This window comes from Sus scrofa, chromosome X (assembly GCF_000003025.6).
Source record: "Sus scrofa isolate TJ Tabasco breed Duroc chromosome X, Sscrofa11.1, whole genome shotgun sequence".
Lineage (NCBI taxonomy): Eukaryota > Metazoa > Chordata > Mammalia > Artiodactyla > Suidae > Sus > Sus scrofa.
In genome coordinates this window covers 38,924,583-39,207,795 of record NC_010461.5, presented here as the reverse complement: position 1 = coordinate 39,207,795, position 283,213 = coordinate 38,924,583, and the positions used below count along the sequence as shown (strand labels likewise).

Below are 283,213 nucleotides of genomic sequence, written 5' to 3'. Positions count from 1 at the left end.
TGTGCCACTGGCACGCCAGCGATCCAGGGTGCTAGCAGAGGGCTTATGTCCACTTCCGGCCTCTCCACACCACCCCAGACTGGCAACTCCGTTTCCAAGGCAACCTTGACACCACGCCGTCTCAGTTCACCGGAGATATGGTGCACCCCACTGTTAGTGCAGCCGACCTGTGAATTACTTTTCCTGTAGAGATGATGGTTTCGTATCTTCTTTGGCATAGCTTTCACACATGTTTTTTTTTTTTTTTTTTTTTTTTTTTTTTTTTTTTAGAAAGCCGGCAGGGTTAAATTTGTATTTGTGGCTCTGCAACAGAATGAAACTAATACTGTTAAACCTTGACCTTGATCTTAACCTTCATGGTGACAGAGCCAGCCAGTCCACTACATTGGAGGGACTCCCCATTCTGAAGGCAAATGTGAAATGGTAATTTAGACAATTACATGGAGAGAAATTTTGTCATTAAAAAAAGAATTAAACTTAATACCTAAAGTTAAATGGTTATGATTCTTAACTGATAATGAAAGTATTAATGGCTGGTTACTTTTATAACTGCTCTTTTATGTCACTAATCAAAAAGTGGAAATAATACTTCTAGTCTTAAAATAGCTCCTCCTGGCTTTGAAAACTCAATTTGCTTTGAGAGTCCTATGCCCCAAACTCCAATATTTATTTCCTTACTACTGATTTGGGACCGGAGGGGGCAGTTATATGACTCATGTTTTCCAAACTCTCCCAGAAGCCATAGAAAATATTCTCTTCGAGTCCTATTACATGGTCTATAGTCAAAGCTTCCCCCGTAGAAAAAAAGCAGAATATGCTTGGAACATGAGAGAATCATAGAATAGATTCTCTATTAATAGTGGCATCGGAAGAGCTACTGAAAAGCTTCCATTCTCCTCTTTCCTTAAAGAGATGAGCAAATGGAGGCCTGCAGAAACCCAGGAACTTGCCCCAAGTCCCACACTTAGTCTTGACTTTGGAACTTGAACCCAGACTTCCTGCTCTCCGCAGCCATGAGTGCTTCCCTTCCCTTTGCCAGTGAAGGGAGCCTCACTCTTCTCAGAATCTTAGATGCTGAATATGGTGAATGGGCTGGAAAACAAGTACGGTGAGACTAGAGTAAAGTCGAATGGGGCATATCAAGGCTGAGAAAGAGGGAGAAGAGTTAGCGCTTTCCTAGTGACCTAAAAATAGCCCTGAGAACTGAGGGAACTTGGACATGATTGGATATTAAGTTACTATGGAATTTATGTTATAGCTTTAAAAAATTAAACATATTTAGCCTTCTGTTAATGTCTACCCCTAAGGATTGCGAGAAAACCCAATGAAAACATTGATCAGTTAAAACACTAGTCCTGGAATGCGGTAGGAATGTCTCTCCCATTTGCTATGCATGAATAAAGGGAAGTTAAAATATGTTATAATCTTAGGAGCTCACATCTGAAAAATCTGTGTGATAATCCACCATGGGGGAGGGCAAGCCTCTTGCAAACTGATCTTACCCTCATTATTTATAAGCATTTAATAACAATGAATCAATACTGAAATGGAAAACGGAGAGGTTTATGGACCAATTGATTTTCTTGAAATCTCAATTTCCCAGACCAATTACTTCTGTTTTATTCATGTAACCTCCTGAACTTTGCCCAGAAGCTGAGAATGAAGGACAAATGAACTTTTCCTGGCCCTGAGGAAATAGCAGTCAGTTTTCTTCTAAACTCAAGTGTTTGCTAATCCACGCAACATGTGATTCTCTATTAGGTAGAACAGGCTGCCTACACATGATGACTGGGGAACTGTTGGAATAAGTTGAAATCTTCCTTGTGACCTTGGAGAAATGAAGGCACAGGTCTGCCTTTGGTCATTTCTTCAGGCCCCTTGGAAATATACACACTTGAGCAAGAGAGCTACCCAGGAGGGAACACCGAATGCGTGGGGGACAGGTGGATGGGAAGGCTTGGATCGGAAGGGGAAGCCATGTCTTGCTGATGCTTTGATCCCAGGGCACAGCCAACATCCTGGTGGACAGACATGCCTGTTCCTTTTAGGAGCTAGAATAATGGAGAGGCTTGGATCTGGAAGGAGAGGTTCTGCCTACAGCTGTATCATTACACCCCTGGAGAAGTGTTTGCATGTTGAAACTAAGGCTTCGTAATGCCTGTTTCAGTGTGCAAACAGGTACCTAGCAACTACTTGCTGGAGGACAATATTTCATGACAAAATGACATCCCCTGCCAACAAATCAACGCTTCCCCAGAAGTCTTTGCTTTGTTAATGAAATAGTTTGGTATATTCTACCATAAACCTATGAAAATATGGGTAATTTCTTTAACACAGTTATGAATGTAATTCCTAATTTCTCATTGATTAAAGACGTTCTTTGCCCTTGAATATGAATGCCATCTGCTCACGTGGTAGATAGAACATTTACAATTTGGTGGCCATGGTGAACATGGACCTGCCCCCACCAAGGAAGGATTTGTTGCCTCAACTGCAGAGTCACCTTGTCCAAGGGCATGTTCTTCCAGAGGTGGCTCACAGCCAGTGACTGATGTAAGTGGAATAAGAACGGTCTGGCCCTCTGGGTCTGATGAAAGACTATTCTAGCAGGCAATCCTTCCTCCAGAGCTGTCCAACTGAGTTGGCTGAGGCGGGTCAGCTCTACTTCTCGCTCTGCCCATGCTTGCCTCGCTCCTCATCTTCCACAGGTGCTAATCCCTAATAAATAGTTTGCATCACAAGCTCCATCTCAGGCTCTGACTCCAGGGTACCAACCCTGCAAGAGTAACTTCTACATCTTATATTGGTCTCTAAAAGGAAATAAGTGCATCTAAGCCATCTTGTCTCATCAAGTGACCCATAACATTTAGGGTTCAAATCAACAAAGTTTCTGCTTCCCTTAAATGCAGCACTTAAACCTATGTACCAGCACCTACTATGTGTGGACTAGAATGCTAAAGGCTGGAGATAAGGACGTGAAAGAACCTTGGCTTTCCTTTTCTCATGTACTCAATCTAGAGAGGGTGAGAGAGGACTCTACTAAGAACACTGATGACATAGAGACATGATCCACAACGCAGATGAGCTTGTGTGCTTGGTTTTAAGGTGGCGATTTTATTTTATTATTTTATTATTTTATTATTTTATTTTATTTGTTGGTCTTTTGTCTTTTTAGGGCCGCACCCTCGGATATGGAGGTTCCTAGGCTAGGTGTTGAATCGGAGCTATAGCTGTTGGCCTATGTCACAGCCACAGCAACACCAAATCCGAGCCACATCTGTGACCCACACCACAGCTCACGGCAACACCAGATTCTTAACCCCACTGAGCAAGGCCAGGGATTTAACCCACGCGCTCATGGATTCTAGTCAGGTTCATGAACCCCTGAGCCACGACGGGAACTCCTAAGGTGGCAATTTTAAAAACGAGGGGCTGTGTCTTTCAGTAATAACATTATGTTGGTATAACATTAGCACAGATGGTATCTCATCCTTATGAGGTAAGTGAATTATTACAAAAATCTCACAGATAAGAAACCAGAGGTTGTCTTCTGATCTTAAAGTCTGTGCTTTTTTTTTTTTTTCCACTCTTCCCGAACCCCTTCTTTACCTTTTTCCTAGAGTTTGAAAGCAGAAGGATAGGACCACCAAACCATCTTGTGTTGGTATCTGTCAGTTCTCATTAGCAAACTACCAATCCAGAGTGTGAAGAGTTTGTTGACACAAAGCATACAGGGCCTTGAAGCAATAGAACGTTAAAGGAATATACTCTTCGAATACAAACTTTTGGAGAAAATAAATACATTTCACATTATATCTGAAACCAAAGCTGTGCTTAGGAGTTTAAAACCCTATCGTATTTGACTGTACTCTTCCAAAGAGCTTCAATATCCTAGTATTACACATACATGTTAAGTTGAATGTTTTATTTTAAAATTGTTGAGTTAGACATGGCTTCCTTGGAGCAGTTTGAGTTGTGTGGCATCACTGTCATCGTCATGGTTGTCACCAGCATAAGAATGATTTTTTAAACATTTCTTGAGAGTATAGTTGATTTACAGTATTGTGTTAGTTTCAGGTGTAGGAATAAATCTCCCTAAAGAGGCAAAAGACCTGTACTCTGAAAACTCTAAGATGCTGATGAAGGAAATCAAAGATGACACAAACAGATGGAAAGATATAACATGTTCTAGGATGGGAAGAATCAGTGTTGTCAAAATGATTATACTACCCAAGGCAATCTACAGATTCAGTGCAATCCCTATCAAATTACCAATGGCGATTTTCACAAAACTAGAACGAGAAATTTTTAAATTTGCATGGAAACGCAAAAGACCCTGAATAGCCAAAGCAATCTTGAGGAAGAAAAACAAGGCTGGGGGAATCAGGCTCCCTGACTTCAGCTTATACTACAAAGCTACAATAATCAAAACAGGATGGTACTGGCACCAAAACAGACATATAGATCAGTGGAACAGGAGAGAAAGCCCAGAAATAAACCCACCCACCTATGGTCAATTAATCTATGATAAAGGATACAAGAATACACAATGGAGAAAAGACAGCCCCGTCAATAAGTGATGCTGGGGAAACTGGACAGCTGCTTGTAAAAGAATGGAATTAGACCATTCTCCAACACCATGCACAAAAATAAACTCACAATGGATTAAGGACTAAATGTGAGCATCAGCATCATTTTTAACCTCGATTAACAAAGTATAATGCAGCAGACATTGTGCTTAGTGTTTTCCTGCTTTTTCTCATTTAATCCTCCCAACAGACCTTGAGGTTAATACTATCCCCACTTTACAAGTGGTATGAATAAGTTCTTGTGGTTTCTAATCAGACTTTTTTGATATCCCATAATTCTTCATTATCTCCAAAAGGATCACCAAAACTAATACTGCCATCACCGTCACAAAGTGTACACATGAACACAAGCATATGTGCAGTGGAAATAAATTTGAAGAGGTAAAAGTCTTTCCTTGTAAAAGCTGACACTCTAAACCCCACATATGGTTTTATGTAACTTAATTCTCAACAATGTGTCCTCTTCAACTTTGGTCTACCCCAGCAGTGTTTTTTTCCATAATCCTAGCATCCAATTATTTCTTCTTCACGTTGGGACAGTCTCTTTAGCCTTCCCTTATTCAATTCCACAACTTCATTTGAAATTCATTATTTTTAAGTAGCTGTCATTAGAAAAAACCATGAGAAACCATAGTGCTAACAGAACCATTTTTGTCTGAAAAAGGAACATAGAAGTCATGTCAGCCAACCCTCTCATTTTATACAGGTTTTTAAAAAAATTTTATTGGAGTATAGTTGACTTACAAAATTGTGTTAGTTTCAGGTGTACAGCAAAGCAAATCAGTTATACATATACATGTGCATATATATACATGCATACGTACATGTATAGACATGTATTTTTTTCCTTTTCAGATTATTTTCCTTGTAGGCTATTAGAGAATATTGAGCAGATTTCTCTGTGCTATACTACTGTAAGTCCTTGTTACCCATCCATTTATATATATATGTCAATCCCAACACGCTAATTCCCGCCCCCAACCTCTGTTCTCCCTTTGGTAACCATAAGTTTGGTTTCAAAATCTTGGGAGTCTGCTTCTGTTTTGTAAGTTCTTTTGTATCATTTTTTATTAGATTCCACATGTAAGTGATATCATATGATATTTGATTTTCTCTGACTTACTTCACTTAGTATGATAATCTCTAAGTGCACCCATGTTGCTGCAAATGGCATTATTTCATTCTTCTTAATGGATGAGTAATAGGCCCTCGTATATATGTTTGATTCTGTCTCTCCTGACTTCTCAACCAATGCTCACACCTTTGGCCAATGCAATATTCTTGATTCTTCTTGCGTGACATTTCCCATGAACTGTGATAATGAATTCGGCATTCTTGTTGTTGAAACCCACGTTCCAAGACTTTAACTGTTTGTCCACTTTTACCCACTAGTTCATGGTGCCTGGTGCAATGTCATAACCTCAAGAGCATGAACTCTGGGCCAGATTGCCTGTGTTTGCTGTTTGCTGAGTCTGCTCAGCCGTTATTAGCCACACGACTTCAGGGCAAGCTGTTGGGCCTTTTTGTGCCTTGGATTTTTTTCTATAAGACAGGATTTCACGGTTCCATGAGTTAACATATGAGGTGGAGAAGCCCATAACCATGCCTGGCATTCAGAAGGGTTAACAACCATTTGCATTATGCATTCAGAGTTCGAACAAGTTGTAACTTCTCAAACATAGCTTTGGTTAAGCCGGATGTTATTTCTATCTATATTTTCCCCCCAGCAAAAAATGTATGCATTCTTAAGATTTATAGTTGTTATTTATAGCTTAATTTTTAAATTGTGTATTCTGCGCTAAAATTAAATTCATGCTAGTGGCAGAAGACACTTATTAGATCATTTTATTTGCCCTCCTCCATGCATGAATCAGGCTTAGATGAAAAGAACTAAAGCAACGAAATATTTTTTTCTGGGAAATTAATTTACTCTGAAATGTTATGTAACTTTCCATTCCTCCCATCATTCAATTATTCTCAAAAACACTGTCTTCTCTCCCTTTGCTCCACCCCCCCCCTTTAATAATAACTCCTACAGCTGTGAGTTGACAAGCCGATTCTGAAGCATGTTCTAAGCAGTGGCCCGCTGGAAGAACTTCACAAAAGCACAGTTTTGGTTAAATTTAAATTTGAGAACACCACTGAGTCAGGGACAATATATTCCACCACAAGGAAGGGCAGATTACAGCAAATAATACAAATTAATGCACTTAAGTCATTTATTCCTTACATTAATTTCTCCTTTCCCAGAACAGTAAAACTATTGATTAGCACAATGTATACTTTTTCCGCAAACAGCACAATCATTGATTAGCCCAGTTTAATAATCTAAATCCTTTATCTCTTATATTCATTTCTTTTTTCCCCAAACCACCGTCACTCCCCAGAGCCAGGAACCTTTGCTGCAAATCTTGGATTTGAACAAAGCGTAGAATATCTCATTCAAATTGGAAAATTACAATTCTATATGACCCCAAGCTGTAATGTGAGCCACATAAATCACTTTTAATTTCATAGTAGCCACACTAAAGAACCAAAAAAGAAGCAGGTAAAAATTCATGTTCGCAATGTATTTTTACTTCAATCTTTGCCAAATACTATCATCTCAATATGTAATCAATACGAAAAACTATCAGTGAGATTGTTCACATTCTTTTTGTCATACCAAGTTTTTCAACTATGGTGCTTATTTTACGTGCCCAGTGCCTGTCAATTCCAATCGTATATTATTTTGAAATTTCATGGATGTACTGAAATGCCTGTGAACAAAAAGGGGGCAAATACGGTAGACAAGTGTAAGAACAAGAGCAGAGAGGTTGAGACAGCAAATTCCGGTTGAACTGCCTTAGAACTTCATCAACAATTGTTACTTGGACATTTCAGAGATTTTATTCTCAATGTGTCTTTGTTCAACGATAAGTAGGAGTCAGATGCATTCCTGGTTCCACCACCAACCAGCTGTGGGACCCAGAGTGAGTCACTTATTTTTTTCTACCAGTCAGTTTTTTAGACCAGATTAAGAAGATCACATGCCACTTCATGAATATTCTTTACACACACACACACACACACACACACACACACACACAGCCCTGCTCTGTCTGACACTTACCTATTCTCAAAGTAAAAGAATGTCTAAACTGTTCGTGTTGTACTTTCATCGCTAAGAAACCTTATGTTTTTACTTACTGAGTTTCTCCATTTTTTCTTTTTTTTCTCAAGAGTTGTGCATGGGTGGTGTCTTATATAAGTGATTAAAAATAGAAGTAAGCTCATTAAAATACTGCTTTGGCCAATCTCGGAACAGAATGAATTACTCATCATGTGTCCTTCATGTTGAGCATCTTTCAAAAGGTTAAATATGTTATATTTCGTAAAAAACATGTTCCATGTTCATGATCATTTCCTCCTAGCTCATGCTTCCTCTCTTCCCTTCAAACAAAGGCGGCAAGCAGCAGATGGATGGGAAGGAATTGGGGGGCTGTTCAGGGGCGGGTGGGTGGGTCGCCATCCCTTTGCTTTTGTGCATTGAGGCCCTGGATACACGCCAGGGGTATTTGAGGGGAAAAAAGAGAGCAGAGCGATACAGGCTTTTAGGCAGAGTGCTCATTCATAATTAAGTTGCTTAGTTGCAAGGCCATCAAAGGAAAACTTCAAATACCCTGACAGCAGAGCCACCTGTGCTAAAAGCAGGCACCAGATCATGCAGGGGAGCGGCAGAGCCAAAGGCAGAGCTCAGGAGGTACTGAGCAAAGAGACCAGTTTGAAAAACAAAAGCAAGAGCCTGGGCTGTGGGTCCGAGGAACCTGGCCAGCCTTGTTAGGTCTGAGACTCAGACCCTGTTGCTGGGGCCCGTGCTAATGCACCAGAACCTTAAGCCTTTCTTTGTTCGCTGTGTTGCCTGAAACAGGAGAGTCTGATTGAAAAATAATAAGCCCATGACGTCATTCATGGCATATTTATTCTACATCCAGTATTGTGCCAGACACGACGAGTGCAATGTCTAATTTAATCCTTTCACCAAGTGCGTTGGTAGGTGTGTTTTACAGACAGGGAAACCCAAGCTTAGAGACGTTGAATGATTTGTCCTGCATCTCACAAGCAGTAAAGGGGCAGAGGCAAACTAAGCACAGATCTCTGTCCACTAAGCTTAAGGTTCTTTTGCTTTTTGCTTCATCCCCTCTCTATCCCGCACCCACCAAGGCTTGAGCCTCAGCAGATACGTTCCCACTGGAGGACAGTATCAGAGGGTCAGGGATCAAAAGTCCGTCTGTTCCAGTGACATGCACAGTGTGGGGAATGTGGTCGAGAGCTAAATAATATCTTTGTGGTGACATATTGTAACTGGACTTACGTATCGAAAAAAAAAAATCACTATGTTGTGTAACAAGAACTAATGTAATATTGTAGGTCAATTCCACTCCAAAAAGAAACACACACACAAAATCAGAGAAAAAAGGGCTCAGATGTGCAGTTACCAGAGGTGGGGGTGGAGGTGGAGGGGGAATTGGAAGAAAAGGGTTGAAAGGTAAAAACTTCCAGTTATAAGATAAATAAGCACTAGGGATGAAATGTACAACACGGTAAATATAATTAACACTGCTATACGTTATATATGAAAATTGTTAACGGAGTAAATCCTGGAGTTCCCATTGTGGCTCAGTGGGTTAAGAACCCTATTAGTACCCGTGAGCATGTGGGTTTGGATCCGGCATTCACTCAATGGGTTAAGGATCTGGCATTGTCTCAGACTGCTAGTAGTTTGCAGATGTGGGGTGGATCTGGCATTACTGGGGCCTCAGCTACCACTCCAATTGACCCCTGGCCCGGGAATTCGCATACGTCACAGTGGAGTTTTACCCAAATTTTTGGATCATTTTCTTCTGCTCCTTACAATGCTATAAAATAGAGGTATGGGACCAGATGGCCTATATCACCATCCCAGAACCCAGGGCCACACTGATAGTAGAACAGGAGAGGCCCCCTAAAGATAACATAGTTGAAAAGCCTTGTTTCATACCTGAGAGGATCAGAGAGGTTAAGGCCACAAACCTAGGAAACAGCAAAGCAGGCCTGAAGCCCCCATCCTCCCCACCAAGGCAAATGGCTATGGGATAATTGCCCAACCCTTCCTGCCCCTCCACCTGCTCCCCCACTGCGCAGATGGTCAAGGTCAGACTAGACCCACTGGCCGTCTGGGCTAAGGTACCTACAGCACAGTGAGCCAGCACAGGTTCTGATAAACGTGGCCTACTCTTTCAAACAGCTAAGTACTACGGATGCCGCGTGCCTCGCCAGGGACAGAACCATCCCAGACGCATAGCATATGTGCCATATTGGCCCACTGGGTCATTCTAGGTGCGCAACACTTTTCCCAGTGTCCGTTCTCCAAAGAATTATAGCCCAGCAAACAGCATTTGGAGCAGCGTTCACACTGGCAAGGCATTTGGTATGCAGCCTTTAGATGGTGCTAATGTTCTACTATTAACACGGAGGCTGCAGGAACCCTTTAGGCTCAGAATCAAGGAGGTAGAGGGGCCCTCCAGAAGCAATTTCAAACCTCCTGTGCCAGGCCCTGGGAACACCCCCGCAAACGTGTTGGGAGGGATCTTGGTTAAAAACAAAACAAAACACAAAAACCCTTTCTGGGGCATTCATCGCTCTGGTAGGGTTTGGATAAGGTGAAATGTACTGTCCTGTTCTAGGCGGGGGTCTGATGCAATCTGGTCCATCAGTCACCACCTTAAACGTGAACACACATCCTCCGAATTCAGATTCGTCTTGTATCTGTGCGCCCTGCCTAGAGCTTGTGGCGATCTCGGTACATAATGCCTGATTGTGTCGCCAGATTGTGTGATGGGGGCCATTCATTTTGTGAGAGGGTTTTCCTCAGGAGAGCCTCATTCATTCCCTTCAGAAAGAACTGGTGAAACTTACCATCATTCATTTTTTTTCCGTCTTTGAAAAGAAGTCGGGGTCGGTGGCGGGGGGAGACCCACATCACACCATCGCAACCTCTCTTCAGCACGCTTTGATGTCTTATTTCTTCTCTTTTCCACACATTCTGAGTTCCTGAGGCACCATTGGTCTCATAGTCCTGCCAAAGGAAACCAGGCTTTGCTCTCTGTTTTTTTCTGTGTCAACGCAGCGGGTGACAGGCTGCGTCCCAGTCGCCTTGAGAAAACCTTTGACATTGTCGGGGGTGGGGGGTTATGCAGGGAAGAAAACAACTCCGTGTCCATCCCACGGACGGCTCTTGCACAGGCGGGAGCAGACAGAGGTTCCCAAAGTCAGATGCCACACTCATTATACACACAGGGTGCGCGCAAACACACAAACACAGGGTGTGTGTGTTTATATCTGCCCTGAGGGGAGGAGAAAGGAGGATTAGGAAGCAGGGAGGGATAAAGTTCAGGAAGGAGGTGCAGTTCCCATCCAGATGATCTGGTGAGAAAAAGTCGGGGAGCATCATGGTATCACCCGTCTGATGTCTGAAATGCCACTGGGGTGGGGCAAAAAAATCAGCTTATCCAGAAAGATTATGTAAAGGACAGAAGTAGATCCCAGGAGAGAAATCTTTGGGAGACAGAATTTAATTCAATGTCAGCAAGAACGTTTTTCCAGTTCTTAAAATTAAAAAAAAAAAAACAAAACACGACAACAACCCTCTAGCTTACAGAAGAGTTGCAAGAAAAGTACAAAGAACACTCATATGCTGTTTACCTAGATTGTTCCATTGTTAATATTTTACCACATTTGCTGTCTCTCTCATTCTTTCTCTCTCGTGTGTATTTTTCCGCTGAATCATTGGAAAGTAAATGGCATATAATATCCCTATATTCCTAGATAGTTCATCATGTGTTTGGTAAGAATAAGGACATTCTCTTACATGACCTGAGTAAAATTATACACTCCATACTCAAATTTCAGCATTTATCTCCATGGTATCCTTTATAACAATGTTTTTTTCCTCTGATCCAGGATCCACTAGGATACATTTCTGGCGATGTTAATAAGAATGAAGTTTTTAAGGAGGTCCCATCGTGGCTGAGTGGTTAACGAATCCGACTAGGAAGCATGAGGTTGCAGGTTCGATCCTTGGCCTTGCTCAGTGGGTTGGGGATCCAGCGTTGCCGTGAGCTGTGGTGTAGGTTGCAGACGCGGCTCAGATCCTGCATTGCTGTGGCTGTGGTTGTGGTGTAGGCTGGTGTCTATAGCTCTGACTCGACTCCTAGCCTGGGAATCTCCATATGCCACAGGTACAGCCCTAGAAAAGGCAAAAAGACCAAAAAAAAAAAAAAAAAAAAAAGGAATGAAGTTTTTAAGAGTTAGGGTGTTCATAAATGAAAGGGGCTGATTTTGATATCAAATATCAAATGTCAAATATCAGCTTGGCAAGCATCTCATATAGCACTTACCAGTTTGGGGTGGGGGTAGCAGAATAAAAGACCTATTTAAACAAATAATCTAAACAACCAAAAACCTTTGTGGGTTAAGGCTTTTCATGTCCTGTGGATGAAATTTGCCTGCCCCCAAATGGTAAAAATATCCTCTTATGTCTTCTTCTGGAAGCTTTATAGTTCTAGATTTTTTTTTTCTTTTTAGGGCCATACCTGTGGCATAAGGAGGTTCCAAGCCTAGGGGTCCAATCGGAGCTACAGCTGCTGGCCTACACCATAGCCACAGCCACAGCCACAGCCACATCCATGCCAGATCCGAGCCTCATCTGCAACCTACACCGAAGCTTGTGGCAACACTGAATCCTGAATCTACTGAGTGAGGCCAGGGATCGAACTCACATCCTCATGGATACTAGTCATGTTCTTAACCCACTGAGCCACAACGTGAACTCCCATAGTTCTAGGTTTTACATTTAGGTTTATAATACATCTCCAAATAATTTGCATGTGTGTGAAAGGAGTGAAAGAAGAGTGAAGTTTCTCTTTTATTTGTTTTTTTGTTCTCTACACGATTGTACCAGTTCCATTTCTTTAAAACATCATGCCCCTGCCAATCATCAGATGTCTTTCACAGAGGAAGAGATTTGGCCCAAAGAAAGTTTGGGGAGAGGGGACATTACACTAGGAGGGTGTGGTCAAATGAGGGACCGGGGGATGGCATTCCCCTGCCTCAAGCTTCAGAGGCGGGGGATTAGTCCTGGGAGTCTGAAGTGTCACCTGTGGTCCTCGTGCTGAATTCCAGAAGACCAGACTTGCTTGAGGCTTCAGAAAACACCTATCGGGGACCTGGCCAAATGGTAAATTAGCACTTGGGGAAGATTGTTACTGCCCGAGAAGTAGCCCCTGAGAGTTTGGGGCTGCCCAGAGCAATTGATGCACAGGTGGGAATTCTAAGGGGGATGTTACTTGCCGAGTACAGAATACCGTCTGAGTCTGTTTCAGAGAGGGCTTGGAAGAGACATTCAAGCTGAGACTTGAAGGACGGGCGGGAGAGAGCCAAGGGGACAGGAAGGTTAAGACGGCACCAGCAGGAGTTCCTGTTGTGGCTCAGTGGGTGGAGGATATGGCATTGTCTCTATGAGGATGTGAGTTCGATCTCTGGCCTTGCTCGGTGGGTTAAGGATCCGGTGTTGCCACAAGCTGCAGCATAGGTCACAGGTGTGGCTCAGAGCTGGCATTGCTATGGCTGTGGCGTAGGCCCCAGCTGCAGCTCCAATTCAACCCCTAGCCCGGGAACTGCCTTATGCTGCAGGTGTGGCCGTGAAAACTAAAACAAACAAACAAACAAATAAATAAAGCACCAGCAGGTGTAGGGGGTAGGGGAGATATATGTATCACCAGCAGGTGGGGGAGTAGGGGAGCTGGCAGCCCCAGAGACTGGGTACCAGAAATGAGGCAGAGGGTGGAGGATTATGGGGATGCAAGGAAAGGGATGCAGTGGCTGACTTGTCTCTCCTGGAACTTTGCACTGTGCTAAGGATTTTAGACTTGATTTTAGGTGCCTGCGAAGCCTTTGGAAACTTTTAAGTGACTTTTCTGTCTATAGTCTCTTGTGTCTTACTATTTAATTTAATTTAATTTATCAAGGAATAAATATAAAAACCTATATTTCTAAGCCTTTAAGCTCAACTTATATTTATAACCTTAGTGATTTTTGTATGAGAAAGAGAACCATCACTTTAATTGGTTATTTGATTAATGGGCACTCATTTCATAAATTCGACATATCAAATTCTCCTCCATAATTTAACACCAGTTTCAACTTCAGTCGAATTACCTTACATATTTCAAACTACATTTACAAAGTTCATGCATCTGATTTTCTCACATTTACCAAGGCAGGGTCACAAATCTAAAGCGAAAAACTCTCCTAAAATTTCGTAGATCAAATTCTTTTCAGCATGTCAAGGACCTTGAAAAAAGAAAAGAGAAGCCTGCTTGGAGCAGCATAAGCCTTCAACATTTGCCAGTACACTTGTGCAAACACAATGTACCCAGTGTGTTCTTGTTTTTAATACTTTCCTTGTGTTTCTTAGTCAAGCAAAGGGAAGACATTCACCAGGTCAATTTGGCTGAGGTTTGTTAGAAATGCTGGGCTATGAAATTCTGACCAGAATTCACAGGCCCTGTATTTTAAAATGTGCTTAGGATTTGTTTAACATAAGTAAGATAAGACACCCAGTCATGGAAATAACCGCTGTGAAGAATTAAGTTTTTACCAACAGATTCCCTAGATGCAGGAGGCATGCCGCAACATGTAGGACCACATGGGGAAGCACCAGACTCAGGCAGGAACCAAAAAAGAGTGAGGGGGACATGTGAGAGCCTGTATTGTAGGGGTTTTTTTGTTGTTGTTGCTTTTTTTGTTTTGTTTTGTTTTTGTCTTTTTGCCTTTTCTAGGGCTGCTCCCATGGCATATGGAGGTTCCAAGGCTAGGGCTCGGCAATGCCAGATCCAAGCTGAGTCTGCGACCTACACCACGGCTCACGGCAATGCCAGATCCTTAACCTACTGAGCAAGGCCAGGGATCGAACCTGCAACCTCATGGTTCCTAGTTGGATTTGTTAACCACTGCGCCATGACGGGAACACCTGTATCGTGGTTTTTGTGGGAAGGAATGCGCGAGGCAGGGTAGGCAAACAGAGCAGGCTTAGGATGGGATAGTTTGAATAATTTTGGCAGGCCTGGGCTATAAGCATGGTCTCTAGTTGGCAGGCTCCCCTAAGGAAGTGATTTTTGAGATGTCGTTTGAAAGAAAGTTGCCAGCTGGAGAAAGGCAAGACAAGTCATCTAGCCCACATATGAGTACAGAGGCATGGATCATATTACAGTTTGGAAAAATAAGCCACATTCTTATCTTGTTTATCCCAGACGTGAAAGTCTGGGCACACAGTTGGCATTCAATAAACATTTGGCGGATCAAATTGTAATACGTAGGAACTCTCTCGATTTACCAATTTACTAATATTCTAGATAAGGGTTTCGCAAACTATGGCCCTAAGGCCAAATCCCACCCACTGCCTGTTTTTGTAAATAAAGTTTTGTTAAAACATTACCATACTGGAGTTCCCATCATGACGCAGCGGAAACAAATCTGACTAGGAACCATGAGGTTGTGGGTTCCATCCCTGGCCTCTCTCAGTGGGTTAAGGATCCAGCATTGCCGTGAGCTGTGGTGTAGGTCACAGATGCGGCTCGGATCTGGCATTGCTGTGACTGTGGTATAGGCCGGCAGCTGTAGTCCCGATTAGATCCCTTGCCTTGGAACCTCCATATGCCACCAGTGTGGCCCTAAAAAGACAGAAAAGATTCGTTTCTGCTGAGCCACGACGGGAACTCCAAGACTCATCTCTTAAGAGGTGAAATTATGGCTGTCAATTTGGTCCTCGCAAATTAGGAGTCTCTAAAGATAAAGAGATATATGATTATGATCAGGAGGAAGATTTCTGAAGGATGCCAAAAACTACTTGAGGGGGAGTTCCCGTCCTGGTGCACGAATCCGACTAGGAACCATGAGGTTGCAGGTTCGGTCCCTGCCCTTGCTCAGTGGGTTAAGGATCTGGCGTTGCCGTGAGCTGTGGTGTGGGTCACAGACGCGGCTCACATCCCACATTGCTATGACTCTGGCGTAGGCCGACGGCTACAGCTCTGATTTGACTCCTAGCCTGGGAACCTCCCTATGCCGCAGGCGCCGCCCTAGAAAAGACAAAAAAAAAAAAAAAAAAAACTAATTGAGGAAAGCAGAGGAAGTCAAGGAGCACCAAAGACATAATTACTCCTTAAATATATAGTAGGATTTTCATGGGGATGAATTGGGTCATTTTTCTTTACCTCTTAGAAGACAAAAATACAGTAATCATTTTAAATTAAAACTGCAGTATCTTTAGATCTTCATTAGAAAGAAATTATTTTCTTTCAAGAGAAGAAAACAATGGAGGAGGTGTATAGTGGAAAGGGTAGGGATTTTCTACTAGGGAACATTGAGAAAGGAACAAGATAGCAATCTGAGAGAGGCTGAGACAATTTCCCAGCCTTGAAGTGAGAGCCAGGCAAGCTGGACGATTTCTTAGAATCTCTCTTAATTCAAATACGACATGATAAGGCTCTGAGACTCAAGAATATATCATCTGTCATGGTCCTAACTCAAACTGTCATTGTTTTTGAGCATCACTGGGTAACTTAGAAAACGCATTAGGAGTTCCTGTTGTGGCTCAGGGGTAATGAACCCGATTAGTATCCATGAGGACATGGGTTCAATCCCTGGCTACGCTCAGTGGGTTAAGGATCTGGTGTTGAGCTGCAGTGTAGGTCACAGACATGGCTCAGATCTGGCGTTGCTGTGGCTGTGGTGTAGGTCTAGCTCCGATTAGACCCCTAGCCTAGGAACTTTCATATGCCATGGTTGTGGCCCTAAAAAGACAAAAACACAAAAAAAAAGTAAAGAAAGGAAAGAAAGAGAAAGAAAGAAAGAAAGAAAGAAAGAAAGAAAGAAAGAAAGAAAGAAAGAAAGAAAAGAAAGAAAATGAAGAAAGAAAGAGAGAGAGAAAGAGGGAAAGAGAGAAAAGAAAGAAAGGAAAGAAAGAAAGAAAAAGAAAGAAAGAAAAAGAAAGAAAGAAAGAAAGAAAGAAAGAAAGAAAGAAAGAAAGAAAGAAAGAAAGAAAGAAAAGAATGAAAAAGAAAGAAAGAAAGGAAGGAAGGAAAAGAAAAAGAACGAAAGAAAGAAAGGAAGGAAGGAAAAGAAAAAGAAAGAAAACTTCATCAAACCAAAGTATAAAGGAAAGCTTAGATGTCAAACACTTGGAAAGTTGCCTCCTTAGGTAGGTTCATTCCTAGGTATTCTTTTTCATGTAAAATGCAATTCTTTCCTTAATTTTCTTTCTGATCTTTCATTGTAACTGTATAAGAATGCAAGAGATTTCTGTGTATTAATTTCGTATCCTGCACCTGTACCAAATCCATTGATGAGCTCTGATGGTTTTCTGGTAGCATCTTTAGGGTTTTCTGTGTATAGTATCCTGTCATCTGCAATCAGTAACGCTTTTACTTCTTTTCCAAATTGGATCCCTTATGTGCCCACCGACAGAGGAAAGGTAAAGAAGATGTGGCACATATATACAATGGAGTATCACTCGGCCGTAACAAGAAGGAAATAATGCCATTTGCAGGAGCGTATCCTACTAAGTGAGGTAAGTCAGACAGAGAAAGACAATTATCATATGATATCATTTATATGTGGAATCTGATTCTAAAAAGATACAAATGAACTTACTTATGAAACAGAAACAGACTCACAAACTTCGAAAACATACTTATGGTTACCAAAGGAGACAGGTGGAGGCTGAGGGTCCAATGAGGAGTTTGGGATTAATGCATACACACTACTATATATAAAATATATCACCAAAAAGGACCTACTGTATAGCACAGGGAACTCTACTCAATATTCTGTAATAAACTTTATGGGAAAAGGAGCTGAAAAAGAATGAGTATGGGTATGATGTAAAACTGAATCACTTTACCGTACACCAGAAATGAATACAACGTTGTAAAGCAACTATATTCCAATAAAATAAAATAAAATAAAATAAAATAAAAACCAAGAAAGTTAATCTGCTTCCTTGGAAGGAAGGAGACAGGATGATGGAAGAAACACCTGCATGACTTCTTCAGTCTTGGAGGAAGCAGTTGGAGTTGGCAAAGCGTATGTTGGGTTTTGACCCTGCTGAGTGACCTTCAATGGCCGCTCCATGGACTGAACCTGTCTGAACCTCCGTTTTCTAATCTGCAAAATAGACATGACAATAAACATGCCAAAGAGTTTTTAGGAAGACTAAATGAGGGCATGTGAGCTAAGTTCTTCAAGGCGGGCCTACAACATGACAGACACCCAGTTAATGCTATATGTTCCCTCCTCCATGCAAACCGTGAAACGGGGTGTGTTTAATTTGAGATGTTCTCATGCAGCCCTTCGCGGGCCCTCTTTGCCTACCCTTTCTCCCCTCCGCCATACTGACATCTACACCCCAAGTTTCCGTTTGAGTGGCTCGTCAACAGAGGCTGGGTAGATAAGAGATGCTCCTACTCTCAGGGACGAGGAGAAAACAGACCAGAAACCAGGAGACCTCTGAGCGTCATGAGGTGCTTGGCAAGACGGCAGGCAGGCAGTCTCAGCCATCAGCTGGCCTTTCTGCTGGCCTCGCTGTGCTTCGATGGGGCGGGCCTGGGGACAGCTGCCTCCCTATTGCTAAATCCAAAGAAGTGATTGGAATGGCGAAAGATAAGCTACTGGCACTGACCGATGCTTTTGCATTCTCAGGCTACCCTTCTTGGTCATTTAATACACCTAAGAGGCACAGGGTGGCTCTCTCTCCAGGGCCATCTGACTTCATCCTAGAAAGAAATCTTCCTAGAAATGTTGTGAATTCCAGCTATGCCAGCAGAGAGGGCACTCAAGCTCAGTGCAGTGAGCCTGGCTTTGCCTGGCTACCACGAACCCTAGCTATGTCTTGGCTCCTTAGTACATATTTCTGAAGATCATTTAGATAAGTGAGTTATGGTTGGCTGGGTGCAAAAGAGTCACAAGTGGCCACAAATTCTTCCCCTCCCACAGCGAGGCGTAGCCTATTTCTGCACCCGTTGATTTTGGGTCGGCCTTGTGATTTGCTTTAGATAATGGAGAGTTAGGCAACAGGCTGCAAACAGAAGCTTGAAAAGCACTCGATATTTCAGCTGGTGCCATTCTGGTCCAGCCAGTCCACAGCAGACAAGCGACTGACCCCAGACCATAGAGAGGTTGGCTGGACAGTTGCCTGTTTTTGTAAATAAAGTTTTATTGGAAAACAGCTAAGCTCATTCATTGACTACTATCTATGGCTTCCTCGTGCTATATTGGCAGGGTTGAGTCATTGGGGCAGAAATTGGATTGCCCCCAAAACTAAAATATTTACATCTAGCCCTTTACAGAAAAAGTTGGCTCACCTTTGCCTTAGACAAATGAGGAAGTCCAGTCAAGACCAACAGAAGCACCCCCCTAGCTAGTCCCAGCCTAAATTGCCAATCCATCGACTTATGAATTAAACAATGGGGAGTTCCTGTTGTGGCTTGGTGTGTTAAGAACCTGACATAGTGTCCATGAGAACTGGGGTTCGACCCCTGGCCTCACTCAGTGGGTTAAGGATCTGGTGTTGCCGCAAGCTGTGGCATAGGTCTCAGATGCAGTTCAGATCCAGTGTTGCGGTGGCTGTGGTGTAGCCCTCAGCTGCAGCTCTGATTCGACCCCTAGCCCAGGAACTTCCATATGCCTCAGGTGTGTCCCTAAAAAGAAAAAAGGAGTTCCCGTTATAGAGCAGTGGAAACAAATCCGACTAGGAACCATGAGGTTGTGGATTCAATCCCTGGCCTCGCTCAGCGAGTTAAGGATCCGGTGTTGCCTTGAGCTGTGGTGTAGGTTGCAGACGCAGCTCTGATCTGGCGTTGCTGTGGCTGTGGTGTAGGCCGGCGGCTACAGCTCTGATTAGACCCCTAGTCTGGGACGCTCCATATGCCAAGGGTGCAGCCCTAAAAAGACCAAAAAAGAAAAAAAAAAAAGACAAAAAATTGGTGGCTTTGGAGTTCCCTAGTGGCCTAGTGGCTTAAGGATCCAACATTGTCACTGCTGTAGCTGAAGTCACTGCTATGGCATGGATTCTATCCCTGGCCCAGGAACTTCTGCATGCCACAGGCACAGCCAAAAACTACACAAACAAAAAACAATGGTGGTTTAAGCAACTTAATCTTGGAGTAATTTGTTGTGTAGCAAAAACGAACTTGTGCGGTCGCATGAAGTTTTCTTAGAGGAGTTTGAGAACTACGTGTAGCTAAAGGAAGCTTCTGAAATCAGATGAAGGTAGCAAGATAGCTAGGCAATATTTTTTGCCTTTAGATTATGACGGTGTTTTGGAAGAGGAAATTGGTTTATTTTCATAATATCCTTGCACATATATGAACAGGAAGCAGAGAAATTTGTCCCAAGAGTTATACATGGGATTCTACGCCGCTCAATCTCTCAGCATCTAGCAGTCACCTCTGTCCCGTGCTAGTAGCGATCGTAGACAGATTAAATAACTGGACGTCACGGATGCAAGAGACAACAGAGATTTGCAAATAAAGACCCTCGGATATTAAATTTTGACAAAACTTTTGTTAAAAACGGCGAGATGCTGCTTTTCTTGATAACTATAAATATGGATGTGTTGTCATTAACGTGGCTCACTTTCCCATCTGAATGCACTGAACCCCCAAGTTAAATAAAGGCCATTGGTTTTTGGTTTTTTTGTTTGTTTGTTTGTTTGTTTTAAGTCTGTGAAGAAGGCATCCTCTGTGTGGTAAGAAGAAGGAAGAATTTCTTTTTAAGCCCCAAAGAGCAGATGTGTTCTTTCTGTGGGAGCAATTGAAACTATATTCCCCTGCCCCATGATTCCAAGCCTCCAAACTCTGGAACACAGAATGCTTTTTATTTTATTTTATTTTTAAATGTTTTGGCCGCACCTGGAGTATGTGGAAGTTTCTGGGCCAGGGATCAAACCTGTGCCACAACAGTAACCAGAGCCACAGAAGCGACCACACCAGGTCCTTAACCACTGAGCTGCCAGGGAACTCCCCAGAATACCTTTGAGAAAGAGGAACACCTCATCATGTTTATATGCAAATTGCTTATTCTTAATTATTCTTTGTGTCTCGTTTGAAAAAGCTCACATAAACCAAGGGACCCCATGTGCCTAGAAGGCTCAAAAGAAAATATTTTTGATTGGTGGATTGCCAAGATTTATGTAAGAAAATAAGACATGGTGGTTCCTTCCACTGCGTGAAGGAACTAAAGCCAGAAATTACATAAAGCTATCCAATGAATCATCATTAAATCTAAATTTTGTGCACACAATTTCTTGGCACCCAAACCTCGCTCAAACTAAATCTTCACTCGCTCATAAACATTCCAAAAATTAAAACTGCGAAGATTTTTAGTCACTTATTATAGCCTGGGTTTCTATGGATATTTTTCTTCTGAAAACATATGATTCATATGATCATCACAGCCTTTTACTCTTGGAAGAAGTCGGAGATTAAATTTGCTTTGTTTCATCTGCTAGGTACCACCTTGCTCACTTTCTGATAAATTCTTAGCAAGTATTTTGCTGTTCTGATGAACGCAGGATATTTGAAATCACTGGATGATAATTCACATTCCATTTTTCAGACTCAATTTTAATTTAAATGGTCTCAAAGAAAAAGCCAGAAAGAAAACATCTTACCTTAAGAGACTTGGCCCAGAATCTTTTCCTTTGTCTGGAAAGAAAAAAAGAAAGATCCCTTCATAATTAAAAATTTGCCACCAGGGCTTATATAAACAGTCACTGAAGATGGTCTATATTGGAAAAGAATCTGAAAAAGAATGGATATGTGTATATGTATAACTCACTTTGCTGTACAGCAAAAATCATCACAACATTGTAAAGCAACTGTACTTCAATAAACTTTTAAAAATCCAAAAAATATTCACCCGAATTACCGAGATAATACGTTGCATCTAAGTTATGAAGAAATTATTTGATGATGAAGTAAGACTTCTAATTTAAAAATTAAAAATCAGGAGTTCCCGTCGTGGCGCAATGGTTAACAAATCCGACTGGGAACCATGAGGTCGTGGGTTCGATCCCTGGCCTTGTTCAGTGGGTTAAGGATCTGGTGTTGCCAGGAGCTCTGGTGTAGGTCGCAGATGTGGCTCCCATCCAGCGTTGCTGTGGTTCTGGTGTAGGCCGGCGGCTACAGCTTCAATTAGACCCCTAGCCTGGGAACCTCCATATGCCGAGGGAGCGGCCCAAGAAATGGCAAAAAGACAAAAAAAATTTTAAAAATTTGAAAAAATAAAAATAAAGTAAAATAAAATAAAAATTAAAAATCATCTATAACACCCCACAAAAGCACCTTGCTTCTGCAGGCCCCAATGTTTCTTGCCTAAATACTGGTAAATAGCGCATAAAAGGTACAGATATTTTTGCAGAGTCTTGGACATGTAAACGGGTAGGTTAAAAAAATAATAACTCTATTTGTAAAAGGGTCTTCAGCTAACACAAGTCTTTATCTGAGTACACAACTACTGATCTTTTCTTTCCCAGGTCATCGTTATCTTTGTGAAAGAGAGCAAACAGTAAAGCAAGAAATAAGTTAAACTGTAATCAACATCTTAAAAACAAATATACCCTGATTTGAGCCAAAGGCATATATCTTATCTTTGATGTAAATAATAAGTGGGCAGGCATCCAGTTAATTGGTGACATGGAATGGTCCAAAAGTGGCCTGCTTTCAGAACAAGCACATGCAGGTTAAAGCTGTTTATATGTACACAGGTGACCTGAGCTTCTTTGTGCTAGATGTGACGTGTCCTTGCAGGTCAAAATAAATATCTTGCTATATTTCAGTTGATGTGATTTATTATGTAAAAGTATGAGGAGGATTTTTTTTTTTTTTTGCAATTTCATAGTCATTGAATCATGAAACCCCTGTTTTTCTACTTGCAACATCGGCATAAAGTGTTAGAGTTATTAAGTGTTATTATGTAATTTAAATACAATAATTAAGAAGATGAGGGTGAAAAGAAGGTATAAAGGGAGGACAGTCCATTTGGATCAGCACTGAAATCTCCACGAACACGAGGAAGTTTTTCTAAACCCAACATAATGCACATATAACGCTGGTATTTTCCTATGTTGTCTGCTGGTTTTTAATCAACCTTATTCTCTATCCTCTTCTACTGTATCCTTTGTTGATTCATCTTCCTGCTTCTTTCCTTTCTCCCATTTCTTCACTCATAAAAAATTTCCCCATGAAAAGGGCACAAATGACCAGGACCTGTTCTAATCAGCAAGAAGAATCAGTGCCAAAAACTGACTAATTACTTCATAAAAGGAATGAAATTGCCATGTATATTAGTTTGCTCAGGCTGTCACAGCAAAATACCACAGACTGGGTGGCTTAAACAACAGAAATTTACCATCTCACAGATCTGGAGGCTGGAAATCCAAGATCAAGATATCTGCAGGTTTAGTTTCTTCTCAGGCCTCTCTCTTTGGCTTGCAGATGGCCACCTTCTCATTGTGTCCTCACATGATTGTCCCTTTGTCTGTGTAATCTGTGTCCTTACCTCCCTTTTTCTTTTTCTTTATTTGTCTTTTTTTTTTTTTTTTTTTTTTTTTTTTGCTTTTTAGGGCTGCACTTGCAGCACATGGAGGTTGCCAGGCTAGGAATCCAATCAGAGCTACAGCTGCTGGCCTACACCACAGCCACAGCAATGCAGGATCTGAGCCGCGTCTGAGACCTACGCCCCAGCTCATGGCAACGCTGGATTCTTAACCCACTGAGTGAGACCAGGGATGGAACCTGCAACCTTGTGGTTCCTAGTTGGGTTCATTCCTGCTGCACCACAACAGGAGCTCCTTTACCTCCCTTTTTATAAGGACACCAGTCGTATTAGATTAGGGCCTACTCTTGTGATCCATTTTAATTTATTTACCTCTTTAAAAGCCTTGACTCCAAATAATGGCACATTCTCAGGTACTGCAATTTAGGACTTCAACATACAAATCTGGGGGACATAATTCAGCCCATAACACCGTGCTAGCATAAATCAGTGTCCCTCTGTAGAATAAGGTGAAGAGAAGACTTTATGCATATGCAGTACTTCTACTTAGCAGCAGCAGCATCACCACTGTGACCATCTTCCTTTTCTCTCACCTCCTTATATTGAAATACAGCATCAGAGAATGTTAGACTAGAAACCACAAACCCTGATCTGGCTTCTGGTCCTGCCTCTGATGCTGTAACCTGGGGTGATTCCTTCAGCTTATTGGGTCTTGGTTTCCCTCTCTGAAGTGCTGGTGGCAAGGAATTCTAGATTTTGTGAAATGCACATCAAAACTACAATGAGGTATCACCTCACACTGGTCAGAATGGCCATCATTAACAAGTCAACAAATAACAAATGCTGGAGAGGAGGTGGAGAAAAGGGAACCCTTCTTCAAGTTCGGTGGGAATGTAAATTTGGTACAACCACTGTGGAAAACAGTACAGATGTTCCTCAGAAAACTAAATATAGAACTACCCTAAGATCCGGCAATCCCACTCCTGGGCATATATCCATATAAAACTTTTATTCCAAAAAAAAAGATACATGCACCCTATGTTATTGTAACACTATTCACAATAGCCAAGACAAGGAAACAACGTAAATATCCATTGACAGATGAATGGATTAAGAAGATGTAGTACATATATACTATGGAATACTACTCAGCCACAAAAAGGACAGAATAATGCATTTGCAGCAACATGGATACAACTAGAGATTACCATACTGAGTGAAGTAAATCAGAAAGAGAAAGACAAATACCACATAATAACACTTATATGTGGAATCTAAAATATGGCACAAACGATCCCATCTATAGAACAGAAACAGGTCATGGACAGGAAGAGCAGACTTGTGGTTGCCAAGGGAGGAGAGGGGAGGAAGTGGGATAGATGGGGAGTTTGGGGTTGGTAGATGCAAACTATTACATTTGGAATGATAAGCAATGGGGTCCTACTGTACCGCACAGGAAACTGTATCTGATCGCTTGGGATAGAACATGATGGAAGATAGCATGAGAAAAAGAATGTACATATAGGTATGACTGGGCCACTATGCTGGACAGCAGAAATTGACATAACACTGTAAATTAACTATAATAAAAAAAATTTGGTCTCTACCTGAAAGTTCATGTTTTCATTTTTTTTCTTTGTCTTTTTCTTTTTTTTTTTTTTTTTTTTGCCTTTTCTAGGGCCGCTCCCCTGGCATATGGAGGTTCCCAGGCTAGGGGTCCAATCGGAGCTGTAGCCACTGGCCTACACCAGAGCCACAGCAACTCGGGATCTGAGCTGCGTCTGCGACCTACGCCACAGCCCACAGCAACGCCAGATCCTTAACCCACTGAGCAAAGGCCACAGGGATCGAATCTGCAACCTCATGGTTCCTAGTCAGATTCATTAACCCCTGAGCCACGACAGGAACTCCCTCATGTTTTCATTTTTATATTTATGGCCACCTCCATCGGCAAAGTAAGAAGATTGAAAGTTATTCCAGGATGATTCCTGTTGCTCCCAAATCACGTCCTAGCTCACTTACTACACTATTAAATTGTGCTCTTAAAAATTCCTTCTCGCCGAATGAAACAAGCCAGACAAGGACAAACAAATTCTGCTCGATCTCATATGTGCAGTCTAAATTAATTAAACATGTAGAAACAGAGAATAGAATGGTGGTTGCCCAGGGCTGGGTGGAAGGAGAAGTGGGTAGTGTTGGTCATATGGTACAAACTTTCAGTTACACAAAATAACTTCTGGAGATCTGTTTTAAACATAGAGCAGGAGTTCCCATTATAGCTCTGAGGTAACGAATCCGACTAGTATCCGTGAGGATGCAGGTTTGATCCCTGGTCCTGCTCAGTGGGTGACGGATCCAGTGTTGCCATGAGCTGCAGCGTAGGTCACAGATTTGGCTCGGATCTGGCATTGCTGTGGCTGTGGCTATGGCTGTGGCCGGCAGCTGCAGCTCCAATTCAGTCCCTAGCCTGGGAACTTCCATATGCCGTGGTGTGGCCCTAAAGAGACACAAAAAGTAAAAAAAGAAGAAGAAGAAGAAGGTAGATTATATATGGAGTGCTCTTATAAAAAGAAAATAAAACACAAAGGGTGCAAGAGGAAACTTTCAGAGGTGGGTCATAGGTTTATGGCATTAATAATGATCATGATTTCACAGGTGTGTATTTTCCCCAAACACATTAAACTGTATATATTAAATATTTATACATTTTTGTATATTAGTCATACCTCTATAGGGTAATTTTTTAAAGTGCCTTCTTTGGGTGAAGATTTTGCCCCTCTAAGCATCTTGTTAAAAATAGTACTTTTAGGAGTTCCTGCCATGGCTCAGCAGTTAACGAATCTGACTGGTATCCATGAGGTTGCAGGTTCGATCCTGGGCCTCGCTCAGTGGGTGAAAGATCTGGCATTGCCATGAGCCGTGGTGTAGATCGCAGATGCAGCTCGGATCCTACCTTGCTGTGGCTCTGGTGTAGGCTCTAATTCGACTCCTAGCCTGGGAACCTCCTATGCCACAGGTATGGCCCTAAAAAGACCCCCAAAAAGTCAGTACTTTTAGAAGGAGCAAGAATGTAAATAATAATGCATAAATAAACATGTAAATAATAATGCAAATAATAATGCATAAATATGTAATGAAGCAAATAATAACGCATAAATAGCAATGCATCACTCAGCAACAAATGTCTATTTAGCCCTTACCCTACAAGCTATCACTACTAATAATTACAGTGAGAGCTAAAGTTCATTGACTACCCACTCCGTGATGGGTTTCTGTATCCCCTGGTTCTACCACTCAACAGTCCTAAGAAGTAGGTTTTATTATCTCCATTTTGTAGGTAAAAATCATGAGGCTCAGAGAAGTTTATTAGCTTTTCCGGATGTACACAGCTAGTAGATATAAATCATGGTCTCCTTGATAGCACTTTGTCTCTCTGTCATGCCTCGTTATTTCAGAACGGATTCTGACAAAGCTCGTACGCCTAGGACCTTGCAGACTAGGACATGAGCTAAAAGAATAGAAATGAAGTAGGACACGAAGGGGGCAGGAGGCAAGAACTCTACTGTCTTAGAAGCAGGTTGCTGCCCAAACATTATATCACGCATGAGGTTTTATCATCAGCTCCAGAAGGTGATGAAACTACTGACAATATTGACAGTCATGATGATTGCTAGATCAGAAAATCTGAAGAGTTTCAGGATCTCTATGACTACCCAGAGGACCCCAAGCATGAGATAATTTTAAAATAGACCTCATAGGGAGTTCTTCTTGTGGCTCAGCGGTAATGAATCTGATTAGCATCCTTGAGGACGCGGGCTCAACCCCTGGCCTTCTCAGTGGGTTAAAGGATCTGGCGTGGCTGTGGCTGTGGTGTAGGCTGGCAGCTGCAGCTCTGATTTAACGCCTAGCCTGGGAGCTTGCATACGCCGTGTGTGCGGCCCTAAAAAAAAAAAAAAAAAAAAAAAAAAAAAAAAAAGACCTCGCGAGAAATTTTAAATCCATCTTGAGGACTGGCCTTTTTAGTGTTAAGTTGTTGCTGTTTATAAAATTAATGTATAGTCATCACTGGAAATTTGGAAAGTACCGAAAAGTATGAGGAAGAAAATACAGTAGCCTGTATCCCTATTTTCAGTGATAATAAAGTATTTGTGAATGTCACTCTGGTTATTGGTTCCATGAAATTTTAACATTGGTTCCATGGAATTTTAACATATACTTACTATATGTTTGATTTTCTTCCTGCGTTTTAAACTTAAAAACGGTATTTTGTCTCTAAATTCCTTGTGAACATTATTAATGATTCGATGCCCTTTTATTATTGAGATATATCATTTAGTTGACCAATGTTAGATTGCTTCCATTTTTCACGTACAAATAGATGTTTGAATTTAGAATGATTACTGCGGAGGATACGTTCCCAGAATCAGAAGAGAGGAACATGCTTAAGACTGGTGGTAAATATTGCCAAATTGCTCTCACAAAGAGAAGTCTTATTTTTATTTCCACTGGCAATGTAGATAAACACTCATTCCCTTTTCTTGCCAGTTTGGGGTTTCATCGCTTCTCATCTTCTTTAATTTGATAGGAAAAAACAGATTCTAATTGTTACTTTTAGTTTGCAGTTATTAGATTACTATCACAAGCGTACTTAGTAATCAAATTTAGAATTTTGAAGAATATATACTCATAACATGGACTCATTTAGGTTTTGAGGTCGTATTTCTTTTTGTGTTCCATTTCCATTTCTCCTTAATTTACAAAAATGTATCCACATGCTGTGTATAAATGTTTATTGAAAATAATTTTCTCAACTTGTCTCATTTGTATATAATGATTCTTGACATGCAGCTTTTTATTTCTATCAATCAGATCTGTGTTTCCAAGCATAGTTTTAAATTTAAACTTAGAAATTCTAAACATGGAGGGATTAAGTAAATATTTTTGTCTCATTTTTTGTATCTACTTTCTGTGTTTGTGTGTGTGTGTGTGTTTGCTTGGTTTTGATTTACAGTCATTCTTTATTCCAATTGAAATTTATTCCAAATGTTTGGGGTGGTAAAGATATAAACTGATTTTGTTCCCAAATAGCAGAGCAACTTTCCAGCCCATTTTAGTGATTAATTCCTCCTCTTGGCCACTGATTTATGACGCCACCTTTATTATACATTACATGACTACCTGTCAATGATGTACAGATGTATTGATCTGTTAAGGAATTCTTGCATCAGCTTAAAAAGGGGTTTTAATAATAGAACCTTTACAATGCATGCTAAGAAATTATTTTAGATTTCTGTGTCCATTCAAAAAGGAATCACAGGGACCTAAAACAATTTTTCGACAGGAAAAAATATATGAAGCAACAGTTTTCAAACACTGGACCTCAGGCAGTGGAGGCCTGAGAGAGGATAAACAAAAGAGTTGAGCAAGTTGGGCTTGCTGCTTAAAAAGAATTTCCTGGCAGCAATTCAGGGTGGGAGAACCCCGAGGAAGCTTGGTGATTTCCCTGAGTTGAGTTTTCAGGACATTTACTGAAGAGGAGCACGTCCAAAGAGAGCTTTTGAAGAGATCTGCGTAGGGGCCCCTCAACTCTTCAAATGAGAGGTGATCAGTGTATGTACATAAAAGAACTGCCAGAAATTCAATGGAACTACCCCAAAACAGCGGAAGGAACAATCTCTAGAACATGCACTAACTCATAGTCTGTGTTCCTAGTAGCCCAGGAGCAAAACCTCCCAATTCACAGGATATCCAAGAGCATAACAGCGTGGATATTGACTGAAGCGTGAAATAAAAATTAGACCTTCACTCAAGGCTGTTCAGATCTCATCTGACAAAACTGAAAACATAGCCTTAAAATAATCAAATTGTTTTCAAGTAGGTTAACTATATCTTAGAACAAAGCATGATTTTTTTTTTTTTTTTTGCATTTTTAGGGCTGCACCTGCAGCATGTGGAAGTTCCCAGGCTAGGGGTTGAATCAGAGCTGCAGCTGCAGGCCACAGCCACAGGCACAGGGAAGCTAGATCAGAGCCACATCTCACGGCAATACCAGATCCTTAGGCTTAACCCACTGAGCAAGGCCAGGGATTGAACCTGCATCTTCATGGATACTAGTCAGGTTCGTAACCTGCTGAGCCAGAACAGGAACTCCTGAAATTTTTTTTTAGGAATACAAAAATATGCAACTACCCACAAGGTAAAATTCACAATGTCTAACAACCAATCCAAAATTATCAGGCTTGCTGGGACAATGAGGCAAGAATATACAATAGAGAAAAGACAGTCTCTTCTATAAGTGGTGCTGGGAAAACTGGACAGTTATATGTAAAAGAATGAAATTAGAACATTCTCTAACACCATCACAAAAATAAACTCAAAATGGATTAAAGACCTAGATGTAAGACTGGATGCTCTAAAACTCTTAGAGGAAAACATGGGCAGAACATTCTGACATCGCACCAAAATCTTTTTCTTTTTCTTTTTTTGCCACCCCACGGATTATGGCATTCCCAGGCCAAGGATCAGATCCGAGCCGCAGTTTTGATGTAGGCTGTAGCTGTGGCAATGCAGGATCCTTAACCCATTGTGCCGAGCCCAGGATAGCAATATCTTTTTTGGTCCACCTCCTAGAGTAGTGAAAATAAAAACCAAAGTAAACAAAATGGACTAATTAAACTTAAAAGCTTTTGCACCACAAAGGAAACCAAAACCAAAATGAAAAGACAATCTACAGAGTGGAAGAAAATATTTTCTTTTTTTTTTTTTTGTCTTTTTGCCATTTCTTGGGCCACTCCTGCGGCATATGGAGGTTCCCAGGCTAGGGGTCAAATCGGAGCTTCAGCTGCCAGCCTACGCCAGAGCCATAGCAACGCAGGATCCGAGCTGCGTCTGCGACCTACACCACAGCTCATGGCAACGCCGGAACCTTGACCCACTGAGCAAGGGCAGGGATCGAACCCTCAACCTCATGGTTCCTAGTCAGATTCGTTAACCACTGCGCCACGACGGGAACTCCAAGAAAATATTTTCAAATAAGGATAACATCCCAAACAAAGGATTAACATCCAACATACCTCAATAGCAAGAAAACAAACAACCTTATTAAAAAAAAAATACAGGCAGAGAAACTGAATAGACACTTTTCCAAAAAGAAATGTGGATTGCCAAGAGGCACATAAAAATATGCTCAACATTACTGATCATCAGGGAAATGCAAATCAAAACCTCAATGAGATATTACCTCATACCTGTCAGAATGGCTGTCATCAAAAAGACTGCAAATAACAAAGTTGATGTGGATGTGAAGAAAAGGGAATCTTTTTACACCGTGAGTTGGAATGCAAATTGGTGCAGCCATTGTGGAAAACAGTATGGAGGTTTCTCAAAAAACTAAAAATAGAACTAATGTATGACCCAGCAATTCCATTCCAGAAAATATATCCAAAAAAGAGAAAAACACTAATTAAAAAAGATACATGGGAGTTCCCATTGTGGTGCAGCGGAAACGAATCCAACTAGGAACCATGAGGTTTGATCCCTGGCCTCGCTCAGTGGGTTAAGGATCCGGCGTTGCCGTGAGCTGTGGTGTAGGTCACAGACGCGGCTCGGATCCCCAATTGCTGTGGCTGTGGTGTAGGCCGGTGGCTACAGCTCTGATTGGACCCCTAGCCTAGGAACCTCCATGTGCCATGGGTATAGCCCTAAAAAGAACAAAAGGAAAAAACAAGCAAACAAACAAAACCCAAAAAGATACATGCACCCCAATGTTCATAGCAGCATTATTTACGATTGCCAAGATGTGGAAGGAACCTAAGTGTACATCAAGAGATGAATGGATAAAGATGTTACACACACACACACACACACACACACACACACGCACACACACACAATGGAATACTAGTAAGCCATAAAAAGAACAAAATTTTGCTATTTATAACAATATAAATGGACTTAGAGGACATCATGCTAAGTGAAATAAGCCAGAAAAAGAAAGAGGAATACTGTATGATATTACTTTATGTGGAATTTTAAAAACATAACAAACTAATGAATATAACAAAAAAAGAGACTCAGAGATTTAGAGAACAAATGAGTGGTGACCTGTAGTGGGGACGGGCAACATAGGTGTGAAAGAATGGAAGAAAGAGAAAAAAATTAGAATGGTTGTCTTTTGTAGTATTAGTTATATATGGTTAAGACTAATAAACTATTTGGAATATTAAATAAATATTTGGTGATTTTTATAATACTAAAAAATGAATATGCAGAGTTTCCATTGTGATGCAATGGGATCAGTGGTGTCTCTGGAGCACTAGGGCCAAGGTTTGATCCCTGGGACCTGGCACAGTGGATTAAGGATCCGGCAGGTCGCAACTGCGGCTCAGATCTGTTCCCTGGCCAGAGAACTCCATGCGGTGTGGGGTTGTGAAAAAGAAAAAAAAATTTTTTTTAATGCACATGCTCTTTTTTAAACCTGAGTAATATTCCAGTGCAGATATATATACCACATCTTCTTAATCCATTCTTCTATTGATGGACACTTAGGTTGCTTCCATGTCTTGGCTATTGGAAACAGTGCTGCCATGAACACTGGGTACATGTATCTTTCTGAATACATGTTTTTGTTTTCTTTGGATACATAGCCAGGAATGGAATTGCTGGATCATATGGTAGTTTTATTTTTAGCTTTTTGAGGAAACTCCATACTGTTTTCCAAATTGGCTGTGCCAATTTACATTCCCATCAGCAGTGTACGAGGGTTCCCTTTTCTCCACATCCTTGCCAATACTTGTCATTTGTGTTCTTCTTGATGACAGCCATTCTGACAGGTGTGAGGTGTTGTCTCATTGAGGTTTTGATTTGCATTTCCCTGATGATTAGCGGTGTTGAGCATGTTTTCACATATCGGCTGGCCATCTATATGTCTTTTTTGGAAAAACATCCATTCAGATCTTCTCCACATTTTTAATAGGGTTGTTTGTTTTTTTGATATTGAGTTAATGAGCTATTTATATATATATATATAAACCTCCATATACTCCCTAATATTATAACCGTGGCATATGGAGGTTCCCAGGCTAGGAGTTGAATCTGAGCTGAAGCTGCCAGCCACAGCCACAGCCACAACCACAGCAACACCAGATCCAAGCCGTGTCTGCGACCTACATCACCGTTCACAGCAACAAGGGATCCTTAACCCACTGAACAAAGCCAGGGATTGCATTTGCATCCTCATGGATGCTACTCAGTTTCATTTCCGCTAAGCCACAATGGGAACTTCCCTGTTTATATATTTTGGATATTAACCTTTTATCAATCATATCATTCGAAAATATGTTCTCCCATTCAGTATGCTGTCTTTTTGTTTTGTCAACGATTTCCTTCTCCCTGCAAAAGTCCTTAGGTTTAATCGGGTCCCATTTGTTTATTTTTGCTTTTGCTTCCCTTGCATTAGGAGACAGGTCCAAAAAATATTACTACAGTTTCTGTCAAAGAGTGTTCTGCCTGTGTTTTCTTCTAGGAGTTTTATGGTTTCTAACCTTACATTTAGGTCTTTAATTTATTTTGAATTTATTTTTATATGGTGTGAGAAAGTACTCTAAGGTCATTCTTTTACATATAGCAGTCCAGTTTTCCCAGCACCACTTACTGAAAAGACTGTCTCTTCTCCATTATCTGTTCTTGCCTTCTTTGTCATAGATTTTTTTTTTTTGCCTCTTTTGCTTTTTTTTTTTTTTTTTTTTTTGAGGGCCACATTCGTGGCATGTGGAGGTTCCCAGGCTAGGGGTCAAATTGGAGCTGTAGCCACCAGCCTACACCACAGCCACAGCCACAGCCATGCCAGAACCTTAACCAGCTGAGCAAGGCCAGGGATTGAACCCACAACCTCATGGTTCCTAGTCGGATTCATTTCCCCTGCGCCACGAGGGGAACTCCCTTTGTCATAGATTAATTGACAATAAGTGTGTGTGTGCTTATTTATGAGCTCTTTATTCAGCTCCGTTGATCTGTGTATCTGTTTTTGTGCAAGTGCCATATCATTTTCATTACTGCAGCTTTCTAGAATTGTCTGAAGTCAATAAGTATGATTTCTCTATCTCTATTCTTCTTTCTTCCAATTGTTTTGGCTAATCAGGGTCTTTTGTGTTTCCATACATATTTTTAAAATATTTGTTCCAGTTCTGTGAAAAATGCCATTGGTATGTTGATAGGGATCACATTGAAACTGTAGATGCTGTGTCTAGTATGATCATTTTAACAATATTAATTCTTCCAATCCACTCATGTATATATGTTTCCATTTTTTGTATTGTCTTCAATTTCTTTTATTAGCATCTTAGTTTTCTGATGATAGGTATTTTACCTCCTTAGATTTATTTCTTTGGTACTGTATTCTTTTTGATGCAATTGTAAATGGGATTGTTTCTTTAATTTCTCTTTCTGATAGTTTGTTGTTAGTGTATAGCAATGCAACATATTTCTGTGTATTAATTTTGCATCTTGCAACTTTACCAAATTGACTGATGAGCTCTAGTAGTTTTTTGGTGGTGTTTTTAGGGTGTTCTATGCCATGTTGTCAGCAAACAGTAACAGCTTTACTTCTTCCTTTTCAATTCGGAATAACGTTTTGTCATTTGCAACAACATGGATGGATCTGGAGGGTATTATGCTAAGTGAAATAAGCCAGCCAAAGACAGACAAATACTGTATGTTATCACTTGAATGTGGAATCTAAAAAAATAAAAGAAATGAATGAATATAACAAAACAGAAACATACTCACAGATATAGAGAAGCTAGTGGTTACCAGTGGGGAGAAGGCGGGGGGAGAGGCAAGATAGGGCTAGGGGATTAAGAGGTACAAACTAGTATATATAAACTCAATAAGCTACAAGGACATATAGTACAGTATAGGGAAATAGCCAATATTTTACCATAACTTTGGAGTATAATCTATAAAAATGTTGAAAAAAATGTTGTGCACTATAACTTGTACTGAAATTAATACAATATTGTAAAACAACTATATTGTAATAAAAATGCAAAAAAAAGGCACATGCCCTTTGACTGTATGCCTGTCTTGGAGACCTCCTTCTTACAAATAAAATATAAATATAATATTTGTACCAAAATGCTTGTTGCTATGTGGTTCATAGAGATAGAGCACTAGAAACAAATGGAATCAAAGAGAGAATGGTTGACTGTGTTATGTCCATCAACTGTAGACTATTATCCCGTCATTAATAAAAAAGGTACCCCTTGATTTGAAGGGATTTTTATAGAAATGTTGAGAAAAAAGCTGCAAAAACCTGGTGTGTAATATGATCCACTTAACAAAAATAAACTATGACAAACACCCTGAGGTGTGTACGTATATATATGATTATGTAGCTTGGTAAGAAATGTGGAAGGATACATAGGAAGTAGTCAACATGGTGTGTGAGAGTGCACTTGCACGTGTGTGTGTGTGTGTGTGTGTGTGTGTATTGAGAAGTGGTGTGGGTGATAGTGGAGCGAGGAGGTGGATGGAGGTGCCAAGCGAAAATGAGAAAGGGAGCAAAAAGTTTGCACTATTGAAATACATGTACATGAAAACATGTATGTCGTCACATAAAATGTGTAAAATACCATATGATAGCAATTATATCTGGAATCTAATGCAGCCCAAATAAACCTGTCCACAGAAAAGAAACTCATGGACTTGAAGAATAGTCTTGTGGTTGCCGAGGAGGAGGAGGGAGTGGGATGGACTAGGAGTTTGGCGTTAATAGATGCAGACTATTGCCTTTGGAAGGGATGAGCAATGAGATCCTGCTCTGTATCTAGTCACTTATGATGGAGCATGATAATGTGAGAAAAAGAGCGTATATATGTGTGTGTGACTGGGTCACTTTGCTTGTACAGTAGAAAATTGACAGGACATTGTAAACCAACTCTAATGGAAAAAATAAAAAACATTTAAAAATAAAATAAAATGTATTTTAAAAGAATATTATATGGAGTTCCTGTCGTGGTGCAGTGGAAACAAATCCGACTACGAACCATGAGGGTGAGGGTTCGATCCCTGGCCTCGCTCAGTGCGTTGAGGATCTGGCGTGGCCGTGAGCTGGGGTGTAGGTGGCAGATGCGGCTCAGATCCTGTGTGGCTGTGGTTGTGGTGTAGGCTGGCAGGTGCAGCTCCGATTGGACACCTAGCCTGGGAACCTCCATATGCCGAGGGTGTGGCCCTAAAAGGACAAAAGCCAAAAAAAATTAAAAAATAAAAGAATGTTATAAATAAAGTTTTGTGTGCTTCATATCCAGACTTAAAACACCTTTGGAATGCGAAGCTGGCTCTTACAGATGTCTTTTGTTTTGAGAGCCCTGAGCTAAATAAAGGAAGAATTGTTTTCCTCTAGGAAGGAAGGATTTCAGGATCATTCATAACTTCTGATCTTACTGCCAAGAAAATATCAGAACCTCAATCTATGAAATCCATTCTTTTGTTTTATGTCTATATACACACGCCCCCTCTCCACTGCTTTATCTCAGGCATAGACATCTGAGCAACTTATTTTAAAATATTTGTTGTTATCATCAGAATTAGATATTTTACGGTTGTTACGGAAGCAACTAGAGGCAAATATAATAAAATTTGCCCCAGATAAAATTTTTTACTGCCTTGGATGGTTTGGGTCTGAGCAATTATCTTCAAAAATCAAATAAACAAGCTGTGTTTCCCCTAGAATTTAAATAACATCTACTTTTTTCTCAGGACAGTGGGTTCGAGCCTTGTCATATGCTATTTTACTATAAAGGGGTCCTAGATATCCAGCACCTTAGGAAAAACATGATTCAGAATGACTTAAAGGGCACCAGCTAATTGAAAAGTTGTGTCTCGAATCAGCGGATGGGCTCAATAGCACAGGAAAAAAATACAGGCAGTATTTAAGGCTGAAGCACACAGGATAATGGACAAGCTGCTGCTCCCTACCCCTAAAAATCAAGTGAACAAACAAGCAAAACCAGAAGGCTTCTTTTGGAGAAGCGACATTTTCTGGGGTACGTAAAAGAAATAGAGGGACTATCTTCGGTTGTTTTTATATGAAAATGAGAGAAGAATGTGGCCAAGAAAAATAAAAATATAGTTCAAGCACAAGTTTGAAAAAATCTAACAACCCTAGAAACTTGTTGCTGTTTGAAATTAACATGTATTTGAATCTCAGCCTCTAGGAATTTTATAGAAAGTTAACCTCAAGCTTAATTGTTTCTGATCATACTGTAGTGGATACCTTGCCTGCACAATCGAAATATGCGGGACGTCACCACTCAAAATATTAATTTTGTGAATTTGTTTCTAAGACCAAACTTGAATGTGTCTGGATTGTGTGTGTAAATGAACTGAGAAATTACATGCACTTGCTTCCTGGTGGGACACCTTGGTTTGTCTTTATGCTACCAACTGCACTTATGCTCAGAAAGAAGTGGATGTAATTGATCCCCAAAGAGGACATTTTGCGGGAAATGAACAGTTAAAAGCAAACTCTTTTTTCTGTTTTGGTTCTTTTTTTGGGGTGGGCGCACCAGTGGCACATGGATGTTCCCAGGCTAGGGGTCGAATCTGAGATTGCAGCTACTAGTCTACAACACAGCCACAGCAATGCAGGATTCGAGCAGCAGCTTCAACCTACACCACAGCTCATGGCAATATGGGATCCTCAACCCACTGAGTGGGGCCAGGGATCCAACCCTCATCCTCAGAGTCGGGTGCGTTACAGTTGAGCCACAATGGGAACTCCCTAAAAGCAAACTCTTGAGTGAATGGAACCATCACTCAAAATGCTCCAAATTCTGGACATTCCAAGTAACTTATATTCCTTTTGATTTTTTTTCTTTTTTCTTTATTTTTATTATTATAGTTGATTTACAATGTTGTCAATTTCTGCTGTACAGCAAAATGACCCAGTCAAAGTGACATTCCTTTTTATATTCTTTTCCATCATGGTCTATCCCACGAAACTGAATATAGTTCCCTGTGCTGTACAGTAGGACCTCATTGCTGATCCATTCTAAATGGAATAGTTCGCATCTACTAACCCCAAACTCCCCGTCCATCCCACTTCTTCCCCCACCCCTTAGCAACCTCAAGTCTGTTTTCCTTGTCTGTGAGTGTGTTTCTGTTATGCAGATAGGTTCATTTGTGTCATATTTTAAATTCCACCTATACATGCTATCATATGCTCTTTGTCTTTCTGACTTACTTCACTTACTATCAGAATCTCTGGTTGCATCCTTTTGTTTTTAATTCTGTATAATTTTTTTGTTTTCTCCGAGACCATTCTAAATAGTAGTGTTAAGCAAATTTTAGCTGGACCAATAAATGGGTCCCCTTTTGAGGCATCTGATGGTGTGACTCTGCTTTGATTCGGACCCCTCCACTCCTTTCCGGATGATGGAAATCCACAGTCTCTTGACAGTTTTAGGGTCCCCCAAATTCCATTAGGTGGCTGGAGTCAGCAAGATCAGTGTGAAATACAAATTCTTTTCCAGCTTAAGATTATTCAGTGGCTTCCCTTAATTTTTAGAATAGGTTTCAAATTCTTTGTCCTTGATATGCAAGGTGCAACACATTTATGCCCTTGTTCATCTCACCACCTGCCCCTCCACCTCACCCTTCAGATTCCCTTCCTTTTGGGAACATTAAGACATCCTGAATATTGTGTTGCATCCATAGAACTACTGTACCCCTCTCGCACCATCTGAGTCTCCCCAAAAGATTCTACTCATCTCATAGACTCCTATTTCTTCAAAAAGTTTGTCTGTAACCTCCTCCAAAAGCCTTCCTAGTTAAAACTTAATTTAAAGTAACAGATACCTTTGAGAGGTAGGTCAAGAGAGAGGGGGATTTTTAATAAGGGCCCAGAAAAGGACGGGAAAAAAACTACGAAGCCATTTAAACCTCTAGGAGTCCAGGCATATTTTCACCTCTCCTTGCGTGTCTATCCTACTTCCTCCTTGCCAATTACTTCTTCTGTCTTTTCAGTCCTCGTGGAGCATGAAACATAATTTCTAAGTCCCAGTTTTTGAGCTGTAAAACGGGATAATAATAGTAGTTAACTCAAAGTGATACTGAAAGACATAAAGAAAATGATGCTTGTAAAGGGGTGAGCTCATTCTTTGGCACACCATAAATATTAGTTCTATATCATCTAGACAAATGGATTGTTAGAACACTAAGGTTCTGCATACATTCTAGTCAATTCCAAAGATATTATAAGAATGCTGTACTAAATTAAGCAACCCTCCAAAACAAGATGAGCAATGCATTTTTTACCAAAGTTTCCTTCGGGAACAGAGTAGAACACTAAATTAATCTCTTTTAGAGTTGGCATAATGTTCCTGTTTTCCAAAGAGGAAGACAAGTAGGTTCTGGAAACCAGGGAAGAATGAACTTGAAGGAATTACTCAGCAAAATTCTGAAACAGGGATGTTGCGGGGGCAGGGGCGGGCACACATAGAAGTTGTGGCCACTGTGTTGGAGTGAGTTTACCCATGACCAAGCCAAATCTGGTTTCCTTTGATGATCAGCATTAATGAAACTGATAGATAAGGGATTTTGTATGTCTAGTGAATCTTAAAATCAGCTAGGTATTTGACAAATCGTTTCATGACAACTTGGGTGGACAAAATCGTTGCATTAGTTGTTAATTAAACGGCTTTTAATCCATGGATGATGAACTAGTAAAAATAAATCAAAATACTTTGGTCAGCAAATCATCACCCAGGAGAGAGGTCTAGCTAAACTTTTAAGATAGGAGAGGGTTTAACTAGGAGAAAAGACACAAGCATTCTTAGGCAAGATGGAAAGGCCCAAGCAAAAATATTACAAGAGAAGGTTCTTATGCCAGCTTATGAACAGAAAGGTTTTGATATTTATTCTGTTCCCAGTATTACAGTTTAGGAGTTGATATTCATGCTTGCCCTCTTTAAGTTAAAGTATAGGCATCATGTACCTTTAAAGATTATTAAGTAAACCTATAAGGTAATGTCCTAAGAAGATAAGCTTGTGTTATTACAGGGTAATTAGAAACTTCGCAGATTAAAAATAAGGACAATACATACTAAAGAGGGGACAGGGAGATTAAGTAAAATGGATATTAGAAATGCAGCGAGAACTGGCCAAGAAGGAACTTTAGACTTCAGTTCCTTGAAATGTAATACACTTTGCTCTAGGTAAGATCTATGGCCTGCGTGTTTTATGGCTTTGCGTTCCTAGCAAAATACACCTAAGGCAAAGCAGAAGGATAACAAAGAGAATGCGTTTAAAGCCAGTCTTTGGCAAAGGAAGCCCTTCAAGGTGCTGAGCGCAGGAGATATTAGTGTCTAGTTACCAAGCAGAGGCCTTGGGACCTCAGCGGACTTAACCATGGATAGTGGTAAAACTATGTCATGATTTGAAGTAAGCTACATTATCGAGAACCAGCAATAAAAAGTCATTTTCTCCACCTTTTTTTTTTAACTTAAAAAAATGTAGTCATAAAATACATAGGGATGAATGAAAATGCACAGGGAGTAGTTCTTTTTTTTTTTTTTTTTTTTTTTTTGGTCTTTTTAGGGCATCACCAGTGGCTTATGGAGGTTCCCAGGCTAGGGGTTGAATTGGAGCTGCAACCATCGGCCTATACCACAGCCACAGCAACGTGGGATCCGAGCCGCATCTGCGACCTACACCACAGCTCAGGGCAACGCCAGATCCTTAACCCACTGAGCGAGGCCAGGGATCGAACCTGCCTCCTCCTGGATGCTAGTCAGATTAGTTTCCGTTGAGCCAGGACGGGAACTCCCAGAGAGTAGTTCTTCATCCCCAAACGGAGCAGGACCCTGCTAAAACGTCCCATCTATTCCATGCTTTTTATTGCAGGGCAGTTCTGAAGACCTAATAGCTCAAAGGAGAGTCATTTTGCCCAGGAGAACAAAGTCCATAATAAAAATGTTTTTATTTTTGCCTGAGAATGAAATGACCTGGGGGTCGACTAAATAGTACTTTAAATATACAAAGCACAGGTTGATGAGAGAGAAGTTTGTTTTTCTATTTCTTTGAAAGAGGAATCAAAGCAAGACTTGAAAAGAATGAAGGTCTTAGGTAAGATTGAAAGGAAAGAAAGACTTTTTGAGAATAAGGATTTGGTACACATTTGAATGGATTACTTAATGAGCTTGGAAATCTTCCATCCAAGTCTTCCGTAGACGAGAGTGCTGTGCTGGGGATCAAAAGATCTTTCATTACCCTTAGTCACTAATGAGTTCCATGACCCTGGGCAAGTTACTTAGATTCTCGGGATTGTAATTTCTTTATCTGTAAAACAACAGCTTTGGACTAATAAAGGACACTTTTTTTCTTATGACTGGGTCACTTTGCTGTTGGGTAGAAATTGATTGAACACGGTAAATCAACTATAATGGAAAAAATAAAAATCATAAAATTTATATATATGTATGGAATATATATATTCTTTTTCTCATATTTTGATTCTTAGCTAGATTCTCTTCTTGGGGAGATGATTCCTTTCTCAAGTCAAAGAAATGGGCCTCTCTAGGCTAGTTAATGGCTTACCTCTTAATAATGCTTTTCCAGAGTTCCCTTGTAGTGAAGTGGGTTAAGGATCCAGCGTGTCACCTCTGTGGCTTGGGTCACTGCTGTGGGGTGCGTTCAGCCCCTGGCCTGGGAACTTCTGCATGTTGCAGACGTGGACCAAAAAAAAAAAAATAATAGTAATGCTTTTCCTCTTTTTTTTTTTTCTTGTCTTTTTGCTATTTCTTGGGCCGCTCCCACGGCATATGGAGGTTCCCAGGCTAGGGGTCTAATCGGAGCTGTAGCCACCAGCCTATGCCAGAGCCACAGCAACGCAGGATCCGAGCCTCGTCTGCAACCTACACCACAGGTCACGACAACACCAGATCGTTAACCCACTGAGCAAGGGCACGGATCAAACCCGCAACCTCATGGTTCCTAGTTGGATTCATTAACCACTGAGCCACAACGGGAACTCCCATAGCATCTTCACATTTTCTTATCATTTCATCAGCACTTGATGGACAAATGCAAAATATGCTTTTTTTTTTCCCTAAAGTTTCGTATCAAACATATACCTACACTGAAAAGTCAAAACTTCTATGTCGTTTGAGCTTTGATGCTTTGCAGAGTACTGTATGATTTCTTGGAGCTCTTTGCAAAAATTAACCCAGTACCAGAGACAATGTCACAAAAATGTTCTATATGCTATGACGGAAACACATATGTGAGCCCAGAGGTGCCCAGAAGAAGGTATTCAGGCCAACCATGGGTTCAGCGAAGGCTTCTTGGAGGCTAGGACATTTGAAATATATCCCAAAGAGTAAGAAAGTATTCTAGTTAGGGCGGCCAGGTATAATATAGATACACTGTTAAAGCTGAATTTCACACATATTTTTAGTATACTTTTAACACAAATACGTGCCAAATATTACATGGGGAACACTCACACTAAAAAAAAAATTATTTGTTGATTTGAAATTTAAATTTAATTGGGCATCCTGTAATCTTTATTTATTTATTTATTTATTTAATTTTTTTGTCTTTTGTCTTTTTAGGGCTACACCTGTGGCATATGGAGGTTCCCAGGCTAGGGGTTGAATCGGAGCTACAGCTGCTGGCCTATGCCACAGGTCACGGCAACGCCGGATCCTTAACCCACTGAGTGAGGCCAGGGATCGAACTGACAACCTCAGGGTTCCTGGTCGGATTTGCTTCCACTGCACCATGATGGGAACTCTTTTTTAAAAAATTATAGTTGATTTGCAATGTCGTGCCAATTTATGCCTACAGGAAAGTGACCCAGTCATACATCCGTTTTTTGTTTTGTTTTTTGGTTTTTTTTTTTTTTTTTTTTGTCTTTCGTCTTTTTAGGGCTGCACCTGTGGCATCTGGAAGTTCCCAGGCTGGGGGTCGAATCAGAGCTAAAGCTGTCAGCTTACACCGCAGTCACAGGCACTCTCGATCTGAGCTGTGTCTGCAACCTACACCACAGCTCATGGCATTGCCGGCTCCTTAACCTACTGAGGGAGGCCAGGGATCGAACTCACATCCTCATGGATCCTAATTGGATCCTTTAAACACTGAGCCACGAAGGGAACTCTTAAATGGCCATATTCTTATTTGCTAAATCTGGCAACCTTAATTCCCAGCCTCTGTCAGCTCTTCTATGCCCCTGACCTACTGCATCACTCATCTCTCTTCAAGACAGATACCACTCAGCATCTGACCAGTGTGCGCGACTCCCGTTAAAGCTAATTACTCTCTATTTTGGGCCAACACCTTTCTTTAACATTAGTCTCTGTATAAAGACATTACACTGCATTGTAATTACTTATTTGGTATCTATTTGACTCTTAGAACCAAAGCATCTGGAGGACCATGTCTTATGCCTCTTGGTATATTCAGACCACTTGGGCGTAGATGAGATCTCTGTGAATATTGTTGCCTAAATGAACCTACAGACATAGGTATGAATGAAAGGTCCATGTAGCACTGATTTCCAAACTCATCAGAGAACAAATAGGAATGACACCTTGAAAAAGACTGTTTATATGTGTTTTTCAATTTTCTTCTGCAAGTCGAAGGTATCGGACATTTATCATAGAGTGGACACGTTTCTCCCTTTTGACTACCCACGATCTAAACTTCCTTCTTGCATTTGGGGACTCTGCTATCGAATAAACACAATGACATGGTGGGAGACAGGTCCTGGCATCTGGGGCGTGGTCCTGCGACCCGAGCCCAGTCAATGAATACAGATTTTTGAATTCAGAATGCATTCAGGGCTTGGAAATTGGAACGAATGAATGATGAGGGGAATTTAGGCCTTACTCTGCCATTGCTAGTGGTGACCAGCAATGCCCAGGGGTGACGTGCTAACCTGGGAATTGTCCTTCTCCATGCCTGTGATAGTCCTGAGTGCTGCTTGTCATCAAGGAGTTCTTTCCTTCTTCTGGGAACATGGCACACTCTCATTTCTTGGCTGCCTTCTGGTTGAGTGGAACCGAACCATGTGACCGTTTATGGCCATTGAAGTGGGTTAGAAGTGATACCTGTTACTTCAGGGCTGAGAATTTAATTGGTTGAGGGAGACTCTCCAGAGTTATCTCTGCCCTCTAGTAGGGCCCCTGGCAAGGTTTCAGATGGGGGCTGTCGTATCAGCCCGGGGCTCTGAGTTGACCAGGCCCTCTGTTAACCCAAGAGGGATATGTGGATTGAGTCAGAAATAAGCCCTTATTGATTTAAGCTGCTAAACTTAACCTAGCCAACCCTGTAACTTTGGTTCCTGCTTATTTATTAGCCTAGTTCTTTCGTCTTCCCACCGATTCTGTTAGCCAGCCTCTATCTTTCCAACACGTTCTCTCTTTCATAAAATAGATCAACTTGATACCAGTTGTTTCCTCCCAGGAGTATGAAGTGGCCCACTGGCGATACGCTGACAGCTGTGACGGAGGATGGTCTTTGCAATGTCCTGCCTTTAATGGGCAAGAAGAAAGCTGTTTCGGCCTAAGAGCTCTTCTTGCAAATTGTTAGGACCGAGGAGTAGACTATTCAGGAGGAAAGAACACTGTCAGAAATCCTAACAGTCTATGACTTGGTGGCTAAGCCACCTCTGGAATGCAGCTACTACTTTTACTGTTTGAAATCTATTCCTCCAGGGTTGATGGGAAGGTCAAACAAGAAATGTCATGTGAAAATGTTCTGTAACTTTAGCAGGGTTGTACAAGTGCGACAGCTTATTCCTGACCCAAGCTGGGACTGAGCCAGTCTGGGCCATGGCGGATTTAGGGAGTCCCGTGGCAGGAACGCTGGAGACGGAATTATTAAGTAATTATGCAAAGAACAGATCACTGCAACGGCTGTGTAAATATGAAAGGAAATCAGGGACCCTGGGAAGGAAGAAACTCTAAGACGTCACCTGTAGCTTCAGCTGGGCTTGGGTACATGGCCTGTTAGAAGAACATCTGTCTGCCCACCCACATCGTCTCTGGGTTGAGGCCAGAAGGGCTGTAGGCTAACGGGAAAAGGGTTACATCCAACTGAGGTTTCACTTGAAAGCTTGTTTCTTATGATGAGGCAAATGCTTCTGTGCATTGCCTCGTGTCCTCCTAGCACAAATTTTTGGTGTACATTTTCTTTATTTTAAAAATATTTGTGGGGAGTTCTCCTCATGGTTCAGCAGTAATGAACCCAACTAGTATTCATGAGGACGTGAGTTCGATCCCTGGTCACGCTCAGTGGGTTAAGGATCCAGCATTGCCATAAGCTGCAGTGTAGGCCGCAGATGAGTCTTGGCTCCCGAGGTCCTGTGGCTGTGGCATAGGCTGGCAACTATAGCTCTGATTCGACCCCTAGCCTGGGAATATCCATATGCCCCTGGTGCAGCCCTAAAAAGACAAATACAATACAGTAAAATAAAAATTTGTCGGAGTTCCCATTGCGGCTTGGGGGGTTAAGAATCCAACATAGTTTCCATGAGGATGTCGGTTCGATCCCTGACCTTGCTCAATGCGTTAAGGATCCGGGGTTGCCCTAAACGTCAGCATAGGTACAAGATTTGGCACGGATCTGGTGTTGCTGGGGCTGTGGTGTAGGTCAGCAGCTGCAGCTTCAATTCTAACCCTAGCCCAGGAACTTCCATATACCGCAGGTTTTGCGGTAAAAAGAAAACAAAATTATTTGTGGCTTGGAATTTCTGGTTTTTTTTAATATTCTTACTACTTTTAGCCATTTTTAATTTTTTTTTCTATGAGTACCTTATTTTCTATTCCTTGATTCTCTAACATTTATGCTCTTAAAAATTCTTCCCTTCTCCCATCATGGCGCAGTGGTTAATGAATCCAACTAGGAACCATGATGTTTCGGGTTCGATTCCTGGCCTCACTCAGTGGGTTGAGGATCCGGCGTTGCTATGAGCTGTGGTGTAGGTCGCAGACTCAGCTCAGATCTGGCGTTGCTGTGGCTGTGGTGTAGGCCGGTGGCTGTGGCTCTGATTGGACCCCTAGCCTGGGAACCTCCATATGCCGTGGGTGTGGGCCTAAGAGGACAAAAGACAAAAGAGAAAAAAAAAATTCTTCCCTTTGATTAGCTCTTCATTTTACACAACGTTTTATTTTTAACATCATCTTTATAATATTTGCCTTCTTTTCTTTTTTACTTCCAATACACTAACAGACTCTTTTGATCTCAACTCCTTACATTTGTACCGTTTTATTTTTATTCACTTGTTTAATATAATAAATATCTTTCTGAATTATAAATCTTTAACTGTTACCTTGCCCCGTCATTTCTACCCTTCATTGTAACTATAACCTGCTGTTACAGTTTTTTTAGGAAGAAACCGTTTTGTTTTGTTTTTTTCACATCCAAATCCCACGCTGAGATTCGTTCTTTTTGTCCACCTTTCAGGCAGGTGGCTTGCATTCAATGAGCCCTTTCACGGACGCATTCCTTTTAGTGTTTGGGCTTCACCCAGCGGTCTCAGTTCCAACATCTCAGGCTGCATGAGTCCAAAGCACTGCCTCCTGTCCTGTGCTGCCCTTAAAAGCCAATTCCCTTGGTTCAGAACATCATCAAAGCCTCACTACAGCTATAGTTTCATGTTCGCTTACATTTCCATCTGCCTCATGATTTATATCACTTTTCTTCTTCTTCTTTTTTTTTTTTTTCCACTTTTTCAGCCGCCCCTGGGGCATATGGAAATCCCTGAGCTAGGGATCAAATCCAAGCCAGAGCTGCAAGCTATGCCACAGCTGCCGAAACAATGGATCCTTAACCCGACCCACTGCACTGAGCCAGGCATCCTTGATCCGGCGCCTCCATGAAGACAACACCAGGGACTTCACCCGCTGCGCCACATGGGGAACTCCCTCTATCCCATTTTTATTAACCTGGCCATACATTTAAAAAGATGTTTGTTATGTCTCTGTGTATTTTCTACCTACAGAGGTGACATTCGCATAACATGAAATTAGCCATTTAGAAGTGCACGATTCGGGGACATTTAGTACATTCACAATGTTGTTGTCTATCTATTTCCAAAATAGTTTCATCACCCCAAAGGGAGACCCTGCACCCAGTGGAAAGTTAATCCCACATTTCCCACCCCCAGCCCCTGGCAACCACTACGCCTGCTTTCTGTCTTTATGGATTTACCTATTCCGGGTATTTGATATAAATAGTAGCATCCAATATATGACCCTTTGTGTCTGGCTTCTTTGATTTAGCATAATGTGATGTTTGTTATATGTTATCTGGAGTTTATAGTTGTTTTGTATTAGGAGGATTTTCAGGACCTCTACTATATCATGTTGCTGGAAAAAGAAGTTCCATATCTTATTACCATGAATAGGAAATTAAGGGACTTTATTGGAAATCCCTTTGACTGATACTTATCTCTCGGAGTTCTGAAACTTTCATTCAATGTCTTAATTTTTTTTAAGTAAGGATAAGAGAGTTTTCTCTAATTTTTGGTCACTAATTCCCTAAAACTGTGGGCATTCAAAGTATAAATTCATTTTATCCATATTTTGAATCCACTAAATTTCACTCGATAAATGGTTATTGAAAGTGATTTTTCTCTACCTTCGCCGCAGGAAAAAAATAATTTTTTGAATCAGGAAAAACGCGTTGTGAATACATCTTCTTGCTTATTTCTCCCATAGGGATCAATTGGTTTTTTTCTTTTTAGGGCTGCACCTGTGGCATAAGGAAGTTCCCAGGCTAGGGGTCAAATCAGAGCTGCACCTGCCAACCTACACCACAACCACAGCCACACAGGATCTGAGCCGCATCTGCCACCTACACCACAGCTCACAGCAATGTCAGATCCTTAACTCACTGAGCGAGGCCAGGGATCGATCACGCATCCCCATGGATACTAGTTGGATTCGTTTCCACTGCGCCACAACAGGAACTCCCCATGAGGACGGATTCTTCATGAGCTTCCAAATAGTAGTTAGAAGTAGCGATTGTTTCTCAAAGTGATGAAATAAAGTCCCTAGGATAGGCTAGCCAGAGGCCAACAATAGGGCACCTACCTGTTTTGGTGGAATAATTTTGAATGTGCAGATTTTTCAAGCATTTTTGAACTGATAGAACACAGTGTTTATCTGCTGAGTCCCTCTTGGGAGGGACTCCAGATTTTCAAGAGTCTTTCTCCTCTTCCTTTATCATGGGCAATTTTTCTTCTCCCCCAAAACTGCAGATGCAGAACCATTTATTACAGGTAATCATCTCTATAATTAGCCAGTAATGATTTGCCCTTCACTGTCAGGTGTACTTATTTCTTTTTTTTTTTTTTTTTAGGTGTACTTATTTCAACGAGCGAATCTGATGAGGTCTACCCAGGACCACTGAAGTCCAGATCTTTGAAGTGAATTTCTATGATCTTAATGGATATAATTCATTATTTGCCTTTTTATCCTCTGGCATTCATGTCTAGCAGCCTTTATTCGTCTTAGAGATGGGCTTCTCAAATGCATAGGATTTATTTGCTCAAATTATCCCCATTTGTCTCAGTTGGATAGGAAAAGAATTACAGCAGAGACTTCTTAGACATCTAATTCAACTGGTATGAAGTGCTTTCATCTATACTAGTGGTTCTCAGAGGGTTTTTTTTTTTTTTTTTTTTTTTCTCCCTCCAGGAGATGTCTGGCAATGTCTGGAGACATTCTTGTTTGTCCCAAACAAATGGTGCAGGGGGTGTGCTGTAGTGGTGCTACTGGTATCCAGTGGGCGGAAGCCTGGTGTATCTTTTCGGGTTCTCCAGAGAAGCAGAACCAGTAGGATGGAGATACAAAGAGCGTGAGGAACTGGCTCACACAACTGTGAAGGCTGAGAGGGCCCACAATCTGCCATTTGCAAACTGGCAACCCAGGAAAAAAGCCAGGGGTAGAGTCAGTCCAAATCTGAAAGCCTGAGAACCAGGGAAAGCCAATGGTTTAAATTCCAGTCTGAGAGCCGGAGAAGGTCTGAGAGCTGGAGACAATCAGATGAGCTGTTGCAATTCAAGTGCGCAGGCAGGAAGCCCTCAGGGGATTGGATGGTTGGGGAGGGCACCCTTCATGGGGGAGGGCAATCTGCACAGATTCACATGCTAATTTCATCTGGAAATACTTTCACAGACACATCTAGAAATAGAATAAGGTTTAATCTGGGTACTTTGCAGCCAGTCAAATTGACACATAAAACTGATCTTTACACCAAGAGTACTGCTAAGCATCCTAAAATGCTCAGGGCAGCCCCCAAAACAAAGCGTCTTCCTGTCCAAAGTGTCCGCTGCACGGAGGTTGAGAAATCTTGATCTAGCCTGAGGCGATTGCAGAATTTAAATCTTAGTCCTTCTTGGTCTCAAATGATTTTTTTTTTCTTTTTGCAGTCACACCTGCGGCATATGGGAGTTCCCAGGCTAGGGGTTGGATTGGAGCTGCAGCTGAGGCCTATCCCACAGCAACACCGGATCCAAGCTGCATCTGCAACCTACGCCACAGCTTGTGTTAACGCTGGATCCTTAAACCGCTGAGTGAGACCCGGGATCAAACTTGCATCCTCACAGACACTATGTTGGGTTCTTAACCCACTGAGCCACAACGGGAACTCCTCTCTGCTATGCTTTATCTATATAGATCTTGGTCTTCCTTCTTGATCCACCTCTAGTTCCCTGACACTGATGGATGAATTCATTCATTTGTCCATTCATTACACACATTGAGAATCTGCAAAATACCACTACGAGTGTGCTAAGGGCTGAGGACATAGAAAAAGCTCCAAAGACAGAATTCCTTGAGTAGCTCACTGTTGGAGCAATTCTGACCTCTCTCCACCCTTCCTCTCCTTTGCACCGCACAATTTAATACTGAATTATATCCGGCTACTTATTATTCTCAAAATGACTTTTTTGGTGTGTCGACTTCTTCTGAACCAGAGCAAAACATCTACTCAGGCTAGGATTGTCAGATAAGCATGGCCCATCCAGTTAAGTTGGAATATTGCATCATCAATGTCTAATGTTTTCAGTATGAGTTTGTTGCAAATGTTGCATGGGATGCATTTCTATTTTCAAAGATTAGTCAAATGTAACTGGGCTTCCTGTGTCTTTATTTGCCTAATCTGGCAACTCTGTTTAGAGCCAGGGTTCCCTAATATTTTCCCTACATCTCTAAGGACACATGAGAAAGGCCTGAACGTGCAGTCAGCACCCAAAGAAGCAGTGGTCTCATCCCTTTGAGGAACACAGATAATTAGTCTTCCTCCAAAGGTAGGGACAATGCTTTATTTGTTGTAGTGGATATTTACATCATAGTTAAATCACTTGTGATCTGAAGGAGGAGCGGGGTTCCAGGAAATGATGGAGTTTAGGAAGCAACTTCTAAAATGTTAAATTAGGAGAGAAGAGGATCTGGGCCCTAGGGATTTTTTTCCCCCAGGAAGATAGGGTGGCTAAGAGTCTGTCTTTTACTTCCATCCATTCCAGGGTGAGTTTGGCATACGGATGCTGCAGGAAACGACTTGTTTCAGTCTCAGTTCTTTGGCTAATTCCTCATGGAAATGTAACTGCAGATGGCATTTTTTTTTTCCAATCGAGCACTTTGCTATCAATGAACATGATGCTATTTCTTTCTTTCTTTCTTTTTTTTTTTTTTGAAGCACATGGATATTTGATTTTACTTTGTTTTATTTGTTGTCTTTTAGGGCCACACCTGTGGGATTTGGAGGTTCCCAGGCTAGGGGTCAAATCAGAGCTGCAACGGCCTGCCTATGCCACAGCCACAGCCACAGCCACGTGGGATCTGAGCCTCATCTACCACCTACACCACACATGATGCTATTTCTATACGCAATGGTGTAACTGAAAATACCAGGAGCTATTCCTGAAACCTCAGCATGGATGACATGACCTGACTTCAATGCCCAGAAAGCAGAAACAGCCATTGCCAAAGAGCTTCCATTCCAAGCCCTGCAGGTCAGAGTTTCCATGTGCAACCCCAACTACAAGTATTGCTTTTTGGAGCCTGAAAATGCCCTGCTATGTGGAATTTGGCAGTAAATGCCACACACATAGCAGAGTATTATATAAACAGGAACTACTGTCACACAAAATGCCATGACAGCGTCACAATACGTGAGCTTGTTCATACTTGTTGTTTTATGGCCAGTGGTCCTGCATTCTAATCTTGGCTGTATAAATGGGTGCTGTTGTTTGCAGGAGGAAGCGGTGACACAGATGAAATTACTTCCTGTTCCTATGTAGAGCTTTCTCTCTGTCTCACTACCTCACTATTAAGGCCTAACTGATGCCAACCTTGCTCCTTGGTCGCAAAATTTTAGGTGGGCTGCTATAAGGGATGTGACAGTGGCGATATAGACCAAATAATTCCAAAGGTCTTTTCCAGCTCTGTGGCCCACAGCATCCTCTTAATATTAAAAGTATTGGAGTTCCCTGGTGGCTTAGCCATTAAGGATCTGGCATTTTCAGTGCTATAGCTTGGGTTGCTGCTGTTGTGCAGGTTCGATCCTTGGCCCAGGAACTTCCCCATGCTGCAGGTGCAGCCAAAAAAAACCCCAGAAAAGTCAGACTGTGATTTAGAAGTCTGGAATAGAGAACTTCTCCCTAGTGAAACACAAGAACCAGAGTGAGAACATGGCCTTTGTCACATAACTTCTTTTAGAAAATGTGTGAAGGATTTACCTGAGCTTTGCTGACTCTGTTGTCCAGGTGTTTTAGTAACATTTGCCAATTGAAAACAAATACCCCCAAAATACTGTCTTATGTCAAGACTATCTATTAGATAAATCACGGTAAAAAAAAATTTTTTTTTGTCTTTTTGCCTTTTCTAGGCCGCGCCTACGGCATATGGAGGTTCCCAGGCTAGGGGTCTCATCAGAGCTGTAGCCAGTGGCCTACGCCACAGCCACAGCAACACGGGATCCGAGCTGTGTCTGCAACCTACACCACAGCTCACGGCAACGCCAGATCCTTAACCCACTGAGCGAGGCCAGGGATCGAACCCGCAACCTCATGGTTCCTAGTCGGATTCGTTAACCACTGCGCCATGAAGGGAACTCCCACGGTAAAATCTGAAGACATTTCTACTGCAGGATTTTTATGGGAATCAGGTATTTCAAGGAAGAGCTAATAGTCATTTGATTCACTGAGACAGAAAAGATACCACTTCTGGTAGTATGGGAGGCTTCACCAAAGCAGTTAGGTAGGCTCGGGCAATTGGTTAAACCACATGGCAGGGGACCAAGAAGGAAAAAAAAAGCAAGCAGGGGTAACACAGAAGGTAGATGAGGCTTCAGCAAAGTGCTCAGAAAGCATAGCATAAAATGGTAAAAAAAAAAAAAAAAAAAAAAAAGGGAGTAGCTTGAGGAGGGTTAAGAGTAGAGGAGAAAAAAAAAATCCTGACATTGTGCCTTAATTTGCCATAACAAAATATCATAGACTGAGGTATGTATACATGTAACTGGGTTACTTTGCTGTACAGCAGAAATTGACAGAACACTGTAAATCACCTATGATACATTTTAAAAAACCCAAAATATCATAGACTGAGTGGCTTAAACAGCAGAAGTTCATTTCTCAGTTTTGGAGGCTTGGAAGTCTGAGATCAGAGTGCCAGCAAGGTTGGGGTCTGGTGAGGCTTCCTGGCCTGTACATAGTCACTTTCTCACTGTATCCTCATGTGGTAGAAGGGGTGAGAGAGAGAGAGAGAGAGAGAGAGAGAGAGAGAGAGAGAGAGAGAGAGAGAGAGGGAGCTCTGATGTCTTTTTCTAATAAGGGCACTAATCCTCTCATTAGGGCCTCACCCTCATGACCTCATCTGAACCTAATTACCCCCCAAAGGCCCTACCTCCATATAGCATCACACGGAAGAAAGGGCTTCAATATGACTTTCAGGAGGGACACGATTCAGTCCATAGCACACAGGAACCAAGGGGATGGAAAGGAATGAAAGGCGTATTCTATTCTTGCAAATCCCAACCTAGTGCCAATTGTCTCAAGACACGGGTGCCAGTCTTCTCTTGGGAAAAGCAAAGGCAGAAAGTATAATTAACAGTCTTCGTACCCCTGAATATGAAATATAACTTACTCATGCCTTGGATGGAGCAGGGAAAAGTGAAAGTGGTACTGTAAGAAGTATGATGCTGACTTATGTAAAGTACAGGAAAGCTCAAGAAAGGCAGGAAGGGAATTCCTGCTGTGGTGCAGTAGGTTAAGGATCCAGAGTTGTCTCTGCAGCAGCTCTCGGGTTGTGGGGGGTTTGATCCCTGGCCCGGCATAGTGGGTAAGGATCCAGAATTGCTGTCGCTGTGGCATAGGTTGCAACTGTGGCTCAAATTCGATCCCTGGCCCGGGAACTTCCATATTCCAAAAAAAAAAAAAAGAGAGAGAGAGAGAGAGAGAAAGAAAGAAAGAAAGAAAGAAAGAAAGAAAGAAAGAAAGGAAGGAAGGAAGGAAGGAAGGAAGGAAGGAAGGAAGGAAGGAAAGAGAAAAAGAAGAAAGAAAGAGAGAGAGAGAGAGAAAGAAAAGAAGGAAGGAAGGAAGGAAGGAGGGAAGGAAGGAAAGAAAGAAAGAAAGAAAGAAAGAAAGAAAGAAAGAAAGAAAGAAAGGGAAGGAAGGAAATGAAGTCAGGAAGCTCTTTGGATTTTACAACTAGTTTGGGGTACAGATAAAGTTGCTGAACAACTGGATTCAGCAAATGGACTTAGCAAGCGGCTGAAAACTAGGTTGAAAGCTCTCTAAGCACGGGATCTAGGTCTCTCCATCATTACCGTCTTTAGCACTTAACAGAGCAGCTACCCTGTGAGGGGTACTCCATCCACACATGAATAAGTGAACTACTTTGTCCTCATGGCATTCAAGTGACATGTGCAATGGTTACTATACACCTGCCAGCTTGGCTATATCAGGAGGTATGAGGATGTGATGACCTGTTTCCTGCCCTCAAGGTAGACATGTACATCAACAAACAGAGTTTAAATGGAGTGATAGCATTGGTGTTTTAAGGATTCAGGGGAGGTAGAGGTGAAGCGAGCCCCCAGGGAGGTGAATGGGAGCAGAGAGACTGATCTAGACACTGCAGGAGAGGCAAGGGGCTTGGGGAAGCAGAGGGAAGACAGGGGAGTCTGGCGATGGGGTGGCAAAGACAGAGAATGGGGGGGAAGCTGAGGCTGGAATGAGCTTGGGTGATGGTGAGGAGGCTTGCTCGAAAGGATTTGCATGTGGAATTGTGGGAGGGCTGCTAAAGGCAGGGGGCCTAAGGTTAGCTCCAGGGAGGCCACGAAACCAGGTGAAGGGTCCTAGACATCACGTGACCACCACCAGGGCGAGGTCCACCCAATTTCTCATCTTTTTCTCTTATATTTCTGCATTCAAGTCACTGTTGGGAAAGTTTCCCCTACTCCTGGTTTACAAAGGATTGCTTTCAGGGCTTGTAGCGTTTAAATCTTTTACTTTTACATTCCTGACCTTTTTGAATATATCTTGGTATTTCGGGTGAGACATGGATTCAATTTTATCTTCTGCTTTGGGGCTATCTAATTGTTTCAGTACCATTTATTAATAACTCCATCTGAGGGGGGATGGGTCAGAGAGATAAAGAAGTCAACTTAGAGGGGTACCCACTGGCCAAGTCACAGACAATTTTAGCATGGGAAAAAATAAGGATAGTAATGGATTATAACCCATGAATAAAATAAAGATCCAGGAGTTCATCTTGCTATAAATAATAAGTGAATACATTGAAGGTTTGATGAGGAATGAGATATTTACACAGTCAGAGTACCTCTCCACAAAACAGTTATTAAGCACAAAAGAAAAGAAATAACTTTGTAGAAGATGCCTGGAAGGTACCACTTTCACCAAGATAGCAACCTTCCCATCGCTAGTGTTACTAGCGATTTTAACAGGACCAGTTAAAATTGTCCCGGATAGGATGCAATTACGAGAACAGAGATAGACTTCTGTGGTATTTCTGCCAACGATGCATAAAATGAATCTAATCACAAGGAAACATCAGACAAACCCCAACTGAGGGACCTTCTGCGACCTTCCTTGACGAGGGTCTTCTAAAGTGTCAAGATCATGGAAGTCAAGGCAAGCTTGAAAACGGTTCCAGATCCAAAGAGTCTGAAGAGCCAGCACAACGAAATGCTGCATATGATTCAGGACTGAATCTTTTTGCCAGAAAGGACATCACTGGGACAACTGGCAAAGCTTGAATGGGGTCTGAGGATTAGATCGTAATTATTGACAGTATTACTCTTCTCATGTTAAAGGCTGTATTGCGGTTTTGCAGGAGAGGGACTTTGTTCCTGGCAGATACACACTAAACTATTTGGGGATGGGGGTCATGCGACATCATGGTAACAACTTATTTTCAAATGCTTCAAGGAATAAAATTTTCTTTATACGGTACTTGCCATTTTTCTGTAAGTTTGAGATTGTGTAAAACATGGTTACAGACAGAAACCAACCTCCATCTTTTCCTGACTTGAGATTCGCCTTTTATCACATGGTAAATTTCCACGGGTAATTGAATGAACATATGCCCTTGGGCTGTCTGCTCATGAATTAATGCCTTCTTAAGGCTGTCTACTCCTGAATTAATGCTGCTCTGTTTTAGTCACAAAAGCTGTTATAACTATTAAAAAACTTAATTCAATGAGTAAATTTAAAGATCTAATTGGCTTTATTCAATGATTCATGAATCAGGCGGGGTTCCATCCCAGCGAGCTGAAAGGAGCTCTGAGGAACTCTACAAAATAGAAGGAGGCAGGGGGTGAGGCAAGTGAGTCATAAACAACAACAAAAAAAAAATGAATTATTTCGGGCAAGGACACCTTCTTTTGGGTGAAGGCAGGGTCTATTAGGCAGACTTCCTCACTGGTGCTGACCAGGAAATCAGGACATTCAGTTGAGGTTACATTCCTGGAGAAGGTAGAAATTGCAGTTAGAACACTGTAAATCCACTATAATGGAAAAAATAAAAATCATTATTAAAAAAAAGAAATTGCAGTTAGGTTAGGTATTAAGTCTTGATTTGGTGATGTTGGCTAACACAAGTGACTCCATTTTGGGAGTGTTGTTTCTTTTCTTTCTTCTTTCTTTCTCTCTCTTCTTTCTTTCTTTCTTTCTTTCTTTCTTTCTTTCTTTCTTTCTTTCTTTCTTTCTTTCTTTCTTCTTTCTTTCTTTTGTCTTTTTTTTGCTATTTCTTGGGCCGCCCCTGCGGCATATGGAGGTTCCCAGGCTAGGGGTTGAATCGGAGCCATAGCCACCGGCCTACGCCAGAGCCACAGCAACGCGGGATCCGAGCCGCGTCTGCAACCTACACCACAGCTCACGGCGACGCCGGATCGTTAACCCACTGAGCAAGGGCAGGGACCGAACCCGCAACCTCATGGTTCCTAGTCGGATTCATTAACCACTGCGCCACAACGGGAACTCCTCTTTTCTTTTTTTAAAATAGTACCTAGTAAGTTCAGCTCTCTGCTTCCCTTTATTTTCTTCTTTTTAAGGATTTTCCTAGCTATTCTGAGGTAACTCTCTCTATTTGCACATCCTTTGTGTAAAACTCAAATCAATAGAAAATTCTGCAAGTGACAAGAGATTTTAATAAAATAACAGGTTATTAAATATACAAACATGAAAGTCCTCCATTAAAAAAACAGTATTATATTCAAAGATGTAATGAAACAAAAGGCCTCATTCACAATAGGAAAAAAAAACACACACAAAGCATAAAATTAACAAAGTACATCCAAAACATATATGAGGAAAAATTATAAAACAGTTTGGAAATACACAGGAGTATCTTTGATCAAGTGGGAAAATATTTCATGTTCTTGGATAAAAAGGCAATACCATAAAATATATTGGTTTTTTCCAAGTTAATTTTATAAATTTAACAGATTCCAGTAAAATCTGTCAGCCCCCTTCAGGGCTTGCCTCAGCTGTTTGTTTGTTTGTTTGTTTGTTTGTTTGTTTTTAGGGCCACACCTGCAGCGTATGGAAATCAGAGCTGCAGCTGAGGCCTAAGACACAGCCACAGCTATGCCAGATCGGAGCCTGATCTGCAACCTACACCAAAGCTTGGGACCACGCCAGATTCTTAACCCACTGAGGGAGGCCAGGGATGGAACCCACATCCTCATGGATACCAGTCAGGTTCTTAACCCACTGAGCCCCAGTGGGAACTCCAGATTGCCTCAGCTTTAGAAAGTCAGGTCACTGTCCTGAGGTAGCCCACAGCCAATGAGGGGTTGAGGCAAGGGTCCAAAGGCCTTGGACCCTGTTGCAAGGAGGAATAAGTCTGCAGGGCCATTCCGGTCTCAGAACTCCCTGCACAGTTGGTTGCGCTTCCCATTAGGACTGAATTACAGGTCAACTTCTTCAACTTCCCATTTCCTTCCTTTCCCTTCTGGATCCTGTGAGCCCTCACTAATAAATCTCCTGTTCACCAATCACCCTTAAAGTCATTAAACACTCTGAGGCCTCGCTAGCCTACGTGAGCAAACCGAAACCTCGCCCAGTCCGTGCACTTGTGTCTGAGAAATAGAAATTTAAGAACAACCAATCACAAACAGCCAGCTAAGTTTCCCCAGGTTAAGTTCTAGCCAATCAAATAATTCCCTTGCTTTGCTTCCCTCTCCGCTCTGTCAAAGCCTTGCCCCTAGCTCCTGTCATCAGAGTGCCCCCAACCACTAGGCAGCTGCTTCATTCAAATGGATGTTTGCTCAATTACATTCCTGGAAATGTTCATGAACCTCAGTTTATCAGACTCTTTCAGAGTCTGTTTGGTGAGTACTCTAGACCTGGGCTCTTGGATTTGGCTTCATCCGCGAGCACAGAATCCTCGATCCTGTGGGATTAGAGACAGTACTCTCAGCTCCGGGCTTTAGGCATAAGGCTGCTCTCTACCCCTGAAGAAAATGACCTCAATGTCATTATGATACCGCTACTGTCCCTGAGAAATGGTAATTCCCACAGGGTCTCTAGTTTGTGCTCTCTTGTGGAATATTTCTCTTCCCTTAGAGACATGGATACCTGACTTAAAAAACTGTGATGCTATAAATCATCTGAAGAGGCCCCTTGCCATACTCGGCTGCTGGTCACAATCCTGGCTTTACCACCTCAGGCAAATGCGTCTCAGTGGGAGCTGCCAAAACCTGTAATTATATCATATGTTGTACATACTGAATATATTATTATATATTTTGCATGTTAAAATTATGTAATTAATATGGCATGTGTTAACATATGCATGTGTAATGTAGTTCTATCATATTCGATATCACTATGTCTTATATTTCAGAGGTATGCTCAGGATTTCTATTGTTTGTAATACATTTCAGGTTTTTGCAGTCTATTGCTCAAGTCCTACTTCACTTATTTTTACCGTTGTTCATAATTTAAAGCCCTAAGAGTCACACCATCTACAGTGAAGAGTAATTTTTTTCCTTCAACACCTTCATTTCCATCACCTGGTAGAAAGTCAATTTCTATTACTTAGAAGAGTTCAAGTCAGCTCGAGCCTCAGCGATCAGCATCGGTTTGCAATGTGTAAGCCTTCCCACCAGGAATATGTCTGGCCGTGGTAGCTGTCTATACACAGAGCTCCGCATCTTATAACCATGGTCGCCAGACACAACTGCAACTGCCATCTGGCATCTACATGACACAAATGTCTACTTATAAAGAAAACACGGAGGAGTTCCTCTTGTGGCGCAGTGAAAATGAATCTGATTAGTATCCATGAGGATTCGGGTTCGATCCCTGGCCCCGCTCCGTGGGTCTGGGATCCGGCGTGGCCATGAGCTCTGGGGTAGGTCGCAGACACGGCTCGGATCCCGCATTGCTGTGGCTGTGGCGTAGGCTGGCAGCTGCAGCTCTAATTTGATGCCAAGACGCCTAGCCTGGGAACTTCCATATGCTGCGGGTGTGGCCTTTAAAAAAAAAAAAAAAGAGAGAGAGGCCATGGAGAGCTTAACTCAAGACTACATAAAGTAACCCAAGGACTGATTCTGCATCTGTGACTTCACACCATGAAACAAGAATCATATAAATAAGAATAATTAGTTGAAAAGAACATTATTCCACAACCAATAATTAGTATACAGTGGAGCTCTAATATTAATTTCTAATTTCTTCTTCCCCAAAGAACTGGTAAAAACCCTTAACACAGTGCTCTGGGGAAATGTTCTGAGCTTTTCTTTTTTCTAAGCTGAATATTTTGCAGTTTGCCTTTCCTCTGTGTGTCCCATTGAGTCCTTGTCATGTCACCTGATACATCAGCCTTTGTTTAGGAAAACTTACTGTGATTTGTAGAAATGTTCTTAGTTTCATAGGGAACAGACTTGGGGTTGCCAAGGAGGAGGGGGAGGGAGTAGGATGGAGTTTGAAGTTAGTAGATGCAAACTATTACATTTAGAATGGATAAGTGGAGTTCCCATCGTGGCACAGTGGTTAACGAATCTGACTAGGAACTATGAGGTTGCAGGTTTGATCCCTGGCCTCGCTCAGTGGGTTCAGGATCCGGCATTGCCTTGCGCTGGGTGTAGGTGGCAGACGCGGCTCGGATCCCGCGTTGCTGTGGCTGTGGTGTAGGCTGGCGGCTACAGCTCCAATTAGACCCCTAGCCTGGGAACCTCCATGTGCCACAGGTGCAGCCCTAAAAGGACAAAAAAAAAAAAAAGACTAAATAAATAAATAAATAGAATGGATAAGCAATGAGGTCCTGCTGTATAGCACAGGGAACTATACCCAACCTCCTGTGATTAGACCGTGATATAAAAGAATATAAAAAAAGAATGCATATGTATGACGGAGTCACTCTGCTGTACAGCAGAAACTGGCACAACATTCTAAATCAATTATACTTTAATTAAAAGATTTAAGAAAATAAAACTTTATTCTTAATGGTGTTTAAAAAAATATTCTTCATCTCAACATGAGTCATTGTAAAAAAAAAAAAATCACTTTGGGTCCAGTTGGTTTAGCACTTATGTTGCAAAAAAGATTTGTTTTGTTTCACCATGTTCTGGAACATGTCTAGGTATGACCTCTCTCCTTTTTTTTGATTTTGCTTGTTAGGACTGCACCTAAAAAGTTCCAGGTCAGGGACCAAGTTGGAATTACAGCCACTGGCCTACACCACAGCCACAGCAAGGCGGGATCTGAGCCGAGACTGCGACCTACACTACAGCTCACGGCAACACCGGATCCTTAACCCACTGAGCAAGGCCAGGGATTGACCCTACATCCTCGTGGATACTAGTCAGGCTCATTTCTGCTGGGAAATCTGACTTTTTTTTTTTTTTTTTTTTTTTTGGCTGTGCCTGTGTCATTCAGAAGTTCTCGGGCCAGGGATTGAACCCGTGTCACTGAAGTAATCAGAGCTACAGCAGTGATACCTGCTGAGCCACCAGGGAACTCCTGACCTCTATCTCCTGACCTCTGTCTTTCTGAAGCGTTGTGGCTTGGAGTTTTTGCTTGGAGTCACATGTTCTGGGGCCTCCCTTCTGTGTTGTGTCCCTTGGTCCCCTTCCTGTCCTAGATGTGGCAATTAGGTTGTAAAGAGCCATCGTCTAGTTCTTTGGGAAGAAAGGATCACTTCTCTTCCATCTCCACCTTGTATCTATAAGCCAGCTCAGCACATCCACCTAGTTCTTGGCCTGTTAAGGCACGTCACCAAGGAAGTCTGCCTTGTCCCTATCAGCTCTTCCTTAATTCAGTTCCTGACCAGGCCCCTGGCCGTGGGGCGGGTCTTTCCTTTAGCATCCTAAAGCAGTCTATGGACTTCTGAGTCAGATCTCACGCTTCTAGCCCAATGTCCTATGAAGGGCTTTGACCTGGATTGAAGCTGGGTGCCCCCACCTCTTGAGGGCTGCTTGAGGATGTTATTTCCCTCTAAGCAAGTCCTTGAGGTCGAAAGTATGGACTTGGCCCTTTGAAAGGTCCCCTACTGGGATCCAAGCTGATGATGGATATTTCACCAGCCAGAACCCAAGGCTCTATAACATTGAGCACTTGTTAAGTTGTTAAAATTCCGATTTCACATTGTTAATGAGCTGTGATGGCTGAGATCCTTTCATTCTTTGATTCTTCAATGTATGTTTCAAAAAAAAAGATTCACAGAGGAGGTGGGCAAAAAGAAACTGGTAAATTAAGAATCTCATTTTAAAACCAATTTTCTATCCCCTGTCTTCCAGCGTTCAAAAGAGAAAAAGCAAAAGCAAATGTGCAACTTAGATAATATCTGGTGAACTCTGTTCTGCACAGCCTGCCTCTTTATTGAAACCTAAGAGACTCACCGAGATATCTGTTAATGAAAAGCTGGATGGCAAGAAAGAAGTAATAAGGCTATTTTATCTCTTTGGCAGTCTTCTAATAAAAAAAAATGAAAGGAAAGTAAGTTCATTTTAATTGAAGAAAGAAACAGGGATTTCATCACGTCGGAAAGGCAAACAAACACTGCTTGGGGCAAACAGCCTTCTTCTGTGCTTCTCAGTTGGAGATGTCGTCTATTGGAACATGAATTAGGTTCATGGGAATTGTTTTCGTATTTGGCTTTCCTAGGATGCGCATCATTTGTTACTGATAAGGGCATATTCCCAGCGATGAGTGCCCTGTCTGACACAGAACGAGTGCTCAATAAATCACTCTGGAGTGGATGAATAAATGCTAATGCATGGTCTCATCCTACAAGAATGTATTATCTACTTGGGAAGAGAAGCCACACACACACACACACACACACACACACACACGATGTTCCCTATCATGTTATTCATTGTTACTATTTCACAATTATTATCTTATTATTCATGATTAGTCCTAAAGGTGGTCAAAATACATTCTTTGTACCCTGGACCATGTCTGGTTTTTCCGATGTTCCAGCCTCAAGCCTGCCTCCCACCTCTCCGCCTGGCGTGGGCTCGTCCGCCTTGACAGTTGATTAAGTTCATCCTTCAAGGCTCAGCCTAGCTGATGGTCCCTGAACGCTTGCATAACGAGCAGACATCATTCGGCTCACTTGAGACAGGTAAGGGGCTCTGGACCATGGAGCCGGTTCTGAAACTGATGGGGAACAGAGGCCTGGCGTAGAGGGAACTGTGTCCAAGGTGTGCGGGCCACAGACGGCCTCAGTGGCATCACCCGGAGCTTGTTGGAAATGCAGCTTCTCAGGCCCCACCCCAGACCTGGGTGGTTGGTACACACAGGCAAGTTTGCGAAGCACCGCTTTTAAGAGGCTTCATCTGGCTTCATGAGGCCAAGGGAGGGGAAGACAGACTTTGGGACTTAGCCCATCTCAGAGACGGAGGACCCCAAAACAGGCCTGGAACACGGCCTGGATGTGTCTCTAAAGACTCCTGTTTCCCCTACAAACTAAGGCTCGAGTTCGAATTCAACCCATTTTTGACCTCATAGAGCACAAGATAACGGCTTCCTTTTGTCTGGGGAAAAAAAATAAACACTGTGTGCCAGTGAGATTTCTCCGTAAACATCACGGAACTGTGGTTCTTCTCCTGCCTTTGTTGCCAGCTGGACATCAAGAAGGGACAGTCAGCCCGTGTTGGACTCAAAGCTTTATGTGCCCAGGCCTCTGGATGATTTTGCATGGCTGGAACCAAGCAAAGGACCTCCTGAGCAGATCTTACAAGTATCGGCTTCGCCCATCTCAGCCCACCCTCCTGGACATGTGATTCACTTGCAGGCTAGCTGAGGGGACAGAGTGTCACAGCTAAGGAGCCCGCAGCTTCAGGGACCTGTGGAGGTGAATGACTAGGACTTGAGGAGGCCAGCAGAGGCAGCCTGCTGGCTGAGGCAGTGGGGACGTGGGCTCGACATTCAAGTACCGGGGCTGTTTTATGCCAAAGCAGGAGAGATGCAAGCTCCTAGAACTCACCTTAGAGTTGGACCAAGACCTTCCCCTGTGACTTTTCAGTCACAGACACACCAAAACCCGCTTCTAATCTGAGGGCAGCAGAGGCTCAGAATTCTCTGGCAGCACGGGCTGGGGGGATGAGACGCAGGTTTACTTCAGGCTGTCATCAAGTCACCACACCCGGAGCCAGCCCCCGACCAGGCCCACTGCTTCCCTGGTCTGAACAGAAGCCCTTCACCCTATTACTTCTTGAAAAGCCATTGCTTCTTCCACTTGATTCTCAGAGCTGGCTTTCCTGGTGGTCTGAGGAAATACACCTCTGTTTTACTTGGAGCTGCCTCAGCTTAAACACCTGTTACGGTCTTGAATCACCCCTACGTTTGGCAGAGCCAAGGCCCTCTTCCCAGGGCCATAACTAGCTCCCCTTCCTGCTTGGGGGAGGCTCTGAATTCTGCCCTGCCCCTCCAAGGCCTCCGCCTGACAACACCCGTTCCCTGGATTCCTGCTTTGGCAGCTCACAGGGCAGACCCACTGAGCTGTTTTGACTCCTTGCAAACAGGAGGCTTTGTAAAATACTCTTTAGGTGTTGCATGGGCAATACCAGGCAAGAGCCTTCTTGAGCTCCCCGTGGGCATAGGGCAGGGAGCGTGGGGAAAGAAGTGGGTAATCGGAAGGCAGATGAGAGGGGGTGGGAAATGCCACTCAAGTATATGCCAAGATATTGGCAATACCGGGGAGGGTAGATCAAGGTGGGTCCTGGACTCTTCCTGGGTTTTTTTCTTTTGGCAATTATTATTTCTGGCTTTTTATCTTGCCTTTGTCCCTTTACCTCACTTTCCTCATCTGTAGAGTGGGTTGCCATAAGGTTGAATTGGAATCACGCATGTCAAATGCCCGGTACGGTGTGCCCGCTACCAGAAAAGCCCTCATTTACCGCTTGCTATTGTATTGCACCTTTCCAGGGAGGCACTGGGGTGCTGGAGGAAGACACCCCAATCTGCCACCCTCCCAGCCCCCAAGCTGAACAGCGCCTTAGGAAGCTGATGGGAAAATACCCTGCAGCGCAGAAGACCAGAGGGTGGTGGCCCTGGGGACGGCGTCTTGGAGGCCCCAGGTGATCTCTCTGTCCCTCGCGTCGCCCTCCCCAGGTTTTTGAGCTGCTGCGCTTCGGGCGGGGGCGGGGGCCGTGCGCTCCATCCGGCCAGCGCGTAGGCGGGCAGGCGGGGCTCCGCGACCTGACGCCCTGGGCGGGCAATATAGCCGCTCGGCGGAGGCGCGAGCGCGCGGGGGCAGCGCAGCGGGCAGGGGCCGAGATCCAGACACCCGAGCAGCTGGCCACCGGGGCGGCCCAGAGAAGGGCGAGCACCATGAGCAGCAAGTGCGACGTGGTCGTGGTAGGGGGCGGCATCTCAGGTCAGTGGCGGCCGCGCGCCCTCCTTCCTCCTCCCGGGCTCCGACAAGTGGCCGCCCCCGCGAGGTGCGCGGGGCGGCCGTGGGGGAGGGGAGCCCCTGGACTCTCGGTGCGCGGGCCGGGATCGAGGGGGTCTCCAGCGCCGCACACGGAATCCTCCCTCCGGGCAAGGATTTGGTGCGCACCCCGGTAGAAGCCGGCGGTTGCAAGTCTGCGGAAGGTCTGGGGCTAGACTTTGAACTTCTCCCCAGGACTGCGGCCAAGCCTGCCCTTGTTGGAATTTCTGAAGCGAGGAGGGGAGAAAGTGGGCAGGCGAGGGACTTTTGCCAGGGGGTGGCAGAAAGGGCAGTCATTTTGCCCCAACCTGACCTGAACACTACCGCCTCAGCTGGAACAGGTGTGCCTCGGTCCGTGTTGTTATTCTGGAGCCAGGAAAATGACCTTGAACAGCTCCCGGTTGAGAAAGAAGGAATTGGACCCGGGGGCAGTTGGTTACCGATGACCCCCCTGACCCCAGTTCTGACCCCAGTTCTGACCCCAGTTCTTTGTGGTTCCCTGATTGCCCTGGGTCCCCTTGGGGCTGCAGGGCCATCTTGTCAAATGCCCCTTCTCCTCTCATTCCCCTCCCCCCCCTCCACTCAGTGGAGGGTGACCCAGAAGCCCAGTAGGAATGGGGACAGAAACTGCCCTCTTAGACACGGGGAAGGTGGGGGAGGGGGGCTGGGCACACAGCAGGGCCCCCGAAACAGGAGCCAGAAGACAGATGGGGTCCGTGGGAGAACCCACCCGTTGGGGGAGGGGCCAGTGGAAATAAGCATTGCTTCCAGAACAGCCTGTTGAACAGACTCGTGGGGATGCCTTACTTAGCCCAACACCCCCCCCACCCCCCCTCCGGACCTCCTGGTGCTTGAGCCGTGATTAGGACACTTCCAAAACCCATGAATGTGTTGGCTAAAGATGTGCCCTAACCACATCTCAGGAGCAGGGCTGCACCTTGCTGCCTGTGAGGTGGGCAGGGCAGAGGTGCTCTGACTGGCTTGAGCCAGGTGAAGAAACCAAGATGTCGAATGTTGGATGCTGCCCTGGTTCTGGGATGCTCCCTCAATCTGGCCCTCCTCACCTTTGAGTCAGGCTGCCACTTCTGCCTACCCAGTCCTCCTGAGCTCACCAGTGCCAGGCTGTGTGCCCGGAGCTGTGGGCATGCGGATGCATAAGCACGACAGTGCACGGTGGCGGGCCAAGGCCATAGAGCTTCCATTTTTCTTTCAGTATTTTTGGCATCTTCATTCCTCGAGGAACTTGGATTTAAAAGCACATCTACCTCGCTGTTTTAGAAAATATTACGATGCTTCTCCATGCCCCCTTGCACCGCACGCCTTCTTATTGGAAGCTGAATTTTCTCTTTCCAGGCCTCAAATGTCCTTTTCTTGCCCAAAATATGTCTAATGGCTTCAGATTCTTCTATTTTCCCCTTCATTTTGGTCTTTCTGATTCGTACTCCAAACCTTCAAGCTCACTCAAATTATTCATGTTAGACTCATCTGGGAGGAAGGATAAGGGTTTAGCTATTTTCACAACAGTTGTGAATCTTGACTTTGCCCCCCCAAACTCTCCAAACAAGGAACTGATAAGTAGATCTGCCTTTTCTCCAGACTGTGATAGACATTGTTCTCAAAACCAAGAAAGCAGGGGTTTCAAGGCCTTACTCAGTTGTTTATCTGGTACATGGGGATAGCACCAATTAGTCCCAGCTAGATGACAAGGTCCTTGCGGAAGGTAAGTGAAGCAATGTGTGTGAAAATGGCCTTGCAAAGTCTAACATAAGTATGACACAAGATCTTGACCAGAGTTTTGCTCATTTATTCAAACCATAGGCATGAGGGCAGGCTGCGGTAGAGGATGCAAAAATAGACCCCATTGTCCTTGTCATGGAAGATTTGTCCATCTGGGAAGGGAGATTGGGTATCCAAAGATAGTACTGGGTAGAAAGCGGTGGGTACCATAAGAGAGGTCTAGTCCTTAATTCATTATCCACTCATTCAATGAACCTGCGCTTCCGGTCCCACATTCTTAGCCCAAAGGGAAGGAAAGATGAATTACACAGAGCCATAGCCCCAAGCCGATGTGGGAGGCAGTTAGGAGCAACGAACAGTCCTGTTTGGGCAGGACGTGCAGAAAGTTCGAGGAAAGGTGAATGTCGAACTCTGCCTGAGAAAATCCGGGCAGGCTTCCAAGAGGAGGTGACATCTGAAGTAGGTTTAAGGAATGGATATGAATTCACCAGGAGACTGGATGAAGAAAGTATCTGAAGCTGAGGAACAGCTTATATAGAATCACGATGAGTGTGTAGAAACGTGGTAGCATGCTTAGGAAACACAAAGAACTTCGGGGAGTTCCCGTCATGGCTCAGTGGTTAAGGAATCCGATTAGGAACGATGAGGTTGCGGGATCGGTCCCTGGCCTCGCTCAGTGGGTTAAGGATTCACTTTTGCCATGAGTTGGAGTGTAGGTTGCAGACGCAGCTCAGATCCCGCGTGGCTGTGGCTCTGGCGTAGGCCGGTGGCTACAGCTCCGATTCGACCCCTAGCATGGGAACCTCCATATGCCGAGGGAGTGGCCCTATAAACGGCAAAAAGACAAAAAAAAAAAAAAAAAAAAGAAGAAGAACTTAGGTGTGGGGAGTTGGCTGGGGGGCTTGTCAGAAACCAAGCTACAAAGGTAGGTTGGGTTGAATTGCGGGGAGCCTTGTATGTCATCCCCCAAAGATCTAGTTGCTTCTGTGGTCCAGGCACAGCCCCTGAGGGTTTTTCATTCACAGAGTAACGTGGGTCAAACGATGAGAATATGGGGATGCAAAGGAGGGGGCACGCAGCAGAAGAAGAGTAGGTTTGGGGGGAAGATGGAAGATGCCGAGAGGATGCCCAGGGAGAGGAGACTAGCAGCTGTTGATGTGAGGAAGAGGTTGGGCTTCCAGATTTGTGTGACAGAGAAGTTTTCGTGGAAGTCACTGAAGTCCATGCAATGACCCAAACCAAGAAGAGTGGGTGCCGAGGACTGAACTGAATGGGGAAGGGGGCGTGCTTACCTCCTCCACAGGGAGGAAGCTATTTCAGTCATTCTTTATGGTTTGATGAGAGCGATGAGGATACCGAGAAACTGAAAAACACGTCGTTAACCTCAGACCTTCGCTCAGATATCCTTCCCCGGGACAGCCCTCCTCGGTCCCTCCAGACGGGCTTAGACGCCTTTGTTTAATGCTCTTCTGCCGTCTTGTCCTCTTCCATGAGTTTTTAATTGTTCACCTATTAGTGTCATTTCTCATTCAATTATCTTTCTCCTCCACTAGGCTGTAAACCTCTGGAGCCCGGGGAGGTGTCTCTTTTTCTCCCTGAGAATCCCCACCCCCCCACCCCCACCCCCGGCTCCAAAGTTCTGCCTGGCCCAGTTAGCACTCAATAAATGTGTTGCATTAATGAACTTCAACTTTACCCCAGCAAAGTAGCGAATGATTGCATCTGCAGTGCACATCCGTTCACCACCAGTCCTCTTGCATTTCCTGCCAAAACCATATGGAGAATGGGAAAAGCGGTAAAATCAGAATTTTAGCATTAGGAGGTGACTGGTGCAGTGGCTTTAAAAAGGTCTGAAGTAGACTCTGGATTTTGTTTTTTTAACTTTGTTAATTATTAAACTGGGGATATTCTAGTAATTCTCTGATAGTTTTTGAGGCTGTCAGCAAATTTTAATCGCTCCCTTCAGCATAAACAGAGATGTACTAGGGTATCAGCTGGTTAATATATAACTTTCTTTTTTAATCTTTGAAAAATTCCAAGGAAGCCGTAGAACAGCTTTTTTGGGGAAACGTGTGTGGTATATAAACGCACACCTATGGAAACCTCTTCACCCAAGGGGCAGGTCATCCCTGGCGACTTGGCAGCGTCATGGCATTTCCCACACGGAGCTTCTGTCCTGAGTCTCAGTTTTGATGTTTGGTTTGGTCGAACCATGGAGACTATCTTTTGCAGTTCTGGAATGGCTCTTGCCCAAGCCTCAGAATAAAAGCTAAAAAAGGGAGACTTGAAGCAGAAAGGAGGATATTTTTTTTCCAAGCTTAACAGAGGGGATCTGGCCATCTCAGAGTGGCAGGCGCTTGGCTAAGAGCCTGGAAGAGTGGGAACCGAACAGTCGCTAACACCTGGGAGGTGATCTGGGCAGCCAGGAGGCAAGCCTGCTGCAGGCTGGATCCGGAGTTAAGGGCCGCCGTAGGCGGATGTGGCCTCTCCCTCCTCGCCTTTGATGAAGAAAGATGGAGAACCTCCCTGGGCTCCTGTAACCCACCTGCAGGTGCTAAAAAGGAGTGATCGTCTGGAAACCCTTGGAAGTTTGTGTATCCCAGTCAGGGACAGGCTCTAGAGAGGCACTGTGACAGTGTGAAAACAGCACACATCCCGCATCAAACACACATGTTACGAATCCCACTTCCCACACTTAACCTATTGTGTCACCTTAAAATTTCCCTTCCCTTCCTGTCCTTCAGCTGCTTTATCTTTATTTCTTTTTATTTTTATTTTTTTGTCTTTTGAGGGCCGCACTCGCAGCATAGGGAGGTTCCCAGGCTAGGGGTCTAATCGGAGCTACAGCTGCCGGCCTACACCACAGCCACCAGCCTATGCCACAGCCACAGCAACGCGGGGTCCGAGCTGCGTCTGTGACCTACACCCCGGCTCACGGCAACGCCGGATCCTGAACCCACTGAGCAAGGCCAGGGATTGAACGTGCAACCTCAGCGTTCCTAGGCAGATTCGTTTCTGCTGCACCACGACAGGAACTCCCAGCTGCTTTATCTTTAAATGGAGACTCCTGGAGTTCCCTGGTGGCCTAGCCGTTAAGGATCCGGTGACTGTCCCACCTGTGACACGGGTTTGATCCCTGGCCTCCCGGGAACTGGTGCATGCGGTGGGCATGGCCAAAACAAATGAGACTCCCAATGCCTCTGTGGGCAGAGAGATCGTTGCGAGGATTAGAAAGAATGCACAGGAAAGGCTGTACACGGTGGTCATGGTGTCTTCAGCGTGTACCCTTTGGGACATAACAGCCATTTTCAGCTTGTAGGGTTTTTCCATCTGGGGGAGCAGAGGCAGGCAGCTCTATGTAATCACTTCTACCTCTGTCCTAACCAGTGATTTTTCTTGCTGTGCAGCATTTAGAAGGCGGCAGCAGGATGCAAGGTATACGTGCGGGCATGGTTCTGGCCTCATCGTGCCCCATGCCATCCCTTTATTTACCCCCGACCCCCACCCTCCCAGAGAGGAGTCAGGGGAGCACAGGCTCTGTATTTCCTTACGACCCCAGCCTGGCTGCCGTTCTCATTCTGACCTCGTCCTCGTTTTAGCCACCTGCCTCCTGTCTTAATTATAAGAAATAATACATGGGACTATTATTTATTTCATTAATAATACTATTTCCTACTACTAATAAAAGAGCTAGCATTTTGAGTGTGGTGTCCATGCTAAATTGAGTGACAGCGAGGCGAGGCGACCCTGATATTAACATCTGCCAGGCACCAAATGCATTAGAAACCTTCACATAGAAATGGGTTCTGGATTTCGAATTTCTGATATGTTTCTCCCTTAAACATACACTCCCAAGAACTGGAGTTTAAGATTTGTCTTTCAGTTTAGCTGCTGACCTTCTTACATCATCTGTGTTAGTGAATCATATACAAGCTGAGAAAGTAGGGCTGTGAAGCAGCGTCTGTGTTATGAGATAATATTCCATGAGTGTGTGTGTGTGTGTGTGTGTGTGTGTGTACAGCCATTAGATACCTCCTTGACCCAAAGTTGGACCATGGAGTCAGTCGGCCGGCACACTGATACTTCAGATCCGTTTGTGCTTTGTGGCCATTTTGTCAACCTACTTAACAATAATGGTGAAAGTCCACTGTGTGCCTGCCAGATGCCAAACCCCATTTCAAGCCCTTTATATGCATCTTCTCTTTTAATCCTCTAACCCACTTTTGGAAGTAGATACCTTTATGATCCCTGTTTTCCAGATGAGAAAATTAAGGCTTGGAAAGATTACCAATTTAGCTTAAGGTGGCACAGCTAGTGGTGGAGCCAAGGTTAAACGCCATGCTCTTAATCTCCATGCTCTACCACCACTGGTTTCTTCTGTTCCCGGTGAAACTGGCACTGCAGGAGCAGTTGGTTCCAGTCTCTTGGCTTTTGCCCACTATCAGAGCAGCCATTTCCTCTGTAACAAGGACTTCGAATTTCTTTTGATATCATTTGCTCACACTGGAACAATGGGAAAAACATACACGTTGAGTAATGCCACTGATATGTGTGTCATCGAAGTTCGAAAATAAGCTGTTTTGTGGCTCGTTCAGCTTACTATCAAAAAAACACAAACAACCCAATCAAAAAAAGGAGAGAAGACCTAAGTAGACATTCCTCCAAAGAATACATACAGGTGGCCAACAGGCACATGAAAAGATGCTCAATATCACTAATTATTAGAGACATACAAATCAAAACTACAAGGAAGTATCGCTTCACCCCAGTCAGAAGGTCATCATTAAAAAATCTACAAGTAATAAATGCTGGAGAGGATGTGGAGAAAAGGGAAGCCTCTTACACTGTTGATGGGAATGTAAATTTGTGCAGCCACTATGGAACACACTATGGAGGTGGCTTAAAAAACTAAAACTAGAGTTATCATAGGATCCTGCAGTCCCACTCCTGGGCCTATATCCAGAAAAAAAAATCTAATTCAAAAAGATACACCTCAGTGTTCATAGGGGTGCTATTTACAATAGCCAAGACATGGAAACAACCTAAATGTCCATCGACAGAGGAATGGATCGAGACGATGTGGTACATATACACACTGGAATACTACTCAGCCATAAAAAAGATGAAATAATGCCATTTTGCAGCTACATGGATGGACCCAGATATTGTCATACTAAGTGAAGTAAGTCAGAAAAAAAAACACTATATGATATCACTTATGTGTGAAGTCTGAAAAAATGATACAAATGATTTACGGAAGAGAAATGGATTCACAAACAAAAACCCCCCAAAATTATGGTTACCAGAGGGGATAGTGGTATTGTGGGGGGGGGGGAGATAAACTAGGAGTTTGGGATTAACACATACACACTACTATATACAAAATAGAAAAAAAAAACAAAAAACAAAACCCAAAAAATAGATAACAAACAAGGACCTACTGTATAGCACAGGGAACTATATTCAATATCTTATAATGGAAAATAATCTTAAAAAGAAAATATTTATACATATATACATACATATATATACATATAAAACTGAATCACTTTGCTCTACACATGAAACTAACACGACATTGTAAATTAACTATATTTCAATTACGAAAATGGTTACGAGAAAAAAAGAAAGAAGAAAGAATACACACAGATACACAGATTATCCCTGGGGAAAAAATCTGCTTTTAAATGAAACGGCAAGAAAAAAAAATCAGCTGTTTTAATGATTCCTGCATTAAATAAATACAACAAATACACAGGTGGCCTCTGGCTCAAATTTATCTTAAGAACTTTAAGAGATAATTTAGTTTCTAACTTATTTCTCTAATATTTTGAGTCTCAGGAGCATTTTTATGTTCTGTGGACATGGTCAAATCCATGTAATATTCCAGTGTCAAGTGTTTCTCCAGGGAGCAGTAATCACAACTAGTATTGCTATCACCAAATTCTAATGTTCCTACATTTCTTAATTCCCTTCAAGATTCAAACTCCATATGCATATGCACTTGACTGAAGTGCATTGAATTACAATGTCTGCCATTTAACTACCATTTAAAATTAGTGAGTAGAAGTTCCTCTTATGGTGCAATGGGTTAAGAATCTGACTGCATAGCTCGGGTCACTGTGGAGATGCTGGTTTGATCCCCTGCGTGGTGCAGTGGCTTAAGGATCTGGCATTGCCGGAACTGCGGTGTAGGTCGAAGCTGCAGCTCAGATGCACTCCCTGGCTTGGGAACTTCCATATGCCATGGGTGCAGCCATAAAAAAAATAAATTATTACAGGCGACAAGGTCATAATAGAACGGCAAACGTCAAGTCAGCACCTGAGACAAATGAAACTTGACTTTGTATCAGAACTACCACTAACTTTAGTTTCATCTTTGGATTTTATGGCCATTATACTTAGAGTCTTGGTAATGTTCCCTGTGTGTGTGTGTCTCTCTCTCCATCCCTAGACCTTATTTACCATATTTAATTTAAATTGCCTGTTTAAGCATCTGCGAGGCCTCACTTGATCATAGGCTCTCAAAATCAGGGACTTCATATAATATATCTCCCTTGCTCTGCAAAAAACCCAACTCACCCCAGCCCCCGGAGACTGAATTAAATTGATAGAATCCCTTGATCAAGATCATGGGTCCTCTCAGGCTTTGGACTGAGAGAAGATAAGCCTTAACAGCCAGAAATCTATTCAAACAGTGGGACTAACCTTTCACTTCCTGGAGGAAGCAGAATAACACAGAAGTTAATTAAACACAAGGACTCTGAGAGCCTAAGACTTGGGTTCAAATCGTACCTGTGTCCCTAGCTGTATAGCTTGGGCTAGTTCTTCAGATCTTCACTTATAAAGTGGAGTGGTGGTCCTGGGGCTAACTTCTGGAATGCTCGGTAAATGTTAACTCTGCTATTTTTACAAGTCAGCAGGCAATACTTAACTGAGGGATCCTGCAAATGTACAAAAATGAATACACTTCTAAGTCCAAAAAATGGGCCAAACTGAGGGGCTATGTTCAGAATGCGTATTTTTGTCTGCCTAACAGAGTACTTTGGAAGTTTGCTCAGGTTAAAAGTGCAGCGTTAAGGAGTTCCTGCTGTGGTGCAACAGGATCTGCGGCATCTCTGGAAAGCTGGGGTGCTGGTTTGATCCCCAGCCTAACACTGTTGCCTCAGCTGTGGCGTAGGTTGCAACTGCGGCTTGGATCTTGATCACCCCCCTCCCCCGGGCCCCCGTGCTGCCCGGGAGCTCCATATGTGTCAAGGTGGCCCAACAAGTAGGAAGACAACGTGCAGCATTACCATTTTGCAGGGGCCCCGAGTTTGTTAGGCTTAGCTTTTCAGGAATGTCTCTGAATAAAAGGCATTATTTCTCTTGATAATGGTATAAAATTCTTTCCTGACTTTGAACCTCCAAATCCCATACATTTCTTCTGAGCTAAAAAAAAAAAAAAAAAAAAAAAAAAGTATGCTCTCATATTGGTGACTGAAGATAGAAACATCTTTAGTTTTACCTGCTAGTAAGAATACCAGGTTTTCCAGCCAAGGAAAGCAGACCAAGAGAGGCCAAAGGGCTGGCTCTAGGCCTATAGCCACTTCTTTTGAATAAAATCACTGGCCTGGAGGATGAACCCTCAGCTTTAGGAAGAAGGGCAATTGGAAGAAGAACATGACCAAAGGATACTGAGTGGGAGATAAGCACTAATGTTTCAGATGCACTGTTTCTGCTTTCAAGTTCACAAAGTGGATCCATCTTCAACCTCTTCTGTTGTTAACTCAGTAAAGTAACTACAGGAAACCAAGTCCCAGTAAGCAATGATCTCAAGTCAGCAAGTGTTGGTTTTCCATTTTATTTTATTTTATGTTCCTTTTTTCTTTTATTCCTTATGGAAGCTGCCAAGCTAGGGGTCCAATCAGAACTGCAGCTACAGCCTACGGCACAGCCACGGCAACACTGGATCCTTAACCCACCGAGTGAGGCCAGGGATCAAACCCATATCCTCAAGGAGACACTCTTGGGTCCTTAACTTGCTGAGCCACAACAGGAACTCCTTTTCTTTGTTTAAATTTTATGCTATTAAGGTATAGTTGACTTACAGCATGTTTTTGCAATCGGAGACACAAGACCAGCACATACAAGCAATAAGAAATGACTAGAAATAATGAATAATTGAGTTCTGTCCCATGGGACCCAAGGACTCAGGCAGAAGAAATCACTCAAGACCCTGGGAGTTGGAGAAATTCTCATTAAGGGAGTGGAATTCAAACAGGTCCTGAAGAACAGTCACAAAAAATAATATTTTCCCATTGAAGTTTTATATGTGAATTGAAGGACTTGAGTGTCTTTAAAATTTTCCTTAAAAAATAAAAGATCAAAGTGATGTTCTTTCTAAGGGTTGTGACCCAGCTTATGAAATGACAAACACACGCCTTAGGCAATCTCACTCACTAGTGGTTCATCCTATTTTGTAACATCGAAGTTGTCATTGAAACGTGTCGCTTTGGCAGAGGGCAGACTCAGAGGGCAACTCAGGTAGATTCAACCTTCCTGAGGTGAGTCATGTCGCCATAGTCTCCAGGTGATGGCATCTTAAATGTCGTATTCTAGTTAATTTCCACTTCAGGCCGGAAGGTTAAGCTCTTGACCTTATGTTAGTCACCCCTTATCTGGGCCGTTGTTCACGCTGGACCCGTTGTCATCATCGTCACCACTTAGCAGAATTGCACAATGTCAGAGGGGCCCTTCTAGATCCTTAGTTTTGTTTGCACTCGTTCCCGTCTAAATAATACCCCCTTTCTGTTTACCTTGCACACATCTCCCATGATTCTTTTAGAGTGAATTTTGAGTCCTGACTTCCTTCATCTTTTGGAGCTGGAGCTACTTTTTAGTCCTGTGATCCCAGTTGTGTTTCTATCTTAAATTGTGTCTTTATAATCATGTTTCATTCTATCTCATGTCTTTGGGTTGGTTTCCAGTTTTTCACATGATAGCAACAAGCTCTTTGGAAGAGTTTTGTTATCCAGCCGGGCCTCTTTTTCAGATAACTTAGGGTACAGTGAGGAATTAATAAGCAAATTAATGAACAACCACAGTGTCCTGGAAATTTTTAAGGAAGAAGGCCACTGCTGTAAATGAAAGATGAAATCACATTCTTTCTTGGTTATTTACAGGTTTTTTTTCTGGAGAGGTGGGAACTTTTTTTTAAAATGCGAATTGCAGAAATAATACATATTTATTGTGAAAAATCCGTAAATTATAAAATAAAGCAGAAAGAAAATTAAAATAATCTATAATGATCCCTACAAAAAAACCAGTCACTATTACTATATTACTATTGTCACACATGCATATATATATATGTATATATATATATATTTTTTTTTTTGCAAACCATCTACTGTATTTATCATACTCACTGGTAGTCTAACAGGTTATGCATGTTTAACCGTGTCTTAAATGCTCTTCTTTTTTTTTTTTTTTTTTTTTTTTTTTTTTTTTTTTATTAAATTTTATTTTCCCACTGTACAGCAAGGGGGTCAGGTTATCCTTACATGTATACATTACAATTACAGTTTTTCCCCCACCATTTCTTCTGTTGCAACATGAGTATCTAGACATAGTTCTCAATGCTATTCAGCGGGATCTTCTTGTAAATCTATTCTACGTTGTGACTGATAAGCCCAAGCTCCCGATCCCTCCCACTCCCTCCCCCTCCCATCAGGCAACCACAAGTCTCTTCTCCAAGTCCATGATTGATTTTCTTTTCTGAGGAGATGTTCATTTGTGCTGGATATTAGATTCCAGTTATAAGTGATGTCATATGGTATTTGTCTTTGTCTTTCTGGCTCATTTCACTCAGTATGAGATTCTCTAGTTCCATCCATGTTGCTGCAAATGGCATGATGTCATCCTTTTTTATGGCTGAGTAGTATTCCATCGTGTATATATACCACATCTTCCGAATCCAATCCTCTGTCGATGGACATTTGGATTGTTTCCATGTCCTGGCTATTGTGAATAGTGCTGCAATGAACATGCGGGTGCATGTGTCTCTTTTAAGTAGAGCTTTGTCCGGATAGATGCCCAAGAGTGGGATTGCAGGGTCATATGGAAGTTCTATGTATATATTTCTAAGGTATCTCCAAACTGTTCTCCATAGTGGCTGTACCAGTTTACATTCCCACCAGCAGTGCAGGAGGGTTCCCTTTTCTCCACAGCCCCTCCAGCACTTGTTATTTGTGGATTTATTAATGATGGCCATTCTGACTGGTGTGAGGTGGTATCTCATGGTAGTTTTGATTTGCATTTCTCTTATAATCAGCGATGTTGAGCATTTTTTCATGTGTTTGTTGGCCATCTGTATATCTTCCTTGGAGAAATGTCTATTCAGGTCTTTTGCCCATTTTTCCATTGATTGATTGGTTTTTTTGCTGTTGAGTTGTATAAGTTGCTTGTATATTCTAGAGATTAAGCCCTTGTCAGTTGCATCATTTGAAACTATTTTCTCCCATTCTGTAAGTTGTCTTTTTGTTTTCTTTTGGGTTTCCTTTGCTGTGCAAAAGCTTTTCAGTTTGATGAGGTCCCATGGGTTTATTTTTGCTCTAATTTCTATTGCTTTGGGAGACTGACCTGAGAAAATATTCATGATGTTGATGTCAGAGAGTGTTTTGCCTATGTTTTCTTCTAGGAGTTTGATGGTGTCCTGTCGTATATTTAAGTCTTTCAGCCATTTGGAGTTTATTTTTGTGCATGGTGTGAGGGTGTGTTCTAGTTTCATTGCTTTGCATACAGCTGTCCAGGTTTCCCAGCAATGCTTGCTGAATAGACTTTCCTTTTCCCATTTGATGTTCTTGCCTCCCTTGTCAAAGATTAATTGACCATAGGTGTCAGGGTTAATTTCCAGATTCTCTATTCTGTTCCATTGGTCTGTCTGTCTGTTTTGATACCAGTACCACACTGTTTTGATGACTGTGGCTTTGTAGTATTTCTTGAAGTCTGGGAGAGTTATGCCTCCTGCTTGGTTTTTGTTTCTCAGGATTGCTTTGGCGATTCTGGGTCTTTTGTTGTTCCATATAAATGTTTGGATTGTTTGTTCTAGTTCTGTGAAAAATGTCCTGGGTAATTTGATAGGGATTGCATTGAATCTGTAGATTGCTTTGGGTAGGATGGCCATTTTCACAATATTGATTTTTCCAATCCAGGAACATGGAATATCTTTCCATTTTTTTACATCTTCTTTGATTTCTTTGATTAAGGTTTTATAGTTCTCGGCATATAGGTCCTTTACCTCTTTGGTTAGGTGTATTCCGAGGTATTTTATTTTGTGAGGTACAATTTTAAAAGGTATCGTATTTTTGTATTCCTTTTCTAATGCTTCATTGCTGGTATACAGAAATGCAACTGACTTCTGAATGTTAATCTTATATCCTGCCACTTTGCTGAATTTATTAATCAGTTCAAGGAGTTTTGGGGTTGAGTCCTTAGGGTTTTCTAGGTATAGAATCATGTCATCTGCATACAGTGACAGTTTGATCTCTTCTCTTCCTATATGGATGCCTTTGATTTCTTTTGTTTGTCTAATTGCTGTGGCTAAGACTTCCAAAACTATGTTGAAGAGCAGTGGTGAGAGTGGGCATCCCTGTCTTGTTCCAGATTTGAGTGAGAAGGCTTTCAGTTTTTCCCCATTGAGGATTATATTTGCTGTGGGTTTATCATAAATGGCTTTGATTATATTCAGGAATGTTCCCTCTATACCCACTTTGGCGAGGGTCTTGATCATGAATGGATGTTGAACTTTGTCAAATGCTTTTTCTGCATCTATTGAGATGATCATATGATTTTTGACTTTTTTTTTGTTAATGTGGTGTATGATGTTGATTGATTTGCGTATGTTGAACCATCCTTGTGAACCTGGGATGAACCCAACCTGGTCATGGTGTATAATTTTTTTGATATGTTGTTGGATTCGGTTGGCTAAGATTTTGTTGAGAAGTTTTGCATCTATATTCATCAATGATATTGGGCGATAGTTTTCTTTTTTGGTGGTATCTCTGCCTGGTTTTGGAATGAGGGTGATGGTGGCCTCATAGAATGTCTTTGGGAGTATTCCTTCTTCTTCAACCTTTTGAAAGAGTTTAAGGAGGATGGGCACCAATTCCTCTTTATATGTTTGATAGAATTCACCTGTGAAGCCATCTGGTCCTGGGCTTTTATTTGTAGGGAGTGATTTTATGACCTCTTCAATTTCATTTCTAGTGATCGGTCTGTTCAGTTGGTCTGTTTCTGCTTGATTCAGTTTTGGCAGGCTGTAAGATTCTAGAAAATTGTCCATTTCTTCCAGATTGTCAAACTTATTGCCATATAGTTGTTCATAGTATTCTCTTATGGTTTTTTGTATTTCTGCTGTATCCGTTGTGATTTCTCCTTTTTCATTTATAATTTTGGTGATTTGGGTTCTTTCTCTCCTCTTTTTAGTGAGTCTGGCCAGGGGTTTATCAATTTTGTTCACCTTTTCAAAGAACCAGCTCTTGGTTTTATTAATTTTCTCTATTGTTTTTTGAGTCTCTATTTTATTGATTTCTTCTTTGATCTTTACAATTTCCTTCCTTCTGCTGACTTTAGGACTTCTTTGTTCTTCTTTTTCTAATTCATTTAGGTGGAGGGTTAAGTTGTCAATTTGGGATCTTTCTTCTTTTTTGAGAAAGGCCTGGATTGCTATAAATTTCCCCCTGAGCACTGCTTTCGCAGCATCCCATAGATTTTGAGAGGTTGTGTCTTCATTATCATTTGTTTCAAGATAGTTTTTAATTTCCTTCTTGATTTCCTCATTGACCCATTGGTTTTTTAGTAGCATGTTGTTTAGTCTCCATGGAGTAGGTTTTTTCTCTTTCCTTTTCCCATGGTTGATTTCTAATTTCATGGCATTGTGGTCAGAGAAGATACTTGAGATAATTTCTATGCTCCTAAATTTATTGAGATTCGCTTTATGTCCCAATATGTGGTCGATTCTTGAGAATGTTCCATGAGCATTTGAGAAGAATGTGTATTCTGATTTTTTTGGATGTAGTGTCCTGAAGATATCAATTAAGTCTAACTTTTCTATTGTTTCCTTTAGGATCTCTGTTGCTTTATTGGTTTTCTGTCTAGAGGATCTGTCCATTGATGTGAGGGGGGTATTTAGGTCTCCTACTATGATTGTATTCTCATCAATATCTCCCTTTATGTCTGTTAATATTTGTTGTATGTATCTGGGTGCTCCTATATTTGGGGCATATATGTTGATGATAGTAACATCCTCTCCTTGGATGGATCCCTTAATCACTAAATAGTGTCCTTCTTTGTCTTTCTTTATGTCTTTTGTTTTAAAGTCTATTTTGTCTGATATGAGCGTTGCAACTCCTGCTTTTCTGTCATGTCTATTGGCATGAAATACTTTTCCCCAGCCTTTCACTTTCAATCTATATGTATCTTTTGTCCTAAGGTGAGTTTCTTGTAGGCAGCATATTGAAGGTTTTTGCCGTTTTATCCACTCAGCCATTCTGTGTCTTTTGATTGGGGCATTCAGTCCATTGACATTTAAGGTGATAATTGATAGATGATTATTTATTGCCATTTGATCCTCGTGTTCCAGTTGATTCTATGGTTCTCCATTCTTCTTTTTTTTTTTTTTGGTTGGATGGTCTCCTGTTATTATCTGCTTGAGTGTATTTTTTTTTCATTTTTTGCAAATGCAATATTTGGTTTTGGCTTGTGGTTGCCCTGTTTTTTAAGTATGCTAACCCCTTCCCATAATTGTGTGTTTTAGCCTGATGGTCCTGTAAGTTCAAACACTTCATTATTATATTAAAATTAAGAAGAGAGACATACATACAAACAAAAAGGATTATTTACCTCCTAACATCCCTTGCCCACATTTTATGGTTTTGATGACTCTTTTATTTTTTTCTTTTTAATTTTATTTTGTTTGAAGCATGTTCATGATTAAATCTGTATGCTGGCTTATTTGAGTGACTGCTCTCTGATTGTATCTTCCTCAGTCCTAGTTCTTCCTCTTCTTCTTCTTCTTCTTTTTTTTTTTTTCTTTTCTTTTTTCTTCCCTTTCCTTCCTTTCTTTTTGGTTTAGAGAAGCCCTTTCAATATTTCCTTTAACCTGGGTTTTGTGTTGCTGTATTCTTTAAGTTTTTGTTTATTGGGAAAAATTTTTATTTCCCCTTCTATTTTAAATGATATTCTTGCTGGATAAAGTATTCTAGGTTGCATATTTTTTCCTTTGAGCACTTTAAATATCTCTTGCCATTCCCTCCTGGCCTGTAGTGTTTCTGTAGAGAAATCAGCTGATATTCTTATGGGGGTTCCCTTGTAGGTAACATTCTGTTTTTCTCTTGCTGCCTTTAGGATCCTCTCTTTATCACTAACTTTTGCCATTTTTATTATGATGTGTCTTGGTGTGGGTCTGTTTGGGTTCAGTTTGTTTGGGGCCCTCTGTGCTTCTTGTATCTTGAATCCAGTATCCTTTAGATTTGGGAAGTTTCCAGCGATAATTTCTTCAAATATATTTTCCATTCCTTTATCTTTTTCTACTCCTTCTGGAATTCCTATTATGCGTAGATTGGCCCGTTTTATATTATCCCATAGGTCTCTTATATTGCTTTCCAGTTTTTTGATTCGGTTTTCTGTCTGTTGACCAGATTGAGTGATTTCCATTATTCTATCTTCCATATCACTGATTCGTTCTTCTGCATTATTCATTCTGGTTTTTACTGCCCCTAGTTCAGTTTGCATCTCTGCAAATGAATGTTCTAGTTTTTCTTGGCTCCTCCTTATATTTTCTAGCTCCTTTCTGAGGGTATCTGCATTGCTGTTCATATCTTCTCTTAATTCCTTCAGTATTTTCACTATTTCTCTTTTGAACTCCAGGTCTGTCAGACTGCAGAGATCAGTTTCATTGTTGACTGTTTTAGGTGAGTTCTCCTGTTGGTTTGACTGGGGGTGGTTTCTCAGCTTCTTCATCTTGCTTGTTGTCTTCTTTCTCCTGAGGGAGTTGTACTCTCCGTTATCGGGTAGTGTTTGCCTTGTCACTGCCCTGGAATATTTCCTGAGGGCTGTCGTTGTTGGTCAATCTTTTTTTGAGGCAGTGTGGCTTTTCTGGAGTGTTGATGGGACTAACAGTGTTTCTTTGAAGCAAAGGAGGACTTCCTGAGGGCAGACAGGACTGGGAGGTCCACCCCACGATGGTAGCAGATTTCACTTGGTTCTCAGCACCCCCTGGGGTCTTGGGCGGGTAGCAGGGCCCTTGGAGACTCAAGAGGTTCCTCCCCAGGGCAGCCCGACTCAGAAAGACCGTCTGAGATCTTTTCCCGATTCCGCCAGGCTTGTTGCAGCTTTTCTGGGCTGCAGGGGGTCCTGCCTGGAGCTGGCAGTCCTATGCAGCTGGTCCACTAGGTCTCAGCACCCCTTTGGGTCTTGGGCGGGTAGCAGGGCCTTTGGAGACTCAAGAGGCTCCTCCCCAGAACAGCCCGACTCAGAAAGACCGTCTGAGATCTTTTCCCAAGTCGGCCAGGCTTGTTGCAGCTTTTCTGGGCTGCAGGGGGTCCTGCCTGGAGCTGGCAGTCCTATGCAGCTGGTCCACTAGGTCTCAGCACCCCCTGGGGTCTTGGGCGGGTAGCAGGGCCCTTGGAGACTCAAGAGGCTCCTCCCCAGGACAGCCTGACTCAGAAAGACCGTCTGAGATCTTTTCCCAAGTCGGCCAGGCTTGTTGCAGCTTTTCTGGGCTGCAGGGGGTCCTGCCTGGAGCTGGCAGTCCTATGCAGCTGGTCCACTAGGTCTCAGCACCCCTTGGGGTCTTGGGCGGGTAGCAGGGCCCTTGGAGGCTCAAGAGAATGCTCTTCTTCTATATGATCTAGATAACTTTATATTATTTCATACAATTGTATTTATTTACCAATCCTGAAGATTTCTGCTGTTTCCAAATTTCTGCTATTTTAAACAAAACTATTATAAATATTCTTATGCCTAAATCTTTGCACATAGTTCTGATTTTTTCTTTAGGAAATTCCTAGAATTAAGTGTTGGGAACCCTTTGAGGGCATTTAGTAATGATTGGAAAATTGTCACTCCAAGAAAGTTTTATTAATTTAAGGTGGAATTTTCGTAATGGGCTTCTTCGGTACTTCAATAGGAAACCAGTATTTTTGCATCTCTGACACAATACAGAGAAAATCATGATTCTTCACTAGTTTGGAGCTGTAATTTAATGAAGTTGTAGGTACTAGTGGGTTTTTTTGTTTTTTGTTTTTTGGGTTTTTTTTGGTCTTTTTGTGTTTTTAGGGCTGCACCCGAGGCATATGGAGGTTCCCAGGCTAGGGGTCTAATCGAGCTACAACCACCAGCCCACACCACAGCCTATGCCACAGCCACGCCAGATCAGAGCTGAGTCTGCAACCTACACCACAGCTCACTGGAATGCCAGATCCTGAACCCACTGAACAAGGCCAGGGATTGAACCTGCAACCTCATGGTTCCCAGTCGGATACGTTTCCACTGCGCCACGATGGGAACTCCAGTAGGTACTCGTTTTTATAGACTGTCTTTAGTTGTGTAAAATTTCGGTGGTGCTAAGTCATTTTTGCTCTCTACAGTATGTAGGCGAACCCCTTTTGCAATTAATACTTTATGCCTACCGTCATTTACTAGGAACATATTTTTTAGCGTGCTTTAAAATTTTTTGAACACCATTTATCCTGTGCTTCCAGAAGTTTGACTCAGTGCAAAAGAGAAAAAAAGAATAGTCGTGTAGCAAACCATGCTTGAATTATTTTTACCCATCGAGATAAGACATGAATGTAGCCTTTGTCCGCCATCTATTGCAAAAGCTGTTCGATCAGCTGTTTCATGTTTTACATTTTAATTTCCTCTCTAGTTTGCATTCAAGTCCTATGACAGATCTGGGTTTCTTTAGGAGTCCTAGAAGATACAGTTGACTGTTTCAGAATAGCCCTTTTATGCTATGCCAGGTGAAGCAAAACAGCCCTTATTAAGTGCTGATAATAAGCACACATCAAGGCATATATTCAAATGGGTTGGCCTCACTTCATCAAATGTGTGCTCTTATTTTTTTTGTTTCTGCAGGGGAGAAAAAGCAGTCAAGTTTGCTCATGCGTGGGTTCATTCATTCATTCCATAAACCGTTATCGTTATCGAGTGCCTTGTTTACCAAGCATTGGGCTAGGTGTGGGAATAAACAGATGGCTGCTATGTATTTCCATCTTTGAAGAGTACACCAAACAGAGGGAGGCACGTATGGCTATATACAGCTGAATGCTCTGAGGGGTGGTGGGTGTTGAGACAGAGATGGTTATTGGGTTCAGATGACCCAGAAGAGAGGAAGATGGCAGCTTCGCCTCAGGGCCTCAGAGGACCTGAAGGAAGACTTGGTGATAGGATTACTTGGAGGGATAATTAGCCAATGCAAATGTTCTTCCTTAAAATATAGCCTTATGTGGTTGAAACTTCAATCTGTTGTGTAATATACATGGGGCATTGAAATGTCAGTTTTGTTCCTCTTACCATTGACTCTGAAATGGAAATTACCCTTGACTGGAAGGAGCTGACTTCTCTGTAACAGATAATGAGGGTGTAGAGGCTTTGCCCCCTTGCTTCAATTCAGGTCAACTCTGAAGGGCCATCTCTGCTCTGGAGTGCCCTGTAGGATTTACTGGAGCCTCTGTTGTGACTGCATCTCAGTTCAGCTTCACCCTCTGCCCAATCCTTTTCTCCTTGCTTTTTTTTTAGTTCTGTTGAAGCTCCTAAAGCTTCTGTATGGAAGTCAGTCTCAGAAACTTCTTGCCAAGCATGGACCCTAAGCTAGACAGACCATGATTGAACAGCATCTTTGTTCTGCACATCACAGGGTGTTCTAACCACAAAGCTTCGGTCAGTTGGAGGTGGAAACCATTCAAGGACTTGGCCTTTTCCAGGATATAAGAAGCCAACAGGGCTGGGGAGGGTCCTGAGCCTCCTCAGTTCTGAATAACCTCTCTTAGGTGCCATGAGAGTCCTTGGACCAGGGGCGGAGGGTGGAGGCTGACCACGACACTGGCCCAAACACGCTCCGGGGAATTCAGTTCTTCTCCGACCACTCTGTGGGCCGATTTAGAGCTGGAACTCATAGCCTCTGATCTGGAATTGCTACAAAGACGGATTTCCTCCTTTAGTGGAGAAATGTGTGGCAGTGCAGCCAAGGGATACATTATGAAACAGACACCCCTCATCTGTGAAGACTGGATACAGGTCAGAAGCATCCCTCTAGTGTAGGCTACCATTTTGGATCCAGCTCAGATTCTGGGTTCTTGGCAACAGGGTACTGTTGGTGTCTACTGCTATTCCTCCCCTAATCCTACAACCATTCCATGCAGCTTCCTGTGGGATTTCTCCCAGAGAATTGAAGATAACCGAAGGCGATTATAAAAATGGTTGATGGAACGCCAGATGGACCAAGGAGAAAGTGAGGCCATGAGGAGAACTGTGGGTGGTATTTGAGTGGAGAGGTTAAGAGATTCAGGGTCCTTAGTTAAAGGACATTCATATCAGGTGGGTTTGAGCAAGTGACCTAGAAGAATAAAAGATCAGGATTCCAAGGGAGGCTGCTGTAGAGTTTTGACAGGTAACATTTTTTTTTATTTTTAAAAAGTTTGTATGAAGTATAGTTGATTTACAATGTTGTGTTAATTTCTCTGTACAGCAAAGTGTCTCGGTTATGCACACATATACATTCTTTTCCATTATGGTTCATCCCAGGATACAGAATATAATTCCCTGTGCTGTACAGTAGGACCTTATTGTTTATCCATTCTGTATATAATAACTTGCATGTGCTAAACCTAACCTCCCAATCCTTCCCTCCCCCACCCATCTCCCCCTTAGTCACCACAAGTCTCTTCTCTAAGTTTTGTATATAAGTTCATTTGCATCCTTTTTTAAGATTCCACATATAAATGATATCATATGGTATTTGGTTTTCTTTGTCTGACTTACTTTGCTTAGTATGGTAATCTCTAGTTGCTGCAAATGGCATGTTTTCATTCCTTTTTATGGCTGAGTAATATTCCATTGCGTGCATAACAGGAAAGCTTTTGATTGTACTTCTTGGAAATGATCATTAATGGCATTTAAATGAGTTGCACCATTTTGAATCAGCATGTCCAGAAATATGATTCTCTGTGTGATTTGACAAATGATTTCTTAAAAAAATTTTTGGCTTTTTAGGGCCACACCTGTGGCATATGGACGTTCCCAGGCTTGGGGTCAAATTGAAGCTACAGCTGCAGCCTACACCAGAGCCACAGCAATGAGGGCTCCTTTAACCCACTGAGCAAGGCCAGGGATCAAACCCACATCCTCATGGATACTAGTTGGGTTCGTTACCACTGAGCCACGATGGGAACTCCAGCAAATGATTTAAAAGCCAGAAAAATTAATGTCTTTTTTTTTTTTTAATAGTAATCTGCTGTTGGTTTTATAGTTGGGTAGAGGAGACAACCATTCATTTAGTCTACGTTTAGGGATGACCAGAAGGCCCCTCTGCTGGAGGGAGAAAGATAGGAATCCTGTGCTTTGAATCCTGAGGGTTCTGAGTAGAGGCCTGTATTCACATTGCACGCACATCTCTGGAGGGATGACCCCTCAACTGCTGACTCATGTGTGACTGATGTACACAGAATGGGAAGGGGACCCAGAGCAAGGGACTCAGGGTTCATCAGTGAAGAGCAGCCAGGAAACACAGAACGACTTTCCCTAGCAGCTCTTTTTTTTTTTTTTTTTTTTTTTTTTTTTTTTTAAAGATGATTGGAAAGGGCAGAAAAAGGCAAGGTTAGTATTATATAAAGTCCAGTAGGGACAGCACGTTGTCCCATTCCATAGCAAAACAGAGAAAGGAGAGAGCCTGGCCTTCCCAAACCAAACGTTACAGACGTAGACTATTAATATGGTGATGGCTTTGAGGATTCTGTTCTCAGACTGAAAAAGACGAAGCATTATTACTTATGGAAATGTCTGTAAAAGGAATTGTGGGCTATTTTTTTGTGTGTCTTTTTAGGGCTGCACCCTCAGCATGTGGAAGTTCCCAGGCTAGGGGTCGAATCGGAGCTACAGCTGCTGGCCTACCCCACAGCCACAGCCACGCCAGATCCGAGCCGCATCTGCGACCTACACCACAGCTCACGGCAACCCCAGACCCTTAACCCACTGAGCAAGGCCAGGGATCAAACCCACATCCTCATGGATGCTAGTCGGATTCGTTTCCACTGCACCACGATGGGAACTCCATGGGCTAGTTTTCAATCCTGTGATCCAGCCTCTTATATTTACTATCTCCCAAAGCATCTTGGCTGGCAGCATGCCAGTCTGTCTCCGTCCATCTGCTGTTAGCCTTTGATCTGGAAAACATGAAGCGAGCAGCTTCTACGTGCCGTGTGCAAGGAATGAACAATTGAAATCAGGATACGGGTCCAGCTTAACATGGGCACACTCACGCACCAGGAACAATGTTCAGTTACATTTCTTGTGCCTATTTATTGTTGACGCAGGCACCAAAAAGTGTCCTTTTGGGGAGATAATTTAAATACTTTAATATTATCACATGTATGATTTTATTTCCCAAATCCAGTATTAATCCCATCAATTTCATTCCTTCTGTTGACTGTGTTTCACATCAGAATGTGGGAAAATTATATTCCACATCTGACCTGTGTCCTTTTTCCTCTTTTTCCCCTTATTTATCATTTTTAATTTCTTTTTTTAAGAGTTATTTTATTGGAGTTCAAGTCCCCTGCTAGCTTTTTAAAGGGCTTACTCATAGATGGCGTGACACATCTAGCCTTAGGAGTGGGTAAGGAGGACATCATAAATGCCTTTTCTGTCATCCGAAATTGGGTTGCATGCAGGAATGGTCACAATCGAAACAGAAATCACACAGTTCGCCCTCGTTGATAAAGGCAGAACATCCAAAATACGCTGCCTGCAATCTGCTTTTCTCTCCTTGTTCCTTTCTCTCTGATTTCACGAAGCGTATGTCCAGAGGGAAATGAGTTTTCTGTAGATCAATCCGCCTGCCAGTCCACAGTATGGAGCTTCCAGTGGACAGGTCTGAGAAATGGGGAAAAGTACAAAGAGGTTGAGCTGGCTGCGAGGTAGCGGAGGCAAAAACCCTGTGTGTGCAAAAGAAAAATCGTTTGGAGCTTGTGCTTGGTTTATTTCTGGGTTTTAGTTTGTGATCAGAATGCTATGAGAAGCCGATGGGAATGAGAGTGCCTTTTTTGTTCTCCTACGGTGTCCTTTTAAAGGTATGTTTCAGTACACAGATAAATCTTTTAAATCTGGCTTCCTTTCCCATAGATGAATTAATTCCTTTGGAAGGAGTTTGTAGATGTAAAGATTGCCTGAGAATACGTTGGAAACCAATTTTTAAAATTCAAAGCATTAGTGAACTTTAAATTTCCAGTGAATGTGTTAATATGTATGTGTAAGCTCTTTGAATAGTGTTTCTCTGAAAATAGGGACTGAAAAAGTACTAGCATTTAGAATTTAAAGCAGCCTTCAAAGCATGCATTCTATATATACATTCTTGGCATTTTTTCGCACTATTTTTGAAAATACAGTGGATGAAAACCTCCGTGACAGTGAAAAATGATGTCTGCAGTTTTCAAATTACAAGTAATTTGTAAAGTGAGAACTCATTCAATCTTGCTGTTGAAACCCTTGCAGCTATATGTGTGACGAACAAACAAAACGCATGTGCAAGAGATAGTAACAAAAACATCTGCCTGATATTTCTAAAGGACCTTGGTTACATATAATTCTGTATACACAAGAAAGGCAGTATTCGTTTTTTTTTTTTCCTCCGCAAATACATTCTTCCTGTAAGGTGGTGCGCGTAGTATATTGATTTGTATAGTTTTGCATGAAGTGGAAAGTCGGAGAGAGATACGGAGTGTGGAAACACATCAAAAGCTTTTATTTCTCTCACGCAGTTACTTGTCTAGTTGAATATTGTTTTCTACATTTTCGGCATCTGAGCCTCGTAGTACAGCCCAGCCTGAGGGGGGTTGGGTCCTATAAACTGTTATTTAACTTATGTTGTTTTCCATAGTTCCCACTGAGAAAAGGTTTTTCAGCTTGACACAAATGAACCTATTTACAAAACGAGGAGAACAGATTCCTGGTTGCCAAGGGGGAGAGGATTGGGGGGGGGGTGGAGTGGGAGGTTGGGGTTGGCAGATGTCAGCTATACCTGGAGGGTATGAACAAGGTACTACTGCATAGTACAGAGAACTGTATTCAATATCCTATGATAAACCATAGTGGAAGAGTTCCCTGGTGGCCAAGCAGTTAAGGATCCAGCATTGCAGTGGCTTGGGTCACTGCTGGGGCGCAGGTTCAGTCCCTGGCCTGGGAACTTCTGCATCCCGTGGGGGTGGCCAAAAAAAAAAAAAAAAGGAAGTTCCCGTCGTGGCTTAGCAGAAACGAATCTGGCTAGCATCCGTGAGGACACAGGTTTGATCCCTGGCCCCGCGTGGTGGGTTAAGGATCCGGTGTTGCCTTGAGCTGTAGTATAGCTCACAGACAAGGCTCAGATCCTGTGTTGCTGTGGCTCTGGTGCAGGCCAGCAGCTACAGCTCCGATTCGACCCCTAGCCTGGAACTTCCATATGCTGCAGGTGCAGCCCTGAAAAAAAAATAATGGAAAGGAATATTTTTAAAAAGAGTCTATATATATATATATATATATATATATAACTGAATCACTTTGTTTTATAGCAAAAATGAACACAACATAGTAAATCAACTATACTTCAATTAAAAAAAAATTTTTTTTAGCTTCTAGTGCCATGTATTAACCAGGCATTGTAAAGCATCACTTCTTATCAGTTCCACGATCCCCCTGTTTCCTGCTTCCTTCCTATTTCTCTAGCTGGTCCTTCAGTCTCCTGTGCCCCCTCTACCTCCAGTGTCCCCTGTTTTGGGAATCAGAATCACTTTCAGACAAGTTTTCAAGCCAAGACCCTTGACATTGGGAGCAGTCGTCGGAGGGGTGCCAGCATCTCCCCTCGGCACCCATTCCCACGTTCAGGGACCTGTGGCTTCTGGCTGTTGCACGTTTTTGCCTGAGAGCTTTCCTTGGTCGCTGGAACCCATACGGGCTTCCACTCAGGACAGGCCAGCAGTGGGGTGGGGTTGATGCCCCCAGGAGCAACCGTCTTCCTAAGACTGACAAGATCAATCCGCTCTCATTTGGAATCCTCAAGGCGTGTTCCCAGTCTCCCAGAGGTCCCGAGTGGGAAGAGTCCTCAGTAGCCCACAGTGACAGCCTGCTGGATCCTGCACCTTCATTGCCTACCCTTTCCTTTCGCACCTCCCCAGAGCCCTCCCAGGGCTTCTGGAGGTCACCACCCCTATAAACTAGTGGCATCTGACTCCTCGTTTCAGGGTCTGCTTTAGGATAGTAGCTTCTTTCTTCTTTTCTTTCTTTTTTTTTTTTCATTTTCTGTGTTTTTTACCCTTTATTTTTTCATTTTTTAAAGTTTTATTCAAGTATAGTTGATTTACACCGTAGTGATCATTTCTGCTGTACAACCAAGTGATCCACTTATGCGTGTACACACATCCCATCATTCTCTTTCAAGGCGCAGCTCGGATCCTACGTGGCAGCTGCAGCTCTGATTCAACCCCTAGCCTGGGAGCTTTCATAGGCTACAGGTGCAGCCCTAAAAAAAGAAAAAAAAAAGCCATTCTCTTTCAGATTCTCCTCCCATATGGGTTATCGCAGAATATTGGCTGGAGGTCCCCGTGCTGTACAGCTATTCATTCCACCCACCGTCTCTGCGCCGCTCTTGACCTGGGGTTCTGCTCGTAGACCGCTAGTTCTCAGCATCTGCTCATTTATGTCCTGACGTTTGGTCCAGCCCTTCTCCGATCCATTCTTTTGTCTTTATTACTGTGATAAAATATATCTAATGTAAAGGTCACCATTTTAACCATTTTAAGTGTCCCATTCAGTAGCATTAGGTACATCGACACTGTTGTGCCACCACCCATTGCCAGAGTGTTGTCATCGTCCTAAACTGAAAGTCTGTCCCCATTCAACACTAACCCCCTGTTCCTCTCTCCCCTCAGCCCCTGGTAACCACCATTCTCCTTCCCGCCTCTACAGATTTGACATTTCTGGAAACATTCTGGAAACCTCAGGGGGTGTGGAAGCCTAGAGGAGGTCTGAGAGTCAAGAAAGGGGGCCTTTTCAAGCCTGTTTCCACTCTGGGTGATGGGACCTCAATTCCGCCGGGCACCCCGGGGGAGACAGTGTGGGATGCTCCTCAGTTATCCCCCCTGCCTTGCGAGGCAGCTGGGGTACTTGATGGGCTTTGGTGGCACCTGCAGCCAGAAACAAGCCCTCGGGCAGAGTCAGTCAAGGGCTCAAGTAGATGTGAATGAGGACAGAGTTCCCGTCATGGCACATCGGTTAATGAGCTCGACTAGGATCCATGAGGACATGGGTTCGATCCCTGGCGTCGCTCAGTGGGTTGGGGATCTGGCGTTGCCATGAGCTGTGGTGTAGGTCCCAGACGCGGCTCAGATCCCACGTTGCTATGGCTGTGGTGTAGGCTGGCGGCTACAGCTCCGATTCAACCCCTAGCCTGGGAACCTCCATATGCCAAGGGTGTGGCCCTAAAAAGACAAAAAAAAAATGCGGATGAGGAGGCAATGTGGGTGGAGCATGGATAACACCTGCTGTATCAACTTTCATCAAAACCTCAAAATTGGAATTCCCATTGTGGCTCAACAGGTTTAAGAACCCGACATAGTCTCCATGAGGATGCAGGTTCGATCCCTGGCCTCGATCAGTGGGTTTAGGATCCAGCATTGCCTTGAGCTTCGGTGTAAGTCACAGACGTGGCTTGGATCCAGCATTGCTGTGGCTGTGGCATAGGCTGGCAGCTACAGCTCGGATTCAACTCCTAGCCTGGGAACTTCCATATGCCGCACGTGTGGCCATGAAAGGACTAGAAAACACCTCAAGATAACTTTTAAAAGTAATAATAATAATAAACCTTATTGAGTTCTAAAAATTCATCTTCTTAAGGTTTTTAACTAAGAGCTTCATTGATATATATAATTCACATGCCATACAAGTCACTCCCTTCAAGTGTACAATTTAATGGTTTTTAACACGTTCACAGCGTTGTGTAATCGTCACCCCAGTGTAACTTTATTTTTTTGTCTTTTTAGGGCTGCACCTGGCCCTGGGGCATACCGAGGTTCCCAGGCTAGGGGTCCAATCAGAGCTGCAGCTGCCGGCTTACACTATGCCCACAGCAATGCCAGATCCGAGCTGTGTCTGCGACCTACACCACAGCTCACGGCAACACCATATCCCTAACCCACTGAGTGAGGCCAGGGATCGAACCTGCATCCTCATGGATGCTAGTCAGATTCATTTCCGCTGAGCCACAGCAGGAAGTCCACCAGTTCCTGTTGAATGCCGCCCCCCCCCCCGCAAAGGAATCCCTGCACCCATTTGCAGCCATTCTTCTTTCCCACCACCCTCACCCCCACCACTACCCACCTCCCCCCAGCCCCTGGCAACCACTCATCTGCTTTCTGTCTCTAGATATTTGCTTGTTCTGGATATTTCATGGAAATGGAATCGTACCATGTATGACCTTTTGTGTTTTTTTTCTTCTTTCACTCAGTCACTCAGTTTTCATGTTCATCCACATTGTATCAGGTATGAGTCCTCCACTCCTTTTTCATGGCTAAATAATGTTCCATTGTATGATACACCGTATCAGTTTATCTCTTCATCAGTTGATGGACATTTGGATTGTTTCCACTTTTTAGCTATTGTAGATAGTGGTAGTGCTGCTGTGAACATTCATGTACAAATTTTTGTGGGGACGTATATTTTCATTTCTCTTGGGTAGATACCTAGGAGTAGAATGGCTAGGTCATATGCATCAATAGAACGCTACACTTTACCTTTTGAGAATCATCTTCCTAAGACTTTAAAATGTCACCTTCAGGGAGTTCCCTGGTGGTCTAGTGGTTAGGATTCCATGGTATCATGACTGCAGCCCTGGTTCAATCCCTTGTCTGGAAACTGAGATCCCATATCAAACTGATGCCTTCCACTCCCCCCAAAGTCATCTTAAGTGGTTTTCTGCATACCGCATAGTGTGGATGCACCTAGGAAGTTGGTATTTTGTGGTGCCTTCTGGGAAGAGAAGTTGACTGTGTTCATCAAGGCGACTGGAAGGAGATGGGGGGGCCTCTAGTTGTAATAAAGGCACGTGAGTAGAGGGTCCTGACCAGCCGGCCTGCCTGCTTCTCTCATATGCTTTTCCCAGATGGTTGGGGCTGGAAGAGATCCTTGGGGCAAAATGCCCCAAATTCACAGGAAAACCTGACCAAAGAAAATACTTACCGGGAGTTCCCATCGTGGCTCAGCAGAAATGAATCTGATGAGGAACCATGAGGTTGAAGGTTCGATCCCTGGCCTTGCTCCGTGGGTTAATGATCTGGCGTTGCCGTGAGCTGTGGTATAGGTCCCAGACAAGGCTCGGAACTGGTGTTGCTGTAGCAGTGGTGTAGACCAGCTGCTATAGATCCAATTCGACCCCTAGCCTGGGAACCTCCATATGCCGTGTTTGGGGCCCTAAAAAGAAAAAAAAAAAAAAAGAAAATGCTTATCTGTGTGTGTAAGTATAAGCTTATATCTAAAATGTGTATATTTACATGAATATATTTATGTGTATGTTTAGGTATTATATTTAACACATAAAAAGTATTTTCCTTAGTTATAGTTTTCCTATAAACATTGGAGCATTTTAGTTGGCCCATGAGCCTGAAATATAGATCGTGGTGCCAAATTCAATCCCTTGATGGGTGAATGATAATTACATTGTGTTCTTCAGTTTAGGAAGCACAATATAAACAGTGTTATTAAGTTCCAAACTTTACAGGGTAATCTAATAAAGATGTATTGGTGGTGTTCAAAGAAAAAGCAATTAAGGGAAACAGCTCCTGAGCCTCGAAAAAAACCATGTACATCCTTCACTCCTTTCCCCAGTCTGATCATTAGGTTGTAATTGAAGTAAATTTCATAAAATATCAAGGCGTTGAGCTTATTTTTATTAGACTTTATATACAGTTGACCTTTGGGAAAGCAGTTCTATCAATTTACTTGTGGAGATTTTTTTTTTCTGAAACAGGGAGGGTTTAGTGGCAATATAAAGGCAGATAGACTGTGATTTATAGAGAAGTTTTGCAGTTATGTAACTCTAAGTTCTTAATTTTAGGTGTTTAAAAAGTATAAATTTAAAACAAAAAGTCAATCATGTGTATAATGAATCCTGGAAACAGTCCAATAAATGAAACTACTCATGTGGTATCATGACATACTTTTTTTTTTTTTTTACTAATTTTGGATGACTTATTTTCATAAGTTCATTTTTAAGTCTTATCCGAAGACAGTGGCTTTTGACATTTAGGTATATTTTCTTTCGGCCTCGTTTCATGCACTTATTTGTTTTCTCTTCGTGTGTGTCGGGGGCACATTTATATTTATAGTTATAGTACAGACACAATTTTATATCTTTTCACCTTATATTAAAACATAAGCATTTTCCACATTACTACAGTCTTTATGAACACAGTTTATTTATTTTGTTTTTTAATTTTTTGTCTTTTTGTCATTTCTAGGGCCGCTCCCTCGGCACATGGAGGTTCCCAGGCTGGGGGTCGAATCAGATCTGTACCTGCCGGCCTAAACCACAGCCACAGTAACACCAGATCCGAGCCACGTCTGCGACCTACACCACAGCTCACGGCAACACCGGATCCTTAACCCACTGAACAAGGGCAGGGACCGAACCCGCAACCTCATGGTTCCTAGTTAGATTCGTTAACCACTGAGCCACGATGGGAACTCCATGAACACAGTTTAATATCAAATAAGCTTGCCATAGCTCTCTTAACTACTATGGCCATTATATATTATGTTTGTGTTGTTTAAATGACATTGCATTAAAGATCTTTACGAATAATATTTTCCCACATTTGATATTATTTCTTGGAATAGAATCATAAAGTAATAGTTTCCCATTTAAAGATATGGACACTTTAAAGGTTTTGACAGATACTGCCAAATTGCTCTTCGCAAATGTTTCACCAAGGATTATTCCAGTCAGCTTTGTTTCATCACATTGTTGGCAGCATTTAATATCGTCCTTTTCCCCCCACTCTTTCTCAAATTGAGAGGGAAAACGGTATTTCTCGGTTTCTCACATTGAGAGGTGAAAATTCTTGTTTTTAATTTTAATTACTAGCGACGTCGAACGTTTTTCTTGTGTCTATTATTCAATTACATTTTCTGGGAGTGCTATTTCTATTTCATGTTTTTCTTGACATGTGGTTAGACTATGGGGTGGGAGCTATTCTTTTTAGATAAACCAATATTTATATATAGTTTTTATGTATACTTATGTATCTAGACTGATAAGTATTTTAAACCAATATTTATATATAATATTCATGTAACTTATGTATCTAGACTGAAATATTTTAGCCAAGATGTTTCAAGGCTCCTTGAGGTGTTCCCTGGTGGCTCAGTGGGTTAAGGAGCTGGTGTTGTCAGTGGTGTGGCTGTGGTTACAGCTATGGCGTGGGTTGGATCCCTGGCCTGGGAACTTCTTCATGCGGTGTGCGGGGCCCCAAAAAATCAACCTGAAAAAAACATGCTCTTTGGGAACCCTTCTAATGCATGTAGCCTTCTCTGAGCCTCTCAGCCACTTCCAGTGTACAGATTTCACACTGGGGGTCTGGCCAGTAGCCACAGGATGATCCCGACACTGCAACTACAATGATTTAATCCAATGCCTAGACTTCCTTTGCAGGTTTTCCTGGTGGTACTCTTCTATGCCAAGTTTGCATTGTGATTCAACTTGCTTTCACATACTCCGAGGGAAAACATAGTGGTTTCAGACTTACCTATGCTAAGAGGTCTCTCCAAATTGCTCTGTGTTTTACCCCAAGTCAACAAGTGGGAAAATAAATAAATAACTATTGGCTTTGTAGTTGGGTCAGTTATGAGAGACAGAAGGAATTGCACTAAGGGGTATGGATGGACATAGTAAGACAGAGCCAAGAATGTACATGGAGACTCCCATGAAGATATGTTTACAGAGAGTAAAGGAACCCCAGAAAGAGACTCATTGGATCAAACAGAAATCCAGAGGGATGAAGGGGCACAGGAACATAAATCACAGTGTGACTTTTGAGACTTGGAATTTGGTTACTCAAGGCTGTTAAATGCATGTTTGCAACCGTGGGTGTAAGCATTGACATCGGTGTTTTCAGCTCCATGTGCTCCTTTGTCCGGAGGAATTGGTCAAGGACGGCAGGACCCCCAAGTCTGGGTTATACCTCCTTTCAACAAGAGGCAACTGGCCTCTCCCTTTAAGTTTGTAATTAATCAGATATTTGGAACCGAAAATTTGAGGTTGGTATTTTTAAGGGCACTTGTGATCAAATGGTCACATTGAAATTAAGATAAGTTTTGTGAGGCGTTTTCTGGTGGTTCAGCAGGTTGAGGATCTGGCATTGTCACTGCTGTGGCTTGGGCCGCTGTTGTGGTGCAGGTTCGATCCCTAGTCTAGGAACTTCTGCAAGCCATGGGCACAGCAAAAGAAAAAAAAAAAAGGTTTTGTGATACATCAGATTCTGAACAGAAATGCATTCCAATAAACCCACCAGAGTAATTTCATTACAAAATAAGCCCCTCTTCATCCTTTGCAGCTGAACTAATTGACTTGTCTGAGTTGTTTCATGCCAGCAGCAAATATTTATTGAGGATGTCTACATGTCAGATATCCTCTCAGGTCCTGGGGATAGAGCAGGAAACAAAACAAATAAGATCCCTGCCCTCACAGAGCTTGTCATCTAGTGAAGAAGGTCACATGATAAATAACCAGTAAATCAACCAAATGAATACTTGCCTACAGAGATTCCTTTCATCAATAACACAATCTGGGAGTTCCTGCTATGGTGCAGTGGGTTAAGGACCTGGTGTTGCCACAGCTGTGGTATAGGTCGCAGCTGCAGTTCAGATTCAGACCCTGACCCAGAGAACTTCCAAATGCTGTGGGTGTGGCCAAAAAAAAAAAAAAAAACCACAATCTGGGTACTGATCAGAAAACTATTTCCTCAGCCAAGCAAAGGTTACTTGAGCATCTGCTATTTTTAAGAGGTATTTTAAAGGCTTTCTTAGTTCTTCACTCCTCCGGGGCATTTAAATCCTAAACCCACACTGATAGACTGTGGAAGAGAAAGGTACCTGGTCTGTGTTGCACTAGCTACTTGTAGAAATTCCTTATACATTCAACGTGCTTTTAATATTATGCTCTAGCTGAAACTGTGCATGCACATGTGTGTGTGTGTGTGTGTGTGTGTGTGTGTGTGTGTGTAAGTACCTTAAACAAACTCTCTGGACTCCCAAGCGTTGGGCATAGCCCCAATTGTCCTATCCATCTGCATTCCAAGTCAAAAGGTGAAGCCACCTCTAAAGGGAGAGGCCAGTTGCCTCTTGTTGAAAGGAGGTATAACCCAGACCTGGGGGTCCTGCCGTCCTTGACCAATTCCTCCGGACAAAGGAGCACATGGAGCTGAAAACACTGATGTCAACGCTTACACCCACGGTTGCAAAATGCATTTAACAGCCTTTAGTGACCAGGAATTGTCCTTGATTCGTCTTTCCTCTGGCCACTCCAGCCTCTAATCAATGCATCAGTAAGTCACCTCTGCCTGACTACAACCATTTCTTAGCACTGATACTGCTACTACCTAAGGTCTCCTTTGGGCTCTTGCAGTTGTCTTGCGGCTGCTTCCATTCTTGCTTCTCTGAGTTTTCAATATGCACAGGAAAGAATATCTTTTAAAGCAAAATCAAATTCACAACAGTACCCTGTTTCAAATCTTCCCATGACTTACCTGCAAAGAGGAGCTGCTACCTCATTACTTAACTTCCAGGGCCCTATATGAACTCACTCTTGCCTACATATCTTGCCTTACTACCCACGTCATCCCACTCCAGCCGTATTGATTTTCTTTCTGTTTCACTAACACATCAAAGTTGTGTTATGGGCAGCCATAAAAAAAAAAAAAAAACATAGAGACGCAGAAGGAAGGAGTTGTGGCTGAAAGGAGATACTGAGCCACAGTTAAGTCTTTTGAAGATGGGAGATAACACTGCAGGTTTGTGAGCTGATGTCGGTGATCCAGGAGAGAGGGAGAAATTGATGCTGCAGGAGAGAAAGAATGGGATTAAAGGATCAAAGCCCTGGGTGGGGGGGCGGTGGACAGGATCCAAAGAGAACGAGGAGGGTTGGCTTCCTTAAAGAAGCCACTTCATTAAAGTCATAGGCGGTAAAGCAAAACATACAGGCGCAGGCGAAGGGACATTGCTGGATGTATTATGGAAAGATGAGCGAGTTCCTTCATTTTCTCAATAAAAAAATGAAGCAGAGTCATCAGATAAAGAGGGCTGGGGGGCAGGAAGTTTAAGAAGCAAGGGTATGAAACAGCCATTTTGGACAGTGGGCAATTACACACTAACATTCAAAAATGTTATTTATGTAACTGCAGGAAGGTATCAGTCAAATGCGGTGGTCTTAATTTTAGAAAAGAAGTAGGAAAAGGTTCTTTTTGAGGATCATTAATCCAAAGATATTGCTTAAAGCAATGAAGTCCTGCGGTACAGCACAGGGAACTATATCCGATCTCTTGGGATAGAACAGGATGGAAGATGATATGAGGAAAAGAATGTATGCATATCATATGACTGGGTCACCATGCTGTACAGCCGAGATTGACACAACATTCTAAGTCAACTATACTTTAATAAAAAAAAATGAAAACACACACACAAGATATTGCTTAGATGTTTCCACATCTGTGATGAAAATGTTATCAGCAGAGAAAGCATCACTTTAACCACTTGTCCGCTATGGTCGGTGGGCATTCGTCCAATCTGAGATCTAACACATCCATGTGTATTCTTATAGGTTAAAAAGAAGGTAGTTTAAGGAGTTCCTGTCGTGGTGCAGTGGAAACGAATCTGACTGGTATCCATGAGGACGTGGGTTCTATCCCTGGCCTCACTCAGTGGGTTAAGGATCTGGCGTTGCCACGACCTGTGGTGTAGGTCGCAGGTGTGGCTGGGATCCCGAGTTTTTGATTTGGGATGACTGAGTAGATGTCCTAGAGTGAATGGGGAAACCAGATCCCACCTACAGACCTCCTTGAAATAATTTGCCCAGACAGCAATAGATGTTTTGTTTCTCTGTAAATTTTATTTTATTTTATCTTATTTTAGAGTGTAGTTGATGTATAGTGTTGTGTCAATTTCTTTCTTTTCTTTTTTTTTTTTTTTTGTCTTTTTGCCTTTTTCTAGGGCCGCCTCCCGAGGCATATGGAGGTTCCCAGGCTAGGGATCCAATTGGAGCTGTAGCCACCAGCCTATGCCACAGCACCGTGGGATCCGAGCCAAGTCTGCAACCTACACCACAGCTCACGGCAACGCCGGATCCTTAACCCACTGAGCAAGGCCAGGGATCGAACCCACAACCTCGTGGTTCCTAGTCAGATTCGTTAACCACTGAGCCACGATGGGAACTCCGTGTTGTGTCAATTTTCTGCTGTACAGCATAGTGACCCAGTCATACATAGATATACATGCTTTTTCCCATGCTATCTTCCACCATGCTTTAATCCCAAGGGACTGGATATAGTTCCCTTTGCTGTACAGCAGGACCTCATTGCTGATCCATCCTAGACGTGCTTCTCTGTAAATTTTTGCCTTAGTGTTCATTTTTGTGTGGTGGGTCCTCTTCTGATGCTAACCTGACGACTGAGTCCAGGGCCTCTCACTGAGATCTAGAGTTACCCTTTTTTATTTTTATTTTTGAGAGTATAATTTTCCCTAAAAGCATTAAACCTAATGAAGAATAGAAGTAATTTCAGCTGAGTTCCATTTGAGGCCTTGTCTTCCCAAACATTGCCGGCTTGTTTTGGCTTTCCGGAAGCCTTTTATCAAACCACAAGCTGGGTTTTGGCCAGACGGTGGAGAGCTTTCAGCCTATCTCCAAACTGTTGGTATGAAATAACAGGAAAAAGCCTCTTTCCAAAAATAATTTGAGTGAGAAGGTTAAAATGATAGGGCTCCCAAAATATTCTTGTGGATTTAGATGCGAAGTCTGCCTCTGTCTACCTTCTTCTGGCCCATCGTGGTTGCCTCATTCCTATTGGAGGGGGTCTAATATGCAGTAAGGTATTCATTGCTCTGAAAACCCTGACTCAGAGCTCTTCACACACCCTGGTGGAGGGTTATTAGGGCAAATCGTTTAGAGCCTGAGCTATATTTGAAGGGATGAGATGGGAATTAAGTAAAATCTTCCCAGCAGAACAAAAGCTTGGAAGCACTAAATGGTGTGAATACTGAAAGAACCACAGACCTATTTGACATTGATGGGGTATAAGGTGCAGGGTGGGGAGCAAAAGGATAAGGCTGTAAAAGGTGGCGGGGCTGAAGTCATGCTGGTTCTTGTAGGGCATTAAGGGCGAGATGGGACAAGGGAGCAGGACAACTCCCTGGATGAATTCCAGGTTTTAGACCTGAGCTCCTGGGCAAATGACTGGGTCCACGTTATGAGTCAGAAAGAAACCCTGAGAAAATGGATAGGATTTGATCATTCATTAGTTTCAGATTTGTCCATTATCCTTACATTGTAAATATGCTGAGAACTAGGGATTTCCTTACTGATTTGGCAAAGAGCCCTGCTTTGAAACAGGAAGAGCTGCCATCTTGGAAGCCATGCAAGGAACTGACCTTTCAGTGAGGACGCAGGAAAATGGTACCCTCTGCTGAAGCCACATCCCTGTTAATGAGATGAAACCCAGATATCAGCTTCTAAACTGGTAGCCCGTGGGACTTCCTGCTGTACTGCGTGTCTTAAGGGAAGAAAGAAGGAAAACTTCTGGTTTCTTTCTTGGCAGGACACTGTCTTTTTCCTTCTCGTTTCACCATTGTCCACTTTCTCTAACTTGGCTGAACTAAGTACACTTTCAGCCTCCCCAGGATGCTCCCTTTCCAAATACATTATGGTCACCCTCTTCCTACCCCTATGATGCCCCTCCTGTTAGGCTTTGCTCTCTTCTAGAAGCAAGTCAGACTTGGACATCAACTCCTTGATAATGTGCAGCCTAAGGGCAATGGTGTGGTTGAGAATGTTTGATTTGTGGGGGGAAGAGACGAGGGTTTTTTGTTGAGAGGTGGGGGGGGGTTAGTGATCCGTCCACCTCCAGTCGTAGCCCCATTGACCAAATGGACCGCTTGCTTTAAGGAGTGTTTCTCAAAATATGTAAGGAGACATTTCTGCCCTTGAGGAAATCACCTCCATCCCCTTGTCCCCCAATATAGAAACTAACACATTATGTCAGTAGTATAAATAATATCTTCTGATGGAGGTATACAATGCATTAATTAAAGGCTCTGAAAGTCCAGCTGAATAGAAACCAGTTTAACTTTTTATGTGTGTTTATTTTATCTTAGAGCAGCTTGGTAGCATATTACTAACCACCGTTGTCAATACAGAAAAGGTCAGCAAACATTTGAACATTTATATTTAAACAGTGCTTCATTCATCTTTAAGTTGGGTAAATCTTGAGTACTTTGCAAGTAAAATGTATATATAATCTAAGTAAATCCAACTATTTCAATTCCCAAATGGTCATCTTCATAATTTTGATTCTGTAGCAAATTTAAAAAAAAAATTGAGATATAATTGACATATAACATTAGTTCCAGGTATACAACATAAAGATTCAATATTCGTGTATACTGTGACCTGATCACCACAGTGTGTCTAGTTAACATCCATCACCACACATGCTCATAAAAATTTTTTTCTTTTGATGAGAACTCTTCAGGTCTAGCAATTTTCCAACATATAATACAGTATTTTTTTTCAACTTGATCTAAATCATACTTATAAAACACTCCACAAGGGACTTCAAAATGTACGTGGGTTTAAAAGCACACATGAAACATATGACTGATCATAAAACAAGCCTCAATGAAATTAAAAGAAAAAACATATATATAATGCAGTATTATTATTATTATTATTATTTTATTTTTTTTGCCTTTTCTAGGGCCGCTCCCATGGCATATAGAGGTTCCCAGGCTAAGGATCTAATCAGAGCTGTAGCCGCGGCCTACACCACAGCCACAGCAACGCCGGATCCTTAACCCACGGAGCAAGGCCAGGGATCGAACCTGCAACCTCATGGTTCCTGGTCAGATTCGTTAATCATTGCGCCATGACGGGAACTCCCCAAATGCGGTATTATTAACTGTAGTCACCAGGCTGTACATTACGTCCCCAGGACTTATTTATAACTGGAGGTTTGTGCCTTTTGACCACCCGATTTAACTTTTTTCCCAGAATTTTCAGAGTTATTCGGTCAACACTCGTATACCTACCAACTAGATTCGACAGTTAACATTTTGGCTAGATTTGCTTTATTCCATATTACCCCATGTATCCAGCCCTCTCTTTATCTATCAGTCCCTCTTATTTGGGGGCATGCATTTCAAGGGAAGTCATAGACATTAGGACCTGTTGTCTCTAATTCTCTTAGCACAGCTAAGGGTGCGGCCCTTTTATTTTCTTGCTTTTGTGTTTTAGGGCCGCACTCTTGGCATATGGAAGTTCCCAGGCTAGGGGTGGAATCAGAACTACAGCTGCTAGTTTACACCACAGCCACAAAAACACCAGATCTGAGCTGCATCTGTGACCTACACCACAGCTCACGGCAATGCCAGATCCTAATCCACTGAGGGAGGCCAGGGATTGAACCCGAGTCCTCATGGATACTCTTCAGATGCATTTCCACTGAGCCACGATGGGAACTACCAGCACAGCTATCCTTAATCAGCTTTCTCTGCGTCCGCATTTCCTTGTCCTACATGAGCACAAAAATCCCATGTCTTTTATTAAGAGCTATAGATGTCACTCAAATTTCATGCTCCACAGGGTGGATTTGGGGCCACTGCTTTGGGGTCATGAAGACACACCTATGTGATGACAGCTCAGATTATTTAAAATTGTTGTCCTGTCTCATATAGATTAATCACAGAATGGAAGAGGGTTAATTTAATCTCCTCATCTTATAGATGGGAAAAGTGAGGCCCCAAAGGGTGAGGACTCTTGTCCAAGGTCAGACAGCCTATGAGCCCCAGGAAGCACAGAGCTTTCCTACAGAATGACAGTGCTCTGCCTTGACCTTGAATGACGCCGTTTTCCTTTCACTCTGGTCCTTGCACACCACTGACTGTCTTGGTCTACGGCTGACAAGGGTATTTCAGGAGCAAAGGAAAGCTCCTGGGCCGGGCTCTAAACGAGGCTCCCAAATGATAGCTTTGTGACTTCAGTTCTTCCAGTTACTTGTTGCCTCTCATCCAGATTTCTTTTCCTTGGCAGGGCCCACATTTATTTCTGTTCTGCTAGGGGTCCAAATTAATCACCTCATTTTTGGCGAGAGGGGATGTTTAAATGCACATGTCTTCAAAGCGTTCCACAGCAGGCCTCGGACCCTCTTCCAGATCTTTCAGAGACTAGGATCCAAGGAGTGGGTGGGCCAAAAGGCAAATGGTATTTCTGTAATTTTATATTCTACCTTAAAGGTGTTTGTGAATTTCAAAATGGTGTTGGTCATCCATAGGACTACTGTCATGGCCATGAGAGATTTCACCCTTAAATCACAGTCAGGGAAACGATGGTGGCATCATATGATTCTTTTCGATACTTAAAAAAACAGTATTCTTGGAGCTCCCATTGTGGCTCAGTGGGTGGAGAATCTGACATAGTGTCTGTGAAGACGCAGCTTTGATCCCTGGCTTCGCTCAGTGGATGAAGGAACCAGCATTGCCCCACCCTGCAGTCTGGGTCGCAGACACAGCTCAGATCTGGCGTTGCTATGGCTGTGGCGGCTCCGATTCAACCCCTAGCCTGGTGGCTTCCATGGGCTGCAAGTGCGCCCTTAAAGTATATGTGTATATATGCATATGTATATATATTCTTACAAGAGTGTATTTATTTATTTATACATATTCCACTGGCTTTCCAAAAGGATTTGCGGCAGGTGAATTAAAAGATTCATTTTACATCACAATTTTTAAAACGAGGATTAGCAACACACACTTTTGACAACAACAAAGCTGTAATTTCTGGGTCTGCCTCCTTTTTTCCCGGGAAGCCCATGTTGAGGTAAAGTGAAAACAAATTTTGGCGACCGCGATTATAATGCACAAAAGACCACCCACTCCCTTCACACAACAGAGAAAGACAAGAGCTTGGATGTGAAACAAGACTCATTATGACTGCTGACATTTTAGGAGAATGCAATTATTGACATATAAAGCCTGATGAAACCATTTTTATGGCCTTAGACATATTCTGAAAGGCCTTGCTTGGAAGGCAAGCTCATTGTTGTAGCTCAGAAGCAGCCGCATCTGGAGAAGGGTTTCTATGGCAACTCATGAAAGCTTGATGGTTTTTTTTTTTTTTTCCTCCTTTTCAAGAGTGTAAATCATCCCACAGCCTGAGGCTTCAGTAAAGGTCTCCTTTATTTTAGAAGCTATTGCCGTTTGTTTTTGTGTTGTGTGTTCTGACCGTCTAAGAGAAAAACAGAGCAAAGGGCTCCCAGGAAAGCCTGAAGTCTCTCTTTTTCATATTTGGGGGCAAGATGTGAATGAAGCGTAATCCTAGACTTTGCTCCTTGATGATCAAAATGATGGTAAACATTTGGTATGTTTGGTTTATATCATGTGGTGTTTCAGTTTTTTCAAAAGTTGGGATGGGTGCGTTCACTGGAAAGAGGGGTCAGTCTGGACTTAAGGAGAGGAACTGTTTGGCCAAAGCATCTCCTAATGAGTAGTTCAGTGGCGCTATCGTGGAGGGCAGTGCCATGCTCCGGATGCCTGCGGATCTTCCTGTAAAGGATGCGGTCCCAGGGTCTGGGGCATTGACAGACTGTAGGTGGTTTTTTTATCAATCTCTTCCTTCCAAGAAAGCAAATAAAGAAATAGTCTAATTTGAAAACTCATCATGCTTTGCGTTTTGTTTTGTTTTGTTTTTTTTTTTTAAAAAAAAAACAGCCTTGGCCTTTGTATATTATAGAAAGTGATGTGTCTGATGAAACACACATAGGACACAAAATAGAGCTGGATTTTTTTTTTTTTTCATTTCTGGCCACCCCACGGCAAATGGAATTCCCAGGCCAGGGATCAGATTCGAGCTGCAGTTGTGACCTATGCCGCAGGTGCGGCAACGCTGCCCGATCCTTTAACCCACTGTGTTGGGCAGGGGCTGGAACCTGCGTCCTGGTGCTGCAGAGATGCCACCGATCCCATGGCGCCACAGTGGCAACGCCTAGATCTGGATTTTAGGACTCTGCCATCCATAGTTGTATGACACTGAACAAGCCCTTGAATCTGGAAAATCAAAATAACAATGCGAGCCTCAGAGGCTTGTCGTTAAAGAGTAAATGTGTGTGAATATTGGAAACTGCAGTGCTGCCAGATAGAAGGTAGTGATTACTGTTGGTTGGCCAGCTTTCTTCCCATTTCCTTTTCTCTGAAAAAGTCAAAGAAATCCTTTACCATTGCCAGTGTGGCCAGGAGAAATTGGTTTCGGCGAGTGTAAATATTTTAGTTTCTTATACCGTCATTAAATATGTTTATAGTAGACCCCATTGCAGCCACTCATTTATTTCTGGACTAAGTAATTAAATGTCATCTTTGTTGAAAGGTATTAAATGAATCCATTCAACAAACATGTAAGTGCCAGCCGCGCACTAGCATATGGAGGACACAAAGAAGGGATAATTAAATTCTTATCGTCCAGGAAATAAGTTTTCAGAGTGTCAAGGCCACGGCATCCGCTGTTCAGGCTGATGCAGTGAAAGAGGAATTGCAATTCAGGGCACACTTTGCCAGCCAAGCAGCCATGTGAGCTGCATTCACCTGAAAGAAGATGCCTTTTTAAAATAAAATTTATTTTTTATTAGGGTACAGTTGATTTATAGTGTCGAGTCAGCTTCTGCTAGTGTGCGCCGCCTTCTAAAGGCATGGACCGTGCTAGCAGTGGCCCTGATGTTTGTATGCGGTTCGTGATGCTTTCAGTGCTTCACCGTTTGGTATGAGGAAGGCTGCTGGCCGGGTTTGTCATCTGGGGTCAGATCGCCTGCATTTGAACACTGGCTCTGCCATTTGCTAGCTGTGTGACCTTGGGGACATTGCTTGGCGTCTCTGTGCTTCACTTTCTACATCTGCCCACTTCACAGAGTTTTTGGGTGGATAAATACATTCTTACATGTAAAGAATAGAATAGAAGCTGGCAGAGTCAGTGCTCAAAATGTTAACTGTTTTCAATAACATCTTTCCTGCCCCTCTGCATTGAAGTGTTCAACAATCAACACCCAAATTCGACCTACAAATGCTGCTTTTGAGTAGTAATAATAATAAGTAAAAATGCTGCTTTCCTTTAATGAATTTAATCTCACCTTGGTGAGATTTTTCTTCTTAGCCCAGACCCCTTGTGTGTGTGTGTGTGTGTGTGTGTGTGTGTGTAGGCGTGTGTGAAATAACTAAAAGTCACTCTCTTAGAGACATCAAAGAATTCCAGTTCTTTGATCAGAAGGTCACTTAGTGGTTTTTAGAATTTTCTCATAAAACTATAAAGTAACGGAGGTGATGAGGGCTATTTCCCTTTTTTCTTTTTTCTTTTTTTTTTTTTTTTTTCTTTTTGGCCTCACCACGGCATATAGAAGTTCCTGGGCCAGGGGTTGAACCCGTGCCTCAGCAGCGACCTGAGCCTCAGCAGTGACCTGAGCCACTGCAGAGACAATATTAGATCCTTAACCCACTGTGCCACGAGGAAACTCGGAGGGCTATTTTTATATTTTTGGCTTTTATCCTTCCTGGGGGAATGTGTATATGGTTTACCAGGGTTATAAGGTTAGAGATGCTTTGAGGGACAGGGAATTTTTTTGGGTCAGTTTTGGTTAACATGGTACTTTTTTTTTTAGTAACTTTGAGAAAAAGTCCTTATGTAGTATTGAAGTACTGCTGTTTCATAATGTTTTCAAAACAATTAACTTGGCATTTTAAAACGCTGAAAAAATTCTGTTAAATATCAGATTTTAATATAAAGTACATGAGACAGATTGACAAAGCAAAGAGGGAGACAGATGGTGATTTCGATTTTTCCCCTCCCTCCAAATTCCAGCCTCTCCACTGTTCCTAAGACACTGAGAAGAGGCCCCTTCGCTACCTGCATGTGTGCTTTCCAACCTCCTACAGCATCTGACTCTCAGGCCATTTTCCGTGGCACAGAACTGCAAGCATGGAATGTTAATGATGCTGCAAACCACTGATTTCTAGGTATTTAAAATTGGATATCTCATCCAAATTGAAATATCCAAATAATTGAGATCGTCATCACTTCGATGAAATGTTTTCCAAGTGAACGAACTACCTGGGAAGGGAGATGCCGTGTTTTAATCATTTCATGGCATCAGGCTAGAGTCTGCTCTAAGGCGGATGTGCCACGCTAGGCTTATTTCTCCAAGGGAGACTCCTGGGGTCAAAATACTATGGATCCTGCACCATTTAGAGGCAACACATGAGATGATCTTCTGGGGACCTGTCAGGGACCCACAGGGGCTGCTTCTGCAAGTGCCAAGTGATCATTTATTTGTGAAATATGTGTTGATCCCGTGTGTCAAACTCAAGTTTAATTAGCTTGTTATAAGTACAAAGTGATTGTATGCTTTCTTCTAAATTGGTTGCAAAAATTAAATATCTGTTTAAGAGAGAAACTGATATTTTAAGATTCTTCTATTTAGATGGAGAGCAGAATGTTTTAAGAAACTTTGCATCAATCAGTGTACTGCATTTTAAAATTTTTCCTTTGTGGTCCAAGGGCGGTGGCTAACAGTTCAGGTTTGGGGCTCAACTCTGACCATACCATTCACTAACTGATAATCTGTGGCAAGTCAGGAATGTCTCTAAGCCTCCTTTTTTTTTCCTCTGTCCCTTTAAAATGAGGATAATACCATTCCGCACTGTGGGGCAAATCAGATGAGCTTTGTGTGTGCAACACCACTTCTTCATACAGAGCAAAGCAGAGCTCAATGCTTTATGATGATGGCCGGTATCATTGTGGATATTTTCTTTTTTTTTTTTTCAACTGTTACTGCATTGTGTCAGGAAATGATTGCCTAAGCATTTCAACAGCGCCAGTTATGTCGTCAAGCGTTTTCAGGGCAAATATAATTCTGCTTCTGTATGATTTTTTTTTTTTTGACAAGAGTATTGCATTTTAAAATTTCAGTCTTCTTGGAGTTCCCATTGTGGCTCAGTGAAAACAAATCTGATTAGGATCCATGAGGACACAGGTTCGATCCCTCAAAGGGTTAAGGATCCAGCATTGCCATGAGCTGTGGTGTAGGTTGCAGATGCAGCTCGGATCTAGCATGACTGTGGCTGTGGTGTAGGCCAGCAGCTGCAGTTCTGATTTGATGCCTAGCCTGGGAACTTCCATATGCCACAGGTGTGGCCCTCCAAAAAAAAAAGGACAAAAAAATTTTTTTAATTAAAATGTCCGCTCTTCCCAGGGAATGCACCATCTCTCAGATTTTTGTTCTCTGGCAAAAATGTGTTAAAAGTTCCAAACGACTTGACGTAAACACAAACTCTTGGGAAACATCCCTGTTGCAAACGGGGTCAGCTCTGTATACTTAGTGGTTTGCTTATTCTTCGATTAATCAAACCATTGGTCCTTTTGCCAGTCATCACTGAAGAATCCATTGAGAGCTGCATCTTCCCAACCTTCATCACCTCCGGACCAGACTCCACCGTGTCAGTTTCTTTGGTACCCTATAGTTCCCTCTTCCTAAGCTGCAGGAGACTTCCTTCTGCCATGGATATTTGGGTCAATTATTTTTCAAATCAGTTTTTGTCAATTGAGGAGTTCCCATTGTGGCTCAGTGGTAATGAACCCAACTAGTATCCATGAGGTTGCAGGTTCAATCCCTGGCTCTGCTCAGTGGGTTAAGGATCTGGCGTTGCTGTGAGCTATGGTGTAGGTCGCAGACACAGCTGGGATCCCCGCGTTGCTGTGGCTGTGCTGTAGGCCGGAAGCTGCAGCTCGCATTTGACCCCTAGCCTGGGAACTTCCATATGCTGCAGGTATGGCCATAAAAAGAAAAAAAACATTTTGTCAGCTGATGTCTAGCAGACATTTTCTTTTTTTTTTTTTTTTTTTTTTTTTTTTTGTCTTTTGTCTTTTGTTGTTGTTGCTATTTCTTGGGCCGCTCCTGCGGCATATGGAGGTTCCCAGGCTAGGGGTTGAATCGGAGCTGTAGCCACCGGCCTACGCCAGAGCCACAGCAACGCAGGATCCGAGCCGCATCTGCAACCTACACCACAGCTCACGGCAACACCGGATCGTTAACCCACTGAGCAAGGGCAGGGATCGAACCTGCAACCTCATGGTTCCTAGTCGGATTCGTTAACCACTGCACCACGACGGGAACTCCTAGCAGACATTTTCAATATCAAACCCCTGCTCCATGAACATTAGTGAAACAAGTTGTGGTATTACCCTGTTTAAAGATACTTTGGGGAAGTTCCCGTCATGGCTCAGGGGAAGTGAATTTGACTAGTATCCATGAGGATGCAGGTTTGATCCCTGGCCTCGCTCAGTGGGTTAAGGATCGGGCATTGCTGTGAGCTGTGGTGTAGGTCACTGATGCTGCTCGGATCCTGTGTTGCCCTGGCTGTGGTATAGGCTGGCAGCTACAGCTCTGATTTGACCCCTAGCCTGGGAACCTCCATGTGCCGTGGGTGCAGCCCTAAAAAAAAAAAAAATAATAATAATCATTTAAAGATACTTTTGTAATTTCTGTTTATGCCTTTTTAAGGCACATGCGCGTAGAGGACTCTCTTCAGTGGTTTGATAAGACCCTGGCTTATTGTAGTAAATGTTTCTGTTCAGCATCAGATGCTATTGGGTAACTGCATTTTCCCAGTATATCTTTTGTGGAATATAAAATGCTAGTGTCTCTGAGTGATGTTGTGTTTCGTGCTGAGCCCTTTTGTTTAAGCCTCAACATGCTCAGCAAGTCTATCTGAATTCCCTGATAACAGCTATTACTATGGCTGCATGTTATTTCACAGGTCCTTTGTTCAAGTGATGCTTGATAAGAGAAATGGCCTGAAATTGTCTGCAAGTTTGACTCTAAATAGAAAGGTTTTCTTTTTTTGCTGTTGTTTCCTTAGGGGGTAAAATTAGGGAACTGGAGTTAAAAATCCAAGGCCTGTATTTCTAAATTAGGGTTGTGCAACGCTTGTGCACACTGCCTGGGGGGCTGTGGACTTTGGGACCATCACCCCACCACCAACTGGAAGTCCCGGCCTTGCCCCCCAGGGCAGGGATCGGAAGATGGATGAACTCAAATAATGAAATGTCGTCACATCAGCCTCTAATGGGTGTCTTTTTTCAGGATGGCCCATCGAGGTCACAGCATAGCCTCAGCTTTTCATTAGCATCTTCACGGTGGGCTTATATCTTATTTTCTGCAGATTCTTATCCAACCACACAATACAAGTGTGTCTTAAAAATACGTTGATTCAAGAGTTCCCACTGTGGTGCAGTGAGTTAATAATACAGCTTGTCTCTGTGGCATTGCGGGTTCGATCCCTGGGCCCCTGGCCTGGGATCTGGCATAGGTTGCAGATGCATCTTGGATTCGATCCCTGGCCCGGGAACTTCCATGTGCTGCGGGGGGCGGCCGAAAAGGGGGAAAAATGCTTTTGATCCAAACAAAGTGAAAAATGCCTTTCGAAATGTAATGTCTCCCTGAAGCCAAATGGAGCCATGCGATCCATGAAAAGGATGGGGCCCCATAGAAAGCAGTACTTGTAGTGGTTACACTGGAGTGAAACTGTCCGGCTTTACTGCTGGCTGGTTAGATGACCTGGGACACCTCTCTGTGCTTCAGTTTCCTCAGCCATAAAATGAAATATCAATAGTCCCTTTTTTTTATATTGGATTGCTGTGAGAATTCATGGAATTCATCGAAACGCTTAGTACAGCATCTCCTGTATACGGAGGGCTGTATGAATATTAGCTATTTTTTCAGTATTAACTATTTTTATAGGAATCTTTTTTTCACACTAGTGGGATATAAAAGCCCCAGAACTATTATTTTTAAAAGATGAGATGGTTTTATTTTTTTTGTCTTTTTGCCTTTTCTAGGACTGCTCCTGCGGCATATGGAGGTTCCAGGCTAGGGGTCTAATCGGAGCTGTAGCCACCAGCCTACACCACAGCCACAGCAATGCCGGATCCTTCACCCACTGAGCAAGGCCAGGGATCGAACCCACAACCTCATGGTTCCTAGTCAGATTCGTTAACCCCTGAGCCACGACAGGAACTCCCTAAAAAGACGAGACAGAAACAGTTTTATTTGTAAAGCCCAGCATCTTGGCATTTCCATGATTTTATTTGGTCTCCTAAAGCAAATGAGTAAGGTATTTGGAACTGAGAAAATTCAGTTCATCATGATCAAACACCAGAGTTATGTTGTCTGTGAGAACTGAATCTGTAAGTTACAGATGCAGAATTTTAAGATTTGTGAGGTCAAAAAAAACTACATCCAGGAATTTGTGTCGTGGCTCAGAGGAAACGAATCTGACTAGCATCCATAAGGACTTAGGTTTGACTACTGGCCTTGCTCAGTGGATTAAGGTTCTGGTGTTGCCGCGAGCTGTGGTATCGGTCCCAGACACGGCTCAGATCCCGAGTTGCTGTGGCTGTGGTGCAGGCTGGCAGCTACAGCTCCGATTCAACCCCTAGCCTGGGAACCTCCATATGCCTCAGGAACGGCCCTAAAAAGACAAAACAACAACATCCAGGATGTGCTTATACCAAAAACTACATATTAGAACTCTACACTAAGCCTTATACTTGATCAAAACTTATTGAACTCATTGGGTAAAGTTTATTGTCTGTAAGTGTACCTCAATAAAACTTTTTTTTTTTTTTGGTCTTTTTGCCTTTTCTAGGGCCACTACCGAGGCATATGTAGGTTCCCAGGCTAGGGATCAAATCAGAGCTACAGCTGCCAGCCTACACTACAGCTCACGGCAACGCCGGATCCTTAACCCACTGAGCAAGGCCAGGGATCGAACCCGCAACCTCATGGTTCCTAGTCAGATTCGTTAATCACTGAGCCATGACGGGAACTCCTAAAACTTTTTTAAAAGTTAAATTCATGGTGGTGAGAATGTAGAAGGCATTCAGCAAGTATTTTTGACTATATTAATAATTAAATGAAGGAATGGAGTCATTTCATTCTTCAGTGATGGATCATGTAGGGAATTAGGACAGTTAAGTGGGTTGAATATTATGTCCTTGGTTTTGAAACTTTACATCAACTTCCAAAAGTTGGTTGTAACAGTTAATCTTGGAGTTCCCGTTGTGGCGCAGTGGTTAACAAACCCGACTAGTATCCATGAGGACGTGGGTTCGATACTTGGCTTCACTCAGTGGGTTAAGGATCCAGCGTTGCTGTGAGCTGTGGTGCAGGTCCAAGCCACGGCTCGGATCCTGCGTGGCTGTGGCTGTGGTGTAGGCCGGCGGCTACAGCTCTGATTCAACCCCTAGCCTGGGAGCTTCCATATGCTGCAGGTACAGCTCTAAAAAGAAAAACAAACAAACGGACAGTTAATCTTAGGTCCTTTGACTTGTTTTGAAGGCCTACCCCCCAACCCCGCCCTGATTTACTGGATTTTCAGATTTGCCTTGAGAATGAAGTCCATGGCTCCATTTGGTCCTATGTTTGCTGGGATTCATGCATTTCTCTTTCATGTGACCTTGTGTTTTCTTTTGTGTTGTCACATAATCATGTAATGTAGACATTTTGATAAAGTAACCAAAGATGTGTTTAAGATTTGAGATCTTGATCAAAAATGAAACTGCTTTCCTTCTTTCTGGAAATAGCAGTTGGTTTCTCAGACTTGGAATCTGGGTCTCTTTTGAGAAACCCTAGCACCTGTAAAGTGATTAAGCTGAATGTAATGATAAGCCACGTGTATGAGCCAGCATGGATTTCTCATTTGCTGTTAGCTTGAAGAGCTTATCTGGAGTCCCTGGAAAGTGTTTGATGCTGATTTCTTCTCGTATCTTCTCCCAGGTATGGCAGCAGCCAAACTTCTGCATGACTCTGGCCTGAGTGTGATTGTTCTGGAAGCCCGGGACCGCGTGGGAGGCAGGACTTACACCATCAGGGTAAGAGAATAAGCATGGGCTGGAGAAACAGGGCCTGGACGCTGAGTTTCTTTTTTCTTTCTGAAAGTCGTGAACTTCATTTGACTCTTTTTAAGAGTGATAATTACTTTGAACTGCTCTCTCTCAATTTGCTTCCTTTTCAACTCTTTCTTCTGTCCCTTCTCTCTTCCCACCTATGACACTTTGGCACCTGCCCAATAAATAGGTATTTGGAATACATTTGTGAATCAAACAGAGATCCCTGCCTTGTGAAATGTATGTTCCCCTTTTTCAGTGGGGGAGTATATAATAAACAAACTAACAAAAACAGCAAAGGAGGACCTGCTCTCATGTCTCTGACTATTAGGTATCCAGTTAGGCTTTGGTCATGTCTAATCATAGGGAATTTTTCTAGTCACTTTTTCAAAGGTTGGTCCTTAATCGTTGCAAGTGAAGCTAATTTGTAACCATATAGAAAACTTTCTATTGAATGTAAGAGCAATTTCAAAGGTCGAATTAGGACCAGATATTCCCTAATGCTATTGTTCCAATGTCTGGATTAGCAAACCACATAATAAATATAGTAAGTGAAGTAAGTCGCACAGAGAAAGACAAACATCATCTGATATCACTTGTATTTGGAATCTAAAAAAATGATACAGGAGTTCCCATTGTGGTGCAGTGGAAATGAATCCAACAAGTATCCATGAGGATGAGGGTTCGATCCCTGGCCTCGCTCAGTAGGTCAGGGATCTGGTATTGCCGTGAGCTGTGGTGTAGGTCACAGACGTGGCTCGGATCCCTTGTTACTTGGCTGTGGTGTAGGCTGGCAGCTCTAGCTCCGATTCCACTGACCCCTAGCCTGGGAACTTCCATATGCCGCGAGTGCAGCCCTAAAAAAGCAAAAATAAATAAATAAATAAATAAATAAATAAATAAATAAGTGATACAAAAGAACTTATTTCCCAAACAGAAACAGATTCATAGACAGAGAAAACAACTTTATGGTTACCAAAGGGGAAAGGGGGTGGAGGAGGAATAAATTAGATCCACACTATGATATATAAAATAGATATAAAATAGATAAATGAAAAGGACCTACTGTATAGCACAAGGAACTCTACTCAGTATCTTATAATAACCTATAAAGGGAAAGAATGTGAAAAGATTAAAAGATTGTATATATATGTATATAATACATAAATATAAAGAACTGCTATATGCCTGAAATATTGTAAATCAACTATTGAAATATTGTGTTGTACAGGTACAATATTGTACTTCAATTTTTAAAAAGTGGTCATTTCCTTTCTTGCTTTTCCTCTAGCATTAGGTGCCTCAAAATTAGCCCGAAAGGCTAAGTCAAGAGAAATTCATCAACAATTCATAGCTTACAAGTTCAAGGCACTAAACCCCAAACCATGTTGTGATGTGTATGGAGAATAATGGAGTTCAGAGGGCTCTTGCCGGTTTCAAGTTCAATCAGTTTTGCTTTGTTTTTTTCAATTTTTTTTATTTTTTCTTTTTAGGGCCGCACCCAGGGCATGTGGAGGTTCCCAGGCTAGGGGTCAAATCGGAGCTACAGCTGCCAGCCTACACCACAGCCACAGCCACGCCGGATCCGAGCCACATCTGTGAGCTTCACCACAGCTCCGGGCAACGCCAGATCCTTAACCCACTGAGCAAGGCCAGGGATCGAACCACATCCTCATGGATACCAGTCGGATTTGTTTCTGCTGCGCCACAACGGGAACTCCCCAGTTTAGCTTTAAATTAAGGAATGATTCAATAACTGCTAAGTTGCTTGAATGAGGTAGAGTGAAGAACAGAATCCAGTTTTCCACGGACTCACCCCCAGGTGTGTCTATAACCTGTGAAATGCCAATTTGCTTATTTCCAGGCTTTTTTATCTTAGGAAAAGCATTTTCACAAATATGTATTTTTCTTTTTTTCCCATGGAAAAACAGAACCAACAAGTTAAATATGTGGACCTTGGAGGATCTTATGTTGGGCCAACTCAGAATCGCATCTTAAGATTGTCCAAAGAGCTAGGATTGGAGACCTACAAAGTGAATGAAGTGGAGCGTCTGATTCACTATGTAAAGGCAAGTAAGGCTGGACCAGCCTTTGAAGGTTTCTCTATGGGTATTTCGATCTGTGAAGTCCAGATCTTTTCCTCAGACAGTCCCTTCATTTTTAAATGGTGCTTATCTATTTTATCAGTATATTTCAACTATTCTGAGATTTTTTTTTTCTTTGTTTACTGTTATCAAAGGAGAATTCCAAACCTGTTTGGGAAAGGTATTGATGACACGGTAGTGCTCATTTGGTAAAAAGTTTAACAAAACCAATGCAGAAAAAAAAACTGTGATTGATTTATTAAATACCTCTATTAAAATAACCAGGTAAAGCAAAGTGCAATCAAGCAAAAAAAAAAAAAAAAAAAAAAAAAACCCAAAAAACAAAACAACCTGGGGCTTTTTCATGTGATACAAAAACCTGTGTAGAGTTATGCAAATGCCACCCTAGACTTTACATTCTAAGAGTATTTACAATATCTCTAATGTAATATTTTGAAATTTGGTCATATTGTCCTATATATCTGCTAAACTCATTCTTTTTTGGAGATGTACATAAAATTAGCTCAAGTCTCGAATTCCATCTTCTGTGGGGAAGCTCCATCGATCTCCCCCAAATTTCTGTGGGCTTACTGGGTCTTCCATTCCCATGATTTTTGTGGCTCATGGTTCTGCTTCCATGACAGCTATGCTCATTCACACGTCATGGCCTGTGACTCTCTTTCCTTTGTTTTCTGTCAATCTGGATTCAAATTCACTTCCTTGTCTTGATTTTCTTCAGACCACCCCAAGCATTTGTTTTTCTGTGCATTGGTTTTGCTTTGCTGTTTTTTTTGTTTTTGTTTTTGTTTTTGTTTTCTTTTTTGGCCGCCCCAAGGCATATGGAAGTTCCCAGGCCAGGGATTGAATCTGAGCCACAGCTGTGATCCACGCCACAGCTGCGGCAATGCCAGATCCTTTGACCCACTGTGCCGGGCTGGGGATTGAACCTGCATCCTGGCATTGCAACAGCGGGAACTCCCAGACCACCCCAAACATTTGTGTGCCGCAGACTTGATGGAAGTTTTGAACAGTGGGGCGGAATGGGGGGGGGCGGTGAGAGGTTTAATTGCAGAAACATAAACTTCACATTGAATATTGGACAGTGATTCTAATAAGCTCTTCAATGTGCTCTGGGCATTTCTAACTGGGCTCATTTCTCTGCGGATTCCAGTCTCCTGTGTTTCTGTCTTCAGACTCCTCTCACATCGCCCTGATCCTTATTTTCCCAGCATTGTCATCTGGGTCCAAAATGTCCCTGATGTTCTCTGACAAGCAAAGAGTCACCTACCCTGGTCCCCCCTCTGAAGTCCCAGAGAACCGACAGAGGTTTTGCACGGCAGTCTTTGCTCTCTCTTCCTCGCTTGCCTCTGTAAGTGGAGGCCACCAGCATAGAGACACATTTCTCACTGGAAGAAATCATCCCCTTAGGAGACAGAAGAAACCAGCCACAGTCCGTTTTGATTTGCGTAACAGTCTCGATGCTTGTATATTATTTGTGAGTGATAATATCAAGAAGGACAAATAATAGACTGTGCATTACGAAGCATTTAACAAAACAGGAAATAAGCATCAATCTAATTTGGTATAACGCGAGTAACATTTAGACGTCAGTTTGGTTGACCTTCAGATTTTGTTTCGTGAGCCTTTTCATCTTGCTTCCGAATGTGTCTAGCAGAAAAAGAGTCACATGAATTAGAAAGGAAAACGTAGCATGGCGATAGAGCGTGGTTTGTTGAACATTAATCAGCAACACTTAGTAAACGAGTTGCATTGCGTTCCTTGCTTTTAAATGTAGGTCATCTTGACTGATGTCTTCTGTCTTCCTTTTACTAACATTTAAGACTTAAGAGAACAGACTTGTGGTTGCCAAGGGGGAGGGGGAGGAAGTGGGGTGGACTGGGAGTTTGGGGTTGGTAGACGCAAACTACACTTAGGATGGATAAGCAGTGCGGTCCTGCTGTGCAGCTCAGGGAACTCTATCCAGTCTCTTGGGCTAAGGCATGATGGAAGATAATTTGAGAAAAAGAATGTATATCTATGTATGACTGGGTCACTATGCTGTGCAGCAGACATTGATACAACACTATAAAGCGACGATACTCTAATAAAAATTTTTTGAAAACTAGGAGTTGCAGAGACTGGCTTTCCCAGAACACCACGACCTCCAGACAAAGGAGATGACTAGTGATGATATTCACTTTCATGTCTTTGTGTGAGTGGGGTTTCTTGGCAGTCAGAAGCGATGTTCAGGACGTTTTGTCTTTCTGGAATTCTTATGGTGTCATGAAGTTCCTTGTTTGAAAGCGATTGCTCACAGTCATTAATTATGGAAACGAAGTTGTCCTTAAATCTTTCATAGTGGTGATCAAATATACTGCTTTCTTAGGGAGTTCCCGTTGTGGCTCAGCGGCCACGAATCCGACTGGTATCCATGCGGCTGTGGGTTTGATCCCTGGCCTTGATCAGTGGGTTAAGGATCCGCTGTTGCCATGAGCTGTGGTGTAGGTCGCAGACGAGGCTCGGATCTGGCATCGGATCTGGCGTTGCTGTGGCTGTGGCGTGGGCTGGCAGCTACAGCTCCGATTTGACCCCTAGCCTGGGAACTTCCATATGCTGCGGGGGAGGCCGTAAAAAAAAAAAAAATACTGTTGTCTTAGACTATGTCACATAATCGATGTGTAGCTAAGAAAATATTAGTAATTAAGCAGTATCTCTGGCTTGATACAGGATAAACACTTATGCCCACATGCCCGTGGCACGTAGAAGTTTCCAGGCCAGGGATCGAACTCGTGCCACACTTCGACCCGAGCCACTGCAGTGACAGATCCTGAATCCACTGTGCCACAAGGGAACACCTCTTCTTGGTCTTTATGAAATTCAAAATAACTGTTACTGCTTTTTCATTATTATAAAAGTAAAGCATAATTATTGTAAAAATGTAATAAGAAAATGTGAGTAGAGGAAAGCAATTTAAAAACTCCTCCAATAATCCTATCTGGAGAAAATCCCTCTAAAATATTCTTTTAGTAAACAGATTGTCATATTCCTGGATTGCTATTTTCTGACCTCTGCTGGAGGAAATGAGAAATATCAGTACAACTAAAAAATACTGTGCACGTATGAATATGCATCTGTGTGTATGTTCATTATACTTACTCTCTGATTCTCATACTGAGACAATTAAAACACCACTGAATTTAAGATACAAAGTTTTTTTTTCAGTCTTGATAGACATGCTGATTTGACCCCTTTGTGCTCATATCCAGTGAAGAGTTACATGAAAATAAATAACAACGAAGACCTTACAAAATCACCATAACAAATGCAATCATAATGAAAACATTTGAAACAAAACCAAAAAAAGACCTTATAGCTAAGAAGTCCTCCCCAAACTGAATATTTGCTCTCCACCATCATCACCACCACGTCGTTGCTCCACTGTCACTTTTCTTATTTTGAACCTGTAAAAAGCATCTTAGAGGGCCTCATCCGTTGCTGGAACTATTCACCAGAATTCTGACATTCGATCTCCTACTACATTCCAAAGAATGTAGTTCAGAAATTCGTCTCCTCTGTCATGGTAGGCAGTACTTTGGCCATTTGGACATTTCTCTCTATTCCCCATTTTAAGAAGTACTTTTCCCAAGTGCCAACAATGGTTCATGCACATATCTGCTATATTTGTGCCTTATTTCTTCAGCGGACTTGCCCCTATTTCTGTACCCAAAGCCCTCGTGGCTCAGTGGTTAATGAACCCAACTAGGATCCATGAGGACACGGGTTCGATCCCTGGCCTTGCTCAGTGGGTTAAGGATCCAGTGTTGCCATGAGCTGTGGTGTAGGTGGCAGATGCGGCTCGGATCTAGTGTTGCTGTGGCTGTGGTGTAGGCTGGCGGCCACAGCTCTGATTCAGCCCCTAGCCTGGGCACCTCCATATGCCAAGGGTGCGGCCCTAAAAAGACAAAAAAAAAAAAAAAAAAGAGTAGAAGAGTATCAAGTGTGCTACTTACCACATTGTCAGCTCCTATTATTCAAATCAGCCTGCTCAGGAATTCTCTTTTTTCCATTTCTTACACGGTCGTTAAAGGGAGACAGTTTTATGTGCAGCCTTAATAACAATAAGCTAAGGAATTTGGATGTGATGGTTGGAATAAACTGCTGAAATGGAGCTGCCCACAAAAGGGGGCCAAGGGTGGGGCTACAGCAGCCCATGATAGGCTAGCTGTCCAAAGGAAGGGTGTCTTTCCCAAGAAACGAGGACTCTGGGTATCGACAGTTCTCTCATACTTCTAGAAGAAATGGGTGGCCCCATAACAAGCATCCGTAAACACTTAGTGGGCTGTGATGTGCCGGGCCTTTTGCTGTCTGCCTCTGATTTTCTAGAAATGTTTCTATCTACTGAGTGGCAGTCATCCTCTTTTTTTTTTTTTTTTTTTTTTGTCTTTTTAGGGCCACACCTGCGGCATATGGAAGTTCCTAGGCTAGGGGTGGAATCTGAGCTACAGTTGCTGGCCTATACCACAGCCACAGCAATGCCAGATCTGAGCCTTGTCTGCAACCTACACCACAGCTCAGGGCAACACTGGATCCTTAACCCACTGATCGAGGCCGGGGATCAAACCTGTGTCCTCATGAATACTAGTCAGATTCGTTACCGCCGAGCCATGATGAGAACTCCCATTCATTCTTAGTACTACAGTAGGTCTGTCTCATGTTGCTAAAATGTGATTTTCCAAAACCTTCTTGTGAGTCAAAGATGCAGTACTAAGGAGTTCCCGTCGTGGTGCATTGGAAACGAATCTGACTAGGAACCAGGAGGTTGTGGGTTCTATCCTTGGCCTTGCTCAGTGGGTTAAGGATCTGGCGTTGCTGTGGTTGTGGTGTAGGCCAGCGGCTACAGCTCTGATTGGACCCCTAGCCTGGGAACATCCATATGCCGAGGGTGCGGCCCCAGAAAGACAAAAAGACCAAAAAAAAAAAAAAAAAAAAAAAAAAAGATGCGATACCGAGCTGTATTGGGATTTAATTATCGGTGGGAAAAAGTGATCACTTCAGCTCAAATCTGTGTAATTTAGAAGGTGTTTTCCACACTTCTCAAATCAGTGATGCAGTCCTTGGTGCTTCGCAATTATGGTTAAGCATCTGCTGAAGTTTTTAATCCATTTCACTAATAGTCATGCTAATTTCTGCTACGATAGTTTAGCAAGCAGCTGTTTACGAGTCTTGGAAGTAACTTGTAAAATTGCTCCCTTTTAGAGACTATCTCATAATAAAAAAGAAAAAGATAAAAAATTAAAACTCCTTAAAGAACCTTCTTATATTTTGACTTGTGCCTCTTCCTCTTTCATCGTGTGCATGGGAGTATCTGTGTGTGTGCATATGCTCACATGTGTGGTTGTTTTGTTGTTGCTTGTTTTATTCTTTGGCATTTTTACTTTGAAGAGTTGGAGAAAATCCTGAAGTTTGGGACAATTTAGGCTTGGCAAATGAAGTTCCTCTGTCTCGGAAGCTTTTATAAGTCTGAAATTTGGAACCAATGTCTAGTCAAAATATATGCATTGACTAACATAAAACTAACTCTGTGTTATCCACAGTTCTAGTCATTGTTAAGTTTATCCAGATGTGTGTGCTTGTGTGTTTGTGCATAGAGAATCTTTTTAATCATTTTAAACAGATTATTAAACAGATAGGCTTTAGGCCTAAAGGCTGAACTGTTAAGAGTTTGGTGGATGTGGCGTTCCCGTCGTGGCTCAGTGGTTCACGAATCCGACTAGGAACCATGAGGTTGTGGGTTCGGTCCCTGGCCTCGCTCAGTGGGTGAAGGATCCCGCGTTGCTGTGAGCTGTGGTGTAGGTCGAAGACGAAGCTCAGATCTGGCGTTGCTGTGGCTGTGGCCTAGGCCGGCGGCTACAGCTCCAATTCGACCCCTAGCCTGGGAACCTCCATATGCCTCGAGTGTGGCCCTAGAAAAGCCAAAAAAAAAAAAAAAAGAGTTTGGTGGATGTTAAGACGTAGCATGACTTCAACTGAAGAGCCCAGCTTCATATGATCATTATTTCCAAATGTCAGCAGCTCTCTGGAGAAACAGGAAAAAAACCATGATGCTCTAGTCTTAGTCTGCTTCCCAGTGGGCTGAAGCCAAGTTCACTGTCAAAGTCTCTTTTGTGTTGTCCGTGGTCAACCTCAGTACTTATTAAAGAGGCATATGAGTGAGGAGTCATCTTGCAAATATATTGCCTACTTGTTGCTACCCCAATTGCTATTGCTCCAATAACCTCATGGCGGTCGTACCATTTGACACAGCCCCTCGGTTTGCTGAGAACTCTAAGAGCCAGTGGAAAATACAGCACACCCAAAGCACATAAAGCCACAGAGCAGCAACTAGATCTCTAGTGACAAGACCAGTCAAGTGAAATTCTTGGAAAGGATCACAAGGCGAAACTCACTCTCAGTATTGGGGAACAGCAACAGAACCAGAGGCAAAATGTTGGGAAGGAAACTGTTCAAATTTTGATTGCATTTGGCCAAAGGAAACCGTCCTGCCCTGATGGTCGTCTGCATCTCCCAGAAATCAGCAGCACCAGGAGCGTCCAGTCTTTTCAGCTCTTAAGATCCCCTTGTCCTGGCCTCTCCCTCCTCTCGGTTCATCCAGAGAAGCCTAGATCAAAGTCCATGATGCTCTTGCTTCTCTCACGATGATAGACGTCTCCAGGAACAGGTCAGACAAACTCTTGTTTTTCCCCCAGGGATGGCTGCCCCCTTTCCCGTGAATGCCACGCATGCTGCCCAGAGCTCACTGGGTCTGAGCGTCCCCCCTGGCTGAGATGGGCTTCTCGAATCTCTTCTTCCATCTTCACCCCCACTCCATGTCATTTCTTATTCGTGGGAAACAAATATGTCTTCTCATCATGGCAGATTCCCCCCCCTCCCGCCAAATATGTAGAATAGTAATTTCCTCTTCAGCAAGTGAAAGCCATTTGGCTAGTACTCATTCTGAAGCTGATGTTAAGTTATTCCGAAAATCAAAGGGCTCAATTCTGTTCTTTGGAAAACACAAGCAGATCTTCAACATGGAATAATTTGCTGGAAATTGTCCTTTCCCTGGCTGGATGTGGAGCAATATTTGAGTATGGGAGATGACTTATTCTAGGCCTTCCAGGTTTCCTTTTAGAATTTAAAATATGATAAAAATCGGAGCTCCCATTGTGGCGCAGTGGTTAACGAATCCGACGAGGAACCATGAGGTTGTGGGTTCGATCCCTGGCCTTGCTCAGTGGGTTAAGGATCTGGCGTTACCGTGAGCTGTGGTGTAGGTCACAGATGCGGCTCGATTCCGTGTTGCTGTGGCTGTGGTGTAGGCTGGCGGCTACAGCTCCGATTCGACCCCTAGCCTGGGAATCTCCATATGCCGCAGGAGAGGCCCTAGAAAAAGGCAAAAATACACACACACAAAAAAAGATAAAATTATTAAAGAGATTCTCTGTGCACAAATGCATAGGCACACACATCTGGATAAACTTAACAATGACCAGAGTTGTGGGTAACACAGAATTAGTTTTAAATTATACTGGGGGTGGAGGGTAAAGAATGTATAGAATTCAGTTATGATGGTGAAATTCATGAAGGGCAACAAGCCTGCAGCTTCAATCCCACATGAAATTGTATAGCATCTATATCATGTCATTATGGGTATGTGGCCAAATAAGTCCGAAGGAGATGGAATGACAGGGGCCCAGCTCATCAAAGGATGGTGACTGATAAGAGTGATCATAGACCAGGTCAAAGCTTCAGCAGCCTGTACGGATTGGCAGGAAGTACAAAGATGACCTAAAATGTGTTCGCCTACCTTGCCACGCTCAGAGCCCATGCCTTTCTGTTGGCCTCTGCTTCAACCAGTAAATAATAACAGTGGTACCATTACTCTGGTATGGACATCTAGAACCTTCCGAGTGCTTTCCACACATATCCTGTTTGGACCTCACAAGTGTGAGTCCCAAATAACTAGACATGATTTGGTTGTAAACTAGAAGTTTTGTCCCCATTTAACAGATGCAGATGGAAAGGCTAAAGAGATTGATTGCATATGGCAGGAAGCGTTGCAGACAGAGCATGAACCGAGGTGCCAAGAATACATATTAAAGAACCCACTGTCCTCTGGATGGGAGGCTTTCTGTCACTTCCTTCTGAGCCCTAGCACCTGTCTTATCCCCCTGCCTTCCTGCCTTCCTGCCAAACGTATGCTCTCACATCGTGGAAAAATCCGGTTTAAGAACCTCCTTTCCTTAAAATTTTCTGCAATTGACTATGCTTATTCCACTGACTCCTTCCCAAGTCCTGCATCCTCCTCACTTTTTTTTTTTTTTTTTGTCTTTTTAGGCCCACACCCACAGCATATGGAGGTTCCCAGGCCAGAGGTCGAATCAGAGCCGCAGCCGCAGCCACAGCACCACCAGCTCTGAGCCCGTCTGCGACCTACACCACAGCTCACGGCAACGCCGGATCCTTAACCCACTGAGCAGGCCAGGATCCAACCTTCATCCTCACGGATACTAGTCAGATTCGCTTCTGCTGAGCCACGATGGGAACTCCTCTCCTCACTTTCTTGATTACATTTTGTAAAAACTTGTTTGGAAGGAGGAAGAAGTCTGTTATTTGTACTTTAAGATTACACACACACACACACCGCAGAGAACATATTTTGTTTATATTTGACATTTTGGGATCCTTATTTTTATACTTTCACATAACGAAAGTTTTTAGGTTTGATTTTTCACTTAGAAATAGTTCACAAATATTTTCTGATGTCATAAAATTTCTTCGTAGATATTTAAATAGAGATGTAATATTCTGTCATAAGAATATTCTGTAATATGGTGGATATTTTGCCAACTGGTTACTATTAATTAAGCTTCTACACTCTATTCAAATCATTTAACATTTATTGCACATCTAATATAAGTTACTACTATGCAAGGCACAGGGCTCAATAATTGAATTTGAGACAATTTGGAGTAAAGTCAGTGTGGGATTTGTGGAATCAAAGATTATTCTTATCTTTTATTTAGAGTATGGTGATTTACAGTGTTGTATCAATTTCTGCTGTACAGCATAGTGACCCAGTTATACATGTATATACTTTTTTTTTTCTTTTCTTGGATATATATATATATATATATATATATATATATACATTCTTTTTCTCACACCATCCACCATCATGTTCTACCCAAGAGACTGGACCCAGTTCCCTGTGCTGAGAAGTAGGACCCCACTGCATATCCTTACCAAACGTAATAGTTTGCATGAAGTAAACCACAAAACGAAAAATGACTAAATAAAGAAAAAAAGATTCCCATGCCACAGTTAAACCAGGAAAAGTCAGCAGCCTTAGATCATAACATTTGAGAATCGATGGCAGGGAAAGGTTTCCAGTCTTGGCGATTCAATCCCAAAGCTACTCCATTGCTGAAAGCAAATGTATTATAAGGAAAAGCCAACAATCGCTAACACTTCAAGAGTTTCTCTTAGAGCTTCAAGGTTGATAAGTGCCTGGTCTACCTTTCTAAATCATCCAGGTGACAGCTTTGCCAATGCTTTCCCACTTCTCTACCTTTCAATCCTGGGACATCTCTTTTCTGGCCACTTTTGCATCCTGTCCACCAAGGTAATGGCATGCAATTTAAAATTTCGTCATGACACCACTTCAGTTCAAGGTATCATCAAAGGATGACTCAAAATAAAGAACTCAGGAATGAGTCAGCTTTGATGAAATTGGTGCCGAACATTATATAAATTGAAGCAAAGATTAAAAATATAAAGAATTGGAAGAAGAGTTCCCACTGTGGCACCGTGGGTTAAGGATCTGGCATTGCCACAGCTGTGGTTAGGTTGCAGCTGCAGCTCAGATTTGATCCCTGGCCCAGGGAACTTCCATATGCTGTGGGTGTGGCCAAAAAGGAAAGAAAAAAGAATTGGAAGAATTATGATTGTAGTACAGGCTGTACTGTAGATCATTCTTTAAAAAATGCTTTAAGTGGTAAAAAAAATTATATAACCTATAAAATCAGAATGTAGGCAAGGTGAGAAGGGAAGAAGTATCAGAAAGGTGAGTGCTACTGAAATCTTCCTTCATAGCATGGAATAAGTATACACTAAAATTATACTTATATACCAAAGGCTCAAATCTCAATGATTTTTATGATCTTTTGACTATGCTACAGGGCTCTTTCAGAAACTATCTCTTGGGTTATGCAACATTTATTTAAAGTTTCATTCTTCCTTCAGTTCCCTTCAGTTTATGTTTCTTCTGATAAATTCAAGTACATTTATGTCATTAAAAAGAGCAAATATAATTTGATTCTCAGATATTTGTATTTCTTTTTTGCCCTTTCTTTCCTCCTTCCTTTCTTACTTTTTGGTTTCCAACTTCTTTCTCTCAATCATCTATTTATTCATTTGTCCATCCATCCCATCCATCCATCCATCCATCCCATCCATCCATCCATCCCATCCGTACCATCCATCCATCCCATCCGTACCATCCATCCATCCATCCATCCGTACCATCCACCATCCCATCCATCCATCCATCCGTACCATCCATCCATCCATCCCATCCATCCCATCCATCCATCCATCCATCCATCCCATCCATCCATCCCATCCATCTATCCATCCCATCCATCCATCCATCCCATCCATCCATCCATCCATCCATCCATCCCATCCATCCATCCCATCCATCCATCCATCCATCCCATCCATCCATCCCATCCATCCATCCATCCATCCATCCATCCATCCATCCATCCCATCCATCCATCCATCCATCCGTACCATCCATCCATCCATCCATCCCATCCATCCATCCATCCATCCATCCGTACCATCTATCCATCCCATCCATCCATCCATCCATCCATCCATCAATCCCATCTATTTATGTTGTAGATGCTTACAAAGACATCTGGAATGTCATGCACCAAATGTTATTTTTCTAAACCCGAACTGACACAGTTGGAGGAATTTGTTGCCTTCCTCATTGTATTTTTTTAGTACTGCTCAAGCTTTTTATGAAGAGCTCTTCCCATTAAAAAAAAATTAGACAAAGATTCTATTTTTTTCATATTCTCTTTCATTTTAGCTTATTACAAGATACTGAATATAGTTCTCTGCGCTATAAGTAGATCCTTGTTGTGTATCTATTTTAGGTACAGTAGTGTGTATCTGCTAATCCCAAACTCCTACTCTCTCTTCTCCTTACCTTTAGGTAACCATAAGTTTCTTTTCTATGCACAGACTCTCCTTTTTTTAAATTACTCAATGAATTTTATTACATTTATAGTTGTACAGTGATCATCACAACCCAATTTTATAGCATTTCCATCCCAAACCCCCGCCCATCCCCCACCCTTCAACCTGTCTCATTTGGAAACCGTAAGTTTTTCAAAGTGCAGACTCTACTTTCGAGAGCTCATGGTCTATGAGAGGCCTTAGGCCCAGTGTCTCTAGCAGATCTCTGTGACTCTCACCTGCCTGGGCAGCAGTCTCCTGGGTGACACATTTATTAACAATAACCAAACTGCTTCCAGCCAGGCTTAGTGACTGAGCTTCAGCCCTTTGAGTTTAGACAGTCTGGATCCCAAAGCAGCTGTTCAAATGCAGAACCTCAAAGGCTCTTATCCTGGGTATTACTGGGCTGCAGAATTTTCTCAGTGTCTGCCTCAGATACACACACACACACAGTTCATCATTGACTTTTTGCGTGCCCCTGGCCATGCTACTTAGGCTTTTGCACCTTCATTTCTCCATTTGCAAAAGATGGATATTTGCACCTGTCCTGCTTAGTGCTTTGAGATCTTAAAGGGAAAAGACAGAAGACAGTGATTCACATTTTTTTCTCCCAGAAGGCCGCTCTGATACGCTGAAGATACTAAGGATGTTTTGATAGAATCTGTTTCCTTTCCTTTCGAAAACAAACTTTTCTAAAAGGCTCTGAGGGTTCTTACTACCAAGTGAGAATTTAAATGGTGAGACATCAGATAGGATAAAGCTTTACAAATTCTTTTCAAAAGAGAATCAGGCCCATAAACTCATGCTGAAAATATTTTCATGGGCTCCTTACACACTGAAATATAATTTCTCCCTCTTTTAAATCCAGTCTTCTTGTTTATTTATTTCCCATATTACGAATAGGCCAGGACATCAGCGTTTGGCTGCATCTAGACTCATATTCAGACAGAGTAAATAGATAATAGAAAGGAGAAATTAAAATTTCTTTTTTTTTTTTGTCTTTTGTCTTTTTAGGGCTGCACCGGCGGCATATGAAGGTTCCGAGGCTAGGGGTCCAATTGGAGCTGCAGCTGCCGGCCTACACCACAGCTCATGGCAATGTCGGATCCTTAGCCCACCGAGTGAGGCCAGGGATCAAACCCATGTCCTCATGGATGCTAGTCGGGTTCGTTAACCACTGAGCCACGACAGGAACTCCTAAAATTCCTTCTCAAGTTGTGTTATCTTCTGAATGTCCTTCAGCTCTACACTTATGTTTTCAGATCCTGGCATAAAGGACAGTGGTTATTACTATTTGGCTCAGTCGATACCCTTCCCTTTGTGTTACTAAATGGCAGTGCTGATGCTCTTATAGAGCTGTCAGGAGACAGTGGGCATGTCAAAGTTTACTAATCTCTAAATAACCTAAGTTCAGGGACTCAAAATACATGAATTTCCCCCTTTTTGACATATACATGACATCTGGGAATATTCATTAAAATAGATGAAAGAAGCACGGTCCAGTAGAAATATAAGATGTGCCCCATATGCCATTTAAGAATTTTCTAGTAACCATATCGAAAAGCAAAAAGAGGAGTTCCCTGGTGGCTCACTGGGTTAAGGTTCCAGTGTTGTCACTGCTGTGGTTCTGGTTACCGCTGTGACACAGGTCCGATCCCTGGCCCAAGAACTTCCACATGCCACAGGTGTGGCCAAAAAAAAAGTAAAAAGAAACAGATGAAATTAATTTTAATAACATTTTATTTAATCCAGTATATCCAAAATATTATTATTTGAACATGTATTCAACATAAAACATTGTGGATATTTTACGTTATTCTTTTATACTAAACTTTGGAAATTGGATGTGTGTTTTATACTTATAGCACATCTCAATTTAGACCAACCACATACTAAGTGCTTTGTAGCCACATATGGCTAGTGGCTGCTGTATTGGACAGCAGAGGCCTAAGAGATTAGTCTATGCATTTTTGCAAACATTTCTAACCCATCTTCAGTTTTTTAAAACCCTGTATAAAATGCATGTCTAAGATCTTACAACATAAACCCTACACTATGGCGCAGATTAATTTCACTTCCTCTGGCAACTCCAAATAGCTGGCATCACATGGAACTTGGAAGTAAACAGAGTGAAATTCCTTCTGTGCCCGTGGCTTCCTAAGGGCAAACCACCTTTGAATCCGTTTTGAAAAATCCTCCTAAGGTGCTCAGGAAGTCGCCATGTCCCTGAGATGCACGCATAAGGCAGTGAACACGTTGGCACTAAATGAGGTCCAGGTGGTCAGAGATGCTGCCCTAGAGAGCGCGCTGGACCCTTCTCAAAACCCTCGAAGGATATCGCTCAATAAATTGAAGGGACTAACTTTGCGGAGAGTATAACTGCTTTTCGTGGGCTGTCATTATTTTTAATGAAGTTGTTAAATTGTCTCTGACTGTGACCGACTCAGGAGGAACTGGTCCAGAGCATTATACGTGATTGCTGGCTGTGCATGTAGCTAAAAGGGATTGCTGTAAGGAATGCGTTCTAGAGAAGCTAAGGCTATAGTTCAGGGGAAGATGTTGATTCATTTCCCCTTTTAGCACGCATGTTCCATGCAAAACTGGGAGCGAAAGGGCTGCAAAGTGACCTGGAGCCTTTCACTGCTGACATTTACTGTTTTCTTTTTTTTTTTTTAAGTTGGCAAATGTTAAGGGCAGCTGCTCCAGACAGCACGTAGTCACGTGCAAACCAGGAAAAGAAAACCACAATTCGTAATCGCCTAGAGTTGCGGCTCTCACACTGAACCAAACACACATGTGCGTTGTGGTTGCCAGAGACTCAGTTCAAAGTTGAATTTAATAACAACAATAGCCCACATCTTTTGAGGGTTCAGTATATGCAAAGCAGCATTCTAAGCATTGGATACGCATTATCTCAATGCTTAGAAATGCCGAATGGTTGTTATTATCTCTTGTTTACAAATGAGGGCATTGAAGCACAAAGCATCAAGAGCCCCAGTTAGTAAGTGATGGAGTGGAGACTTGAACCTCGATCCACCTCATTCCAGAGTTCTTATATGTGGTTCCTTAGATGAGGTGCTGACCGACACAGAAATCCTACTTAAGAGCTGGGAAGGTCTTGGAGTTCCCGTCGTGGCTCAGTGGTTAACAAATCCGACTAGAAGCCATGAGGTTGTGGGTTCGATCCCTGGCCTCGTTCAGTGGGTTAAGGATCCGGCGATGCCGTGAGCTGGGGTGTAGGTCGCAGATGCGGCTCAGATCCCTCATGGCTTTGGCTCTGGTGTAGACCGGCGGCCACAGCTCCGATTAGACCCCTAGCCTGGGAACAGCCAAGGGAGCAGCCCTAGAAAAGGCAAAAAGACAAAAAAAAAAAAAAAAAAAAAAAAAAAGAGGGGAAACTCTCAAGAAAGGCAAGGAAAGGGGTGAGGGTATTGAAGACTGAACTGTGGGGTAGGACCTCAACTCTCCTCTTTGTTTTGTTCAGCTTCTTGTCCCCTCTGCTACATGTTTTGTGCCTTCTGCCTCACTGCTGATTTTTTTTTATCCCCACTTGACCTCCTGAGATCCCTCTGATCTCCTGGTGGTATTAAGGAGCCCACGGAGGCAACTGACATGAACTTTCCATTTGGTTAAATCACGGGCTTTGGAGAGACACTGAGCCATCTCAGTTCATTCTTAATCCAGGAATTTAAAAAAGTATTAAAGCTGCTCATTCTGGTAAGACTGCTGGAACTCTGTTACACCGGATAAATGAGAGCGCAGACGGCCATCCAGTACCTCACATTCGTTTCATTTTTCCATTGCGGGTTGTAAACGTAATACAGTGAGAAGAAGCATTGCTTTAGGTACAACCTCACGCTTAAACAGAAGAGAGAAGACGAAACTATGTCTTTAAGGGTGACTTATGCAGAGTAGATGCTTTGGCCCTTGAAGGAGGACATTCTGATACCTAATGACATTGATCCTTTGGATTAGAAAGGATGAGTGTCCATCGAAAAACAACAGGTTGTTTTAAGCTGCTACCTCTCTTTCTAAGGCCAGGATTGTTGTACTGCTGCTATTTTAGGGACCTCATATTCCTCCATGATTACTTCCAGGCATTTCTCCCAGATCATTGTTGATGTCTTATCTATGTATAAAGGCTAGAGCTAAGGTTTCTTGATTGGAGAACCCCAGAAGGAAAAAAAGAAAGCAATAAAAAATAAATTAGAAGAATGAATGAAACTAAAATTTGATGATGCCTACAAGTGCTTACCTGACCTCTTCCAACCTCCAGACCCAGCTCACTGTAGTCCAGGCACACTGGCTGCTCACGTGCCAAGTTGAATTCCTACCCCAGGACTTTTGCACGTGGAAGCAGATTAAAGATGGCCAAACACGGAATCTAAAAAAGCATGCAAATGAATTTTTTTACAAGACAGAAAGAGACTAATGGTCATAGAAAACAAATTTATGGTTACCAAAGAGGAAAGGCAGGGGAGGGATAAATTAGGAGTTTGGGATTAAAAGGTACACACTACGATATATAAAAGAGATAATCAACAAGGACCTGCTGTATAGCACAGGGAACTATGTTCAATATCCTGTAATAACCTATAATGGAAAAGAACCTGAAAGAGAATATATATATATATATTACAAATATGAGATGAAAAATAAAAAGAGTATAAAATATGGATGTTCTTAAAATGAATTTAATTCAGATGTACCAAAAATTCATATTTTCCTTTGTCTAAAACTTTAAAAAATGTTCATTTTTAATTTCACACTCTCAACTCTAATGGGTTATGTGAGTTGATTTTCACATACATTTTAGTGTTAAAAATTGGTTAACTGCCAAGTTGTGGAATTAGGCAAAAAGCTTTGGCTTTTAAAAATCCGTTACTTTTCCCATCTCAGGATTTAATAATTTCTACAAAGAGTTTGAACTTTTTAACCAGGTCTTCTAAATCTCCAGTATACATTAAAGCAATGTATAATCAAATATCAGCTCAGCCATATTTTTTAAAAATATAGTGTGCATATGTATATATACTATATATATATATATTATCAAAAAGTCTTGGAGTTCCCACTGTGGTGCAGTGGGTTAAAGATCCAGCCTTGCCTTTGTGGCAGCACAGGTTCGATCCAACCCAATGCAGTGGGTTAAGGATTTGGCATTGCCACAGCTGCAGCTGGGATTCGATCCCTGGCCCAGGAACATCCATATGCCGTGGGTTCAGCCAAAAAAAAAAGAAAGTCCCGAGTGCTACAAAGAGTGGGAGACGTGGGAGCATATGAGAAGGTGGGAACGAAGAGAATAATCAGGTAGGGTCTCATCGAGGAGGTGACATTTCAACAAAAACGTAATCTCATCTGTAGGGTTTGCATGGTGCAGATTTTTCACCGTGGCTCAGGTCATTCTGCCAACATATGGTTGATTATGCAGTGTTGGGCAGAGATGAGCACAGTCGGTTCTCCTGAGCCAGTAAGCACGAGCCCCAGCACCACTGGAAGGAAGGTCAGAGAGGTTCCACTAGATAGGCAGTTATAAGAACATTGGCTTTTAGTCTGGATGATACGGGAATCCATCGGGAGAGTTTTAAGTAGAGAAGTAGCATGATCTGACTTTTGTTTTAAAAATTGTATTCTACAGAAGTTCACTCATGAGCAAATAGATACTGTTTGGGGGGGCACGCATGCACGTATACATAATGAGCCATGGTTATGTGTATATTTCTTCTTCTTGGCTATCAATTCACCCAGCCACCACTCTCCTCTTTCCTTTGGGTAGACACAAAAGAAGAATACACATCCTTTTCTGTGAAGGGCTGATCCTCTTTCTTCATTGAGGCATTTAACCAAGAGCCTGCTGAAGTCAAAATGCCATATATTATCATGGCTTTTGAGAATATGTGGCTGGGGAGTTCCCGTGGAAGCACAGTGGAAACAAATCCAACTAGTGTCCATGAGGATGCGGGTTCAATCCCTGGCCTTGCTCAGTGGATTAAGGATCTGGCATTGCTGTGGCTGTGGGGTAGGCTGGCAGCGTCAGCTCTGATTCGACCCCTAGCCTGGGAACTTCCATATGCCGTGGGTGTGGCTCTAAAAAAAAAAAATAGCAAGAAAAAAAGAATATGTTGCTTATCCAACCCTAGAGCTTCTCATAAAAATGAAATTCAGCAGAGGTTGTGAAGCTTTAAGTTGTCATCACAATTAGCCATATCACATCATCTCATTAACTGGTGATGAAAGTATTTTTAGGATCCTGTTCTGCCCTCCAACCCTCATGGCATTTTATTCAAGCTAATTTATGTACATTGAGGAAACAAGGGTTGTCAGCAGACATTCAATAATTTTGAAGGGGAGCATTTTGAAACTATTGTGCTGCATTTCTCATTACCCCCCGTCATCGTTTAAACCTACTGTGCACTGCTTTGGAATTTAAAGCAATTGTATGAGATGATACCCCTGAATGGAATTTTACAATTGAAGCTCTGTGTAAGACTGGTGCTAGAGGTATTTTAGGAGCCTTTTAAGTTAATAGATTAATTTCAAGTGAGTCTGAAGGATACGGATCAAAGAAAGAGAAAATATTTGTGTGGTGATAGACTTCCTGGGCATAAATGCATAGACTTGAAGATGAAAAAAGTGAGATGGTTGAAGATAATGTCCAGGAGTTCCTGTCGTGGCTCAGCAGAAAGGAATCTGACTAGGATCCATGAGGATGTGGGTTCGATCCCTGGCCTCGCTCGATGGGCTCAGGATCTGGCATTGCCGTGAGCTGTGGTGGAGGTTGCAGATGCGGCTCAGATCTGGCGTTGCTGTGGCTGTGGTGTAGGCCGGCGGCTACAGCTCCGATTTGACTCCTAGCCTGGGAACCTCCATACGCCACGGGTGTGGCCCTAAAAAGACAAAACGAACAAGAAAGAAAGAAAATAATTTCCAGAAGAAGAAAGAGGTAAATGCTTATAAACTTAACCATGAATACATCTGAAATATAGTGCGTCTTAAAGGCTTCTCTCCTGGCTGTGAAAGACACAAACAGCCTTTGTCTCAGCGGTCTTTTGCTAATGTCTTCCACCAGCCTGAAGATGTGTCGGCAATATCAATACTAAAGTTCCTCATAGCCTTGAAAATATATGTTCTCAGTTGTATTTGGGGGGAAAGTCAAAAGATCAACCAACTAGCCCATCTGTAATAACATCAAGATTGGGGATCACAGGCTTCGAACCCAGAGGGCCTGGATTTGAATTTCCGACTCGCTGCTTCTTAGCTGTGTGATTCAAGGCAAGTTTCTTAACCTCTCTGTGCCTCTATTTCTTAATGTAAAAAATGAAGATAACGGTAACACCTTCCTCAGAGGGTTGTTGAGGGAGATAAATGAATCGGATCTGTAAGATCCTTGCAAGAATTCCTGGTACACAGCAAACGTACAGAACGTTCTAGCCATGCTGAGGATAATATGATAATGATGGCAGTGGTGGTGGCGATGGTAATTGTGATGTTTGCCTATCACAATCCTTATTTCTCTGACCCACCTTCTTCTTGCTCATCATGTCTTTGCAGTGGTGGTTTTTGTTTTTTTTTTAAAGCATGGGGTGTTGATCAAAAAGTACCCATTCAGTGAATTGCTTTGAAAGCTCTTTCCTGCCTGAAAAGAATTCTTTCAAATAAGCACCTGCCTCTGGGATATTCCTTTCATCTCTGTCCAGTTGGTAAAGTTTGAATTCTCTAAAGTATCTTCAGGGTGTCTTGCATGTAAAATTCACAAGTTGCCTCTCGGCCAGACTTGCCTCTTCTTCATCTGAATCTCACTCCAGGTTTCTCTCACCATGTCCCTTCTCTGCTAGACCCCAGAATATTCCTCTAATTGGGATCTGCTCAGCATCCCTCTTTCTGCCTCAGCAAGTGAGCCCCTTAAATCAACACTCTTCCACCACCAGGGAATAGCTCACCAGCAGCAAGGCTCATTGTGTGATGGGTGGGGGAGGAAGAACCTTAAAGTCTCTTTTGATTTATTCCAAAGTGGAGTTCTTATTTCAAAATGTTGAATTTCTTTGGGGGTGGAGGGAGTCTTCTGACTCATCTAAGTGAATCATCGTTTTGGTCTGTCCCATTAAAGAAAGTAAACACTTTGCCCCATGCAGTTTATGGAGTGAAAAAGTTGACCTCTACTGGCATTAATCAAAGTGGTCAACTTTGGAACTGGGTCAATTATTCAGTGCAAAGTAGAATACAAGTCGTGTTGGATACATTCAAGGCTATGAATTTCCATGTTGTGAGGACGTCTCTGTAGAGCAAGGCCAACAAACTCTGAAGTCACTGCCCTTTGTTAAACTCCTGGGCTTTTGGTAAATTTGCTCTGGCCCCGGGGGCATGTAATGAATGGACTGCTAATTAGAAGCTGCAGTTCCTAGTTTGTAAAGTGGGACTATTAGTATTCACCTCCCAGTCTTGTCAGGAAAAAGTAAGTAAGATGATATATTTTGAAACTTCATCAGGGAGTTCCCATCGTGGCTCAGTGGTTAACGAATCCGACTAGGAACCTTGAGGTTGCGGGTTCAATCCCTGGCCTCGCTCAATGGGTGAAGGATCCGGTGTGGCCGTGAGCTGTGGTGTAGGTCGCAGACGTGGCTCGGATCTGGCATTGCTGTGGCTGTGGTGTAGGCTGGCGGCTACAGCTCCGATTCGACCCCTAGCCTGGGAACATCCATATGCCGCCGGAACGGCCCTTAAAAGGACAAAAAGACAAAAAAAAAACAAAAAAAAAAAAAAAAAAAAACACTTTCTCAATATTAGGTACTTTCATTATTTCAGAAACATGTGGTGGAGAAACCCTTCAGGAGGGAACAGTTTTTGGTCATTTGCTCTTTAGACACAGTTCTTCCAGACCTAGATCATCATGTATCTCCAGATTTCAAAATGACAGTCTGGTAACCCCAAGAGGATGGTAATTGTCATCTGAGGAAAAAAATCATTTATTTTTTTAACTTAATTTTTCTTTTATATTGGAATATACTTGATTTACACTGTCGTGTCAGTTTCAGGTGTACAGCAAAGGGATTCAGTTATACATGCGCACACTTCCATTCTTTTCCCCGAGTCTTTTCCCATGTAGGTTAGTAAGCAAAATCACTTCTTTCAGTCTCAATCTCTCCCTCGTTCTCTCTGTCCTTCCTCTTTTATATTGTTTGTGCCCAGTTACAAAGAGTGTTTTCATCTTCTCGTCACTCTTTATAGTTTGGGGACATCAAAAGCATTGGGATAATATCTCTGGAAGACTAGGGATGCACCTGTCATCTGGCACCTGTGACCGCAGTGAGGCTGCAGTTGGACTGGGAAAGGGGTGCAGTTGTTGGGGATTAACTGAGCTGCTCTCTGAGGCTAGAGTTCAGGGTCCAGATCTGGAGGTTCAGAGAGTACTTGACAGAGAAGGTGGCTGGATGAGCACCTTCCCTGACAAGGATGTTCTGGGATCAACAGTTAGAGACTGATTTTTTTTTTTTTCTGCCAGTAAATCCCAGCATGCTGAGTGATACGGTAAGGGCAGGCAGCTTGGCACCCTCTGCTGCAAAGACATCCCTGGGCTGACACAGTGGAATCCCCTTAGAGGGCCCGGAGAGCCTCCCACAGGAGGCTCAAGATGCGTTTGTAGAGGGACATTGTGGTATTTATTAAGATAATAATAGGAGATAATCAACAAGCACCTACTGCATAGCATAGTAGGTGTAATTACCTTTATGGGAAAAGAATCTGAAAAAGAATGCATGTGTGTGTATGTTGCCCCTTCCAGGGCCCAAGATTGGGCTCTCATCTGACACTTGCACATGAACTGTCCGAGGAAACACACGCACGTGCTGACAAAGCAAGAGTTTATTGGGCAGGGGCGCCCGGGCGGAGAGCAGGGTGAGGGAACCCAGGAGAACTGCTCTGCCCCGTGGCTCGCAGTCTCCAGCTTTATGGGAATGGGGCGAGTTCCCAGGTGGTCTCTGGCCAGTCGTCTTGCTCGGCCTGTACTTGGTCTGGCTCCGGGTCCTTCCTGGTGGCGCCTGAGGCTCTCAGCCCTGATGGATTCCAGAGCCAAGGATCCCGGGAAGTTGGTCATCTCCTCCTTACAGTTGGCCCCTCCCCAGTCCTCCCGGTTAGGGTTCAGGGCAGCACGGAGTTCCCTATCAGGGCCTCCTGCTGTGAGACCACTCATGCAATCGGCTGCTGTCACACACGTGGCCAAGGAGGGCCGGTTCAGTCCGTGGTCCCCTAACATATATGTTTAACTGAATAACTTTGTTGTACACCTGAAACTAACACAAAATCGACAACACTCCAAAAAAAAAAAAATGAAAAAAAGAATAACATCCTTCTGCGAACTCCACATACATGATCTCATTTAATCCTTGCTTCAGCTCTTGGAGGTAGTACTGTCCACATGTACAGCGCATCCCCTTCCACGACCTGGATGCATTCTAGTTCACCAATCCCGATGTTCTCTGAACTCTCCTTCTTAGGGGGTTTTATGGAGGTTTCATTCTGTAAGCACAATTGATGAAATCACCAGCGCTATCCCTTCCTAGAGGTCGGGAGGTGGGGCTGAAAGTTCACCCCCCCCAACCACGTGGTTGGTTCCCTTGGCAACCGGCCCCCATCCGGAAGCTCCAGAGGGGCCCAAGAAGAGTCCCTTCATTAGCATTAACTCAGGTTTCCTTGAAAGGGGCTTGTGAGGAACAACAAAAGATACTCTTCTCACCCCCTCACTCAGGAATTTCCAGAGGATTCAGAAGCTCTTGTGTCAGGAACTTGGGATAAAGACCAAAGAGATATTATCACAGCATCACACCATTGAAGTAAAATTTTCCAAACCGTAACGTAGCTGTAAGAGCATGCAATTTTACAGCTCTTGAAGTGTGGTTCTTTTAATGAGCAGTTTGTCCATTTTTTTCTATGAAAAACCACAGTGTATGTATTCATTAAACACTTAGAGCTCGGAAAACTATCTTTCATATAGATTATTTATGGACGATTTTATGAAGTATTTAGTGAGACTAAAATAATCTGTTCTCTAATTTAAGATTCCATAGAGGTTAAGGCAGCGGGCAGAGCATGTTAAACATGCGTACAAGGGAAGAGCTCAATATTTAGACTTGTTTAAAATGTATTGGAACTTGAAGACCATGTGGATTTAACTCCAAGGTCCTTTCCTAAATAACTAAAACATATTGTAGGAATTATTTCTTTAAGGTCCTTGGAGGCTTTTTTTTTTTTTTTTTTTTTTTTTTTGCTTTTTAGGGCCATACCTATAGCATATGGAGGTTCCCAGCCTAGAGGTCTAATCGGAGCTACAGCTGCTGGCTTATGCCGCAGCCACAGCTACGCCAGATCCGAACCACATCTTCGACCTACACCACAGCTCACGGCAATGCTGGATCCTTAACCCCCTGAGCAAGGCCAGGGATGGAACCTGCAACCTCATGGTTCCCAGTCGGATTCGTTTCCTCTGTGCCACGATGGAAACTCCTCTTGGAGACATTTTTAAGATGGCAAATTCACTCTTGCTCCTGGCACAAACCTTTGTATGAGCATTAATGGGATTTTGACATTATGACCTAAGATGTAAAAGTGAGATGTGCTTTGTAGGCCCTAGATTTTATTATAAACTTTCTGTTCTCAATAGCCCCCATCAGTCTGTTCACCTATCAGAGTATGTCTGTAGCAGCTAAGGCCATATTCCTCACTGCCTTTAGCAAGTCTTGTTGCCAGAACTTGGCCTCTGTCCACCAGTGCTGAATAGAAATTCGGAGACTGAGTTTTGGATAAAGGAGAAAAGAACAGCTCTTATTGCTTCGCCGGGCAAAGGAGGCCACAGCAGGCTAATGCCTTAAAGACTGTGCCCTCCCTTGGGAAGGAGTTCCCTTATAGTAAAAAGGAGAAAAACAAGGTTCTGGCTAAGAATCAGGCTTGAGGGCAAATATGCATTCTTTTTCTTTGGGGGAATCTTTAGTCGATGAAGTTGGTGTCGTGAGAGCTCAGCATGATCCTCCTGGTCTTCTGGGTTCTTGTATCTCAGTTTTTCCTAAAATAAAAATACTCATGAAAAGGGCATGTTGATCAGAGATTAGGGCCATCTAGGGAAGTCCCCGAAAAATAGGCGTCATCAGAGTTCCCGTCGTGGCTCAGTGGTTAATGAATCCGACTAGGAACCGTGAGGTTGCAGGTTCAATCCCTGCCCTTACTCCTTGGGTTAAGGATCCGGCGTTGCCATGAGCTGTAGTGTAGGTCACAGACGCAGCTTGGATCCCGATGTGGCTGTGGCTGTGGCTGTGGCATAGGCCAGCGGCTACAGCTCCGAATGGACCCCTAGCCTGGGAACCTCCGTATGCCACGGGTGCGGCCCTAAAAGGACAAAAAAGAAAAAAAAAAAGCATCATGTGCTTATAATCTTTGACCCACAGGCAATTGTGCTCCAGGTGCGTGATCTGTAGCTCTTGGGTGATTGTGTTTAAGCCAGGGAGAAGCACAAGGAAGCGCTCTAAGCTACTCATTTTTACACTAGTTGTTTCCGAAAGGAGCATAAGGAATGTAACTTTTCTCTTAGGTATATGAGGTGCCTGCATCACCAGGAACACTCCTAGCAGGTGAAGAAATACTCCCCTTACTTCTGAATGGGGAGCTGGGCAAGCTCATCGTGGTGTCCACCATGCTGACCACTTGGGTAGACGCCTCTTCCCTTTAGCAGCTCTAGACTAAGCTTTACTTACTGGGGCTTTTGTAGACCTTGCCACGTGGCTCATGGAGAAGGATAGGGGTGTCTGGGGTAAGAGAGATACCGTCACGAATCCTGCTAACTGCACACACTCCATGAGCTCCCTTTGCCCAAAGACCGGGGGTTCCATCCAGGGGCTTTGCAATACTCAGCCATGTAGCCAGGTGATTCCGTGAAGCCAGCCACGCACCAGGTTATAGCAGTGGTGCTATATTTCTATCTCCGTGGACCTGCCTCTCCAGCTAGACTTTGGAGCTTCTTGAATGTGGCACTGTGCCTAATTTCATTTCTGTGTCTTTAGAGCATCCCATGATGCCTGTCTCATTTCTGTGGTTAGCATGTTTTTACTGAATGAAAGAACTTGTCCAAGTGCTCGTAGCACTTAAAAGTATGATGCCTGGAGACTTTTCCCATCCAAGCCTGTCAGTAAAACAACCTTAATTCTCTTCATCATGTAGCTAAATACAGCGTCAGTTCTAATTTGATAGTTACCTTTTGCTTAGGGCTCTTATTTATTTGGGGGGGGCGCACCCACAGCATATGTAAGTTCCCGGGCCAGGGATCAAATCTGAGCTGCAGCTGTGGCAGCACCGGCTTCTTAACCCACATGCCACATCGGGAACTCCTTGCTCAGGGCCTTTAGTCACAAGTATATTTAAGCGGACAGAGTGTCATGGTGATGAGGTGGGCCATGTAGGTGCCAGCTATCAATGTGCACCGGTGACCATCCAGATCTTGGCTCTCCTGCTGCACGAGGGGTGGCAGGAACTGGGGAAACAGCTTGACATTATGCACGGCTGAATTTGAACCCCTCTCATTAGTCAGGTGATCCTGGGAAAGTTATTTATCCTAAGACTCAGTCTCCTCATCTGTAAAGTGGATTAATACACAAATACTCGTGCAGCATTTTCCTAATAGCCAAAAAGTGAAAACAACTCAAATGTCCACCAACGGATGAACGAACAAATAAAATGTAGTCTATCCATACAATGGAATATTATTCACCCTTCAAAAAGAATGAAATTCGGAGACATGTTACAGCATGGATAAGTCTGGGAAATATGCTAAGTGAAATAATTAAGATGCAAACTCCACTTGTATGAGGTCCCTAGAATAGGCAAATTCATAGAGACAGAAGGCAGAATGAGACGACCAGAGGCTAGTGGGAGGGAGAGATGAGGTGTTAGTATTTAACAGATAGGAAGTTTCTATTCAGGATGATGAAAAAGTTCTGAGCAGGGATAGTAGCAATGGCTGTACAACATCGTGGATGTGCTTCATGGCACCAAGTTGTACATTTAAAGATGGTTAAAATGGTAATTTTATGTTGTGTATATTTTACCGCAGTAAAAAAGAGTATTATAAACTATGAATTATATCTCAATAACGCCATTATTAAACAATAAGGTTAGGAGTCCTTGCCATGGTGCAGTGGGTTAAGAACCTGACTGCAGCGACTCCAGTTGCTATGGAGGCAAAGGTTCAATCCTGGCCTGGCTGGGTGGGTTAAAGGATCCAGCATTGCCTCAGCTGTGGCTCACATTCAACCCCTGGCCTGGGAGCATCCATATGCTGCAGGTGCAGACATTAAAAAAAAAGAAGAAGAAGAAGAAGGTGGAGTTCCCATCGTGGCGCAGCGGAAACGAATCTGACTAGGAACCATGAGGTTGTGGGTTCAATCCCTGGCCTTGCTCGGCGGGTCAAGGATCTGGCGTTGCCGTGAGCTGTGGTGTAGGTTGCAGACGAGGCTCGGATCCCGCCTTGCTGTGGCTGTGGTGTAGGCCGGTGGCTACAGCTCCGATTCGACCCCTAGCCTGGGAAGCTCCATATGCCCGGGGGGTGCAGCCCTCAAAGGACAAAAAAAAAAAAAAAAAAAAAAAAAAAAGAAGAAGGTTAGTAAGAGTACCTATTCCACAAAATATTTGTAAGGATTAAAAATTATATATGAAGGATTTCCTGGTGGCACAGCAGGTTAAGTGTCTGGTGTTGTCACTGCTGTGGCTTGGGTTCGGTCCTGCCCTGGGACCTTCCACATACTGTGGGCACAGTCCCAAAAATAAATGATACATGAGAAGTACTATGCACACGGCATGGACTTACCAAAACATATGTTACTAAGCATGACCTAGAATTTAGGCATTTGTTTTATGCAAAGGACCTCATCATTCTAAAAGGCACCAATGCTTAAGGACTGGGGTGTGCAGCTCTTTTTCTGGCCTCACAATGCATGCAGGAGTCTTCTCCAATCGTAATCCATGTATGTGTATGCAGTTGGGTGAGATCTGTCCTTTCCCGGAGCAGTTACGATTCCCCTCTGCACCTTGCCCCCCTCTAACAGAGAGCATGTTTGACACTGGTCCCTGTGGTCGATGAAAACTTAATCAGTCCATCTAAGAAAGAATTGGAGGGAGTTCCCGTTGTGGTACAGCAGAAACAAGTCCTACTAGTATCCATGAGGATGTGGGTTTGATCTCTGGCCTCACTCAGTGGCTTAAGGAGCTGCCGTGAGCTGTGATATAGGTTGCAGACGTGGCTCAGATCCCACGTTGCTGTGGCTGTGGTTGTGGCCGGCAGCTGTAGCTCCTCAACCCCTAAAAAAGCATTGGGAAATTTTTTTCGAGCCCAATTTGAGGATTATCACCCAGGAAGAGCATCTCAGAAAGCGCTGAGAACTGTGCTGCCAGTTAGAAATCAAAGCACGGTCATGTACGTTTTTTGAGACAGAGGGCTGTACGTCAAATGACGTCTTCTTGACTATTTCCATAATCCAGATCTAAGCATCATCCTGGTGGGACATGTGACCCTTTACAAGAACAAGAAGGAATGCTGTCTTTTTTTTTTTTTTCTTTTTATGACCCCACCTTTGACTTATGGAAGTTCCCAGGCTAGAGGTTGAATCAGAGCTGCAGCTGCCGGCCTACACCACAGCCACAGCAACGCTGGATCTGAGCAGCGTCTGTGATCTACACCACAGCTCACAGCAATGCAGGATCCTTGGCCCACTGAACGAGGCCAGGGATCAAACCTGCCTCCTCATGGACACTATGTCAGGTTCTTAACCCACTGAGCTACAATGGGAACTCCAGGAATGTTATCTTTTAAGGGGTTGTCTCATTGATGCTGGGAGTATGTTATCTTTAGGGTTGGAGAGGTATTCCTGCCGACAGGGAAGGTCTGGTCCATGTATAATGCAGATACACAGTGCACGGTGCAGGGACAGGGGTGACCAAAGGGCAGGGAAGAATCTTCATGTTCCAGTTTTTCTTGTCTTGCCATAAAACATGATTTTATTTCGCACGGCTCTTCCACTAGCCTGAGCCTCCCTATGGTCCATGGTAAATGTGGTCAAGACAGACTCAGTGGTATTTCAGTTCATCACCGTGGGACAGTGAGCTGACCTCACAAATGAAGCATGCATCATGAACACCTTCCAAATACATGATTAAAGAAGGACTACCCTCTTGGCATTGTTACTGTTTGTTATGAATCTTCTCTGGCTTCTAAACATGGTAAACACAGCATTAGATTTGTATTTGCGGGTAGCTGTAGATCATTCGTTATCATGGCTGTATAGTATTCCATTGTGGGGAGAGACCTTGATTTGTTTGTCCCTACTGCTGTTAATGGATGTTTAACATTCTTGTGCATGGGTTTGTAGAACATTTTCTTGAGCCTCTCCCTAGAAGTGGGTTGTAAGCTGTGTGCATATGCGTCTTTAGTAGATACTGCCAAAGAGTTTTCCAAAGTGGTGATACTGTGTCACACTCCCAGTAGCAAGATTTGTCAGTTCTGGTTGCTTTTTTTTTTTTTTAATTTTATTGGCATATAGTTGGCTTACAATGTTGTGTTAGTTTCAGGTGCACAGCAAAGTTAATCATGTATCCATTCTTTACATATATATATATATATATATATCCATTCTTTTTCAAATTCTTTTCTCATATTGATTATTACAAAATACTGAGGCGATTTCCCTGTGCTGTATAGTAGGTCTTTGTTGTTTATCTATTTTTATATATAGTAATGTGTATATGTGAATCCCAACCTCCTAATTGATCTCTCCCTGTCCACATTTCCCCTTCAGTAGCCATTGTTTTGGTTTCTAAATCTTTGAGTCTGTTTTTGTTTTGTAAGTGCTTGTGTATCATTTTTCTTAGATTCCACATACTAGTGAACTCATATGATATTTGTCTTTGTCTGACTTCCTTCACTTAATATGATAATTTCTAGGCATGCACCCCAGTGTTCATTGCAGCAGTATTTACGGTAGCCAAGACTTGCAAGCAACCTAAATGTCCATCGACAGAGGACTAAGTAAATAAGATGTGGTACATATATACATGGAATATTACTCAGCCATAAAAAAGAAAGACATAATGCTCTTTGCACCAACATGGTTGCTTCTTAATCCCACCAACACTTGGTACTGCTGTCAGACTTTCTCAACCTGAAATTCATGACTCTTGGGAAAGGACCCAAGATAAGTTTGAGTTATACTCCCTGGTTTTATGTACAGAATTTACTGGAGAGATTACATGGTTGTCTATAGGACTCTAGAGGGCCCTTATCCTAGAGAAGGGCAAGGGCCACTGGTTCAAGTTTTTGGCTTTCTTATAATCCCTAATATCATGATGGTACAGCCTTTTATTGGAGCCAAGATTTCTCTTGGGAAAGTTACCACTGCCGGGGAGCTGTCTCTATTTTTGAAAAGCACATCATTGAAGGCCAGGGCACTCTGAAATTTTGCTGGTGCTGGTGCATGTTGGGTAATATGTTGGGAATGTTCAAAATTACATGCCCTAAAAAAAGGGTTGATATTTATTGGGCTATTTTAGATGCCTATGCTAATTCGATCAAATAAACATGTGTCTACAAATTGAATGAGTGAAAAAATTGGCACAGGAAAATAGATTTTTAGCTGTGGGCATTATTCTGCTTTGGAAACAACCTTTTTTATTTTTTTATTTTTTTAATTTTTTATTACTCAAATGAATTTATCACATCTGTAGAACAACCTCTTTTTTAAAGAAATTTTATTGGTATAAGTATAGTTGACTTATAAGGTTGTGTTAGTTACAGGTGTACAGCAGAGTGAGTCAGTTATACATCTATATCCATCCATCCCTTTTCAGATTCGTTTCCCATGTAGATCACTACAGAGTATTGAGTAGATTCCCCTGCGCTGTCTAGTAGGTCCTTGTTATTAATCCCTTCCATATGTGGTAGTATGTATACGTCAATCCCAACCTCCCATTTTATCCATTCCCCCAATGTGGAAACAGCCCCTGACGTCAGTGATGTGTCCTGATGGTTTGCAGTGTGCCACAGATGGAAATGGCTGCCACAAGCATCAGAGGATTAGGCAGCACAAAGTCCAGGTCCTACATCCTTCTTGACACTCTTATTCTTTGAGGTAAATATATGGGCTAATTTTGGAAACTCTCCCCTATGGCGGCCCCCTGCCTCCAATTCCAGGTGTATTTACAGCAGGTGATGATGGTGACGAGGGCCAAGATAGTGATTTAGTCTTTGGGGGGAAGGATGATGAATTTCAGCTTCCTAGTTGAAACACTTAGTTTAATTTGTTTCAAAAGAAATTCATTTTCATTGTGTCTAGAAAACATTCCATCTGACTTCTGTCTCAGACCCTGAAGAATTCCTCTTCTTCTTTTAATACCATTTGCCTTAGTCAGTTTGGGCTACTGAAAATATCACAGACTGGGTGACTTATAAACTACAGGAATTTATTTTTCACAGTTCTGGAGGCTGGGAAGTCCAAGATCAATGTCATTGGCAGATTTGGCGTTGCTGTCTGCTTGCTGTGTTTTCACTTAGCAGAAGCTCTTTCATAAGGGCACTGATCCCATTCACAAGGGCTCCACCCTCATGACCTAATCACCTCCCCCAGGCTCTTCCCCTCCAAATGCCATCACACTGGGGGTTAGGTTTCAACAAATGAAATTTAAGGGGAGGGGCGTGAACATTCAGACTAGAGCCCTGTTCATCCAGTCAATCGTTTATCTGTCCACCCAGTCATCAAACCGCTTGTCAAAAGTGATACCAGTTGTATATGTATCACTTTTTTTTTTTTGTCTTTTGTCTTTTTTAGGGCTGCACCTGAGGCATATGGAGGTTCCCAGGCTAGGGGTCCAACCGGAGTTGTAGCTGCCAGCCTACACCACAGCCACAGCCACGCCAGATCCGAGCCACGTCTGCAAACCGACACCACAGCTCACAGCAACGCCAGATCCTTAACCCACTGAGTGAGGCCAGAGGTCGAACCCACAACCTCATGGTTCCTAGTCGGATTCGCTTCCGCTGCACCATGATGGGAACTCCTGAATATGTATCACTCTTAAGCATTATGGGAGGAGGAAAATGATTGACTCTTTTCCTGAAGGAGCTGGAGAAAGAAGAGATACCCACGTGGAACACTTTGAAAATAATGTCAAGATGACCTGGGCTACAGATGTGATAAATTCATTTGAGTAATAAAATAAATAAATAAATAAATAAAACAGGTCCGCATCCTTAAAAAAAAAAATAAATAAATAAATAAATAAATAAAAGATGACCTGGGCAAGTGTAAGCTGCTGTCGTAAGGACTCGAAATGGAGTGAACTTTAGGTTTGGGGCACTGATGGGGGATGAAGTGACTTTGGGAAGGCTTGAAGAAAGTGACTCTTGAGCTGGGCATAGAAAGACTGATCCTTGCCTGGGAACAGGAAGGAGAGCCACAGAAAGATCTCACTGGTCATTGAACCCATCTTGAGCTTCTACCTGGTTTGTAAAAATCTCAGGTGATTACTGGATCTAAAGGTCGTCCAGAGATCTTCTCCTTTTTTTTTTGTTTTTTTTTCTTTTTTTGGTCTTTTTGTCTTTCTAGGCCCATACCCGTGGGGCATATGGAGGTTCCCAGGCTAGGGGTCAAATCGGAGCTGTAGCTGCTTGCCTATGCCAGAGCCACAGCAACGCCAGATCCTTAACCCACAGAGCGAGGCCAAGGATCAAACCCGAGTCCTCATGGATGCTAGTTGGGTTCGTTAATTGCTAAGCCACGACGAGAACTCCCAGAGATCTTCTTTAAACCAACTAAGAGTGGCTCACAGAGCAGAGATCTAAGTAAGAGCTAGAGCTCTGAATGCACAAACCTGAAGTTAAATTCTGCCTCTAAGCTGTGTGACCTTTGAACAAGTTACTCAACCTCTCTGTGCTTCAGACCTCACTTGTATCGTGAAACGTACAATTAGCAGCTTCCTCACTGGCTTGTTGTAAGAATTAAATAATTAAATTCAAGCCATCAGCCTGGGCGTTCCCGTCGTGGCTCAGTGGTTAACGAATCCAACCAGGAACCATGAGGTTGTGGGTTCGATCCCTGGCCTCGCTCAGTGGGTTAAGGATCCGGCGTTGCCGTGAACTGTGGTGTAGGTCACAGACGCAGTTCGGACCTGGCGTTGCTGTGGCTCTGGTGTAGGCCGGCAGCTGAAGCTCTGATTCGACCCCTAGCCTCGGAACCTCCATATGCCTCAGGTGCGGCCTAAAAAAGACAAAAAAAAAAACCGCACACACAAAGGTGTCTGACACATGAGGTTCAGTAATTATAATGAAGAAGCTGGAGCATTTCATGATCTAGGGCCTTTGAATATCTGAATTTCAATCCTGCTGCCCTTAGTTATTGTGAGGCCTGGAGCAGATGATAATTATTTCACCTCTGTCCCAGCTTCTCCATCGGAAAGGGTGGCTGTGAAGATGAGTCAATAACACATGCCAAGTGTACAGAACGAGGCCCGAACTGCGGGTAACGCTCGCCCTTAGCTGTCGTCACTACTATGTGTTATTATTACTCTGGCAGGGCTTTGCCTAAATTTCTCAGCCACTCCCACCTCCATCCTCCCCATCTTCTCCCTACATGGACCGTCCCCAGGCCCTTCCCATGCTCTAGTGCTGCGGATAGGTTCCAAAAACATTGCCATTGTCTGCCCTTCCCCGCAGCTTTGCCCCTGCGATGTTCTGGCAGGCAGAACACAGTGTTGATGCCAGGCTCCGGGATTCTTAGAAATGAGAACACAGAAACTGAGGAAGAAAGCCCTTTGCCTGAGAAGCCCTCCCTCCCCTCATCCCCCCCCCCCAAGATTACATTTCTTTTCTTGCAAACTGGAACTAGAGATCAAAAGTTAAGCTCGGTCCCCCTATTTGGTTTGTGGTCCAAGCATAGCCCTTGCCAGTAGCTGTAAAAATAATGGATTTCTCGAGGGCCGGGTGGCCTGCTCCAGCTCCCCTCGGCGAGAAAGGCGAAATTCCCATGAACGGCAGAGGAGATGCTGCGAGGGAAAGGTCGCTGCCGAGAGCTGGATCTGAGAAAGACCAGGCCACCTGTTCCTACTGCAGAGGTTGGGGCATAAGGTGGCAGAAGGGCTTCCCAGATGGCACAGAAATCAGGCTGTGGGGTCTTTGCCTCCAGAGAACAAGGGTCGGGAAAAGAGCAGGATATCTGGAGCATCGAAGTTGACATGAGTGATGTGCCTGCTGCCAAGCCAACTGGGAGCCCTGGCCCACTCGTCGTGGGCAGGGATTGAGAAGGCAGATGTCAGATGCTTTTACTGAGCCTGCCGAGGCTCACAGGCTACACAGTAAGGCTCTGTGCGAATTGAGATGGTTGCTGGTTTTCAGCAAGTCCACTTTAAAAAGTCCAACATAAATCTTCATGCCCGGAGTTCTGATTCCAGGAATTTACCCAGAGGAGATTAATCAAAAATGTGGACATGGATTGATGAGTTAGAGGTGGTTGTATAAACGATGGGATATTCATCATGATCCCAGAACGGGCAGCAACATCCATTTAGTGAGTTCATCTGGTTCGCTGTGTATGATTTTGGTTAATTTTTCCACCACCCCTGTGAGGTGGGTGCCATTATTCCAAGTCTAAAGATAAGAGAACACAAATGGTGAGCAGCTTGCCTGGAGTCACACAGCTGTCAAGTTTCAGAGCTCCTTTGAATCCGCTCTTTGACCTTTTGAAAGCCATCCTGAAGTTCCCTGGTGGCCTAGCAGTTAAGGATCCAGTGTTGTCCCTGCTGTGGCTCAGGTCCCTGCTGTGACGTGGGTTCTTTCCCTGGCCAGGAAACTTTTGCATGCCGAGGGCACAGCCAAAAAAAATAAAATTTTTTTAAAAAGCCATCTTTCATCCCTTCTCCTGTGGTTCTGTTCTAGCCCTTCTCAGATTTTTACAGTTTTGAAAATTATTGGGAACCTCAAGTAGCTTTGACCCAAGAGACTGTCTCCACTTGTATTTACTATATTAGGATGGAAGTGGAGACTCTTTAATGTCTATTAATTCACCTAAAATAACAATAATAACCCGTTAGAAGTTAACCTATTTTTTATGAAAAAATAGTTTCTAAAACAAACCCATGGATGAATGGCATTGATTTACATTTTTGCATCTCTCTTTCCCATCCAGCTTGAGGACAGACAGCTGGATTTCATACCTGCGATGACATTCAGTCTGCTGCCATATTTTTCTTTTTTTGGTTGAAATATATAAAGAAAATCTGCCTTCCCCCATGATTGGAAAAAGGAGACCCTCTGACTTTCCGAATGTATTTTTAGGAATTCATTGGGGGTCCTCAGATCACAGTTTGAGAATTGCTGGTCTATCCGTGGAATATTATGCAGTAATCAAGAAGAGTATGCCAGAGGTCCCATAGTGGCTCAGCAGGTTAAGAACCCAACATAGTGGGTTTGATCCTACTGACAGGTGGTAGCCTATCACTGGCTCAATGCCAGTGGCATCAGCCTCAAAATGTAAAAAGTCATTCCAAATTGCAGTCAGGGAGTAGATAAAGAATGACTACAGAAAAAGAAAAAGGAATTTGGAGTTCCCGTTGTGGCTCACTGGAAACAAATCAGACTAGTATCCGTGAGGTTGCTAGTTCAATCCCTGGCCTTGCTCAGTGGGTTAAGGATCCGGTGTTGCCTTGAGCTGTGGTCATAAACATGGCTCGGATCCCGCATTGCTGTGGCTGTGGTGTAGGCCAGCAGGTGCAGCTCTGATTTGACCCCTGGCCTGGGAACCTCCATATGTGACAGTGTGGCCCTAAAAAGGCCAAAAAAAAAAAAAGTTATATGTAATTAGACTTTGTAACTTGGGAGCACCCTGAGCTGGGTGCTGATGTCTTCTTGTGATTTCTTCAGAGGATTCTACAATAGCCAAATCTGAGGCACAAAACTCACAGTACCTTTGGTCCTGTCTTTTTAGGGCCACACCCGTGGCATATGGAGGTTCCCAGGCTAGAGGTCGAATCAGAGCTGTAGCTCCTGGCCTACACCATAGCCACAGCAATGCAGGATCCCAGCTGCGTCTGCAGCCTACACCATAGCTCACGGCAACGCCGGATCCTTAACCCACGGAGTGAGGCCAGGGATCCAACCTTCATCCTCATGGATGCTAGTCAGATTCATTTCCGCTGAACTGCAATGGGAATTCCATTGTCAAATAAATGTAGACATTCCCTCCCTCTGCTACTTATTCCCCAAACTTGAAGACTTGAGATTTTTATGGATCTAAGGATAGTTCTTTCCTGAGTGTATCAGAAGCTTTCCCTAATCTTATAAATTCACTTTCTTTTTTAAAATTTTTTCTATTAGAGTTGATTTACAGTGTTGAGTCACTTCTGCTATACAGCAAAGTGACCCAGTCATATATACATATACATTCTTTTTTAAATATTATTTTCCACCATGGTCTGTCCCAGGGGATTGGATATAGTGCTATACAGTAGGACCGTTTTGTTTATTCTTTCTAAATGTAATAGTTTGCATCTACTAACCCCAAACTCCCCATCCATCCCACTGTCTCCTCCTCCCCTTGGCAACCACAAGTTTGTTCTCTATGTCTGTTAGTCTGTTTCTGTTTTGTAGGTAGGTTCATTTGTGCCATATTTTAGATTCCACATGGAAGTGATATAATATGACATTTGTCCTTCTCTATCATACTTCATTTAGTAGAGTTATATCCATGTTGCTGCAACTGGCAACATTTCCTTATTTTTTATGGCTGAGTACTATTCCATTGGTATATGTACCACATCTTCTTCATCCACTCATCTGTTGATAGACGTTTAGGTTGTTTCCATGTCTTGGCTATTGCAAATAGTGGTAGAAGTGTATTAGTTAATTTTATGTGTCAGCTTGGCCAGATATTTGATCAAACGCTATTCTAGATGCTTCTGTGAAGGTATTTTTTTAGATGAAATTAACATTCAAATTAGTAGACTTTTTTGTCTTTTTTTTTTTTTTTTTTTGGCTCTGCCCATGGCATGTGTAATTTCCCAGGCCAGGAATCAGACCCACACCACAGCAGTAGCAATGCCATATCCCTAACCCTCTGAGCCACCAGGGAACTCCTAAATGAGCAGACTTTGAATAAAGCAAATTACCCTCCATAATGTGAGTGGGCCTCATTCAATCAGTTGAAGGCCTTTAATAGAAAAACACCAAGGTAGACAGAATTCTGTTAGCAGATGGCCTTTGGACTTGAACTGCAACTCTTCCCTGGATCTCCAGCTAGCCAACCTACCCGGTAGATTTTGGACTTACAACTGTCTGAGCTAATTCCCTAAAATTAATCTCCCTCTCACTAACCCACCCTATCTATCTATCTATCTATCTATCTATCTATCTATCTATCTATCTATCTATCTATCTATCTGTGTATCCAAGCACAAATACACGTGCATACACACACACACACATGTATACACACCCTATTAGGTCTGCTTCTCTGGAGAACCTTGACTAATACAAAAAGAAAAAAATAAGCCTGTTATAACTCTTCCCTGAGAACCTTAGGGCCTTGTTGGAGTGAGAAGAGCTGTGTGATCACAGAATTAATAGAAGAACAAACATGAAATCTGGTTTCATTTTACAGCTCCAGTTTCTGTACCTGCAGAATCAGTATGAGATGAATCTTTGCTGAATGACTGAGAGGGATGGTGAGATTGTAGTTGACTGTGAACCTGGAGTTAATCCAATTGGCTGGCAAGACGCTGTCAGAATGCACATCCTGACCTTGGACTCAGATTGTCTGATGGATCTAGAGTGGTTTTTGTGCATGTCCTGAACTGCCGTCAACAAGTTAAGCCTCCCAGAGATGACTTAGAGGCGGCCATATTAGTAATCTTTGGAAAAGTATGTGCCCTTATCTCTGTGTCAAGATGTCCCTGCCCTTCTGAGAGAAGCACATAGTACAGACATGTCTCCAGAGGAGCCTTGAGCTTGTCTTGTCTTTCTCCTTTGTCCTTGTTGATTCCTGGGAACTCCTGTATGGCCCTAGCACATCTGATGCCTTCGGAAAGCTGGCTGGCTCCTGTTTCCTGCAGATGCTTGCATTCCTGTCATTGGTTTGTCCTCCCCTTCTATCTCATATAGTATTTCGAGTTGTCATTTTCTGACCTTCTAGGCCGACAGGGTCTCCTCGCTGTGAGATATTTGCAAGTATCCTAGGCAAATGAGATGACGTGAAGTAACCCCACTTCTGTACTGGCATGTACATGCAACATGGTAAGGGTTCCAATTTCAGAGAGAAATTTTTCTCTTGTGCTTGGTGTGGCACCAAATTTATTTAGGTAACAGAATTTTGCCGGAACTCTTCATGCTAACACGTTAAGTTGGGTTCTGAGGACACAAGGAACCAAAACACTTGAGTATGCATCACACACCCTTAACATGATTTCGCTTGCAGGTGTTTTATTTTTTTCCCTTTTCGGCCACACCTGCAGCATATGGAAGTTCCTGGGCCGGGGATGCCATCCAGGCCACAGCCGCGACCCACGTCACAGCTGCAGCAATGCCTGATCTAAGGATCGGCCACTGCGGGAACTCTTGCCTGCAGATATTGAATAACGTGGCATATTTAACTACTTTTCCATTGTTGTAAATATTTCCTTTTAAAAATGTCTTGTATCTCACAGGGCAAATCCTACCCCTTCAGGGGCCCATTACCACCTGTGAGGAATCCGATTACCTTCCTAGATCTTAACAACCTTTGGAGGACGGTGGATGACATGGGACGAGAGGTAAAGCTTCCTAAAGCTTATTTGACTACATCTGTATTCTGCATAAGAACTTTAGTCCTGGAATTCCCCTCGTGGCTCAGTAGTTAACGAATCCGACTAGGAAGCATGAGGTTGCGGGTTCGATCCCTGGCCTTGCTCAGTGGGTGAAGGATCCGGTGTTGCCGTGAGCTGTGGTGTAGGTCACAGACGTGGCTCAGATCTGGCGTGGCTGTGGCTGTGGTGTAGGCCGGCAGCTACAGCTCCAATTCGACCCCTAGCCTGGGAACCCCCATATGCCGCGGGTGCGGCCCTAGAAAAGACAAAAAGACCAAAAAAAAAAAAAAAAACGTTGTTTAGTCCTTCAAAGAAAGAAGGTGACACGTCATGCACGCCTAGCATGCTGTGTAGTATATAGTGCCTCTCAGCAAAGATTTGTGAGATGAATGAATGAACTTATTTTTATTTTATTTTATTTTATTTTATTTTATTTTATTTTATTTTATTTTATTTTATAATGATGAACTTATTTCTAACATCTTAAAGAACGAGATGTCCAACAGGCTTCTATTTGCATATTGCTAATGAGAGCGGGCAAGAGCTTACCTCATTCGGCCTTCCTGGGATGATGTTTCTAGTTTAGAAAATCCTCAGGACATAGCAAATAAGACCTCTGGGTCTTGGAGTCACCATCATGCTCAAACCTGCAGCTCCCAAGTAAAGCTCACTTAGCTTGACCTGCAAGTCCAACTTGGACATGGTTTGGTGAAGCTGCCTGACCCTCATTAAGGAGCTGAATGTCTGAATTGTTCTCTCTTAATGAGCAACTTAGTAGTTGGTATTTGGAAACACACCCAGTTACAACATAGCCTCCGTTTATGGTACAGGGATCAGTGGCATAAATTACATATGGATTGTCTGAATAGGAAAGCTACGCAGATAACATTGACTGTGCAGTAAAATCCACTATTGGTTGGGAGGGGTTGGAAACCTTGAATTGTCCTTCTTTGAGTTAGAGTTATTAATACTTTTGAAATTGTTACTTACCAAGGGAAATTCCATTTGTTTTTTCTCCTCGGAATTGTCATCTGGATGTAGATTCCCAGTGATGCCCCATGGAAGGCGCCCCTTGCAGAACAGTGGGACCAGATGACAATGAAGGAGCTGTTGGACAAGCTCTGCTGGACTGAGTAAGACTCGCCATTAGGATCAGGCATTGACCGTGACCTTTTCCAGTTGTATTTAGCTGCAAGACAGGTAGCTGCTTTGTGTCTAAAAACCACACCATTTGGCCAAGTGGAATGCTGAAAGATATTAGAACCGTGCCCTTCCCTAAAGATATCTGTACATCATACCTACTTCTTTGGAATGGTTTGGCATCACAGAGGTGGTATTACCCTATAAAGTCCTCAGGACAGACCAGAATGTGCCACCTCCTTTACTTAGAACAGCTTAAAGGCCATTGGCTTAAAGATCTCATTTATCAGGTTGTTGATATAGGGATGCTTGGGTCCTCGTTAGTGGTCAGTCTGGAGATAGTACATCAGTACATGCATTTGAAACGCCTACGGGATGGGTGCAACTCTTCAAGGCTTTGAAGAGGAGCTTTTAGAGGCATTCTCTGCATAGTTCACAACTGTCCAGGCAACAAGTATAACTGGACTGCTTCCCATTAGGAGAAACACATAGCATTGAAAGAAAGCATTCAAGAGTCACGCATTACATTACAGTTGGCAGAGTTGGGAACTTAGAAATTGTGGATGCTATAGAGTCAGACAACATGGAGAGACCTCACAGCCCTTGGACAGCAGGGGAAAAGGAGAAGATTAGAAGAGTTCCATCTCAAGCACATGGTGAATTCGTGGTACGCAAAGGAAGAAAGTGGAATTGCAACGAGACTGTTCACCCATGCTCAACAGCATTAGTTGGAAATATGATTGGCTTTGGGGTTGGAGTCTCCATTCTCTAGACATTGAGGAGGGAAATTGGAGCACTGGCAACTAATAGTAAAAAGTGTTTAGGGATAGCTGAATCTAAGATAGGGAAATATCCAAAGACATAAACATGCATGTGCTTCTTAATATAGAAATTTAACTTCTTAGAATTTCCCTTAAAGGAGGAGAGAGAAAAAAAAGAGAGGGAGAAAATTATACAGAGAGGGAGAAAGGGAGAGAGAGAGAGGGAGAGTCAAACGTGATTTTTATTTCTTTTTAGAGTTTCTTTTCTATCATAGTTGATTTACAGTGTTTGTTGTGTTGGTTTCAGGTGTCCCGCAGAGTGATTCAGTTATACATATATCCATTCTTTTTCAGATTCTTTTCCTTTATAGGTTATTACAGAATATGAAAGCATTATCTTTAAAAGGACAATCTAAATGTCCCATAATAGAAGATGGGTTAAATGAATTATGGTGCATCTGAAAACTGGAATATTCTAAAATCTTTTAAAACCATGCTGTAGAAGAATACATAATGACTTGCAAAAATGATATTATTAAACACATAGAAAAGCAGGCCGTCATCAAGTATGTATGGTGTGAACTATGATCTCATTTCTATGAAGGAAATTGTGTGTGCACTGCAGGCAACGGACATCCATCAGAATGTTTTTTTAACATTTAATATTACCATGCAAACATTTATCCACAGCATTAAAATTCTTTATCAAACCTATTTGATGGTTGCGGAATATTCCATGGAAAGTGAATACCAAAATGTGTTTAGCTATTATCCTTGCACATTTTGGCTACCTCCAGTTTTTCATCGTTATTGTTATTATTATAAAATACTCTACGATAAACACGTGCTTCTCCTATGGCTTCAGCCTCTGAAAGCAAGCACGTTTGGAGGAGTGAAACCCTTTTATTGTCACGAAATCACGGCCTACTATTAATCACATCCTCTTCAACACTTGCCTGATGCTTTTCATCACTTATTTCGAGAATGTAGTTAGTAATACACAACTTAGATGTTTGTAAAACATTGCAATATTTACTTCTAAATTTTATACATGAGATTTTCAAAATACCGTGGGTTTTTCATTATATGCATTCATTTTATAACATCTGTTATAAAAACCTTTTAATAAATGCACTTAGATCTTCTCTCCCCAGAGAGCTTTGAAGCTTATTGAAGACAGGACTTTGGTCTCATGGAGATCTGACTTCTTCTGCTATAGTCCTTGGCCTAGTCCTCCCCTGAGTGAATAGTCTAGATTGTTGGCTGACAAAATAAAGTATTCTGAGATGTTAGGAGTATATAAGCACGAGGTAATTTTTTAACTTTCCTAAGCAAGATAAACATGCTATCATTTCCTGGTTTGAAAGGTCCGAAATATCCAACCTATCATGATTCAAACTAAAGCACAATCGTATATTCAAAAACTAACGTTGATGACTCTTTGTTATTATCATGTATAAAGTGCTTTTCAGAAACACACATTAAATTTGCGATGTGTTGGGAGTTCCAATCGTGGCACAGTGGAAATGAATCCGACTAGGAACTATGAGGTTGCAGGTTCGACCCCTGGCCTCGCTCAGTAGGTTAAGGATCCAGTGTTGCCCTGAACTGTGGTGTAGGTCGCAGACTCGGCTCGGATCTGGCATTGCTGTGGCTGTGGTGTAGACCGGCACCTGCAGCTCCGATTGGACCCCTAGCCTGGGAACCTCCATATGCTGTGCCCTAAAAAGACAAAAAATAAATAAGTACATACATACATACATACATACATACATAAATTTGCGATGTGGTCACACCTTTGTAAATACACTTTTTACAACCTATAACTAGAGAAAATGCACAAAATGAGTCTAGTGATTATCTTTGGCAGGAGGGGGTACAGAAATATGGAAGACACTCGTTCTCTCTCCCTTTTATTTGATGAATTTTCCACACTTTATAGAATATGTATATATTTTTCAAGTAGCACACATAATAACATTTATCTTTTTAAAAGTCTGTGGGGCAAAGAACACAAAAATATTGTTGCATTAGCTTCCTTGACCTTCCATCCCTCTGATAGTGTTCTTCTCATTTCTTTTCTCACTGAAGCTCCCAGAGTAAATGAAATAAACAATTAGGAGTGGCCTGGCCCTCCAGAGAGAATTACTTTTAGATCTCCCATGATTTCAAACCAGGGTTATTCCGCTCTCACCAAATTGACAACAGTAACGCTGGAATCACTGCCCTATTTTTATGTTTGCTATTGGCTGTCTACCTGGGGCCACATTAGGTTTAGTTATTTATTACGCCCTTTACCTCACGCCATCCACATGCACCTAAAAAATAAAGAACATAGGAAACAGGACATCAGGAAATAGCAAAGGATGTTTTCACTTTGAAGTGGTATTTTAAACCAATGCTTGGATATTTGCTTGAGATACATGCCAAAAATGCCTCTGCAAAGAATGCATGAGTCAGCAATTTCTATCCCTTCAGTTATCAGGAGGAATCTTACAGAACTGACATGTCTGTGACACTATGTGCAGGCTTAATGGGGATTGTCCCAAAAGTGCTACCCGGGGGCCGGGGGGGGGGGGATGGTTGCAGCCATTGTCACAAGTAACTGGTACGTGTGTTAGTGTGATTCTACAACTTCCACTGGAGTACACCAGAGAGGTGTCCTTGGTAAGTAGCTGTACCTTCAAGGTTGTCAGCTGGTTAATTGTAACCTATGGTGACCAAAGCGGACAGATGGAGGGGGCAGAGGGATGGACTGGGGGTTTGGGACTGGCATATGCAGTGATGTATCTTGCATATATATATTGCATATATTAAGATAGGAATGACTGGCCAACGGGGACCTGCTGCAGAGCGCAAGGAACTCTGCCCAATGTTCTGTGATCATCTATGTGGGAAAAGAATCTGAAACCGAATGGATGTGGGTGCATATGTCATGGAATCACTTTGGTGTCCAGCAGAAATGATCACAACCTCGTAAATCAACTCTGCTTCAATAAAACTTTAGAAAATGGAAAAAAAAAAAAAAACTAAAGCACTTTGAAGTATGAAAAGCATGAGAGTTGGAGTTCCTGTCATGGTGCAGCAGAAACGAACCTGACTAGGAACCATGAGGTTGCGGGTTCGATCCCTGGCCTCGCTCAGTGGGTGAAGGATCCCGCGTTGCCGTGAACTGTGGTGTAGGTCACAGACACGGTTCGGATCCCGAGTTGCTGTGGCTGTGACATAGGCCGCGGCTACAGCTCCGATTTGGCCCCTAGCCTGGGAACCTCCATATGCCATGGGTGTGGCCCTAAAAGGACAAAAGACCAAAACAAATTTTTATTTTTTAAAAAAAATAAAAGCATGGGAGTTGAATCAAGTATGATCTGGCTTGAAGTTGTACCATTTAGTGAGCTGTATGCTACATATTATTAATCTCCCTGAGACTCAGTTTTTGGGCTTGCAAACTGGGGAAAAATAATAACTTATTTTTATGACAAATTACTAAGACAATGGGTTTAAAAAAACATGAAATATGAAAGAGCTCAATAAATGGAAGACACTATTATTTATGCCACCCATTGTCAGCCTTACCAGGTGGCAAATTCTGCCTCATATCTAACCAGATTAAACTTTATGTCAAAGTCAAAAGGAGGGATTGATCCTAATTAAAGATACCCCAGAATCCACTTTACTATGCATGAATTTTAGGATCTGTTAGATTTCACTGAGTTGTTGGAATTGCATGAGGTAGGTCTTCCATTAGGTAGTGAATTAACTGAATAGCTAACTGTGACTAGTTCTGTGCTTGGTACAGTACCCAGCATATTCTTTGTGCATTATGGATCATTTAAAAATAATGTTTAGGAGTTCCCTGGTGGCCCGGTGGTTAATGATCTGGTGACGCCACTGCTGTGACTTGGGTCACTGCTGTGGCACAGGTTCAATCCCTGGCCTGGGAACTTTCATATGTCACAGGCAGGGCCAAATAAATAAACATAAGTTGATATTTCTTGATATTAAGAAATTAATATTGAAATTAATTTATCAAATTTAGTTGCTATTGCTCATCAACCATTTATTCATTCAGTCATCTAACAAGTAATTTATTAAGCGCTAACTATGTGCCAGACACTATTTTATTAACGAGGACACTATGGTGAACAAGCAAGTTAATCTAAGCTCCCTATCTCATTGGTTGTTATTCTGGGGAGGGGGGGGAGACCGCCAAAAAACATCATAAACCAATAATTAGGATAATTTAAGACAGAGTTTTAAAGATATTACACTATGGTAAAATAATAGAGACTTCCAGGGTGCCAGGAATGTGGGAGCTGGTGCTCATTTTCATAGCCATATAAAAGTTCATCTTTCTGAGCAGGTATCAGAATAAGTAGAGAAGGTACAGGATGAGATGGAGAAGCTGGGCCAGGGCTAGATCACTTAGGGCTTTGGAGGCCATGGTAAAAGAGCTGACTCTTATTCTGGTTTTGATAGGATGCCCCTGGAGAGTTTCAAGTGAGGGAATGACATAACTTGGTTTGTTCTTTAGAAAGAACATCACGGAGGGGAGGCCAATAAAAAGCTTTTGGCTTCAAGTGCAATACGTAGCTACCGGGAGGACAAGTAGAACCAAAGCGACTAGTCTAGAGGAAATCATTGCAATGATCCTGGCAAGAGCTGATGCCAAATTGGCAGTGATGAAGGTGGAGTGATGTGGTGAGAGACAGCAGGACTTCCTGATGGATTGGGTGGGGGGAGCGTTAGGAAAGGGAGAAATTAAGGTTGATTTCTAGAGTGTTGACCTCAGCAAGTAGGTGCATGGTGATGCCTTTTACTGAGATGGGGATGACTAGAAGAGCAGCAGGTGTCTGGGGACCAATCACGATAGCACGGATATTCAATACAAGCTGATTCTGAGTCAGGTATTTGGATTAAGGGGAAATAAATCTCATATTCTCCAAATCTCTGATGCCGTGTTTCATATTAGATTCTAGTGACAATTTTTGGCAACTTGCGCACTTGTGCTCCACTTTGCCAAGTAAGTTTATTGCTTGAATAAATTCCCAGAGAATGAAGAAGGTGTTCACCTGTATTTGCCAATTTTGCTCTTGTTTCTTCCTGAGCAGATCTTCGAAGCAGCTGGCCACCCTTTTTGTGAACCTGTGTGTCACCGCGGAGACCCATGAGGTCTCTGCTCTCTGGTTCCTGTGGTATGTGAAGCAGTGTGGAGGCACCACCAGGATCATCTCAACAACCAACGGAGGGCAGGTACCCATTCATACCCCTGCTGTTCCAGAAGAAAAGCACCAACTGCCTAAATGAAAGATGGGCATCATCCTTCGATCATGAAGGGAGAAAGTGGGAGGCAGGCTGTGGGTTCGATCCCTGGCCTTGCTCAGTGGGTCAAGATCCTGTGTTGCTGTGAGCTGTGGTGTAGGTCACAGATGTGGCTCAGATCCTGCTGTGGTATAGGCCAGCAGCTGAAGCTCTGATTTGACCCCTAGCCTGGGAACCTCCAAAAAAAAAAAAAAAGAAAAAAAAATGGAACCCAATGTGACAGCCCAGTGGCCAAGGTAATTTTAAGATTAGGCTTGTCTCAGAGTTCCCATCGTGGCTCAGTGGTTAATGAGTCCGAGGAACCATGAGGTTTCGGGTTTGATCCCTGCCCTTGCTCAATGGGTTAAGGATCTGGCGTTGCCATGAGCTGTGGTGTAGGTCGCAGACGCGGCTCAGATCCCGCGTTGCTGTGACTCTGGTGTGGGCTGGTGGCTACAGCTCTGATTAGACCTCCTAGCCTGGGAATTCCATGTGCCGCAGGAACGGCCCTAGAAAAGCAAAAAAGAAAAAAAAGAAGAAAAAAAGATTAAGCTTGTCTCTTTTTATGCATTTTTGCACCTTTCCCTTTGGATAGACACCCAATTATTATTTGGTAAGTTTGTAAGAGACCATCTGATGAACACAACTTCTCAGAAAGCTCAACAGAGAAAGTCAGAAGTGCATTTTCAGGGAGTTCCCACTATGGCACAGCGGGTTAATGATCCGGCTTGTCTCTGTGGAAGCACCAGTTTGATTCCTGGCCTGGCACAGTGGGTTAAGGATCCAGTGTTGCTGCAGCTGTGGCATAGGTCGCAGCTCTGGCTTGGATTTAGTCCCTGGCCCGGGAACTTCCATGTGCTGTGGGAGTGGCTGAAAAAGGAAAAAAAAAAATGTATTTTCAATTTAAAACCCACACCACTTGGAATTCATTCATTCGTTATCTATTTCCTGAGCCCTAGCCTTGTATAAGGCACTGTCCTAGGCACAGTAGGAAATGGGTTAGAATTCTTAGATAACCCGCTTGATAGTCATTCTCCTTTCCTCTCCCTCCTCTTCCTCCCCCTCCTCCTCCTCATCCCCCTCCTTCTGCCCCTCCCTTCTCTCTCACCTTCTCCATGACCTTCCTCTTCCTAGAACTGTTTGAAATAGTCTTTTTAAAAATGGCTCAGCAGTAATGAACCCGACTAGTATCCATGAAGACGCAGGTTCGATCCCTGGCCTCGCTCAGTGGGTTAAGGATCTGGTGTAGATTGCAGACACAGCTCGGATCCTGATTTGCTGTGGTGTAGGTCAGCAGCTATAGCTCCGAGTTGACCCCTAGCCTGGGAACCCCCATATGTCGCAGGTGCAGCCCTAAAAAAAAATAATAATTAATTTAAAAAAGTAAAAATCAACTGAACTGAAAATTGAGAAGGAGGCCGTCGGCTCCGCTGTATGCACAATCATGCAGAACATTTGGAAGCTTTAGCAGGGCTCTGGATAGGTGGTGGAGTGAGGTGAAATGACCTTGGTGGCCACAGAAACAGCAGATACCTGGCCCTGGCGTGAGACAGACAGCCTGTAACAAGGACTAGGCTGGCCCCGGCGTTGAGGGGTGAGTGAATCAGCCAGGTTCTGAGCCTGGGTAGCGACAAAGGGGGAAATAAGCCTAGGTGTCCCCAGGCAAGTGGTGGCCCAGCAACTCAAAGGTTGCAGGGAGGTCAGAGAGCCAGGGTAGTGGCCAGGCAGGTGGGACATGGGGGTCAGGCTGAAGATGTCTGGCTGACTTTGGGGCCTGGGGTCCACGGGATTTAGCCTGGAAGGTGACTATTAGAAAACCTGTCATTTCATTGAAAGCCAGCAAGCACTAGTTAGCCAACAACAGTGCCGCCTACTGTTCACAAGAGCAAAATGACACTGCCTACCTCTCCCAGTAAAGATAGATGAGGAAAACCAGCAACGGAGCAATTTCTATCCATTCTTTTATTTCCTACCCACCTCTTGAGTCCTTTTTTTCTTTGCAGGAGAGGAAATTTGTGGGCGGATCTGGTCAAGTGACCGAGCGGATAAAGGACCTCCTTGGAGACCGAGTGAAGCTGGAGAGGCCTGTGGTCCACATTGACCAGACAGGAGAAAATGTCCTCGTGGAGACCCTAAACCACGAGGTGTACGAGGTAACCAAGAGCTTTAAACCAGGGGGAAGAGGCCAGCATCCCAAAGATGAAGCAGACCTTAAATACAGCCAAGACTATTCCAGACTTCATAGATGATGCCTTTGCCAAACGTGAAAAAGCCGGGGAACTAGATCCAATCTCTTGGGGTAGACCATGATGGAAGACAATACGAGAAAAAGAGGAGTTCCTGTCGTGGCTCAGCAGAAACGAATCCGACTAGAAACCATGAGGTTGCGGGTTCGATCCCCGGCCTCGATCAGTGGGTTCAGGATCCAGCATTGCCATGAGCTATGGTGTAGGTCAGAGATGCTGCTCAGATCCTGAGTTGCTGTGGCTGTGGCGCAGGCCAGCAGCTGTAGCTCTGATTGGATTCCTAGCCTGGGAACCTCCATATGCCGCGGGTGCAGCCCTTAAAAAAAAAAAGAAAAAAAATATGAGAAAAAGAATGTATATATACGTATGACTGGGTCACTATTCTGTACAACAGAAGTTGACACGACACTGTAAATCAACTACACTCTAATAAAGAAAAAAGTGAAAAAGCTACCTCTATCCTTTCGGAAAGAACCAAAATATTTCTGCGTGTAAAGGAGGGTGGGGAAGATTTATAAAAAACATCTTATCACCGTCTGTATGGGTTCCTACATAATTAGAAAACCAAAGAATGTATTTATTTGATAAATATCAAGTGCCTCCTATGTGCCTGGCATTATTCTGGGAGTTGGGAACATAGCAGTGAACAAAACAGATTAAATTCTCTCTGCCTCCATGTGGCTTAGATTCTAGTGAAGGAGAAAAGTTGTAATCAAATAGAGAGTCGAAAAACAGACTTAGGCCAGTTAGTGATAAATATTGTGGAAAAAGCCAAGCAGGGAAGTGGAGGGGGTGTACCGCCAGGTGGGGTAGGATGATTAGTTGTGCAATTTTATTTTTTTTCCTGTATTTGAAAGGTTTTATTTTTGAAAATCTTCCTTTTCTTCCTTCCTTCCATTTTTTTTTTTTTTTTTTTTTTTTTTTGGCTTTTGAGGGCTGCACCCACAGCATGTGGAGGTTCCCAGGCTAGGGGTCGAATCGGAGCTATAGCCACCAACCTACGCCAGAGCCACAGCAACGCCGGATCCTGAACCCACTGAGTGAGGCCAGGGATCGAACCCGCAACCTCGTGGTTCCTAGTTGGATTCGTTTCTGCTGCGACATGACGGGAACTCCTCGGTTTTATTTTTTTTAATTCAATTTTATTGGAGTATAGTTGTCTTAACAATGTTGTATTAGTTTTGAATGTATAGCAAAGTCAATCAGTCATACATATAAATATATCCATTTTTTCCCCCATGTAGGTTATTACAAACTATTGAGTAGATTTCCCTGCGTTATCCAGTGGGTTCTCATTAATCCTCCTCCTCTATTTTATACAGTAGTGCGCATATGTTGTTCCCACCCTCCCAATTGTTCCCTCCCCCAACGGATAGTAACCATAATATTGGTTTTGAAATCTCTGAGTTTGTTTTATTAAATAGGTTCTTCTGTGTTATTTTTATTAGATTCCACATATAAATGGTATCATATGATATTTGTCTTTCTCTTTCTGACTTACTTCACTCAGTATGATAACCTCTACGTCCATCCTTGCTGCTGCAAATGGCATTTCATTCTTTTTTATGGCTGAGTAATATTCCGTTGTGTATATGTATCACATCTTTATCCACTCATCTGTCAGTGGACATTTAGGTTGCTTCCATGTCTTGGCTATTGTATATGGTACTGCTGTGAACATTGGGGTGCATGTATCTTTTTGAGGTATAATTTTCTCCGGATAGATTCCCAGGAGTGGGATTGCTGAATCATGTAGCAGCTCTATATTTAGTTTTTTAAGGAACCTCCACACTGTCCTCCATAGTGGTTGTACAAATTTACATTCCTACCAACAGTGTAGGAGGGTTCCCTTTTCTCCACACCCTCTCCAGCCTTTATTGTTTCTCGACTTTTTGATCATGGCCGTTCTGACTGGTGTGAGGTGATACTTCATTGTGGTTTTGACTCATGAAATTTTAAATAAGGTCATCTAACAGCAAAGTAGTCAAAATTGCAGAACTAGGAGGACTGAGGGGAAGAGTAACAGAAGATGGAGTCAGAGATGTCACAGGGGTCCCTTTCATGTATGACCTTGAAAGTGTCTGTGAGGAGATTGGCTTTGACTCCAGATATGATCAGAAGTCATTGGAGGTTTTGAACAAGAGATCAGTAAGAGCTCATTTTGATTGTAATGAGACCCTTCTAGTCTCTAGGAAGAGACTGAGTGGGGGACGAGGGTAAAGTGAGGGAGAAACATTAGAAAAAGAGGAAAAACAACCCAGCACCAATGTTTAACCATGCTCTTTTGCTTCCAGGCTAAGTATGTGATTAGCGCCATTCCTCCTGTCCTGGGCATGAAGATTCATTTCAGTCCCCCTCTGCCAATGATGAGAAACCAGCTCATCACTCGTGTACCTCTGGGCTCTGTCATCAAGTGTATAGTTTATTACAAAGAGCCCTTCTGGAGGCATAAGGGTGAGTACTTTTCTTTTTAGAAGGGCCAAGACATTTAGTGCAAAGTCACCCATTTGCATGTAACTGTTTTTCTTAGAATGCCAGGCATACAACATTCAGCCAGGCTCTAAGTACAATTCCATGGTACATCAGCACAAACTCATGGAATTAACTTCCTTTAGAATATGATCAACTCTTGGAGTTCCTGCTGTGGTTCAACAGGATCAATGGCGTTTCCGCAGCACCAGGACCCGGGTTCGATCCCTGACCTGGCACAGAGGGTTAAGGATCCGACATTGTCACAACTATGGCATAGGTCGAAACTGCAGCTCAGATCTGATCCCTGGCCCAGGAACTTCATATCCTGTGAGGTGACCAAAAAAGAAAAAGGAATATGATCAACTCTTTTTATCATTCAACATAGTTTGCTTAACCCTTTCACAAGATCTTATGAAAACAGGTTATTAATATTTTCTAATACAACTTAACATATGAGTTTATAGAGCCATTCACAAAGGTGGGGATTCTGAAAATTTCCAGGCAACGTCTCGTCTTATCAGACTCTATAAAATTAGAGTTCCCATCGTGGTGCAGCAGAAACGAATCCGACTGGTATCCATGAGGATGCGGGTTTGATCCCTGGCCTCACTCAGTGGGTGAAGGATCCCGTGTTGCCCTGAGCTGTGGTGTAGGTCGCAGACGTGGCTCAGATCCGCATGGCTGTGGCTGTGATGTAGGCCAGCAGCTGCAGCTCCTATTCAACACCTAGCCAGGGACCCTCCATATCCTGTGGGTGCAGCCCTAAAAAGAAAAAAAGAAATTTAAAAAGAGAGAGACTCTATGAAATTCCATTTGTTTGTTCATTCATATATATTCAGTAAGTGTACTGCTGTCCTGGGTAGGGCATTACCAGGATGCCCGCTAACGTGCTGGGTTCTGCAGCGATGGAAATGTCCCAGCGTGGCTCTGTCCAGTACGGCAGCCGCTAGCCACGTGTGTGGGCATTGAACACTTGAGATGTAGCTAGTGAGAATGAAGACCTGGATTGTTCAATTTTACTTTATTTTAATTGCTTTACATTCAAATATATATAAAAAAAAATCACACATGGCTCGCGGCTACCCATTGGATAGCACAACCCAGAGTCTTAGCGCATTTACTTTCATCGCATCTATTTTCTTCCAAGTGGAGGACGTAGGAGAACAGTATGCTTGGGACTGAGGGCAAAGGAAAGCATGGACTGAAGCAAGGAGCTAGATTGCAGAAGGGAGAGGAAGGTTTCGTTTTATTCCTACCTTAGGGCAGTTCTTCCTGTATCTATTCTTTCCCAACACATTGCAGCCTCCGAATTCTCCACCTTTGCAGGAAATTCTATTTAGGGCTATTATTGGGTTGGCACATCCGTTGAGCAAGTAATCTACCTTTTGCAAAGAACGGTGCAGTGACCCGCCATGACGAGGTTGCTGGCGCTAAGCTCAGGTCACCTGATTGATGGATAGATTTACGTATTTATTTAGTTTTGTCTTTTTAGGGCCGCACCCACGGCACATGGAGGTTCCCAGGTTAGGGGTCAAATCAGAGCCACAGCTGCCGGCCTACACCACAGCCACAGCAACTTGGGATCCGAGCCACATCTGCCACCTACACCACAGCCCAATGCAACACCGGATCCTTAACCCATTGATCGAGGCCAGGGACCGAACCTGCATCCTCATGGATACTAGTCTGATTCATTTCTGCTGAGCCACGATGGGAACTCCCCCAAAGCATTTTCAATTTCTTTTGTGTTACCATATTTATCTGTTTTTTTCAACAGACCCCTATAGAGCGCCTATTGTATGACAGGTGCTGAGCTCAGTGTTGGGAATTCAAAGGCATGTTTCCTTACCAGGAAGATCCAGACTTGGGAGGAAGACAGTCTTGTAAACTGAGCACTGCATTACAGTGTATTGAGTACACTGTGGCTGTTACCTAGGCTATTATAGAACTATAGGGGAGGGCTCCAAAACTCACATCCGGTGTGATTCCGGTTCCGTTGATAAGTGATTCAATAACAATATTGTAAAAGGATTCTGCAAGGGAATAAAAGCCGAGGAGGTTAACTCATAACAGGGTCTTTGCTTTGCATCAGATTTCAATGCCATCCCCAAAGACACTGTGGTGGTTAGGAGTTCCTGTTGTGGCTCAGGGGAAATGAACCTGGCTAGTGTCCATGAGGATGCAGGTTCCATCCCTGGCCTTGCTTAGTGAGTGAAGGATCCGGCGTGTGGCCATGAGCTGTGGTGTAGGTTGTGGATGTGGCTCGAATCTGGCCAGCAGCTACAGCTCCAGTTCAACCCCTAGCCTGGGAACTTCCATATGCTGTGGGTACAGCTTAAAAAGACATACATACATACATACATACATACATAAATACATACGTAAATAATATTTATATGCAAATATAATTTAAATAAATGTTATATATTTTCCCCAAAGCATTATTTTTTCAAAAACACAATACATGTTATACTGAAATTTGCTCTTTCCCATTAATGGTATGTCATAGACATTTCTCCACATCAGTGCATTTAAATCAACCTCACTTTAACAACGATGAAACCGCATTTCACTGGATGGCTCTATCAAAAGGTACCCAGTAGGTATGCTGATGATAGGCATTTCGATTGTTTCCAAGTTTTTGCTATTACTCACTCGGCTGCAATAAACAGCTTCCTTTGAATGGCTCTGAAGATTTGAATAGGAGCGTTTCTTTTTGATAAATTTATAAAAGTAGAATTATGAAGTCAATGGACTTGGGTAGACCAGCTAATAATATTTTTAACCTTCTGCCAATCAGTAGGGGAAAATATCCCACATCTATGATTTGTAAGTTTTATCATTAATAAGGCTTCAGGCTATGTTAAGTCGTTTTGCAAATTATCTGTTTATCCTGTGCTCTTTAATTTTTTTCTGGATGTGTTTCAAATTTTTAAAAATTTGTGCTCGTTTTTAAAAATTTGTTTATGATGGTTTCATCATACTATGAAATATATGCACATGGGGCTTTTCTGGACCAATATTTCTTTCCACTGATCTTTGTTGCTGGGCTCCAAATATTTTTTTATAGCCCTGTATATTAAAAAAATGAAACATCATGGAGTTCCTGTGTGTGGATTAAGGACCCAACGTTATCTCTGTGAGAATGCGGGTTCCATCCCTGGCTTCACTCAGTGGGATCCAGTGTTGCCGCAAGCTCAGATCCGGTGTTGCTATGGCTGCTGTGTAGGCCGGCAGCTGCAGCTCCAATTCAACCCATAGCTTGGGAATTTCCATATGCCGCAGGTGCAGTCGTAAAAAGAAAAAAAAAATGAAACATGGACTACCACTGAATATATCTATTCCTAAGTTATGCACATAGAGTGCTGAAAAAATGAAGTATTTTTATTATAACATATACAGAGATAGAAAAAAGCTGAAATTGAAATAAGAATTTCTGATATCTTTCTCCACTATCTAGGTGTGCACACTCCACTTGGGAGAACACAGATTTATGTGATCTAATCTCGTGGCAGTACTGTACTTTTTTTTTTTTTTTTTTTTGCTTTTTAGGGCCGCACCCATGGCATATGGAGGTTCCCAGGATAGGGGTTGAATAAGAGCTGCAGCTGCTGGCCTACACCACAGCCACAGCCATGTGGGATCTGAGCCTCATCTGTGACCACAGCTCATGGCAATGCTGGATCCTTAACCCACTCGGCGAGGCCAGGGATCGAACCTGCAACCTCATGGTTCCTAGTCGGATTCGTTACCCACTGAGCCACGACGGGAACTCCTCCTCTCTTCTTACAACAAGGTAGTTCTTAGCTAGTTCTCTTGTATACTTATGTCTTCTTGAGTTCTGGGAGAGACTTTAAACATTTCTCCTTCCCATATTTCAGTTTTCTCAATGTTTTTCCTAGCCCCAGGACATTTGAGGGGCGTGCAGGTGCACCGCAATCCCATGGCTGGCCAGGACATTGATTCTCAGGGATGCAAGGTGGGGAGGGTCGGGGGGAGAGAGAGAGAAGCACGTGCAGGTGGAAAGGCTTACAGGTGTGTCACTCACACACAGATGGGGCAGTGCATACCCTCGAAGTTCTTGTTCCGTTCTTTCCCATTTTGAAACCCTTTCATTGGATTTTTCTATACAACATTTGTTACAAGGCCTTTCATCTTGTTCAAACAACCTCGATTTGCAAGTAAATGCTGGAGCAGGAGGAGTGGTGCTCTGTAGCAGCCTCCTTCTTATAACATTTCAAATTCTGCCCTGACATTTCCAACATTGCTCTATCCTATGCTTTGGTAGAAATGACATATATTTAGTTCAAGAGGGGAATGAGAAAAGCACTTTTGTCCAGGCGATGAAATTGTTTCCCAAGTTGTTCTGGAAGTCCTCTTTGAAATGAGGGTTTAAAGAGTTCCCGTCGTGGCGCAGCAGAAACAAATCCGACTAGGAAGCATGAGGTTGTGGGTTCGATTCCTGGCCTCACTCAGTGGCTTAAGGATCTGGTGTTGCCATGAGCTGTGGTGTAGGTCACAGATGCGGTTCGGATCCTGTGTGGCTGTGGCTGTGGTGTAGACCGGTGGCTACAGCTCCGATTGGACCCCTAGCCTGGGAACCTCCATATGCCGTTGGTGCGGCCGTAAAAAGACAAAAAGACAAAGAAAAGGAAAAAGAAATGAGGATTTAAGACTCAGTGCATTTAAAAAAATTTTTTTTATTTTTATTTTTTCTTTGGCCGCTCCTGTGGCATATGGACGTTCCCAGGTCAGGGATCAAATCCAGGCTGCAGCTATGACCTAAGCCACGGCTGTGGCAATGCCAGACCCTTAACCCACTGCTCAGGGCAAAGCATTGAACCCGCGCCTCCACAGTAACTCAAGCTGCTGCAGTCGGATCCTTAACCTACTGGGCCACAGTGGGAACTCTGTTCTCTGTACATTTTAGTTATCCACATACTCTCTGCTCTGTCTCCAGATTATCAGGAACTAGTTAGCATTGAATAAGTGGCTTTTCATAAAATGCGAAATATTCAGGACCTTCTGTTTTACAGTAATGGACTAGCACTTCTTTTTTTTTTTTTTTTTTTTTTTTTTGCTTTTTAGGGCCGCACCCACAGCATATGGAGGTTCCCAGGCTAGGGGTCCAATCGGAGCTGCAGCTGCCAGCCTACACCACAGCCACAGCAACAGAGGATCTGCAACCTACACCACAGCTCATGGCAGTGCCGGATCTCCGACCCACTGAGCGAGGCCAAGGCTCAAACCCACATCCTCATGGATACTAGTTGGATTCATTTCCACTGCACCATGATAGGAGGACCCTGTGGTGATTTTTCTTTTAAGTTTAATTTTATTGGAATATAGTTGATTTATACTGTTGTATTAGTTTCAGGTGAACAGCAAAGTGAATCAGACATATAAACATATCCATTCTTTTTTCCATATAGGTTATTACAAACTATTGAGTAGATTTCCCTGTGCTCTGTGTAGGTTCTTGTTAATCATGTATTTTAGGAGTTCCCGTCATGGCGCAGAGGAAATGAATCCAACTAGAAACCGTGAGGTTTCAGGTTCGATCCCTGGCCTTGCTCAGTGGGTTGGGAAATCCAGCATCATCATGAGCAGTGGTGTAGGTCACAGACAGGGCTCAGATCTGGTGTTGCTGTGGCTGTGGCGTTGGCCGGTGGCTACAGCTCTGATTAGAGTCCCAGCCTGGGAACCTCCATATGCAGAAGGTGCAGCCCTAAAAAGACGAAAAGACAAAAAAAATCATCTATTTTATACAATAATGTGTATGTGGTATTCCCACCCTCCCAATTCCTCCCTCCTCCCAATGGTTTCACCTGTGATAACCATATATTGGTTCTGAAATCTGTGAATTTGTTTCTGTTTTTATTTTTGTCTTTTTGCCTTTTCTAGGGCCACTTCCCATGGCATATGGAGGTTCCCAGGCTAGGGGTCTAATCGGAGCTGTAGCCGCTGACCTACACCACAGCTCACGGCAACGCCGGATCCTTAACCTACTCAGCGAGGCCAGGGATCGAACCTGCAACCTCGTGGTTCCTAGTCAGATTCGTTAACCACTGCGCCCTGACGGGAACTCCAAGGACTAGCATTTCTTTAACACATCCTTGGCTTTATCTGATTTCTTGTGAAAGAGGAAATAGGGGACACACGTGTTAACGGCAAGAAAAACAAGATTTCGTTAAGTGATGGTCTGGATTAATTCATAATATCACGTTGCTTCTATGCAGAGAGGGGCTTGCCCTTTGAATTGTCCACAAAATATTGGCTACCAGCCTCCGTATTGATATCTGTTTGGTTTGCCTTCATAGATTTAGAATATACCTTATTTTCAGCCTTTGGGCTTCTCAAGCTGCAGAAGGTGTGCTTCGTTGTAATTGTGACGGATAGCTTGCTAGGGTAATGAATATCTTTTTTCCATTTTGCTCTACCCCAAGATTACTGTGGAAGCATGATTATTGAAGGAGAGGAAGCTCCAATCGCCTACACGTTGGATGATTCCAAGCCTGATGGCAGCTGTGCCGCCATCATAGGGTAAGGTGACCTGTGGCTGTGCGAGGACCTTCTGTGTTGACAGTGTGTTCCCATATTATTCATACATGTGCCCCAAACAGTGTTCAATAAAGTTTTACCCAATGTCACTCTTCTCCCCATTCAGCAGTAGAAAACATCTTATTGCTTTTTTCAAAATGTCTTCGCATAAATAAATATTGAGAAAGGAATTAGAATATCAATTTTTTTTTGTCTTTTTGCCTTTTCTAGGGCCGCGCCGGCGGCATATGGAGGTTCCCAGGCTAGGGGTCCAATCGGAGCTGTAGCTGCCAAGCCTACACCACAGCCACAGCAACTCGGGATCCGAGCCACATCTGCAACCTACACCCCAGCGCAAGGCAATGCCGGATCCTTAACCCACTGAGCAAGGCCAGGGATCGAACCCGCAACCTCATGGTTCCTAGTCAGATTCGTGAACCACTTCGCCACAATGGGAACTCCAGAATATCAATATTTTAAATTTTGTTCTACTCGTTTACTGCTTCTATTTAGTGATGGTTGATATGTTTAGGGTTGATCTATTCTGGTAAGCTATCTTTTGTGAACGCATGATATGAAGATTTGACTTGGGGTGTTTCACTAAGAGAGCTTCTTGTGGAAGCTGTGTGGGCATCAGTGGTGTTCATGCCGGTTGCTAAGATTTTCCAAGCGCCACTAGGGAGGAGCCAAGACCAGCAAAAATGGGGATGTCATGGGGGCCAGGACCTGGCCCGAAGGATGGTTGCCTGGAAGAGCCAAAATTGAGATGGGCCTCAGGGTCAGAACAAGGAGATCAAAGCCAGTCGTTAAGTTGAAAACAATCATAGGGCTAGACGTGGAGGAAAATTCTAGAAGGCTCAGCACTAGGAAGACACCATCTCGAAAACAGAACCAAAGAACGAGGGCTTGGAGACCCAAGAAGTATTCCTGTTGACCACCAGCCATGTCGGAGGAGAAGGGTCAGTCATGGTATGACCCTAGGCAGAAATGATGGCCCGTCATCTGGTTTCAGTCCCTTTGAAACCCCAGAACGAGAAGGTGCCTTTTAGTGTCAGGAATGTACCATGTAACTAGGAAAACATCCAACATAAAATAAGGTAACGTAGAGTTGGTTTCTTCTGGTTCACTTTGAACTTGTACACTAAGCGCATGGGGAGCTATGGAAATGAGGCCAGGATGGAAGCAGCCATTCATTTGTCCCCTTTTTTTCTTTGTATGTTTTAGATTTATCCTTGCCCACAAAGCCAGAAAACTGGCCCGTCTTACCAAAGAAGAAAGGTAAGCGAACATGTGCCTCTTCTTCCTTCCGTCCCTTCTTTCCCATGACCCCGTCTCCCTTTCTTTCCACCTTTTCTTTCTACCTGTCATTTAACTTTTTATTTTTTTGGCCACGCCCACGGCATGTGACAATTCCCAGGGTCAGGGATCAAACCCATACCACAGCAGTGACAACACCAGATCCTTAACCACGAGGCCACCAGGGAACTCCCGAGACCAAAGTTCTTAAGAGCTACCATTTATTGAGCATTTGTTATGTACCAGTCATTGATCTGGGAACTTCCTGTGCTTTATATCAGTGCTTCTCAAACTTAACCACCTGGAAGGTTTGTGAAAACACAGTTGCTGCCAGTACCGTTTCTGCATGATAGCAGGTCTGGGATGGGGTCTGAGAATTTGCCCTTCTAACAAGTTCCTGGGTGATGCTGCTGCTGTGGCTGCTGGTCCTGGGACCACGCTGTTTTACCATCGCTCGTGAAAAAAATCAGGCGCGTTTGCTGATCAGACTAAAAAAGTCCAAGAGCTTAAGTACCCTCAAGACCTCATAGATGTAAGAGGCAGAAGCAGAATTCGAAAATTTTCCCATTCCCCTCTGCCCATTTCCTCTTAGTGGGATGGAGAAAAAGAGGAGGGTGAGCAAAAGTCATGTGTCGTTCCTCCCAGACTCTCCAGGGCTTTAGATATTGACAAGAGGTACACGATGTGTTCTTGAATGAATGAACAAATCGTCCTGTGTCCCCCGTGATGCTGGTCAATGCATCACTTCCTTTTCTTTAATACACAGTGACCTCGTAGATTCAAGATTTCCGAACTGGAGCCAAGTGCCTTGTCTTGAAAAATGAAAACCAAATGTCAAGTGGGAGCAATAGCTCAGAATCTTTTTGAATGACGGAATAATAGGTACCTCTTTCCTGTTTTCTTCCTTCTTCATTTTCATTTTTGTCTTTTTCCCCCTCCTCCTAGGCTGAAGAAACTTTGCGACCTCTATGCAAAAGTTCTGGGTTCAAAAGAAGCTTTGAACGTAAGACTTCCCAACCCTTGCCTAAGGGAGAGAGAGCTTTCTTTGTTGGGGTGGGATTAGCAGGGATAGGCTCCTGCAGGTAGGGCTCTGGAGCTCATGTTTCTCCCCTGAGCCTCTTGGAGGCATCTGCACGACAGAGTTGGTCACCTTATGAGTTGACCCAGAAGATGATGGGCCCTGGCTCTGCTGGTGGCAGCTTAGCAACCCTGCAGCCTTAATGTGTGTGCCCCTTGTCCCTGAGTTCAGAGCTCTTCATGCAGTTCCCGTCGTGGTGCAGTGGTTAACAATCCGACTAGGAACCATGAGGTTTCGAGTTCGATCCCTGGCTCGCTCAGTGGGTGAAGGATCCGGCGTTGCTGTGAGCTGGGGTGTAGGCCGGTGGCTACAGCTCCGATTCGGCCCCCTAGCCTGGGAACCTCCATATGCCACGGGTGCGGCTCAAGAAAAGGCAAAAAGACAAAAAAAAAAAAAAGAAAAAAAAAGAGCTCTTCCTGGAGCAGGGAAGACGCTGATTAGCTCGATGTGAGCCCTGTCAGCTGGTTTTCCTAGACACCTTTGCAGGCAGCCCAAAGAAGCACAGATCTTCAAGTTCCACAGGTAGTTCCCACCAGGGGCTTAAAGGCAGGATGAGACGGGGTAGCGAGGCAGGGCGGCAGGGGCATTTGATGATAGTCCAAGGGCCCAAGAGGCCCGTAACCAGTAGCCATAACCACCTCCCTCATCGATATTTAAAGCCATGAGTCGACGTTCTCGTTACATCCACCAGAGCGCTGGGTTTTTAATGTTTTGACATGGATTGAATCACCTTTTGAAAGCCATTATCAAATCCAGTTATCCATGAAGCATTTGAAGACAGTAGAAAACAAGGTACAAATGAGCAGTTAAAGCATGGAAAAATCTGATGAAAGGGCTAAGAATGTTTAACTTGTTAAGCCTCTTAAATCCAAATCTTGGCAGAGCATGTCATGACCTAGTTGAGCAGCTACATGGCTTCATCTAATCCCCGGAACATTTATCTTGCTCGGCTTTGCAGCGACTTGCCTCCTCCCAGTCAAAATGTGGCTTTTGAATTTGTCATTTTGGGGAGGGGGGCACGCCGCACCCGAGGCGTGAGGAAGTGGCCAGGCCAGTGATTGAACCCAAGCTACAGCAGTGACTGGAGCCACTGCAGTGACAATGCTGAATCCTTAACCTGCTGAGCCACCAGAAACCTCCAGAAAAATATTTTTTTAAAAATCTACAGTTTGAGAAGTTCCCGTCTGGCGCAGTGGTTAACGAATCCGACTAGGGACCATGAGGTCGCGATCCCTGGCCTTGCTCCGTGGGTTAAGGATGCAGTGTTGCCGTGATCTGTGGTGTAGGTCGCAGATGTGGCTCGGATCCCGCGTGGCTGTGGCTGTGGTGTAGACCGGTGGCTACAGCTCTGATTCGACCCCCAGCCTGGGAACCTCCATATGCCGCGGGAGCGGCCCTAGAAAAGGCAAAAAGACAAAAAACAAAAACAAACAAAAAACAAATGGCTATCCCAAGTCCCATCGATGACCGCAGATTTTTGAAACAAAGCATCTTTTCCAAATCTATTTTTACACTACCATTTTTCCCTTGACTTGCCATGTGGATTTTCTCTTTTCAAAATAACGCTTAATGATAACACTTATGTTTAGTTATTTTAATAAAGAGCTTGAACTTTGCAGAATCTCAGCTAATGTTTTGCCTGTTCATGGCAAAAACATATTTTTCAGACCCAGAGTTGCTTACAAGTCCTGCCATCCGCCGACGCGCCTACTTTCCACAAAAACATTAATTTTTCTGTCTAGCTTCTCTTAACAAAGCTCACTTGCACCCAGAACATAAACCTGGTCATTCATTTTTCTCAACAGGCATGGTTTTCTACTTTTTTCCTCCTCCAGCCATCCCAAGTAGGAATAAACCCTTTTGTAAACTTGTCTTAAAACCGCAAGACACTAAAGACTTCTTTAAATTGGTAAGGCCAGTTTAAACATGAAGCTAGACAATTGCGTTTATGAACAATATCTGAGACGTGAATGAGCCAAGTCAGAAAACTTTGATTATTTTTAATTTTATTTTATTTGGCTTTTTTAGGGCCACACCCGAGGCATATGCAAGTTCCCAGGCTAGGGATTGAATCAGAGCTGTAGCTGCCATCCTATGCTACAGCCACAGCAATGCCAGATCCGAGCCATGTCTGCGACCTATTTCACAGCTTCGGCAACACCGGTCCTTAACCCACTGAGCGAGACCAGGGATCGAACCTGCATCCTCATGGATACTAGTTGGGTTCGTTACCACTGAGCCATGATGGGAACTCCCCAGAAAACTTTCTACGTTGGGACTTTTAAGACATTTATTATCAAAAACATTCCCCTGCCCAAAGTCTTATCTCTACAGACCTCAGGATAAGACGACTCGATTTCAAGGCAAATATTGATTCACCCCTGTGAAGCCTCCTGGACTGTGTTTGATTTGTTCTAGACTGGATAGCTTCCTCTGAGTCTCCTTTGAGTTTTTGTCATTCTGTCTTGCAGCCCGTGCACTATGAAGAGAAGAACTGGTGCGAGGAGCAGTACTCGGCGGGCTGCTACACGACCTACTTCCCCCCTGGGATCATGACTCAGTATGGAAGGTAGAGTAACAGTGTGCTCAGTTCTAATGGAAGTTCGCTGAACCTGAGCCCAGAACTCTAAGCAGGTTCCTGTAGTTCTTCTCCCTTGTTTCTTGTAAATGCTGGGGAAGAAATCCCCACGTCTCCAGTTTCCCTTGTATCTTGTGAATCTCACTCAGGCAGTCATTGCAATTCTGCATCGGGGTGGTGCTTGTTACTCTTAATTCCTCTGAAGGAGCAATTCCCATCCATAGCGCCAAAGAAGGTTGCAGCGTGAGAATAGGAATTGAGAGAGAGGGTTCGCTTAGCAGGTCAGAAGTGTCTTTGTGCTTGGCTTAGAGCTCAGTGCAATGTCCGCAAATGGCACAGTGTAAGTGCCAACAGGTATGGCATGATAAACATTATACACGATGAATGGCTGAATTGGATGGCATGTGACCAAGTCGGTTATTGCTTGAACTCCTGGACACTTCTCCTGGTTCTCTGAACCACACTCGGTCTTTTTTTTAATTTATTATAGTTGATTTACTATATTTTGTCAATTTCTGCTGTACAGCACAGTGAGCCAGGCACACATACATTCTTTTTCTCACCTTATCCTCCATCATGTTCCATCACAAGTGATTAGATAGAGTTCCCTGTGCTCGACAGCAGGATCTCATAGCTTATCCACTCCAAGGGCAATAGTTTGCATCCATTAACCCCAAGCTCCCAGTCCGCCCCACTCCCCCTTGCCCCCCTGCAGAACCTCACCTTTAGCAGGTGTATGAGAAAGTACAAGATGGCACGCAGTAGGCAGTAATCAGTATGTTAATGAGCGCATAAGTTATTTTCAACATTTTTATTGAGCTATAATTATCTCATACCCTACAATTCACCCATGCAGTGTGTATGATTCAGTGGCTTTTAGTATTTACAGTGTTGTGCATCCAAGTGTGACTCATTGGTGTTTAGTTTATTGTACTCGATGACAACAAGGTATGAATTAATACTATAGCAGTAATTATTATGATCATTATAGTAATACTAAACCAAGCAATCATTTAATGCCAAGAGCTTGATCTAAACAAAATAGGAGAAATATAATAAGCCAAAAAAAAAAAAAAAAAAGGCTGTTGAGAGTATGCAGCCAAAAAAAAAAAAAAGGGGGTGGCAAATGTCAACAGCTAATCAATCTGTCCTTGAAAACTAGTCAAAGGAGGATTAAAACCTGCTTGTGAGAAAATATCTGATGGTTTTGGTCAGCATTTTCCTGACCCCGAACACATGAAAGAAGCCAGATAAACCCCAGCCTAGCAGCCATTGGTGGTGACACCGATCGCACGTCCTTGAGTCTTTCCCAAGGGCATGTTTCAGGCTTCATATGACTAGCTTCGATTTACAGGGAAGGAACCAAGGCAGAGCGTGATTTAGTGACACAACGCTCAACCTGGGCAAGGACAACTGGCCCGCAGTCCTTCCTGTGACCCTTCAGGTCCATGACCTTTGGGATATACTGCAAGGAGTCTTACCTTCATGGCCCAGGAAGTACACGGCACATGTTCTGCTTCCGGGTGGAAGACAGAGGGCAGTGTTGACAGTACAACTTTAGTAAAAAGAACAAAACACACATTTCTTAAGGATTTTTTACTTTGAGAAATGTGTGTTTATTTCGTAGGCTGCAAAACTGTCACGATGAAGTAGTAAAACCCACAAGGAACTATTTTATTCCTCCAGGCCGCAAGCAATGTACACGGGAATATCCCATAGTGTCTGTTTATTCTCATGACCGAGAAGGAGCAGGAACTTTTCTTCCCTAGCTGTTGGGATTTTTTTTTTCCCTCCAAAGGAAGATTATTTCCACGTGACAAGTGGAGGGACAATATCTTTGCCTCTTTGAAATTAATTCTTGTAGTTTACATTTTTACATTTCAACTGTCAACATGATTAGTCTGCTAAGCCTTTATTCTCTCTTCTAATATTTAATTCTAGGATTTGGCCAGGCCCCCCAGGGGTTTCCAGTTTGGGTTCCCTCTGTTTGAAAACAATGCACAAGTAGTGTGGAAGAAGCACTGTTTAATGAATATGGAGGAAATAAATAATTAACCTTTTTTTTTTTTGGCTGCACCTGCAGCATGCAGAAGTTCCCAGGCCAGGGATGGAACCTGCACCTTATCAGTGACCTGAGCCACATCAGTGACAGTGTCAGGTCCTTAACGGCTAGGCCACCAGGGAACTCCTAAATTTACCTTCTTTTTCCAAAAACCCTTCCTTAATACCTTAGGCTCTCTAGCCCATGCTGGCTGTGGATAATTCCAGATTATGCCATGTATTATTATCAGCATTCTAGTATTCTTTAATTTCTTCTATTTTCTTCCCCTTTTTCTCCTTTCTTAAAAATTTTTCTTTTCTTTTCTTTTTTTCTCTTTATGGACACACCTGCGGCATATGCAAGTTCCCCTGGGCTAGGGGTAGAATCAGAGCTGCTGCTGCTGGCCTCCGCCACAGCCATAGCAATGCCAGATCCAAGCTGCATCTGCGACCTGCACCACAGCTTGCAACAATGCTGGATCCTTAACTCGCTGAGCGTGACCAGGGATTGAACCTGCACCCTCAAGGAGACTATGTCGGGTTCTTAACCCGCTGAGCCACGACGGGAACTCCCCCTTTTATTTCTCGATGGCACCAATAAGAGTAAGTGAAGGAAAAGCCGCCAATTCAAGCCAGCTCGTTTGGTTTTCTGATAAAAGGCCCAGTGGGGTACAGTGTTGGCTAAGATAGAGCCTGGGTGTTAGCTGTGGACACCACATCTATTGTCTGATATAATGGAAACCTGAAATAGGATTAGTAATGACATGTTGATGGTACTTCCCTTACGGTATTTTTGTCATGGTAACAACAGACTGCCCCCGTAGAAGCCAAATGCTGTGGCACTTTTGTCCTTTTGTGTAGCTAAGTGCTCAGTGAATGGTAGTTTTGGAGTCATGGGTATATGCAGAGGTTTGTTACATGTTACTGAGAGAAAAGGTTTTAAAAATCATTGGGTAATCTGCAGATACTGTAAATACCCACACCATTTTAATAAAGCATGTACCGTAAACCAAAAAAAAAAAAAATCATTAGGTAATGGGAGTTCCCATCATGCCTCAGTGGTAGCAAACCGGACTAGCATTCATGAGGACACAGGTTCAATCCCTGGCCTCGCTCGGGGAGTTAAGGATCTGGCGTTGCCGTGAGCTGCAGTGTAGGTTGCAGATGTGGCTTGTATCCCGTGTTGCTGTGGCTGTGGCTGCTGTAGGCTGGTGGCTACAGCTCCGATTGGACCCCTAGCCTGGGAACTCCATGTGCCACGGGTGCGGCCATAAGAAGCAAAAAGAAAAAAAGAAGAAGAAAATCACTGGATCATGCCCCTTAAGAGATGGGGAAGCCAGAGCTCAAGTGAGAGGAAGTGATCTGCCAAGTTCATTGCTGCAATGCCTGGGTGGGAAATTGGGTGCACATGTCTCCTTGCTCAAAGCTCCTGAACTCTAAAAGGAGCTATCTATGCCTGGGCACATATGGTCCTTGACTTGATGTACGCAAAGCAGGTACTTATTTTATCCCCACCGATGTGAGTCTCTTTACCCATAAGCACTTGGTGCAGGAGTGAACTTGGTCTTTTATTCCATTCTGCCTGTGACAAAGATTATGCAAGGAGCGGTTAACGAACCTGACTAGGAACCATGAGGATGTGGGTTCGATCCCTGGCCTGGATCAGTGGGTTAAGGATCCGGCATTGCCATGAGCTATGGGATAGGTCGCAGATGCGGCTCAGATTCTGCGTGGCTGTGGCTGTGGCTGTGGTGTCGGCCGGCAGCCATAGGACCGATTGGACCCCTAGCCTGGGAACCTCCATATGTCGCAGGTGTGGCCCTAAAAGGCCAAAAAAAAAAAAAAAAGAGAGAAGAAGATTATGCATGAACTGGAGGAACTGATGGACATTGTTCCAGAATTGCAGGTGTACTTCCAGACGTTTAGGGTCTGAGGACCCGCCCAGCCTTGGCCTTCACCGCAAGGCTCTCCTCTGGCTCTGAGAACTGACCGTTTCTCCCGCTTCGCTTGCATTTCCAGGGTTCTACGCCAGCCAGTCGGCAGGATTTATTTCGCCGGCACGGAGACTGCCACGCACTGGAGTGGCTACATGGAGGGGGCCGTGGAGGCCGGAGAGAGAGCGGCCCGAGAGGTAGGACCTGGGGTCATGGGCTGTGGGGGAGAAGGCAACGCTTGGGCCTGACCAGCAGGTCTGCGATGTCTCCGATCCTGGAGGCCGATTCCCCGTTAACCTCCAGGCGAAGGACCATGAAACCCTGTTTTAACAGTGGCCTCAGATGAAGTGAGGACCATAATCCAAAAGTAACAGTGAACAGAGAGCTCTGCTCTAGTCCGTGATAATCTAGATGGGGAACGAATCTGAAAAAGAATGGATCTATGTACGTATAGAACTGAATCACCTTGTTGTATGGCAGAAATTATCACAGCATTCTAAACCAACTCTACATCAATAAAACTTAAAAAAAAAAAATTAGGAGTTCCTGTCATGGTGCAGTGGAATCAAATCCGGCTAGGAACCATGAGGTTGTGGGTTCGATCCCTGTCCTCACTCAGTGGGTTAAGGATTCAGCATTGCCGTGAGCTGTGGTGTAGGTCGCAGATATGGCTCAGATCCAGCGTTGCTGTGGCTGTGGTGTAGGCTGGCGGCTGCAGCTCCAATTGGACCCCTAGCCTGGGAACCTCCAAATGCCACGGGAGTGGCCCTAGAAAAGGCAAAAAGACAAAAAAAAAAAAAAAAAAAAAAAGCAGATGAGGAGCAAGATGGTGTCATTTTTGTTAACTCACCAAGCTGCTCTTGCTTTGCAGATCCTGCATGCTATGGGAAAGATCCCAGAAGATGAAATCTGGCAGTCTGAACCAGAGTCCGTGGTGGGTTATGTTTTCTTTTCGTGAATTTAAATCTCTTTCCTCTGAAAACAACTATTTGCAAATTGCACGTGCTTGTCGATAGTCACATACCTTTCCCCAAGTGGTTCAACCCATGAAGGTTTAAAGAGATGCCACGGGTTAGGGCAGAGGTGAGAGCTTTAGAAGAACTTTGATCAATTTGTAGCTGCCACATCCATGGCAGATTATTAGGGAAAAAATTCTTTTTTTGGTCAGACGAGGCATTACTCAGAGAGTTCTAGACATTTGAAGGACTCAGTACATGCCTGCTCAGTAATCTCTAAGCCAGTGATGGGTGGGGGGAAATGAAAGGAAGATATGCCAGCATCCCCTGTCTGGCGGGCAGAGGAGCGGAATGAAACAGAACAGATTTAGATGTAAAATGCATTTGCAGTCTACCTATCATTTTGTAATAAAACCTCGGGAAATTTCCCTCAGAGGAAGGAAGGGACACGTGGAGGACAGAATGAAATGCATGATAGAGGACGAGGGTCCTGAAGGTCCAAGTTGTTCGTCTGGGTCAAGTGCGAAGTCAAAAAGCACAGCCCTGCCGCTGCGAAGTCATTCTCTTCGCGCTTCTGTCAGAGATGGGGCTGCACACTGAGTGGCCCAGAGATTCATTCACTCAGCAAACACTTGCTGTGCACCTGCTCAGCATTATTCGCTGGGATAATGGTACAGCGGTGCTTTCACAGAGCTCAGCATGTGCTGATGACCAAAAAGCACAAGTGTGATGATGATGACAGACTGAGAGTGTAAAAAGAAGGCGTCATGTGTTCCCGCTGTGGACAGTGGGTTAAGAATCTGACTGCAGGAGTTCCCGTTGTGGCTCAGTAGGTTAAGAACCTAACACAGTGTCCGTGAGGATGCAGGTTGGATCCCGAGCCTCGCTCAGTAGGTTAAGGATCCGGCGTTGCCTTGAGCTACAGCGTAGGTCGCAGACATGGCTCAGATCTGGCGTTGCTGTGGCTGTGATGGAGGCTGGCAGTGTCTTGGGTCACTACAGAAGTGCCAATTTTGATCTCCAGCCTGACACTCAGTGGGTTAAAGGATCTGGCATTGGGGCAGCTTTGATGTAGTCGCAGCTGCAGCTTGGATGCTGTCCCTGGCCCAGGAGCTTTCACAAAAAAAAAAAAAAAAAAAAAAAGAGGGGTTCCTCTTAGCTTGGGGATCCCGGAAAGGCTCACGCAGGAAGTGAGGTATAAACTGAGACTCGAAGTTAGCGGTCAGAATTAGTTAGGTAAGGGTCCCAGTGGGGAATGGGGCTGAATGTCCTGAGCAAAGGGAATAGGATGGTTCATGGCCTAGAGGTTGGCAGGAGCGGGTCATGTTCCAAGACCTGGAGGAAATACAGACTTTGTGGAGCAAAGGGCACAAACCCTGTACTGACACCAAGTGTTCTCTGAACCCAGGATGTGCCTGCGAAGCCCATTACCACGACCTTCTTGGAGAGACACTTGCCCTCGGTGCCCGGCCTGCTGAGGCTGATTGGATTGACCGCCATCTTTTCAGCCACTGCTCTCGGCTACCTGGCCCACAAAAGGGGGCTACTCGTGCGGGTCTGAAGGGAGGGCCTCTGTAACCACACCCTCTCACCCTCCTCTCATTCTGTGTGGTGTGTGGGTTTGGGGAAGGAGTTGTAATAACGTTGCATGAAGACCCAAAGAATGTAGACTAAGGTGGGAGCGTGAGATGAGGCCGACTTCCGGTCGCAGGAAGCCCCGTCTCTCATTCTCCATTTTGATTCCCGCGGAGTATCTCTTCCGTCGCTTAGCGCTCTGTCTCTCTCGTTCCCAGGTTTACTGGCCCGCGAATCTTTATAGTCGTTAAACAGGCTTGTTAAAGGTCCTTGCTCTCCTACAATATTCCTTGCCCATGCACAAAAATCTCCTTTTTTCCCACCCCTGTGGCTTTATGCTTACCCTTCCGCTTGGCTGTCGTGTCCACATCTTCCAAGTTCTGTGCATTGGTCCTTAGACTTCTGTGTTGTTACAGTTGCAAGACCTTAGAGACCACCTCGTCCTTTTTTCTATTTTAGAGTTGAGCCAACTGAAGCTGAGGGAGATGGAATGTAATTGCCCAGTGTCCACAATAAGCCGCTGGTACTTGGGGCCCTAGGTCATGGGTCCCTTGCTTTTCCCACCCCCCAGGATGAATTTCCCAATCACTTTCCTCCACTCCCTGCTGTGGTTGTTGGTGGTGTCCCCTTGCGTGGTTTGCTCTGTGCTAAATTGTTTTGGTTTATTCAGATGCGACTCTTTCCCTTTCTATCTCGTGTACTGTGTCTTCAGCTCATTTTAATTTGGGGGGTAGGAGGTTGGGTAAGAATCTTGTCTTTTCTTCCATTTGTGTTCTCCATTGTATCTGGATACAAAGGTTGGTATACATTTGGGTAATTAAAAATAAAGTTGATTGACCGGATGTCTGTTGTCTTTTCTTTTGGGGTAATAACTTGAAGGTTTGGACAGATCAAATCAAGAGCCAGTATTAGGTATATAATTGTGCCTTAAAAGCATTTAGTCAAAATGTCCTTAAAGCTCAAATGGTGCTGCCTTTTGATTGTGTGATTCATCGTGGGTGTGAGCCCTTGCTAAATGGTTTATAATGATATGATAAGGACGCTAAAAGACGGAGCTCCTTGCTTCCCCCCTCCCCAAAGGCTGTCAAAATAATTGACATAGTAATAAGCAAGAGGCTTTAACCATTAAGATAATTATAATATTTTAGTCGACCTTTCATATTCCTTATCAGCGTAAAGCTTTTTACTAGGTACACTCAATTTTAAAACTATAGTTCCACAGTCCATTAAATCCCATTTGAACTCCTTTTTAAATCAGATCATCATTTCAAAGCACTCGTACCTCTCAACTCCCAAGGACAGTTTTTATCAGGATGTATTTTATATCCGTAAATGACCATTCTCACACGCTCCTTTAGAAAATGAAGGTTATTCTTCTTAGCTCAAGTGAAATTTAAGAAATCTCCCAAGATTAATCAGTAATAGTGTAGTTTCCCAATTTTACCGTGACATTTACATTCATGCATTTATAAGAACTTTAGAAACTAAATGAGGACCTTAAAGAACCAAGACTCCTGTAACCATTTTGGTTTGGGGATCTGTCTAGAAATATAATGCATGCTCCCCTCCAAGACATCCCCCCCAATCCCTGGAGTCATGATACTACTAATGCCAACACATCCATTAAGACAGGGTCAAAGAGATGAATGGATAAAAGGATGTGATACACACACACAATGAAATATCAGTCAGCCATGAAAAAGAATGAAATAATGCCATTTGCAGCAACATGGATGTAACTAGAGATTCTCATACTGAGTCAGACAGAGAAGGAAAAATATCATATGAGAAAACTTATATGTGGGATCTAAAATATGGCACAAATAAACCTATCCACACTCGCAGACATAGAAAACAAACTTACGGTTACCAGAGGGGAGGGGGGAGAGAGATAAATGGGGAGATTTAAACCAGCAGATTCCTCGGGAGTTCCCATTGTGGTGCAGTGGAAATGAATCTGACTAGTATCCATGAAGGCACAGGTTCCATCCCTGGTCTCGCTCAGATCCCCCTTTGCTGTGACTGTGGTGTAGGCTTGCAGCTGCAGCTCCGATTCAACCCCTAGCCTGGGAGTTTCCATACGCCACAGGCACCGTCCTAAAAAAAAGAAGAAATAGAGAATGGAGAGTGTATCTGTGGCCTCTTTTGCAGAGAGCTCATTTTCATTTCTCCTCATACTCATTTTGAAAACATCAACTGCCTGCTTGACCATATCTTCGTTGAGGCAGCACTAATAACTGGTTGAATCTGGTTTTCTTCTTGGGTAGGCAGTGAGTTTCAAACAGTGGTTTTCCACAGAGGGTACAGACCAGAATTACTGGGGAGCTTTGGAAAGACCCACATGTCTAAGCTTTACATGGAGAGTTGAATTTAGCTTGGGAATAAAGCTAGTGTCTTAACCGACCTTCTCTGTGAAGGTCTTAGCCAAGGGCTAAGAATCCCTAGTTCAAAAGTACAACAGGGTTTGTTTTCATTTGTTGGGTTTTTTTGTTTGTTTTGTTTTTTTTGTCTTTTTAGGGCCTTGTCCGTGGCATATGGAGGTTCCCAGGCCAGGGGTCGAATCAGAGCTGTAGCCACCAGCCTACACCATGGCCACAGCAATGCCAGATCGGAGCCGTGTCTGCGACCTGCACCACAGCTCACGGCAACACAGGCTCCTCAGCCCACTGAGGGAGGCCAGGGATCGAACCCGCAACCTTATGGTTCCTAGTTGGATTCGTTTCCACTGCGCCACGACAGGAACTCCTACAACAGGGTTTGGACATGCAGAGTAGAGCCTTTCTCAGAGGCCTGCTGTTCTGCCTCCATTCTCTTTTAACTATCCAGCTATATGGGTGTGAAAAGAAGATGCTTATAAAATACTTGGAATAGGAGTTCCTGGTGGCCTAGTGGTTAAGAATCTGGCATTGTCACTGCTATGGCTTGGTCACTACTGTAACTCGGGTTTGATCCATGGCCTGGAACTTCTGCATGCCACGAGTGAGGCCAATAATAATGATAATAACAACAATAATAATAGTACAATAATTGGAATGAAGGGAAACAGTGTTCTCTTAAAGTTAATCATTAATTCAACAAATTAAAGAGTGAGCCATGTTTCTTGGATCATTAAGAACTGCTTGACTAAAGAAAGGCTGTGTCGTGGAGTTCCCATTGTGGCTCAGTGGTAACGAATCCGACTGGGATCCATGAGGATGCAGGTTCGATCCCTGGCCTCACACAGTGGGTTAAGGATCCAATGTTGCTGTGAGCTGTGGTGTAGGTTGAAGATGCAACTCAGATCCCGAATTGTTCTGGCTGTGTCATAGGCCAGCAGCTGTAGCTCTGATTCAACCCCTAGCCTGGGAACTTCCATATGCCGAAAGTGTGGCCCTTAAAATTATAAATAAATAAATAGAAGTTAAGCGCAATATGGCTTTTTTTGGGGGGGGGGTCCAAGGGAGAGATTCTCAATCTTGGGGGAAAATATCTATGTGACACCTTTTAGTTATTGAAAAAAAAAAAAAAGCACATCCCAGAGTTCCTGCTGTGGCTCAGTGGGTTAATGATCTGGCTGGTGCCCATGGAGCTATTGGTTCTGTCCCCAGCCCAGCACAGTGAGTTAAGTATCTGCTGCAGCTGTGGTGTAGGTCACAGAAAAAGTTAAAAAAAAAATCCCAATTTGAGGTCTTTAAGGTTGCATGACTGAGTTGATTCTATCTATTGATGAGAGTTCATGCAAGAAAGATGTCTATGAAACACTGGGTGCTTTGCTTGCCATGCCTATGGTCTCCTTTTAAATAGAGTCAGATAGAGTTCCCTGGTGGCTTGGCAGGTTGAGGACCCGGCATTGTCACTGGTGTGGCTTGGGTTACTGCTGTGGCTCGAATTTGATCCCTAGCCCGGGAAATCCCATGTGCCTTGAGTGCGCCCCCAAAAAGAAAGAAAACTGTAACCAGAGGTGAATCCTTGCAGATCGGTCACCTGCTCTTGTAATCCTACTATCTTGGCCACAACTTACTGGACTAGGGTTTAGTTCTGAGTCAAAGACAGAACTCTGTGAGTGGCCAGTGGCCCATGAGTTGGCCTGGCCGAGGGCCTTTCTGTGTAGTGGTCAAAATCAAATGGAGCAGTTCCCGTCGTGGCTCAGCAGTTAACGAACCCGACTAGGATCCATGGCTTTGCTCAGTGGGTTAAGGATCTGGGGTTGCCGTGAGCTGTGGGGTAGGTCACAGACGTGGCTCAGATCCCGAGTTGCTGTGGCTGTGGTGTAGCCTGGCAGCTGTAGCTCCGATTCGACCCCTAGCGTGGGAATGTCCAGTGGAGTGGCTGCTGCGTCGCTTGATGTATTGAGGGATCACCATGGCCATGACCAACGTTCTGGGACATCGTAAGGCTCGACTGAACCCCTGTGGTCTGATCTCCCCTACTTCTTCCCTTCCCCGAGGTTTTCTATGGAAACTGATTGTACTAACTGAGAGGTCTTTCATCTGCCAACACTCACCTCCCTCCTATCTGCTTCCATTCAAACATCAACTCTGCTTGTCCCCAGTGACCTAGTCCTCTGTCACTGTACACCCTACAGGGATCTTGTCTCCTGGACCATCAGATAGGATCCCTTAACTTCCATTTTAGCCTAGCCTCCAAACTGAGAAGGACAAGTTCTCATTTCCACAGGAAATGAAATCTTTTTCTTTTTCCCTGTCATTTTAGAGCCACACCCAGAGCATATGGAGGTTCCCAGGCTAGGGGTCGAATCGGAGCTGTAGCCACTGGCCTACACCACAGCCACATCAATGCAGGATCCGAGCCACGTCTGCAACCTACATCATAGCTCAGGGCGACGCCGGATCCTTAACCCATTGAGCGAGGCCAGGGATCGAACCTGCAACCTCATGGTTCCTAGTTGGATTCATTTCTGCTGCACCACAACGGGAACTCCGAGGAAATGAAGTCTTGTAAGCAAATAGAATAGTCTAGAATGCTCTGTACTCCAGGCTAACGTGTAGATAACTTGGTGTAGTGTGGTGGTGGGTTTGTTGTTTGTTTCCCATCAGTTGGTCTTTTCAGCGCTGAGGGAGCCTCATCTGAGTTGAAAAATCTTCCCGAAGAGGGATGGTAATGACATTTCAGCCTGGGGACACTAGAAGCCAAACTCCTGTATTGGCAAGAGCTGATCTAATTAGACGCTGCACTTACCCTGCAGCTGCCACTTTCTGATGTGATTGTCCTTGTCATTTCTGCTGAGCTCACGCGGTGAGTCGCGGCCAAGTCATATCCCAGCTCCAGCAAAGAGACATGTCAGCCTCTGGCCTCCATCCAGGATCCCTTCAGCCTCTTCTTTCACCTTTCTTTACCTCTCTCATCCTCAAGCATTTCTTCCCCAACCATTTTGGTTCCGTTTCTTCTCCTCGAAAGTCCATTTCCATGCAAAGCCAAATGCTGGCTGGTCCTGAGCGTGTGCCCTTGAACTTGACATGGCTGTCTTACCCCTAGGCCAGTTCACTGTAGTAGAGTTTCCTTCCCTGAACCTGCGGTCAAAAATTTTTTTTTCAATACCAGGAGTTCCCCTCGTGGCTCAGTGGTAATGAACCTGACTAGCATCCATGAGGATGCAGGTTCAATCCCTGGCCTTGCTCAGTGGGTTCAGGATCCGGCGTTGCCGGGAGCTGTGGTGTAGGTCGCAGACGCGGCTCAGATCTGGCGTTGCTGTGGCTCTGGCGTAGGCTGGCAGCTACAGCTCCGATTCGATCCCTAGCCTGGAAATCCCACAGTGACCTACATGAAGCGGGTGACACATGATGCTCTTTGAAAGAAGACCATTCCAGGCAGGAGAAACAGACAGTGCGAAGCTCCAGGGGCAAGGGGATGGTTGGAGCCTTCAAGGAATAGCAAAGGGAAGCTCGCTGGTGGCTTAGAAGTTAAAGATTCAGCGTTGTCACTGCAGTGGCTCAGGTTCAATCTCTGGCCCTGGGAACATCTGCTGCGTGCTGTGGGCACAAGCAAAAAATAGATAAATTTTAAAAATCTGGGGGAAAAAAGAATAGCAAAGGGGTCGGTATGGCAGGAGCAACGGTAGCAGAAATCTAGTGGTATATCCACACCCTGGGAGGGAGGGAAGGAAGCAGGAGGCTAGTTCAGAGGCCAGGGCAGTTGTCCAAGCCAGAGGCAATTCTGGTTTGGTCTAGTGCAGCAGCCTGGAACTCTCTAGTAGATATCCATGGACAGCCAAGTGGAGATGGGTTGTGTCTGTTATAGTGTAGGGGAGAGTTGGGGCTGGTGATGTAACTTGGGGAGCCATGGGATTGAGATGGACAGAGAAATGTCTGCGGACGGCCCCTCAAACATCCAAACATTACGTGGGAAATGTTCGGTATATATTTGCTCATATGATCTCCAAAAGGAATATTTCTAAGGCCCTCACAATGTATCCACTCAGAAAAACTACTGTGGAGTTCCCACTGTGGCTCAGCAGGTTAAGAACCTGACTAGTATCCATGAGGACACAGGTTTGATCCCTGGCCTCCCTCAGTGGGTTAACGATCCAGAGTTGCCGTGAGCTACAGATGCAGCTCGGATCTGGCATTGTTGTGGCTGTGGCGTAGGCTGGCAGCTGTAGCTCCGATTCGACCCCTAGCCTGGGAACCTCCATACACTGCAGGTATGCAGGTACGGCCCTAAAAACTAAAAAAAAAAAAAAGAAAGACTATTGTGACCATCCATTATAAGCTACATTATTACAGCTTTTCCTTGATTAGAATAACCTGATTTTAAAACTGAATTTTTTTTTTTTCAAACTCTCCCTTCCACACGTCAGTTCTGTATTTCCGGATTCAGACACCTGGTTAAACAATCTGTTGCTGTATTTATGTGTTTGTTGATTGTCTGCTACTTTCCAAAGAATTGGAGACAACATCCAGCAGTGCGTGTACATATAGAGGTAGTAAAACAAACAGAAACATCCAGAGCTATGCCACAAGGCGATGGTGGGGGCAGTTGAGTGGATGAAGGGGAGGCGGATGGGCGGCGGGACGTGGGGAACGCCAAGCGCTGCGTAGGTGGGGAATCCGAGGGACTTCAGCAGGGCCATGCCCACCCTGGCTTGAAATGTTGCTAGTTCATTGTGTCACACGGCTGACAGCGTCGGCCCGAAAGCCTCCTGGATCAGGGTTTCTCCAAATGCACCTTCAGTCCCCACGTGGATTGCTGGCACGTCTCACCCTGCTCGTGAATAAGCTTCGTCAAGTCGTGGTCAATAGGAACAGCATCTACCCTGAAAATGAATTTCTGGGCTTTGCCCACGCGAGGTGACTGCGAGATGCTGATAGACCCAATGAGTCCTGCTTCCCCAGGATTCTCTGGCCTTCTTTTTATTGCCCTCCTTCTCCACTGTCAGCTTTTCCTTGAGTTTCTCCTTGGCCTCCTCCTGGTGCCCTTTTAGCTGGCGACCTCCTCCTTTCCCAAGATCCTGCTGAGGCCCAGAAACGTACCCACGCACCTACGGTCAATTCATTGACAACGAAGGAGGCAAGAATATACAATGGAGAAAAGACAGTCTCTTCAATAGGTGGCGCTGGAACACCGGACCGCTACACATAAAAGGGTGAAATGAGGAGTTCCCATCGTGGCGCAGTGGTTAATGAATCCAACTAGGAACCATGAGGTTGTGGTTCGATCCCTGGCCTTGCTCCGTGGGTTAAGGATCCGGCATTGCTGTGAGCTGTGGTGTAGGTTGCAGACGAGGCTCGGATCCCGAGTTGCTGTGGCTCTGGCGTAGGCTGGTGGCTACAGCTCTGATTAGACCCCTAGCCTGGGAACCTCCATATGCCTTAGAAGCAGCCCTAGAGATAGCAAAAAGACGGGGGAAAAAAAAAAAGGATGAAATGAGCCCCTTCTCTAACACCACGCACAAAAATAAACTCGAAATGGATAAAGACCTAATTGTCAGACAAGACACTCTAAGACTCTTAGAGGAAAACACAGGAAAGATACTTTTAGACAGAAATTGTGCCAAGATCCTGCTGATGGAGGGCAGAGGGTCCCACATGCATCCAGGGCTTCCCAGGGACCAGCACCGGAAGGGGAGTTTGCTAAAGGTTACGTTTCATGGCTTGACCCCAGAAAGATGGGCTCCTAGAGTTCCCATTGTGGTTCAGCTGGTTAAGAACCTCACATAATGTCTGCGAGGATCAGGCTTCGATCCCTGGCCTTGCTCAGTGGGTTATAGGATCTGGTGATGCTGTGGCTGTAGCATAGATTTCTTTGATTTTTTTATTTTTTCCAGAGAAAACAGGTAAGTTTATTATATTTTTTATTTCCCCAATACATTATTTTTTCCCCTACTGTACAGCATGGTGACCTAGTCACACATACATGTATACATTCTTTTTTCTCCCATTATCATGCTCCATCATGAGTGACTAGACATAGTTCCTAGTGCTACACAGCAGGATCTCATTGCTAATCCATTCCAAAGGCAATAGACTGCATCTATTAACCCAAATTCCCAACCTATCCCGCTCCTCCCCTTCCCCTTGGCAACCACAAATCTATTCTGCAAGTCCATGATTTTCTTTTCTGTGAAAGGTTCATTTGTGCTGTATATGAGATTCCAGATATAAGTGATATCATATGGCATTTGTCTTTCTCTTTCTGACTTACTTCACTCAGTATGAGAGTCTCTAGTTCCATCCATGTTGCTGCAAATGTCATTCTTTTGTTATTTTTTATGGCTGAGTAGTATTCCATTGTGTATCTATACCACATCTTCCTAATCCAATCATCTGTGGATGGACATTTAGGTTGCTTCCATGTCTTGGCTGTTGTGAATAGAGCTGCAACGAACATGCAGGTGCATGTGTCTTTTTTAAGGAAAATTTTGTCCGGATATATGCAGCATAGGTTTTGGCTGCAGCTCCCATTCAACCCCTAGCCCTGAAACATCCATACGCCACAGGTGCGGTCCTAGAAAGACAGAAACAAAAAAGAAAGAAAGAAACGAAGGAAGAAGAATGACAGGCTCCCTATTTGAAAGAGCGCTATGAAAAATTGGATGGGCAAGAGAACTAAAATAGAGATAGGTGAGGGGGGAAGGCTGCGGTGAGCCTGGTCTTTGGTCTCCCCAGCTGACTGTGGCCTGAGAACCTTCTCCTGGGACTTGGACCTGCAGGCAGTACTATTGCCTCTCGCTGTTGTCAGCTGGGAGCGTTGGTACATTCTGTCTTCAGTCACTCAGCTCCAGAATATCCTTCTTCAGGAAGCCAAGGGGAGGAGAGCCAGCTGGGTCCAGGGACGCTCTCCACCTCCCCCCACCCCAACCCATGGGGGGGTTGCAGGGTCAATCACACAGAACACCTGGCTGGGTAGGGTGACCTGGACATGTGAGGGGACAGACGCAAGATCTCAGGTGGGAGTGACAGGCAGGTGATTCAGTCGAGGCCCCAGGAGACCAATGCAGGTGGATTTGGGGGCCCAGACCTCAGCAGGGGTCACATTTAGCGGGGGCTGGGGGCAGGGGGAAGGAGGTTGGCAACACCTGGGTTCCATCCAGACCCCCACCTCGCAGGGAGACGTGGGTGAGAGCAGGGTCAGGTGCTCAGTACAGACCACTGGCCTAGGACTGGGTCGCCGTCCCTGTTTTCTCACAGAAGGGCTGCCCGAGGGGACCAGACAGAGGCTCCATGACCAGGAGCTGTCAGCCGTCTCCTGGGAATGCTGTGCAGGCCCAGCCTCTGCTCCTTGTGTGGGAACGTGAAAGTGTTGCCCAGGATTAAGATTTCCTGTTGTGAGAGGTCCCTGGTGGGCTAGTGGTTAAGGATCTGGCATTGTCACTGCTGTGACTCTGGTTACGGCTGTGGTGTGGTTCAATCCCTGGCCCAGGAACCTCCGCATGCCTCAGGCTCAGCCAAAAAAAAAAAAAAAAAAAAAGATTTCAGATGTTCCCGTTGTGGCTCAGCAGGTAATGAACCCGACTAGCATCTGTGAAGATTCGGGTTTGATCCCTGGCCTCACTCATGGGTTAAGGATCCAGCATTGCTGTGGCTGTGGTGTAGGCCGGCAGCTATAGCTCTGATTGGACCCCTAGCCTGGGGACTTTCATATGCCACACGTGCAGCCCTTAAAAAAAAAAAAAGATATTCCTGTTGTTATTCCCTGCCCACCTCCTGAGACACCCTGAAAACCCAGACTAAGGACGGCTGGACCCTGGAATGGCTAGCCCACCTTTCTCCCCAAAGTCCCCTGGCCACCGAGACTGTTGTTTCCCTTTGCTTACCCTGGCCACCACGCCCTATGTTGCCTCTGCCCCAGGAGATGCGATTGCACCAGGCATGGGCTCCTTCTTTCTGGCTCAGATCCAGTTTTCCTGGACATTGATCCAGGAAGGATGGGGTCTGGCAAGCGCTTAGGAACACCCACCTGATGTTAAAACCTTCATATTCTCCCAATATCATCTTCTCTTAATGACACGTCTCTACTTTGGACAGATTCATGCATGTGCCTGGGAGCGGGGATGCCAAGGGTGCAGGAGAAAGTCGGTCCAGAGTTTCCATTGCGGCGCAGCGGAAATGAATCTGACTAGTATCCATGAGGATGCGGGTTTGATCCCTGGCCTCGTTCAGGGTCAGGGATCCTGTGTTACCGTGAGCTGTGGTGTAGGTTCCATATGTGGCTCAGACCCCATGTGGCAGTGGCTGTGGTGTAGGCTGGCAGTGGCAGCTCCGATTCCACCCCTAGCATGGGAACTTCCATAGGCTGTGGGTGCGGCCCTAAAAAGCAAAAAAAAAAAAAAAAAAAGAAGAAGAAGAAGAAGAAGGTTGGCCCAACATTAAGAAGCCTGGGGCACCCTGCGTGGATGTGCCCCGTGCCCGTCCTAGTCCTTGACGTGAGCTGAGGCGAAGCCGGATTTGTTCCTTTCTATGCTTGTTAATTTGTTAATTTTGTATTTCGGCCAGATACCCAGCTTCCCCTTAAGACTGGGCATGTCATAAATGATGTAGTGAAATAAATAATGAATAAATGCTTCTCTCTTGGATTCCAATTTAAATCCAAGGAGCCCTGGTGAGATCTGAGGACTGGTCTTGTCAATTATTTCTTCCAGACTGACCTCCAGTTACTAATTGGCTCATTTAAATTCCTGCTTTTGAGGGCATGTTACAATGGAAGTAAAATCATTAAAGAGCAGCAAACTCGAATTTGTGGTTGGATACGTTTGAAGCTGTGTCATTACCATTATGATACCGGGCACCATGTGAAATTGTGGTCCAGGGAGATGACAGTGGGTTTTAATTTTTCTCCTGCAAATGAGGTTTCCTAGCTGAATCTAAATATTAATGGTGATACTTGGTCCTGGCTTGCTTATCTCTGTGTGTACCCAAAAAATCCTAGCTTAAGGCAGGGCTTCCCAACCTTTTTCATCTATTGCACGAGAAAAAAATGATTGCCTTTGTATGGCGTATTTGGTAAATAAATTTACTCTGTGCCCCGGGGTTGAAGGGCTGGAGCTCCAGTCACACAAAACCCCATCTCTCTGCCCAGAGCACCGATGCTCTCCCACACATATAACCCTTTTGTGGAGGGTCCATATGTCTGGGGAGACATTAAACATTGTTTCAACAAATATGTAATTTTAAATCTTTATGAAGGTGTTCCCATCAGTTTTCGAGTACATCGAGGCCCACGTGGCAGGCTGAATACCAGCCCTAACAAAGATGTTCACGTCCTCACCCCAGAACCTATGAATATATTACTTTGATCGGGAAAAGGGATTTTGCAGGTGTGAGTAAGTGAAGGATAGTCACAGAGGGAGATTATCCTGGATTATCCGAGTAGACCCAAGGTAATGAGAAGTGTCCCATAGGAGAGAGGCAGGGGCATCAAAGTGAGAGGGGGGTAACAAGAGATTGGGCAATGTGGCCGTGAGCTAAGGAATGCTGGCAACCTCTAGACGCTGGAAGATGCAGGAAATGAATTCTCCTCTGGAGCCTCCAGAAGGAACCAGCTTTGTTGACACCTGTAAGACTCATTTCAAACTTTTGACCTCCAGAACCATAAGATAATACACTTGTGGTTTTTGTTTTGTTTGGGGGGAGGTTTTTTTTTTTTAGAGCTGCACCGGTGGCATATGGAAGTTCGCAGGCTGTGGGTGGAATCTGAGCAAGCTGCAGCCGCCGACCACAGCCACAGCCACAGCAATACCAGATCCGAGCCTAGTCTGCAACCTACACCTCACAGATCCTTAACCCACTGAGCAAGGCCACGGATCGAACCCACATCCTCGTGGATACTAGCTGGATTTGTTAACTACTGAGCCATGACAAGAACTCCTACTCATTTTCTTAATAAAATCTAATTCTCAGCTGGACCTATTTGGTGTCTATACAGTCTGAGGTGCATGGTTTGTCAGCTTAGATACTGGTTTTCAGAGCAGAATGGCTGAGATTCTTTCTGTTTAGTTCCACTGAGATCCCATAAACTGAACCTACATGACTCTTAGGCATCATTCAAGATGTCAGGCACTATTGGCTCTATGTTCTCTGAGTTCATACAGCCCAGAATAATATAGGCTGTGGGGATCTCCAATTGGTCCCGGGACAATATAGTGCGTAGTCGCAGTTTTGACTCCCAGCACATAAAGAGTCGTTGTAGATTCTTTTTCTGTTTTTGCTTTTGGCCCCGCCTGCAGGAAGTTCCCCAGCCAGGGATCGATCGGGGGCTGGGGCTCGAACCCAGGTCCCTACAGCTGCAGAGACACCATCGATCCATTGCACCACAGCTGAAACTCCTGTCAAGGCAGGTTTTGAAGGCTCCTTATCTCCACCTGCACTCCATAGACCCTAGTTGATTTTTTGAAATTTTCTCTTGCTTCTGCTTTTTCCAGGTTAATTCCCTGTCCAATTTAAGGTAAAAACTCTCAGCTCCCACCAATATTCTTCCTCACCCATTACTGAGATGGACACAACAGAGGCTGAAAAACCAAGCAGTTCTAACAACAACAAAAAAATCTTACTAGGAGATTAGGGCAGTGGAAAGGCTGTGGATATTAGTCATTATGCTTTTTTTCTTTTTAGGACCACACCTGCGACATTTGAAAGTTCCCAGGCTAGGGGTCGAATCAGAGCTGTAGCTTCTGGCCTAAGCCACAGCCACAGCCACAGCAATGCGGGATCCCAGCCGCATCTGCGACCTACACTGCAGCTCTTGGCAATGCTGGATCCCTGACCCACTGAGCAAGGCCAGGGGTTGAACCCTCATTCTCATGGATATTAGTCGGGTTCATTAATGCTGCCCCACAACGGGAACTCCTAGCCATTAATATTTTTGATGCACGTCACAACTGGAAAGTAAGACAGCCACAGGCAAAGGTGTTTGGAGGAAATTCTGGGTGGAGATAACACCTGTTCGTTTTAGGAAAGATGAACCATCGGAGGGAAGCTGCAGTGTTTGGCCAGAAGGTGGCACTCTTTTAAAACAATTTGGGTAGCTCCTTAGCAAGTGTGCTGGGGAGCCAGCGAGTCCTAGTTGATAAAGATCTGGGAGTGTGGAGAAGGGCTGGGTAGATGGGAACAGAAAATGACTGAAGGGGTGAACAGTGGTCAACGGGAGCCCACAGGGCTCAACATTCAACCCTTATTGATTCAGCTGGTTGTGGTTGTCTTTACTATTTACCCATCCCATCTGCTCCCGTCTGAATGTTTGTGTCCTTCCAATCCACGTTGAAATTTTAGCCCCAAGGTTGATGGTATTATGAGGTGGGGTCTTTGGACGTTTGGGAGGTGATTAGGTCATGAGGGTGGAACCTTCGTGATCAGGATTAGTGCCCTTACAAAGAGACCACACGGAGATCCTTCGATCTTTCCGCCATGTGAGGACACAGCTAGAAGTCTACAAACCAGAAATCAGGCCCTTAGCAGACACTGAAATCCACCAGTACCTTGATCTTGGACTTCCCAGCCTCCAGAACTGTGAGCGGTGAGTGATTGATGTTTATAAGCCAACCCAGTGTATGGCATTTTGTTACAGCTGCCCAAACAGAGTAAGATACTGTCTTATTATTGTTTGTTCCCTTTCTCTGCCCTGTGCGGTGTTCTAAGATGTGCCACACAGTGACGCTTATAGAGGTTTGAGGATAGGTCCTAGGTACCTCCTTTTAAATCTCATGTCCTTCTGGAAACTCCCCCTGCGTTCACAGTATCTCATGCTTTCCAGACAGAGCACCGACCAGAGCCACAGCGAATATATCGGTGTCTACAGGAAGCGCTGTGCTCCACAAAGTAGGCTCTCTGTCTTGCTCGCCCCTGGATACCAGCGTGGGCCTCCCAGCACACAATAGGTGCTCAATAAATGTGTGCCAAATGATTGCAAATGTTCAAGGCGGGAACTGCTCACACCATCTCAAAAGTGCCTTCTTTCTGTTTCTGTTCTAAAACGTTGATGGATAATGGCTAATACAGTCCATATCCATGGTTTCTGCATCTGGGGAATTCAAGCAACCAGAGGTTGAAAATATGTGAAACAATAATTCCAGAAAGCTCCAAAAAGCAAAACTTGAATTTGCCCCATACCAGCATTTGCACTGTATTTACAACTATTCACATAGCATTTACATTGGATTTAGTATTATAAGTAACTTTAAGATGATTTAAAGCACACGGAGGGTGGGGTGCATAGATTATAGGCAAACACTAGGCTATTTAATACACAGGACTCGGGCATCCGTGATTTTGGTATCTAGTGTGGGGTGGGGGGTTCCACTGGAACCGGGCCCCCATGGATACTGAAGACACAGGTACTTATGGAGTGCTTGCTATGCTAAGCCCTTACCTGCATTATCTCACTTTTTCTTTCTTTCTTTCTTTCTTTCTTTCTTTCTTTTTTTTTTTTTTTTTCTTTTTAGGGCCACACCCACAGCACACAGAAAGGTCAAATCAGAGCTGCAGGTGCCGGTCTACCCCCCATAGCTCACGGCAACGCCAGATCCTTAACCTACCGAGTGAGGCCAGGGATCGAACCTGCATCCTCATGGATACTAGTCAGGTTTGTTACCGCTAAACCACGACAGGAACTCCTTTCCCCATCAACCCTATAAGGCAGATACTCTGTCTGAGCCACAGAGTAAATGGCACAAGATCCAGGGACACCCTGTTCACTGCGGCGGTCTCAACCCATCTAAGATTCTCATCGTGTTGCTCTTTGGACCTTTAAGCACCGCCTGCGTTTCCCTTCTCTTATTTCTTGCTCTCCCCAACCCCACTCCCGCCTGTAGATCTTGGTGGTTCTTGGAAGCTGTCTGAGGCACATTAATATGAAAATGTGGTTCCCACTGAAGTGTGACGGTAAAGGGGTGTAAATAATAGTCTTGCGTGGGTCATACATGCACTGCGTGGAGCCTTGAGTGGTCCACCCCCACCTTGAAGACACTCAAGCCAGTTTTTTCACAAGGCCCCTGAGCTGCCTTCGGAAGCCTGGCTCCAGACTAAGTTCACACTAGCTGTCCCTTTGGGACCTGCCATGCCTTGGAACTTCGAAGATAAAGGCCTTGGAGTTCCCATTATGGCTCAGCAGAAATGAACCGGACTAATCCATGAAGATACTAATCCATGAAGTTGTGGGTTCAATTCCTGGCCTCACTCAGTGGGTTAAGGAGCCAGCGTTGCCGTGAGCTGCAGTGTAGGTCACAGACATGGCTCGGATACCACGTTGCCGTGGCTGTGGTGTAGGTTGGCGGCTATAGCTCCGATTAGACCCATAGCCTGGGGACTTCATATACCACAGGTACAAAAAGACAAAAAAAAAAAAAAAAGATAATGGCCTTGGTCAAAGCAGGAAATGGAGCCCTAAACTCTGATGGAAGAAAAGAAATTATTAGTTCCCCAACACCTTCCTTTGCTCCCATCCTGTTCCTCTGATGTCTCCACCCCCTTCTCCAGGCAAAGGGCTGTCTTGCATTTTTACCACCCCCCTGGCATAAAGCTTGGACAGCGTGGTTTTAAAAACTTAATCTGTTCAGTGCTGATGTTATATCACAGTCAGAGATTAAATGCTGACAAAAGAGCTACGATTTCTGTTTTATAGTGAGGGTGTGGTTTGTTCCAATGAACTTTGACACTGCTCTTATCAATCATGACATTGACACAGCAAAAGATAAGAAGAGCTTTGAGTTGCCTTTTTTAGGGCTGCACCCCCCGGCATATGGAAGTTCCCAGGCTAGGGGTCAAATTGGAGCTGCAGCTACCAACCTACACCACAGCCAAGCCAGAGCCACGCGGGATCCAAGCCATGTCTGTGACCTACACCACAGCTCATGGCAATGCTGGATCCTTGACCCACTGAGCCAGGCCAGGGATTGAAACCCTCATCCTCATGGATACTAGTTGGATTCATTTCTGCTGCACCACAACAGGAACTCCGTGGAAGGGTTATTTCTTGAGGGAGATTTTTGACCTGAGAGGGCTTTTTCCTGTCTCCCCCACCCCATCATTTTGCTCTTAACCAGGCCTTTCCTATCCATTCCCAGTAGTTTTACAAAATGGTTGCTGATCTTGGTACGCATTTCTCAGAAAATCAAAAGTGTCCAAAGAGAATCTGTCACTTATGCGATGTAAACCAAACCTTGCATTTACTTATTAGAGACTTGAGAACAATTTAGACCGAGAGCAAAGCCTGTTTATGTTTTGCTTGGTTAGGAATCTTTTAAGGGAATTTGAATGTAAATGTTCTTCTGAGGAGCTGATACTCCCCCAGGTTAGCCAGAGTCCCTACTACTCCCTAATGTCTCATACTTGCTGCTGTTCATTTTTAGCTGCCTGACTCCTGAAGACATTAGATTTTGGCTTCCCGCTTGCAAATGTACACCCCTCCTCCTTTAATCTTGCTATTAGCAACCTGTAGAGGGGTCTCCTTCCTTGAATCATTTCCAGAGTAACTTCCAATTTTGATGGGATTTTTTTCTTCCACAGAAAGAATAGTACAGGAATACAACCTTCTAAAAGCAATTCCCTTACAGAGATAGCTCCATCCTATCTGCAATACTGAAGCTCAAGCCTGCTATCATCTTTTACATGACAAAGGGCCACTCTCTGTGGTTTTGGAGGGTGTAAAGTGGAGACTGTGGGTGTCCTTCCCTAGCTAGATTGCTAGAAAATTCAGGCTGATCTCAGTTCGCAGCTGCACTAACACTCTAAGCTAAGGCAACACCCCTTCCCAGGGGGCAGCTAATGAAGGGATACAGAAGCCAGATCCCTTGCCTCAATGGGGGACAATTCTGAAAGGCCGTCTCAGCTCCCCTTTAGGATGGGCTGAAGCCCTGGCTGCAAGCGCTTTGTAGGTCAAGTCCTGCCCAGTCCTGCCTTCTTCACCCTCTTCTGCATATTTCCTGAGAACCGTCCACAATACACTTTTCTGCCCTGACTCTGCATCTCTGCAGCCTGTTTCCCAAAAAGCCAACCTAAGACAAGGAGTGAACCAAGATACAGAAAGGCTGGAGCTCCGTCGTGGCTCAGTGGAAATGAATCCGACTGGCATCCACAAGGACACAGGTTCGATGCCTGGCCTCGCTCAGTGGGTTAAGGATCCCGTGTTGCCGTGAGCTGTGGTGTAGGTGCAGACGTGACTCAGATCTGGCATTGCTGTGGCTGTGGTGTAGGCCGGCAGCTGTAGCTCTGATTCGACCCCTAGCCTGGGAATCTCCATATGCCGTGGGTGTGGCCCTAAAAAGACGAAACAAAACAAAAAAACCAGAAAGGCTGAGTGACTTGCCCCTGCCATACTGATAGGCAAATATAGATAGAATTCTGACAACAAATGCATAAATCATGTACTGTCACCAGGAAAAGAAGCCTTAGAAGCCATCAAGTGCAACCCACTCTTTTCCAGATGGCAAGACAAAGCATTTGTTCAAGGAATGATAAAGCTAATTGCAAAAGCCCTGAATGCCTCATCTTCTAGGGCCCAGTCAGGCAGATAAGGTTCTAGCAGCATTTAATCAGCTTCCAGGAAACCTTGAAAAAATTGATGTCAAAGTGAACTTGGAGAATTGGGAGGGAACACCAGGACCCCATCCTCCGTAGACAGTGTCTCATTGTGACCTCCTGCTATAAGGAGCCGCTGCACCTTTGAAGCGTCACCTCAACAGAGGAGCCAGGTCTGAATCAGGGGTGAGAATGCACTTTGTTAACAGACGGTACCACACTGGCAACATGGCACTTGAATGGCAACGCATGCACGCGTGTCCTCCCACGTGGGGCACGTTTCCCACAGAACGCCAGGCATCGTGTTCTCAAACTACACACAGTTCACGATCCTTCAAAATTTTTTCTTCAGGCCAGTCTAAGTCCTTATTTAAGAGCTGTGACCAAAGGTTCACTTTTAAAATCTCATTCTCAACCTGACTGTGGCACGAGGCTGATGCAGCCGTCAGAACCGTGAAGCGGGTGACCGAACAGCGCCGGTCTCCATCAACTGCTTAAACCGACTTGAGTTTCTCTGGATGGATGACAAGACCTATGGCATCTTGATGTTGGACCACCTCACGTGATCTTGGGAGTTCTCCGCTCCAATTTCACATCTAGGTACACCTGGGCTGGCATTCATTTTTGATACCCAGTCTGTAGTTTAATAGGGTTGATCTAATGAGGATGAATTAATCGGTCTCCTAAAAAGTTTGAGAGGAGGGTAAATCCCATATTCCAGAGTCCTTCAACACCCAAAACTTGGATATGTTAACAACTTGATGACTGGGAAAAACCTGCCAAGTTAAGTTAGCCTTTCCCAAAAGGTGTGTCAGAACCGAGTTAATCAGTAACCCAACAGAAACAACTGAAATAGATCAGGGGTCTGGGTTCTCGAAGCCACTTGGTATAAAATGCAGCAACCCCTTATGTACTTGGAACAGATCCAAGACAATACTCCAAATTCCAAAGTTAGCTAAAAAACTCTTTTCAAGTGCAAGGTCAAGAGTGGCAGAAGAATGCTGCTCTTTGCTCTTAGGACTTAATCTGGGATTGACAATAAGGGTAATTATGTAATAAACTTGGGTTGGTGCCTCTGGGATCTTTAATTCCCATTTGATCCAAAAGAGAAAACAGATTAGGTTAAAAGTTATCAGGAGATAATGGGGATAGCAAGGATATGAAATAAAATACTGAATATGGGAGAAGATATAAGCAACAGTAGACTCATCAGCTATAAAACAATTGTGTGACATTAGGTAGGGGGCAAAACAATGGTATCACTCTATTAAAGTTGGTATCACTCTATTATAAAGGGTGTACTCTATTATAAAAGTATAAAACAATCAAGATGCATAATCATTGACCTGATAAATAAAACGAATGAATCTGAATGTAGCTTATGGAAAATGTGCGCAAGGAGGTCTGTCAAAAGGTTTATTTAAGAATTTTGGCACGTAAAAGAGTAAGCTTCAGCTATCTAGAAACTTCATTTAAAATGAAATGCTTCATTCGTCAATGATACAGACTTAAGGTATGACTGGGTACCTACCCCCTGTGTAGCTGAGTCCACAGAATGTTCTCAATGGCTTTATTTGATCTCATCTGTGTTAATTTTTCCCAGATACTTATTTAAAAAAAAATAGAAGTACTTTGTGGCTGAAACCTTTGGAAGGGGTTTTTAAGAGTCCGACAGCTTTTAAAATGGGAAAGACAAGAGGTGAGCACCATTCTGAGCCCACATTTGTCCTAAGATAGAGAACGTAGCCTTCGTTTCCAGAATCACTCAATTTCACGTCTTTTGTAAATCTTCATGAAAGCACGTGAGGTTAGAACAAGAGCCCAAATTTCCTTTCCATATTTGATGGCCTCAAGAAATAGCAGACATCTGTCACGTGTATTTCAGTGCTTATTTGAAAGAAATTGGCATGATGATATTTACTCGAAGGTAACCTGTTAAGACATATTTAAGTTAACAGATCTGCCCAATTTTACTGTGGCCATAGGAAAAATGAAAAAAAATAATGCCACGAAGGGGCCTTCAGAAGGCCAGGGTCTCCCTGAAAAGGCACCTGCTGCTTTTCTGGCACTGGCAGAGAATGTTCAGTGAGTGAAGTGATGTCTAGCCACCTTCCAGGAGGACAAGGACAAGCCTACGGCAGCCAGTGTGACGCGGAGCCAATCAGGAAGGCCTCCTGGGGGCACAGTCTGGCCACCCTTCACTCACCTGGGGAGCTCCACAAACATCCCAGCAAGTCATTTTAAATATCATACCTTGGTGAACATTGTCCTCTTTCAGAAGCAAAAGGGACAAAAATACCCACTAGCACGAAGCCTAGACATCTAGAAACCTCCCGGGAATTAGAAGCGGTCAGAAGATTCCTGAGGCGGCAGCCCACATGGTGTGGTCTGCCCCCCACCGGTCTGAGGGCCTGAGTCCCACCTCTACCGCTTTCTCCCATTGGAAGGGGAGCTGCTCGCCACAGGGAGCTGTGAGCCCATGGGTTCCCGAACGACGCTTGAGCCTTTAGCCAAGGACCCCAAAGGACCATCATGGGCCGGCCCTGAACCTACCCAACCTCTAGAGATGGAAAGTCCACTGCCTCCTTTGCACGATCCTCAGGCGTTTTATGTTAAACGGGAGAAAAACAGGACACAGAAACTGTTTCTTATGAGTACATCAACTTTAAGTTCTTGAAATGAAAAACTGATCACAAGGTTATTTCCTACCAATCAACACCAGTTGGTTTACAGACAAATCGCAAGGTGGAACTTGATCTTACTGAAATCAAGGAAGTGATACACTGAGATTAAACTGAGGAGTTAAATCGGTGCACTTAAAGGTGATCTGATGACACAGGTGTCAATTTGTCAACGTTTTGCTTTGGATGATACTGGGAAAGGATAAGCAGAAAGCATGAGGCCGAAACTTCAGGATCGGGTCAGCAGCCTGAATTTGTACACGGCAAGCCACAGGGCAGTTACCGAGGTGGAAAATCCGATGATCTTAAGCAGCCCGGTCACGGAAGGCAGGTTTCTCTCCCAGAAGGTGCGGGTGATCTCAAAAGCTGGAACATCCTGGATGAATGAACGCAGATCATTAGCAGAAAACCCTTGCACGGCCAAGGAGAGGCAAAACACGTCTCTACAATCAGCATGTGGATCTGCCCCGAAGAGTGGCATCTACAATGACATCAGGGCTAGAGGAAGAGAGATTTCTTTTTTGGGTCAAGCCACACAAGGTGTGCAGAAGTTTCAGGGCCAGGGATTGAACCTGTGCCACAGCAGTGACATTTCCAAATCCTTAACTGCTAGGCCATCAGGGAACTCCAGGTAAGAGATTTTTACAAGCAATGCGTGGCTTATGGAGACGGAGCTCCCAAATTTACCTCTGATTCAGGTTCTCGAAGCCATATGTCTTTCTTTGACACCTTCCCCAAAGCATTCAAGATCTGAAAGAAAGTCACCATGGTCTTATGAGATGAGGTTCTGTAGGGGGCTTTTTTATTATCATTATTTTCACTTTATTTTGGGGCCTCGCCCAAAGCATGGACAAGTTTCCAGGCCAGGGACTGAACCCACACCACAGCAGTCACAACACTGGATCCTTAACCTGCTGAGCCACCAGGAAACTCCAAGGTTCTGTAGTTTTGACAGATTCAAGGCCCTGCTGGCCACAGATGAGCCCCAGGGGTGGGATGAGGGGCAGAGAGATGGACATACAGCTTATGGGCAGCAAGATCTGGAAAGATCAGGAAGTTCCCATTGTGGCTCAACAGTAACGAACGTGACTAGTAGGACATGGGGACACGGGTTCGATCCCTGGCCTCGCTCTGTGGGTTGGGAATCCAGCATGGCCGTGAGCTGTGGTGTAGTTTGCAGATGTGGCTCAGATCCCAAGTTGCTGTGGCTGTGGCCTAGACCGGCGGCTACAGCTCCGATTAGACCTCTAGCCTGGGAACTTCATATGCTGCAGGAGCGGCCCTAAAAAACAAACAAACAAACAAAAAAGATCTGGAAAGATGAGATGCCAGTTTTGGGGCCGGATTCAGGAGGGAGGGCAGCGCAGCTTTGTCTTACCTCTCTAGCCGCCCGTTCGCCGGCTTCTACTGCTCCTTCCATGTAACCGCTCCATTGTGTGGCAGTCTCGGTGCCAGCAAAGAATATCCTGCCTACGGGCTGGCGGATCACCCTTCAAGGGAACAGAGAGGTGGCAAAGAGTTACCCTGAAAGGTGCTGCGGGGAAATGAGCTAATCTCAGCCCTCATTTACTCCCCAGAGACAAGGAAAGTCAAATTGTTTCCAACCCTCCACCCACGCAACTCAGCCAAAGCAAAAGGCTCCTCCTTGTTTCCTGGGCCCGTGCCCAAGGATCTAAACATCCAAGCCACAGACCATCAGTCACTACAGGTAATGCTGCCCTTTTGCTAGCCAGCCAGCATTAAAATATAAGAACATGCTTTAGGGAGTTCCCTTAGTGGCTCAGCAGTTAACGAACCCGACTAGGATCCGTGAGCCCTCAGGTTCGATCCCTTGGCCTTGCTCAGTGGGTTAAGGATCCGGCGTTGCCACGAGCTGTGGTGTGGGTCACAGACACAGCTTGGATCTGGTTTTGCTGTGGCTGTGGTGTAGGTCAGTGGCTACAGCTCCAATTAGACCCCTGGCCTGGGAACCTCCATATGCCGAGGGTGCAGCCCTAAAAGAACAAAAAAGAAAAGAGAAAAAGAGAAGAGAAGATGCTTTAAATCCACACCCAGATTTCTTTGCTGTGCGTTTCCTGTTTGCAGTCCACTGTGCTACCGATGGTAAGGGGGGTGTTCCTCAAACCCCAGCCATGAAGATACTCCCAGGGTGCTGGGGAGGAACCGTGGTGGCGAGTGGGAAGGCAGAGAGAGGAACTGATTTCTAGCAAAGGAGAGACCTGAGGGATTATATGTCTACCTTCTTAAAAAAAAAAACAAAAACAAAAAAACACCTCTGGGAGTTCCCTCTGTGGCGTTAACTGGGTTAAGAATCTGGCTCAGGTTGCTGCAGAGATGCAGGTTCAATCCCTGGCCTGGCAACGTAACTTAAACGATCCAGCGTCACCCCAGCTGTGGCTTGGATTCAACCCCTGGGCCAAGAACTTCCATTTGCAGTGAGTGCGGCCATAAAAACAAAACAAAGCAAAACAAAAAAACTCTCTGTGAGGAGTTGCCGTCGTGGCGCAGTGGTTAACAAATACAACTAGGAACCATGAGGTTGCAGGTTAGATCCCTGGCCTTGCTCAGTGGGTCAAGGATCTGGTGTTGCCGTGAGCTGTGGTGTAGGTTGCAGACGCGGCTCGGATCCCGCGTTGCTGTGGCTGTGGTGTAGGCCGGTGGCTACAGCTCCGATTGGACCCCTAGCCTGGGAACCTCCATATGCTGCAGGTGCGGCTCAAGAAAAGGCAAAAAGACAAAAACAAAAACAAAAAAAACCACAACTCTCTGTGAAGTTAGCTTCTATGGATTTATCTAGAGACCAGCTGAGGGTGGCAAAATGGGTCTTCTCTTACAATGAGGTCTTGGTGAAGAGAACCATGGAAGGGCTGTGCTAAACGAACAACTGTCCCCTCCTACCTTCTGGTTTTTTATTTTTTTATTTTTTGTTTTTAGGGCCTCACCTGCAGCATATGCAGGTTCCCAGGCTAGGGGTCGAATCAGAGCCGCAACACCACAGCCACAGCAATGCCAGATCCCAGCCATGTCTGTGACTTACACCACAGCTCCTGGCAACGTCGGACCATTAACGCCCTGAGAAAGGCCAGGGATCAAACCTGAATCCTCATGGATACTAGTCTGGTTCGTTTGTGCTGAGCCACGACGGGAACTCCTGTCTCTCTCGTACCTTGTTGACTTTGATTCCTGCCATGTCTGCAGCCGCTTTCATGAAACCCCTCACTGCATACCTCCAGCCCAAAGGCCTTGCCCTCAACCCGCTGGCACGCCCTTTTCTAACTCAGGAATCCATGGCTTCATCTCTTCCTAATCCTACTCCTCTCTTCTAGACTTTTACCTTGACTCTAGAGCTATTCCAGTTAATCAATACTGTTATCACTAACAGCGGCTTTTCGTCCTCAACTTGAGATATGACAGAAAGAGCCAACACTAATTGCCCTCTGGAAAAGGAACTGTAAAAAGCACCCAAGACCCAAATAGGTTTTCCCATGAATCATTTAATCTGCTATCGGATATTGATGACTTGCACTGAAATACTGCACGACTCTAAAACGATTGTTACATAAACAAAAATGGAACTAAAATCACTGTTTAATTAAGAATTCCATTAAGAAAAAAACAATCCTACTGTATAGCACTGGGAACTTTGACTAGTCACTTATGATGGAGCATGATAATGTGAGAAAGAAGAATGTATACATGTATGTGTGACTGGGCCTTGCTGTACAGTAGAAAATTGACAGAACACTGTAAACCAGCTATAATGGAAAAAATAAAAATCTTTATAAATGAAAAAAAAGAAAAAAACAACCAAGGGAGTTCCCATGGTGGTGCAGTGGTAACAAACCCAACTAGTATCCATGAGGTTGTGGGTTCGATCCCTGGCCCTGCTCAGCGGGCTAAGGATCCAGTGTTGCTGTGAACTGTGGTGTAGGTCACAGATGCAGCTCGGATCCTGCATTGCTATGGCTGTGGCGTAGGCTGGCAGCTGTAACTCCGATTCCCCCCAAGCCTGGGAACTTCCATATGCCTCGGGTGCAGCCCTAAAAAAAGCAAAAACGAAAACAAAACAAAACAAAAAAAGAAACAGGAATGTGGATTCCTATTTCTGAAATTCCCACTGAGGGCAGAAGATCTAAACAGATATTTCTCCAAAGAAGCAAGACTAATAGCCAGGAGGCACATGGAAAGATGCTCAACATCACTGATTATTAGAGAAATGCAAATCAAAACTAATATGAGGTACCACTTCACACTGGTCAGAACGGCCATCATTAATAAGTCTTACAAATAACAAATGCTGGAGAGGGTGTGAAGAAAAAGGACCCTTCCTGCACTGTTGGTAGGAATGTAAGTTGGTACAATCACTGTGGAAAACAGTATGGAGATTCCTCAGAATGCTGAAAATAGAACTACCATATTCCTGGGGATATATCCAGATGAAACTATAATTCAGGAGTTCCCGTCATGGCTCAGTGGTTAACGAATCTGACTAGGAACCATGAGGTTGCAGGTTCTATCCCTGGCCTCGATCAGTAGGTTAAGGATCCGGCATTGCCATGAGCTGTGGTGTAGGTCGCAGACGTGGCTTGGATCTGGCGTTGCTGTGGCTCTGGTATAGGCTGGTGGCTACAGCTCCAATTAGACCCCTAGCCTGGGAACCTCCACATGCCATGGGTGCAGCCCCAGAAAAGACAGAAAGACCAAAAAAGAAAAAAAAGAAAAAAAAAGAAACTATAATTCAAAAAGATACATGCACTTCTATGATCACTGCAGCAATGGGAACAACCTCAATGTCCATCAACAGAAGCTTGGATAAAGAAGAAGTGGTACATATATGCAACGGAATATTATTCGGCCATAAAAAAGAATGGAGTAATGCCATTTGCAGCAACATGGATGCGACTATAGATTATTATACTAAGTGAAGTAAGTCAGAAAGAGAAAGACAAATACCATATGCTATCACTCATATGTGGACTCTAAAATATGACACAAATGAACCTATCTACAGAACAGAAACAGACTCATGGACAAGGAGGACAGACTCATGGTTGCCAAGAGGGAGGGGCTTGGGGGAGGGGTGGAGTGGGAGAAAGAAATAAAACAAAAAATGAAGTAAAATTCCCATTGAGCTTTGCTTATCTATTAAGTTGGATGCAGGTCTTGAATCGATTGGTATGGTATCTGGGTTGTACCTTCCATACTGAGTCATGATCCCAGGGGGGAAGTAGGCAGTGTAGCAGCCCCCCGAGTACTGCTCCTCACACCAGTTCTTCTCTTCATAGTGCACGGGCTGCAAGACAGAGAGGAGAGAAAATTTCAAAGGGAAGACAAAGCTAAAATGCTACCAGTTGACAATAAAAAGATCTTCTGTGCTTTAACAAAAAGTTTTTACGTTAAAAAAAAAAAATAAAGCAAGTTCCTATTGTGGTTCAGTGGAAATGAAGCTGACTAGCATCCATGAGGACGCAGGTTTGATCCTGGCCTTGCTCAGTGGGTTAAGGATCCGGCGTTGCTGTGAGCTGTGGTGTAGGTCGAAGACACGACTCAGATCTGGTGTTGCTCTGGCTGTGGTGTAGGCCAGCGGCTACAACTCTGATTAGAACCCTAGCCTGGGAACCTCCATATGCTGAGGGTGTGGCCCTAAAAAGACAAAAAAATAAATAAAAGCAGCCCTGTTTTTCTAACTGAAGGGGAAACACAACAGTACCAGGTAATGGCCTTTTGTGGTACCAACTGACAAAACATGTATCCTTGGACTTTTTAAACCTCTCGTCTAGGAGACACATACTCCACCATCTGGAAGAGGGCATCATCAGATTGCAAAAGACTTCGAAGTCTTTTTTTTTCTCCTCCTTTTTATAGCCACACCTGCGGCATATGGAAATTCCCAGGCTAGGGGTCAAATCGGAGCTGTAGCCGCTGGCCTACCCCACAGCCATATCAACACCAGATCCGAGCTGCATTTGTGACCTACACTGCAGCTTGTGGCAATGCCAGCTCCTTAACCCACTGAGCGAGGCCAGGGATCCAACCCCCATGCTCATGGACTCTATGTCAGGTTCTTAACCTGCTGAGCCATGTTGGGAACTTCAGATTCTAATGTCTTTAAGACCCCATCAACAATCAGGTTCTTGAAAGGTCTGCTTATATCTCTGCATTCTCTAAATAACAGACTCTACTTCTCCAACTACCAAGGCATTACTGCTGAAAAAAAGGGTGGAAGGGGGGAGGGAAAAGCTAAGCAGGGTGTCTAAGAAACAAGCTTTTTTTCAGAACCACTTCTCTCAGCTGGAGATGCGAAGAATGGGAATGCTGCTAAACAGAGGATAATTAAAGATGAAACATGTTTCCCAAGGGACTTGAGAGAACCTTCTCTGATTTCCCTAACACATTCTGCAAGTTTATTCCTTGAACAGTTCAGAGATAATCCCCTGGAAGAGCCTCCCAGCTATCTTGGTTGGATGTTCAAAAAGAATTTCAGTCTCATAATCGCTTTTGAATTCCTCAATGAACTGTGAACTGAATCTGCAGATGGAAAAACAAATTAGTATGACTTCGACCCAGGCAGAGAGTCCAGATTCAGTCTATCTTATCAAGTAAGGACCACTGTGCCTTCAGCCACAAATGATGATAGAGTTGGGATTTTATTTTGCAGCACTTGGATGACCTGGCCAGGCAGGCAGGACCTGTGTTCTGGGAACTGACCTCACCCAGCCTGGAGATAATACTCGAAGCCCTAGGCTCTCATGACCACTGGCTGCCAGTTGTCCAGTGAACATTTAAACAGCCCAAGGAGCTGCTGCATCAGAAACTGCCTGCACCGGCAGCAGCTTTTAATGGCCTTTTGTGATTGCTGAAGTTAATCCTCCGGCAAGCTTATCCCTTTACACTCTCTTCACAAGACTGTCAGGAAACCAGAATCTGCTTTGCTTTACCACTTAGAGCAAACAGAGCAGAACCTGCTAGGAAGGAAAGCTAGGGATTTCTTACATGTAAAGCTTCTTGAGATCCTAGCACTTTGGCGTAGAGCTCACAGATTTTCCGCTTTCTATAAAAAAAGAACGAAAAAAAAAGTTAAGGAAGAAATAACTGATGAGCATGGAATAAACACAATGAGTTCTGGGGCTCTTGCCAATGAACCAGATTTGTTAAGGGAAAAATGAAAATCAATGGTCTTCTGTGACTACACACGATGAACAGTGCCATGAATCTCTGCACTCAGATTAACCTTCTTTTCCTCAACACAGTCACGTGACTTGAAGATTCAACAGAATTTTTCTTCTCTTTTACAGTTTGGCCCCTTCTGGTACCTAATACCATATCTATTCAAGATGAAAATGTGGAAAATGAGTCTAAATTAAATTCCGTTTTAGGAATCGATTCTAAATCACTTTTCTGGAATATGTAAAATTCTAAAATAATTGGAGTTCCTGTTGTGGCGCAGCAGAAACGAATCCGACTAGCAACTGTGAGGTTTCAGGTTTGATCCCTGCCCTCGCTCAGTGGGTTAAGGATCCGGTGTTGCTATGAGCTGTGGTGTAGGTCATAGATGTGGCTCAGATCTGGCATTGCTGTGTCTGTGGTGTAGGCCGGCAGCTGTAGCTCTGATTCGACCCCTAGCCTGGGAACCTCCATATGCAGCAGATGCGGCCCTAAAAAAAAAAAAAAAAAAAAATTCTAAAACAATCCGTTTCATCAGTCTGCAATAAGTATGATGGTGTCTTTTGCTACTTATATTTTAAAGATCAATGAATACATGAAGCACATTCAGTCTTTAAAATATAAAATATGCTGCACTAGGAGAGGCCTATAGTTATTCCAGGCTAGTGATCTGTTATTTGACAGAATGGTCTGTGGACAGAGAACTGAGCCCAAAGGGCATCTTCGTCAGGGTCGGGGTGGGCATGATGCACTAGGTCATGTTACTTCAAGCCCAGGGTTTGGTCATCCTCATAATTCATTATGTAAAGGACCAGCACTGAACACAGCACATATTATACCTTAAAAATAAAGAGCTTAATTTATCTAAGTACTTCTTGAAACAGATACATTTTTTTCTTTTTTGACCACACCCTCAGCATTTGGAAGTTCACAGGCCAGGGATCGAATCTGAGCTGCAGCTGTGACCTATGACACAGCTGCAGCAATGCCAGATCCTTAACCCATCGTGCCAGGCCAGGGATCAAACCCGCAAGCTCAGCAGCCAACGGGAGCTGCTGCAGAGACAATGCCGGATCCTTAACTTGCTGCACCAGTGGGTAAGGATCTCCTTGAAACAGATATATTTTAAACTCACAACCACTCTTGGTGAAATTAGAAGTTTTAATTTACTAAAATCATCCATTTTAGAAATGAATGGTTCTATTTCGGGAATTGTTTGAAGAAGTTCACACAGATTCAGTTATACACTTTAAGTTTTACCTTATTTAGTCTTCATATAGTTTAATTAAAGTGCTCCAGAGTATTTTTTTTACAGACTAACAAGCAATTGGAAAAAATGTGGCAAAGGGTTCACATCTATAAGACTTAAGTTTTAAAAGCTAAAGAGACAAATGGCAAAAAAAATAGGTTGAAGGAGGGAAGCAAAGGTTATACGTACAATAAATAGATTTTAAAAGATAATTATTTAATGTCGCAATTACATTAGAAAATATTTTGAAAATGTGGTCTCTTTGGGAGTTCCCTGGTGGTACAGCAGGTTAAAGACCTGGTGTTGTCTCTGCAGTGGTTCTGGTCACTGCAGTGTCGATCCCTAGCCCAAGAACTTCTGCATGTCACAGGTGCGGCCAAAAAAAGAGTGTCCCCTCTGAATAATGAACTGAAAAATGTAACTTTATAAATGTATCTAAATGCTCATACTTACACCATTTATATACCTCCCAGATTCTCCTGCTCATGGCTATTTAGCGTTAAGTCAAGAGGAGGAGGTAGAATTAAAAATGTTGTTTACTGATACCATTTCACCATGGAAGGTTTTAAGGGAAGTACAAATGTCACTCCCGAGGTGATGTAACACGACATTAGGTGGCCATTTAAGCTCCAGTACAGACAGGCAAGGTTTGGTTTCCTTTAAGGAACTGTTTCTACTACAGATCAATCATGATCAAGGAAAGGCAGAACCAGAAGTCTCAAGACTACTGTCCACCTGTCTGTCTCTGTCTAATTGAAGGCCTTCATTTCAGACATGAGGAGGCTGAGGCTCAGTGCACTGAAGAGACTGGCTCAACATCGCTCAGCTAATTAATGGCAGGGCAGAGGGTCCACTCTCCTGAGCATCCTGCCTGTAGTAAGTGCTCAATAAAAATTGATCGAATCAAAATCCATCCTCAGTCCAGCGTGGTACCCTCTTTTCTACTCTGTGATGAGACTGATTCTTACCTACTTCACTTGAGTGTCCCAGGAAAGAATTTTGACATTTTGAGTCAATTAGAAAACCAAAAAGTATTGACAATCATTATTCTGAAAAGTGTACTAATGCTTAACTTATTTTCGGTACAAGTCATAATAGAAATAGAAGTCATTATTGACTGTATTTCACATTATTAAAAGAGTCAAGGATAAGTTCATACAAACACATCAGGAGATTATCTTCCCATCCCTTCCTCCCCTTAAAATTAAACATTTTTTGAAAAAAGTTATATAAGATAAGGATGTTGGAGCAATGCAGTAATTGATTAGGTGGGCTCTAAAAATAAAGAACATACCTTTTTATTTATTTATTTTTTTGCTTTGTAGGGCCACACCTGTGGCATATGGAAGTTCCCAGGCTAGGGGTCGAATCAGAGCTGCAGCTTCCAGCCTACACCACAGCCACAGCAACACGGGATCCGAGCCGTGTCTGCGACCTACGCCACAGCTCACGGCAATGCTGGATCCTTAACCCATTGAGCAAGGTCAGGGATCAAACCCACATCCTCATGAATACTAGTTGGAGTTGTTTCCACTGAGCCACAATGGGAACTCCAAAACATACTTTAAATGATGGCCAAAAGAGGTCATTCTGCCAGCTGAATTTAGCCATGGTTTCTAAATCTGGCTGTTTATCATAATCACGCAAAAGTTTTGTTAAAAAATAAGTACTCAGGCCCCACCCCTAACCTACCAAATCATAATCTACCAGCCTCAGAAAAATATATTTTCCAAACATTCTTTGGGGGATTTTGATGCAGTTGGTTCTGGGAACCATTACTTCAGTCAATGACATTCAAAGTACTATGGGTGGGAATTCCCGTGAGGGCCCAGCGGAAAAGAATCTGACTAATATCCATGAGGATGCAAGTTCGATCCCTCGCCTTGCTCAGCGGGTTAAGGATCTGGCGTTGCTGTGGCTGTGGTGTAGGCCAGCAGCTGTAGCTCTGATTCAACCCCTAGCCTGGGAACTTCCATGTGCCGCGGGTTCGGCCCTGAAAGAAAAAAAAAAGTACTAAGGGCTTTGCTTTACAAAAACTTTTAAGAAGTTCAGTCACTATGTGGAATCATAACCAAATGGCTACATCCAGGCTGGTATTTATTTTACTATTAAGAAGGAGGGAAAGCAGGAAATCCAAAAGAAAATGTCAAGCTTAGTGTGGCATGATGGAAAAAAGTACACATTAGATGCTATTCTTGACTTTGTCACAAGCCAGCTGTGGAGTCTTGAACCAATCATTCCCCATCGCTAGACCCCAAATCCTTACCCTAGTGAGTGAGTAGGTGGACACTAAAATAGTTCCCTTTCTGACATCAAATCTCTTGGTTGCTCAAATAAACAAATACGTGTGCAAATGCAGGAACTCCTGCAGCTTTTCCCTGACTCGCAAAGTCATCAAAATAAACTCAAAGCAAGGCCTACTAGTGGATTTGCTGCTTAATGTTTACAGTAAATGCAGAGAAGAGTTTCCGCCATGGTGCAACAGGATGGGTGGCATCTCTGCAGCATCAGGATGCAAGTTCAATCCCTGGCTCAGCACAGTGGGTTAAAGGATCTGGCTGGGCTTGGATCCTGGCTGGGGAACTCCATATGCCATGGAGTGGCCAAAAAAGAAAGAAAAAATAAAGAAATAAAGTAAATGCAAGGAGTTCCCGTCGTGGTTCAGTGCTAACAAACCCGACTAGGATCCATGAGGGTGTGGGTTCAATCCCTGGCCTCGCTCAGGGGGTTAAGGATCCAGTGTTGCCATGAGCTGTGGCGTAGGTTGCAGACATGGTTCTGATCCCGCGTATGTCATGGATGTGGCTTGGATCCTATGTGGCTGTGGCATAGGCTGGCAGCTGTAGCTCTGATTCCACCCCTAGCCTGGGAATCTCCATATGCCAAGTGCATGGCCCTAAAAAGAAAAAATAATAATACAAAAATAAAAATAAAAATAAAATAAATGCAGAGAAAAGTATACATTTGCATGTATACTGGCTCTCTTCAAAAGCTAACAGAGGATTTAGGGCTACTCTAAAGAAGGGAAGCCCAAAAATGTCCAGCAGCAGCCCCCACACAGCCTAGCGAGTGTTTCCAGGTGAGAGTTCCAGGTAAGATGTTATGTGAACAAAAGGATTCCAAAGCAAAACAAACTATAACAAGGCAGAAAGAAAGGGAGCAAAAAAAAAAAAAAAAAAAAAGAGAGAGAGAGAGAGAGAGAAGCCATTGTTCTCAAATAATTTTCTAGACTAGGAAGCTCGTGGGAGAAAACCTCAGAGCTGTGTTGTGTCCTCGATAATCAAAGGAGAATCAAGTTGCAATAAGGTGGAGCACCAATGTATGGATTTACTTTTCAGAAAAAAGTACATGTCACAGAACCTTGGAAAAGGGAGAATGGTGTCTTACAAGGTGATGGGGACTTGACCTCTAAAGTTTTTTTTTTTTTTCACAGCTAACATTCTCTGTGAATTTTCTCTATTCATCTTACTGGGAAACCCTACCTCGAAACCAGTGTAAATGGACACATATGTGTAACAGTAAATTAATACATGCATATGGGTAAGGGCTGAGTTGGCGGGAATACAAAGGGGTTGATTTGGGGGGTTTTGTGAATATTAATGAATTACTGCATTTTTCATAATGCGCTTATACTGTTGTTCATGCAACAAGCACAATAGAAAGCTAACCTTTTTTTATGTGTTTCAGATGGACATTCTTACCTTATTTCTTTATGAACCTTAGCAAGGCGGTCAGCTTTTCGAGCAAGGATGAAGCTGGAGAGAAAGAAAGGTTCCATGTGAATGATTAGGTGACAGTGGTTTATCTTTTTTTTTTTTTTTTTGTCTTTTTAGGGCTGCAGCTGTAGCATATGGAAGTTCCTGGGCTAGGAGTTGAATGAGAGCTGCAGCTGCCGGCCTACGCCACAGCCACAGCAATGCCAGATCCGAGCCACCTCTGAGACCTACACCATAGCTCACGGCAATGCCAGATCCTTAACCCACTGATTGAGTCCAGGGATCGGACTTGCAACCTTATGGATACTGGTCGGGCTCTTAACCCACTGAGCCATAACGGGAACTCCTATTTATTCATTTTTATGGCCACACCCATGGCACATGGACGTTCTTAGGCTAGGGATTGAATCCAACCTGCAGCTGTGACCTCTGCCTCGGCCTCAGCTGCAGCGACGCCAGATCCTTTAACCCACAGTGGTTTATCTTCCGACAGTGGTTTATCTTAAGAGTTGCCACTTCTCTGTAAAATGTTCTTGCCTCCACCTACTCCGCATTATTAAACTCTCCCTCATCCTCCCATTATTTCCGTCTATTGGAGCAAATGTTCTGCTGTCTTCACCTGCCTCTATATCCAAAACCCCTGCTGGGCTGTGGGCTTCTAAAAGGCAGGTCTACTTCTACTTGATATTTTACCCCCAAAGTTTGGCACAGTTGCTGGCATATAGGAAATGGAATGTTAGATGAATTAATGTTGAGTTAAGTGATTACCCCGGTAATGACCATTGCCACAGGCCAAGTACTGGATAAAAGCTGGAAAAACAAGTATCATTAAGTGCCTGCTGTGGGTGCCACAGTGATAGGGATGGAGTACAGGTGGTTGTGGGGGGGCCCAGTGGGGTACCTTGGATAGCGAGGGGGGCCTGGGGAGCTTTGGGAGATCACTGTGCCTTGGTGACCGCTTGGGAGGGCCATCAGAATGAGGCAGGTTTGCTGACTATCGGGGAGGTGAGCTATGCCTCAGGTCATTGGGTGGGGGGTGGGGGGAGGCCTGCATTCAGGGTCACACCAAGGGCAGGAGTTTTAGGACCACCCTTCTGCTGATTTGAATAAGCTACCAAGACAGACCTAGTTTGACCTTAGTACGTCAAATATTCCCTTACCGGATACCAAGGAGGAGCTATGACTCAAAGAAAGAGGAAGAGGCGACCCCCACTCCCCTTGGGTTATAAAACTGTAGCCCACCTGATCCTCAAGGTACAGCCTCCTTGCCTGCCCGCTTGCATCTCTCACAAGCGTCCTATCTTAATAAATCTATTTCTTGCCTATCACTTTGTCTCTCGCTGAATTCCTTCTGCGTTGGGGCACAAAGAACCTGAATCTCAGTAAGTCCAGATACCGAATGAGTGATTCTAATTTAAAAACTGTGGGTTGGAGTTCCCGTCATGGCTCAGCGGTTAGCAAACCTGACTAGCCTCCATGAGGACACGGGTTCGATCCCTGGCCTTACTCAGTGGGTTAAGGATCCTTGCCATGAGCTGTGGTGTAGGTCACAGGCGCAGCTGGATCCTGCGTTGCTGTGGCTGTGGTGTAGGCCAGTGGTTACAGCTCCGATTCAACCCCTAGCCTGGGAACCTCCATATGCCAAGGGTTCGGCCCTAAAAAGACAAAAAATAAATAAATAAAATAAAATAAAAATTAAAACTGTGGGTTCAATTCCCAATCCAGATTTAGGCTGGGTTTGAGCCCCAGCACATGGGTTCAAGTCCCAATCTGGGTTCTGGCTCGGTTCATGTCATAAGCTCAGTTTCAATAGTGGGCCTCCCAGTTCCCCCTTTAGGACCAAACACTCATTAAGCCTCAGCTCACAGTTGAGCTCTTCCCTAGCAATTGCATTCAGCAGCAGGGGACTGCCTGGCGCAGGGTCTCAACCCCCTCCCAGAATGACTGGCTCCAGGGGTCTAGCCCCTCGCCTCAGTGCAAGGTAATCCCAGCTCCAGAGTCTCCCACGGGATGACTGAGGCCTCTGTTGAGGCAAAATTGGGCCCAACCTCTCCCTCTGCCCAATCCCGATTCCTTCCCTTCCCCACGGGAAGTGCTCCCCAGAGCAATTCCAGATAAACTTCCTGCACCCACATTTCCATCCCTGAGTTGGCTTCCTGGAAAACTGGCCTAGCACAGTCCTCAAATTCAGTGACTCAATTAAACTCAGTTATAATCTGTCTGCTTCCCTTTAATGAAATAGATTCTATTTATTATGCTGATATTACTAATTGCACGTATACTTTAAAGAATTGAATTGTGACAAGAAATCCTTAGTTATACTTTTATTAGAGAGCTTTCAAAAAACCCAAATGAAATTATTTCTCCATTTAAAAAAAGTTTTAAAATTGTATTTTTATTGTTGCTGTTGTAGACCAAAAGGACAAGTAGATCAGGACTGAAAATTCAAGGGCTGAAAACAAATATTTTGTCCTCTCCCTCAACCGCCCAATTAAACTGTTCCTCAATTTGATTGGCAATTCCTTTAGAGTTGTTATTCAAGATCATTCTGGGAAGCAAAGATATAAAATGTATTTGTGTTAACCAGAATTTCAGAGGAAGCTATGGAGTGTTTAAGAAAACTGCACCACTGAAGTTTATGGAATATAATCATGATTGTGCTTGATTTAACTACCACTATATGCTGTGACTTGCCAGTGATGATTTTAGTTAAGTTTTAGTTTTATGGAAGAACCAATCATTTTAGACTTAGGCAGTGGAAATCCCCCAAATCTGATAAAAGACTAAATGATTTATCTGAAAACCTTTTTCTAAAGGGTAGTCAGCGTTGGCTATTTCTGTCAAACCTCAAGTCAAGAGCGAAATAACCTCTTTGATCTAATTGTCACTATAGACAACATTTAACTTTCTTCGGTGTTTTATTGGGGAAATCAAACACCTGGGCTTTGGGCTGGGAACATTTCACAGCTCCAAAGTACAAGGTCCTTTCTAGTTTCCAAAAGGCACTAGGTATCACAGACAGTACTGGGCAACTACAGCACCCCTATCTTCAAGGCTTTCATTGCCTAGAGCAAAGAGCAGGGTGGATGCCATTTGGCTTCAAGGCAACAACAGGGCAGAAGCTATCGTCCAGATAAAATAGATTAGAATATCATTTTTTAAGGTGCTGGCTAAAAAAACCCATTGCCATCTAGAAGGCTTCTGCAATACCTGTCCTTGTTAATAAAGCTAAAGGAAGCCCAGAAGAGCAGACACCACACTATTTCATTCCCAGAGCCAAAACATCAATGTTCTTTCATTTACAGTTGGATTGGTCTTGACCCAGACTCTCCTGAAACCTCGACCTGTTTTTCTTTGGCACATAGAAGGGGATGGCAAAGTGCCCAAACAATCTAGTAGGGTTAGACATGAAGAGGGTGCAACGTCCCTATAGTCATTAGATTGTGAGCACCTGCCCTTACCAGGGAGGCCGGTGCCATCTCTTATCTCTTAACAGCCTGAAAAGGGCTTAGAAAATAGCTTGTTAGCAGTCCAGTAGCACGGCCTGCTTGCTAAGTCCCTAGGGTCATGGGTCTGCTCCTTTGGATTCTGTAATCTCCCTGCAATAATGCAATGTGCAGGAGCTCAACTCTCCTACGGGTGAAAGGGAAAACCACGGGTCTCTAAAAGTCACTCAAGTGCTATGGAAGCTGGGCTCTTTTATTGCAGTGTGGTAGAATAAATAGCCCTTTTATTTGGATAGCTTTGAAGCAGACTAAAAGGCACGGCAACTGGGAGGCTACGGCACTCCTAAGAAATTTCTATCGGAAAGAAACAGAGCCCCGATTCCCTCTCCAGACCCCTAGTCTCTAGAGGACAGAGCAGCTGTGTGAGGGGATGGTCGGAAAGCGAAAGAGCTCTTCTCTTCCAGACACAGAACCCTGCCCTGGACCATCCCTGGTAAAGGACAGCCATGGAGAGACCTACTGGAAAAAGGCCGAACATTCAAGACCTCACTCTGCCTCGAGCTGCCTTGCCTAATTGGTCAACCATCTTACATCCCGGGGTAACAATGAACATACTAACATTTGCTACATAGTGATATCTGGGATGGAGAACAGAATCAAGCCCCGAAAACATAACTTGGAAGGTTTTACAGGATAAAATAGTTCTCATTCTCGAATGGCTGTCAACATTCCATTAGGCAAGGTTGTCTAGACCTGCACTTTTCGCTCTGTCCTCAACATGTACGTTTTATGGGGGAAAGATATATGGGCACTAGTTCAAGGTGATGTTCACTTTAGTAAAGTTTCCCAGTGTTCTCATGCCGCATACTCTATTGCTTTAATATTTTAATACATGGAAACATGATATATCGTCTGTAGGGTTATTTATCATTGCTTGAGCTCCATTCCAAAACAACATGCTCTGCCAGCACCCACACTGATAGAGCAAATGCACACAATACCCCACACTAACTTACCCCATGATGGCGGGCAGCGATCCATCTGGCTTGGTGTCATCTAGAGTTATTGAAATCGGAGCTTCCTCATCTTCGATGATCATACAGCCACAGTAATCTTCACCAGGAGAAAATCAATGGGAGATTGACCTCGTCAGATTGGGGGGGGGCATTTTTGTGTATATATATAAAAAACTATTTCGCTAAGAGGAAGGTACATCTTAAGCTATTAGTCTCTGCCCCAACCTTAGAAGTTATTTCCTATGAAATACACACACTGACTATACACAGATGTTTGTTCGCCCAGACACATTAGAAAATGATCTACCTCAATGACCTTTACATCGAGGTCAGGTATGATCAATGCATGACCAATGACTTAGTCACAACAGCCACCGTATCTGCCCAGACTCTGCCTCATTTAATCTTTGCAAAATCTTCACAGGAGGTGCTCACTGCTACCGGTTTTGGTTTGGTTTGGTTTTGGTCTGGTTTGGCTTTGGTCATGCCCACGGCATGCGGAAGTTCCCGGGCCAGGGATCGAACCGTGCCACAGCAGTGACAATGCCGGATCCTTAACCTGCTGAGCCACCAGGGAAGTCACTCCCTCACTGTTAGCATTTTACACAGAGGCTGATGTTGAGACAGATGAAGTGTCACAGCCGAGGCCACAAAGCCAGAAAGCAGGTGAAGCCCAGGAATGTGTGACTTTGAAGCAGCGTGCTTTCCATGGTGCTCCTTTGTCTCACTCTGCTCGAGAAGAGTAAGTGTCAAGACACATGCCAGGGGCCAGGTCTATGTGGTCCCATAACGGGAGGGACCTTTTCTTTCCCTCTCACTGCCATCAAGTGCTCTTGGGGCATTTTGTGTGGCCGGGACTATAAGGAGATGAACAGACGGAGATTTCTGATGCTTTCTCTACCAATTTAAAACATGTATCTCTCTTTTTTTTTTTGGCTGCCTCACAACATATGGAATTCCCAGCCGGGGACCAGATCCAAGCTGCAATTGCGACCTATGCCACAGGTGCAGCAATGCCGGATCCTTTAATCCACAGTGCCAGGCCAGGGATTGTGCTTGTGTCCTGATGCTGCAGAGATGCTGCCAATTACATTCCACCACAGCAGGAAATCCAAAACACTTTTTTTTCTTCCTTTTTAGGGCCACACATGTGGCATATGGAAGTTCCTGGGCTAGGGGTCGAATCAGAGCTGCAGCTGCCAGCCTATGCCACAGCCACAGCAGTGCCGGATCCGAGCTTCGTCTGCAACCTACACCACAGCTTGCGGCAACACCAGATCCTTAACCCTCTGTGTGAGGCCAGGGATCGAACCCGAATCCTCATGGATGCTAGTCGGGTTCTTTTTTTTTTTTTTGTCTTCTGTCTTTTTAGGGCTGCAGCCGTGGCATATGGAGGCTCCCAGGCTAGGGGTTGAATTGGAGCTGTAGCTGCCAGCCTACACCACAGCCACAGCAACTTGGGATCCGAGCCTCATCTGCGACCTACACCACAGCTCATGGCAACGCCAAATCCTTAACCCACTGGGTGAGGCCAGGGATGGAACCCACAATCTCATGGTTCCTAGTCGGCTTGTTAACCACTGAGCCACGACGGGAACTCCCACAACACTTTTTTCTGCTCAGTGTGTAGTACACAATGTTCCCCCAAAGAGTGTGGTCCCGTCACTTAATACAACTGAAACATGAATAAGTGCAACCTACTCTTCTTCTTCCAAAAGGCCTCCTTGTAATACATCATGCACTTAATGATAGCCCCCATCGGAAGACGCTGAATTAACTGGTTTCTTTCTGACGGAAGCTCCGGTCTGAAGTGTATCTTGGCAGTCAGAGTTGGAGGGATGGCACTAATTACGTATTGGCACTAAAACACAGAGACACAAAATACCATCTCAAATGTGAGTTGCATTCTTTGCAGAGGGCATGAAACATCACATTTATCATTTTGAATGACACGGAGCGGTAACAATGTGCAGAACGAAGCCACTGTGAGGCAACAAAACAGAACAAGGCAGGTCAACCAAGGCTGGTGATTCGGAAGACTGAGTCAGAAATATGCCAGCCTTAATTACACCACTGCTTGGAACACATTCGGTTAAAAGCTGAAGACGACAGAAGACCCACTTAATATTCGCTCCTTTTGACAAATCTGAATTACCTCATAAAGTTCATGATTCAATGTCTCTACGATGATGTTGTCACCTGACTGGTCAACATAGGTGACAGGACACCTCAGCTTCACTCTGTCCCCGAGGAGGTGCATTATCCGTTCGCTTACTTGACCAGATCCGCCTACAAACTTCCGTTCCTGCAGGAGAAGGCAGCAGGAAAGGAAATACTATAAAAACCTAAGGAAGGACAATCCTATTTGCCACTGATTAGAAACCTCCAGAAAATCACGGGCCATACCTCCACACTCTACTCTTTTTTTAGGGCCACACCCTCGGCATATGGAGGGTCCCAGGCTAGGGGTCAAATCAAAGCTGTAGCTGCTGGCCTACGCCACAGCCACAGCAATGCCAGATCCGAGCCGCACCTGCGACCTACACCACAGCTCACGGCAATGCCAGATCCTTAACCCACTGAGCAAGGCCAGGGATTGAACCTGAGTCCTCATGGATACTAGTCGACTTCATTACCACTGAGCCACGATGGGAACTCCTCGCCCTCTGCATTCCTAACTGTTGGAAGAACGCATTAGGACAGAAGCAACGTCTACCCAAACACCTCAGTCCTCATGCTCTTCGCAGCTTCTGGCAACAAAAAGCTGTTACCAGTTTATAAAATCAAAGAATCAGAAGGAAGATTCCCCTATTCCAGGGGCATCTCGAGTGAATGCAAATATCAGCAAGTCCATGAGCTTCAAATGTCCTGAGAGTGCAGTGCATGGCTGCAGCCCTGGGACAGGGAGGGCGCTGTGCTTTTCTCAGGGCACACCGTTTTGGGTGTTTTTTTGTTTTTTTGTTTTTTTGCTTTTGCTTTTTAGGGCTGCATTTGTGGCATATGGAGGTTCCCAGGCTGGGGGTCAAATCGGAGCTGCAGCTGCCAGCCTACACCACAGTTCACGGCAACGCCAGATCCCTGACCCACTGAGCAAGCGAGGCCAGGGATCGAACCCAAATCCTCATGGATACTAGGATTTGTTTCTGCTGCGCCACAACGGGAACTCCTCTTTTTTAAAATTAATTATTTTTTTTCTAGTTTCATTGAGCTGGGGATGCAGGTTCTACATCCCCTTGGTTTCTTCTTTTTCTTTTTGGCCACATCCGAGGCATGCGGAAGTTCCTGGGTCAGGGATCAAACCCTAGCCACAACAGTGACCTGAGTCACAGCAGTGACAATGTCAGATCCTTAACTGCTAGGCCACCAGGGAACTCCCCCACCTTGGTTTCTTAAAGCCCCAGCCAAGGGTTGTCTAGGCAAAACAGGTTCATGGTGCTCTTAAGGATCATGTGATCAGCACCAAATGATGTCTTAAGAAGCTAAATCACAGATGCAAAAATGTCTGGAAGTTTCACTGCGGGGGCAGAAGGGTGAAGGCCAGGTGCCTGCCTGTTCCCCCAGACATCGTTAAATGGTTCCCTTGAGCATCGGTCTGTAAGACACAAGTGCTCTGCCCTGCTGCGATCCGCTACACTCACCACAGAAATGCTTTCAGCTCAACCTAAGGTCAGTCTTTCATACAGTGGCCTCTTGTAGAAATGTTTTTAGCCTGCTGTAGCAGATTCTTTGAATGGGTAGAAGTCCATGTAGGTAGACTGAGGCACGGGCCAACATTTGACAATTAGGTACCCTAATCACATTCCTCCAGAAAACCTGCATCTGCAACTGGTTATTGTTTTAATGATACCACCAAAGCTCTTCATAAAAATATTCCAAGAGTTTAAACCTAAATTCATGATCCACCCTTCCTCAGGAAACCTGGATCATTTAATTTATAATTTGACCTCTATTTTCCAAGAGTTACTTTGAATTTTAGTAGAGTGGAAAGACCAGGAACTATTTCCATCTTGCTCACTGTCCATTCTTCCATGTCTAGTATTTGTTGAACTAAACTGTTTTGGGGGTTTTTTTGGCTGTGCCGGAAAAGTTCCTGGGCCAGGGATCAATTGAACCCGCACCACAGCAATGACAACGCCAGATCCTTAACCCACTGAGCCCAACTGGGGAACTCCTAGACTAAACTATTAAAGGATAAATCTAAGTTCTCTGAAAAGATATTTGATAATGCTTTGAGATTCATAATCTGAATTATGCCCTCCAAAAGGTCATGTGGAGTTTGCCTACAAGTATCTTGGCTCCTCTGAATGAGGGATATAAATATAAAATATAAGTCAAGTACCTCAGAAAGTAAAACACAAGTTAAAAGGAGTGATGTGGGGGAGTTCCCGTCGTGGCTCAGTGGTAAGGAACCTGACTAGTATCCATGAAGACATGGGTTCAATCCCTGGCCTCGCTCAGTGGGTTAAGGATCTGACGTTGCCATGAGCTGTGATGTAGGTTGCAGATGCAGCTTGGACCCCAGGTTTCTGTGGCTGTGGTGTAGGCTGGCAGCTACAGCTCTGGTTTGACCCCTAGCCTGGGAACCTCCATATGCCGCGGGTGCATCCCTAAAAAGACAAAAGAAAAAAAAAAAATTGACTGCCTTTGCTTTGCTAAAGCTAGGGGTTAAATGGGAACAACTCTTGGGACCACAACTTAGGGACTTCTGGAGATCTCCCATTTAGATGATAAAAACTCTATACCTTGCACTATGAGTAAACTGCTCCTAATTAAACCTCATCCATCAAGGCATCAAATTCCTAGAAAAGAGATACCATTTTCTTATGACAAGGGAGGGCCCCGAAACAAAGAATCTCAAAGTCTGGAAAATCAGGGAATCAGGAATCTGGCTTCACCACTGGTTTGTGGTGTGTCCAGCCAATAAGCCAAATGAGTTCCTCATCAGTAACGGAAGTGGCATGGAAGCTGGGCAAATGCTAGTGGGAAGCAAAAATTTAGAAGCCAACCTGTAGAATTTACTATTAAAAAAGTGACCATAAATCACTTGAATTAGAAGGAAGAACAGTCACTTCTATTCTATAGCAGTTAACATAAAATAGTAACTCTGAGACACAGAATGGGACAAAAAAAGCCTCATGTCTGGAACAGAGATGACTTTCAGTACAACAATTTTACAAGTACTAGAAGTTTTTGGAAATTAGTTGATTTTGTAATTTAGCTCCTCCTACATAGTCTAATCCTAACCTACCTGCAAATGCAAGGAACTGAATTCCCCAAAGCAAATTAACTCAAAATGAAATATTCTTCAGCTGTGAACTTATTTTCAGGAATGAGAGAAGGAAGTGAGAATTTTGTTTTCAGGAACAGTTTTTGGAGGTCGTTTCTAAAATTCATGTTTCCAATGCACTCATGTTTCAAAACAAGGAAGCAATTATTCAGATACTGCACTGGGTGAGGGCAAAATCACAAATGAAGTTTAGCATGAGAATGGACACTCCATACCTGGCCCCCGTTGGTAACAGAGAATATCCGGGTGGTGCCTCCACACTGCTTCACATACCACAAAAACCACAGGGCAGACACTTCGTGGGGTTCGGAGGTCACATTGATATTTACAAAGAGAGATGCAAACCGTTTAGCAGTCCTGGTCACAGAATAAGAGCGGAAGTCAGGAGTAAATACCTACCTGCTTCATAGGACGTTATCTTTTTAAAACACAATCGAGTATGGTTAGAAAGCATTTTGATGGCTTTGGAAAACAAAAATTCATGGACTCAATTTTTGAAGGAATGCATACTGTGGCTCTTGGGGAGAATTCACTTTTCCCTTACTTTTAGGAAATTATGGGTTAACTCCAAACATGCCAATCCCACTCCAGTTTAACAATTCAAGATGCTTGTCAGGGTTCATTAAGGGGATATTATTTTCATTTATTTGAACAAACGTCCTCTCCTCTCCGTGTCCACTGCCCTACCCTGGTCCAGGCGACCACTGTTGCTCACCTGGGTTAAACAATGGTGTCTGCTCTTGGGCATCCTACCTGGTCATAAGACTACATACCCTCACGAATACTTCTCTACACTACAGCCAATTAAGTCTCTTAACAGTCCAGAAAAGAAAAAGCAAAACCACTCTGCTTAAACCCCTCGACAGCATTCATGGCAAAAGGCAAAAATCTTGGATATGGCCAATGTATCTTGCACCATCAGCCTCTCAACAAATTCTCCAAACTCCCCTCCCACCACTTCCTCATGGCATCTTTATGGTACGGGCATACTGTACACTCATTGCTAAAACTTGTCAGTCTTCCCATCTCAGGGCCTCCATAAGCTGTTCCCTGTTCTCTATACTGGAAAACACACACACACACACATTTCTCACACTATTCAACCTTCCCATCTCCCATCATTATTTGTAGCTAATTACTGAAAGATACCACGCCTCAACCATTCATCCTTCCAGTCGGACCCCATCCACTGTGACTCATTCCTGAAAGAAACCATCCCTCCCTTCACAATTTTCCCGGTCTACCATGGCTCACTACTGGAGCATCATCCCCCTCACCAACCATAGCTCCTCTCTCCTCGCTCCACTACGACCCATTTCTGAAAGATACCATTCACCGCATCATCCATCTTCCCTGTCTCCCCCATCACTGTGGCTCACTTCCGCAAGATACCAACAACCCACACCATCCACTGGGTCTGTTTTATCCAATTCATTGTAACTCCTTCCTGGAACATATACCCTCCCCATACCCGCATGTCCCATCTCCACTCACCTGCTGTGCTCATTCATGGAAGATATATCACCCCCCACCACCATCCATCAGTCCTGTATCCCTCGTCACCTGGCTCAGTCCCTTAAGATAGCATCCACTCTTCCTGTCTCTTCCAACAATTGGTTCATCATTAGATGATAACATCCCCCTCACCATCCACCCTTCCTGTCAGCCCACTCACCATTAATTGAAGGTCATCTCCTGGAATATACCATCCCCCATATCACTTACCTATGTTGTGTACAGCCTATCCACTGTGGCTCATTCCTTCTTGATACCCTGCACTCACATCATGCACCCTACCTGCCTCCCTTCACAATCACTGTAGTTCATTCCTGATGATACTACCTCCTCCCACCATCTACTCTTCCTGTAATATCCCCCCTCCAAGCACTGTGGTTTCTTCCTGGAAGATACTATCACACCAACGGTTTCCTGTTGCCTCCTAGCCACCGTATCTCATTCTGGAAGATAACATTCCCTCACTATATTACTCCTGTTATATTCCCCATCACTGTGGTTCATTCCTGGAATATGCCGTCTCTCCACACAATCACACCATCTAATCTCCCTGTTGACACCCCTGCATAACTGGTGCATTCCTGGAAGATACCACCCATGCACCCTATCCACCATTCTTCTGTCCCCTCATGCACTATGGTTCATTCCTGGACAATACCATATGCTCACACTATCCACTATTCCTGTCTATCCCATCAACTGGCTCGTTCTTGGAAGATAGCATCTTAATATACATCAACCCTTCTGTTTTTCCCCATTTTACTATGGCTTATTCCTAGACTATATCATCTGCTCACACTGTCACTCTTCTAGTCTCCCCCCCACATACTATGGCTCATTCCTGGTACAGAGCTTCCAAACATCCTCCATCCTTCCTGCCTTCCCCATCCGCAGTAACTCATTCCTGGTGGATACCACTCCCCCAAAGCCATCCACTCTTCTTGTCCTCCCCATCCACTATGGTTTTAATCCTGGACACACCATTCCCCTACATCATCCATCTTTCCTGTCTCTCTCTACCAAGGTGGCTCACTCCTGGAAGATGTGGTGAATGGTGTCTTCCAGGAATGAGCCACAGTGATGGTGGGGAAGACAGAAAAGATGAACGGAAAGGTAGGTGATGAGGGATGATAAGCACCAGGGAGGAGCCATAGTAAGTGGGAGAAGAAAAGAAGAGTGGATGATGTGAGGGGGTGGTATGGCCTAGGAATGAGCCATAGCAGAAAGGGGGTAGATAAGAAGGGTTCATTGTATGTTAGTATGGTATCTTCCCAGAACGAGCCAGCTGATGGGGGAGACAGTGTGGTTTTGTGAAGCGGTGGTATTTTGCAGGAGTGAGCCACTGTGTATGGCAGAATACCAGGGGGTGGAGGTCATCGAGTGGGAAGGTTGCTATCTTCCAGGAATGAACCACAGTGACTGGGAAGGGGGTCAACAGTAAAGTTAAATGGTGTGTTGGTGTGAGGGGATGGTATCTTTCAGGAATCATATCCGTTAACTGGAGGGAGTTAGGAAGGATGGATGATGAGGTGAAAGTTTTCTTCCAGTGATGAATCACTGTTGGGAGAGACAGAAAGAGTAGATGGTATCTTCCAGGAATGAGCTAGTTGATGGGTAGAGACAGGGCATGTGGATATATATGTTCCAGGAATGAATTACAATGTAAGGAGTCAAACAGGAAGAATGGATGGTGTGGGATGTTGGTATCTTCCAGGAGTGAGCCACAGGGGTCGGGGGAGACAGGATATCTTCCATCCGACATGTCTCCCCTCACAATAACTATCACTCATTCCTGGATGATACCATCTCCTCATACTCTTCCTGCCTTCCCCATCCACTATGGCTCATTACTGGAAGATATCACCCCATCCCCTACCCATCCACCTCTCTGTCTCCCTCAATCCACTGTGGCTCATTCCTGGAAGACACTATATCTTCATATGATGCACTATTCTTTAAACTTTCCAGTTCATACTCCCACTCCCCCACCACTGTGATTCACTCCTGGAAAATACCATTCTCCACACCCACCATCCACCTGCCTGTCTACCCTCAATCACTGCAGTTCATTTCTGGACGATAGCATCCCCTCACACCATCCATACTTTAGCACCAACCCAGCACCGTGGTTCCTGCCTGGAAGATACCATTTCCACAACATCCATCCCTCTTGTCACCCACCACCACTATGGTTTAATCCTGGAATTACCATCCCTTCCCACCATCTACCCTTCTTGTATCCCTTTATCCACTGTGGCTCATTCCTTAAAGATACCATCCCACCCACCTACCTTCCTATCTCCCCACCCACTCTGGCTCATCCCTGAAGATATCATCACCTCACGTCATCCTCTCTCCCTTTATCCCCAGTCAACTGTCTCATTTTTGGGAGATGCCATCTGCACACACCGTCCATCTTTCATGTCTCCTTCCATCCACTGCGGCTCATTCCTAAAAGACCCATCCCCTCAGAATATCCATTTTCTTATATCCTCCCACTACTAGCTCATTCCTGGAATATACCATCTCTCCACATCATCCACTCTTCCTATCTTCTCCATCCACTGTTACTCATCTTGCAAGGTACCATTTCTCCACACAAAACACCCTTCCCGTCTTCACCCATCCACTATGGATCCTCCTACGAACATTCCTAATTCCCACACCCCGTCCTATCCTTCCCCTCCCCATCTATTATAGCCCATTCATGGCAGATGTCATCCGCTCACACCATCTGTCTTTCCTGCCCCTCCTATCCATTAAGGTGTATTCCTGGAAGATACCTTGCACAGATACCACCACCTTTCCCTGACACCACCCATCCCCTGTGACTCTTTTTTTTTTTTTTTTTTTAATTTTATGGCAGCACCTGTGGCATACAGAAGTTCCTGGGGCTGGGACTGAATCCGAGCCACATCTGCGACCTATGCCACAGCTGCGGCAATGCCATATCCACTAACCCTCTGCACCGGGCCGGGGATCCAACTCACACCTCCACAGTAACGCTTGCCACTGCGGTCAGATTCTTAACCCACTGCGCCATGGTGGGAACTCCTTTGACTCATTTTAAATTGATGTACTAACGCCTTGGTTTCCATTTAAAGATCGCTTCAACAAGGAATCTCTCCTTTACCCTCAGACAGGTCAGGTTCCCTGTTTCAATCTCCCCTAGAATCACGGAATATGTATACAGTGTCAGTCTTGCCTGCTGAAAATATATCAGCTCCTTGAGGTTAGGGGCCAAGCCTAACAAGTTCACCACCACTCCTCAATGCTTTTTTCTGTACCTTCACAAAGAAGCCCCCAAATGCTGACTGAATGATGTGTAAGTAACTCAGCTAATAACACAGATTCTCACTGAAAACCTATAGTTTCTATTTTTCATTGGACTGGCTTTCCTCTGGTTCTTCTATGTTTATATGAAATTACTTTTTAATTAATCTTTCCAAATGGCTTCTACACCTGACCTCTAAACTCTCTGAAAACACGATTGCTCTTTTATTACAAATTACACAAGCCTTTCCTTAAAAAAACAAAAGCTCAACTTCATTCATCTACTTTTCTTCTTATGTTTTAGATTCACTTTATGTTCAATCCGGCTCTGAGTGTCTAAAGTGCCCTCCAAGGTTCTACTGATGGAAAGATCCTTAAGCTCCCTCTTAACTTGCTTCTTGTAACTTATTAAGAAAAGACTGCAGTTCAAGATAGGATAGGAAAGATCCGAAAGGAAGATGAAAAATACATTTTAAATAGTCAAGATTACTTTGTCCAACAGATTTTATCGATGAGATCTTTCATGGTCATCTTATCCCATTCCTCTGCATGCGGAGACTCCCATGGTGCATCAGCTGGAATCTGCAGAGAAAGAAGGGCCCACATTTGGGTCTGAGGATTACTAACCACTGCCCTGCCAGGAGGCCCTCAGGAGAACCTCTGAAAACTGATTTCTCTGTCTATGTTGGAATGTGGGATTGACGCAGAATCCTATGCATAGATAGTGGTGGGTCTGGGATGGATAGCACTTTGGATTCTATGCCTAATGCTGTTGTCAAAATAATAATAATAATAATAATAATAATAAATATATGTATAAATGAATATGTAATTATTATGACCATCATCCTAATTACTACTGAAAACTAGCACCCATTTTAAATCCCCCAAATTAAGTTTGAGAGGGTGATGTTACAGAGCCTGATACTAAGTTTAAAAAAGAAAAAAAAAAAAAACCTTGGGCATTCCCATCGTGGCTCAGCATAAAAGAATCTGACTAGCATCCATGAAGATGCAGGTTCGATCCCTGGCCTCGCTCAGTGGGTTAAGGATCTGGCGTTGCCGTGAGCTGTGGTGTAGGTTGCAGACACAGCTCAGATCCCACGTTGCTATGGCTGTGGTGTAGGACGGCAGTTGTAGCTCCGATTCGACCCCTAGCCTGGGAACCCCCATATACCACAGGTGTGGCCCTAATAAAATAAAATAAAATAAAATAAAATATATAAATAAATAAAAACTTTGGGGAAACAAATCCTTCTCTCCTTTACTATCTAATGTGGCATCACACATGGATAAGACAACTCTCAGTAGGATTTCTGGCAAAAATATGTCACATAAATTCTTGGTGGCATAGAGTTGAAAACACACAGGCACACACATCAGTATCAAAGACAGGTGAGTTTGACTCCTGGCTCCCTTGTTGTGTGTGGCCCTAGCAAACGATGTATCCCCTTGGCACTGATTTTCTTCATTTGAAAAGCAGAAATATTACCAACTTGGCAAAGTTGTTGGGTATGTTGGAAATGACATGCATCAATGTCTAGAGCACTGTTCCATGCACTGTGGAAGGATATTAAACATCTGCTACTGATAATGCGGTATTGGGTCATGTGCAAACTGTACAACACTTTACCTTCTTTCCCATGTCATCCATTGTCCGCCACAGGTTGTTGTAATCCAGATAGGCAATGGGATTCCAGACTGGAGGGAAGGCACCCCGAAATGGATAAGATTTCCCCTATAACATTTACAAACAAGGATAATATCTTCCATTAGAATGGCCTTTTAAAGATCCAAAACCAATCCACCTAATCCAGTCACTTTCAAAGAAACAGGATCCTCTACTGTGTCAAAAGCATCACCTTTGAAGGACAGTAAATATATTTTACCTATACACACCCCAAATTTCAATTAGATTAGAAAAAATTCCCTGATGTCATATTAGCCTTTTTTTTTTTTTTTTGGTCTTTTTAGGGCCACACCTGCAGCATATGGAAGTTCCCAGGCTAGGGGTCGAATTGGAGCTGTAGCTGCCTGCCTACACCACAGCCACAGCAATGCAGGATCCGAGCTGCATCTGTGACCTACCCCATAGCTCATGGTAATGCCTGATCCTTAACCCACTGAGCGAGGCCAGAGATCGAACCCGATCTTCATGGATCCTAGTTGGGTTTGTTACCACTGAGCCACTACGGGAACTCCTAACCATTTTTCTTTTACGGGAAATAATAGCCTTGACCTTATTTCTGCTTCTATAGATTAAATAAACAAAGAAATAAATAAAGGTATCTCATCCTAGTATCTAATGTTGATGCCATAATATTCTCAGCTCTTAGGAAGGATGTTCCCACTGAGAGCAGGATGATGACATGGAAGACTGTCTTTGGACCACATACAGGACTGGAATAACAAAGTGGAGTATCTCAAACTATGTCTTAAGGTTCACACAGGCTACATAAAGACTGACTGGACTATGGACGTGCCCAAAGTCAAGAATCAAAATATTAGAAACATTAAACTATTTGCCATTTGGGGTTGCCCAGCATAGTTCCCCTTTTCTAGTAGCACTTTGGTTTCTTCTTGGGAAACTGCATCTTCTGCTCTATGGATAGAAAGCAGTCCTGGATACCATCTCCCATTACAAAGGTGATGAGTTTGATCCTTTCTTTCCCCTTGGCCAGGCTGTGAGCCTATGATATGAATTTGACCAATCACACATTCTCAGAGGACTCTGACCCTGCAACTGGGTCACCAAGGACAGAAAAGTTGACACTGGGTTCTCCTTCCCCATGGCAGCATGCTGAGCAGATGCTTCCTGCTATAAAGACCAGGGTCTTGGTTCCTGCTTGGCCATTCTCAAGCATAGCCCTTTAGTTCCCATTGATTTTGTGGGCCCCTAATATCCTTTCAGTTAAATGCATTCTTGTGAACCTGAGTTGGTTTCTATTGCTTGCTACCAAGACCTCTAACACAAAGACAGCTAATTATTAGCCACCGCTGACTTCATTTCAGTTGGGTGACAGGCACTGTGCTACTGTGAGGGGAGGGCGAATCCTTAGGAAAAGAGCAGGTCTAGAGCATTTCTAAGGCTTAATTTCCTAATTTAATTCCTTTTTCTCTAAAATATATTGTCAGTCTTCACAAGGTCAAAAGATTGTCTAGTCTACTGTTTAGCACAGGGAACTATATCCAATCACTTGTGATAAAACATGATGGAAGATGATGTGAGGAAAAGAATGTATATAGATGCATAGCTGGGTGACTTTGCTGTACGGTAGAAATTGACAGCATACTGTAAATCAACTATAATAAAAATTTTTAAAGATTGTCTATTAATACAATTTTGCATGAGATTTTGGTTTCATCGACTAGAAACACATTCACTTATTTGTAGAAAGCCTACTGTGTGCACTGACTAATATTTAGAGCTGGGTTGGATGTTTTAATAGGGCTAAAGCAAAACACCTAACCACCAAGGCAGGGACACGAGACATAAAAGCGTCTGCATTCAGGTACACACACTCACACACACACTCCCACTGGGTAAGAATATATGGTAGCCATTAAGAGACAAAGGAGTAATTTCCCCTTCCACAGCAGCAAATGCAAATAACCTTGGCAGATTATGTGGTGTGATTTCTCATCTGAAAACGCTATTCATAATGCTGCAATACAATTTTTTTTTTTTTGGCTGTGTCCATGGCATGCAAAAGTTCCCAAGCTAGGGATTGAACCCGAGCCATAGCAGTGATCCAAGCTACAGCAGTGACAATGCCAGATCCTTAACCCACTAGTCCACCAGGGAACTCCAGCAATACAACTTTTTATGACTCCAAATCCTTTATCATCACCACCACCATTACCACCATTATTACTAACATTTATTAAGATCATTTTCCACGCCTGGCACTGGCCTAAACTCTTCATATGCATTATCTCATGTAAGGCACACCCCAACCCTGTAAAGGCAAGAACTATTAACATTCCCATTTTATAAATGAGGAAACTAAAACCCAGGGATATTAGCTAGAAAACAGCAGGATGGAAATTTCCTGCTCCACAAAGCTTTGCTCAGAAAACATTAAGCTTTCTGGCTTCCTATATGGTTAATGAAATATTGAGATACTTTTGTTCAAGAGACATCTTAAACTTCCCAACTAAAACAAAGAAAAGTTGGAAATGCGAAGCTTATAAATTTTCCAAAGATCTTTTGTGTTTCTGAGGAATAAACATGGAGACTAAGAAACTCCAGGGTACATAAGATGACTGCTGAGAAAACTGGGTCAACTTTGGACAACACCAAAGCAGCTCAGAGCAACGCCAGATCCTCAACCCACTGAGCGAGGCCAGGGATCAAACTCGCAACCTCATGGTTCCTAGTCGGTTCCTTACTGCTGAGCCACAATGGGAACTCGGAGACATGAAATATTTTAAAAGGTCATAAAGGCCCACCATGACATTAATTTTCATCCTGCTGACGGGGGCACCAAGTTGATAAAGGGATTTCACAAGTTTCACTCTTAGCAGTTTTTGGATTCTCTGCTCTTATTCCACAGAAAATCTAAATTTGCTAAAGAAATGCATCTATGTGGGAACAGGCACCCACCTCTTTCTTTCCCATAAGCCTCTAGGAGGCTTACTTCCTCTATGGTCTGCTTCAAAACTAGACAACTCAAAACTACTTTCTGCATGTGTGAATTCCTAAGGTGGTACAGAGGGAGGGCCTGGAGATGGCTCTTGGTTGAGTGAGAACCGCTTGGGAACGGACCTTCTCAGAATTTTAAATGTTCTTCTATAGTTTCCTCACAAAATGTCAAAAAAAAAAAAAAAAAGAAGAAGGAAAAAAAAGAGTTCCCCCTGTACCCACTGTGGCTCAGCAGGTTACAAACCCAACCAGTATCCATGAAGATGTGGGTTCGATTCCTGGCCTCACTCTGTGTTATTGCCGTGAGCTGTGGCACACGCTGCAGACATGGCTTGGATCTGGCATTGCTGTGACTGTGGTGTAGGCCGGCAACTGCAGCTCCGATTCAACACCTAGCCTGAGAACTTCCATATGCTGCAGGTGCAGCCCTAAAAAGACAAAGAAAAAAGTGTCAGCTGTTTCTCAATCCTAAACCACTTCTTGGCAAGAAAATATGACCTAAGACTGTGAGGCGGGATCTCCAGGAATACTTCTAAATGGCTATTGCTCTTTAAAAAAAAAAAATATTGGGTAAAGGTCAAGTTCATTTTGTGCCCATACTATGAATCTTTCCTAGCCTTGCAAATTGGCCTCTGCTCTCTAAAGGATAGTCTCTTGGACGCAGCAGAAGTGGTAAGGAAGAGTAGAACACGATGTCCTTGGAACCGTGCCCAAAATACTTAAGTCCCTTTGAGAAACCACAGCTTCAATCCACCAACGTTCATAATAAACGGAGATTATTGCCAGGAGAGGACTTTTTAAAAAAATTTCTCTTTTTTGGGCTGCTCTCGTGACATGTGGAAGTTCCTGGGCCAGGGATCGAATCCCCGCCACCGCAGCAACCCAACGCAAGCCACAGCAGTGACAATGCCAAGTCCAACCTGCTGAGCCATGAGGGAACTCCTTTTTCTTTACATTTTTCATTTTACTATGCCTGGATTCCATGTCTGATTTCTCTTGCTCCAAGGTAAAATCTTGTGATCATAGTAAGTGATTTATTACAGGGTAATAAATTTGGGCAGCTTTTGATCATTTTAGCAAGTTCACTATGTCTCTGGAGGTATTCAGAGGTCACATTATATATGTATTAAATTTTTAATACAGATATATGTATAGAACAGGCAGGCCTTGTTTTATGGTGCTTCACTTTACTGCGCTTCAAAGAGGCTGTTTTTGTTTTTGTTTTTACAAACTGAAGGTTCGTGGCAACCCTGTGTTGTCAGATGATAGTTTTTTTTCCCCAAAAACTATATATATATGGCTGCACTTGTGGCATATGAAAGTTCCCAGGCCAGGGATTGAATCCAAGCCACAGCTGCAACCGATGCCACAGCTGTGGCAACGCCAGGTCCTTTAACCCCCTGTGCTGGGCCGGGGATCTAACGTGAGCCTCCACAGAGGCTCTGCAGTTGGATTCTTAACCCAATGCACCACAGTGGGAACTCCAATAAAAGTATTTTTAAATTAAGGCACATACATTTTTTTAGACATAATACTCTTGCACACTTAAGAGACTACAGTATAGTGTAAACATAAGTCTTATATGCACTAGGAAACAAATTTGTATAGCTCAGTTCATTGCAATATTTGCTTTATTGCAGTGGTCTAGAAATGAACCCGCAATATCTCTGAGGAAGGTATGCCTCTGTGTGTGTGTGTGTGTGTGTGTGTGTATGTGTGTCCGTGTGTCTAATTTGTATAAACCTAGCTGATACTGAGCAGAGGCAGAACCAGAGTTCATGTCTCTAGGCCTTTGGTTCAGACTCCCCTGGCCCGACCTGTGTGCCTTAGTCTCCATGTCAGAAAGATTGGACCTGCAGCGCCACTGAGCTGAAGGCTCCTGGAGATCACGGGCACGAGTGAATACTGATCTTGAGAGAGACATGGTCCCAAAGATTGACTGAGCTGCCTAAGTCATAAACCTCTTCAGCTTCCTCTGACAGACTAGAGCCCTTAGCCATTTTCTGCAACGCATTAAACTGAATTATGTACATGTCTTACCTTCTGGACTAGTCTCAATACACACATAAGAAAGACTATGCTTCACTGTGTATCTCCTACATTGCCTTGCAAATACCAAAGTCCTATGAAATGCTTGTTAAATGAAGGAATAAAAGAATAAAAGGAGTGGAATTCCTTTTCTTTCTTTCTTTCTTTTTTTTTTTTTTTGGTCTTTTTAGGGCCAAATCTGTGGCATATGGAAGTTCCCAGGCTAGGGGTCAAATCAGAGCTGCAGCTGCAAACCTACACCACAGCCACAGCAATGTGGGTTCTGAGCTTCAACTGCGACCTACACCACAGCTCACAGCAATGCTGGATCCTTAACACGTTGAGTGAGGCCAGGGATTGAACCCGCATCCTCATGGATCCCAGTCGGGTTCGTTACCACTGAGCCATGATGGGAACTCTGAATTCCTACTTTTTTTATAGACCAACCCCTATCACACCCAGCTTCCTGAGGCCCCAGAAAGGGTCCACTCTCTTTCTAGGCAAATAACCCCTCCTTTTCCCACCTCAGACAAGACCTTCTAAGAAATGTCAATTTTGTACTGACTTTTCATTGTTGATTCCACATGCACACCTTTTCGAAAATAGCCATAATCAATATTACCATCAAATTTACCAGAACTCTCTATGTGTAAGGTGCTGAAAGCGAAGAGAAAGATGAAAGACTTACTTTCTTAGGGAACCTAAATCCCTGAAAACATGTCCTATGCTAGCATTCATTTCTCACTCTGATCTTTATGGATGCAATACGAAAATGAGTGCCAAGGTCATAAATCTTGGGAATCCTGGCTTAAATAGCTTTTTGCCTTTTTAACTGCCAGTCCTTATAAGACTCCTAATCTGCTAATAGACATCTTGGCTCCCAAAAAGTAGGGAGAGGAATATGGAGAACTTCCAAAATTTATCTGACCAACAAACCCCGTCTTTCGTAAACACTTTTGGGATTAATGTTGCTTGGGAAATATTCCCTCAGGCATGTTTTCTTTTTTCTGACTGGCACTGGTGGGGGCCTGAGAAAACAGAGGAAAACGCAGGCTAGAAAGAAGACTACAATAACCAGAAATTTTTTTCCCCCAAATGCCACGAATGGGAATACATTCTCATGCATACCTCCCCCGCACAAAAGGGCACATCATCCCACAACACTGAGTCCAACAGGAGAAATAAAATGAAATCACTTGTACATCTTGCCAAAACCGCAAGTGCTCCGTGCCAAGTCTCAGGTCTGGGCCTCTACCCCCTTGGAACAGGGCAGTACAGAGAGGAAGTACATCAGTTCGAGAAGGGCAAGGGCAAAGAGCTTCTTGCCAGATGGGCTGTTAATGGAGTGCATCCACTCTGTGTACCCAGGGACCAGAGAGACACAGCCCAGCCCCTCTCTTGGATGGAACTCCATCAGTGATGGCTCCTGCGATCTTGATGGCAGAGATGTGATGAGGGCTTGTGGTGGGAGGGCGGGTGGACCAGGACCCACCAGATTCTCGGCACAGTCTTCCCAAAATTTGGGCATCAGAAAAAAAATTTTTTTGGCCATGCACAAGGCATGTAGAAGTTCCAAGGCCAGGGATGGAACCGACACCACGGCAGTGACAACACCAGATCCTTGACCCGCTGAGCCACCAGAAAATTTCAGAAAAAAATTTTTTTAATCTACAGATGAGGGGAAAATCATGGATGCTCAGGACTTCATTAGTGGGTGCCCAAATAATTATGTAGATTAGTGAGTAACTGTACCAACGTCTGGGCCCCAGGGTATACATTCATCACCAGGCCAAGAAGCTTGAACCAATGGTGACTTCTTCCCATGTGTCTAGAGCCTGATGGTTTTTTTTCGGAGACGTTTATCTGCTGGATACGGCTGTGGAAACTAGGCCACTGGGTACTTTGGCAAACACACAAAATTAAATCTCAGCCTGAGGTTCACTGTGTACCATTCGAGTCTGACAAATTACATGAGAGCTATGGGAATGAAAGGAAATGGACTAATAGTTCTGTAATTGTTTTGTTTGAAAAACCTGACAGGAGAAAAGTCTTTTAAATGAAAAGGACTCAGTTCAACAGCTTTTGGGATCAAAGTGCTCATTACATTTAACTCTAATTAACACTGTGATTTTCTGTGATTTCACCTGGAATTTTCTTCTTCCAGTTAACATTAAACCCAAGCACAAGGCAAAAACATAAAATAAAATGAAGTGCTATGAAAACAATACTGGGCTGTTCAAATATAAAGTATCTCTCCCAAGACTAAACCAAGATGAAATAGAAAAGATGAATGGACCAATCACGAGAACTGAAATTGAAACTGTGATTAAAAAACTTCCAACAAACAAAAGTCCAGGACCAGATGGCTTCACAGGCGAATTCTATCAAACATTTAGAGAAGAGCTAACACCTATCCTTCTGAAACTATTTCAAAAAATTGCAGAGGAAGGTATACTCCCAAACTCATTCTATGAGGCCACCATCACCCTGATACCAAAACCAGACAAAGATACCACAAAAAAGAAAACTACAGGCCAATTTCACTGATGAATATTGATGCAAAAATCCTCAACAAAATACTAGCAAACCGCATCCAACAATACATTAAAAGGATTGTACATCATGATCAACTGGGATTTATCCCGGGATGCAAGGGTTCTTCAATATCTGCAAATGCATCAGTGTGATACACCACATTAACAAACTGAAAAATAAAAACCATATGATCCTCTCAGTAGATGCAGAAAAAGCCTTTGAAAAAACCCAATACCCATTTTTGATAAAAACCCTTCAGAAAGTGGGCATAGCGGGAACCTACCTCAACATAATAAAGGCCATATATGACAACAACATATATGGCCACAGCGAACATCATTCTCAATGGTGAAAAGCTGAAAGAACTCCCACTGAGATCAGGAACAAGACAAGGTTGTCCACTCTCACCACTACTCTTCAACATAGTTCTGGAAGTCCTAGCCACAGTGATCAGAGAAGTAAAAGAAATAAAAGGAATCCAAATTGGAAAGGAAGAAGTAAAACTATCACTATTTGCAGATGACATGATACTATACATAGAGAATCCTAAAGACTCTACCAGAAAACTGTTAGAACTCATCCATGAATTTGGCAAAGTCTCAGGATACAAAATTAATATGCAGAAATCGATGGCATTTCTATACACTAACAATGAAAGAGCAGAGAGAGAAATTAGGGAAGCAATCCCATTTACCATTGCATCCAGAAGAATAAAATACCTAGGAGTAAACCTACCTAAAGAGACAAAAGACCTGTACTCTGAAAACTATAAGACACTGATAAAAGAAATCAAAGATGACACAAATAGATGGAAAGATACACCATGCTCATGGATTGGAAAAATTAATATTTTCAAAATGACTATATTACCTAAGGCAATATACAGATTCAATGCAATCCCTATCAAATTACCAAGGACATTTTTCACAGAACTTGAACAAAATATTTCAAAATTTGTGTGGAAGCACAACAGACCCAGAATAGCCAAAGACATCCTGAAAAAGAAAAATGGAGCTGGAGGAATCAGGCTCCCAGACTTCAGACTATACTACAAAGCAACAGTCATCAAAACTGTATGGTATTGGCACAAAGACAGAAATATAGATCAGTGGAACAGGATAGAAAGCCCAGAATTAAACCCACACACCTACAGCCAACTCATCTATGACAAAGGAGGAAAGAATATACAATGGAGAAAGGACAGCTTGTTCAATAAGTGGTGCCAGGAAAACTGGACAGCCACATGGAAAAGAATGAAATTAGAACACTCCCTAACACCACACACAAAAATAAACTCCAAATGGATGAAAGACCTAGATACAAGACTAGACACTATAAAACTCTTAGAGGAAAACACAGGCCAAATACTCTCTGACATAAACGACAGCAACATCTTCTCAGATCCACCTCTCAGAGTATTGACAGTAAAAACAAAAATAAACAAATGGGACCTAATCAAACTTCAAAGTTTCTGCACTGCAAAGGAAACCCTAAACAAACAAAAAGACAACCCACAGAATGGGAGAAAATCTTTGCAAATCAACTGACAAGGGATTCATCTCCAAAATTTATAAACACCTTCTGCAGCTCATACCAAAAAAACAAACAACCCCATCAAAAAATGGTCAAAAGATCTAAACAGACGATTCTCCATAGAAGACATACAGATGGCCAAAAAACACATGAAAAGATGTTCAACATCACTCATTATTAGAGAAATGCAAATCAAAACCATTCTGAGGTACCACCTTACACCAGCCAGAATGGCCATCATCAAAAAGTCTACAAACAATAAGAGCTGGAGAGGGTGTGGAGAAAAAGGAACTCCAGTACACTGTTGGTGGGATTGTAAATTGGTGCAACCACTGTGGAAAATAGTATGGAGATTCCTCAGAAAACTAAACATAGAACTACCATTTGATACAGCAATCCCACTCCTGTGCATCTATCCAGAGAAAACCACGACTCGCAAAGACACAGGTACTCCAATGTTCACTGCAGCACTGTTTGCAATAGCCAAGACATGGAAACAACCTCAATGTCCATCGACAGGGGCGTGGACCAAGAAGATGTGGTACATATACACAATGGAATATTACTCAGCCATTAAAAGGAACGAAATACTGGCATTTTTAGCAACATGGATGGACCTAGAAATTATCATACTAAGTGAAGTCAGCCATACAATGAGACACCAACATCAAATGCTTTCACTGACATGTGGAATCTGAAAAAAGGACAGACTGAACTTCTTTGCAGAACAGATGCTGACTCACAGACATTGAAAAACTTATGGTCTCCAGAGGAGACAGTTTGGGGTGGGGAGATGTGCTTGGGTTATGGGATAGAAATCCTGTGAAATTGGATTGTTATGATCATTATACAACTACAGAGTGATAAATTCATTTGAGTAATTAAAAAAACAAATATAAAGTATCAACATTATCATCATTTGTCTCTTTTCAGTTTCAAGTTCTGTGTTTGCTAAGGTTAATTATCAACTAGGCTTTCACATCTGTTTTTGGGTTTTTTTGGGTTTTTGGTTGGGTTTTTTGTTTTTTTGTTTTTTTGGGCCGCACACGCAGCATATGTAGGTTCCCAGGCTAGGGGTCAAATTGGAGCTACAGCTGCTGGCCTACACCACAGCTCACAGCAACACAGGATCCTTAACCCACTGAGGAAGGCCAGGGATCAAACCTGCAACCTCATGGTTCTTATTTCACATCTGTTTTGTCTGTCCCTCTCTCACTCACTTCTATAGGACCTTGAACCAAATACTTGCATTCTGACAACTTTCTCCTATCTTGAAAGTAAGGTAACCATCTTTTACTAAAATTCTGAGATCCATTCAGTTTTCAAAAGGTATTCATGGAGTTCCTGTCATGGCTGAGCAGTAACGAACCCGACTAGTAACCCTGAGGATTCGGGTTCAATCTCTGGCCTTGCTCAGTGGGTTGAGGATCCGGCATTGCCTCAAGCTGCAGGGTAGGTCACAGACGTGGCTCAGATCTGGTGTTGCTGTGGCTGTGGTGTAGGCCAGCAGCTGTAGCTCTGATTCAACCCCTAGCCTGGGAACTTCCAAATGCCGCAGGTGTGGCCCTAAAAGGCAACAACAACAAAAAAGTATTTGTTCATCGAGTTTGATACACAAGTGAAAAAGCTCGGAGTCCACCCCAGAGACACAGGGCTATAGAGCGGCATGGATCCAGTTAAGTGGCAGGACAGAGCAGTGACAGAAAAGACTTTCTGGCTGGATCAGTGGAATAAGAGAACTTCCCTTCTTCAGAAGGCCCAGAATGTACAAGATCTGGGGTTTAAAACTGAGCAGAACCCTGTGGGGTCCTCTTGGGTACAAATCCTTTCCTGTACCCTGATTTTAGTTTGTAAGATATAGGCTTCATTCAGCCGCCCTGACCTTCCCTGAGTTCCAAAAGGCAGATTCAAACAGTTGCTCATCAGGGAAGGGAGGGGATGTTGAAACAAAGGAGAGCAATTAAGAAACAATAGCGCAGCGATTAAAGCTGGGTCCTGGTTCCCCCTCAAGGAATATATATGACAATATCTTTGAGTTCTTCAGCAGGAACTAAGGCCCCCACCGAGGTGGAGGATTGTAACTTCCCGCTAAAGGCAAGGTTCCTGGAGCACCGCCCACTTACCTCACCACCCACCAATCAGAAGAAAGATACACACCCTGCAGCCCTCTATCCAAATTTTGCCTATAAAAACGTCTCCCCCTAAACCATAGGGGAGCTACAGTTTTTTGAGCAGAAGTCACCCATCCTCCTGGCTCAACCCTGCAATAAACCTTTTCTGCTTCAAACTCTGATGTTTCAGTTTAGTTGGCCTCACTGTGCATAGGGCACATGAACTTGTGTTCAGTGATAGATGCATAGGACATCAGAGGGCGTTTAAGGTTTCAACTATTAGAAGACTACTCTGCAAAAGCTTAACAATTCAGGACTGATGATCAAGGCTTTTGGTTGGCATATTTGATGTGTGTTCTGGGAGGGGGAGGGGCTCCTGAGGGGGGAAGGAGAGAGGAAGTAAAAAGCAAGGAGCAGGGAGAAAGGAGCAACCGCATTCTAACCTGAAAGGTCAGAATCTCCAGGAGATGGGTTATTATGGAGACGGGTGCGGTTTCTCCCGAGGAAGCTGCTTATGTAATGTTTCATTCTTTTCTCCATTAACCAAAATGCCAGGGCCCCACTTGAGGTGATTGAATTGCCACAGCCTCAGTGAGAGAAATCCTTTGTGTCTGACTTAACCCCCTTTCTATGCTGCCAGTGAAGGCCAGTCCGGGCAGGAGTCTGACTCGACTACTTCTCAATGAATGGCTAGAAAATGATGTCATTTTTTTCCTTTTTATTTGGCATGCGGCAGCTTGATGTGGGATCTCAGTTCCCAGACCAGGGAGTGAACCTGGGCTGCAGCAGTGAAAGTGCAGAATCCTAACCACTAGACTACCACAGAACTCCCTAGAAAACGATTTCTGTAGTGAATTACTTCCTATTAAAAATGAACGAAAGGAAGACAAAAGCATTCTGTGGATGAATAATGGTAGTGCAACAATGTGAATGTACTTAATGAAAGTAAAGTATGGTCATACACCTAAGGATCGTTAAGTGAAAAACTGTATATCTAAGTACAGTTAAGTGATAAATGTTGTGTCTATTTTATCCAAAAAAATGTTAATGAAAGGAAAAAAAATCTAATAAATAACCTGGCTTTGCTATATGTTGGGCTGTCATGTCAACTGAGTAGAAACTTTATTGTCTAGAAACTAGATCTGAGATTTAGCTCTGAAAGTTTACAGGAAAAAGAAAGGAGGCTTTAAGAGAAAATGGCTGATGCTTATCTGGCTTCCTAAACAGTACAACGCTTGACGAGTAAGTTCTGTCATTAGCTTTCCTATGACCCACAAGAAGTAAATGAAGTCTTAAACATGGAGAGGAAAACAAAGAATGGCAGCTCCGAACCATTACTTTTTACAAGCTACGTCCCTATACCTTTACACTGAATACTTGATACATCAGAGTGAAAATAAGTAAATATTTTTACATATGTTTTTAAAGTCTGTGTATAATTGTAATTTAGAGAAGGAAATAATCCCTCTTGTACTACCTCATCTCTGTTATCGAAACGGAATTTCTTATCATGAACACAGGCCTGTCCTTACCTAATTACCTAATTATATTTTTTCGTCTTCTACTCTGACTTATACAAATTACTTTAAATCTTTTTTTAAAAACCAGACAGTATAATGGCATAAATGAAATATTCTTATCTTGATCATACTTTGACTAATAACTTTATATAAGTCACTTATGAAAAACAATATATAGCCAACAATTCCAAACCTTGCCTCAGACTTCCAGCCTTAGTATGTTAAGACATTAATAGAATCCATCTTTCTTAGCCTGCTGAGCCTAACTGGGGTGGCCTAGGGGTTTCTCAGGAGTCAGGTGCTCAATGAGGGCCAGAGGGCAACAAAATCTATGGCTCAGGGTGCAAAAGAAGAGGCCACCCTGGTGAACAGAGTCCCATGTGACTCCTATGCATAGCCATTCTCCACCAACCCCTAGAGTCCACAGGAGACCTTACTGCCAAAGGCACAACTTAAGACTTCAAAGCTTGTGGGGGTAAGGTGATTTCTGTCACATCTTGAAGCAGTTTATTAAAGGGGTTCACAAATTAACTCTCTGCCAACAGATTAAGGAACAATGTGATGTAACCCATAGAACCTGGGCTCAAGAGATGGAAAGCATCACTTTGGCTCCTAACATCTCTGAGCCTCAGTATTCTCATCTGTAAGATGGGAAAAATAATGCTTATTACCTCAAAAGGAGGTAACACAGGTAACACAGGTATAGGGATATTACAGATGCACAGTAACACCAATGCACAGAGCCAGGAGGGACAAATTTAGGTGATTAAAAGAAATGAGGTGAAGACCGGACAATCAACAGACCTACAGGAATCTAACACCTTTGGCTTCTTGAGTTTCCTACTGAAAGGGGTTGAAAATAAAAGTATAACTTTCCTTGAAGACCAAAGAAAAGACTTCTATGAGTTGGCATGGACAGGTGTTAAAAGCAGCAAAAGTATATGTCCCTAATCCAAAAGAAACACCCTAGTAGAAGCGAGGGGTCAAAGACGAACTTATATCTGGCAAGCAAGCATTAAGACAAACTGATAAAAAAATACATCCTCTTTTTTCAACACAGCCTACTGGCTAAAACAAAGTTCACCTCTTAGCAGTAACAACAAAAAATTACTTAGTATTCCAGAACACACACATTCTGAAAAGCCTTTGAGTTCAGTTGTTGGCATAAAAACCTGGAGTAAATGTCTGTGGGAAGAACAGAACCAATACTTAGAAAAATTGCTTGCTGAGCTGTTACTATCTGGAAAGTCTACTTTGTTTTAAATAAATTTTTATCAGGCCATTCTCCAAAAACAAAAGTATTTAGAGTCTCTATTTTTATCTTGAGAGCATCTAGAAAGCAGGGAGAAAGTGAGAATGCATGAAAATGTCAATTTCTTCTGTTTTTTAAAAAAAAAAAAAAACATTTTTTTTTTATGGCCGAATCCATGGTGCGTAGAAGTTCCTGGGCCAGGCACTGAATCTGAGCCACAGCTTCGACCCACACCACAGTTGCAGCAACACCAGATCCTTAACCGACTGCCCCAGGCCGAGGATCAAACCTGTGCCTCAACAGCAACCCGAGCCACTGCAGGGACAATGCCAGATCCTGAACCCACTGCACTGCAAGGGAACTCTTATTTGCTGTCATTCTTTCCTTGTCTCCTCCATTGAGCAGAAACTATTACCATGTACCCATCCCTATATTTCCAGCCTAGAACAATATCTGACACCGAGTAGATTGTCTAGTAAGTACTTATCAAACCAACGAATGAATTTAGCAGAACCATGTGAACCTTCTAAAAATGAAGCAGATAGACTTAGTCTCTTAGGGAAGGGACAGGGTGGAAAATGCCACTGAACATCTATCCCCAGTGCTCGGTTCGAAGGCTCAGGCTTGGAACTCCACATTGTCATGGCAAAACTTGCCCGGTAAATCCAAACTAGCAAAGGTCGGGAACAGTTCTCTGGTGAATACTAAAAATCACGCTGGAGGAGGCTGACACTGGATGCAGTCTGCTGACAAGAAACAAGTGAGGCATTCTTTAAGGCTGCCCATCAGGAAAATTTAACCACTGAAGCAATCTGGATCATAAAGAATATGGCTTGGGTTCACTAGACAGGGGCAATCTTCCAGTGATTCACCCACTCATTTCAGTGTTATTTACTGAAAAGAATACACCGTATTTAGATTATAGAAGCCTGTGTCATGCAGACTGTCACAAAGATCATTTGCATTATTAACCCCATACACTATTATGCTGGGAAAAAGTCCACTTTTTTTTTCCTCTAGAAGCAAACAGAAGAGTGAAAGCTGAGATAGTCTTTTTTTTTTTTTTTTTTTTTTCCTTTTTAGGGCTGCACTTGTGGCATATGAAAGTTCCCAGGCTAGAGGTTGAATCAGAGCTGCAGCTGCCGACCTACACCACAGCCACAGCAATGCAGGATCCGAGCCTCGTCTTCCACCTACACCACAGCTCCAGGCAACGCCAGATCCTTAACCCACTGAGTGAGGCCAGGGATCCAACCCATCCTCATGGATACTAGTTGGGTTCCTAACCCACTGAGCCATAACGGGAACTCCTGAGATATTCTTAAGTGAAATTATTTTTTGCTCTAAGTATACTATCAATCTTACCTGCAATACTTAAATGAACATCTTCCTGCTTTTTCCCGAATCCAGCCTCCTCACTTGTGTTTCCTGGTCATTATAAAAACATCTACTACCCTGAGTATGTCTCATTGCAGAAATGATATGATTTATTAGAAACATGAGCAGAAAGGCACTCATTCAGATAAAATAAATGAACCCCCAACAGATGCACCACTTTTTTGCCTTAACATTGCTGTCTACCTTGGGTGAAAATATGTGTTTTTTGGCAACTCAAAGTATGTGAGGGGATGGTTTAATGGTAAGTATTTCTATTTGCCATCTTTTCGTTAGATGACAGTGTCTTAAATAAAAAGAACAGTGTTTAGCATCTTAATTTTGTGCTTATTTGTAAGGAAATCCTAAAATTCATCATGAGGAGCACAAGCTCGGGGGTAGGCAGACTATTACTGGTTTTAGAGCTTTGTCAAGTCACTGTACGTCGCTGAACCTCAGTTTTCTCCTCTGTAAAATGGAGCATAAGTCTGCTCAGATTCCACGATGCTCATCAGATTCATCTGCCTCCCAGTGGGACTAGAGCATGACTTTCTTTACATAACTGTTTAATTATCAGTTGAGTGCAAAAGATTTGCTCTCTTTCCCTGCATTAAACAGGATACTACACTTCAAAGTGCTCAATAAATGTTAGTTGCTATTGTTTACTTACTGGCTGAGGTAAACACCATGCTGTGCAGAGAAGACAAAGTGGGGAAGCCGTTTTTTCTTTTTGATCATGGCCTATTGAAGCCAGTGTTCACAAACACTTTGTATAATTTGTTTGAATTATTTTTTTTTATTAAAGCATAGTTGATTTACACTGTTGTGTCAATTTCTGCTGTACAGCATAGTGAACCAGGCATACATATATATATTCTTTTTTCTCATATTATCTTCCATCACGGTCTATCCCAAGGATTGGATCTAGTTCCCTGTTTTAATTTTTTTTTTTTTTGTCTTTTTGGGGCCACACCCGCGGCATAAGGAGGTTCCCAGGCTAGGGGTCGAATCAGAGCTATAGCCGCCGGCCTACGCCATAGCCACAGCAATGCCAGATCCGAGCCGTGTCTGCAACCTACACCACATTTCACGGCAACGTAACCCACTGAGCGAGGCCAGAGATCAAACCTGCGTCCTCATGGATACTAGTCAGATTCGTCTCCGCTGAGCAACGACAGGAACTCCAATTTCTTTTTGTTGTTGGTTAATTTCGTTTTATACTTTCTCTATGCCTCACTTGACAGCTGAACCCAGTTTTTCTAAAGGTTACTGCTGTTTTCTCCTGTCTCACTGCCAGGTCTCCCAAGCATCCCAGAGGAACCCAAACCATCTGCCAGAGCTTCCCAAGATGCCTGAGCTCCCTGATTGCACATTGACATGCAGACGCCTCAAGTCTCCTTAATTCCCTGCTCGGAAAGGCCCTGAAGATGCCACATGATTGCTGGGGGGGGGGGGGTAAATGTGTCTGTTGAAAAGTGATGTAGTTACTTGGTGTGGGGATCATGGCGTGAGAATGAGATAAACCACCCCTGTCCTGGCGACACTAAGGTTCCAGGAAGCGGGCGGCAATGTCAGATCGGAAACTTGATTTCTCAAGGCGCCTTTCCAGTCTCCAGCTGCTCCATGTTTGGCTTCAGGAAGAAAGAATAACATTGGCAACAGCTGCTGTTTCTTGAGTGGATATCAGCACTAAGAGTTTAAACAATGTCTTGTTTAAACAGGAGGAAACTGCGCAACTGAGCTAGACTTCCCGAGAGTCATTGCGGGGTGCAGAGGAAATTATCAAAGTGTGCAAAGAAATGGTAGGTGAGAATGAGGAGGAAGAACCGTTCAAAGTCTCAAGAAGTGGCTTCAAACTACCGTGTTCCTTGAGGCCTTAGAATTGCCTCATAGGTGCTTCAGGAGCTGCTTGGGTTGTGTGTGTGGGGGGGGGATGTTTGTACGTGTGTGTGTACATGTGCTCGCGCGCGCGCGCGCACACACACACACACACACACACACACAGGAGCCTCCTCGATCCCTAAAGGAAGTGGAGGGAAGGAAGTTAAGAGCCTCCCACCCCTACTCCAGCTGGACTGGAGATGGGTGTGTAGCCTTCGAGGGTCACAGTGGGTGATGTGGAGGAGGATCGAGCTGAAGCATGACCACTTGGAGTGATTCCAGGAGCCCACAGGATTTTTTTTTTCTTTCTTTCTACAGCTCTGCCTGAAGATTATGGAAATTCCCGGGCCAGGGGTCCAATTGGAGCTGCATCTGCGACCGATGCCACAGCTTATAGAAATGCCTGATCCTTAACCCACTGAGTGAGGCCAGGGATTGAACCTGCATCCTCACAGAAACAACATTTGGTCCTTAACCTGCTGAACCACAGTGGAAACTCCCACAGGGATTTAAAAAAAAGAAAGAAAGAAAAAGAAAAAAAAAGGCAGGGAGTTCCCTGGTAGCCTAGAAAATAAGGATTCCACCACATCATTGCTGTGATGTGGGTTTGATCCCTGGCCTAGGAACTTCTGCATGATGAGGGCACAGCCAAAAAAAAAGGTAGAAGAATACTACTTTAAAGCTGAGAACCTACTTTAATGATTGCTTTGAGAAAAAAACAACTAAAAACCCAACCAAATGTTTTCCCAAATAAAATGCCCTCCCATCAGTCACATGAGTAAAACACCAGGCTTACCTTGACATACTGAACGAGACACTCATTTACATTCACTTTGTAAGTTTCTAAACCCAGTTCCTTAGATAACCTTAAGATCCTATTCTGGGTCGGTCCGACATAAGCCCCACCAACGTCCACGTAATCAACATTTTCGTTCTGTAGAAAAAGAAAAAGTGGCCAGAAAACTTTAGTTAGACCTTTAAAAAAAATAAGTTTCTTATGTCATTAAAAAAACCTTGTTTATTTTTTACATCTCTTTTATACTGTGAAACTGAAAATAGAAATCCTTTCTCCTCCACTCAAGAACTGAGCACAACCCTATGTGACACAGCACTGAGTAATCCCATTTGCCTAGTTACTGGTGAGGCCAATTCAGCAATAACATGCATAAAGGATGAACACTATAGTACACCCTGCTGATCTGGATCCTTTTCAAAGCACTTAGGTTCGTATGTATGCTTTTCATTGGGGTTGTTGCTGAAGGGGCCACCCAGAGATTTATTAGGCATAATTCTCTGATTTCCAGCAGATGAAATCTTCATCAGCCCACACTGCTGGGCTCATGATTCTATTTTAACACACCTGCAGGGGAGAATGCCTCATAGGACAAGAGTACAAAAAGGCATACAAAGATTCATATACCTAAAAAAATTTATACATGCAAAACTTCTTTCATAAACTGGAATTTACTCCCTCCTCCTTTTTTCTTTATTTTTTTTCTGGGGCCAGAGATCAAATCTGAGCTTCAGCTGTGACCTATGTCACAGCTGTGGCAACCTTGGATCCTTAACCCTCTGCACCAGGCTGGGGATCGAATCCACGCCTCAGAGACAATGCTGGATCGTCCCCTGCACCACAGCGGGAACTCCTACCTTCCCCTTCTTAAATGCAGTTCTACATTTCCCCGGGCTTTTTTAGTAACACATTTCCCCCAGGATTTAATAAATAGAGCATTGGTGTGTCTGTAATAACATCTTACGGGTCTGTTTCTATGTTGTTTATACCAGCTCTAATTCATGTTGTCTTTCCTCCTTGTTGGCTTGATTATTTCTTATTGTGTGCCACTCACTGAATTTGAGAAAATATAGAAATAATCTGAACCCCAGGAGGATTTTATCTTTCTCGAGAGGCCCTCTGTCTGCTTCTGCCCAGCACTGGGGAACGCTAATGATACTAGATAAGTTGATTATATTTCCTCTGCCTGAGATGATTTGAAACCGGGTTGAAATGCAAATATGGCCTAGTCCTTCTGCTGTTCACCCTTAGGGCCAGGATGCAGTCCAACCCAAAGCACAAGGCGTTTACCAACACTATCCTCCATACACACACATTTTGGTGGGCTCGAGACTTGACCTTCAGTTGCCCTAGCTTTTTAAGACTTTTGCAAGTACTGCTCAACCTCTCACTTGCTTCTTCTTCAAACTCCCATCTCCCCAGCCCTAGGGGAAGAGCAGGTCAATCTTTTCTGGGGGTATGTTGGCCCAGAGACTCTTCACTACCTTGTTAGCATCTCTGATGCTTTGAAGATTTGTGTGCGAGTGTGTGTGTGTGTACAGTTCAAATTGTCTAGTCTCTTGTATTTAGTGAAGGGTTGGGATGATTTACCTAATCTGTTGTTTCCAGAAAATTGATTGTCTAGAATATGCAACCTTGCCTTCCTAGAGTAACCTAGCCTGATATTATCTTTCCATTTCAGGATATGCTTTGTTACTAGTTTGTTCCGAATTTTTTATCTGTGTTCATAAGTGGACTAGAGATTGCCCTGTGATTTGCCTTTCTTTTACAGCCCTTGTCTGTTTTCTTGCATTAGAGTATTGGGTTTTTTTTGTTTTGTTTTGTTTTGTTTTAGGTCTTTTTGTCTTTCTAAGGCCGCACCCGAGGCATACAGAGGTTCCCAGGCTAGGGGTCTAATCTGAGCTGTAGCCACCAGCCTATGCCAGAGCCACAGCAACTCGGGATCACAGCAACTTGGGATCCGAGCCACGACTGCCACCTACACCGCAGCTCACAGCAATGCTGGATCCTTAAACCAGTGAGCGAGGCCAGGGATCGAACCCGAAACCTCATGGTTCCTAGTTGGATTCGTTAACCACTGAGCCACGATGGGAACTCCGAGTATTGGGTTTTTTGGTTTTGTTTTTTGGGGGTTTTGGCTGCACCCTTGGTATGCAGAAGTTATCGAGCCAGGGATTGAACCAGAGCCACAGCAGTGACTTGAGCCACAATAGTGACAATGCTGGATCCTTAACCGTTAGGCCACCAGGGAAGTCCAGTTTTGCTGTTTCAATTTCTACAACTGGAAAGGTTGGTTTTTGTTTTTTTGTTTTTTTTTTAGCTATCTTTGTCATAACTGCATTGTGAGCAAAGAATATGGATTATATGATATTAATCCTTGAAGCTCACTTTATATCACATGGTTGATTTTCAAAGATGTTCCATTTCCATTTAAAAAGAACACAGTCATATTAAGTAATAGGCATGTTTTACACAAGTCTATTAGAAAATGATTAATTTGCAATTATTTTTGTTTCCTTCATTTATTACTAACCTAGAAAAGCATGTTAAAAATCCCCTTTTCTGTTGGGCATTTATCTTTGATTCCTGTCAATTTCTGCTTTATATTTTAAGGTTACGTTATTCAGTATATACAAGTTTAGAATTGCTCAATATTCTGGGTCTTTTATCATTATGTACTGATACTTAATGAAACAGTTTGTGTTTAAAGTTTATTTTATCTAATATTAATATAGCTAAAACCGCTTCCATTAGTATTTGTATACTATCTTTTTCTATCTTTCAGTTCCAGTTTTCTTTATTCTGACATTTCCCTCCTTTTAATTAAGTTTAGCTCATTTATTAGTATTATTTTGGTTTTTTTTTTGTCTTTTTTTTTTTTTTTTTTTTTTTTTTGCTATTTCTTGGGCCGCTCCCGTGGCATATGGAAGTTCCCAGGCTAGGGGTCCAGTCGGAGCTGTAGCCGCCGGCCTACACCAGAGCCACAGCAACGTGGGATCTGAGCTGCGTCTGCGACCTACACCACAGCTCACGGCAACGCAGATCATCAACCCACTGAGCAAGGGCAGGGATCGAACCCGCAACCTCATGGTTCGTAGTTGGATTCGTTAACCACTGCGCCACGACGGGAACTCCTATTATTTGTTTTTAAATGTCTTTTTTTTTTTTTTTTTTGGCTGTGCCCCACAGCATGTGGAAGTTCCCAGCCAGGAATAAAACCCTTGCCAGAGCAGTGGCAATGCCAGATCCTTAACCATTAGGCCACCAGGGAACTTCTCTTTTAAAATGTCTTAACTTGGAGTTCCCATTGTGGCTCAGCAGGTTAAGAACCCAGCTGGTGTCCATGAGAATGTGGGTTCAATCACTGGCCTCGCTCAGTGGGTTAAGAGTCTGGTGTTGCTGCAAGCTTTGGCATAGGTCTCAGATGTGGCTAGGATCTGGCATTGCTGTTACTATGGCTCTGGCGTAGGCCAGAGGCTGCAGCTGTGATTCAACCCCTCGCCCAGAAACTTCCATATGCCATAGGTGCAGCCCTGAAAAAAAATAAAAAATAATAAAATAAAATGTCTTATTTTATTATGGCTTTCCATTTGTCCCACATTAATAGTTTCCTCCCTGATTCTTTCTTTCTTTTGGATTAAGGGTCTTCCTTTTCTTTTCAAGTTTTTTCTTCTACTTGTTTGGAAATTATACAATCAGGCCTATTCCTTTGGACATTCTCCTAGCTATAACAGGCATACTTAATATAGTCTGAAGTTTATCAATATATTATCTTTCTATGGAAAAATACAAAAATCCTCATGCATCAACTGTGATCATACTTCCAATCTGTAAACTATAAAAGTACTTTGTTTCAGGTTTGTTTTCCAACAAATTTGACATTACTTTGTTTTATTCTGTTGTTGATGTTGCTAAATTTTATATAAATATTTACCGATATCTTTGCTCACTGGCCCCTCTTAGATATCAGACCTTTTACTTGTTATCAGTTTCCTCCTTCTTAAAACACATTCCTTACAATTTCCTCCAATCTGGGTCCTAAACTCTCTATTTTTGTCAGTTTGATAAAAAGATAGCCCGAGCAAATAACAAATTCTGGTTACTTTCTCTTTCTTAGAACAGCAAAGGCATTGTTTCCCTATCTTTTGGCATCTGTTTTTGCTATTGAAGAGTCACTCAAAAGTCAAATTACTGATTTTTTTTAGAGTATGCACGATTTGCTTTTTTTGTTTCTAAAAAAGTTACTTTTAGACCTAAAAAAATGTTAGATCCTTTCTCTGATATACTGTAGCTTTCATGTCTGGGTAAGAATTTCTTTTCCTTTTTCTTTTTCCAATGGCTATCATCACCTTTTTTTTCATATTTTAAAGTGTTATCAAAGTATAATTGATTTACAAGGTTGTGATCATTTCTGCTGGACACCAAAGTGATTCAGTTCTACACGTACACGCATCCATCCTCTTTCAGATTCTTTTCCCACAGAGATGATCACAGAATATTGGGTGGAGTCCTCTCTGCTCTACAGCAGGTCCCTGTTGGCCAATCATTCCCTATCTTAATATATGCAATATATATATGCAAGATACATCACTGCATATGCCAGTCCCAAACCCCCAGTCCATCCCTCTGCCCCCTCCATCTGTCCACTTTGGTCACCATAAATCTTTTCCCTTCACATGCTGTGGACATGTGAAGACACCAGGACCAATGCAGGAAAATCCTCAGCCATTATTTTATACCATCATAACACTATCTCATAACACTATCCTTCATGTCTTAGCTGCCCCTACCCTTGCTTGCCATAACATTTTCCAATCTTTATCTCTGAATTGCATTCTAGATAATTTCACTCACTTCACTTCAGCTGTGTCTAATATACTGTTTAACCTGTTCCTGAGTTTTTCATTTTAAGTGTGTTTTCATTTCTACAAATTATTTTTTAAACTACTTAATCATTTTCTTTTTAGTTTCTTTCCCCTGCTCCTAGTTTTAAGCACTTCTTTTCTTGAAAACAAGCTAAACAGTTTATTTTTTTTTATCCTCGTATGACTCAACCGTTATAAAATTCTTCTGGATCATTTTCTTCTACTTTGTTCTCTTTCAGTGCCTTGTTTCCTTGTATGTTTTGTCACTGTGGTCTATGAGTTCCTCATTTTCCTTTGAACTTTTTCTATGTAAGTTATTTGAGGCCTGGGTGGAAAGGATTTGCGTTTATTTCCGCCAGCCACTTTGACATTTAAACCAAATGTTCTGTGCAAGGTTTCTCACCTTGGCAGTATAAATTTAGATGGAAACCATGGATGAAGGCAAGCTTTATTTTCTCCACTTTTTGAACGGTAAGGTTTATTTCGCTTTTACTTTGATATACAGAGTATAGCATAAGGGATTCCAATTTGGAGTGTTTCCTATCAAATTCCCTACCTACAACAGGTTCTGGATTTTACCTCCTGTTCCCTGCATGCCATATGGCCAGCATAGTGCAACTGCAAAGTCTTTAAGTTTCAGTAGGCATTCAAGATGAAAGTCAAATTTTGACCTCATTTAACCCCTAGGCTTCATGTTGTTACTTTGCTTTGGGGATTCATTCAACAACTATACCTTGAGCTCCTACAAGATGCCAGATACTGTTCAAGAAGCTTCTGTTACATCAATGAACAAAATAAAGATCCCTGCACACAAGGAGCTTTCATTTAGTAGGAAGAGACAGAAAATGAACCACAATCACAATAAACAAGTACCTTAGAAGTGGATAACAGTGAAAAAGAAAAAGAAAAAAAAAAGCTAGAATAGGACAAGGCAGATTGAAACTGCAGAGGAGAGAAGGAAAGATTTCAGCTTAAAATTCAAGGGACACGTAGGCCTTAAGACAAGGTGATATTTGCATAAAGACTTGAAGGAGGTGAGGGAGTTACCCATGTGCCTATCTGGGACAAAAGCATTCCCAGCAGAAGAAAAGAGCCAGTGCCAAGATTCTAAGGCAGAAATGTGCCTGGTATGGTCAAGAAACACAGGCCCGTGTGTCTAGCTCACTCCAGAACAGAGCAAAGAAAAGAGAATTAGAGATGAGATTAGCGAAGTTCCTGAAGGCAGATCATGGAAATCCTCACAAGGCATCAAGTAAAAGGACACTGGCTTTTACTCTGAGTGAGAAGGGGAGTCTCTGGAAGGTTTTAAGCAGAGAAGTGTCACGATCTGACTTCTATGGGAAAGGCTCGTTCTGGCTGTGGCATGAAGATTAGATTACAGGGAGTGAGGGTATAAGTAGGGAAATGAGGTAAAAGGCTAGGGCAGAAATCTGCCCTAGAGAGGATGGTGGCTCCCACCAGGAGGCAGACATGGAAGTGGAAGGGTGGGTTCTGGATATATTCTGAAGGCAGAGCCAAAAATACTTCCTGACGGAATGAATATGGGGCCTCACAATGTTTGTGTGGAGCTGCCATCCTCCCTTAGGGGGAAGGCTGCTAGAAGAGTGTTCTTTTTCTTCTTCTTTTTTTCCCCTCTTTTTAGGGCTGCACCTGCAGCGTATGGAAGTTCCCAGGCTAGGGACTGAATCAGAGCTGTAGCCGCTGGCCTACACCACAGCCACAGCAACACCAGATCCGAGCTACTTCTGCGACCTACACCACAGCTCACAGCAACGCCGGATCCTTAACCCACTGAGCAAGGCCAGGGATGGAACCCACATTCTCATGGACGCTAGTCGGGTTCGTTACCACTGAGCCACAATGGGAACTCCTGGAAGAGTGTCCTTGATGAGGAAGATAAGAAATTCAGTTTGGATGGGCTAAGTTCAAGATGTCTGTTCAGCAGCCAGATCATCTGCTCATTTAAAACTTCTGTGTCAGAATATTTTATTTAGCATTCTACTGACTTCAAAAGGGAGAGTCAATCAGGGTTTCCATTCTGCTATAATACCAGAAATGGAGCGTTCCCCTGACCACTTTCATCTGGCCCCTATACAATCCTGATGTTCCCTTTTCCTAATTATTGGTGTTGTCCTCCAAACCTTCTCTAATCTATAACATCTTTTTGAAGATATGGAGAACACAACTGGAGTCAGTACTCCAATAAATTTAACAAAGACGGCAAGAGAACTCTTAGGAGTTGCCAAGTATGATGTTTTTGGAACACTGACTCTATTTAAAGTAAGTGAAGTAGTAAAAAGCATGAGGCAGTTTACAGAATGTTTCTGTCGAAACATTTGAAAGGAAGTGCCCCAGGCTCAGCAGGAAGATACTAGAACTGCAACACCATATTCTAGTATGTTGCCCCTCGGTCTCGAGGATCTTGATTTTGATCTCATTACTTCGCCTTTGAAGAGCTCACAAGATGCAACCCCATTAGGAAACAGATATGACATCTTGTGGTAGCCCTGCAGGCATCTCAGCTTCATTTAGGGGGTCCTGCAGAACGATGGAGAACATTGGGAAGGTCGGAACTAATAGAAGATCCACCTAAATAGCTGTCAAGCGACAATATCAGGATTCGAACTCTCGGTCCTTAAAGATCCAGAGTAATTTTTATGGCATCTCCTCCCCCCAGTTATTCTAATTGATTATGCTAGTAGAAGCAATTATAACAATATTTAATTTCTGATTAAATACCACTTCTGTCCCTGCTTCATTAAGCTCTTTTTTTTCTCTTTCTATTCATTTGACATCTTATAGATGCCAAGTCCTCCTTTCTAAGTACTTCAGAGTTCCTTTCTCACACACCAGAAAGGGCATTTTATTTATTTATTTATTTATCTTTTTAGGGCTGCACCCTCAGGTATGGAAGTTCCCAGGTGAGGGGTCAAATCCGAGCTGCGTCTGCGACCTACACCACAGCTCACGGCAATGCTGGATCCTTAACCCACTGAGCAAGGCCAGGGATCGAACCTGCGTCCTCATGGATACTAGTTGGGTTCATTATCACTGAGCTACGATGGGAACTCCCAAAGGGCATTTTAATAGTATGCTCAATACACAGTAGTTCCTGTATGAAGCTGACAAATGATGCAGCATGAAAAAGCAGCCAGGGTGATCACATAGATGGGGAGAAGCATGTTGGAATTTTCATTTCCCTTATACAAAGAAACTTGTTCTTAACTGCAAAATCTGCAACATGACTGATGCTCCCTATTTAATAACCAGAAGGTTTTAAAGATAAGAAAAGTAGGGCGGAGGGACAACTTAATAACTATCTCCAAAATGAAGGAGTATTTTTCAGAAAATGACAGGGGGACTGTATCTCACAAAGTGGTACAGGCAGCATTTGCAATCCTTCTCTTGCACCACAGCGCCCTGCCTTCAATTAGAAGTTGAACTTGGAGGGACCATCAAGTACATTCAGACGATATCTCACTGCCCGGGTGAGAAAGCTGAGATGTAAAGTGCTAAGAGTACTTACCCAAGGTAAGACAGCAGGTCAGGCCAGCACAGGAACCAGAATCCCAGTCTCCTTACTCCCAGGCCCCACAGCTTCCCATGGACTACGTCTGAGGAAGTACTCAGAAATTCTCCATATGCAATTCATCTGGGTTTATATAATTTTTTAGGGCCTCACCTGTGGCATATGGAAGTTCCCAGGCTAGGGGTCGAATTGGAGCTGCAGCTGCTAGCCTATGCCACAATCACAGCAACACCAGATCCAGGCCATGTCTGAGACCTACGCCACAGCCTGCAGCAATGCCAGATCCTTAACCCATTGAGTGAGGCCAGGGATCGAACCCACATTTCACAGACACTATGTTGGGTTCCTAACCTGCTGAGCTACAGCAGGAACTCCCTGGATTTATATAAATGTAAAGCAAGCAAGCAAACACATGCCAAAGAACAGCCCTTCTGTATCATCCCTTAGGGATCTTGTCAAAATGCAGAGTCAGATACAGCAGGTCTGGGACAGGGCTTGAGATTCTGCCTTTCTATCCAGCTCCATAGTGATTCCGAGGCTGTTGGCCCACAGGATATTAGCAAGGCTGTAGGGTACTCTCAGAGCAAAGTGAAGACAGGCCTAGGATACATTCCTGTACATCTAGAAAGGCAGGAAAGTGAATGACAGCAGGGGACCTTGGCTTGATGTGACTGAAAGAGCTGGTATAATATCCTAGTTCAGGGAGTTCCCTGGTGGATCAGCAGGTTAAGGATTCCGTGTTGTCACTGCTGTGGTGTGGGTTTGATCCCTGACCAAGGAACTTCTGCATGCCATGGACGTGCCCCCCCCCAAAATATTGTAGTTCAGATGTTCTTGGTTGGCTATTTCATATCCATATATATTCCCTTTTCCATGCCTGCTTCTATTATGCAGCCTAGAAATGTTAAAGACTTGCTTTCCCAGGCTCCTTAGCAGCTAAGGGTAGCTAGGTACCCAGGCACTGGCCAATGAGACCAAAGCAAATGTCTGCTGGGTCTTCCACCAGAGGACAAGCTTCACTGCAGATGAGACTGGGGCCGCCTCTGCACACTGTTTCCTGCCTTGAATGAGGACACGATACTGAGAGATGCTATAGCCACCTATCACTAGGCAATAAGCCTATTCATCACCCCTCCCTCTTTCCTCTACTAATTTTCGCAGTACTGCTCCGATCTGCTCTTCTTCCTCTGCTTGCCCTGCTTCTCTCTGGTTCCTCTGCCTCTACCCTCCCCTTAAATCAGCACGTTCCCCTAGCCTCCATCTTTGTCGCTAGTTCCTTCCCACCCCAAATCCTTCCCTGCATCCTTTCATCAGTTCAGGTTCGACAACCTGCAACCATTTTTTTTTTTAAATTTTATGGCCATACCCACAGCATATGGAAGTTCCCCAGCCAGGGAATGAATCTGACCCACAGCTGCCTGATCCTTTAACCCACTGGGCCAGGATAGGGATCGAACCCACACCTCCACAGCGACCCAGGCTACTACTGTTGGATCCTTAATCCACTGTGTCACGGAGGGAACTCCAGCATTTCTTTAAATGGCAGTCAACGCTAGCTTGCATGCATCTTTCCAGAAGGTGATGTAAGCCCAAATATCAAAAGGCAGCGATGTAGCAAGAACTGGGCTGCCATCTAATGCCTAGCTGACCCCATCTGAGTGAAGAGTGCCTCTGGCAGCAGCACACCTCTTAGGGTGCAAGGACTACAGGAAAAGTTGCACAGAAATATGCCTCTGTTTACCGTAGTCATGATTGGTCATGCTTCCTCTAAGTTGTGTATCCCTGGATAAATAAACAAGGAACTTATACTAAGTGTGTGTATGTGTGTGAGAGAGGGAGAGAGAGAGCATGTGTGTATGTGTGTGTGTTGTGCGTGCATGGTCACTTTGAGTCCAGATGAACCATAATCCCACCTGAGATACGACATAATCTATTTAAGTCTCTCATATGGAAATTATGACGCTGAATTGGAGTTCTTTAATTGCATTTGTTTTCTTTACTAGAATATCAGCTACTGAAGGTCAGAAGCTATCACTTTTTGGTGGGTGTTTGTTGAAAAGAACAGACACATTTAACGCAATAGTTCAGGGCTACGGAGGACAAATGGCTTAACCGTAAAAACTCCTGAGATTTCCTCTAGCTCAGTGACTTCTAGTGACCCCACTTCTAGTTTGTGTGAAATTTTATATGTAAATATTAAAATCATTTACCCTCACTGTGTATGTTCTTCCTCCAACTCTGTCCCGGGCTTCTAAAACCAAAACATTAATTCCATATTCATTTAAGAGTTTGGCAGCAGATAATCCTAAAAGGAAAAAAAAAAGGAAAACAAAGTCGAGGAACATATTAACATCTACATGTGAAACAACAAAGATTTAACCAGGTCTACATATAATATAAATGCAGGCATCGTCCACAATTCATAGATTTTGCTGCCCATCTAATAAATTCTGACCACACTGTGATGAACTGAACCACCAACCTGAACCACCACTTTTATAATCTAGCATATATTACTTTATCGTAATTTAATTTTATTATGTATCATAAAGCTGGCTGAAATGCAATAATATATATATATATGATTTGGTGACAAATCATATTTAAGAGAATCTGCTGAACCCTTAAATCAACCCTAATCATGCCCCTCTTCTAGAAATCCAGATCACATAGACAGAAGTGTGTTTTCCTGGAAACTCTCCCTAGCTACACCAGCCCCCAGTATAGCTGTGCTTTTCTCATTTTAAAACTTCCCTATAATGATCTATTATTTATATCTGGATTACATGCTTGCTAGATCTTTTTTCCCCACTAGATTCAAAGTTACCAAAGGCAGGAACCATGCTTGATACTTTATTTATTGGCTCAAAGCTGGGCACAGGCTTTCATCCATAAATAAAAACTTTCATAAAAGATAGATTTTTAAATTTAGTATGGTAATGCCAGAAAAAGTAGAGGAAAATGTTGTGGGTTAACTTTATATCAAGGGTGCATGACTTATCAATGATATTAATCTCTTTTTTTTTTTTTTTTTGCTTTTTAGGGCCACACCTGCCGCATATGGAGGGTCCCAGGCTAGGGGTCCAATCAGAGATACAGCTGCCGGCCTGTGCCATAGCCACAGCAACGGGGGATCTGAGTTGCATCTTCAACCTACACCATAGCTCACAGCAACACCGGATCCTTAACCCACTGAGCGAGGCCAGGGATCAAACCCGCATCGTCATGGATCCTAGTCAGAGTCGTTCACTGAGCCACTATAGGAACGCCACTGACGTTAATCTTGATTACCTGGCTGAGTTGGTGTTTGCCAGGTTGCTCCACAGTATTTCCCCCCCACCCCAGCTTCCATCGCTTCCATGTTATACTCTTTGGGCTTTTTTTTTTCCTCTTCTCATTTTTGGCTGTCCCGCAGCATGTGGAGTTCCCAAACCAGGGATCAGATCTGAGCCACAATTGCAACCTATGCCACAGCTGCAGCAACACTGGATCCTTTAACCCGCTGTGCCGGGCCAGGGATCGAACCTGCGTCCCAGCCCTGCAGAGACATTGCCGGCCGATTCCCTTGCACCACACTGAGGACTGCCCCCTGCTATACTCTTTGGAAGGAAGTCTATGTACAGCCACAGTTAAGGAGTAGGGAGTTATGTCCTACTTCCTTGAGGGTGGAGTATCAACGTAAATTATTTGAAATTCATCTGCACAGAAGAGTTGTCTCTTCTCCCCCATTTCTTTATTTAGTCGATCATTTATTTATATCCCTATGGACTCAGAGATAGCTGCTTTATATTGGGGGTTTTAATCCAATACTATGTTATTTACTTTGTTGCTCAGATTGTCTCAGTTTGGGTCACTAGGAGCCCCTTCAACTGGCTCCTATGTCCCCTTGACATGCCTTTGTCATTGTGTTGGTATGTGTGTGTTTATGAGCCCTTCCTTACTTTCTAGTATTACTAGATATTCCAGGCTCATCTTGTCTTTCTCTGCCCAGCGCTACAATCAGCTATGTCTTCAGTGAGCCTTGGTTCCTTTTATTGAAGAAGGGTATTCGAAACCAAGATCTGGGCTCTAGGTGTGCCCGTTGCTACTGGGGTATCATTGTTTCTGGGACCTCCCAGCTCACAGAGGAAGGAAATAAACGTGTTTACACACATTTTTAAATCTATGTTTTTTGGTACATAGAGTGCTGTCTTACACCTACTTATCTTTATACTCCTCTATTACAAAAAGTAAGAACCAGACTACAGAGGTAAACATACTTCAGGGAGGAAAGAAAAAGAATATTAGAGTGAAAGAGAAATAAGAATGAAACCAGGGATAAGATTAGTAAAATGATAGAAATGATACCTAAATATGGATACGAGTGGTTGAGAAGAGGATCTATTCTAAGTGATGTTATTTTTTTTTATTTGTTTTGTCTTTTTAGGGCTGCACTTGAAGCATATGGAGGTTCCCAGGCTAGGAGTTGAATCGGAGCTGTAGCTGCTGGCCTACACCACAGCCGCAGCCACAGCCACAGCAATGCAATGGCTTAAATCCACTCATAATAATACTAAACAAATAAAAACTCTCATTGGTTGGTTACCTTTGGGGAATGCTAAGGAACCAACTTATCAGTAAAAAAAAAAAAAAAAGATTTTGGCATTCTTCCTACCCTCCCCATTTGTTCCAAAACTTGAAGCAACTAAATAGCTAACAAGGGGCAGTTTCACCGTATAGAAGTACGCTAATAAGCGAAGGCAGAAATAATGAGAACATCAGCACTGTGCAACCCCTCATGAATTAATAGACGTAGTACAAGGATCCTCAACAGCTATTAACACGACAAAAAAAGAGAGAACCAGACTTTACCTGCCTCCTCATGGAAGCACATATCCTAATGTATTTAGTAGTATTTAGTGGTGAGGATGTATTTAGCAGTTAGGAAGGAAGGGAAGAGAAAGGGAAGGAGCAAACAAACTGAATTCTAATGTGATCAGGTCTCTAGATCTGATACTTAGGGGCCAGAAGAACATGTTAATACCACTGGGATGCAGTCAACAAAGTCTGGATTGTAGATAGTTACACAGGAGTACCCTGGTTTATTTTAGTTTATCTTATTTATTTATTTGCAGCACCCATGGCATGCAGAAGTTCCAGGGCCAGGGATGGAACCCATGCCACAAGCAATGACCAGAGCTGTAGCAGTGACAGTGCCGGATCCTTAAGCTGCTGAGCCACCAGGGAGCTCCTATTTTATTTATTTTTTAATAACTTGCCTACTCCTGCTCTCTCCTCTTTATCCTTCACCAGCTTTTCCTCTTACATGGCTAACTCTGTCTTGATGTCTGCTCTCAGAGGACCCAGACTGACACAGTATTTTGTTCATATACAGAATGGTATTAAATATACATAGCCAGAATCAAGGATGAGTTTGGGTCTATAAGATCTAAAATGCAAGGAGGCTAAACCATAATATCCAGCACTGCTACCTCTAATGTTTGTATGCACTTTTGACTCCTTCAAGTACAATGTACCCTTACATTGCTGATATCCATCCAAGATTTAGGTATGCAACGAATCTTTGGAATCTGCTCACAAAGGCATCCCAGGACAGTTTAAATGCAAACCAATGTCCACAAATCTTGGTGCAATGTGTTTTCTGGGACAGAGCCAAAGACTTCTTATGCTGACCATCATTTAAAAAAGGATGAAGGTGTGATGAGAAAGATGTTTATGAATTGTGTGGTTATATCTATTTCTGCAGGATTAAGTCCTAGAAGGAAGATTACTAGGTCAAAAGACATGAACATGTTCGGACTCCATATTTAAAAGCAGAGAGGAGGTTCCGCTGTGGCATAGTAGGTTAAGAATCCGATTGCAGCGACTCAGGCAGCTGCAGAAGTGCAGGTTTGATCCTGGGCTGGTGTAGTGGGTTAAAGGATCTGGCATTACAGCAGCTGTAGCGTAGGTCACAGCTTCAGCTTGAATGCAATCCCTGGCCCAGGAACTTCCATATACTGTGGTGCAGCCATAAAAATCTTTTTAAAATAAAAGTGGAGAAACTCAGATGCAAAAAGTTTAATTTCTTCCCAGTTCCCCTTAATCAATCCAACCATAAATGAATCAGATAGATAAAAACACCCTTGGGTTTACTAAAATTACTTGAATAGTACCTCTTTTTTTTTTTTGCTTGTTTTTTAGGACTGCATCCGAGGCATATGGAAGTTCCCAGGCTAGGGGCTGAATTGGAGCAGTAGTTGCTGGCCTACGCCACAGCCACAGCAACGCAGGATCTGAGCCGTGTGTGCGACCTACACCACAGCTCAAGGCAATGCAGGATCCTTAACCCCCTGAGTAAGGCCAGGGATCGAACCCACGTCCTCATGGATGCTAGCGAGATTCGTTAACCGCTGAGCCACGAAGGGAACTCCTAGCTCCTCTTTGAAGGGAGGAGGAACTTGGCCTCTGTATGCTGCCTCAGGAGAAGCAGAGGTGGCTCTGAACTCCAACAGCAGCAGGACCTGCAGTGGTCCTGCCCTCTGACTTCACATCCTACAGATCAACCTCAGGTGCCTTTCTTGTGGCCTCTTACAACCGCCCTTCAGAATAGACTTCATCATCCTTATATTCTGGATGAGAAAACCAAGTGCCCGATATGCCCACAACAAAGTCTCCTGAAAAGTGAAAAATGTTACTTCTTACACTCTCACTTTAGAAGGCTGCAGTCTTACTAAAATTGAATCTAACGTGCAAATTAAAATTCTAAACAAGTTTGGTGAGTGGGGCTCAGTGCCAATAGCAAATAAAACACTCCCTCGGAGGTGAAAGGGGTGGGAGAAGCAGCTGAGTCAGGACAAATGACCATACCAGTAACAAAGGTCATTTTGCACTTGGGCATTTAAGGATATAAACAAAATCAAAAAGCTGAAAAAGTGGTTGTTTCTGCATTACAGGCAAATGATTGACCTTGTCTCAGGAAAGAAAATTTAAGCTCCTAGTTCGAGAAATAAGGAAAATGTTTAAAACATTTAAAAGGGATTTCAGAAAAATGGTTTCAAAAAGGTCTTGGGATTTGAAAGGAGGAAGATTTAAGTCACTGAGAAAAATATTCCTTCTAAGATGCTGAATGAATGGGGCAGGGCTAATATTTCAGTTTGTGTGTTTATTGTGAAGAAGGCTCCGATAAGGAATTTCCATAAAAAGTTAAAAAATACAGAATAAGGAAATACAATCAAGATGCCATTAGAAAAAGTTATTATTTTTGAGTAACTAATAACTGATTTTGAATAAATAACTCAGTAAGTCATAAAGACAAACACATGTGGTCCAGAAAGGCTTTTTTCTAATATATTGACTGTGGCTATTTATTAATTTGAATGGGGAAAAAAAACTAAGATAATGCCTGCTTCAAGATGGAAGTCCTGAATTATACTCCTTAATTCTTTTTTGGTTTTTTGAGGGAAGAGGCTTTGCCCACAGCATGCAGAAGTTCCCAAGCCAGGGATGGAACCCGTAACACAGCAGTGACGCAAGTCACAGCAGTGACAATGCTGGATGGACCCTTAACCCCCTGAACCACCAGGGAACTCCTGTTCTTATCCTGTGTATCACTATGCCTTCTACCCTCCCCCTCATCACTACAAAATTCAGTAATCACTTACGGAAAAAAAATCGTATCTCAACGTCAACTCCACAGGTTAGTTTAAGGGCTTCTGACATTTACTTCAAAATAAAGAAATAAAAACCTTTTCTTTTTGGTAAATGGAATAAAACTGTTAGAAAAGAAGAGATTTTTAAGTGTGAAGTCACTAAATATAATGTAGCTACTAAAAAACAAATTCTATTATGTTTCATATTTGTTAAAAAAAGAGAAAAATCTCAATTTAAACCTTTTTCATCTTGTTCCAGAGAAATACAGATTAGCCAAACCTAAGGGCACTGTGCATTACAGCTCTTCCTGTCACTCCATTTCTATCATTTAATGGCCACCTGGCATCTAGGGCAACACAAGAAGCCTGCTTCCCACCTACCTCTCCTGGTACCCGCTTCCCCAGCTCCAAGATAGGGACAGGGTTTAGCATAATGGTATGCTGGTAAATGGTTAACCCCCATCCCTGGCCTTGGGGGACGGGAGAACACCTGATTTGCAGCATTTGGATTTCCATGCTGTCTACACATTCTCATCACGGCTAAACGACCAGTGTGATTACAAGCTACCAATGTGACAGCACTAAAAGTGAAACTGGCAAGAGACATGTTCCATCAGGATCAGTCCTTTCAAGACAGTACAAGCTGGAGTTTCCTGGTGGCTCAGTGAGCTAGGGATCTGGTGTTGTCACTGTTGTAGCTCGGGTTGCTGCTCTGGCACAGGCAGGTTCGATTCTTGGCCTGGGAAATTCTGCATGCTGCAGGAGGGGGCAAAAATGAATTTTTTAAAAAAAATACAGTAGAAAAACTATTGCCTTTGGAATGGATAAGCAATGAGATTCTGCTGTACAGCACTGGGAACTATATCTAGTCACTTATGATGGATCATGATAGTGTGAGAAAAAGAATGTATATATGAATGTGTGACTGGGTCACTTTGCTTGCTGTACAGTAGAAAACTGACACAACACTGTAAACCAGCTATGACGGAAAAAATAAAAATCATTTTAAAAAGAAAAAATAAAAATAAAAATACAGTAGTAGAAGCTGGCTCCACCACCCTGTTAAACCCGTTAGACCTACAGACTCTTGGGCTCAGGTCAGAGAGGGTAAGAATAAACAGGTTTGGGAGAGAAAGGGTCTAGTGAATCGGCAAGTGTCTGAGATCCGCTGGGTTGTAGAGGATGAAGGGCTACCCTGGAAAGGCATCCTAGCCTCTCCAGTGGGTGTGTTTGAAGGAAGACGCCTAAGTGAGCACCAGCGAAATCTCCCTGCACTTGAACCGGGAACTCTTCCTAGCCCAAATTATAGCAAACTGAGCTCACTAGGAGGAAAAGAGCCCTATACTCCCAAATGGCCCATGGTTTCCTGTGACAGTAGAGGGCCCGGAGAAGCTACATTCACAAAGAGTTTAAAGCCCTATTGTGTAAATAAGAATCTGATCACTTTCAAAACACATAAACCTGAAAAAGGGGCAATAGCAGATCAGGGCACAAGCAAATCTTCAACCACTTTGCAATTAAATATTTTAAATAGGGATGATGAGTTGAAAACAATGTAATTCCTCTTGTGGTTGCTCTCTCTTCAACCATTTGGGTTTTACAGAAACCAAAATAAAATAGGTTAATGGATTTCTTAGAGAGGTTCAAAAAAAAAAAAACAAAAAAAAACCCAAGTCAAAAGCAGACCTCATTTGAGAATTCAGGCAATTGTTAATCCTGGCTATTGGATCTGGAGAGCCTGGGTGAGATGATGTATGCAGCCAGTATCAGCATTGCCATGGCAACCTCAAACCAAAGGCCAGCTTCTTAAAGCCACTGCCCATGGAAACTGTGTTTCCACAGATTCTGCAGTGCTTCCAATGACGGCTACATCCCCACAGAAAGGGAAGGGGAAATGATTTAAGCCACCCAGCACACCTGCAGAAGGAATTAATTATATCCGCAACAAAGCCTTTGAGGAAATGGTCCTTTGCTTCCTGGGCTACAAACCTGTTACTGCGGAACTTAGCTTCATAGTAACCCCTGCCTTCTCTGCCTCGACAAGGGCCCTTTGCTTTATCTTATTTCTTCAAGGCCATTCACATCACTCTGTTTTAGGGGAAAAAGAAATGTATCCATTTGATTTGTGCTACCCTTTCCAGTTCAATTACTGATTTTCTTTCTACAACCAATGATTTGGTGTCTCCCCTTCCCCATTAGAATCTTAAAATGGACTGTATTCCCCACAAAAGATGTCCAATGATCTCACTTTCAATATAGACAAGTGATAAAAATCACCTGTCAGAGTCTGTCTGTTACCCTGCTGTATTTTTACTTCTTAGCGCACATCACCACATGGCACTCTCTATGTATCTGCTGCTTCCCACCACTGCAATCATAGCCACTCCTGTCCAAACCATTGTGGCCTTTTGTCCTTGTCCAAGGCAACATGCCCTCTTGCCCAGAGAGCTGCCTCTTAACTAGTATGCTATATGTGTTATTCATCTTGGCATCCCTAGAATAGAGGCTGCCACGTTGCAGGTGCTCAAACGCTTGTTGTAATGAACAGAGGAACCACACACCAAGAAAACAAAACCATGGTCACCTGGATGAGGGCAATGGAAAAGTTTCTAATGCTACTGAGATGATATTTATCTCAAGCAACTAAGAAAAGATTGAAAAGGATAGGGTGCCCTGTCGTTTAAACTTTTGTGCCCAAGTAAGTCAGCAGATTCCAAATACTACTAGTACATTTCCTGGTCTTTGAACCAGTACTATGCTTTTTGAGCAAAAAAGAGTAAAGATCATTGATGTGCACACAAACTTGTCCCCGATACATACAGACATACATACAATACAATCATTCCTATTATCTAATCTATCTATTATTGATTGATTATTTGGCTAGCTAGCTGGCTAGCTAGCTACCCATCTAGCTAACTAGCTTCCTGTCTCTATCTACCTGTATTTGGTGCTTCCTTTCAGAGAAATAATTACCTGCTTTTGAAAATGCCAAAACTTCTAATCCCTTTGATAAGCTAAAAAGACAGTATTGTCTCAAATGATAAATAGGTGAAAGCTAACAATTAACTTCAATTTGCCCTGAATTCAACAGACTGGTTGTCTAGACAGTCCTAATTTATTTGATTATTGTTCAGCATTCATCTTCATTGTAGATAAATGGATTTTACCCAACTTAGGGAATGCAATTACCCATCAATTCATTATTTGCCCCATTCTTTCACTGAAATTGAACATACACTGAGGGCGCTCCACCCTGCTGTGCTCAGATTCTACACACCAGCTAGAATCTAGTGGTTAGGCAGTCATTTCCAAAATATTTTATGGAATACTAGTCCTCAAGACGCTCTGAGGAAAAGTATCAGTGTTCATGGAAGTTGGAACATGTGTTGTTTCTCCTGGGAAATGTACGGGGCACACTGGTATATTAAAGGCTCTGATAAGTTCTGCAGTGAAGAGACGTGTTTAACTTAGCATTTTTCCGACCTTTTGCCTTCAAAAAAAATTACACCTCAAAAAATACACTTTGGGAAAGTTGTTTTCATCTCTTAAAAGGTTGTCAAATATTTAAGTAATAAACTCACCTGGGCAGGGTCCCAAGTGAAAACGCCTAGAGCACAAGCTAAGTGCTGAAGCAAAGCTTTACTGTAGCTATGGTTTATGCCTGTTGGCTCTCCTAGTTCTTCCTGTTTATTTCTTAAAAGTGGCCATTTTTCTTCAGCTTTGATGTTCATCACCACCTATGAATGTGTATAGTGTACATCACATATTAAATATTTTAAGTTAATTTTCTATTATTCAGTGAATTGATCTCTGACCAACAGAATTCTTACATAAGGGGGGTGGGGGGATGTGCCTGGGCTGTGAGATGGAAATCCTGTGAAATCAGATTGTTGTGATCATTATACAAAAAAAAAAAAGAATTCTTACATAACTGCACACTTGGACTCTTGGACTGAATACTCTGAAGAAAATAAAAAGTACAATCAAACATCAGTTCATACTAAAGTTTTAGAAGCGATGTTTCCAAAGCAGAAAAAAAAAAGCAAAACCGTAAGTTTTGCTCAAACCACATAGTGAGTGCTCAATCAACAAAGAGAATGGGAGCTCTCGTCGTGGCTCAGTGGAAAGGAAACTGACTAGTATCCATGAGGACACAAGTCTGATCCCTGGCATCGCTCGGTGGGTTAAGGATCCGGTGTTGCCATGAGCTGTGGTGTAGGTCACAGACGAGGCTCGGACCCCGCGTTGCTGTGGCAGTGGCGTAGGCCTGCAGCTTTAGCTCCGATTAGACCCCTAGCCTAGGAACCTCCATATGCCGTGGGCATGGCTCCAAAAAGACAAAAAAAAAACCCAGATAGAATGAATAAATAAATGAATGAAGAATGCATGCAGACATGCAAGAAAAAAGGGCTTTAAACTTAAGCCACAACTCAGTCAACTCATTTAATCTGAAAAAAAAGTCACCTTAAAGGTCATCCTTGTTACATTTCAGAATTTATACAAAATCCACAGCACTTCTGTCAAGCATTATTCCCTCCATGAAATCTCTTCCTATCTGTCATTTCCTTCTCCCTTCTGTGCATCACTGAACCCCTGAACCAACCTCGAACACCAAGAGCACTTCAAGTTCATACTTGTTAACCCCCCCACTTCCTACATAGAGGGGTCCTAGGCCTCACATAGTCACTGGAGAGACAAGTGGACTAACAGATAAATTAAAGAATTTAACTCTTCCATTTGGGTCTGAATTTTGTCAGATGCCTTCAATGACCAATGACCTTTATACATCTTTGCAAATGAGTATTAAATCAGAAAGGTGTATTTAACATCAACGGCTTCACTTCAGTATGTAAAATTTGTAAACATCAATCCTTTTTTTTTTCTTTCTTTTTTTTTTTTTTTTTTGCCTTTTTAGGGCCTTGCCCACCGCCTATGGAGGTTCCCGGGCTAGGGGTCGAACCGGAGTCATAGCTGCCAGCCTACACCACAGCCACAGCCACAGCAACGCCAGATCCGAGCCGCGTCCCCGACCTACACCACAGCTCACGGCAATGCCAGATCCTTAACCCACTGAGTGAGGCCAAGGATCAAACCCAAAACCTCATGGTTCCTAGTTGGATTCGTTTCCACTGCACCACAACAGGAACTCCTGTAAACATCAATCTTAGAAATCTACTTTAAAAAAATTACATCAACAACCACAGACTTCCATTTTCTTCACCCATGTTGTCTCTCCCAATTGTTTCTGTTCAAAACATGGCAGGTTTACTGTTTTATTTATCAGGATTTTTTTTTTTTGTCTTTTTGCTATTTCATGGGCCGCTCTCGCGGCATATGGAGGTTCCCAGGCCAGGGGTCGAATCGGAGCTATAGCTGCCAGCCTATGCCAGAGCCACAGCAACGCAGGATCCGAGCCGCGTCTGCGACCTACACCACAGCTCACAGCAACGCCGGATCGTTAACCCACTGAGCAAGGGCAGGGATCGAACCCGAAACCTCATGGTTCCTAGTCGGATTCGTTAACCACTGCGCACGACGGGAACTCCTATTTATCAGGATCTTAATGGAGGAAGTATAGGTGCCTTATTTTTCAGACTACAGGTGTTTTACTTTTTATTCTTGTCTATTTACATATTAACAACTAGTAACTGTTTAATGACCTAATGTATCTTTTGAATTCTTATTTTTCAACACTTCTGTTAAGTCTCAATATCAGCCCAAAGTCTACACTACAGGAACAGTGACAATTGAGAGGTTTCCAAAACATCAGATGTTGGCCTGGCAACAAGGGGAAAAAGTTTTTGTGTAAAAACATGCTTTTTTTTTTTTTTTTTTTTTTTGGTGAAAAGGTCCAATAGCTTTCATCAAATAATCAAAGGACATTTGATCCAAAAAGTCAACAACCACTAATCTAAACTATTCAAACAATTGCTCCACATTGTCCTAATCACACTAGGAATGGACTTTTCAAAAAGGAAATACATTTTTCACATAAAAGTCATCTGATCTAATAGGGTGCCTAATATTTTTAAATTTAAATGTTCATGGAATAGTAACACGCCATATAATATATTCTAAAATATAAATTACTGTGAAACAACAGTCACTAGGTCTTAGAGTGTCAAGCCTCGAAGAAAAGCAGCAATAAAGGTTAATGCAGTTATATGAATGAGCCTATAAAGCAAACCTAGTGAGGCGGGGTAGGGTCCAAGGTCAAGTTATGCCTCTAAGAATTTTGTGGTGTTTGTGAATTCACTTGACCCTCCTGAGCCTACATTTTGGTCCCTTCGAGCTCTTAGGGGTTATAGTTCTGTGACCCTTGAACATGGTGAATATGCAATTATCTCAACTCTCAAAGCTTATCATCTGGCTTTCATGTTCTTATTGACAGTCTTACCTAATAAATCAATTAAATGCTGCTATAAAGTGGGGTTTATTTACTTTGGCCTAGCAACAACTAGAAAAGGACTTTTAAACTAAGGTGCAGAGGAACCATGGAGAAAGTGTGAAAAAGCACCTGTAAGAGAGACCTAGATCCTGATTTTAGTGCCGGATGTCCTATGACAGATGATGAAAACCATTTCCAGAACACAACATGGGAGAAAAAAATGTTGAGGAGGAGTCCAAAAGAGAAAGCAGGGAGTTCGCATCGTGGCACAAGGGAAAGGAATCTGACTAGTATCCATGAGGATGCAGGTTTGATCCGTGGCCTCGCTCAGAGGCTTAAGGATCTGGTGTTGCCGTGAGCTGTGGCCTAAGTCACAGATGAGGTTCGGATCTGGTGCTGTTGTGGCTGTGGTATTGGCCAGCAGCTGTAGCTCTGACTAAACCCCTAGCCTGGGACCTTCTATACGCCGCAGGTGTGGCCCTAAAAAAACAAAAATAAAAAAATAAGAAAGAGAGAGAGAAAGCGGAAGAGACAGACCTTTAGGAAGCCAACTAATTACTGAAAAAGATACTGGATGATAGCTCACGTATAACTTAATCTAACGTCTAACTGTACAGATATCAGAGCTTCAGTTCAAAGATTTCAAGCTGCCCAAATTCATAGGGCTGGCAACATAATAAAGGATAGATCATCCAAAGGAAAATACAAATTGCTGGTAAAAGTGTAAAACATTTTTCAAATAAAAGGACAAAGCAGTCCTAACAATCAACTTGTCTCCAACTGCTTACAATATTTAAAAATGTAACCAGACTTCTTTGGATTGATTCTGTGCAATTTGAATCACCCAGATTTAAAATGCAAAAACTGTCATTATGAAATCTATCTCATACATGCAAGTGTAGTTTTTGAACCCGTGCTGACTGGACGTCTACACTCTTGTAAATCCCTGTGTGTGATATGAAGCTACAACATCAACTCAGTCCTTTGGGGCTCTCACCTGCATCCGATCTGTCCAACATCCAAGATCTGTCGTATGTAAAATATGTCTATGTCATACCTGCACAGAGACTGTATGACCCAATATTCGCCCAAAACAGGCTTCCACATTTCTTCTCAACTGTTGGTCTCTGTGATCCAATTATACTATAGTTATAATATACTTACATAATTACGCTATACTTGATCTATTGTTAAATAGGTTTTTTCACATTAGCTGAGGATTATGTATAGATTCAAATCCATCTGTAAAGGCCAAAGGCTAAAACGGCCCATTAACCGTCAGATAAACCCCAAAGCTCAATCATGAAGATATCAAAAACTCAGAACCCAAATAAATGTAATTCTTATATTTTTGCCCAACATTAAAAGTTAATAAAGTAAGAGTCCTAGCTTATTTTTGAGGGAAAAAGCACTTAAAAGAAAAAAAAAAGATGCAGTATGTGCTGCCAAGTTCTGGGTTAAAATGCCTAAAACACTCCCAGCAGAAATGCTTCTTCAGGGCGAAGTGATGTATTAGAGCAAAAAAAAAAGGAAACTGTGGTATGTTGTGGACTTGCTGGCAGGATTCAGACCATGAGTCAACCTTCTTGCGAAACGGCTTTTCTGTCTCAGATGATGAGATTCAAACCCTGCTGCTCTTACCCAGCACGGCATTCTGGCCGGCTGTGCTCTTGGTTCTTTTAGGGGAGCTCAGCTCAGATCCCGCGTTGCTGTGGCTGTGGTGTAGGCCGGCGGCTGTAGCTCCGATTTGACCCCTAGCCTGGGAACCTCCATATGCTGTGGGTGCAGCCCAAAAAGACAAACACACACACACAGGTGGCAAAAGTCTAATCCCCCAGGACTAGCCAGTGAGTGTTTTATAAGTGTTGTCCCCGTGCTAGTGCTGAGTGTTGGGCAGATGTGGCATGCTGCTGGGGTGATCTCAGTCACTTCCAGGATCTCCTGGCTAGAGGCACTGGAGGCAGCTGTTTTCCCTTCCTGGGAACTCCTGTCATGGGTTTAAATTAAACCACTGCTCACACATAACTGAGGGCCTCCTGACTCTGCATCTGTACTCCTCTTGGTCCCTCCTGTTCCTTTTGCTTTTTTATTTTCCACCCTCTTTATCTCTACCTGTTAAAATCCTACTTATCTCTCAAGGTCTGGGCATTTTGGGTTCAGATTCATAATATTAACATTTCTCTCATTGTATGAATGTCCATGATCTTCTCACTTGATTGCTTCCTGCAAGAGGATGGGGCACCTTGTGGGCAGGGACACTGCTTAACTGCTCTTGATATACCTCTTTCCCCGTGATTTAGCAACTGCCTGGCATATGGCAGGCATATGCCAGCCTGGGCACCAAAGCCCCTTCTGCCTATAATGAGTTGCATTGAGGGGTACAGCGTTCTCTTTCCCTGGATGCGTTCAGAGCTACAGCCAGATAATTACCAAGGAGATGTGGTCTTGAGGATTAAAATCTTTCAGTGATTGGACTAGACTGTATTTTAAAAACTCCTTTGGCCCGAGACTCTGAATTATACATTGTCCATTGGAGGTGGGCTTTTTTTTGCCCCTCTCCCTAAAGAGAGCTGATTCAGAAGTTCTCAGGAGCAGATTTTAAAACCCTCCACCACTGGGTTTTGGACATTTGCTGTATTGGTATCAGCTCATGAGTAAGAACGAGGCAGGTAAAATCATGAGACTCAACTGCTATACTTAAAAGAACATCAAGAAATATAGACACAAAGTAAGTTCAAGTTGTCGGATATAGCATACAAGCTCTACAAGAAGGGAGGGAAATCAAGAGAGCCAGAGCATCAGGAAAAGATTCAGAGAGAACTTTTTTTTTTTTTTTTTTTTGGCCACACCTGCGGCGTGTGCAAGTTCCAGGGCCAGGGCTGGAACCTGAGCCACAGCAGTGACAACTCCTAGATCCTTAACCCGCTGAGCCACCAAGGAACCCCAAGAGGCACTTCTGTGTTAAGAAAGAAAAACAGGGAAGGAATGGAGGGACGAAATAAACTTGATGCAGCACAGTGGACAAAAGAGCAGTGTGCCTACAGCCATGTTAGGGACGGTAGGAAGTGCTACTTGTCCAACAAAGTGAGGATAGATACGTGGTGGGGGGCGGGGAGGGAGCTTGAGAGGCTGGCAAATGACCATTGAGCATCCTGAGCAGAACAAAGTGATCAAAACAATGTTTAAAAAAATCAAGTCTGGAGTTCCCGTCCTGGCTCAGTGATTAACGAATCCGGCTAGGAACCATGAGGTTGTGGGTTCGATCCCTGGCCTCACTCAGTGGGTTGAGGATCTGGCGTTGCCGGGAGCTGTGGTATAGGTCACAGACGAGGCTCGGGTCTGGCGATCTGGCGTGGCTGTGGCTGTGGCGTAGGCCGGCGGCTACATCTCCGATTCGACCCCAAGCCTGGGAACCTCCATATGCCGTGGGAGGGGCCCTAGAAAAGACAAAAGACAGAAAAAAAAAATCAAGTCTGGGAGAACACTGCAGGGTGGACATAAAGGGCCACTGGGAAGATGGTCATAACCTGGCGAGCTGAAGGGGTGAAGGGACTGTTCTGGGGTGGGGGAGACACCGGAAAACAGAGAGAGGGAACAGCCCAAAGGGAAGGTTAGAAGGATCTACTGACTGGTTGTAGAAGATTAAACAAAAGGATGTGTCAAAAATGATGGAAACGGTGGTGGTGCCAAGAACAGAGTCAAGGAAGTGAGGCAAAGAAGCTGGGTTGGAGGGCAAGGAGCCTTTCCAAATGTTGAATATGAAGTAAGAATAAGACATTCGAGTGTGAAATAACCGAGAGCAGATAAGCTACAAGACAGATGTTCAGAGGACGTATTATAGGAGTCAAACTAGAGACTTAAGAATTTTCTATAAATAAGAGAAAGGTGAAGTCCTAGAATGAAAAAGAGGGAGAGAGTGCATAAGAAAACCCCAAAGTGATGAATAGCTGAGCCCGAGGCCATTTCAAAACTAGAAGTTCCCAGGAATATGGGCACAATGAAAGGAACAGAAAAGGAGCAACCAGTGTGGAATAAAAATTCAGGATCCAATAGTGTCACAGGAAGCACAAAAGAAGTTTCAAAAAGGACTTGAAATGGATGATGGATGATGGATGATGGATAAGGGCCAGGGCATGTTGAAGATACCTTTACAAATGAGTAGGGGGTTTTCGCATCTGAAGTATTAATGGAGTACATAAAATTATTTAATTGGTGAGCGGGCAGAAAAGGGCTGTAAAATATGGCTCTGTTTTACAATTTTTAATGACAAAAGAGAGATAAAGGAAGATGCTGCTATTCTTTGTGCAGAGATAGTTATAAAAAAATGAAAGATAAGTGTTAAATGTGCCTTGTTTTTGAGGAAGGTCATTCTGAATGTGTACTCTTCTGGGAACTATTTTGTTGTATAATATAAGTAACATTGCAGATGCTAAGCACTGGCCATATCTTATAAGTATACGGGTAACATATTAAAATGTGCAAATCCTGACAAAAGTTCTAAGAGATCTCCAAAAGTATTTAAAACTGATATGGGGACTATTAAGTAACTCCTGGGGTACTGTCAAGCACACACAAAGCTGCTGTCTTTCTGAGTCCTCAAGAACCCTTGGGAAGCAATGCCTCTCACCTGCTTCTGAAACGCCAGTCTGTGTACCAGGGCTGATCCTGAACCAGATTTGCATCTACTTTTAATTGTGAACCATCTGGCAAGACATCATGGCCAGAAAGCAGTGGTTCTGGTCACTTTGGGTGTTCAAATCAAATCTGACTGATAAGAGATGGTATTAAAGGAATCCCAGGGCCTTTTCCACTGTCGCTGAAGAAGTAGAAGCTGAGTTCTGGACTAGGAGTGTGAACTACTGTGCAAAAAATGCTCCCTTCCTCCCCCCACATGGAAATGAACAATCAATAGTGAATAGTGATCATGGAAAGATCCAGGTTTTGAGGGGCCTGAAGCCTATGTAATTTGGGTGCCCTCTTTAAGAAGAATGCCAATTTACAAATGCAAGATTCAGTATGAAACCGGTTATCTATTTAGAATGAGAACCGGAAGGGCCCTGGAGCTGTCAGGCCACAGAGCATCAAGACCATCAGCTACATGGTAAATCCAGCTCTGCTCACAACCAACTACTTGGAGTAAAGTGTGGAAAGGGAGAAAGAGCCAGTGATAAGGCAGAGGAAAAATATAAAGACAAAATGCTCCTTAAGGAATAGTGACAAGAATAAAATCCCAGAAAGAACCCCGAATTGTGAAATACGGATGGTATGGAGATGGGAAAGAGGCAGAACTCCCAATCAATTGACACAAGACATTATCATCGTATTTCTTTTCCAGTGATGAAGAGTCATGCTGCTTCTAGGAGGCTTGCATACCAGAACCAGTCTTTTAGAAACACCAGTCCACTTCATTGCAGGCACTCAACAAGTGTTTGGTGAACAAATCGAATAAGCTAATGAATGAAAGGAGGGAAACGAGAGAAATACTTCTTTTTCCTCCTCTCTACCAGCACCTGCTTTTCTGATGCTCCGACGACATACCTGCATGGTTTTGCTCTAAGTGGCTGGAGTTGTCAAAGCAACAGCTCCTGCCAATCTCTTCTCTGGTGATTAAGACTGTTAGCCTGAATGGGCCAAGTCAAAAGCTTTCTCCACCCAAATTACTCTGTAAGCATGTTCAGAGTCTCCTCAAAAGACTTCTCCATAAAAATGGCTACTTTGGGGCACCCTCCTTACTCCCTCTCACCTGCTTTCTCCCTTTCTAAATCAGATCCTGCCAGTGCATTTCAGAATTGCTTAACATTCTTCCAGGTCGTGGACAGATGAGTGTGGGACTCTAGCTGGAGCTGAAACACAGTTCCTCACTTTAAGCCATTTTACCAATTATGACAACAAACCTAAGTGACAATTTAATATATGAGTCATGATGAGGTTTCCAGGAAGATCCGAGAGAAGCCTCAGGCAGCATTCAATTGGTCAGCTACACACCCAAACCAGGACGGGGTGGGGGGAAACAAGGTGGCCAGCTGGCTCATCACAGGACAAGATTCAGGCGGTGGAGAAGGAGATGAAAAGGGCATTCCCTTACCTGCCCTCAGCCGGTTTCACAGAGGGATTCTCTCCGGGCAATAAAAAGCCCTACACTTTCTGCAAGTTCCAAAAACCAACCAACCAACCAACCAAAAAAACAAAACAAAACAAAACAAAAAAAAACACCCAGGCAAGGGGTAGGTTGAAACTAAGAGCCCCCCCCCTTAAACCTTTTCCTAAATGATTCCTCTCCTTTCCAGTTACCAAATTTTCTAAGGAAAACAGGTGTAAGAAGATCGGGACTTGAGTTAACACTATGACTACCTCCATACTACAAAAATCTGTATAGTGACTGTCTGTTTAGGGCAAAGGAGGAGAAATCAAGCAAAGCAACTGCCTCAGGAATCGGAGTGGGGGTCTTAAAGGGGAGAAAATCATTGTCCCTTCCCAGGTAGGTGATCCGACCTCTGGACAGTTACCTCAGTTTCTAGGTTTTGCGAAACTGGGACGCACAGAGTACCCACCTCGCAGGACTGCTGAGGATTGAGAAAATCCACGTAAACCGCTAAATACGACTGCACGGCAAGAGCTAGTTAAATGTTAGTATTTCATAGTAGTAGTAAAATGACTGTTCCTGCCTCCCCCCGGTTCACACCGCCAGCGAAATCGGCTCAACCCCACTCCCTCCTGGCAGGATCCGGGGCCCGGCCACGGTGGCACTCTCGCGTGCACAAGAGAGGACCCCCCCAAAAATAAACCCGCCACCCTGCGACTGCAGGTCCCCCACCCCGGGCCGGCCAGGGTCCCTCGGGGCTATCGATGCAGTCCACACTGACCTGAGATGCCGCCTCCTATCACGACTACGTCGACCATGTGGCCCGCGTTGTTCGCCTTCTCCTGACGCTCCATGCTCTGGCCGAGGCTCTCCCGGGGCGTGGGGATAGGAGTGGGGCTGGCCAAGGGCGGAGCGGACTTTTCTACCGACTCTCGGGGGGAGCCCGAGGGCGGAGCCGATTCTTCCATCGATACCCGGGTGGAGTCGGGCGCTGAGGGCGGAGCGGGCCCTGGTACTGGTACTCCCGGAGAACCCGGGGGCGGAGCCCATCCTTCCACCGCTGTTAGGGGGTAACTTAACCCTAAGAGCTGGGTGGACTCTTGGGTCGACACTTGGGAGTTCATGGGTGTTAGAGGTCCTGGTATCGAACTCCGGGGCGTGCTGAGCACTGAGGGCGGGGGAGACCCTTGGATCGACACTATGGAGGAGTCGGAGAGCGGGACAGATGCCTGCACCGAACTCCCGGAGAGGCCGAACACCAAGGGCGGGGCAGACCCTCTTACCACCTCATGGGACGGTTCCAAGAGCGGGGTGGATCTTTGTTCAGATAGTCGGTGGGAGTCGGGTACTGAGGCCTGGCTGGACTGTTGTACTGACAGTCGGGGGGAGTTATAAGGTGTGGGGGGTACCTGCACCGAACCCCAGGGGGAGCCCTGTACTGAGAGCAAGGATAACCCAAGTACTGACGCTTCGGGAGTGTTAGTGGGTGGTGGAGGTGCTGGTACCGATATTCTGAGGAAACCGGGCATCGAGGGCGAGATGGATCCTTGTACTGGCCCTCGTAGGAAGTTATTGGGTCTAAGAGTTTCTGGGACTGATTCCCCAGGGGAGGCGGACACGGAGGGTGGGGTGGGCTCTTGGGGGGACAACTGGGGGGAGGCTGAGGGCGGGACAGATCCCTGTACAGATTCTGGGGGGTTGCTGGTGTTCAGGTTAGAGGCTGGGGCGGCCCCATCTGAGGTGGTCGAGCGGGGGTCAGACATGGGGATCCGGTTGCTCAGGCCGCGGGCGCCAAAGCCCCAGAGGCCAATCTTGATGTCCTTGTCAGTTATCGGGCCAGGACTGGAGCCGAGTCGCGAGGGCGCGCTGAAGCTTCGGGAGTGTGTTACGTCTGGTGAGGACGCGTTCGACGGGGAGCTGGAAAACGGACGGGAGGCAGTCCGCCACTCAGAATGGATGCTCCACGCGGATGTGGAGGACGTGGCCGCGCCCAAGGTGGAAGCCGGGTCGGAGATCCGGGCGGTTACCGGGTCCTGGGCTCTGGACGCGCGCTCTCCCTGCCGCCCGCTCCCGCCGCCGCCAGTGGAAGCCTCTGAGTAGGGAGCGCTCATTGTTCTGGAGCGCGCGGGTGGAGGGCGGGGCTGAGGGCGAGGTTCTGGTCTCCTCCGCCCCTCCCTCACAGGCGCGCTCCTCAGCCGCCCAAGTGGTGCCTGATCCGCCCTCTCGGAGGCCCGCCGCCGGAGCCAGGCTCACTCGGGGGCGGGGAAACGAGGGCTCCGCCTTCCCCGTCTGTACCGGGCGCGCGCGCGCGCGGGAAGCCCTCCCTCCTGGTGTGGCCCGGCAACGCCTCTAAAGTGGGGGGGTGTGGCCAGAGAGCGTGGGCGTGGCCACGTGGGGCTTTCAACCTGGTGCTTTCATTGTTACGCTGAAAGGCGGGGGGTAACTGGGCTGGTGCCCGGGGGGAGGGGCTGGTGCTTAGAGCAGCGCGTACTGAAGGAAGCGGACCTGGAAGGTGTGATGGCAGGGCCCCCCCCAACCTGGTCTTGCTCCTTTGTGACGTCACAAGTGGCCGTTGAGGTCTGCGCAGTCGCGTCTCGCGAGGGGGCGGGGTGAAGTGGGCACTGTGCCCAGAGGGGCACTTGGCGGTTATTTGTTCTCCGATGGGGGTTTTTTTCAAGCTGATGTTGTTGTTGTTGTTGTTTTAAGCTGATGTTCTTAACCAAAATCAAAGCAAGTAGGAGACAAAATTAAGAACTCAGCTACCACGGATGAAGTGAGACCTGAAGTTTAAAAGCGAAGGTTGAAAACAAGCAAACGAACATGTGTTAAAAAAGGGCTATTTAATGCATATGTTTTATTGTGCAGTCAGCCTCTTGTCTTGCTAGTTTTATCCCTTCCTTAAATTTCCTCCTTATCCTCCTAGAGCTGAATTTGTCATCGTTAGAACCCTCAAAAGATGTCATTTTGACAGGAATTCAAAGTGATGAGAACTCTAGGAGTTTCACTAATATCCATTCCCACTTACAAACATTTCTCTTGCCTGCCTGCCTGCCTGCCCGCCTCCCCTACCTCCAATCTGTATCAAATAATATCTTGTTGAGGAAACCGTACATAAATACAGATTTAGCTTTTTCCTTATCCGATTTTAATAGCTTTTACTTTCTAGCAAAGGAGTTGAGACTTTTGACTATAAATTGGTATACGTTTTTAGACTTTGAAGCAAAGAGAGAGGAAATAATAGATATAAAGAATTCAGCCCTTTTTTAAAAAAATGATCTTTACTCTTTCCATCATAGCTTGTTTACAGCGTTCTGTCAATTTTCTACTGTACCGCAAGGTGACCCAGTCACACATACACATATACATTCTTTTTCTCACACTATCATGCTCCCTCATAAGTGACTAGATAGAGTTCCCAGTGGTATACAGCAGAGTCTCATTGCTTATCCATTCCAAAGGCAATAGTTTGCATCTATTGAATTCGGCCCTTTCTAATGTGACTCTTTCTCCTCAGTCCCACTGCTTTGATTTCTTTTCATTCACGTATTTAATTTCATACTATGTGCTAGGCTCAGGGCAGGATACTTGGGATATACTGGGGATGCAAGTCAGTTGGAGATTTTCATTGAACACGCAGAGGAGCTGTGGAGGAAGTAACTTGGTGTGTCAAGTCAAACTCTGAGAAATACTATTTTGGAACTATCCATAGTGATAAAGTGTTAGGGTGTCCCAACCATTCTGGAGGTTATCTTGGGGGGGGGTATGTAAAAATGTCCTAGAGAGAACAATGTGGGTGAAGGCCCTGTGGTAGAAGCATGGTTCATTGGAGCAGCTGAAAGCCAGCCAGTGAAGCTCCGGCAAGGGGAGAAGCCAGGAGACAAAGCTGCTGAGGTCAGCTGAGCCAAAGTAAGATCTTTCATCTAAACCAGTGGAAGCCACTGAAAGATTTTAAGCGAGGAACAATATGATAGACTGAATTTTGAAAAGATCCCTTTGTCTGCCATGTGAATGATGGGTCAAAGGGGCCAAGAGTGGATACATACAGGGAGACTATAGTTTGGAATTCTTCAAAGAGATGATGGCATCTTGGACTAAGGTCAGTGGTGGCGGTGGAGCTGGAGACCTGTGGACATATTAGAGACATTTATACGTAAAAAGTGACAGCGCTTGGTTGTGACTAGGATTTGGAAGATCATAAGCATGTTTTTGGACATGTTGAGTTTCAGATGCCTCTGCAGCATCCAAATGATGATCCTATATAGTAGGAAATTGAGTATAAAGCCTGAGATTCAAAGTGGGAGTTCAGCTGGAAATAAAAATGGAGGAATCTTACTATATAAATAGTGGGTGGAAGAGATGGGCAGAAATAGGAGTATTGTTCTCTCTTCACTTTACTTGTTTGAATTGTATATTTTGTTTACCTTTTGTAATAAAGAAATAAAAGTTATTTTAAGGTAGCTAAATAGGAGTTCCCGTTGTGGCGCAGTGGTTAATGAATCCGACTAGGAACCATGAGGTTTCGGGTTCGATCCCTGGCCTTGCTCAGTGGGTTAAGGATCTGGCGTTGCCGTGAGCTGTGGTGTAGGTCACAGACGAGGCTCGGATCCGGTATTGCTGTGGCTATGGTGTAGGCCGGCGGCTACAGCTCTGATTCGACCCCTAGCCTGGGAACCTCCATATGCCGCGGGTGCCGCCCTAGAAAAGACAGAAAAAAAAAAAAGATAACTACATAAATAATTGTGACATATCCTGCAAGTATTATTTCCTTCCTTTGTGACCTTGGGCAAATTGCTTAACTTCTCCTCAACCCGTCTCCTCAACCGTGGACTTTCTTAAGTTGTTGTATAGAGTTTCTGCAAGATTCCAGCAGAAAACAGCAAACTTCAATCATATCATTTGAAGACAGTATCCTAAAGAAAGTATTTTAAAAGATGTGGGAAGGAGTTCTCCTGTGGCTCAGCGGGTTAAGGATCCAGTGTTGTCACTGCCGCAGCTTGGTGCAGGTTCAATCTCTGGCCTGGGAAGTTCCACATGCTTCGGGCAAGGCTGTAAACAAAACCAAAAAGAAACAAAATCTACAGCTACTCTCTAAGTGTTGGGAGTCAAAATTGCGACTACACACTGTATTGTACTGGGACCAATTAGAGGGCCCCTAAACAGCCTATATTATTCTGTATATGAATTCAGAGAACATATAGCCAATAGTGCCTAACACATATATTTTCTTTTTACAGCCGCACTGCAGCGTATGGAAGTTCCTGGGCTAAGGGTCGACTGGAGCTGCACCTGCCAGCCTATGCCACAGCCACAGCAACATGGGATCCGAGCCTCATCTTTGCCCTGTGCTGAAGCTTGTGGCAGTGCTGGATCCTTAACCCATTGAGTGAGGCAAGGGATCAAACCAGCATCCTCAAGGACAATATGTTGGGTTCTTAACCCTCTGAGCCACAATGGGAACTCTGTGTCTGACATCTTGAATGATGCCTAAGAGTCATATAGGTTCAGTTTATGGGATCTCAGTGGAATTAAACAGAAAAAAACCTCAGCCATTCTGCCCTGAAAAGACCAACATCTAAGCTGGCAAACCGTGCACACATGTCACTTCTGGGCAGAGAGGCCTTTCTCTCACTTGCTCTTTTTGGAGCAGGGGTGGGGGGCATGCCCGCAGCATGTGAAAGTTCCTGCACCAGGGATCAAACCCATGCCACAGCAGTAACCAGAGCCATAGCAGCAACAACACCAGATCCTTAACCTGCTGAGTCACCAGGGAACACAGAGGGTCCTTTCTTGAAAGGGGAAATGAGTGGCACGTGCCTTCCGCAGCACCCAGGGCAGGCTTCTCAATAATTAGCTTTGAACTTGTGTTTTGTTAGGCGAAGCCCAATGAGACCATGGAGCAGGCCCGGGGACAGAGGAGAAAAACACAAAATGCATGTACTCTGTTCTTTATTGCCTCATTTGCATGTAGCGTTCATGGTTCCTGTTTTGAACAAGGGGCTTTGCGTTTGCCTTTTGCACTGGGCCGTGCGAAATATGATCCTGGCCCTGACAGCAGCCCTCCTTGACTAGGCTCCAATTCTGAATAAATGTCTCTTCTCTTAGCCTACTGTGAGTAATACATCTTCTACCGTATGTAGTATAAATACATTAACGTCACCCGGTCATATATCTATTGCCACATTATGGGGTACTGATTTTCTTTTACTACTTTTTCTACTTTTTTTTTTTGCTTTTCAGGGCCGCACCCACGGCATGTGCAGGTTCCCAGGCTAGGGGTCTAATCAGAGCAGTAGTCACCAGCCTACGCCACAGCCACAGCAACACCAGATCCCAGCTGTGTCTGCGACCTACACCACAGCTCATGGCAACACCAGATCCTTAACCCACTGAGCGAGGCCAGGGATTCAACCCGCAACCTCATGGTTCGTAGTCGGATTCATTAACCACTGCGCCACAACGGGAACTCCTGTTCTACTCTTAAAAAGAGCATAAATGCTGAGAATTTATGCTTATTTCTGTTCTTTTATCTATCTTTCTTCCTCTAATTTTCTACCCATCCACTACTCCATTGTAAATGATTACAAAACAAAATTCAACTTAGGAAAATTTTAAGATCTTGGCTTTATTCAACAATCCATGAATCAGGCAGCATCTGATCTAGCAAATAGAAAGGAGCTCCAAGGTGCTGTACAAAATGAAAGACTTTTTTTTTGGCCATCCACGGTATATGGAGTTCCCGGGCCAGGGATCAGATCCGAACCTTGT

At 43.5% G+C, this 283,213-nt stretch overlaps 2 protein-coding genes and 1 long non-coding RNA gene across 6 annotated transcripts; 1 reads left to right on the top strand and 2 right to left on the bottom strand.

Moving 5' to 3' along the window:
• On the bottom strand, positions 54,977-63,307 carry LOC106506951. Its single transcript, XR_001302614.2, has 3 exons — positions 63,223-63,307; positions 62,189-62,296; positions 54,977-55,212 (listed from the first exon to the last, which is right to left on the bottom strand). It is a non-coding gene; the product is annotated as an uncharacterized LOC106506951 (long non-coding RNA).
• On the top strand, positions 63,407-181,823 carry MAOB (monoamine oxidase B). Of its 2 annotated transcripts, none has more exon segments than NM_001001864.1 (15): positions 63,407-63,580; positions 111,733-111,827; positions 113,774-113,911; positions 150,932-151,036; positions 152,111-152,202; positions 158,082-158,223; positions 160,275-160,424; positions 162,812-162,971; positions 169,436-169,532; positions 170,754-170,807; positions 171,771-171,828; positions 174,375-174,472; positions 178,541-178,652; positions 179,327-179,389; positions 180,820-181,823. In NM_001001864.1, coding segments are annotated over 15 exon segments (1,563 nt in total). In that variant the 5' UTR covers positions 63,407-63,534; the 3' UTR covers positions 180,973-181,823.
• On the bottom strand, positions 201,576-277,344 carry MAOA (monoamine oxidase A). 3 transcript variants are annotated; one of them, XM_021079532.1, is made up of 16 exons: positions 277,230-277,307; positions 267,560-267,715; positions 258,555-258,649; positions 247,954-248,091; positions 229,912-230,016; positions 228,769-228,860; positions 223,706-223,847; positions 220,359-220,508; positions 219,905-220,064; positions 218,204-218,300; positions 213,727-213,780; positions 208,606-208,663; positions 206,808-206,905; positions 202,991-203,102; positions 202,300-202,362; positions 201,576-201,988 (listed from the first exon to the last, which is right to left on the bottom strand). In XM_021079532.1, the coding sequence occupies exons 5-16, from the start codon at positions 229,930-229,932 to the stop codon at positions 201,842-201,844; spliced, it is 1,194 nt and encodes a 397-aa protein (XP_020935191.1). In that variant the 5' UTR covers positions 229,933-230,016; positions 247,954-248,091; positions 258,555-258,649; positions 267,560-267,715; positions 277,230-277,307; the 3' UTR covers positions 201,576-201,841.

Coding starts and splice junctions, on each gene's coding strand:
- MAOB (XM_013986071.2), top strand. CDS start 111,735: ATGGCAGCAGCCAAACTTCTGCATGACTCTGGCCTGAGTGTGATTGTT. Junction 113,912..150,931: donor GTCTGATTCACTATGTAAAG/GCAAGTAAGGCT, acceptor TGTATCTCACAG/GGCAAATCCTACCCCTTCAG. Junction 169,533..170,753: donor AGCTGTGCCGCCATCATAGG/GTAAGGTGACCT, acceptor TGTATGTTTTAG/ATTTATCCTTGCCCACAAAG.
- MAOA (XM_005673569.1), bottom strand. CDS start 229,932: ATGGATGACATGGGAAAGAAG. Junction 208,664..213,726: donor AAGGTTCATAAAGAAATAAG/GTAAGAATGTCC, acceptor CTTTTTTTATAG/AAAGCGGAAAATCTGTGAGC. Junction 203,103..206,807: donor ATCATGACTCAGTATGGAAG/GTACAACCCAGA, acceptor GTTCCCTTGAAG/GGTGATCCGCCAGCCCGTAG.